We start from the raw sequence: 273,581 nt of genomic DNA on the forward strand, positions 1-273,581 counted from the left end.
TGGAGTGAGGGTGCTGAGGTTTCCTGTGGTTATTCAGCTCCCACAGGGGCTCAGGGTGTCCCTCTGGTCGTTTGTGGTTTTCCTATTTCTCAACTGGATGCTGAAGAAGAGGAAAAGCAACAATTCCTCCTGGCACAGGGGATCCCTGCTAGTGCTGGGGACGGCTGGAGAAGCACAGTGAGGGCAGCAGAGGACAGGACCAAACTGGGACCAGTTGCCTTTAGTCCCTGGTGTCTACAAGCTTTGGGGTATTCCCCTTCCGCAGCTCTCAGTGGGATCCAGCTCCCACCATCCTGCCACCACCTCCCAGCCAGGACCCCAGTGCAATTTCTCTTTTCATTTCCCCTTGCCTTGCTCCACTTTAACTCTGTGAATAAGGTGGTTTGTGAGGAAGACTCTGCCTGTCACTCTAGATGCTATTTCCCCTTCTCTTTGCTTTCTGCTCACTGTCAGTGTTGTCTGATGGCGTGACATGGTGTGATAAAAAAAGGGAGGGATCGCAGAGCACGGCGCTAAATGAAGTTAATTGCATTTGCTCAGGTACAAGATGAATTGTCCAAATAATTTGGCAAACAATCTTTTTGTAGAGGCACAGAACCATTCTCTGAAGCTGAGTTAATAATTCCAGTTGTTAATAATGCATCACAGGCAGCTGATGCTCTTCCCAGTGCCCACAGCCGGGCTTTGCAGATCCCACTTGTTTATCAGCAGGTTGGGAAGGAGAGGGAAGTGTTTTGGAATAACATTTCATGTGATGGCTGGCATTTAAGAATATTATGGCATTGTTTTAAGGCATTCACCACTTTCAAGGCATGTATAAACATGTATAAACGTGTGCTTATTTGTTCACACGTATCACTGGTGTCGCTGTGATCTCCCCAGCCTGTCACAGCCCTTTTTGGAGCATCAGCACACACGGGCAGGCTTTCACATCCAGATTAAATGTGTAACTGTTTGAAAAGCAGTTCCTAAAGAGATACTCAGTATTGAACAAGAAATGAAAGCGATTGGGAAAGCACTTTTACAGATTTCAGAACACTTTAGCAAGTAACAGGCCCTCTTGAGAACAAGCAGGAAATATTCCATAATATTCCTTTAATTCAATTAAGACTTTTTAATATATAATGATGGGAATTTTAGTAGCTCAGACCAGCCAAAGTCAACCTCCCACTCCCTGCCCTGGCCGTGCAGTCCTGCAGAAGCATGCTGTGAAGAGATGATCAGGGCTGATGGAGCTTCAGATGAGCTTCAAAGAGCTTTTCTATTGCTCTGCTCATCATCTCCACAGTTCCAGTTGCTGTGTCAGGCTCATAGCAAGTGCAAAAAGTGGTGTGAGGACACGGAGGAGAGAGGACTGTGTCTGTAATTGCTCGCCTGTGATTACCTCACATCGTGCGCTCCGAGAACTCTTCTTGCCTCTCATTAGCATAGAGAGGGGGAAATATTTAATTGCAACACTGCTCTATGGCACTATCTGCAAGCAAAGCAGATCAAATCTGCCTGCCTCGTGGGGCCAAGGGGTGATCAGCTTCTCCAGGGCGGTGGGGTACAGCTGATGGAGATCAAGAGGCAGAATACAAATTGCACCAGTCTGCAATTACACAAGTGCTGCCTTGAGCAGGCTTTTCTCTTCTTTCCGCTGATCACTTGGTGGTGGCAGAGTCCCACATCCCAGTCAAGATCCCAAAGCATTTTGCAATGTGAGGCTGATTTTCCAAAGCATCCGCTTCAGCTTTCGCGCTCTCTGTCAGCAGGACACAGCTGACAGCGGGGACAGGGAATTGCATTGCAGCGGCTGTTAGAAACCTGGGTTTGAGGTGGGCACACACCGTTGTGCCTTGTCACCATGGCCTGTGTGTGGTCATTGCACGCTGGCATGAAAATGCAATCCTGTGTGAGGCTGTGAGAAGTGAGATTGAAGAATGCACCAAAATACAGTTGTATCTTGCAAGAAAAAGGCTCTGTAACAGTGAAATGCAGCTGGTCACAGACTCTAATTTCAATTAATGTGCATGTGAAAGTGCAGGAATCTGAGCTGCTGCACGCACAGGAACCACAGTGGAGGCAAAAATCCCCCCATGTGAGCTGGTTTCCAGCACAGGAAGAGATGCTAAAGCTGCTCCTTTCACCCATGTGGGAAGCTTTCGGCTGGGCACGGACCATCAGTTGCCCATGTGCACAGGGCACATGTAAGTGTGGCTTCGAGCTGAGCTGGCTCCATGCTGTGGGCAGACATCCTGGTATGAGGGGGCTTCAGAGGGGGCTTTGGTGGCACTTTTCCCCATGATTTGTGCCATAAGTGAGGAGTTGGATTTCAAACCAACGCTCCCTGCTCCTGCCACCCTCTTCCCTGCAGACAGAGGAATTTTCCTACGGCCTGGCCAGATCTGTGCTCATCTGATCAGCGAGGGTAGTAATATTGACACTATTATATCTGGCATATTAGCTTGAACATCTAAATCATCCCACAGCTCCGCAGCCACCTGATCTCCTGCGCTGATTCCCACAGCCTCTGCGCTGCTGCCCTGAAACGCTGCCACCAGCGTTAGACATACCAGCAGCCTTAATTACAGGGTGGCAGCCTGCCAGCACCCAAGAGGCAGAGCTGAGCTGCCTGCGCCACTTGCAAGGGGGGAGTGAAAAACCAACACTGGGAAACAGCAGGACAAGCCCTGCAGTGCTGATGTCAGGGGGGGTCAAGCATCTGCTTTGCCTCAGGTTCATCCCCTGGGAAGAAGCGTTGTGCGGGAGCTTGGCTGGTCCCCAAGCCTGTGCCTGACCCATCTCCCAGGATGCTCACAGGCACCCATCCCAGTGGGGTGCACAGCACTTCAGACTAGATATTAGGAACAATTTCTTCACCAAAAGGGTGCTCAGGCATTGGAACAAGCTGCCAGGGCAGTGGTTGAATCGCCATCCCTGGAAGTGTTCACAAACTGGGTAGATGAGGCCCGTAGTGACACGGTTGAGTGGTGGACTTGGTGGTCCTGGGGAAATGGTTGAACTTGATGATCTTAAAGGTCTTTTCCAACCTAGCTGATTCTGTGATTCTATGGTGTTGAGTCCCATGTCCATCCCAACCCACTGGAGAGGGTGATAGAAAAGCAGCATCCCCCCATTTCTGCTCTGGAGAGTTCTGGGCTTTTCCCCTGTGTTGCTCCATGTGTGACAAGGGGTTGCAGGCAGTGGGCTGTGGCCTTGTACTCCATATGAGCACTGGCAGAGAGCTGAACACACAGACCTGCTTCCCTGCCCAGCTCCCTGCATCAGCCCCAAGGCAGTCTTGCTAATTCCTCACTTTTTGGAGCTTTAAGTTTATTCAATTCTGTGAAAAACCGAGATGAAGCGACATAGTTCCATGGCTATCGGGGATCTAAACATCTCCTCCCCAGAGACCCCAGCAGGAGTGAAGGATGGTGACATCCTGACTTAGCTCCCAGCTCTGCTATGGAGCTGTCATGGCATCTGCTCCTCTGGGCCCTTCCCGAGGCCATGCACCATCTGATAGTGTCAGTGCAATCTTGATGCTGGAGCATCCCTATGGATGAACACTTCCTGCCTCTCCTCGGAGGACAAAAGTGTTTTACATCTGGAACTGAGCTCAAGCAGCTGCTCAAAAGCAGGACAGGGATGAACCAAGGTAAAATCCTTGGGTACCACTTTGAAGCAAACAGATCCCTGTGGCACCTGTGCTTCACAGCTCTAGGCAGATAACAGACAATAGCCTGATTATGGGAATGCATTTAGCATTGTGCACCAAGTTGTGTGAATGCCTGGTTAAAGGATAGCTATTCCAGCCAAAAAAAGATGGCCAGGGAAAAAGAAATCAGCCTTTGGGTTCTGAGTCATTGCTTTGCTTCGCGCTCAGGATTTGGTCCACTGTGTGTCCAGAATAATTATTAAGCAAGTTCTGATGGAAGAATTTTATTTACCCAGCCTCAAAAAGGAAGAAAAGAATCCTTAATAGTTGATTAGATCAAAAAAAAGCATAGTTTATTTTTCAATAAGTGCTTTAGATGTAAGATCAATGGCTTGAGGTTGATTGATAGGAGCTGTTTGCAAAGACCTCAGATCTAATTGTACTCAGGCAATCACACGGATGCTTTCTTTGACTAATACTAGGCACCATCCCTTGTACAGATGGGCGAGGTACCAGAAAAGAGCAATACTTTGCACTGGAGAGTTGCTCAGCAACTGCCCCATATTATTTTTGAGTTGTCCCTGAGTACAGCCGCCTTCTCTTTGATCTTTGCATAATTTTTGTTGCTGCTGCCTCTCAAAAAAGAAAACATTTTAAAGGAATTGCATCTCCATTTGCCACAATCTCTTTTTTTTTCCTCTTTTTCCCAACCTCAAGCACAGCTGGAGCCTGATGACACCAGGGAAAGCAGCTCATTTCTTTCAGAGAGGAGGAAATTAAGGTCCATCTATTCTGCTAGAGCCTTTCACGGGGTGTTGGGGAACCTGGACTCCTACAGGGATTTAGTATCTCTTTCTATACACGGTCCATATATGATATTCAAAGGCACACAGAGCAGCCATACAGCTGGGTTTGGCAGATAAGCTGGTATTAGCACTCCCATTTGGCAGCATTTTATTAAGCAATGGCAATGGGGTGATTTGTCTGGAGAAGAGAGTGCCAGGGCTGGGATTTCTCACCCTGCTGTAATCCCAGAATGAGTTTGGCATGAAGGCATTACTGGGATTTGGAAGGAGCATCGCATCTCGCCAACGAGTTATTACCAGCCCTGCTGATAAATGCCTTTATGAGCTGCTCATCCTGAATCAGTGCTTATTCCATGCTCTGGATGAAACAGACCCCTTGTGGGGCCCAGCAGAAAGGAGCTTCTGGTTGTTGCAGTGTATCTGGTCCTTTTTTCTCTCTCATTTATTTTCTGCCACGCACAAGTGGGTAACAAAAGGTTTGCATTGTGCTTTGGTCTCTCCTGGGTAACACACATAGAAGAAGAGCAACAAGTAAAACACCACGTCCCTGCAATATGGAAAAAAAACCCCAAAAACTAAAAAGAAAAGAAAAAATAGAGAAGAAAATAACCCATAAATTTAGAAATTTGAATCAGGAATATGAGTCAGGAGCATCTTTCCTGAAATCTCTAGACAGCAGCATTGTACAATTACAGGGACCAAAAGGGGGGTGATTGGGCGAGGGTTAGCACAGCCCCTGCTCGAGGAGGACACACACGACTCCTGAGCCAGGCTACAGCCCAGCTGGAGGAGGTCACCAGGGGAAACAACCAATTTCATCACGTCTCTGTGGTCTCACAGTAACCCCATGGGGCACCCAAACAGCCCGCAGAGCCGCAGAGCCATGAGCCGAGGTTCCTTCTTGTGCTCCTTCCCCAGTGCTGGGGAAATGAAAATCCTGGAACTTTTAATGCTAATTAAGAGCCAGGCAGCAGAAGGAAGGAGATTTCTACATCTAGTAAAAATTTCAGCTTGAAAGGTGTAAAAATAGACTTTTCTTGCCTCGGGAATTCTAGCCCTGCCTTGTAACTTGTGGTGCTGCAGATGATTGCATTCATAATTTAAATGTTGGATGGGTATAAAATTACTCGTGTGGGAGTTATTCAATTTCTGGTAAGTACATTTACATTAAATAGCGGCTGCACACACAAAAGAGAGGAAAAAGCCCTTCCACTTCTGCGTGCCTGGAGCGGTGAGAACATGTGCAGCCCCACAAGGCTGCTCTTGTGAGCAGATTGCCTCTTCTTCCTACTGAAAACCTCATAAAGTTCACCGTGGCTGAACGGGCACTTGTGTCTCCTCCCTGACACTTGGCATAGGGCACCCAGTGCTCATCTGAGCACTGCTGGGAATGGCTGTTTGCCTGTTTCCAACCATTACATTTTGTCACCTCAGTGCTTGTGAATCTGGAAAGCCCAAGTTCAGTGTCCCTCTCCTGGAAGTGTGTCTATTCCCCTCTATCTATTCCCAGATAGAGGGTTGAGCTTGCTGGGCATCATCAGTTTGTAATGAATAGATGGGAAGAGGAACAGGCTGGGAAAGCGATCCACCTCGCAGCAGGCCCTGCATGAGTGGAGGGTTTGGACAAGGCAGGTAATGGTTAGTCACAAAGCTCAGCCCAGCCTTTAATGTTGAGGCAGGAGTTGGGGTTCCCTTTAGGTCCATCCTTCCCACTGCCTGAGATCCTCCCAGGTCTCTGCTCTGTGCTTCCAGAGTAGGTGCTCTGTGTTTATAAGCAGCTGAGGGTTGGGGTTGTTCAGCCTGGAGAAGAGAATGCTCCAGGGAGTGTTCGTTCTGGCCTTTCAATACTTTAAGGAGGCTTTATAAGAGAAAGATGGGGACAGACTTTTTTAGTGCCTGTAGCAATAGGACAAGGGGTAATGTTTTCATACTAAAAAAGGGTTGACTCAGACTAGTTATAAGGAAGAAATTGTTTTTACAACAAGGGTGGTGAAACACTGGCACAGGGTGCCCAGGGAGGTGGTAGATAGCCCATCCCTGGCAGTGCTCCAAGCCCCAGGTTGGACACAGGGGCTTGGAGCAACCTGCTCTAGTGGAAGGTGTCCCTGCTTACTGCAGGGGGTTGGAACTAGATGGCTTTTAAAGGTCTCTTCCAACCTAAACCATTCCATGGTTAATTTGAGGAAACTGGAGGCTCATTGGTCATCGTTCCTTCCTCACCCCACTCCTTCCTGCCTCAGTCTTCATTCCCTCTGCCTCCATGCTCTCAGAAAAGGGCTTTTTCTGATCTGTGCAAAGCCACTGCCAAAAATCAAGTGGCTGCATCTGGAAAGCCATTGAGGAAGGATGGTTCAGCTGGACCCAGCTGGAGCTGCACCATCAGCAGACCCCAGCTCTGCATCTGAGGGGCTGCAGCAGCTCCGGCACCTCAGCAGCCTCCAAGAAGTCCCAGCTTTCCCGCACCAGCACGTCAGGGTTACGGGGACACTGGCTTGCCAGACAGCCTGGGGCTTTCAGTGATTGATTTTTTTTGGATGCTGTTTTAATTCAGACAGTGCAGCCTCCTAATGAATCACATCTTGGTCAGTTAGAAGTTTCCTGTGAGTCGTGTCTTCTTGGACATCATTCACAACAGTGTCAATGCCATGCTTGGAGCCAAAATTGAGCTCTGTCAGCCAGGGAGAAATCCTCCCTATGTGAAAAAGAGGAGAGATCACCTGCAAAGTCTACTTGTGAATGACAGGGCTTGAAAAATACAAGTGTGCTTTGCAGCCTGAGCGGCCGAGCACAGGTAAAGCGGCTTCTCCTCCTTCCCTCCCCACCAAGGTTCTCATCCCAGGGATGAGGAATCAGTCAAAATGGGAAGGGAGCCCTGGGCAGGGATGCAGGCAGTTTTCTCACCGCTGGAAACCCTTCGAGGCAGCCAGCTGGCAGGGCTCCTTCCTGCCTGCATGCAGGCCCGGATGGCTGGGAATGCCGGCGTTCGTGCTCGGAGCTTGGGAAGCGTCGGCTCCGCCAACCCGGCCAGGCAGACACCCAGGGCTGAGTTCTCTCTTTCCAAAGCTGTGTTTTCACCCGTGCTGAACACCTACCCTCAGCACAGCACCCTGGGCTGGAGCAGGGTTATGCTCTGGGTTCAGGGCATTGTTTATTTTGTGTGGACATAGGGAAAAGGGAGCATTTTAACCTTCTTTCACCATCAGGGGGAAGGAACTGTTATTTGCCAGCTGCAATTTCAACCAACCTGCCTTCATCATCAGAGACGTCTAATTTGACATTTAGCTTAGTTCAGGTAAAAAACTGTTCTTTGACTGTGCCCAGGCTGAGTCCACCTTAGTTTTCTGTTACCAAATATACACACAGCGATCAAAATGATTCATGGTACTTTAATACACGGAGTAATACAGCTCCTTCCTCCACAACAGGGTTCTTTCTTCACTTCTGATGGCCATTCTTCCACCTAATCACTTGTTTTCTCTCATTTTCTGAAAGAGTTCCCTTGGACAAAAATAATGCTGGACATGTAAGACATCATTGTGAATATCAATGAAGGGGTTTTTCTTTTCCTTCTGCTCCCAGTTCCTCCTCTGGGCTAAAAGTAAATAGAGTCAGCTGTAGCTGACACAGAAGCTGATGAGGGAGGCACATTAGTTTGTCTGCCTGTCGGGGATTGCTTCTATAGCAGGCTTCAGATCCCGAGCCAAACTTCCCAATTCCATCTGGGACAGGATCTGATTTTTTTCTCTTTATTCATGCTCGAATATCCTATCTATTTTATTACTTTTTGTGTGTCTCTGTGCGATTTCATGACAAGACCCTTTTTATACTTGTTTTCAAAACCAATCTGTAAATGAGTATGATTTGTTTGGGGAAAGCTCAGGTGCTAATTGTCAAGCACAGAAGACACATAAAATTAACCTGGATCTTATGTTGATGGATATATGTGAATTTGTAGTTACTAATTAGTTTGTTCTAGTGGTTGCCTAGGGAGCACTGAACAGGACTTTGTTACATTCAGTAGAGGAGACTGTCCCAGCAAGTGATATGTGCATATAAATATTTGCTGGACCGAAGGTGCTAATTTTACAAAGCTGAAGAAAATGACGTGCTGAATTGGTTCGGAACAGGCTGTAGTGTACCAGTAAAAAAAGCTTAAAGTCTGCTCTGCCCACTGGGGTTTGGTTTGGGGGTTTTTTGGTTTGGTTTTGCTGCCAACCACAAGTGGTAGGGTTAAAATCCAGGGATTTTATACCAAATTGCAGGGCTGAACTGACCTGAGCCCATTCCCAGAGTCAGTAGATGCTTCAGCTCGGCGCTGCATCGTGATGAGGTGGTACCCTGGGTGTGAGGGCAGTTGTCCTTGTGCTGGGACCCCTGCCAGCCCTGGTAGCTCTCCTGATGCTGTGGGGCACATGGAAGATATGTCATCAGGAACACTTGGAAAATATCTGTGCATGCCACAGGAAACACTCCTCTGCTGTCCATTATCCATAAAGCTAGCAAAACGGAGAGGGAAGGGGGGAAACACCATACTACTGAATTAATAGTATCTAATTCAATAAATAACTTAATGAAATTAATTTACCCTACATCAGCAATACCCTCATGTTACCTGGGCAATAGAAAACTGACTTTCTGACTTCATGGGGAGCATCCAAAGGAAAATATCCCTTGTATTGTGGGCTGTGGGGAGCATCCCCTCACCCTGCCTCGTGCACCCCATCCCACACCCAGCTGCTTCTGCCTGGTGAGATCCTGGAGACAGAGGTAAGTTACCAAGGAAGCACTCAGGTTAAATTCTACTCACACGTCAATTCTGATCTTGCATCAAGAAGTATAATTAGCTTCTATTGACTTGAATTTCCAGAAAGCAAGCGTACGAGACATCAAATTAACCTTTGATGTAAGTACTGCCATCCAGAGACAGAAATTTGGTCTGAAGAGTACAAGGGTAACTTGCCATGCTGCCTTCCACGTAACTAAACCCAGACATTGTAATTAGTTCTAAAGAAGACGCTCTTGTGGCCAAGTTTGACAAATAAACCTCTATTAGGGTATAAAGCATCATTGATTGTTGGCAGATCAACTGGAGGCGGCGTGATAGTTCATGGGCACTGGGAAAAGAGAGAGTCTTCAGATCTGCTCCTGAAACAGAGGCAGCTGAAGCTCTTGGGTACCCAGCCCTCAGCGTATCCCACTGTGGTGCTTCCCTATATGAGTGTCGGGGGGATTGAAGCCGTGAATCAAAGCTGATCTATCCCCATCTTCCTTGCTATGGAGATGCAAGAAAACCATGGATTTTCATCCCAGGGAGGGTGAGACAGGATATGGAAGTGACCTAGTTTTGCCCTACTATTTTTAGCCCGAGCTCAACCTCCTGCTCATCTCTGCTCAGCTGCAGGAGTGGGATTTTCCAGAAGTCAGATCTGGAATTAGAAGAATTCAGGATTCAGCTGAGGGTAACATCGAGACTTTGTGAGAAAGCATGTTTTATAGGCAGCCCTCTGCTCACTGCGGAAAGCCCCTCGGACGCTCAGCATTTGGCTTTGGGAGCTTTCCCAACTTGACCACGAATATAACTTCATGTTATATTGAAGAGAAGAGGCTCAGACCCTGAGCTGCCCTTGGCTGAATGGGTCCAGCTCCCAGGGAAATTATCACTGAAGCAGAGCATACAGGCTGTTGTGTCTTTTCCTTTCCATGCTGTTACAAAGAACATGCTTATTCAGCCTTTTAACTGACTGGCTATTTCTACTTATTCAGGTTTTGCCATGTTCCTCATTATTTATGGATTCTTTTTTCTCTTGAATTGCTTTTCGTCAAGATTCTGGTTCAAATTCATGTGGTTTCAGCATTACTGTGTTTTTTCACTAAAGCTTTATCAGTCTTAGCAAGGTCTGATTTTTTAATGGCTTTTTTATATTGAAATAATTTATGGAACATTAGTTCTTTCACAATATATTCCCTTTTTTAGTGCCAGCAGCTCAAAATACACAACGGCCTTGAATAGAATTCAGAATGTCTCTCTTTTGAGATGAGACAGGTTATGGGAGGAAATCTTTGTTATTCTGGTTGTGGAAGATTTCATTGAGTCATAGAATCCCAGCCTGGTTTGGGTTGGAAGGGACCTTAAAGCTCATCCAGCTCCAACCCCCTGCCACGGGCAGGGACACCTTCCACTAGAGCAGGTTGCTCCAAGCCCCTGTGTCCAACCTGGCCTTGAACACTGCCAGGGATGGGGCAGCCACAGCTTCTCTGGGCACCCTGTGCCAGCGCCTCAGCAACCTCACAGGGAAGAGCTTCTGCCTCAGAACTCATCTCCATCTCCCCTCTGGCAGGTTAAAGCCATTCCCCTTGTCCTGTCCCTACAGGCCCTTGTCCAAAGCCCCTCTTCAGGTTTCTTATAGGCCCCCTTTAGACATTGGAAGACTGTTATAAGGTCTATTTGGATGTTTCCCATTTTGCAAAGTGGTTCCTGGCTCACTCGTACCGGGATGCAGCCTCCCTTCACTTGGGAAGAGGGAGAGCCTGCCACTGCGAGCTCTTCCCAGCAGAAAGTTTCTCTCTATCTCATGTTTGCACAGCCTCTGGCACGGTGTGACACAGATGTGCCCGCATAATAATCCCAATTAATATTTAACAAGGACGTTGCAGAGAACAGGATGTGAAAAGCACCGTCTCCAGCGTGGTGGTCCAGGCTGGTACCTGCCCTGCGCTGGTTTGCTCTGCCCCAGCAGCCAGTATCAGTTGGTTTGATAACTTGGGGCTTATTTGTCCTAAAATACTTTGGGATTCCTACTCAGCTTTTAATTCACACCCTCCTTAATCCAAGGACAAGCCCCTTACTCCTGTTGGTAAACAGGAGTGGGAGTGTTTCCAAGCACATTTGGCACAGAACTATAAGGATAATCCTGTCTTTGAAGTGCTGTGGAGACAGGGAATGCTGGGAACCCCAGCCTCGTGCTGCAGACAGGCATGGCATCGAGGAGGGACTGAAGCAACACCAAGCAGAAGGTGCTGGAGCACTCACTGTAACAAATGGGTTTGGTTTAGAAGCACCCTGGCAAGGAGCTGTTGTCTGAAAAGAGCTTCCCGTGGCAGACAGAAGCACTTGCCCACACATGTTGGGACTGAAGTGGCTGCCTTTGGCCGGTGGCTCATTTGGAGGAGGAGAGAAGAGGCGTTTGTCTCTGCCCACATACAACTGGTGAAAGACGATCAGCGTTTTTGCTGTAACGTGCCACATTTCCCTGCATTATCTCCAGATCACAGGATCAATGGGGTTCAGTTTTCCATTCTGCCCTTCCTTATTCTGTTGCAATTTGGGGTTGGTAAATCTGCCGCAGTGGCAAGGTTTCCTTGGATCAGTTTTCTAAGTTGTGTTGCTCCACAGGAGAGAAGCATTTGGGTTTATTGCAGGTGGAGCTGATGGTTACACCTCTGCCTAAGACAGTTGCTCAATACTTTCCACTGTAAAGCCCCGTTTTAATTACCTTTAATGTTGCAAAACTCTTGCCAGCAAGGCAAAATTTTCCACGCCAGCTCCTTTAAAAAGTAACTGTTCTATCTCCTCATTGCCAACACTGGAGGGAGAAAACCAGGGAACTAGAGTCTTCTCCCAGCCCAATTTGGGGGTTTTGTGATTTTAGATTGTTAGAGAGTAGCCCCATAATATTTAACAAAGGAAGAAGTTGTCCATTAGCCTCGTTTTTGCTAAGCTTGAGCGCTGAGCTCAAATGCCCATGAAACGCCTGAGAGAAGGGGTTGTGTGGCAGGCTCAGAATGAACACACTAAGACCTGGAAAACCTGCACAAATTCAGTATTCCCTGGTCATCTAATCAGTGGATTTCTCCTTCCTTAATGCTTTTGGAGAACTCTTCCAGAGCAGCTCCTTAGTGATGACAAAGACCTGTTCAGTCAGAGAATACTGTATCTTCATGCTTACTTGCTGTTTGTGGGCCTTCGCTTAAAAGCTGCAGTAGAAATGTTTCTGTGCTTAATGTTGAGCCTGTAACATTGAGCAATCCAGAAGCTGAATCAGGGCTCACTGGAAAAGAAATAATCACTTACCTGGACAAACTGGGAAAAGCTTAAAACCAGATTTGGAATGATACAGATTATCCTCTACTCCCAAAGATTTGTATTCCCTCAAGATGAGTCTAATGACACCTGCCTTGCAGGTGAATCCAGGGGTGAAACGTGGGGATAGCAAGGCTGGATCCAGAGGGACCAACAGGCATCCTCAGAGCCAGCCAGGGGCACAGGGTGCCAGAGAAGCTGTGGCTGCCCCATCCCTGGCAGTGTTCAAGGCCAGGTTGGACACAGGGGCTTGGAGCAACCTGCTCTAGTGGAAGGTGTCCCTGCCCGTGGCAGGGGGTTGGAACTGGATGAGCTTTAAGGTCCCTCCAACCCAAATCATTCTATGATTTGATTCTATGATTCTTAGCTTTCAGGTGTGAAAAGGGAAGAAGGGAGACATTTTAGTGGAAAAAGAGTTTCAATTCTGTGATCATGGAAGAAGTTGGAGTGTCTGTGCTCAGAGATGAGATGGTAAATAAAAAGAGCTGAATGGGTGTTATGGGAGAGAAATGAGTCAAATCGATTTTAAACTCCTGACTCACAGTTTTGATACTTGCATCAACATCTACAAATCCTCTCAGTTGCTCCAGCGTGCCAGTAATTACCGTCAAGGGGATTATTACAAACCTGCCTCCAGTTACCTGTTGTGTACGAGCAAGTGCAAGTTCAGGGTGAGGCAAATCAAGGCACCTGCCAGGTTCTGGCTGGGAACAGCTCCAACCTGTGAGCTGCCAGCCCATGGCTTCGGTGACCATTTGGGTCTTCCAGATGTTCCTTAACCTGCTCAGAGCAGCAGCTGGACATGGAGGATGTCACTGTGGTGAACGAATGGCCTGAAAACCCAACTGTGGCATTGTGTAGCTTATGGGTGACAACTGATATGCCCCTAAGCTGACTAGAATGTTAAAGAAAAACCCACAGAAGTGGTTAAATCCCTACGGGAGCACAGTAAAACACTGCACACACCAGCACGGGCGCTGATTCGGTGGGACACGCCGGGAACACCTCCAAAGGACAGCATTGATTGAAACCAGACGGAACAAACGACAGGTGTCCTTCACACCTCATTAATGAGGACGCTTTGTTCTATCAGGTCGTGGTGAGCCGAGCTCACACGCTGCAGCAGCTGATAGTACAAGCGTCCACAAAGCACAACAGACGATCCGTCTACGGCACAACCGTGTCCGTTTGCGCGGCGGAGGCTGCCCCATAATCTCCGAAGCGCACCCGGTGGAACGGCGGGGCGCCGCGGTGGCCGCAGTTCCCGCCTTCATTTGCATAGACCCGCCCCCTCCTCCACGCCATTGGGCAGCAGTCTCCCCAGCAGTGGTGCGGCCCGGGGCTGTAGGGCTCAGCGCTTCATTAGCATTCTCCCCGCCTCTGGGCAGGTGGACGGGGAAGCTGATTCGTCGCTTTGGCAGCGGCGGGGCGCGGCCGCTCTCTGCGATTGGTGGAGAAGAGCGTCACTCCGCCGCTCCGAAGGCCGCACTTCCGCCTCGGTGTCAGCGGTGCCGGGCGGGGGGGGTGCTGCGGCGGGGCCGTCGCGGGAGCGCGGTGCCAGGTAATGCCGCCGGGTCCTGCCCGCCGGGCTGCTCCCCTCGGGGGGCTCCGCTCCCCGCCGCTGCCGCAGCGCTGCCTCCGCTGAGGGAGGGGCGGCAGCGCCTCCCCCAGCCCCGCCCGGGCCTGGCGCGGCCCAGCCGGGCCGGGGGTCCGCTCGCCAGAGGGCCGAGCGCGGCTCTCCTCAGCGCCGCTCAGTCCGGCCGGGGCGGAGCGGGGCGCCGGCGCTCACCTGGCCGGGGTAACGCGGCTGCCCCAGCGCTGTGCGCCCTTCCCCGGCAGAAGCGGGATCGTTGGCCCGCTCGCTCTCTCCGGGCCGGGTCGTAGGCCCGTGCGGCCGAGTCGGTAGCGCGTTGGATCGAGAGGACGTTCCATTCCGTGCTTCAGCCGCGGCGGGGCCCCGGGCTGGGAGGCAGAACCACTCTCTCAGCCGTGGGGCCGGGCCGGGGAAGCAGCGGGGCTGAAGGACGGTGCTGTGCGGGCTGCAGGTCAGCGGGGCTCTGGCAGCACCAGTGGAGGGGTAGTTCTCATTCCCTGTGTCTGCCTGATAGCTTTTGGAGCTGGGTGGTTTAGCAGAGGAGCCTGCGACACCCAGTTCCCCAGATAAATGCGTTGCGCTCAGCTTCAGCCCATGCAGGAACCTCAAGGGGCCTTTACGGCTACAGCTGGAGCACAGCGAGCAGCCAGGGTTTGTTAGAGTTTGGCTTATTTTTGTCCTTCAGTTACCTACTCAATGTTTCTCTTACAGAGCTCCTGAAAGGGAGACAAGCAAGATGGGAAAAATAGCAGGAAAAAGGCTTTTTTTTTAAATAACATGCCACCAGAACTTCTGCATGGTAACAAAGGTATACGTTATGTTGCCATTTATTTAATTTGGGTATTGATCATGTTTGTGCTATCTGTGTTTGGAGTCAGGGCTGCTTTTGGAGCGGTTTGTTACTCTGCAGCACTTGCAGGGCAGAGTTTAACATGTGGGTTCAAAATCACCTTCTGTTTTTTGTCTGCCGTGGCCTTGTGTTTCCCCTCAGAAGCATCTGCCGGAGCATGTTGCATGCAAGCAGATACTGCTTTCATTTACTGTGGATTTTCTCAATTAAAAGACATAGCCTTCATTTAAGATTTCAAAGAGTAAAAAGGAGACATGGGCCTGCAGTGGAGACGAGCATTACTCATCCCGTCATGTTTCCTTTCTTAAAGCTTATGCATGCAAGAGAAATCTGTTTCATTCCAACTTCACCTTCCAGAGTTCTCTAACTCCAGTTGACATCTGGGGGCAAGCACATATATATCGTCTTAACAAACTTTATACCAGTGTGCTCTGGGACTTGTGAAACCTCAGGGCAAGTTCTGGAAGCAGTGACTTGGGTAACTTCCAAACATGAAGCGCTGCGCCGTGGGATGAAGTAGGAGAACTGGCTAAACTAGCATGGAAGCAAGAAATTCCGAGCAGTGACTTTCCCCTGAGTAACCCTCTGGGTTTTCGGTTACTGTAAACAGAACTTTCCTTAAAATAGTTGTCAGCTCATGCAAATGTTTGCCCACGTGGTAGAAAGTTGAGGGCAATCGAGGGTAAGATCAGGAGTGATTCTTAATGTTGCTTTCCTGAACCAAGAGCACCTTGTAATGAACTTGTCACTTTGGGGAGTGCTCCAAAGGAAGCACTGAGACATCTGCTGTCCAGGAATGAACATCCCATTTTCCTCCATTTAGTCAGCTCTGCTAATGTAATCTTACAACAGAAGACACAGTTTCAAGTTAGAAAATGATGATTAGATGGCAAACTGTGCCTGTGAGTAGCTGAAGACGAGATAGGTTAAAGGCTTCCGTTGATGCAATACTGAAGAGCAGCGTGGTGCAGGTAGCTCTCTGCTTGCTGACACCTGTGCAGATGTTCTTGGTTTGGTAGCTGATCATCAGGGAGGGTGGTTTTCACTGTTGGATGGTTTCTTGAAATCAATTTTAATACTCTTCCTGCTTTCTACAGCGTGTGCTTGCTCGGGGTGAAAGGTTTTATGGTTGAAACTGGTATTTCTTTCAGTCTTTCTTCTTGTGAATTCTGCTGTGTGAACTTCACACATGCTGACCTAGAACAAAAGTGGGGAGCTTAGCTTTCTGTTGGTGCTGGCTGGAACACAAGCCAGCCAGGCTTTTGTGCTTTGATAAGGCTGTATTTTTAAGTCACTGTTTGTAGTGCCAGTCAGGTGATTTAGTGGTGGTGTTTGAAAGCAAGATTCACTTGCAGGTACACTGAATTTTGAAGCAGATAATTCATTAGGTTTGGTATTTGAAGTAACTTGAACAATGCAATGTTACATCATGCTGCTTGGTAACTAGAGCTTCAGCAGAAGCTGGCATTGATTTTGTCACCTGAGTCATGAAGATGTGAGAAATGTCTCTATTTGGCACTAATAGGATGTTTCAGAATGCTCAGAGTTCAGCCTGTTCTCTGTGAAATAACAAAAACATTTGGTAATCTTACATTATTTGGAAGAAATGCACAAAATCAGGTGTGCAGAGAATATGTTAAACATGGAGTGCTCAACATCTGGAATGGTTTTGCAGGGTTTGTGTAAATGACCACAGAAACATCTTCACCTGAGTTGGGAAGGGAGAGCAATGAGCAAGTTGGTCACCGTGTATCTGCCAGATGGGGGACTGTGATGTTTCCTGTTGCAAAAAATATACCTTATGTATTATATGGATTCTGTAGATATAGAGACACTGTAGAACTTGGAATTAAAGAATTATATTATCTCAATCCTTGAATTCTTAACATTTATGATGGAGAAGACTGTAGGGTGATAGAATTACTTACTTTGTATTCTTCAATGCTTGTAACAGCAAGTTGCATGAGAGCAGTGAGCGATTAGAACATGTCACATGAGACATACCATTACTTCCAGTTGTGCTCTTCAACGACTTGTTGATTCACTGCACAAATATAATGTCTTAATTTTCAAGATTGATAAGTTAGAAGAATAGACTGAGCTTACTTAAACTTGGTTTCTTTTCTTTTAAATACAATTGGAAATTCATTTGCTGGTCTAGATGGATCCTTTAGATCATTTCAGTGTATTTAATTATGCACATAATGTAATGAGACAGACTCTTGGTGAGTTACAGCAGCTCTTCCTGCAGGAAACGCAGGAGGCTGGACACTGGTGTCTTCCCGGGGTTGTTTATGAATGTGAAGGGAGCATGCACGAAAAGGTGAATTGTCCCTGCAGCTGCAGAAGTACATCTGGACCTTTTAATCTTATCCCTCTTGGTTTCATAATCCCAAACTTAAACTGTATATTGCTCTGTTGGACATGTAACCTCTGTGGTTGACATGAGACTGAATGGAAACCTTGGTCTGTGGTGTTCCTGTTTGAGTTCAATTCCTTTGCTGTGCTCTTCAGTTTTAGAAGAGATAAGGCTGTGGCTGCTGGGATGCCATGAACCTCTGGGGTGTTACAAAGGCGGCTGCGTGCTTATGATACTTGTCAAGAAACGTGTTTTCATGAATGGATAACTTCATTATATTTTTCCTAGTAGTATTTTTACACTTCTGAGTAATTTTGTTTTAGGGCTCTCAAAAGAATTTGTTACTAGATCGCACTGGGTTTTGATTCTGGTGATAGTTCAAAAGTAATAATGATATGGAGAGTGTTTGAATTCAGAGGTGTCTGTGGTTCTTGTCACTCACTCCAGACCTAACCAGCTCCAGGCACTGAGGTGCAGTCTTGATGTGTCCATGGACTGAGTGGGAATGAGAATCCTTTTAATAACTCTCAGTTATAAAACCTCTGTGTGTTGAGGCTGCAGAGAGGTTGGCTCATTGTCCTGTTTGTAACGGGCCATTAGCAGCATGTTTGTTTGAGGGGATGAAATAAGAACCTTGTCAGAAGAGCAGAACCTCTCCCCGTGCGTGTGTTCTCTCTAGATTTTGCACATCAGTTGTGTTGAACAGTTGTTTAATAGTGAAACAAAAAGCCACCTATCTTTAGAGATGCAAATCACTTTACATGGTCTTATTTTGTCTTAAACACAGTTCTAAGTGCTGTGCAACTGTTTTATTGTCTGAGTCAGTTAATGTAGCCCAGGCAGAAAGCTAGGTGGATTCTTTATTAAAACTGAACTGTATTTAGATATATTTGTCCTCTTTTCAGAAGTCAAAGTTTATATATATGTATATACATATATTTTATCTCATGACAACAGCAAACATAGTAACACTCTTATATTGGAATCCATTGAGTATCAACTAAAAAAAGTAGCTTTAAAGGAAATTCAACCATAGCAGAAACTCCTTCTAAAGCTTTTGAAAACTTGTGGTATCCTCTTAAAACTGTCTAACAAATACTGTGCTAGCTGTGTGCGTGTGCTGCAGAGCTTGAGCGTGTGAGGAATTGTTGGTAGGCAGAGAAATCTGGCTTCTTTTGCCTTAGGGCTTTACACTATGTTAGTCAAGGGTTGCCCTCCTGCTTCTTTGGCAATAGGACTGCTGCCATAATAGTTTAAGGGTCTCCATGAAAATGATTTGTAAGATACCTCGTACAGAGTAAATGTAGAATTACACATGCCTGGAGAGAATGGGGCCGCAGAGACCGAGCTTTAACAGTGCCTCTGAGTAAGAAGATCTATAAACTTAAACCTGTACCCATTTTTACCATTATAAGGGTTTTCTCCACTGATGTTACAAGCTGTAATTTTCTCCAGTGATCCATTTGTAGGGTGGTTACATTATGATAGATTCAAGCGTACTTAATTTCACCTTCAAAGTAAGTTTCGGTTCAAAGAGAAGTGTTCATAAATGATTAATTATACATGTCCTGACACTTGAGTCCGCAGCCACTGTGCTTGGAGTTATTGATTACTTCCCACCATGTCTCTTACAAACGAGATAAAACAAATCCTCGGGAAGCTGCTGAGAAATAACTAGTTTTACAATGCAGTATTGAATTACTGATTTTTGTAACAGCATGGATCGAAATGAGCTGGTTTATCAGTCATGATCAAGCCTCACATTATGCATCATGTGGAGAAGGCATGTAGACCAGAATTGAGTGATCTCTTACAATTGTGGGCAATGAAATTGTTCCCAAGGGAAGGCGACAAAGTCTAAAGAATGCTGTAGCAGATGCTGTCAGGTGGAAAAATGGCTCAAATTAAAATAAACATTCCTAGAATGTTAAAAAAGGAGAACATTTACAGAATTCTGTGGGAATTTCAGTGAAGTGTTTTGCATCAGAAAGTATTAATCTGCTGGAACCAGGTTTCCTTGGTCTCTTTGTTTCGTAGTTTTGATGGAAGTTCTGTGGGCCAGTGTCATTGGCTGTGGAATTTTTGGCTGAAGCAAGACTGCAGTAAGCCATTGGTTCTGTAGGTAACTGAGCACTAAACTAAGAGGGTATTTTCTATCCAGTTTCATCTTTACAGCTTTTATCTTCAATAAATAGTACTTCTGATAGCAGCACTGTAGTTTTGTGCTGGGGGGAATACTTAGTGTGTGGGATAACTATTGTGGTTCTGGTGCAGAAGCACATTCTGTCGCCTGAATTCAGCTGCAAACCAGACTTTGAGCATTTCAGTTGGCTCTAATTCTTGTGAAGCATCACCAAAAATCTGTATTCCTGAGAGAACAGAACAGGATTCTTCCTACCAGAAATCTGTTTGTGCGGAGCTAAGTTCTCAGATGCTCAGTTTGCTGCCACCATTGTTTTAAGTGCTTTAAAAAGAAGTTCAGCAAAATGAGCAGCTTAGGATGCTTTGCTCCTTTGGTTCTGGGGTGGGTTGACCCACAGAGCTCCCCCCCTCTGTGGCATGTGGGAGAGAATCCAAAGGGTAAAAGCAAGGGAATGTAAGGGAAGAGGCAAAGACACTTAAAAGAAGGGAAAGAAGCCAAACAGAATAAGAAAAACAAGAGATGCAAAAGCATTTGTATCTTGGTGGAAGATGCTGTTACTTTCAAATGTTGGAGTAAAAAGCAAATCTAACTTGGTAAATAAAATCCTCTTCTGGATTCTGCCATTTGTGTAGCTGTTCTCTGGCTGAAGAGATTTTAAGTGCATAATAATTACAGCAGGTATCTGAATTGCCAATTAAATTGACTTCTTGGCTAATTTTTATAGATGTTTTAGCTCCACTGTTGTTGGTAACCTAATTTCATGAGTCTGTTAAGATTCATCCTTGCTGAAGCTTTCATTCAGAGATGAAACGCTGCAGTTTGATGCTTTCAAGAGATGTGTATGAAGCAAAAACCACATGAATATTTATCTTCTAGTTCCAAGCTATTTATTTGTATCCCTTGAAGTACTACAGCTATGTTTTACCTCAGCTGGCAACCCAAGAGAAGATGGGCTTGGCTCTTATTCCACCAGTCATGCCGTAGACTGTTGGATTGTTTTATTTTCCTATATTATTTTTGATGTTCATGTGAAGGGTGTGTATATTTGATCTTCTGCTGGCTCTTTTTGAGTCTTTCTCTGGCTTGAAGCTGCATCCTGAACCCAGGCTATCAAGCTAATTAAAATGTTGCTTTTTATTAACTTTTTTTGAGGTGGATTGAACAGGGCATGGAGTGTTTTTTCCTTGTGTGGAGCTAATTTTCAATCCTGTCAATGCTATTTCTATTTTATTTCTTTTTTTCTTGCTTGCAGGTATTCTCCTGTCAAGTGAACAAACTGAATGTGGTTGAAAATCTGCTGTGAAAGTGCACATCCAACAAAACCTTGTTAGGCCTGTGAAAAAGCTGATGAATGTGCTGCTTCATCAGTTCTTTGGTGGCACTGTAATTCCAGTGCATTGACCTTCTAACACCTTTACTGCTCGTGCTGCTGAATGTCTGTGTTTATTTTTATGACTGCTCACTGTTTCTGATCTTGGGTTTACTTAAATTCTCCTTGATCTCATGAGTGTCTGTATAATGGACATGTCCTAGTGGTTTATATATGTCTCCTGGAGCTAGAACATGCTTTCAGAGCAGAAAATCCAGGATTTATAAAGGAGCAGGATGGTGTCAACAAACAGTGGCTTTGCAGAATTGCTGCATGATGTGAAATTTCAACTGCAGGAGGAATAAGACACTGCAGCTATAGTCAGCCAGCCAGGCTTCAAAATGGGGCTTGCTGAACAGCATTCCAGTCAAATGAGCTGCTCCAGCTGTAAATGCTTACCTCTCTATGGAAGCGTTTCTTTGAGGAGCAACTTTTGGTTAACCAGTTGGGTCTTTGGTGAGGATTGACATAGAAGAACAAGTTAGTACGGAGTAACTAGTTATGTTGAATTAACCAAGTCATAGTAATTGCGTGTTTAAACTCTTACAGGTTGTTTTGAACAGGTACTAGTGTTTGGGGTTCGTTAATTGGTGTCTAAGTTCTGAGGATCCAGGGTCTTGGAGACACAGACATAAGCTGTTAATTTTTAATGTTGAAGATTGGGATTGGAGAAAGAGCAAACATGCATGATGATGAATATGAGTGATATATGAGGGATATAAACAGCTACAGGTTGGGCGGAGAAGAGATTCAGAGCAGCCCTGCAGAGAAGGACTTGAGGGTGTTGGTTGATGAGAAGCTGAACATGAGCCGGCTTCAGTGTGCGCTTGAGCCCAGAAACCAACCGTATCCTGGGCTGCATCAAAAGAAGCGTGACCAGCAGGTCACAGGAGGTGATCCTGCCCCTCTGCTCTGCTCTCGTGAGACCCCACTTGCAGCACTGTGTACAGTTCTGGTGTCCTCAACATAAAAAGGACATGGAGCTGTTGGAGCGAGTCCAGAGGAGGCCACGAGGATGATCAGGGGCTGGAGCACCTCCCGTATGGAGCCAGGCTGAGAGAGTTGGGGCTGTTCAGCCTGGAGAAGAGAAGCTTCATGGAGACCTCAGAGCAGCTTCCATATCTGAAGGGGGCCTATAAGGATGCTGGGGAGGAACTCTTCATTAGGGACTGTAGTGGTAGGACAAGGGGTAATGGCTTCAAACTTAAACAGGGGAAGTTTAGATTAGATATAAGGAGGAAGTTCTTTACAGTGAGGGTGGTGAAGCACTGGAATGGGTTGCCCAAGGAAGTTGTGACTGCTCCATCCCTGGCAGTGTTCAAAGCCAGGTTGGACAGAGCCTTGGGCCACATGGTTTAGTGCGAGGTGTCCCTGCCCATGGCAGGGGGGTTGGAACTAGATGATCTTAAGGTCCTTTCCAACCCTAACTATTCTATGATTACTAACCTATAGGTTAGCATAGGGAGTTTCAACTTTTGGTACTTGATAAAGCTGTAAGCAAGTGAAATGATATTATGGACAACCATTCTAGGTCATCTCTGCAGCCTCACCTGGTGGTGAGAGTACAGGTAGATAGAGATGCGCACATGCAGATCACAGAATTCGTTGGTACCTTTTAAAGTGATTTGCAGAGTCTTGCACTTTTGTTGTCCTGGTTTTAAAAATACATTCAGGTGGGTGGAAATGGTTTAAAATAGGTGGAATCTGCAAGATCTGGGACTGATCTTACTGATCCTGGATCTCTGGAAAAGAGTTCTCTGTACCTTCTCCTGCTGGGGACTGTGAGCTTGTACCGGACCCTCCCATCTGGGCAGAGTTAAGCGTTGGAAAGCAAAGCCTGTTGCCAGAAGAGGTGACACATCACCTGGTACCTCTCACTGTTGTGTTCAACACCGTGCTCGACAGAACACTTTGTTTGACATATTCATAACCAGGTGACTGACAGCTACAGTGTGACTTTGTTCTTCCTTTGTCATGGGACCGTGGTGTAGGTGGTAGGAATAGTTACACTCTCTGCATCGAGGCTGTGAAGATCACTGACAGAAGCATGTTATCTCCTGAGGGCGAGCCTCTTGGGATCTGCTTTGGTATGTTTTGTGACCATTGGTGTGCTGTGTGTGTTTAGGCACAGTCCTTTCTGTCTGTGCTGTTTGCGGCAGCTGTACTACTGGAGAGCTGTATGTCAATCTGAGTAATTCCTCCTCTCTGCAGAACCTATTTCAAGGTGTGCTATGGATGCGGTGCAGGTATTTCATTGTGTTCCTGCAGTATTCATTACAGCTGCATGCTTTGTTTTGTCCTTTGCAAAACATCCTCATGTCCTTTGAGAAAAGGACTCTGCATGATCATCAGTCATACAGGAATGTGTGAACCTTGTCTGATAAATTATGGGAATTTAAAGGAGTCTTAATGAGTAACCTGCTTTTTGCTAGTTGTACAGCACCGAGGAGACCTTTTAATAGCAAAAAGTACAAGACAGATTTTGTGCCCATGTCACTAGTAGTTAGTTATATTTCCATCCCTTACCTGTTCGGGTTTTGGAGGTTCTTGTTTGGGACAAACACTGCATTTTTATTGCAGCATTACTATCTGCATTTCTAAATAGTGCTAATGGGAAGCATAACGTCTTGTTTAACCCATTTGTGGATGGTTTTACATCACAAAGGTGCAAAGCTTATTTAAGAGGAACCAAAGTGGTCGGTCCTTTGACTGGAAGATACCAGAAGCTCTTACAAGTTTTTCACTTCACATTCTCTTGCTGGTCTGGTTTTGTATGTTGGAGGCATTGGCATGCAAAAAAGCAAAATAACTAGAAAAACTGGGTTCTGCCCAAATAACTTGTTCAAGGCTCGCTTAAATAAGCTCTGTTCAGCTTTGTTCTTTCCTGTTAATTGCTTTGCCACTCACTTTAAAATGAATTTCCAAGAGTAAAATCATATTGTGAACATTCTGGGCACCCAAATACAGAGAATTTCTAAGGGCAAAATATAAGAGAATACAGCCTGCAGTACAGATTTACCAGCCAATGCTGAAGTTGGACTGTTGTGATGGGTATTAGGTTTATTTGATGTTTTTATCTGTTGTCTTTCAGCTTGAGCTTCAAAACTAGCATCTCTCCTGTAGGGAAATCAAGCTATTACAAAAAGAAACCCAAATGTGGCAGTTAGAATTCATGCACACAAATCCCATAGCAAATCCAATTAGTATATACCAATGCAGAGCCTTCAAATGCAAGGAAATGGATGAGCTTTGTTGCTTATCTTGTAAACCACAAAATCTGGGCTGCTGGTGGTCAGTGGTGCGTTGTCATCATTAAACTATGAATTTCCAGCTCTCTTAAGAGGCCTGTACTTGCAGCTTTTTCCTATTATTTATAAAATGGTTTATATAAAGTCGCCCTTTGCCATCAGTGTGGCAATGCAGCTGATGGCAGCTGGTCCTGAGCTCCTGAAGGTCTGCGTGGCACAGGAGCACTGCACACATCCTTGAAAGGCAATTTTGGTAAGAGCTGTTAACTGCAGGTGCCAGTGTGTAAGTGAATTCTTCTGGGTACATCGTGGACGTGGGGAGGAAATGCAGATTACAAATGCTGAATGTGAAGCAAACAGGATGTTTTTGTCTTCTGGCATTTCAACCTAATTGAAAGTAACTTTTAGCTGTTGCTTTTAGCAAGAGGAAAGGACTTAATCCGTGCTTTTTGGCTCATGAAAGCTAAATGCTGTTATTGTGTGTTCAGCTACATGCAACTTCATGTTAACTTCTGCTAAATAGAAGAACTGAACTTAAGTGATATGAGTGTTAAGTTATTCCTAGTATAACTCTGATGCAAAATACATTGCTTTATCCTTTTGAAGTGCTTCTAGCACCTTAGAACGATTTGTGATTGTTATTTAAAGTGACTTCCATGAATATTTTGTAATTTAGGTAATAGTTACAAAGCTCGTATATAACTTCCAGGGATATGACTGAACTTTCAAATAGCAATGAGCTTAAGTTGTGGTGTGAGGTGCGTATCAGGAGAACACAGTGTAAGTCTGGTGTTAAGTTAACTCAAGTCTTTGGTTCTAGTTGCTCCATTTGTACTTGGTGAGTGTTTTCGTAGGAAAGCTTCACTGCCTTTGTAGTGTGACTGTATTCTGTGTGATGTAGTTCCACTTCACAAGGCCTTTTGTAATGCAGCTATTAGAGTGCAGGAGAGGGGAGCAGAGAAGCTGGTGTTCATCTGTGTGACCTGGTTTACTCCAAGGCTCTTAATTGTAACTGACAGTCTTTTAAATCATACTTCTTATTTCTTAGTGCCTTCTATACAGAACTACAGCATACTGGAGCTGCTGTTACAAAACATGTCTGGAGCTTGCAGGCTGATATGTGAGGTGGCTGTGTTTGGTTAGGGAACCTGAGGACTTGGGCTCTTTGCATTTGAACTGCACCTGAGCAGGGATGAGTTTTGAACTAGCTCCTTTGTTGCAGATACACAGAAGGCTGTTTCACACCAGAATCCCGTTGCATGAGATGTGTGCAGCAATAGGCTAGTTGTGCTGCAAGAGCTTCAATAGAAAGGGAAGAGGCAAGAAAACATGGTGAAAGCGAGGGAATTGTAGCGCTGGTCGTAAGAGGGCTGTGTCTTGGGTAAAATCAAGTTTCCTTCTGGAAATACTGGCTGCTCCTTTGCTAGAGGATGCAATATTTGCAGACAGTTGCAACCATAAGTGGCTTGCATCTTCAAGGATACAGTACCTTGGAGGGTTAAAGAAACCCTCTAATGTAACTTCATTTTTGGCAAACGAGTGGAGTCATTCCAGTGTGGTGATAATTGCTTCTGGGGTCAACAGTTGTCCTGAGATGTTCCTGTTTTCTGTTGCAATAGTTTTATTTGGATTCCCTCTTTCCACCCCTGCTAAAAAGGTTTACATAGTTGCATCCTCAAGGACAGATTTTCTGCAAAGATATGACATATTTGGAGACCTTGGAAGAGAGACTTCCAGAGATATTGCTGGTGGGGCTAGGAAGTTTGGAGTAACTCTAAGACTGACAGCGGCTTTGGTATGAAAAAGCATTTTTCTTACAGAGTCAAGGACTGGCTTCTGCTGGGCAAGATAACACAGGAATAGGTACACTGACTTGTACTTAGAGTACAGATTTGGAATGATGTTATCAGTTCTACTGTTTAGTTCACCCAGAAATCTGAGCTAGCTGCTGCTCTGGAACCAACTGTTGAGAGGATTTCTCCCTTTCACATCTGACTTGTTAATGTTTTGAGCTGTTGCATCCTTGCCTAGAAGAGCGCAGCACTTTGGCAAAAGTAAGTCAGAAACTTGTGGCTGATGAGCAAGAAAGTTGAAGGTTTAAAGGTCTTTGGCTGGAGAACAGCACAGGAAAAAGGAAGGAAACTATCATCCAGCTGAGAGCAATTGCAACAGCGCTGTAGCAACAGTCCAGAGAAGCAGATGCTTGAAGTTTTGTCCTTGTGGAGGTGAGGACTTGTAAATAAGAAATTGCTGAAGCTTATGTGGAAGCTCAGATACTCACTATGATGCAGAGATTGATATAAAATCCTATAGTGGCAAGGAATAGGGAGTGGCAAGGGAGTTCCTACGGGAAAAGTGACAAACTGAAATGCCTGGCCTTGACAGATGTAGGCGAATGCTACATTCATTGACTTAAATGAGTTCCAAAATAGCCTATTTTAGCTTCTCCTGCTGAATGGAGAATTGGAAGGACTGTGTGTGTGTGAGGTATTCAAAAAGCTTTTGTTCTGGGCAGTGAGGTAAAAGGACTTGAAACACAGGAGGAATCGTGCAGTTTGAGGAAGGAATTGGCTTCAAACATGACAAGCTCTTCTGCTATGAGTAGAGTGTGCTTCTGGCTTTGTTTCTCTTAATTGGAATGGAATTGTGCAAGTTATAATTACTCAGGAAAAACTACTGTCACAAAAGCAGTGGGATCTTCAAGGATCATAAAAAATTGAGGCTGACAGATTGAGGTTGTTTGGGAGGAGATACTGATAGCATTGCCATGCTGTCATTTATCATCGTGTACTTGGCTCGTCATTGGTACCTGGTGAACACTTGTAAGAGTGGAAACTAAAGTTCCTCATTATTCTCCTTAGACTAAAATTGGGTGAAGCAAAAATGTTTATGTTACACCATTGCCAACCATCTGGAAAAAGTCTGATTTAGTCTATCCATAAAGCTGGAATGCTTCATCAATCTGTAAGTTATTTGCAGTTTGCTTGGTTTCACTGAGGAAATCTGTTGTTTCTTTACACTCTCCCTCGAAAGAGGAACATCTCCAGTTGTCTCTTAAGTGTTCACAGCAGTAGCTTGACAAAACTTCTCTGATGGTCACTGGATGCTGATTGCGTTATGTACGGTGAGGCCCAATGTTTTTATGCAACAGTGAGATTCTGAGATGTCAGGTTCTCTTCTTTGTTCCCAGCTTTCTTGGTTAAGGATGCAGAAAGGCTCATCCTCTTGCTGAAGAGAAGTTTTGTTCTGCCAGCTGTCTTTTCCTTCCTTCTGCTCCTTCTGGCTGTACTTGCCTGAAATTACCTTGCAGTAAAAAAGATATGTTTTGCAGTAATGTATATGATGTATTCAGAGAGAGAAGTGTGGTGTAATACATCAGCTGTTCATGTGGTAGGTAGTATTTGTCTTCAGAATGACTTTGATAACAAAGAAGGCAGTTTACTTATGAATGCAAAAATCCATCTTTTACCATGGGAAGAAACAGGAAAATTAGTATTTGTCAAGTGTGCGTGTTTGTGCACATAAGAAATGTGGAAGTTGCTAATTCTGCTTTCCTGTCTTGTCAAATAGATCATCTAAAGCAGCTGGGTATTTGCAAAAGAAGACTTGGACAGCACACAGATACTTCATCTCTAAATCAAGTCCAACGATGCATTAGAGGAAGCTGGAGTGGCTGCACAGTGATTTCACACTGAAGGATGAATAGTGAAGAAGAGTTTTATGATGCCGTTACGGGTGAGTGGCAGGCACAGTGCCAGCTACAAACTGCATTGTGTGTGTGGTGAGGAGCTGGTAATATACTGGTAATATACAATCTATTGCTGTTAATAAATAAATATTTAAATCTATTAAAAAAAATTAAATCTATTGCTGTTAATAAATAAATATTGCTGTTAATAAAGCAAACTGCTGCTGGTAGAACTTGTAATGCTATCTTCTGAAAAGAAGAAAGGAAGGATTATAATTCAGGTTCAGACTTGGAAATGAGGCGGGGGGTTTTTATTAAAGCTTAATGCTGGCTATCAATTTATAAGAGTCCTTTAGAGGCCAAGTCTAGCTTTCATTTTCTGTAAAATGCAGGTAATTTAATAGCAGCTTGAGAAGTAATAATTTTAAGACCTTTTGAAAGGTGAAATGTCTTCCTTGGATTATTTTTGTTGTTATTTTATTCATTTCTTTCTTTTAATGGGAAACTTATCCTGAAGAATTGAAGTCAAAAATGTTTTTCTCGTCAGGAAGAAATTACTGTAAAAGTATGCTTTCAAGATAGGGAGCCAAAAGCCTTTGCAATCCACTGCTGTTTCTAGAAAAGCAAACATGAATCACTTCACACTTGAGCAGTGTATCAGATGGAACTTTCTTTGAACTAATAAGGATGAATGGTTATTTATAATGTGGTTCTGATGATGAAATAAAATGCTCAAAGTATTTTAAGAATAAAAAAGAAATCCTGTCAAAGATCTCAAACAAGTTTAAAGTTTTCCACTTAAATGTTTCTTCACAAATCCTGTATCAGAGGTGAAACGGGAAATGCTGGCAGTGGTGAGTATAGACTGCTTAATGTAGAATCACAGGAATGCAAAGAGAATAATGGGAAGCATGAAAGCTGAAGGAATGGAAGTAGCATGGAAGAGACAAGTGGGTAAGGTAGAGTTAGACATGGTCGGTTGGAGATTCATATGATGAGGAGTAAACAGAGGGGGCTGGGTGAAGCAGCGTGACTGACAGTGGGCTGGATAGGACTTGTCACAAGTATGTCACAGAGCAGAGAAGGATGTTTGGATTGCATTCATGCTGGCTAGGAGTGAGGGGGGCTGCTGCTCCTAATCCACCTGTGAAATCAATTTGTTGTACTGTACAAATCTTGAACACAATGGATTGTTCCTGGATGTCTTAATAATGTTTCAGTTGCAAGAGCTCAGGACCACAGCCATAAATGTACTAGATTTTTTTTCCCCACTGAAAAAGGTGAACAGAAACATGCCTCCAAGTATGAAGTCTGTGTGTACAGCTTTGATATTGATGCGTTTCTTTGTCTCTTGCTGCAGAAATACAGAGCACTCGGTGTTTGAATCATCTGCATTTGAACACTCTGGTTTTGTCCTCTTTCCTCTTCTTTTTCCCTTTCCTCAACCCCAGAAGGTTGATTCTCCCTCCAATTGCTCAAGGTGGTAATGACTTCTGAGCTGTTGTGTGTGAGATGTTCTTGTACCTGGCAGTCTTGGCTGGCTCTGCTCAGAAGTGGATATTGTGCATCAGTTCTGTGAGCACTCCTTTGCCCTGTCCTAATCTCATTCTTCCACAGGGAGGAGCGTGATGGCAGGAGAGAAGTTTCTAAGCAAAAGAAGATCTGGTGTCCTTATAGGCTCTCAGCAGAGCCCTCTTCTGAAGGAGGGTGTTTGGTCTGCAGCAGCCACTCCAGGATCTAAATGAGCTTGAACTTTTTTCCTTTATATATGTTGCCTTGGAATATGTCCCACAGGTACCTGGTTTAAGAGGAGTGCTAAGTTTTGGAGTAGTTTGTTTCAGATTCTTTCTCCCTCGGGGCTGGCTTTAAAGACAGGTGCTCAATCTCTTTCTCCAGCTGGATGCTTTAGAAGCTGATGACAGTTTGAAGGATGACTTGCACAAACCCAGTGAAGTCTAGACCTAGTTCTTTGTAGCTGTGTCTTGTTGAAGCCATAGTGATGCTAAGAACAACTGTAAATAGGTCTTTCTGCATTCGTGTTCCTGAAGAGCCGATGCCTGTAGCAACCCTTTGCTCCTGTTAGCACCATGGACTGTGTATCTTTCAGACAGTGCTTTGCTGAACTTTTTAGGTTCTAATGGGACCTCCTTCCTTGAGGAAGCCATAGTTTTTCTGTAGTTAGTAACTGATGGCATCCACTTCTAGAAGATGAATCTATCCTAAGGAGACCCCTGGGTTTTGTTGTGGTGGATTTCATCTCTTTGCCTGGAAGTTTCCTGCTTCTGACGCTGTCCCTGTCACATCCAACAGACATGCTTATGTGGTGGAATTACATGCTGTGTGGCTGGGAATCATCCTCCTGGCACATGGTTTGACCCTGACTGGATGATGACTATACTTCTAATACGGTCCATCCTGCACATTTACATGAGTGGTGAATCAAGTTAGTGACTGGTAAAGAGCTTCCATGGAGAGAAGTTTCTTTGCGTTCAGAGGTTATTAGCATTGCTGATTAATTGGACACTCGACATCCTTACTTCATGAATGAGTACTCCCCTTGGGAATCCCTTGGGAATGTTACCTGTGGCCTCAGTTAATTCTGCCTTTTCTCAAATACAGGAGGTAGTTTTCTCTAAGACTGGATCAGGTGAAGTGCTTGATCCTTTGACGAATTTCAGATTCCTTGAAATTGATGTGAGATGGGGAGCATGTATCTTTGATCACTGCCTCCAGCCTGTGTCACCTTGGGTTCATTAATCTCATCGCAGACCATGTGCCATCAGGTTCTGCTCTGTCAGAAGTGTATCTTTCATTAGTTCTGTCAGATACCTATTTGCCAAACTGCTTTGTGGAGGGATTGCCACAGAACAGGAAAGTGCTTGGCCAGTTACCAGGGTAATTTATTTTGACAAACATGAATAGTTTAGTTTTGCTTTTGGAAACACTGACCTGCAGTTCCATGGAAATCATGTTCTGTGCCACGTTCATCCAGCTTGGTGTACTGGTGAGGATGCTGCCCTTCTGTTCCCTATTGCTTGGCTATTGTTCACTTTAAACTCTTGCTTTCACTTGGGGAGGAGGCAGTGAGGTATCTGCTGCCGGATTTCGCTGTTTTCAGAATGTCTGAATCAAATGGGATCAGTGGATTCTACCATAACCTTCAAGTGTTGTGGCTCTGTGAAAGGCCAGCGTGCCACATCTGTGTGTTGTGAACATGGACTCGTTTGGGAAAGTGGAGGATGGTAATTTCTGGCAAAGAAAAAACTGCCTCTTGCTTCACTGTTTACCTACACTTCAGTGGCTTTATCCCTGCTGCTAATGTCCTTTTTCGGTCTGGAGGTTCTCTGTGCTGTTCTCAGTGCTGGGCTGTTTTGATTCCTGGCTGAGTGACAGAGCTTAATTAGCCTGTAAGGAAGTTGCTGACTGTATGAAAGGGGAGGTCTTGTGTCTCTGTACATGACTCATAGGACCGGGTGCTGCTCATCTCCCTCCTAGGCTGGTGCAGAGCATAGTCTGCGGGAACTTGTTTCACTTGCAAGATGTGGAAGAAGAAGAAGACTAAGAAAACTAGAGTTACTGGCAAGTCACTTTTCTTTAAGCTCTTGAAATAGATTAATGTGGGCACCCAACTTAAGTATTTGACTACGAAAATTTAAGACTTCTTAAAACTAGCCCTTAACATGTAGTTGGGTCTTTTGATTAAGCTAATTTTTGATGTATTATTTCAGTGTGTGGTCCCCTATCCTCCTTTTAAATCCCCATTTTTATCGTCATTCCCAGTGGCTTTTTGCCACTGTCCTGTAAGTAAAACTTAGCTACTCGATTTTGCAAGTTCTAGGCTTTGATGGCATCTGGAGGAAGGTTCTTTTTGTAGCTTAGAAAAGCTACAACAAATCATTTCAGTGAACTATTTTTATTCCGGATCAGTACTTTGTGAAGTACATTCTTTGGATGGTTCTTCACAGAACTATAATACTTAGAACTTCATTGAGAAATAGCTTTGAAAACTTTCTCAATGGGCCTGTAGTAGACAAGCCAGCTGGTACTGAAGGTTGAAAGTGTAGTTGGAAATGTAGTGATTGTCTAGCTGTGTACTCTAGTGATGTTTTTGGTTTGGTTGGTTGGTTGTGGGTTTTGGGGGGTTTTTAAAGTAATGAGGTGGAGGTGCACTCTGATAAAGCAGACTTCGTATTTCTGCTATATCTTAATTTTCTGGAGCAGGGATTTAATTGTTGTTTGTATGCGAGACACGTGTTTGAATTGACATCTATTTACTTACCAGTTGTTGTCCATAAATAATACATATGCCTGAATCTGAATTCCCCATTGTGCTGAATGGGAACAGGGCAAACCAATTCCAAATCAGAGAGAAACAGAAAGACTTGTGTGAATCAAAACCAAATAAGGATCAGTTGCAGTTGAACATTTGATAGGATTAGTGTGGTTTCAGGTACAATGTAATTCCAGTAACATTTTTCGTAACTATTCCCTTATAAACCAGTTGACTGTTCCTGTTAGGAAGCTTTACATTTACATTTAGGTGTGTTTATCTCATTGAAGTGCCCATGAAATGTGATGCTGTTTCTCATGTTGGGTGCACTTATCAGCTCTCTGGGTGAGGGTGATTGTACCATAAAGCTTATCCGGCTTTGCCAACTTCATCAAAGAAACTAGTAACAGCTATTTTGCCCAAGAGTACTTGCCTTTTCCATCTCCTTGTACTGTAACAGGTTCCAAAGAAAGTTAATATGTGGTTAGAAATGCCATTTTAAAATCAGAAATATTTTGTTGTGGGTTGACTGAAGCTAGACTTCAGTTTAATGACCCGAATATATATATATATATGTGTGTGTGTGTGTATCTCTCTCTCTATATATAATGACTCTCATACTTTCCAATTAAGTACTAAGGCTGCTAAGGTGTGGTTATTGCTGTATAATTACATGCTTGTGACATCAAAATGTAGGAGATGGTTTAACACATGACATCACCCATTACAGCTGCTGTTTACCAAATAAGATCATATTGGTGTTACTTCCTTGTGCAGTTTTGAATGTTACTATCATGGTCTTTATCTCTGAATGGAAGGAATACAAAAATGATGTTAGTGTATTCCTTAAAGAATTGTATGCCAGCAGATACACGTTTTCATGTTGCTTTTGGCTCTTAAATCGGAAGCTGGAATCTGAAATAATCTTGAGGTTCTTGATGAAGAATTGGCCCTTGTGGCACTCAGAAAGGGCTTCATGCTCTTTGAATTATTTTCAACAAAGATATTCCTTTATTACATGGGTTGATGAGCAGTGCTTTCCATTGTGATGCTGTGACAGTTGTGAAGGAGGATTGTATTAATGCGTCATTTTAGGGTGCTCTATATTGGTGCTGCAACTGATCCTTATTTGTTGTTAACAAGTGATTCTGCAGTCAGTTTGGTCCAACTAATGCTTATGGCTGCTTGATGACAGAGGCTTGTGTTCTGTAGGTTCACATTGGTTTAACTTTCTTTTATTCTTAAAGCTGTTTAAAGCATGTTGTTACTGGGGTGCTGGCATTTACTTACAATGGTGTTCCAGTAGCTATCTACCTAAGTGGATGGAATTGGGTGATAGGAAGTGGAGCCACCTGCTCTAGGTCATGCTTTGGGTTGCTTGTAGAGCTCAGGGAATGACACCTGGTGTCCACAGGTTCTTGCTGTAACCATTAGGGAAGTGTTATATGGTTTGCACACGTGGATGGCAAAAAGAAGTTACAATCATAGGGTGGTTTGGGCTGGAAGGGACCTGGGATCATCCAGTTCCAACCCCCTGCCACGGGCAGGGACACCTTCCACTAGACTCGGTTGCTCACTAGATATCCTGCATTAAATATCCTACATTTCTTTTGCTCTAGTAGTCTGGATGTTTGCTGCTGTATTTTGAAATTGCTCGTCTCTTTCACTTGCTTCCTGCCCGTTAGCAGTGTAAGCAAGCTAATTTCAATATTTCTAAGTTCTTTGAGGAAAGCTTCATAACTGAACAGAATTATTGTCATCACAGTGCAGCCCTGAAGAAGAGACAATGCAGTTAACCTGATTAGGGCCCTCCGAAGAACTTGTGAGCTTCTAAGTTGGTTTTATATTCAGCAGTGTGAAAAATGAGTTGAGAATGCTTGATTCTAATGTAGTACTTGGCTCTAAATACTCTTTGGACATGAGCTCATTTAATAATGGGTTTTCACACTGATATTCGTTAAAATTAAATAACCTGATATAAGTGTACTTATGCTGTGAAAGTTATAAAATGTGAATGGCACTCTGGGGCGTAATAAGGTTCCTAATGAATGCAGCAGATTTCTTATGGTTTTTATACAGGCTTTGATTCTGACAATTCTTCAGGAGACTTTTCAGAAGCAAATCATAAAGTTGCAGAAATGCTTGATCTAGATCCACACCAAAGCAATAGGACTGGGAAGCATAATGGAGAGACAGAGATCCAAGAAAATGGAATTAAGAGACACAGGTAAACACATGGTACTACATAGTGAATGAGAAGTGGGTATGTGCTGGCTCATTGTCTTTTGGTGCATTACTGTTCTCATTGGAAGAGCTTAATTCTCTGGAACTGAAAAGACATTGCACTTGTCTGCTGCTTAAGTCAACTGTAGGTTAATGCTTTGCTTCCTTCATAAATGACTGGAAATGGCTTGTTGGATAAGGGGCTGATAGTGACAGTTGTTTTCTCTCCTTACAGGACGTCGTTACCTGCCCCAATGTTTTCTAGGAATGATTTTAGCGTGTGGAGCATACTAAAAAAATGCATTGGACTGGTAAGTGAACTTGGCTGAAGCATGCTGAGGTCAGGGCTCCTCACTTCAGCTGCTCAATTTTATTGCTGAAACCTTAAGAAAAATATGTGGTACATTTTGCATTTTGTCCTGTAGGGAACATCATCTTAAACTGCAACTCTGAATTTACTAACTCTGTACCCTTTACTAACGATACTATTTCCTTACCACCTTTAACTGTTGGAGCATGTGGAGTGGTACGTTTGTAATGCTGTCCTGTAAGAACTGGACTAAAGCCATTAAAAATATAGTCCAGTATAGTCCAATGTGGTTTGATGAACACAATGCTCTTTTCTGTCTTTTTTATTCTTTACTTAGCAAAATGTGATTTCAGGGCTTTATTTTGGTGCGGTGGGGACGTTTGGTTTGGTTTGTTGTTTTACTTTTTTCCTCCTGTCCATAATTTAAGCAGTTTGTGCCAAAAAAAAATTGCTTTCATCTGATGAAAGGATAGAAAAGTTTAGGATCTGTTATGGAGCCCACACTAGGCTTTGAGTATTAGTGGGTGTAATGGGGTCACAAGATTTGTTCTTGGACTTTGGGACACAGACTTTTACATTGCTCTGTGTTGTTAAAGGACCCTGATGCTTGCATTGTTATTGATCATCACTGCTGTTTTATTTTAATCCTTTAGGAATTCAGTTACACTACTTCATTCTTATTGGGAATGAAAGGGATGTTCAACACTGAAGGGCCGTGCTGCCATATCTGCTTTTTAGAAGCATTAAGCCTTACGTTTATCTCTAGACTAGGTCTGCCAGTACAATCCTTTGTGAATGGAACAGACAAGTCAGTAGCCCTTTTCGTAGCTTACCTTATGTCATCTAGGAAATACAGCTGTACTGTCAAAATTCCTTTAGTTAGGATGAGTGACCTATCCACTAGAACGCTTTCCTTGGACCAAATCAATTTAAGTCAGTTGAGTGTAATGTTATTATTCTCCTTACTGCCTGTGACACTGTGAGGAAAATGTTGTATGAAGTTCATCTGATGGCATTCTCCTTTCTGCTAAGTTTTAATCACTTCAGTGATTCTTTAGTGGTCAGTCAGGAGTGCACCATTTTAATTAAAGAACAAAATTTGCTCGGATATAGTAAAAGAACCTGGAGAATTGGAAATCTCTGTGTGAGCTTCATGTCTGTCTTGTATCTACATGCAGAATGAGAAACGTTCTGATGCAAATAACAGGTTGCTTAAATAAAGCCACGAAAATTTGTTAGAGCAATTCAAATGCTATTCTTTATGTAACTGTTCCTTTCAAAAAATAATTTGTGGTTCCTGCAGTAAAATAGTTAGATTTTATGCAAATAGGTATGTGAGGGTTTCAAATGAATGCGTGGTACTTAAGTATCAGTAATGAGCTAGTTGGCACATTAGTGCTGCTATCTGTGGAAACTCTAACCTCATCTGTTTTATGTGGACCACACAATAGAAGGTAACACTTTCCTTGAGTTTTCTAGGTTTTCTGGATCCATTTGGCTTATTCTTTCAGACGATAGTGGGGTTCTGCAGCACTTTCAGCCCCTTTCAGCTGTAGTACTTAGAGGCCTACTATAGACTTACCAAATGTCTTTTGAAGAATGCTGTAAATAAATTAACCCACAATTTATTTTCACAATTCTTGTTGTTGTCAGTTGTTAACTTTAGTGTTGTGTCTAAGGAGTTAACTTATCCTTTTGTTACATAGGAGCTGTCTAAAATTACTATGCCCATTGTCTTCAACGAGCCATTGAGTTTCCTTCAACGGATAACAGAATATATGGAACATATATACCTCATAAATAAGGCTTGTAATCATGCAGACCCCCTGGAAAGAATGCAGGTACGTAACAGCTACCACCTTCTGCTTAGTTGAGAGGGTGATTTTTCTCTCCCAGGGTCTTTCAAGACTTTTTCTCACTGAAGTATTTCTTTGGGCTTATCATAACAATGCCCATATTTGTCTTTCTAGACAAGTTTCTTGTTTCATAGTGGCTGTATCAGATACGTGTGACACTTCCACACTTGATGCTGTGCACAAAGTTTGAGCCAGAAGTCTAATGCAGGAGATTGCCTCAACTGATGATGCCCAAGGACCTCAACCCTTTTCAAGACTGTTTTAACTGAGACTTTGGGGTTTTATGTGTTGTGAAGATGAAATCTTGGCTTTAAGTCACCCTAAACGGATTTGTTTAGTAGCTCCATGATTTTTAAGTTACTGAATAAAAAATTGCTGTGACTGAGACAAGTTCTGCCACCCTTTCCTCCAAAACTGGTGGTTGTTGGGAGTAAAATATAGTACCTGGCTGGTCTTACAACAAGGAACCGAATATGGTAAAGCCAGGCCTATATACATTAGATTATACTGGTATTGCTCATAGCTCTGTTTTTACTTAAGTGAAGCTGGAATGTATATCTTGTGCTCTGTGTTTGTGTAGCACATACCCCTGCTTTTCAGCCTGCAGGAGCTTCCAAATGTCTTTTGTATTTGCTGATATGGTTCAAGAAATCTCATCTGTGTCAGAACTAATGCTTGCCTGACACTAGAAGAGCTTTGTTCTCCATGAGCTGAGTGTGCAGGACAGTCAAAACAGGAGAAAAGCAGATTTAAGAGAACAGGCTGTCCTGTTCGAGGTAGTTGGAGAAGCATGGGGCAGAGTGTAACGTGACAAAAGTCAGCAAATAATTCCTTTTGGAAATGAGATTCTTGTTAACTGCTCATGTTTCCCCACTTCCGTATCACTTATCCTGTGGCTTACAAATGTGTTGGCCTGAGGCAATACACAGCATTTTCTTTTTGGAAGAATAATGAAATATTATAATGTGCAACAAATGTATTAAACTTGGAGTTTTAATGTACTGTTCTCATAACAATATGTCCTTAATTTGCTTCTAGGCTGTAGCTGCTTTTGCAGTTTCTGCTGTAGCTTCTCAGTGGGAGAGAACTGGCAAACCATTTAACCCGCTGTTAGGAGAAACCTATGAATTAACCAGGTAATATTTACTTTAAATGAGGAGCTGGGGCTATTTGTGTGTTTGTATCAGACTCTCATGCTGGTTTGGCTGGTTATTCAGTGAAATAAATAAAAATCTACTAAAAGAGATGTCTGAGTATATCTAAAACTCTCTTTCGCCCAGGCTGCCTCAAAATCTTTGAGAAGTTGTTACTTAAGTTGGTAATTTTATTTCTAGGTTTAGGCAAAGTGTTCTTTGAATTATTCAGAGAAAAACTGGTCCTTGTTCTTGCACCAGAGATATTTCCTGACCAGACACTCTTAATTACTTTAAATAGGGTTTGCTGATGATGTCAGATGGATCATGTCAGAGTTACTCTGAAGGGCTTCCAGCTTGCTTAAATGAATGAGTGATGTGTCTGCAGTGGAGAAGAGAATTTCCAGGCAGACCTGCTGCTGCTGCCCAAAATGTTCCAGTATTTTCATGAGTTATTTCAGTGAAACATCTTCAGATGTGTTTGTGGGTAGAAAGTCGTTCAGGTGTTTGAATGTGGGTGGGTTTTGGGTATAAAGAGAAGGTGTTCAGAGTACAGATTCTTTCACTTCATTAATTGTAAATGTGTCATGGGACTAGAAAAGTCTCACCTGCAGCTTAATCTAACAATACAAGTTTTTTAAAGCATTGAGTAACTCTTTTCTCTTGTAACATCAAAAAACCTAGTTACTGTTTAATGCTCTTTTTTTGTTGTTTCTAGGGAAGATTTAGGGTTTAGGTTTATATCAGAACAAGTCAGCCACCACCCACCTATTAGTGCATTTTATTCTGAAGGCCTCAATAAGGATTTCATTTTTCATGGATCAATCTATCCCAAACTAAAATTCTGGGGCAAGAGTATAGAAGCGGAGCCTCGAGGAACAATTACTTTGGAGCTTCTGAAGTGAGTATGAGAAGTAAATACCTTTATGTTGATCTCCTTAACATTAACTTGAATATATTGGCTCTTCATAGGTGGTGATCTAAACACCTCTTGCTCAAGTTAATTTTCACTGCTTAATTTCAGGGCTCTGCTTGTTTTAAGTTATGTCATGCTTGTGTAGCTGGAGCAATGTGACCCAGTTTTTCCATTGTGAAAATTAGCAGTTCTTAACAGTGGAATGCTACTGAAAGGCAGTTCTGTGAAGGCATGTCAAATTTAGAGAGATAAAATTCTATTACTGGGCTATCCAAGCTCATCTCACTTCTAAATATTGTTGTTGGCTTTCATTGTTTGTGTGGAAGAAACTGCATCTTCAGAATAGCTGTTCCATGTGGGAAGGGAGGGTGAGAAACTTGTCAGGATTGCCTTGTCACCTGTTTAACACTTCCCGTGTATGATCACCTTCCCATTAAGATCCAGAATGCCTGTCCAGATTGCTCCCAGGCTTGTCTGTAACTGCAGATGTGTCTTATAAACTACGTGACTTTCTGTAAGTTGGTTTGTGCCCTGGTGGCACAACGACTCTCGACCTTTCCCAAGTAGGACACAGGGATACACAAGGTAATAGTTGCAGAAAAATTGTTCTGCAATTGAACAGTGAAAAGTGCTTTTCTAAAAGCTTTCCCAAAAGGTTGTTTGAAATGTTGTCTGATGAAATTTCTAAGCATTTGGTTTCAATGAGGAATCAACTTGTCTGCCATAACAAGTGTTGACTTTGCCTGTAGTTGCTTTTGAAGGTATAGTTTAATTTTCAAGCCGCTGGCATCTAATCTTCCAAAGCTTATAAAAGTATGAACTGGTCTTGGATATAAATGGTAATGAAAATAGAGGAAATTTCTTCTGAATGAAGAAGGAACTATGAATATTAGCGTATATGTGACAAAAATAAAGTCTGTTGCTTGAGAGAGAAGCCTTTATTAGAAGACTATTAAAAGTCCTATTCAGCCTAATCATATTACAGGGCACAGATTTAAGCTGGAATATAAACCATTAAAGCATTTACTTTAAATAATTGCTTCAAGTTAGCAGCAGAAGTGGAAATCAAATTTTGAGCCTCTCAGCATTGTGATTCATCCCATTCTGTTGGGTTGAGTAGTCCGAGAACTGATCAGGGCTTGTGTGAACAAGTAACCATTTAGGAAGCAAAATTGCAAGTCAGTGTGAAGTACTGCATTTACGTTAACCATGACTGTGTTTGCAAAACATGCATTAGAAAAATACACTTCTCCCTCACTTCTCCAGCACAAATAAGTGTTTCAATTTATCAGCACTGCCCATGAGTGTCTTCTGTTTTGTGTTATGCTGTACAGCTTTGGGTGTCAAGTAGTTCATGAATAAAGATGTGTGCTAAGGCTGGTGGGATGAATTTGGGGGGTTCTGGAATTTTTCCCCCACTTGATGAGTAGCCATTGTCCTAAAGTATGCTTGAAGAAAAGTTGCTGTGGAAAATAGTCAGGCTTCAATGATCTGTTTTTCCTCTGTGCTGGAAAATGTCAGACTGGTTGGAAACATTAAATAGGGGTGTTCTCTCCATACTTATTGGAAGTAGAAGTACAAGGCATTTGTTACAAAGAGGATGCTGCTTGTTTCTGTATCTTTTGTATTAAAATAGAGTTTGCAAGCTTTCCTAAGACGGATTGTTTGCCAGCCAGTTAACTTTAGCATTTCTTTTGCCAGCATGGAGAGATAAGTGAGAATAGATGGCTTTGACTCTGTCAGCTTGTGCTGACTGGAACCCAGTTTAACATTTTGACCACTTTTAGAATAATGTCTTTTAAGGGTTTAGAATCTTTTAAGGGTTTAATTCATCTTCGTGAAGCTTTTCACAAAATACTAAAACCAAAATGAAACTAAGTGGAAAATTCTTCAGTTCTAGGACTTCTCTTTCTTCTCAGTAAATCTTTGGTAAAAGGATGGAATTGAGTAATGAATGGGATTTTCAAATGTCATGTTTATGAAGCTTGAGTATAGTGCTGTTGTGTCCTACTGGTGTGAAACAACTAACCAAACCCCCCCCAAACTTGTGGTGTATTTGTAAGCAGTTTGCTGACTCGTGTCACACTTTTCAGGTTCAAAAGCCCTTTAGCAGTCAGTGTTTGTAAAGTGATTCAAGTGCCTTAGTCTGGCCAGCCCTTGAGGAGTGTCTGCCTTTGTCAGAACTGGTAGTGACTAACCTCTCTGCTGGAAGACTCAACTACTCATGTTCAGTGCTTTTTTATCACAAAAAGGCACTCTCTAGGTAATGATGGAGGTTTACAAGAAAGAGCTTTCGGAGGAAGTTTGCAGTGCTGCAGCAGCAGTTGAAGAGAAGACACTATTAGGAGTTAGTTTTTAAGTCTGGTTCTCCTGCGAGTATTATGTTTTATAACATACAACTTTAAAAGATGAATTATTAAAGCTGTTTATGTTGGGCTGGAATCTGTAATCAAAAGCACAGCAACTTACTATTTCAACTCTGAGAGGGAAGAAAAATAAAGGGATATCACTGTATTAACTTGCACTAAGGTTTAGATACACACATTGTTGGCTCATAAAGAAAAGTCTGTTTCTTTTCTGTTTTGAAGTCAACTGCTGGCTGTTCACAGAAGTGCTAAATATTCTGCCCTGCCATGAACAGAGTTGAGACCAGGTTTACATTCCAACTCAAGCACAAGAAAATGATTTATTTCTGTTTTCTTTGCAGACATAATGAAGCTTACACGTGGACGAATCCAACCTGTTGTGTACATAATGTAATTATTGGTAAACTGTGGTTAGAACAGTATGGAACAGTAGAGATTGTAAATCACAGGTAATGCTAATCATGAAGCTGAGGGTTGGCTTGTAACAGGAGCAACCATGCAATAGTCTCTACAAAGCAGATAGTTCTGCCCCCCACGCTTCTGACATGCAAACTATTCCTTGAGCTGGGCTTAGTATCATAATACTACTAATGAAAAGGCACAAGTCTTGATGGCTTATGGGATGCAAAGATGTACATTTGTCAATTCCCCATTCAAATTCGGCCCTGTGGACAGAGAACAGGAATTAAATTTAAACTCCAGAACCATTAAAAATGGAATAATTGTCAAAGGCTTGCAGTGGACCTCTTGTCATGTTGGTTGTGATTTGGTTTTGAAACTCTCTTTAGTTTTGATAACAGAGGATGTCTTAAAGGAAGGGTACAGCACAGAAAAATGACTGCAGAGTAGGGTAATGTGAACTTAGAGCATGTCAATTGCTCTGCCAACTGCCTCTCTAAGAGCTTTTTACCTTCTATAAATTACCTCCTGTAAGGGTGAGGGAGAGAATTCTGTGAAAACTGTTATTTCTACACATGTTTTTCTGTCAATGAATGGAGCTTTAATCCAGCAGGGCTGCTGTTTTGATACTTCTCATAGAATCAAATCTACAATCCTGTCTCCTCTATTTGCACAAAACCCCCATGATGGTGTCTTTGTGCTTGCCATAGAAACTTGGCCTGATACCTCACTGGGAGAGATTATTTACATATGTGTACATCTCAATGCAAAGAAGATGCTGGAATACAATGCGGGGTTATGTCTGTAAAATGCTCAGAATTTTTGATAAGCTATTTAGAGGTAACTTTTGAATGCATTTCACTGGATTTTCCTGTGTAGGTCATTTGTAAAAGTCATTTCTCATTGCAGTTAGCTGTAAGTAGATATTAATCTGAATTGCAGTGTGCTGATAGCGTGGGTTACGTAGCATACAAGGTGGCATTCTTTTATTCCTAGTACTATAACTACCCCCAGCTAACTGTAGCTACATGATAAAGGCTAAATAAGGTAAAAAAGTGAACTTTCCAATGTGTTTAGGGGCTTGCTTCTGTAAGCATGTACTTATTTCCTCTACAGCACTGGAGATAAATGTGTCCTTAATTTTAAACCATGTGGATTGTTTGGGAAAGAGCTTCACAGAGTAGAGGGACACATTCAGGACAAAAAGTAAGTGATAAAAGCTGTTTGGTTTCTCTATTTCTGAGCACTGAGGCATTTCTTTTGCTGGCATAGTGACCGCAGCTGATGGGACTGCAGAGTTGCTGGCACATGGCAATGCAGATTGTAACCCATCTCTGTTCTCTGTGTCAGTATTGAACCCCTTGATTTTAGGATGATTATTTTAAGCAGTATTAGAGAAAGTCTCCTCACCAGCCTTTGAAAATAAAGGTATGCAGGGAGAATGCAGAGTAGTGAGAACTGATTTCACTGTTGTACAGTCACAATTCCAGTCTTCAGTTTAAAATAATGACAATATGGTTATTAGAAACTTTCAATCAAACCCAAAGCTGTTATTTGACCCTGAGTCTCTGTATTGTAAACTACTGGCTTTATTGCACCCACACTCATTTGACAGTGACAACAACATGTGACTAAGTCATGAGGATGTGTTCTGCACGACTGAATACCAGAAAGACTGGAATAAGCTGAAACCTTTTCTTTGCATTGTCAAGTATCTGGCTTCTAAGATACCTGCAAAGAAAAGTAAAATACAACAAAGTAGGAAGTTGTGTATTGAATATAGATCAGAATCTATGACTTGGCTTAGAAGGCTTTATAAAGAAAGAAAAGCTGAATGTCCTTTGCTTTCTCTGCAGCAGAAAGAAGCTGTGTGTGATCTATGGCAAGTGGACAGAATGCTTGTGGTGCACTGATCCCACTACGTATGAGACTTACAAAAAGAATGAGAAGAGAGGTGGTGAGCAGAAGAAACCGAAGCCGGTAAGGTCCAGGGTTCTTCAGGGAGGAAGGATACTGAAAGAGGAGAAATGAAAGGAAAACATCTTCTGTTCAGAAATGGTTGGGTGGTGGTGAATGGAGGGTTAAAACAGTCTGTCTTTTGGTAGGGGTTGGATGTGGGCACTGCTAGTCCTGTGAGAATACATTGCACTTTGAACTTGTGTAGACTTCTCTGTGAGCTGCTGGTGTTGAAGTGAGCTTATAGGATGGTGTTTGATAGAAGTTTGTCAAAGAGAAGTCATCAATTATCAGCCCCAAGCTGATGTTGTCCAGTCCTTGAATGAGGAAGGTGGCTTTACTGCCAGCTCCAGATGTGACAACGCTAGGATTTAGGCATTAAAAATAATTACAAGTTGAAGTCAGTTATGCTTTTTGGTGATGCAGCCTTTTAGAATGTGTGATGTAGACAGCCAAGACAACAAAGGGGTCTGGAAAGATGCAGGGTTTTTTCATCACATGTAAGCAGTGTCAGGTGAGTTACCACCAAGGCCTCAGTGTTGTCTCGTGCACCAGAAGACTCTTGGATTTCCTGGTATCAACAGGGCCTTGCAGACCCTGGTTGTTCATTGAAAACGATAAGTTAAACAGAATCTCATCACTCTTAATGTTAAGAGGCTCAAATTTGCATTAAAAAGTATTCACATGAGAAGAATCTAGAGGCCTTGGTTTTGGCTCTGGATTCCGTCATGGTACAGGCTTGTATTTTGACTTTTTCTTTTTGCTTTATATAATAAGGTTCTGTTCATCTTACAAAAATCAACTCTTTCTTTACTTCCTTCCTTCCTGTTGAACCTATATTTAGATGGGGAACTCTTTTAACAGTAAAACAGATGTTGACATGGAAAGTAGCCTAAAAGAGTCCTTTTAAATTATGAATACTCAAAACCAAATGATTGAAATTAGTCTTTTAACCATATGGAGCTGTTTTCTAGTGTATAAAACAGGCCCTGTTTAATTTAATAGGGTGTTCTTGAATAAAATAAATGGGTCATGTCAGAGGGGGCAGAAAGAAAGTAGAAAGGGGGTGAGAGTAAGGGGAGGGAGGAAAACTGTAACACTGTCACTCTAGGATATTATTGCCTTAAACTTCCCTTCTGGTTATTGTGGTTTTAAATGGTTTCTCATGGTGAAATCCCCTGAAATTCCACAGTGTAGCTGTGTCCTACCACAGGCAGATTCCCTCAGATCATGAGAGCAGCCTCTTGAAGAACACGGTGTTTGATTTTAGATATGCATTATAGCAGTGCAGCTGGTAACAAAGCAACATTGAAGGAAGGACACTATATTTATAAACTTAAGTACACAGTCTTTGCAGTGAGAAAAATTGCAGTAATAATAGTTATTAGAATCTAGATCATAGGAAATGAGCCTGAAACAAGGGCAGATCTGGGTTTAATCGCACATCCACATCTTTTGCAAATGATGAAGCAATATACAAAAGCAGGTATGTCCTATTTGTCAGTCTTAGGCCATTATGGGAACTAGTTTAAACTGCAGTCTTGTCTTATTTCAACTTGAAGGAGTAATAGTCATATTGGGTGAAATTAAGCTATGGCATGGGACAGATGGGAAGTCAGAGAAAAGGCTTCTGAAAGACATTAGTTTACTATTACTGATTTATGTTTTAAACAGACATTCAAGTTGGTGGGAGACATTTCAGAGATATCAGGAGCAAGACATTACAATAAGAATGAGAGGATCAGTGTACACAGTGAGGAAAAGCAAACGTGAGGGGTGAGGCAGAAGTACAGGAGAGTGTTTAGTATCTCAGATTTGAACAGATTCTTCAACAGTCACTGTAGAGCTCTAGATGAAACTGTCCAATTTCCTTTTGTTCCCCTGCCAAATATTATCTCTGTTCCAGAGTGAAGATGTTATTAAATCTGAAAATGATGAGGCTGATGATATGCCAGAGGTTCAAGACACGGTGCAGTTCATACCAGGCAGTAAATTACTTTGGAGAATAAATTGTAGGCCACCAAACTCCTCACAGGTAACTGCTTCAATCAGTCTGTGCGTCGCTATCGCTAGTGATTTATCCAAGGGAACATGAGAGATGTTGGAGGGAGACCTTGTTGAAGTGTCCGACCTTAGGATGCACATTGACAGGCTCTGGCAGTTCGTGCTACAGGTGAAAAATTACACTACGGCAAGCTCTGTGCTTTGATCCTGTGCTCAAAACATCACTGCTGTGTCAAAGGAGGTAGCAAGAACACATGGTCTGACTGCAGCTGCTTCAGCGTGGGCCTGGTGGCGTGGGTGAACGTGTGAGAGAGCTTGGAGTGGCTAGAATATGGGAACACATTCCCTCTGCTGACCCTGCTGTTAGAAGACAGGATTCCAAAATGCAGTAACTGGGCAGCTGAATATTAACTTCAATAGTTTCAGCAAGAGCTTTTGGTCTTTTAGGTGTGGGTGGTTTTTTGGGTTCAGTTTTTTTGTGTTGGTTTTTTTTTTTTCATAAAAATCATGACGTTACATATCAGGGAGGAAAATCTGTGTTAATCCTCTGAATCAAAGAGTGCTTAAAAAAATGAAAGCTGTGATTTCCATCCCTTCTTTTGCCTTTCCTTGTCCCTCCCCTCCAAACCCAGTTTTGTATGAGCTTGACCTTGCTTTCAGGGCAGGCAGTGCGGGAAGGTTTGACTCAGCAATTTCTCTTGGAAGCTCCATTGTATCTTTTCAGTAGAGGGAACCCAGTGCCACTTCGCCAGAATAACTTGTATTTTATCTTTGATTTGCTTTTAAGATGTATTTTATCTTTGATTTGCTTTTAAGATGTACAATTTCACCAGTTTTGCTGTGAGTCTCAATGAGCTGGAGAAGGGCATGGAAGCAATATTAGCTCCCACTGACTGTCGGCTACGTCCAGATATCAGAAACATGGAAAATGGAAACATGGGTACGTGTTTGCTGGGGGAGATACTTACACGTTAGTATTTTGAGAGGGGATGGCAGAAGGGAGGCTGTTGATACAGGTCTTCAGTTTCTCATTCCCAGAGCAGCCTTAACTCATTTTCACCCTGTGTTAATGAACATACATTTGAACAATGTATGTCTGTTTTCTCCCAGAAAATGTGTCCAAAGTGGATCCCAAGACTGCTGTCCTCTGTTACGGTGTATTTGCATGTTTGCTAGCTTGGGGGGAAACTGGCAGATACGCTCTCTTGCTCTGGAGCTTGTCTGGAAAGACATGTGGTGAACAGACATGCTCTGGTGTTTGTCACCAAAAACACATGGCCAAATAGTGAAAAAGTCACACTCTCTATTATGCCTAATCCAAGTTCTTTCCTGCTGTCTCAGGGCAGTGTTTCTGAGAGATAAACCACCCAAATTTCATTTTTGACACTGTGTTTGTAGTAGCAATTGTTCTGAAATGACAGTCGAAGGGTTTTCTTGCGTGAGATTGTTGTTGTTCAGTGAGATTTTGTAATGCAAATGCTTTTCCTCGTGCTTACATGAACTGTATTTAATTTCTCTGCAGTCTTTTCTGTGTTTTCTGCGTTTCTGTTTCTGTTTTGCAAAGTAACCAATCTTTTCTTGACATGTTAGATGTGGCTAGCAAAGAAAAAGAGAGACTAGAGGAGAAACAGAGAGCTGCTCGCAAGGAGCGTGCGAAAGATGAGGTGGAGTGGCACACACGGTAAGGGGATGGAAGCTGGGCATTTGTTTAATGCTTGGAATGGTTTGGTGTGCTGCTTGAAGGGTGTTTATCCAAGGCAGCGTGTTTGATCTCCTGCGTGGCAGCACTTAATGTCACCTAAAGCAAATTTGCTGGGTCAACAACTAAATAATGTAGCTGGAAGCCAAAATTGCTGGTAATTTCTCCAGGATGAAGGTATCCAATGTTAAATGCTGAAACCTGTCTAATGAAGTACTGTGGTAGTGTTGGGGTTCTTTGGGTTTGTTTTCTACAACCTCCAGATGTCATATTTTTATTAGAATGAATAAAATATGAAGTCTCATCTGTTCTTTAACCAATTCCTGTCCAGCTTTTGGCAGTTGAGTAAGACCTTGTGGCCCTCTGAGGCCTTTTATTTTCACACTTTTATGATTTCTTGCCTTGGATACTTCAGAAATGGCTTTTTTTGTTGCATATTCAAGTGACTTCCCTGTCACAGAATGCATCAGTGATGTGTGGTTTGGATGCTGCTCCTGTTGGTTCCTTTACACAGATGCCAATGCTCTGCAGTCAGGTGCATGCTCATGGCCAGTTCCTTCAGGTGCTTCCTTCAAAGGCAAGAACTTTGGGATGCTCCCATGATTTCCTGAAATTCAGAAGAGACATTCTCTTCCCAAAGCCTGGAGGAGCAGCTACAGCCTAATTCCAGTGAATGCCTTTGAAAACCTCTTCCAGAAAACATAGAATTGTTTTCAGTCAACGTGGCTAAAAAGGGAGCATCTGTTATTGCAAAGTACAGCTCCACAGGCCCAAACTCCTTCCTGTTTGGACAGGATTACAAAAGGATTGTGGAACTGAGTTGGCATTCTTTTAAAGTAAAGATGAATATATCTAATCTAGAGTTATTTTTATTTGGAATGGGGCAGTATGAAAGCCCTTTCATACTCCTCCTTGACTTTATGTTAAAAATAATCATAAAAAGGTGCTTTACAAGGTGGTGATAACTGTGTAGGAGGTTTAATGCCTTATTTTTCATGCTCGGGCTATTTCCTGAGGTATTTCATTTTCTAATAAGAAATAGCAGTGTGTTTTTTCCAATGTTTTATGAAAGAAGCAAAGTTGTTCTTTTTCCCCTCTTAATAACTGCTCACTCTGTTTGCTTTTTTTTCTTTCCTTTTCCTTTCTTTTGTTTTCCAGATGGTTTCATCAAGGCACTAACCCCTACACTGGGACTTCAGATTGGCTGTACTCAGGTGGCTATTTTGATAGGAATTTCTCAGACTGCCCAGACATATACTGAAATCACAGAACCAATTGCTCATCTCATCTGGACATCCAGCTCCTAGATTTCGTTCCAAGCCAGTCACTGGTTTTGTTGATAGCAAAAACCAGCTTTTCTAAGTCAATTTTAACACAAAGTCTATGGGTCAACAATCAAGGATTTAATTAGCACTAATGTTGGATTGCCAAATATTGAAATACTGTTGCATTCTGTCCATAAAGCTGCACCTGAAATCATCATTATTTTCACTAATTTTCAAAGGCACCTTTTGGTTCTTCATTTCCACCCCCTAGTTTCTTTGTCAGGAAGATATGCTGTACCTGGTAGAGCACATAACATCCTTGAGAACTACGTAACTTAAATAAAATAGAGATAATATCCTTGTTACTTAGTACAATAGTGAAGAATCTGAAGGTTTTTGGAACTCGGAGCAGGGATGAAAAGCTAACGTTGTACCAGCAGGATCAAATCTAGCGCTGTGGATGCTCCCCGTGAAGAGATGCATGTGGACTTCTGTACGGTATGTAGCACTACGGGGGGACCAGCTCCTGGCCCCTCAGTATGATTCAATAATGGATTGACTCGGGGAAACAAAACCCAAGCTGAGCTTCCCAACATGTAGTTGTCTATTACAGAGTCTTCACAACTTCGGGACACTGTGAGCATTAAACTGTATACCTGTGATAAACCTACATAAAGCATACGTTAAAGAGAAGGGAAGGGTGCATTAAAAAATGTGCTTTTTCTGAAGTCAAATGCTGTTCTAGAACTACCAGAAGCTTTGGAAGCAATTGCAGGAATGTCGAGGTGGTTACAATGTAAAATATATTGCTTGCTACCACTTGGAGGCTTAAATCTTCTGCACTACCTTTGGCAGCTTTGGCGCTATGTATGCTTCTAGGCTAAACTCTTTGGAAGCACTTTCGGTGTCTATAGCCACACAGGTTCATATTCTGGGGACGTTTTGGTTTGCATGTTTTTCATTATTAGGTCATGTCTGTTTTGTATGTTGTGAAAAAGCAGAAATCAACTTCAAGCTTTGGCAGAGTTCTACCTATTACAAGTTTTCTGTGAGCACGTGATGTCGAAACGTCAGATTTCTTTTGTTCCATGTCAAACCATCAAAGCCATATAACCCTGGAAAGAATTACTGAATTGATGCATTCATTTTGGTTCAAGTGGTACACTTTGGAGGGGTGAGGGGGGAGAGAGGCTGGAAAAAAGAAGTCCAGTAATTAAAACTAATCCTAATGTTGCTGCTTTTTTTATCCAAGTTTTTAATTGAGTAACCAGGTAAAACCAGAGAGTGGCTGCACAGCTCTAAGGTTACAGCAGTTCAGCAATTGCTGGTGTTAAGCACCAGCAGCTGGAGGAGTTCATTTTGTGATTGATGTCCAGGACACACGTGGCTTCATCCAGAGAGGAGACTCTGAAAGTGCTTCTCTCCCAGCTGCAGGATGAAAAAGCAAAAGAGAATTGACTGACTTGTGGAGAGACGTTTTTGTATCCAGTCAGGCATCTAATGGTTAGAGTAACTTTAAATTTGGGGGAAATTTAGGTGTTCATTGGAAAAATGACAGAAGCTGTAGAAATTCAGGGCAGCCTGGAACGTGCTGGTGGCAACGTTGTTCTGTTGCCAGAAATCAGACTTGGTGTGGTTGCAGGTCTCGGGCCTCGCAAGCTCGCCTCGGTGTACGGTGCGCAGTGGGGTGCATCGGTTCCTCGTAAGCACAGAAACACTTGACTCTTACAAAGACATTGCTGAGCCCTGTGGGACAGCACAAAAATACATTTTTATATAAAAAGATGAACTTTAATGACCGTGCCAGGCATGGTGACCCCTTCCCAAACCTGCTGCAAGCAGCGCAGGGAGCCCTTTGTGAGGCGAGGATTGAAAGGATTCCAGTGTAACATCTGATGGGAGGTTAAAGTTTGCCTGAACTTTATGTAGTGTGTTTAATGGTGGAGTAGTGTTTTTAAAACAATGCATAGAAGTAGAAATTGAAGGGAAAAAGAGTAATTGCTAAAGAAATACTCTGTTTATAAGAAGTGTACAGGTTGGCATCCCTCTCGTTACAATTTAAATTCAAAGCCTTGTCATTAGGTGAAAGCATGAAAAACTTGTGTTTAATCCAAACTTCCCTATAGGATCTTCATGGGATTTGAAAAGAAATTGGGAAGATTTCTAAAGTAAGAACACTTCATTCATTGTGTCCTTACCCTCTTCTCCCCTTCCTCTGAGGTTTTTAGTAAAGTTTCAGACGCGTTCAAACCCTTTCTTCTAATTTATTGTTCTTCATTGCCAACACTTCAGATTCTTTCCCCTCCCGGCCACAGGTCTGTGCTTGGCTTCCCCTGGGACTCCTGATGCTCTGAACAAGTTTTCTTTTCGATGCAGATCTCGCCTCAGTAGTTTACGTGTCAAAACATGAATAACTTTGCACCTTTTGAAAGAATGTCACTTTTATAACTTGATTAAACACTGTATATAAGATAACTGTGTTAGATTATGTTGATACAGCTCTGTAGAGAAACCATCTAGAAAGAAATTATAATAAATACTTAACACCCTTTGGGCCTCTAGATGGTGACAGAGAGATTTTTGTGAGACTCGTCCCAGGGCTGATGTCTGGGAGGGCAGGAGGTGACTTTGGGCTTGTTCAGCCCAGTCTGGGGCTGCACTGATGAGACAAAAGTGAGTTCAATGAAATCAGAGCTCTGAACACCCCCTGCCCTGCCATGGAGGCTTCTTCCTGACCACGGGTGGGCTCGGTTCCTGGGCACCCTGCGGTGCGTGGGGTCTGAGGTGGTGTGTGGTGATAGCGATGGTAACCATGGTGGTGGTGAAGGGATGACGAGGGCTGATGGAGTTCAGCTATGCTTCAAGGAGCTGTTCTGTGGCTCTGCTCATCCTCGGTGGTGGCGGTGGCGGGAGGAGAAGTGGCTGCAGGGCCCGTGGAGCAGAGGTTGGTGTTGGCTGGAATGGGTCGCTACAGAATGGAGTGGAACCCCAGGGCTGCTGTGTCGTGTTTGTGTGTGAGGTGACGGCACGGTGGGGACGGGGAGCAGCTATTCACACATCGGGCATTTATGTGATTCTCGGTATCCAGATTGATGAGGACAGAAAGCTGATACCTTGGATTTCCTACACCAACCCGCCCCCATTAGCAGTGGTTACTCCTGCCTAATAATGAAAACCACTTTATCACCCTTCTTTTGCTCAAAACTGTGCTTTTAAAAACCAAAATCAACACTTTTTTCCCCCAAAGACGGGCAGAAAGAGTCTTCCCTGGGGCATGGTGGGGGGGAAGAAGCCCTTTGGCAGGGCCCCGCGGTGTCCCCCGGACCGGAGCCCGGGCTGTGCGGGCCGGGCTGGGTCTGCCAGCGGTGCCCGGCGGGGCGGGGCGGGGCGGGGCGCGGCGCCTCCATCTTCCGCCGCCGCCGTGACACAGCAGGGCGCCTGGTGCCGCCGCCGGCGCCGTGACTGACAGCCGCGCCGGCCAATCGCGTGTGGCCGCGGGGGCGCGCGCGCCGCGCTGCCCCGCCTCCGCCGCGGAGGGGTTCCGGCGCACGGGGCAGGAAGAGCGGGGCGGCGCGGGGCCTGCGGGCGGCGGCGGCAGGTACCGGCGGGGGGCACCGGGCCGGGCGGGCTCCATCGCCGGCTTCATCGCGGCTCCCCCCGGCGCGGCTTCCCGCCCGCCTCGGCGCTCGCCGGGGGTTGGTTGTGCCCGTCGCGGGGAGCGGGGTCTCCGGCCGCGGGGAGGGGGGGCTGTGTGGAGGCGGCGCAGCGGCCTCGGGGCCCGGCTGGAGCTCGGGGGGGAACGGGCGGGCGGGCGGGCGGGCGGGGAGCGCCGGGGCCGGGCTGTGCCGGGCCGGGCTGTGCTGCCACGGCCCCCCCCCCCCCCCCCCCCCCGCGGCCCCGCTCCCGGCTGTGCGAGCGGCTCGGCCGAGCTCCCGGGTGTGAGCGGCCGGTGCCGCGGTGCGCTCCGATGGGCCGGCGCGGCAGGTCCCGAGCGGCGGCCGAGCCCAGCCCAAGTGCAGCGTCATGCGGCCCGAGCGGCGCCTTCACCTGCGGCCCGGCCGAGCCCCCGGGCCGGGCCGGGCGGGGCCGCGCTGGCTCTGGGCAGCCCTCGGTTCTCTGCCGCGGTGCTAAAGCGTGAGCCCGGAGGTTTGCGTTAGAGCAGCGCTGCCGGCAGGTAAAGCCCCCGGTGCCGTGAGCCGAAGGAGGACGCGTCGCGGGGGGGTGTTCGTGACAGGCTCCTCTTCATTGTGGAGCCCTGTGTGGGTTCTGCTTTAGCTCTTCCGGATCTGAAGTTCTGGAGGCCGTGAGACGGATTCCCCATGTGGAGCTCACTCGGTAAAGGTGGAGGTTTGATGCTGAGAAGAGGGATCCGGGGCAGGTTTCTCACCACATCCGCGCTCCCTCTCTTCCCAGGATGTCTTCAGGCGCACTATTTCCAAGCCTGGTGCCAGGCTCCCGCGGCTCCTCGAGCAAATACCTGGTAGAATTCCGGGCAGGGAAGATGTCCCTGAAAGGCAGCACCGTAACCCCAGACAAGAGAAAAGGCCTCGTTTACATCCAGCAAACTGATGATTCCCTCATTCACTTCTGCTGGAAGGACAGGACTTCGGGCAACGTGGAGGATGTGAGTATGGCTGTTTGTGTGTCAGGGCTGTCTTGTTCTTGTTCCACTGCTGAAAGGGCTTCTCTGAGACAAATCAGGACAAGAACACCACCGTGGCCTTACAGACCTGTGCTTCCAAATCCTCTCTACTCTGAGGAGCAAATGGGAGAAGGTTTGGGAAGGAGGGTTGAGGTCTTCGGGAAGCTGGAAGGAATATTCATGTATTTTCTCAAACGTTTGTTCCTGCTGCCCCCTTTTCCAGGATTTGATTATTTTCCCCGACGACTGTGAATTCAAGAGGGTACCTCAGTGCACTACGGGCCGTGTGTATGTATTGAAGTTCAAGGCAGGATCCAAACGACTCTTCTTCTGGATGCAGGTTTGTGGGAAGTCCATAACAAAGGTCTTGGAACAAAACGCTCCCAGTTTGACTCGTACCAAGAGCAACTCTCTTGCAGGAGCCGAAGACGGACAAGGACGAGGAACACTGTCGTAAAGTGAATGAGTATCTCAACAACCCACCAATGCCTGGGGCTTTGGGTGGAAACGCGAGCGGAGGCCACGAGCTGTCTGCATTAGGAGGTACAGTCCATTCTCTGCTCCTTCACATCAGAGGCTTTTATTTTAAATTAGAAGGAGCACTTACAGCTCCTGAGGAAGCAATTCCTGATGCTGTGGAGGGTGAGTTGGGGACAGTGTTAATACCAGCAGAGTAAACATGCTTTTAGCAAAATAAACTGGGCTGTTAAACAGGTTCAGGCTGGAAGTTAAGGCTGCCAGAAGAAATCTCTGTGTTTCCAGTGGATTCTCTGGAGTCTTACCTCTTTATGAAGCCAAGTTGCATTTATCTTTTATGAGCATCATGAATCAGTAAACACTTGAAACTGTTTTTTCCATACAGAATGTGATGCCAATTAATCTCCTGCTGTTTGAGCCGGAGTGCTGTGAAAAAACAAACCAATGTGAATATGTTGTGTTTCAGAATGTTTTTGTTTTTAGGTGAGGGTGGCTTGCAAAGCCTTCTTGGAAACATGAGCCATAACCAGCTCATGCAGCTGATCGGACCAACGGGCTTAGGAGGACTTGGTAAAATGCTTTAATATCTTTATGCCAAAATGGTATTTTCTCCTGCCAGGTTAAATCTTACCTGACACTATTCTCAGGTAGTGCTATTGGTTTGAATAGCGCTTCTTTCCCTGCCTCAGAGATGAGCTGAGGGGCAAAAAATGGTGCAGGAAATGGAGGGTGCCACATTCTACACAGCGCTCATCTTAGGGCTTGATCCGCAAGAACCTCAGTTTTGCTCCTTGCTCCTCTGAATCTTCTGCCTTTTTTTTTCCTCTCCTTTTTTTTCTACCCCTTTTCTTCCTCCTAAATATTCACTGGAGCAGGGACTGGAAACTTGGGATTCGTTCCCCGTGAATGTCCCAGTTACAATTGCTCGTGTTTCCTCTGATCCAGTGAATATTTGTGTGCAAAGCAGAAAGAGTTCATGAGGAATTCTGCACCCTCTGGTGAGAGGAGCAGGGCTCGGGTCAGGGCTTTCTCTCCTGGGTGAATTGCAGCTTTACTTCTGAAGGGGATGAGGTGTGTTGTAGTTCCTGCTGTGTTTTGCTCCTAATGCTACCCGTGCTCCAAGCCCAGCAGGGCACTTTGAGAGGTCAGACCCTCGAGTGGAGGCAGGCAAAGGAACACTTGCAGGTGGCAGTGACTGAGGTTCTGTGCTTAAGCTCCAAAGTCCATTTCTGTGGATCTAGCTCGTGTCTTTTTAGCTTTGGATGCAAATCTCATGTTGGTGGGATGTTCAGATGCAAATCTCACGTTAGTGTTGAAAGATTCTGTTTTTTTAGGATGTGTTTGGAAAAGATCTTCCTTCTTGAAGCTTCACAACTCCTGAGACTCTCTTCCTCCTCTTCTCATCGCTTTCTCTCAGCAGCTCTTCTTTCTTTGCTTTTATATCTAGCTGTAAGACACGAAGCTCACTACTGTAACTCAAAGAAAACCATCTGCTTGCCTCTGCAGACTGTGGTCCTGGTGAATGTGTGGATCTCTTCCCCCAGTAGTGGCCTGTTCTTTTGCATCTGGTTTGCATCTCTCAGGTCTCTGCCTCCGAGAAAGGAGCCGTATGCTTTCCTAGCAAGGGCACACTGAGAGGGCAGCGAGGGGTACAGCCGGGTTAGCTCCCCCTCCTGCTGCTGTGGAGGCTCTGATGAGTGAAGTGGTTGGGAATGGTTCCATAGCAGCAGGTCCTGTGCGAGGGAGGGAGCTGGTGGCCAGTGACCCCGTGGTCTGCAGCTTCAGTTAATCACGTTTGCTATTGGAGCGCTGTTGTTCTGTCCTCTGCTTGCAGGTAGATCCCAAAAGGTGGGTGATGGATGCAGGTGCTGTGCAGGGACCTCAGCTGTGGTACAGGGAACCACTGATGGGAAGCGTGTGGTAAATGGAGCGTTTGGCTGATGTGGCTCAGAGGAATTGTAGGGGACGATCAAGTCACTGACCACCCCAGGGCACTGGAGGCCGGGCCTTTCCCTGCTCTCTTTAGCGGATGTTCTTGATGCCGTGATAAGTCCGTGGTGGTTGGGATGTGTGGATGAAGGAGGCTGATTTCTGGTTTCTTTTGCATATGGCAGTTGGCTGTAAGGCTGAGTGCTGGGTTCCTGCTGTTTCCTGATCACTGCTCTACCAGGAGCACTCTGTCTGTGTGGGGTTGTCCTTACTTTGCTCTGCCTGTGCAGTGTTCTCTGCTGATTCTGCTGCCACATCTCTGTGTTAGGTTTGAAGCTGCAAAACTCTCTGTATGGGGGAGACAGTGGTGGCAACTCTGATCCTCTGCTGAGGGCCTTGGCCTTAAAGGTTAGAGAAAAGTTGGATTTTTGGGAACCAGGAGATGAGGAGAGGGCTGTGTTACAGTGCTCACATCCAGCACAAACTGAAGCGATTTTATCCTTGTGTACATCTAGAAATTGAGTCATTTCTAAAACGTGCAGCTCTCTAAGGCAGTTTTCCAATAGGGACATGAAAACAGGAGCTGTGAATGTACAGAACGGGGTGGGGGGGTTGGTCTGGGGTCTTTCACCCCCTCCTCCTCTGTTTTAGCAAATAAAACCTTTCAGGTACAAGAGTGACCTCTCTAGAGCAGAGAGGTGCAAAGCCCTGAGGAAACACGTTTCTAACCCCCTTCTCCTCTTGTGTTTACGGAAGGTGGGCTGGGCGCGCTGACGGGGCCCGGGCTGGCCAGTCTGCTTGGAAGTGGGGGACCCCCGACCAGCAGCTCATCGTCGAGGTACGGCACCCGTCTGCTCTGGGCTCCTTGGGCTTTTGTAACGTGAATGTGCTGCTTCTGGGGGAGGAATCACAGGCTACTGCATGGGAAACATGGTGGGAATCAGGACCGCTTATTACCTCTCAAACGGGGCAGGAGCCCTTCATACTGTATGGGCTTGAAAAGAAGCTTTTCAGAATACAAGAGGCAAAGGTGTTGTAGGCAAGGAATTAGAATCATAGAATCACAGAATGATTTGGGTTGGAAAGGACCTTAAGATCATCCAGTTCCAACCCCCTGCCGTGGGCAGGGACACTTCACACTAGACCATATCACCCAAGGCTCTGTCCAACCTGGCCTTGAACACTGCCAGGGATGGAGCATTTGCCACTTTGGGCACCCTGTGCCAGCGCCTCAGCACCCTCGCTGTAAAGAACTTCTTCCTTATATCCAACCTAAACTTCCCCTAAGTTTGAACCCATCACCCCTTGTCCTATCACTACAGTCCCTGATGAAGAGCCCCTCTCCAACATCCTGGTAGGCCCCGGTTAATTAATTGATGGTATTAATTGTGTTCCGCAGCTCTCGCAGCCAGTCGGCTGCTGTGACTCCATCTTCCACGACTTCCTCTACACGGGTGACGCCTGCCCCGGCCGTTCCTGCGGCTGCGTCCGTGACCAGCCCGAGCCCGGTGCCGAGTTCGGGTAATGGAACCAGCTCAGCCACCAGCCCAACACAGCCCATTCAATTGAGTGACCTCCAGAACATTTTAGCTACTATGAATGTGCCATCTGGAGCAGGAGGGCAGCAAGGTAACAGTGTTCTGACCAGGCAGCTGTTGGATCCTGGAGCCCTTTGGAGCTGTTTTACTGTCCTATCCTGTTCCAAATTGCTTTGAAAGGTCTATGGTTTTGATTCTTAATTCATTCGAGTGCTGTTTTTGGCTCTTTTAGGAGTCTTATTCTCACTCCAAAACTGACAGAGGGAGAAGGATGCTAAGCATGTCCAGTACTCCTGACTAGATCATTTAGTTTACATGACAAACCCATGGGGGTTTGTGCACAGTCTAACAAACAGCCAACCCTTTCTTTGCTTCCCAGTTGACCTGGCAACTGTTCTGACTCCGGAGATAATGGCTCCCATCCTGGCCAACGCTGAAGTTCAGGAGCGGTTGATGCCTTACCTCCCCTCGGGGGAATCTCTGCCGCAGACTGCGGAAGAGATTCAGAACACCCTGACGTCTCCTCAGTTTCAGCAGGTGGGTGCCTGGCTTCTTGGGAAGTACAGGTCTTCCCTCCTCCCCAGGCCTCTTGCCCTGCCCTGTCTGACACTGCTCACAGTAGGAAGTTGCTCAGTAGATGTGGAAAGGAGGAGGGATGTGGTTTAATGGAGCACTAGTTCTTCCTTCCTGCAGTCACCCAATGGCAGATCAGAATGTGTTTTACTTCTGGAATTGGGCTTTATCTTTTTGTGTTAGAAACACTCTCTGGCAGATGAGAGGAGCAGCAAATTCGTTATTCCCTGTCAGAGTAGCCTGTGTGCAGTCGTCCTCAAAGGTAATTTTAAGTGACTAAAGGGAAGTGATGCTCACATTTACAGCCCTACAGCCCTTGTTCCTCTTGAAACACTAGTACTGAATTCCAGGACAGCCTGCGTGTGATTAAACCTGGTGCATTTCAGGCCAATGGGAACCAGTTACACTGATGGAATGAAATTTGTCAATGTGCAAGATTTCAGTGGCTGAAGATGACTAAACCCAGTCATCTCCTGTGCAGTGAGATTGGGAAAGGAGGGATGTTTTTACTTGCTGATGTGGAGAAATGTGATGCAAACGGGGGCTTTTTGACACTGATGATTCCAACTCACAGGCATTGAGCATGTTCAGTGCTGCCTTGGCTTCAGGACAGCTGGGCCCGCTCATGAGTCAGTTTGGCTTACCTGCAGAGGCGGTAGATGCAGCTAATAAAGGAGGTGAGTATCCTGCTGGGAGCACGAGGAAGTGGTTTGTTGGGGTGGGCTTTTGCACAGCACACAGCCAGGGAATGGGAATGTCAGGGTTGGCTTCTGTGTAACGGGCAGAAGCTGCCTCTGGGCTCTTTGTTCTCTTTGCAATGGAAAGGTTCATAGCTCGGGGCTTCCCCAGCAGACACGGTGTGTGTCAGAGCTGCACTGAGAGGAGTCAGGGTTCTGCAGAGAGCTGTGCTGAGCAGCCTTGGGGTGGTTTTCTTGCTAGAGATGCAAAAACCTCTGGAGGTGTCAGTCACCTTGCCCAGGAATGCTGTTTGGGGGGGAGTTGTTACTGAGTCATGTGGAATAGGTGAACAGTGTTGCCTGTAGGACTGGTGGAAGAGGTGTGTTGGCTTTCCCTAATCAGCTTTTAGCATCCATTCCATTCCTGAAATAATTCTAGTCTTAGGCTGCCTGGGCACAGTAAAATGCATAAAATAATACACTTTATGTCAGAGAGATCCAAATGAATGTTATATATTGAATCAGTGTTAAAGTTAATAGATTCTTACTAAAGCAACCATTTGCTTTCCAAGTAATGCAGCTTAACCTCATGTGGACAATGAACTCCATCTCAGAAAGCACAAAGTTCACTAACAACTGCTGTGTTTAACTTCCAGATGTAGAAGCCTTTGCCAAAGCAATGCAGAACAGTGTCAAGTCAGACCAGAAGGAAGGAGATTCCAAGGACAAGAAAGACGAAGAGGAAGATATGAGTTTAGATTAAGTTATTTGCTCTTCCTTACAGATATTCCTAGATACTTACTTAAGCAACTGCAGTAGGATTACTAACTTCATATTATGCTTATATAAATCTACAAATAAAGGAATTTTCTTTATCTGCCATACTGTTCTTTCTCACTCTGTTTAGCATGCACCCAGAGGCAATACTTGCTCTTTATTTGCAGTAGAGTTACTCACTGTTCAGCTTTGATGCTTTGGACATCGGGATAGACTAATCCTTCTGATTTCTCTGTGATCAAAGGGTTGAGCCCTGTGATTACAGGAATAATGAGCATCTCAAGGACACAGTGCTGACTGCCATCCAGTTTTGATTGTGCCAGGTTGTGAGCTGCAAGGCTGAACACGAGGAGGTTCATCTCCTTTCTGAACATCAGTGCAGCACTACCCCTGCTTAGGAGGGAGCTGTCTGTGGCAAATAATACACTTGTAATGGCCCTATTGTGCCACTTCCTGAGGTGGTGATTATTCCTCTTCCAGTTCTCCATCAGCCTCATACTTGTTCTTCACCAGTAAAGTGAAAGAGAGTAACATAAAACTTTATTCCAAAGTATGTACCAGTGATTTACAAAGACCATCTTTAATACTACAACTTAAAACCAGGTCATAATTACATTTGTTTAAGATGGACATGTTAAAAACCCACTTTACAATATTTACCCCTCATAAAAAAAACCCCCACAATATAACGATATAAGTTACAAGTCCATTTCAGAAGCAAGATGTTGTCCCCAAGTGGCTTAGAGATATATATATACACACACAAATATATATATGATGTGTAAGTGCACGAGTGAACTGCGTGTCTTGGGAGAAAAAGGTCTTTTCAAGTGAAGACTGCACTACACCAGGAGCGAGTGAGGCTGAGCAGGAGAAGGCAGTGCTGGCGGGGGGGTGAGGGCTGAGGGTCCCCCTTGCACCCCACCAGTCTCAGAGGTAACCTCTATTTCTTCCCCTTCAAGCTACGGTTTCTTGCTTCACACAACAGGACTTTAGTCAGTGTATCTACCAGCGCTGAATGCAGCTGCAGTCACAGTGAGTGAGTTTTGAGTCTTTCTGCTTTCCCTCAGCCTATTTTGTTCCTTTTCATTTTCCTTTTGATTCTTATAAATTAACGTGACGAGCGGATGCTAATTCTGTGAGCAGAATTTTGTCCAAGTTCCCCCTCGCAGAGCTCTCTGTAGCTCTGGTGGGTGAACTAAGGCTGCCCTTGGTGTGTGTGGGGGGAGGTTAAATGTGTCCTTGCTTTTAAAAACACAAAAGTGACGGAATTAATCCAGTTTGTCCTAATTGCATTTATTATAAACCAGAAGCTGCCTCCAGCAGAAGACAGTCTGTGACTATTATTAATAGCCTCAAGTGTTCCATGAACTAAATCTATGTGCGTTGTAAGCGTGGGGTGAAGGGAGCAGGATTTAGGACATGGTGCACGGCTGCTGCCTGCCTCAGCCCACGCTCTGTACAGGACAGTGGCTCTTAACACGAGCCATGTGGCAGCACAAGTCCTGCTGCTGATGCTTGACCACTGGGGAAGGACTTAGACCTGTCTCCACACCCCCCCTCCAAGTATTTGGCTGTGTTTATGAAAGATGTCCCCACCATGCCCCCTTCTCCCCACCTTCCTCCCCTGCCCTCCTTCCCCCTTGGATCTGTGGCCCCTCTCTGGTTTTGCCCCCCCGACTTGCGCCTGCAGTCACTGGAGATCAAGTGTTTGACCACGGTTAATGCAATCGAGTAGGTGATGTCTGGGGCCCAGGAGCAGTGCAGCTTTCTGTTGTCAGGCTGTACACGGAGGTGCACTTATTTACTTACAGCACGGGGCAACCCTGAAGGCCAATGGAGCCTCTGACAGTCCCTGTTTGTGGCAGGTTGATGTGCCTCTGGTTAATCACCAGGTTCCTTATGCAGCCCATGTAATGAGGGAGGGGAGGTAACGGTGGTGCTGTGCTGGCCTTGGCTGTATCTGCAGAAGGAAGAAGGGAAAAGCAAGCGTTAATCAGGCTAATTACAGGGCAGAGGATTAAGTACCTCTTAACTGCACCAGGACTAGGATCTCTCTTGGCTCTGGAGTATCTCGTTCTGGAGCGCATCCTTCCCAGCTCACCTGGCAGCCGTCCCATGTGGAAGCTGGCCCGTACGCTGGGTGGAGGAGGCTGGCTGGGTCCCACTGTGGAGTTGCCTTTTGCGTCCACATCGACCTGGATCATGTTTTTCCTTTTGGTAACTACAAAAGAAAACAACAGTCAGTGCTGGTTCCTTACCCAGAGAGCAAATCCACCTCCATCCTTCGGCCCAAAACCCTGTCCTTTGCCCACAACAGCATCATGTCCTGCTCAGGTGAAGAGGGCTGCCCTGTCCCAGTGCGAGAGCACACACTGGGTGTACAGGGATCAGCGCAGACCAGCTCTGGCTGCGGATAGGAAGAGGTCCTGAAGCTGAAAACGCAGCACATGATGGCTCCCATCCAGTGCAGGATCGAGCAAAATGAAGGCTTAAAGCAGAGCTGGGCTGAGATGGGGGCTGTGGCTGTGGCCCACCCCCAGAAAGGGCTTGATGAAAACCTCAGCACTTGCTTAACAGCATTAAAGGCTGAGTTGTGCCTGTACAGGGCTGAATCCTGCAAATCTCCCACCCCAGCCCTGGGCTCTGAGCCCTGTACACACACTCTGTAAGTTAGGCTTTCCCCTTCAGCAGGATGCAACAGATGGAGCTGGTACAGCCAAGAGGATGTGGGACATCCCTGGCCTCACCAGCTGCTCTGTGATTGGGAAACACCCCATCTGTCCTGCCCACCAGCTCTGACAGCACTAACGAGATCAGGGCCTCTCGCTAATTAAAAAATATCTTAATGGCAGCTACAGTCACCCAAATCAAGTGCATTCAGGTGGGAGCTGGGGTTTAAATACCCGAGGAAGGGCCCTGGGCTTCCCCCAGGAGATGGGGTCTGAGCAGCAGGAGTGGAGCAGTGTCCTAGAGCCAAGTGCTGGCTGTCGCCTCACCTGCAATGCTGTGCCACTGCCCGTCGCAGAGCGATGGGCACGTCACTGATGTGGAGAACTCGCCAGCCCCAACGTTTGCTCTCACAGTGACCTGGTGTGTGAGACAAACCCGTTAGAACCAGCGAGCTGGGTGGGATGGGCAGGAGATGGCTGCTGCCTCTGAAAAGCTGTGAGAAACCACCCTCACGTTACCTTTGTCTCCTCCATGTACAGCAGGAGATGGTGCCTTCTCCTTGTGCCGATGTGGAAGATGAGGCCAGAGGCACTGTGGGGACGGACCTCCAGCGTCACCTCCAAGTCCTGCTCGGTCACCACCGCATCAGCTGGAAGAGAAATGCCACTGGTGAGGAGAGGGACAAGGGGCCTCCCATGAGATGTGTCCCCCCCAGTCCCAGGGCTGTGGGAGCCAGCCCAGGCTGCTGCGGGGTACCCAGGACGATGGACCCGCCATCCGCAGCGAAGAAGACCCCGCTCTCCAGCGCGCCCTCGTAGCACGGTGTCACCCCAAAGGTGCGTGAGGGGGGACCCAGGGGCCTCCCATCCAGCTGTAGGTTCCTCAAGCAGCCGTCGAAGCTGGAGACCTGCAGAGAGACCACGGGAGTGAGCACTGAGGGGCCAAAAGCTGGCAGGCACAGGGCAGAGTGCCACAGAACTGTGAATGGGCAGTGACAGGAGAATACTATGAGACTATCAAGCCCTTACCGGTATGTGAGCCTTGGCTTTTCCAGGTGGGATCCCCCCTACATACAAGGGACCCTGGGCCACAAAGAGTCCTGAGGTGGCCATTGCAGCATCCTGGGCTCGCAAGCCATCGATAACCAGCTGGGCTCGGCTCTTGTCTCTGCTGAAGAAGACCTGCAAGGACCAAAGGTCAGTGCCAGGGCTGGGGCTTCCTGTGTTGAGAGGAGCCCCAGGGCAGTGAGACCTCAGCTCGGAGGTTCAGCCAGCCCTGGCTGGGGTTTTACTGTCCCCTTTGCTCCCACGGGAGCACAAGTGTCCCGTGTGCGATTAGGAAGTGATGCCTGCACCAAACTAACCCCCCCAGAGCCCCAACCCGCTGCTCACCGTGTGCCACCGCCGGTCGCGGTACTTGTCTTTGCTGCGGATGCGCAGCCGGTGCCCGCCGATGTCCACCAGGAAGACAAAGCGGCCGTTGAGGACAAAGAGAGACATGAAGGTGCCCCACTTGCCTGCCACGTGGAAGAGCAGCCCGCTGGAGGAGTTCAGCTTCACCTCCAGGGAGAAATGGGACCTGCAGGGACAGGGGAGGTGATGGGAGCACCCTGCTCTCCCACACTGCAAGGGAAACCCGCTCTCCAAGCCATTGTCCCCGGGGCCAAGCACGCGCGTGGTGCCTCACCTCTGCCCGAAGGAGAGCGGGATCCCATCGAACTCCCAGCGACTGCTCGGGGTGTGCCCAAAGCGGAAGGTGCCCCCGGCTGCGCGGGGCTGTGGGTGCAGGCGGCACAGCCCGTACTCATCGTGGCGGCGGTCCTTTGAGGCAGGCTTGCTCAGCACCTACACACAGCACCAGGGAATGGAGTGAGGGGAGCAGCCCTGGCACGGGGCAGAGGTGCTCAACGAGGGGGCAATGGTGGCATCTGAGGAGGGGGAGATGGGGAGCTTCGGCAGCAACTGGTACCTTGGGTTTCCGCCTGTCCTTCTTAGGAGCGACTCTGAACTGCTGCGGCTGCTCGCCCCAGGGGCAGCTCATGGTGACGTTGATGCTCCCCACGTTCTGCTGCAGGTCCACCACCATCTGTGGCTCTGATGTCCTACATGCAGGGAGAAGAGGTCTCTGTCACTGGGCCAGCCGGGAGGTGGGACAGGGCAGAGCCCTGCTCTCTGGATGTGGCACAGAGATACTCACCGCTTGACAAAGACATTCCCGATGCAGCCGGTGAGGTTGCTGAGGGCCCCCGGCTCCGGTGACCCCCCGAGCTGGAGGAGCGGCCGCCTCTCCTGCTGCTGCTGCCGCCGGCCGGGCCCAGAACCTGCCCCAGTGTTCTGCAGCTCATCGTCCACGTACAGCCGGATCCTGCGGGGATGAGCACCGTGAGCTGAGCAGGTCCCCGTGGCCACGGTCACCCCATTCCCCGCGCACCGCCAGGACACGTACCCACGGGCATCGCTGTAGAAGGCCACGTAGTGGGTCCTGTCATCCGCGTAGGCATTTTCAGTGGTGACTTCAGTTTCCAGCAGGTTCAAGGCCAGCTGGCCCCTTTGGAGGGATACCTGGCATGTCCCGTCCTGCAGAAAGCATCACTCCATTGCTGCTCAGCAGCTGAACCCCAAGAGGGGCCCATTTCCCCAGTGCTCTCCAGGCGCTCAGGGCACAGATCTCACTGCGGATCCACCCCCTGACCCCACCAAAATCCCACCTTTCCCAAGGGGGAGCAGCACCATCCCCAGAGCAGGAGGTGATGATTCTACCCCACTGCAGGTGCCCACCTGGGTGGTGTGATGGTAGAGCAGCCCCTCGTGTTGGCTGGTCCGGAAGCTGAAGCCGCTGTAGAAGTCCCGCAGCCCTGGAACGTCTTTCAGGGCCAGGGTCAGGTAGCCATGGCCATGGACACTGACTGAGCGAGCCACCTGTGAGGGACACCATGGACACGAGGTGAGAGCCTGACCTTGGTGTGGTACGGTGCTGGGAGGATGACCGAGGTGCTTAGGTCCTTGGTGGGTCTAGGAGGTGCTATGGCCAACCCTGCAGAGCGCCTCACCATGACCTCTCTGCACTGAGGACCTGGGGGTTTATGCTTGTTTCTATGTGAACGAGGGGAGATCAGACCTGTCTTGTGCTTCCTGTGCTCTCTTTCCCCAGCAGACCCTTTCCCCATCATGCCAACCAGGCCTTGTGCTTACCAGGAGGTCCGAGGTGCACCCATAGCTCACGCCAACAGTGCTCATGCGCTTCAGGTCGACATATTTGCCAAGAGCCTTCAAGCCCTTCATACATCCCCGGATGGGCCCACCCGTGGGGAAGAGTGCTTTCAAGCTGCAGAGAAGCAAAGGAGGACTCAGTGACATCCACCAGCACCTCATCCCTCATCAGAGATGGAGATGTCCCATCCTCGAAAGCTCATGGTGATGGGCAGGAAATCACCCCCCAGAGCTGCAGCAGGGCCCCGACAGCCCTGGCTGTGGCTGAGAAAGTGCTGGGGCCACACGAGGGACATTAGAGGGAAAGCTGTGGACTGTCCCACCCCACTGCAGGCTGGACCCACCTGGGGGGCAGCACATCTGGGGGCACACCACCCAGGTAGTAGGAGACAGCGTTCTCCAGGGAGTTCTCCTGCTCCACCATGAAGATGGTGAGGCGCTCCAGCCGCACCAGGATGCGCTTCTTGTTGTTCATTTTGAGGAGGAAAATCTGGATCTGGAGACAAGAGACAGAAAATGATCTGATGATGATCTGCCAGCCCGAGGCCATTAGGTCCAGTATGAGATGTCTGCTTCATGGCTCTTGTCAAATAACTTCTTGCAGCTCTCCGTCCCCCAAAACCAAGGGTTTGGGTGCCCCCCTTCCCTCTGGCTGAGGAGCCCTCCAAGTGAGCTCCCACTTACCGCTTTGTTTGTGGTGCTGCTGATGGTGAGGGAGGAAGAGTTGCTGCTGGGTTTTGCCATCTCCAGGCCAGAGCTGAAGTCATAGTAAAGCACCAGCTTCCCATCCCGGATGGCCAGACACAGGAACTGACCCTGGGGGAGGCAGGATGGACACTCAGCCCCACGTCCTGCTCATGGCACTGAGCCCAACCTGCCCTATAGCACTGGTGGGAGCAGGTCCCACTGCCAGTGCCTCAACATGTTGCTGTCCCAATTATTGGTGATTTATTTGCAAAGAGCCGCCCTGTGCTGGGGCACAGAGACAGCCCTGCAAGCTGGAAATGCTCCCTGCAGCGCTGCCTGCCCCAGTGAACCCCGGCCCAGCTCAGAGGGCTCTGTGCATGACTGCTCTCCAAGCAGGGAGGAGTCCCTCCAGCACCAGACAAGTGATTGCTGTGAGACCTGGGTCCAGCCCTCTTGTGGCTTATAACAATAGTGCAGAAACACTGCTCAAAGCAGCCCTGCCATCTCCAAATCCCTCTTCTCTCCTGTGTCCTGAACTCGGAATGCCTGCAAATGGGGCTGGGATTGCCCCAGCCCACCGGCTAAAGGCTCCCCAGGGGAGAAGGCACCTGCCTGGTTCTCCAGGAAGAAGAGGATGCCGTTGTAGGAGACCACCCGGATCTCCTGCTCGAAGCGCTTGGTCGTGCCAAACTGGCTCTCAAACTTGATCTCTGCGTAACCAGTGCCATCGAAGTAGGAGCCGTCAGTCAACCAGGGGTCTCCGGTGGACTTGGACCTGAGCCACACAAGAAGAGGCCCAAGGCATCACTCCAAAGCCAACTGCCACGCTCTGATGCAGCTGAGGGTCACGGTAAGTGCCATAGACCAGAGGTGCCTCTGGCCTGGGTGCAGTGCCTTACCTTGCACAGGGCTTCTCAGTGGTGGTATCCAGCTGGTAGGTGTGTTGGAAGTTGTACAGACTCACCACCTCCTCATTCAGGGTGTCCAGCTCCAGGCACCCGCGGTAGTTGGGATAGCGCAAAGTGGGAGGAGGCTGGGAATGAAACCAGAGAGTGAGGGCAAGTTTGGTCTTGGCTCCCCCATGAAATCAAGGGGGTTTTGTCCCCAAGAATCCCCAAAGGTATCACTGATACTCCCTAAAGCCTCCCTCCCTGCTGCCCGTCTCACCGTGAAGCTGGAGGGGTAGCCTCCCACGTAGAAGACCACGTTGTGTGGGTCGAGGTTGAGCAGCCCCTGCTCCCCCTTGGCCACGCTGTCTCCCTTGGTCTCGTGCACCGTCTGCCTCTCCACGATCACTGACATGTGCCCATACTGCAGGATCCTGCAGCAGGGAGGGGTGGTCAAGACATGGGGAGACCCCCAAAGAGGAGCAAACCCTCCCTGAGCCAAGGGCCTCCCCACACAGCTCTACCAAAAAGGAGTCAGCACTCAAGTTGTCAGCACTGCCACAAGGCTGAACGGACCCTCTATGAAGAGCTTCATCTTTCATCTCCTGCAGCCACTCCCAGAACCTCCATGACTTGGTAAGACACCACCTCCCTGCGAGTTCTTCTGAGGTATCTCAGTATTAGTTAGGGATAACTGGATGATTGAATCTACAGCACTTCTGCAAGCCCAGGGCCTGTCTATGCTTGGGCACAGCGCTACCCACGATCCCTGCAGGGGCATTCTCCCACTGAACTTCAAGGGGATGTGTCCCATCAGTCTCCTACCTGTTGATGCTGATGGTGGCAAACTGCTCTCCAATATCCTCATCAACGCTTAGGGAGGCTGGCTCCTCATTGCCCAGTTTGTAGACCCACTGCACTTTATGGTCCTTGAGCACAATGCCCAGGTAGTCTCCAGTGGCCTGAATGCAGGGAGAGACAGGGCCACATGCTGGCATTTGGGACAGGCAGGAGAGCCGAGTGATGCTCTCCCTGATGCTCCCAGTGCTGCGCTGGCCAAACACCCCCATTCACACTGCTCTCCCCATCCACCTCCAGGCAGGCTGAGAGCTCCATCCATTGCCTGTGTTCCCCACAAAGACACTCAGGGAGCAGATGAAGGGTGAGGAGCTGATATCCAGGAGTGATCCCCCACTGATGCCACCACCATGGGCCCCCGCTGCCCTCCTCCTGCCCGCACACCCCGACTCACCTCCCGGCTGCCCAGGTACATGACGAACCGTCCCTCCTCTGTCCCGTCCTGCCGCCGCTGCCGGCTCCTGGGCTCGGGATTTTGGATGTAGAATTTGAGGGACGTATATGCTGCCAAGTCCTGCAGGTTGGTGGGCATCCGGACCTGCACACCTGAGCTGCCATTGAACTTCATGGGGACTTTCACCTGGAAGGAGAAGCACAGCCCCACGGCACTGACACCACTGCTACTGCCTGTCCCATCACTGCCAGCTTTACCCAGTCAAAGCATTTTGTGGAGTCCTTCCATGAGAAAGAGACTCTGCCTGTGGTCTTAGAGCTCCTGTAGCCATCCCTCCCTTTACATACCACCCTCAGGTAAGCCCTCATGCACCCCAAGCCCCCAGCACCTCCCTCCCATGAGCCTACCTTGCTGGCGGCGTTCCTCGCCTGCGTGATGAGCTGCCGGATCCTCACAATGTTCTCTGACACGGTGGCGTTCTTGTTCCTCCTGTTCTCCAGGCTGCTCAGCTTCCCCAGCAGCAGCGGGATGGTGCTTTCCAGGCTGGACACTGGGGTTGGAGAGGAGTTGGGGTTTTTGAAGGTTAGTGAGGAAGGAAGATGTGAAGTTCAGGAGGGTTTGAGACAGGCAAGTCATGGGACAGCTGGGAGCAGAGCCACAGAATGATCCCCTAAATCCAGCAGCCTTGATGGGGGGTTGTGAAAATGCTCACATGCTCTAGTGTGTGCAATCTCCTGCAGTAAAGGTATAGGTGATACAGGCACTGCAGGGAGGGAAACTAAAATGAAGTTCCAGGACTTAAAGCACCCAATATTGGCTGCTGCCTCCCTCTAGGAGCTGCAAAGCACAGCTTCCAAAAGCACAGAGCTCTCTGGGGACATCTGTCCATGCACTGGCTGATGTCAGACTCAGCCCTGGCAGCACAGCGGGCTCGGCACTCACCAGATTTCCTGGCATCCTGGACTGCCTGGTTCACGTCTTCATTTCGAAGGCCTCCATACTGGTCTTTCCACTCATCCAGATTCTTCTTCATGCTGCTCAGGGCATCTTCCACTCTCGCGGCTGTCTCATTGGCCTCGGCAGCTGCTGCTTTGGCATTTTGGATTGCTTCTTTAGTGTCCTCTGAAAACAAAGGAGAAAAACCTCTGGGATGGGCAGGAAGTGGGAGGAAACACCCTCAGGTCACAGCCTGGGCACAAGGAAGGGAGTGAAGAGAACCAGTCTAGCTATGCCAGAACAAACCTTGGTCCTTGCCCAGCATGTCCTGCACAGACTGGAGCTGGCTCAGGAGCTGCTCCTTCTTCCCACGGAGGTCAGCCAGCTTGTCCTTTGCTGTCTGCAGAGCGCCTTTAATAGCTGCAATTAGAAATTCAGATGTTTCGTGTTGGATCTCAGTCCAGCCCGAAGGACATCACACCCTGCAAGGAGCCTCTCTCACCCTCGTTGAGCTTTCTCTGCTCTCTCCTCACAGCCTCCTCCAGGTTGCTGCTGTTCCTCTTCAGCTCATTAGAGATGGCCCCGAGATTTTCTGATATGACATTCTGTAAGACAAACATGTGCTACCTGGGACTCTGAAGAGGAATTCACTGGACACAGAAATGCTCGTTCAGACAACTGCAGGGGAGTGTGCTGCTGAGGCATGATGGGGAGACCCACAACCCCAGAATCCAGTCATGTCAGAGGCTCTACTCCCCAGCACAGGACAAAGTGCTCAAGTGTCAGAGCGAAGAGGCAGCAGAGCCCTATGTGTGGGTGTGAAAAGCTGAAGGACTGTCATGGGAGTTTGGCTTTTGCTCATCTTCATGGGGCTCCCCACAGCACGTACCATCAAGGCCTCACCAGCTGCCTCATCTGCGTCGTGGGCTGCTCGCTCGGCTTTTCTCACAGCCTCAATGATGCTGGCGTAGGCATTGGAGGCATCGATCGCCCGCTGGATAAAGCCATCCTGGTTTGTGCCCTGGATAATGCTGGGATGGAAGATGAAGACATCAAGTCCACAGGGAACACTCACTGGGCTCTTGCCCGTGCCCCTACAGACAAACCCCTTTGGGCTCCTCATCACGTGTGCTCCAGGATAAAGCTTTGGAGACGGCACCCTGCTGTTGCCCTGCCATGGTGTGGGCTGCAGTTTCTCATCCCCAACTCTGGTAGGAGATGACCTGAGACTAGTGAGTGCCAGGAGCAGTGCCTCACCTGGACAGGTTCCTTGCCAGCTCATCCAGGAGCCGGGCATGCTCCTCTGCCTGTTCCACGATGGGGATCTTACTGCTGGCTGGGGAGAACTTCTTGACCCGCTCAGTCAGGGGCAGCTTTGCCCCATCTAGCAAGGCTGCTAGCTTCTCATACTCCTGCAAGGACACACATCACTTCTAAGGGCTGCCACCCCTCGTGCTCTGCCCATGCTGAAGCATCTCTGTCACTCACCTCCTTTGCACTCTCCATCTTCTGTAGGAAGTCAGAGACCTGGGCCAGGGAGTTCTTGGCCATCCTGAGGGTCTCCTGCACCAGTGCATGCTGCTTTTGGAGTTCACGGCTCTTGTGCTAGACACACAGATGCAGGGTTAGGTATCAGCGAGGCTGGGGTAGGTCCCCCCTCACTGCATGGCACAATGGGACCTCCTGCTGAAGGTCTACCTGATTCTCCTCCAGGTTGTTTCGGTTCAGGCTGTTCAAGTCCTCTGTCTGCCTGGTTTTGTTCACAGCCTCGTTGAGGGCATCACGGAGATCCATCAGCTGGGAGCTGTGCTGCGCCAGCCGGTCCCGGATGCTGCTCACCAGGTCCTGGTTGGACTCCCAGCGCGTGTGCAGCTCGTTCTTCACCCGATGCAGCACTGAGGATGGAGGAGATGACAACTGTTGCTAATTCAGCCTCTTGTGTTGAAGGGCTCTTTCTGTACTTGGCTGCTGAAAAGCTCGGTTCTGGTCTCATCTGGCACGTATCAAGGCCAGAAGTGATCATCTTCCCTCCCTCCCTTCAGCTTAGATAGCAAAGGATCTCATCCAAGATTGTCTCCAACCCCCCAGTGCTGCTGAGAGGGATGGGATGGTTCTAAGTGCTGTAATTTTTGGTCATCAAACAGAAATACCCAAATTAGTAAAATCTGCTCTAAAATTTGCCTTGAGGGAAAAGGAACCACAAATGATTCCATTGCAGTGTCACAGGGCACTCTGAAACTACTGTAAAACTTGTTGGGGGTGCCTGTTTATTAACAGCACTCTCCAAACATGACCAAGATGTGCAGGGTCCACAAGGGCTCCAAGCCAGGCTGCCAGGAATGGCTAGGCCCCAGCAGGGTCTGTGCAGCCCTGTCCCGTGCCACTGAGCCAGACTCACACTTCTGGGCCTCCTCGTGCTCGCGCTTCGCCAGCTCTTCCTGGCTGCCCAGGCTCCGCTCCTTCATCTCCCTCAGCATCCTTTCCACCTCAGCCATCTTCTGACGAAACTCCTCGGTGGAGGTGGTGCTGGTGTTTGCTGCCCCAAACCTGGCCATCTGCCGCACCAAGTCTGCAGAGAGATCCAGCTCCCCCGTTAGCACTGACCAACCCGGGTCCTCATAAACCCCCCAAGATCTTTCTTACATCAGCCTCAGCAAACTGCAGCCAGCTTTCATGCAGCACCCAGGCACCTAAACCACTTGAGATCACTCAGAGGTATTGCCCCACGTTTCTCTCTCCTTGGCCACTATCAGCAATGCATGCTGCATCCCAAGCATCATTTTTTGGCTTTACCTCCTCTCCTAGATCCAGTCACTCCCTGTTTTGCTAAACCTCTCGTGAAGCTGTAGTGCAGCTTGACCCAGTTTTATGCATTTTAATAACACTTGTGCAAGTTTAATGTGGTTTTTTCCAAAGACTGTGCTTAGCCAAACAATGGGACTCACAATAAGCCTGCTCAGAATAAAAGCCAGAATTCTGCTGGGATCTTCATTTCATTTGTATTTCCCTTTGTTGTCTCCATGGCTCTTTCTAAGTGATGCAGTACTCGGTGCTGTTTGAAAGCAGGAGCGTGGCATTCCCAGCAGGAAAAAGCCCACAGAGCACAGACCCTTCTTTACCTACCTGCAATGCCCTTCTGAATGCTTTGGATATTTAGCAGGAGCTGCTCCCCCCTCTGGTAAGTCTCTCTTGTGTGCTGGTCAATACGGTTTGCTTCTCTGTGTGTCATTGTCATCTACAACAAAAAACACTGGTTTAGCTGAAGTATGAGATTACATTTTACTTGATTTGTCAGCAGGAAAGACGTTCTAAAAAGACACCAAGACTTGGGAATGTGCAGCTTTTGAGGTCCTTGAACCATTTTTCCTCCAATAGCCTGCCCTTTGCTGCTCACCTACAATGCATTTAGTGATAGTCTTATTTAGCATCTTCAGGGAAGAAGCAATAAATGTAGCTCCAATGCAACAGGCTCTGGATCCTGAAACCACAGAGGACAGCACTGTCCTGCACTCTTAACACAGGGAAAGCCCAAGAGCCTGGAGTCAGGCCCACCTGGGTCCTGACCAGGACACAAGAAGAGATGAAGGGCTGCAGGTTGGCCATCCAGAGCATAGATGTACATATACACAGAGGCAGTTTGGGCAGGGAAATACATCATCAACTAGAGACATTTCCTTCTCCCTTAGATCAGGAGCAGGCAGTTTATAAATAACATCAAACCTAGCACAGTTTGCAAGTTCTCTGAAGACCCAACTGGTCTTTTTTAGACTAAGGATCCTCTAAGGAATGTTACAATAAAAAGGTTTGACTCATTTGCTGACAGGGCTCAAGCTCTCCCTTTAGGATGGACCTCTAGATGTTTATGTTCCTTCCTGATATGCTCCTTCTATAAACTACATTTTACTGGATTTATTTTTACTGGTTAAAGTTGGAGCTGCCTCAAAAGCAAGTAATAAATCAAGAAACAATCAGCAGTGTCACAATATCACAGCCTTCCTAGAGAGTTGTGCAGGTAATCTAGCTTGGGCATCTGAGACCCTGACACCCAAGCCTAGTGCTGGTGGGGCAGGAGATCCATCCTGACTGAATCAGGCTCCTCAGCCTTCAAAACCCTCATTTTAGGTAAAGTGCTCTGGAAACGGAAGATGGGGAAATGTCTTACTTTGTGCTGCAGCGCGTTCAGGTCCTGTGTGAGGTCCACGTTCTCATCCTCCAGCTCATCAGCCCGCTGTCTGACCTTGTTCAGGGCTCTCTGGTACTCATGGAGCTGGTTCTGGAAAACAGAGAGACAAAAATCCGACCAAGAGACCAGGAAACGTGGGCAGAAAGTGATGTTAAACCCTCCACGTACAGCAATGGTCGCCATAGTGCTGTTGAGACCGTGGAGTCGAGCCCAGGCGATGGAGCTGGCGTTGAGGTTGAGCAGCTGGCTGCGAATGGAGGGGAAGGACATCTCGATGCTCTGCAGGTCCTCCAGCAGAAGCAGGACACAGCTATCACACACTGCCAGGGGAACAGAGCCATCAGCACAGGCCCTTTCCTTGGCTTCCCTCCCCTCTTTCCCCAGGACACAGACCTTCACACCTCACGGTGTCCGGGCCGTTTGCCACAGGGATCTCATACTGGTGCATGCAGACGTCGCACTGCTTCCCCGTCAGCCCGTTGGAGCAAGTGCACTCCCCGGTGCGTGGGTCACAGGAGCCTCCTCTGCACTCACACTCTGCCAAGTTTAATAACAGGGAAGTGGCATCACTTTGTGCTGTCACCACCCCAGAGAGAGGGGAAGGAGTGGTTTTATTCCAGCTGTGCAATTGAGTCTCTGCTTATTATCTACATGCCACTGCTGGGGGTTTCCCTAACAACAAGCACGGGACCTCGGGCACCAGTCAGTTGTTTTCCACCTGGAACGACTTGACTTGCCACCAATACCATGTCCCGCTCCTCCCCATGCAGGACCCAACACCCGGGAAGCAGGACTCACTCATGCAGCCGCTCTCGCTGAAGCCCCAGTATCCCGGGGCACACTGGTGGCAGCGGGAGCCGCTGACTCCGGGCAGGCAGCTGCACTGGCCCGTCTGTGCATGGCAGCCACTTCCTACCGCGCCGGCGTCGCAGTCACACCTCCGGCAGCCAGAGCATCCCTCGAAGCCATAGTATCCCTCCTAGGAAAAAGCAGGACAGTGGGTGACCTGTTCAACGTGCCTCCTTCCTCTGGTGGGCTAGGGTGATGTGGGACCCCAGCTTGTCTTCTGGCTTTGGCCATCACAAAACTCATACCAACATGGCAAAGACGTGGAGCTGCAGTAAGAACCCAGACACACCATAGCACTGCCCTGCAAACTTGCCCTGCCCTGCCCACACTGGATGTATACAGGAAAATTGGGTTTATTGCAGTTTCCTAAAGGGTACCACGTTATTGCCCAGGCTGCAGCTGAAGGCTGCCTCCACTGCTTGCTGCCAGACCCTTAACACGTTTTTGTCATGTATAGGCAGATCATGCAAATCCAACTTAGCCCCCTGGCTGCCAGCACTGCTCTGCACACAGGCCTGGAGACATCAAAAGGAGCTGCCCCTTGTCCCTGGTCCAAGGACAGGCACCACCCCAGCATGCAGATGGCCCTTACCTCGCAGCGGTCACAGTGGTGGCCTGTCACTCCAGGCTTGCAGAAGCACTGGCCAGTTTGTGGATGGCACGAATCAGTCCCACAAGGTGAACAGTTGCACTCTGCCAGGGAAAAGCGCACCCAGTTATACACTGCAGAACCTGCTCAGCCACTCGCAAACCTTATTCCTAACAGGGAATCCTGTTTTTCCCTTATCTCTCACAGTCAGAGCAAAGAGCAGAGTTTGCCTCCTCTTGGATTTGCTTTTCCTGACAACTTATTCCCATGACACCTGCCCAAGGCAGACCCCCTTTTGAGTGCTGCAATTTGGCTGCAGAAGGAGATGAGCAGTGCTGGGAGTGGACTGCAAACCCATGCTCCCGATGGTAGCTGCTCAGGGCAAGATTGTTCCAGCCTGGGTGCAGTTTGGCAGCTTGCATTCGGGGGTGGATTAGAGGTTTTGGAGTTGTGATGCTGGAGGGCAGGTTTTGGGAGTTGGTGTTTTAAATTATCAACATCTTTAGAGGATGCCTGCAACGTGTGTAACCAAGAGTGTGACTCACTGGGGCAACGCACAGCATGGCTAAGGAGCAAAACACATTCACAGCCAGTCTGCCCATCCTCCCCCTACTTGCTGCCTGCCCCACTCACGTGTGCAGTTCTTGGCTGACACTGCATCCCCGTAGTAGCCGGGGGCACAGAGCTCGCACCGCGTGCCGGCCGTGTGGTGCATGCACCCAGTGCAGGCACCCGTCAGGGAGTCACAGCTGCTGAACAGCATGTTGGGATCCGTGTTCCCGCTGCAGTCACAGGGCTGGCACGAGCTGCCGATCACCAAGGGATTGCCATAGTATCCTGGGGCACACCTGGAGAAACACAGTGAGTTAAAACAGTCAGGGCATGAGGGGGATCCTCCAGCTTATACCTGCACCATGCTCGAGTTGTACAATTACAACTGTGAGAGCATCCAACAGTTGTAACTGCTGCAACCCTCAGGGATCTCAAAGCACTTTGTGTTTTGCCTCACGATACCACAGAAAGGTGCCTTCATCACAGACTGCAAGTCAAGGCAAAGCACAGATAAGTAATACACCCACAGTAACACGAAGTTTGAGCAGTGGAGATGGCAAAAGGGCATCTGCAGGCTGAAAAGGATTGAAAGAAGCGCTGCCAGAACAAAGCACACTGCAGGCAGAGCCAAGCTTTCCTCTGCAGTCTTTATTAGGACAACTTACAACAACCACCCCATCCCTGCAAGTGTTTCCTCATCCCTGGCAGTGTTCAAGGCCAGGTTGGACAAGGCTTTGAGCAACCTGGTCTAGTGGAAGGTGTCCCTGCCCATGGCAGGGGGTGGGAACTAGAGCAAAGATCCTTTCCAACCCAAACCATTCTATGATTCTATGAACTTCTCTTCTGCCACAGCAGTGGCTGCATGGGACTAGTGTGTTTGAGGCCCAAGAAACACAGATGCCATCCTCCTTACCGCTCACAGTTGGGTCCAGCGTAGCCAGGCTTGCAGAGGCACTGCGTGTTGGAGCCCTTGTGGACACAACCGACAGCAAAACTGAAATGAGAAGAGGTAAACAGGAGTTATCTCTGACACGGTGCCAGGGGAGCTGATCACTTGCTGTGGGCTGCTGGGACCTTGGGTATAAGGGTATGGACACGGTTTGGGGCCATGGACAAGGCTGGCAGTGAGACACCTGCCAGTGCCCTGATGTGGCACATCGTGGTTCCCAGTGGTTAAACAGTGAGGCCACAAGGGCAATCCCATCCAAGGGTGCTTACTTGTTGGAGGCAACTGAAAGAGGGCACGGACATCCAACACACTGCAGAGCTTCTTCAGCAGAGTGGCTGCCCACGTAGCCATCCTTGCATCGCTCACAGTGGTCTCCCTCTGTGTTGTGCTGGCAGTTCTGCAAAGAAAAGGCAGGCTACGGGCTCAGCACCGACAGCAAGAACTGGTGAGTTGTACAAAGAATTCCCCACCAGATATCCGGATGCTTCAGTCCCTCCTCTTTCCCAGAGCTGTCTTGCACTCTAAGCTGACCCTGAGAGGGACCAGCTCTGAAATGGCACAGGCAGCTAACGCTCCAATTCAGGCACAGTCCTGCTCAGTTAGTATGTGAAGAGCTTTTTAACCACATGCTTCAGACCTTATAACTCCAAAATATCATGTTGCTTCACTGTTTACTTACCAGGCATATCCCAGAGCCTGGCAGGCATTGATCTGAGTGGCCATTGCAATGACATGGGATGCATTTTCCCAGAAAGAGCCCCTTGGTGTCCCTGTAGTAACCTGGAGCACATTCCTGAGGAGGGAGAAAAAGACAGAGATCTGAAAACCAGCCCAATACATTCAGGCAAAGCAAAGAAACGAACCATGTTCCCATGACAGAATTCGCACAGGGTTGTACTGATGGAGATTAAAAGCAACAATGAAGACTTTTCAGTGTAGCTCCTTCCTGCTCCTTGTCAACAGGAGATAATCAGCCAGACAGAAGAACCTATTTCAAGGTACTACATGCATGTAATTTTAGTCTGCAGCACCTGAACGATTTCCTCATTGTGCCTCTTCCAAGAGGGCAGATGCAGCTGATGCATCTCTCCCAGCTGCACTGTGTTATGGTGGGAGAGGAGCTGGAGCAGGCTGGTGTGGGGGAGATGTTGTTCCTTTCTCCAGCACAACCTGAGCTGTAAGTGTAACTGAAGCCCTCAGGGGCCAGCTTGGAAGCTGGTACTCTGGCATCACCGCTTTGCACAAACATCCAAACCCCACGGCTGCCACCTGTACCTAACACAAGGGGCGGCTGAGACCCAAAATGTGCCTGTTTGACTCCCCTCTGCCTGGAGCAGCACGTCTGCTTTCACCCTTACCTGGCAGGAGTCCCCCTGGTAGTTAGCTGGGCAAAAGCACAGCTCCACGTTGCTGGCACGGGTGCCCGTGGCTGTATCTGTCGCAATCTCCAGGACCACGCGGCGCAGGGACACGGATGAAGAGAGCTGGGAGAAGAGTGCCCGGATCTGCAGCTGTTCCAGGTTTGCCAGCACCATCATGAGCTCCTCTCGAGACACAGGGTTGTGTGTCTCTGTGTGCCTGAAGTTACCCTAGTGGGAGAAAACCTGATGTTACTGGCAGGAAGCACAGGCACCTCAACATCCAGCCCAGGCTTCACTTTCCTGCTGCTGGGATGTCTCCCCCGGCTCTTCATAGGCAGTTCTGTTGCAATTGGCAGCACCTACAATACTGAGCTCAAAGCAAACTGTCCTTTCTGCCTACAGGCTAGTCTTGTCCTTTCAAGCATCTGAGCACTTGGTACACACTCATGTGTGCAAACTCACCTCCACCAGCTGCAGCCGGCCTTCATATACCTCCCCTGGGGATGGGTAGGTGCCTTCCAGAAACATGATGCTCATCTGATTTCCCTGGGAGGAAAGCAAGGAAGGTGTCAGTCACCACCTCATCCTGCTCATGCACTAGCAGGGGGCACAGGGAATTTCTTGGGCTGCACCTTCAGGATGACATCCGGGCGGGACTCCATGGGGATGAACACGTCCCCCCTCCGCGGGTCGGAGTGCAGCTCATAGCGCAGGTGCCCACCATAGGAGGAAACCTAAGGGAGAGACAAACTGCACGTGTTGCTGCAAGTCCAGGCCACCGAGATGAGTCAGAGCTGCCCATGTTCAACCAGAGCATGAGCAATGCCTGCACACCAGTGGGCATGCTGCTGGTACACATGTGGTGGGGTCAGGGATGTGCATGACTGCTGGTCCAGCTGCCACCGTGCTCTCACCTGGTCCCCAAGGTAGGAGCTGGGTGCAACCCAGTAAAGCTCTTGGTAGGCATCTGGGAGGTTCTTGAGGTCAGCGTGGAGGAGCTGCTCCTGCAGGCTCAGAGTCGTTGGCACTTCCTGGCGGTCGCTGGTCAACAAGAGCCACCCGCTCATGTCGCTGAACTGTGGGGGAAGAGCAACCTCAGACCTTCTAGTGGAGCTACAGAAAGTATCAGGGTGCTGATGCTCCAGAATAGCATGTCCTAGAGCAGCAGAAAGGATGATAATGGGCTCACGACCTCAAATTCATCCTGATGAAGCCACTGGAAAGCTGAGCACCACCCCTGCCTCCCGCCTATGCCATGATTTTCCACCCTGTGAGACCCTAGTGATGAGGAAAAGGGGCTGAAAGTGGGAGGTGGGCACAGGGAGACAAAGATAACCCTTCTCACAGTGTATCTTCCAGAGCGGTAGGATTAATGCAGGACAGAGCCCAGAGGGCTGCAGGGAGCCCCAGCCCCTCTCACCTCAGCTCGGTGCTTCTCAGCACTGCGGCAGCGGTCGGTGGCACCAAAGCAGAAGCACTTGGTGCAGCCCTTGGGGTTGCTGGCATCCAAAGAAAACGTCCCCAGGCGGCACTGGTCACACCTCGGACCCTCCACATTTTCCTGGAAGACAAACAAAGCTCAACAGCGTCAGCAGCTTCTCATGAGGCCTTAGTGGAGCACAGAGGTGGCTGTATGAGTGATCAAAGCACAATGGTGTGATGTTGAAAGAGAATTAAGCAGTCCCTGAACAGGTTTGCTTGCACAGCACCCACCAAGTATTAAATTCACCTGGAGAAAGCATTTGTGAGCCCCACAAAGGGCTGGAGCAGGCAGCTCAGCAGCACTCTGAGTTACTCTGATGTCATGTAGGAGCAGGAGCCAAAAGGGCTAACAGCTTTATGGGCTGACCTAGGGCTGGACCCAGACTGCTCATCTCCCTGGTGACAGCCCAAAGCCTTCACGGCCAGGAAAGATGGGCAGGGGAAGTATTTCAGGGTGCTCTGAACCCACCACCCCATGGGGCATGCTGGCTGCAGCTCAGGAACACAGGCACTCTCCTTCTCCAGCCCCACTCCCTCTTGGCACAGCAGACACCTACAGCCCCCCACATCCACAGCCAGAGCAGGAGAGTCAAACAGAGGGGAAAAGCATCTTGTGAAGGCATGAAAGGACTGACCTTGCAGTGACACTGCCCCGTGACCGGGTCACACACACTCGCCTCGGTGCCAGCCTGGTGGCAGTCACACCGCCGGCAGTTGGGGTAGTGGTAGTAGCCAGTGGCACAGAGGTCGCACTGTCGCCCGATGATATTGGGCTTGCACCTGGATGGGACAAAAAGCCACAGCATTAGAAACCTCTGCCTTGTGCTCTGCATGGGGAACAGCCACAGCTTCTATGGGCAACCTGTGCCAATGCCTTACCACCTTCAGGGCTCCCTCACCTGCACTGCCCGCTGTCCACGTCGCAGCCCGGCTCCGTCAGCTCCTGCACGCCGGGCCGAGAGCAGTTGCAGTCCTCACAGCCAATGAGGGGGTGGCAGCCGAAGGTCTGGGGCTCACAGACAACACACTCTGGCTTCAGGGTGTGCGGAGGGCAGATGCACTGCCCCGTCACCTCATCACAGAGACGTGTCCCGCAGTCACAGGCTGGAAGGGGCAGAAAGGGGCTGTGTTTGAGGGAGCAAGACCCAAAGAGAGCAAGAGGCAATGGATGCAGAGCTCAACTGTTTGCAGGAGTTGGGCTGTTTTCATGTGAGCGGAGCCCAAATCAGCCTCAGCCCTGTAAGGGGCAGAACAGCACGTGCTGGGAAAGCAAACAGGAGATGAGGACGACTCACGCCTGCAGTTGGGGAAGCCCCAGTAGCCGGTGGCGCAGCGGGAGCACTCTCGCCCGATGACATTGGATTTGCAGGGACACTGCCCGCCGAAGGGCTCGCACTGGCTGCCCCGTGCCCCTGCCTCGTGGCACCGGCAGGGCTGGGCCCCGTTGTTGTAGAAGAGGGAGAGTGAGATGGCAGAGTCGCGGCAGAACCTTGATGATGTGCTGGGGCTGCAGGGGAAGGCAGGAGTCATCGGGCTGCACCCCCCAGCCTCCCACCACCCCAAAACCCAGCAGGATCTCCTGCAGCAACAGGTACTGAATTAGTAAGAGGGAGAGCCCCGTGACACTGAGATCCCCAAATACACACAGGTTTGGTCATTAGATAAAGAAAGCCTTAATCAGATCCCTCCGCTGCCACACATGAAGTCAATGGGTTTTTGCTCCCTGAGGAGAGTGCAGACTGTGGACAGCAAGGCAGCCACCTCGAAGCCAAGGGTCTTACTTGATGTAGAAGCTGTTGATGCCACAGCTGCTGATGAAATCATAGGACTTGTCCAAGGGTTCCTCCTGCAGGTACTGAGAGCTGTAGCTGTCCTCAGGGACCACAAGGATATAATCCTGCAAAGCAAGGACAAGCCAGGCTGAGCCACACAGATGCAGTCTGAAAATGAGCTCACTCAAAAGTCCAAATCCACCCTTAACTTCTCATCAGCTCACTGCTTGCTCAGATAGAACATAACAAAGTGCCAAAGTACTGAAAGACCAGGGGTCACCTCTCTATTGGGGTCTGTCCAGCAGGGCCCATCTAACCTAAAGCTCCACGTGAGGAGTGGCCCAAATTCACTGGAGTACAAAAAGGCAGAATAGCCCACAAGGGCAGCACTGGCTCCAGCAGAGGGGCAGGCAGTGACTGTCATTTAAACTTCTAGACACGGAGGCACTCGGGTTCCAATTCCGTCTTTCAGACATTTATCCAAATCCTGGTCAATCCTCGAGCCCTGTTGCCTGAGGATAACAAGGGTTACCTGCTTCTATGATGAGATCTGCCTGGACAACCAATGCTATGCAGGTGTAAAATACTGCTGGGGCAGGAATAAGGCTTATTCTGGATCATCGCAAGCTATGTATGCAAAGCAACAGCTTCAATTTGTGCCTTGTTTTGGTATCAAACCCACACAGTGAAGAGTAACTGTCATACACAGATGCTGTCTCTGTGAATTCTGTCCTCAAGCCTACACCACTGAGGTTGGAGATTGCCTTTCTAGGGTAGTCCAGAACCTGAGTGATGGTGGGAAACATCCCAGTGACAAAAAGCCAAGGACAAACTCCAGTCCTGCTTGAGCCTGGTCCAGCATGCCTTGGGAGCTTCCCAGAGAGAGACTCACCAGCCACAGCTGCTTGCCCTCTGGCACTCGAACAACCACAGTCAGATCATTATCCGTAACATCCAGGATAATCTGGTCCTCAGAAACTACCAGGCTCCGGCACCCGTAGCCATGTGGGCAGAAGTTTGCATTGGTCTGACCTGAAAAGACAACAGATTGGGCCAACGTTTCCCTTGCAGTCCCCATCACACCCTCCCAGTCTGGAAGAGATGAGTTAGTCTCGCTTCATCTTTATCCTCTGCCACGAAAACCTGCCCAGGGCTTCTGCCTACCAGCAGCTTCCCCAGGTCCCTGCTCTTCTCACCTTGCCAGATGCGCCCACCATTGATTAACACTTCCACGGGGAAGGTGGGATGGTTGGGCTGGTAGTAGTGCAGGATGAAGGCATAGCGTCCCAGGGTCTGGATCCGGGTGTTAAACACAACAGCAGCCTGGCCCAAAACCGGAGACCAAAGAGACAAAACCCCACATCAGACACCTGCACTCACAGCCAGGATATGGTTTTATTATTACACAGATTTGTGCTTTTATTGAACAACTGTCAGGCCTTGAGACTTTTGGTGAATCAACCCCCCATGTCTCCACACTCCCCCCTCTAATGGTGCCAACTGAAAAGCTTTTCCTGGGTTGAGAACCCAAACAGGGTTGGGTGGAGCTAAGACAGGAGAATCCATGGGAATTATAGGTTCAGGGACAAGCTTAAAGTCCAGATTAAACTCTGAAAATGCTAACTGCTAAAGCTACACAATAGAGAAGGAAAATCCTCCCTGCCCCAGGGTGTCCACGGTCACAGCACCAGCAAACCAGCCCAACCCACAGCCATGGCACTACCTGCGGTGGCTGCAGGAGGATGAGCTCTGCAGTGGGGTCCACTGCTGTGGGAGGCCGAGGTGCAGGTTCCAACGGGACCCCAGCTGGAGCCACATGAACAGCCTGAGCCAGGGGGACGTCAGGGGCAATGGGCAAAGCCTGACCCCCCTCCAAAACGATCGACTGAGAAAGCTTCAGGAACCTTGAGGGAACACAGGAGCTGCTGCAAAACAAGGAGAAAACAGGATGTAAAGGTCTCTGACAAGGAAAGAGAGAGGCTGAAATGGCTCCAAACTGGGGGAAGTGGGGGAAGCACTTGCTTTTGGAAACAGCCACATTCATGCTACAACCCCGAGGGACCTGAGACTCTTACCTGTTGGGTGAGAACGTGCCATGGACACTGATGCAATGCACCTTCGGCTCAATGAACTCCATGGTGAACTGTTCAGCAGGTATGAGGTACACCTTGTGCTGCCACATGTGAGAGAGATGCCCAGTTACATGACAGTCTCTTGCCACTGGGAGCCTACAGCAGTTTCTGTGCTAACCAGCAATCAGGCTGACCACACTATCATCATTAACTTCCAAACACACCAATGACCACACTCTCCACCTCGGACTGGTCATGACATGGACTAAGATCTAGTATCCAGTCCAAACAGGACTAGAAAACCCTTCTACAGGCTAGGTACCAACTCCTGCCTCTCCTCCTTGCAACCTGCCAACAGAGCTGCCCTTGCAGGGAGCTTACCAGGAAGAAGTCAGCCAAATCCGAGGTGAAGCGAATGGTGGCCTCTGAAGTAAGCTCAAAAGTTGCAATGCGGCTCTGGGAATCCACAGCGATCCCTCGACAAAGGAAACTGTAAGAGAAACGGACTGTGAAGCCAGCCTTGAGCAGGGTCATGACCCATTTCTTGTCTTCCCAGCTCTATGTCCTGAATACAGAGTCCCCGGAAACCTTTTCATGTCTTTTCTGGCAAGTCATAAGACTTAAGTTTCCCATGGACACCCCAGACATTTGTTTTCCATTGCAAAGGTTGCAGTCTGAAGTCAGACAGTTCTACAGCAAGGGACATGGTTTAACCTGCACCAACACCTCCAATAAACCTGCCTGTAGGCCATTCTCTAAACCCAAGCCCCTGCCAATGTACCCCCCCCGTAAATGGAAGCAACAGATTATCTCCTGGCAGAGGCATTAGAAGACTATGTTGGCACAGGTACAGGCTTCCCAGGGATGGCCAGTCACTAGAATGAGTTTGGCCATGCACAACTCGGATGTACAACACTGAGGCATTGCTTTGTTCATGTGATAAAGCAGAAAAAGGTCCTCAACTGGGGAAGAACTTGTCCTTGACGTGCCAGAAGAGAACCAAATCCTTTCTCCATCTCAGAGATGACCATACCTGTAGACACACGGGTAGAAGATGAATGTTCCCTGCTGCATGGCTAAGTGCGGTGAGCTCACAGCAATGCCCACTGTCTGCAAAGCATTGGTGTTGGCATACTCCACCACCAGCACGTATTTCCCAGGCTGAGGAACAGTCAGGGACAGCTGGACTTCCACCTGGAGGACAGAGAGATGACTGAGTGTCTCCTGTCCCACTCCCCACAGTGAATGAGGGCAGGATGCCCGTGCTACAAACCAACCTCCTCTGCAGCTGAGAGGACAATGGGACAACTCTTACCATGTCCTTGCAAGGCCCTTTGAATGCAAGACACTGCTTTGGGGTGCCTTGAACAGGGCGTGGAAGCACACAGCTGCAAAACTGATGGGGCAACAGCAGGGGTTACATGGGTGCAAAGCCCTTCTGGTAACCTGCCTGGGTGTATGTAAAGCACCAGATGGGGGAAGCAGAGGGATATGTGCTGCAGTGCCCATGTGAGGGATGGAACAAGTGCCACTCACGTCACTGCCACTGCACGTGGCCATCCGGGGATGGGAAGGGGTGAGCTGCTCGGTGGGACACAGCCTGGGTAACCGGTTGTCCAGCCTGCACACTGCATCCACCCCGGCCACTGCAGGGAAGCCGTCCACAGCCAGGTACTTATACAGGAGGCAGCTAAAAGAATTGCAAAGTACGGTTGTTAAATTATGATTTTAAAAGCCAAGAGCACCCATGCAGCCAGCAAGATTTGAGAGGTCCTGGGCAGAGCAACCAGATGCACTGAGATGCTCTGATCACTGCCAGGCTCTGCCCATTCAATTGAAACAGTCCAGCAAGACATAACTCATTGTAGCCGTTTTCCAGGACTGGCACTGGGAATCCAGTCTAGCAAAGAAAAGGGCTATGGTCTTACTGGGTGAGCTGGCTCTCCAGCGTCCATGGAAACACACACTACCTGTGCCATGGATGAAGAGACCTATGCGCTGGCTTTCTAGGCCAGTGCAGGTTCAGCAAGCTTTATCAACAACAGCAAAGCGCTCCACTCATCGGTTTTACTGCATCCAGACCCTCACAGAGTGTGGACTGTGTATATTTTGTAACCCCAGGCCAAGAGGAGCTGAGTAAGCCCCACACAGCACAAAGACATGGAGATCCTTACTTCTGAGTGGCTTGTTCAGGGGCTGGCTGGTAGGTACATGGCTCCGTGACCTTCAGCTGCAGTATTGGTGCCTCATAGTATGAGCTAGGTAGCAAAACGAGATAGTCCTAGGAGGAGAGATGGCAGAGTTGGATATGTTCAGGACACTTGACCCCAAGAAGCTGCTGAAGCCCCCTGTGGTGGATGGAGCACAGGGGCTGGTCCTTACCAGCAGCACACCCTCTGCTTCAACAACCAGAGACCAGGTGTTGGGGTTGAGTACGAAGGGCTCCCCAAAGCTGTTCTGGGGGACGGTGACAAAGGCTGGCTCCGTGCTGGGAGCAAAGACAATCTGCTTGGTCTGCTCTGTACCTGGAGCGGGAGGGATGAGAGGCTGTGAAGGAACTGGGATGGAAAACCTGGGGCTGCAAATCGGAGGCTATGCTCAGGGAAGCAGCTCTGCAGTGCACTGGGGAGTCCCGGGCTCCTGCTCTCTCAAGGCTGCTGTAGCAGATGCACCACAATCCCACACTGTCCTGTAACAGAGACATCCACTCTGAATCTGCTCAGAAGCTTAATGGGAGAGAAAAAAAAGAAATCACTGCAATCCTTAATGCTCATCCACAGCTCTCACAGTGTGCTCTGCCTCCCCAGTCTGCAAAGCATGGAGCACTGCATGCCAAGAGTGTTTTGCCAGCTAGAGAAGGAAGGAACTCATCTGTGAAGAATGTATTCTGAGACAGACAAAAAGAATTGCCCAGATATATTCTTCCTTAGGGATATTCTGATCCCAGCTCCACAGGCGAGGTACCTGCCTTCTGGCAAACCCTAAGCTGTGCTCCTGTCTTTCTTGCCAGCCACAGACTCTGCACCCGAGGCTTAGACATTAATTTTAACTGACAGGACAGAAGGGGTTTGAGGGCAGATCCTGCTCCTGTTGAACAGCTCCTTGGCTCAGCTGACACAGCCCCATAACCTCAGAATTCACGAACTTTGGATGCAGTAATGATACAGCACCTAGAAGCAGACTGTCTGCCTGTCTGGCAATCTCAGGAGCATTCTGAAGAGCACGGGTGAGGGATTCACTGAGTACGGCTGCACGGTGAGCAAACGAGATGAAGAAGGAAGTGGGCAATGTGGCACGCTGCCTATCCTGGTGTGGCACATGGACATCAAGGCATAATGCAGAGGGCCAGAAGCTAAAGCAAAGGCTTGTGCTACTGCTGGGATGGGTAACCCCTTCCCACGTGTGCTAGCTCTGCGGCATGCCTGGCATCAGCTGAGTCCGAGCCCGTGCTTTCTCAGACGGGAAGCAGAGGTGAGGATGCAAGGGATGAAGAGGTTTCCCTGAGCAGGCAATGGGGTAGAGATTTCTTGACAAGCTGAAGTCTCACATCCCTTTGAGATGATGCACAGCTCAAACTGAGATGGCTTCTGGAAGTGGGGTGGGAGAAACTGGTCTGCAAATCATATACTTGGAAAAGGTTTCCCTTTTCGCAAGCCACATCTTGCAACTTATCTTCTTTCCAGGCTGCTTGTCCATTATCAAGTGAAGCCCATTCCACTCGGGCAGAAGGTGGCTCAGCATTTCTGGAGCTGATCTGCCCTCCCAGATCCCGGTGCTGGTACATGTCTTGCAGTTTGCCTTTGGCACTACAAAAATCCAGTGTTGCTTCTGAGCAAGGAGGGAAGAACATTATAAGGCAAATGAGCTCTGCTGCTGGATAGGACTGATTAAACACTTCCTGAGCTCATGCTTCTCTTGTCTTTCTGCTGTGTAATATAACTGGCCATAAAAATAATGAGTTCTTTTTCCCCTCAAAAAGAAATAGAAAAATAATATCTCAGCATTTCAAGCCCTGCATATCACATCAAAGGCAAAACACCTTTATGTCAGTTCAAGACAAGAGAAAACTTCACACACTGGTGAGTTAGGCAGCTGGTGTCGACAGCCTTGTGCTGTGCACATATGGTCTGGAGGAAGATCTTCAGAAGGATGATGTGGCTGTAGCATCAGAAGCAGTAAAATCATCAGCCAGCCACCCACTAGGGCACTTGCATGGCCTCAGGTCTGTCCCATGCATTCTTCTCATATCGATTCCCAGAATTTTTGTTATCCATGTCTCTAGGATTCTTCAGCCATCTTTCGGTGCCTCTTCTTCTTCTCCAGCAGCTCATGGCTTGATGAGAAGACACTGCACCAGAGTGCAATGCCTGTACAACACATACGATTCCACACCACTTCCAAACCCCAGACTATGAGTGAAGCCAGCAGCCTGGTTTGGGGGAAGTGCAGGCAAGGGCAGGACTGCCACGTGAGGGCATCTATGAAATGAAACCATGTCCAGCTGACAAAGTTTGGATCCAGTTCCCAGCACTTGGCCCATCCTAGCTTTGTGGAAACTCAGCTCATTTCTGCCTGGGGCACTGGGGTGATCTTGTCCTGTGCTGGGAAGGTTGTATGGAATCATAAGATAGCCTTATCTCACACCAGCCTGGGTGATAACTCCTCAGTGTGCAGCCCCAGGGCTGGGGCCAACTTGCTGCTGCTTTATTAAATAAAGGGGGCTGCAAACTCAAAGCAGCCTTGCAGTTGGAAGGGCAGGACTAATGGGTAAAGCCACATGGAAGTGTCTTCTGGAAAGGATGATGCAGAAGGTTGCCTGGGATGGGGAGGAGGTGGCGATGGTGCAGGGGAGCAGAGCGGTCTGGGATCCTTACCTCTCCTTCGTGGCTGATAAGCTGTAATTTTGCCATACACAGTGGCCCCTCCTGAATTAATATACCTCAGGATGACATGGAACAGATAGAGCTCTGCCTCCTTCACGTCTACAGTGACTCTGATTTTATTCTGCAAAAAGCAAAAAAGCACATGGGGCACATGTCACTGGGGGGCCAGCTCCTGCCTGCGGGAGAGCCTCACCCGCCTGCCTACCTGCCTGCCTGCCTGCCTCTCTTCCCCCTCCCTCACATCCCATGGCACGGCTCTGGCCGGCCACGAGACGGGCACACTTGGGATGGGCACACCTGGGACGGGCAAACCTGGGGGCAGGAGAAGGGGCGGAGGAGCAGTGTCGCAGCAGTGGGATGCTCTGAGTTAGTCTAGAAGTGAAAAATGCACTTACAGTTGCCACAAACATTAAACTTTCCTTCCTCAACGACCGAGACCCTCCCTTCCACACTGGCGGGCCCCCGGCTGACGTAGCGGAAGACGAGGCGGAAGAGGTCGGGGGAGGTCACATTGAGAGTCACCACTACCTTGGGCTGGTGGGAGAGAGAAAGGGGAGAGAAGCAGAGCACACCTTCAATCACCTCCACCGCCCGCAGCTACCAGCGCAAGCGCAGCCGCTCGGCTCACTGCTCCCAAAGCAACATGCCACAGCGCAAGGAGAGGACAAGCACACCGGCCCTGCTGCACCCATGGCACAGGCACCTCGTGATGCTGGCTCTTCTGGGGCCAGCCACCAAGGGAGCAACCTGCCTGTGGGAAGGGGGTGGAAAAGCTCTGACCACATCTGGAAGATGCTGTGGCACGGCAGGGTGCTATCCCAGATCACACCAGAGGGAAGGTGTTTAAGTTCTTGGTGGTGTTATCGGCATGTTGCTCTTGGGCTTAGTGTGCCGTAACCAGCAGGTACCAAGTGCTGAAGTACCGGCCGTTGTGCTGATGGGGCTTTGCCCTGATGCTTAGAGGAGGCTGCAAATTGAGCTGGTTCCTTATCCTTGGGACCTTTCAATGCTAAGGACTAGTGGTGCTAATGGACTGTGTCACTGATGGGTGTACCAGCCCTATGCCTGCCAGGACACTGTTTGGCAAGATCCCAGTTAAGGAGATGCTTAAGTCCAAACTGTTTCAAAGAGATCTAAGCATCTGCTTAAATACCCTCCTGCCTACAAGGCAAAGCTGGGGTCTGCACAGGGAGACTCCTAAGGAGGGCTCTGTGTTCTTCAAACGCATCTTCCCACTGGAGAGCAAACTGGAAGGATCTTGCAGAGAGCAAACCACAGGTGAGACCTGCCAGCAGAAAGCCATGTGCTAGCCCTTCTTATCAAGGCCTATTTCTATCTCAAACCAACACTGGATGCAAAACAAAAACCATGAACTTGAGCATGAGCTCGATCCTTAAGCTGTAAGGCTGTGGTTTTCTCAAGGCAGCCTACAAGGAGTTTGCTCCTTAGCTCCTACCTACAAATTCAACAGGAAATGGCTAATGCATTTGGCCCCTCTGTTATCTTACTTAACCATGAAGAAGTGAAGAGAACTGAAAGTACATGCACCAGAATAAGGAGCATCTTACGTGGGACAAGACTGTCAAAAGAATCACTGCCCTGCACCCCATCCCCAAACACACAGAGGTGACACCTCCACAGGGGCCATGCAGAAGAACCCACCGAGGAGAAAAAAGGGTCAACAGATGAAATAGCTTCACTTTGAGGGCTTAGACAACTCCAGATTAGTGTCAACCACTGTTACAGCTCACAGCAAGAGCAGAGGCAGAATGGTAACAAGAGGTCCAAGCTGAACATGGCAGCTAAGGAGGAACTCATTTATTTTTGGAGAAGGGAGGAAAGGTTTACGCAGACAGCTGCAGGAAAGAGCAGAGTCAGATGAAAGAGCCACAAGGAAACCCAGAGACAGTGTTTATAGACATCCCTGTAAGTAATCACCAAGCTACCACCTTTGTCTAAATGGATTAGGATGTCAGGGGATTCCCAAATTAGGATGTTTCCCCTCATCAGTCTATGTCATCCCCAGCACTACAGGAAATATCTGTGTGAACAGGCTATATATACACTGTACTGTTTATGTTGGCCACCATGTGACTTTGGGGGTCTGAGAAGCACATGGGGTGAAAGACGTGTGCCAAAAGCATGTCAATCCTCCACCGGCCGCATCCCCCCGATGGGGAGCTGGGCTGGGACAGTGACACCAGGCGTACCTGGATGGAGGACATCTGTGCGTATCCTCGCCAGCTGAAGCCCTCAAACTCCAGGGGGTTGTAGCCGAAGCGCACGGCCCGGCCAGTCGGTGTGGTGCCTTCCTCCAGCTCGTACTTCAAGTGGTGAAGGTCAGGGAAATAATGGTCCCGTGCGGGTCTGGGGAAGAGAGGGAGCTCTGTTACCTGCTGAGCTACCTGGAGGGACAGGCAAGGGGACACCTCCGCAGCCGATGTGGCAGCAGCCCATCACGATGAGGTCCCCATCCCTGTGGTGGCAGAGGACATTGTCCCCAGGGGGATGAATGGGAGGCAGAGCACCCCGAGGTGCATCTCTTGCCAGCAGCTTACTGGGTGCAGGTGGGGCCGCGTGTGCTCTGCCGGCAGCGACAGGCTCCGCTCCGCTCCTCGCAGGATGGCCCCAGGGCCCCGCCGACGTCGCAGCGGCAGCCTGTGGGCAGGAAGCGCCTGTTGACATTCCCCACGCACTAACGAGCTCCTGGTCACTAATCAAAGGTGCGCCCGCGGCCGCTGTTTTTATTCCATTGTATCCGTTTTCATATTGGCCCCGGCCCCGCTTGGATCGGCTCCTCTTCCACCTCAGCGCCGAGCTATTTCCAGGCAGCTGAGGGAGGAACGAGGTCTGCAAACCCTCATGGCTTGTTCCCTCTTCCAAGCCCTGCCAAGACCACATGGGCTGGCTGAGAGTGGCCGGATCTCCTGCTTTACTTCTTCCCATGGGCATGATAGAGAGCAGCCAACCCTACATGCCCACCTGCTCCCACCAGGAGGGATGGGAACAGCTGGAAGGACATGGCCAGTGGTTAAAACACACCAGTTTCTAGCACCCAAGGGAAAACCTTTCCACTCCCCAGCCTGATAGACACCTGTGTCCAATGGTGGCAAAAGCATGAACTCAGGTGTCCAACTCCACAGCAAGACCCAGCCCCTGCTCTGGGCCATGGTAAGATCAAAAAGAAGAGGTGGGACATCTCCTGCCCCGTCTCTCCAAGGCCAACAGTCAGTACATGCAGAGATACTTGTGCCAGCGTCAGCTCTTGTGCCCCCCCATTCACCCCACGCATCAGGAAGGGGGCTCACCTTGGCAGCCAAAGTAGTTTGCATTCTCCATGTTGAAGTAGCCGTCTTTGCACATCGAGCAGAACTGGCCACAGATATTTGGCTTGCAGAAACACTGCCCATCACCCTAGGAGAGAAGCAGGCATGGAAGCTCATTCCTTCCCGTCACATCTAAGCTGTTTCTCAGTTATTTGGGTCCTAGCCTGAGACACTGGAGAAGCATTCTGAGTTTCATGCTCTACATGGCTTCCTGTGTGTGGGTGGCCACATAAATCACCCAACAGTGCAGGCAAACAAAAATCCAAGCATCCTGGGCCAGACCCAGAAATATTTAGGTGCCTAATTTATGACAGGTCTTAATCCTATGTTCTCATGCAAGCCCAGACTGTGGTGCAACCTTTGAGAGCTCAGTGTCAGGACAGGCTCCTCCAGCAGCTGCTGGGAGAGACGGAGCTGAAACACTCCCAACACAGCACATGCTCGGAAGCAGAGAGGAGCAAACCCACCTGCTGGCACTCTGCGATCCCACTGATGGTGCCCCTGGTCTCACACTTGCAGCCTGGAGAGAGGGAGGTGAACAAGAAAGCCGTAAGGTTGATCAGCCCCTGAGAAGAAGCCTGATGGAGGACAGTACCCACCACACAGGAGGATACTGGCTGGGTTAAGTGGAGCTGGAAACTGGTCAAGTAGAGGGTTGTGCTGTCAAGAGCTCATGTTTAATTTTGGACAATTACTGTTGAGGACACAAGTACCAAAAATATTGGCCATAGAAAATTAAGTCTGCAGGGAGGGCTGAGAATGGCACAACTCATTGCATGACCCTGTGTTTCATCCCAAACAAAAAGCTCCAGGCTCCAGCCTTTTCCCCACTCCAGGTGGAGGTTACTAAGACCACTCCAGCTTTGACATCACTTCAGGGTGAAGATGAAAGGAAGGACATCCCTTCCATCCAGCAATGATGGTCCCCACTGGCTTGGGTTTGGGTCTTGCACCATTACAACACAAAAGGGACTTTTTGGGGCTGTGCAAATGCCATTTCCTTACTCAGGCAGCCGTAGGGGTTCTCTGGAGTCAGGTTCCAGTATAAGGGCTTGCATCTGTCACAAGCTGGGCCTTCAACGTATGGCCGACACGCACAGGAGCCCTGGGGAAAGGGAGAAAAGAGCAGGTGAGTATTTGCAGCACGGTGCCTGAATGTGGTGTCTGATACTCTGGTGTGGGTAATGGCTGCTTTTACGCTGAGCTTAAGGAAGGACTTGGCCCAAAGTGAGAGTAAGGGGATCACACACAAATGACCTGCAGGGTTTGGTGGGTTCATTCAATACTCACCGGTGCCAGCGAGGGATCTGCAGTCACTAACCCTGCTGGGTTACAGGAGCCCACTGGAAAAGAGAGACACAAGGAGTGATTTATAGAGCTCACACCCTGTCCCTAAAGGGGCTTATTCTTTCCCTTGCAAAACTCTTGAGGGATGATAAGCCCATTTACCAGCACTACATTACTATGCCCTAAACCACTGGAGTCGCACCCCATGAGGGAGTGAGAATGATAGAATCATAGAATCAACTAGGTTGGAAAAGACCTTTAAGATCATCAAGTCCAACCATTTCCCCAGCACTGCCAAGGCCACCACTCAACCATACCACCCAGGGCCTCGTCTACACGGTTTTGAACACTTCCAGGGATGGCGATTCAACCACATCCCTGGCAGCCTGTTCCAATGCCTGACCACTATTTTGGTGAAGAAATTGTTCCTAATATCCAGTCTACACCTCCCCTGGTGCAGCCTGAGGCTGTTACCTTCACAGTGTGGAAATCCATAGGCGCCCGGCAGGCAGCTATCGCAGCGCAGCCCCGCCACCCTGGGCCGGCAGCTGCACTGCCCCGTGTCCTGGTCGCAGGTGCTGTGCAGGGAGCCCTCCCGGGAGCACTGGCAAGCTGCAGGAGAGGGGACAGCAAGTGCTGGAGCAGCAGGGCACAGGGGCTCCTGCATTCAAGGCTTCCCACCAGCAACCTCTTTTGTCTGCCTGACCTTCATCCCCATCGAAGCAGCCAGAAATATGGGTTATAAATAACATGCACACTCATTCATTGCTTTTGGTTGGAAACACCCCATTTTTAAAGAAAAACAAAAGACAATAGAAGCTGCAATGTTTGTCACACCTATTTTTACATACATTTATGTGTATTTCTGGAGGTGGGAAGAAGTTTTGGCTAAGGAAAAGGGGAATGTGTGATTTCATCCCCTAAAGGTCAGCAACCAGTGACACATCAGCCTATTTGCACTCAAACACCCATTTGGCCATCAGGATCTGCCCTGAGGATATTGTATGTGGGCAGCAGACATGGGCAAGGGCAGAGCAATGGCTCTGCTGCTTCCTGCATGACTTGTCTGCTGCAAATGCATGTCGAGATCCTGCTGCCTATCACATGAAAGGTCAGTGAGCTGCCAGGGAGCTGCCTGTGCCCTCCTTGCCCAGCCAGCACTCCTCAAATCCCTGCCAGAGGGGATGGTTTAGGCTGACACCCCCAGACTGGCTAACAGCAAAACACTGTTCATAAAACAACAGATTAAAAATAAATCAGGTTCTCTTTTTTCCCCGCTGTGACTCCTCTACAGGTCTGCCATTTAGACAGTGCTTTATGAGACAAAAAATACCAAACCCAGAAGTGACTACTAACTCCTGTGAGACCACTTCATCTCTGCCGCCAGCCTCTTCAAAGGCATATCGCCGGCATCAGCATTTGTGAGCAGCCCTCTGCCAGCTGGCTGCAGCTCAGGCGTCTACATTTAGTATGGTGCAAGAGGGTGATGATGATGCTCTTTTGTTGCTTCAGGGAAATTGTATCACAGATGATTTTTTAATGAGCGCTAAATTCTTGCCGGGAGACGTATGAGTCCATCTGGCTTCCAGTCGGACTGCCGGCAGGGCGGGAGATGGGGACACTGCTGGGAGGGCTATGCAGAGTGTCTGGGGCCACAGGCACCTGCCACAGGCATTGCTCAGCCCCGGCACTAGCAGCTCTGTGATGCAATGCCCATGGAAGTGGATAGAATCATAGGCTCATGGAATTGTTTAAGTTGGAAAAGACCTTTAAGATCATGAAGTCCAACCATTAACACAGCACTGCCAAGCCCACCACTAAACCATGTCCCTCAGTGCCACATCTACACGTCTTTTAAATATCTCTAGTTATTTTTATATATATATACATAAATATATATACATATAAATACTTCACCACTTCCCCTTATCCAGTGCTTGAGAACCTTTTTGGGGAAGAAAGTCTTCCTAATATCCAATCTAAACCTCCCCAGGAGGCTGCTTATGGAAAGGAAAGCCAGCAGCAGCTATTCCCTTCCCTCTCCCGAGATCTGATGGTGGTTACTCACGTGTGCAGCTGGGGTACCCGTAGAAGCCCAGGGCACACTGGTTGCAGGCATGTCCTGCATAGTTCATGTGGCATCGGCACTGGCCAGCAGGGCTGCAGTTGTTGTCCACTGCACCCCGGGAATCACAGGAGCAAGCTGTAAGAGCAGGAGTTTCAGTAGCCTGATGATTCGAGGCCAACCACTGCTGGTCTGAATCATCATTCAGCCCCACAGGAATCAGCCATTTCCAACAGAACTAAATTAATTCCTTAATCCCCTGGAAAGACAGGCAATATTTTCAACTGGAGTCATGGTCATACCAGGAAAACGCCACTGAGGGTTTTTTACAGCCCATTCAACATTCCTCAACAGTTTAGTAGGTTAATGCTAAGAAGACAAAGAAGGCATAAGCTGAGGCACCAGGTCACAACAGGGTTGTGATGAGGAAGCATGATAAAAACTGCTGTCTTCCAGGCTTGGGCATGATCCATGACCTCCAAAACGAGCCTGCCAAATTCACAGTGCAAACCACCTGGGTTTTGATTTTGAGAAACACCAAAACTTGCAAAAATAGGCATGTTTCTCAGCAAGTGACTGAAGGTTAATGCCCTTACCATAGCAGTGGGGGTAGGAGTGGTACCCAGGGCTGCACTGCTCGCACCGTGGCCCAGCAAACTCGGGTCTGCAGAAGCACTTCCCATCGGAGTCACAGCCTCCTGGCAGCGTCCCAACAGCGCTGCAGCCGCATACTGCAACAGAGAGAAACCATGTGTCTGGTGCTGGAGCATGGGGCAAAGCTCATGGCAATATGGTTTTCTTCCCGAGGTTCCTAGATGGGCACTTAGGTGGTGCTCTAAGCATTCGAACTGTTGGTCCTTGCCCATTGCTGGATCCTCTAAAACACCCACAAAACCACTTTCTAGTCCTTCAGAACCCTGCCAGAAGACTCTGGCTTTGTGCATGCCCACCCAGGCCCACGGCTGACAGGTACTCACGCTGGCACAGAGGGTAGTTGAAGTAGCCAGGAGCACACTGGTTACACAAGTGCCCTTCAAATCCCGTTCGACACAGACACTGCCCTGTCTCGCTGTCGCAGGTGCCATCGTACTGACCAGGGCCAGAGCACTGGCAGGCTGGAAAGCAACAGGGGCACTAATAAATAAGCAGCTTTTCCATCTTTCCCCTTCCTAGGAAAGCCAGAGCGCCTGCTCCTCTGGGGTGGAAATGGTGGCGAAACCACGGGGGACACAGCTGATGGCAAGCGTGCCTGGCCCATAGCTTATATCCATAGGGAATTTCTCAAGAGCCCCCCAGGCTGGGAGGATGCTGGAGGGTCAGGGCTGGATGGAAAATACCAGCAAAAGTCATGGGAATTTGTCACTTGGAAGTGGGGCTGGAGAATTCCTCCACTCCAGGGTGAGTGGAGGACAGGGAGAGGCACACTCCTCCCCAGCAGGGAGAGCGTGGGGCTGCTAACCCCGAGTCACTCACGCTGGCAGCCGGGTCCGTAGTGGCCCGGGGAGCACTGGTCGCAGTGTGCTCCCTGGAAGTTGGGTTTGCACACACACATCCCCACCCGAGGGTCTTTGCGACAGGCGTTGCCTTCGGTCCCACCGGCGTAGCAGTCACAGTCTGGAGTGGGGACACACACAAGAAACACCCCACACCATCAGTCCGTCTCCGCTGCTGGGCAGATGACCCATAAGGAGAGGGCTTCCCTCTTGAGAGGCAACAGCTCAAGCATTTGCCTCTTAATAACCTTCCTACCAGATGCGTTTTAACCAAAGCCTGCTCAGGTGATGAATACAGCAGGCTCGTGGGGTTGTAGGGTGTTGGGAGATCTCAACCACAGAGCTGATTCACTGCAGCATTGCCCAAGAGTTGTGCAGGAATAACCAGAGCCTTCAGCTAACCGGACTGGGGTTTGGGCTTTCTCTCTGGTCACTCCACGCTCAGCTGCACCTGAGATCTTCCCATTGCCAGGGCAAGTGGGTGCTGCAGGCAAGCAGTGCTGAGGCCAGCCCTGCCTTCACTGACAGCAGCAGAGCTGGGAGAGGGAAGGGCAAAAATCATCCAAGAACCAGAGGGAAGGGGAAGTGGGGAAATGAGAAAGGAAGTGAGGCACTGCAGCTCAGGAATGAAAAAACTGTCTGGAAGATAAGAGTTTAAAGTATCAGAGGAAGGAAAAGGTTATCTGGAGCACAGTGTGGAGCATGAGACGGGAGGATTCGGTGGGAAAAGAGACAAAAAAGCTCAAGGGAGATGAATTGAGAGGAGTGAGCACAAGAGAGGAGGGAGGTGGAGGGGAGCAGGGATGAGGGCATGGGTGAGCTTTCAAAACAACAGAGAAAGAGCACAGCAAGCAGCTCTGGGCAGAGGGGCCATCAGCATGGACCCATGACATGGAAAACACAGGGCAAGCATGTGTGGCAGAAGGACAGGTTTGGATGTGGACCCAAGGGCTCAGATTTGGGAGAACTCAGCTCAGGTTCCAGCTCAGCCACAGCCCCTCTGTGATCTTAGGGGGTGTTCCTTTACAGGAAGGCCAGAAGGGACATCCCCATCAGCTGCATCCTCTCTCAAAACCACTCTGTGTCAGGGCTGTCTCTTACAACATATGTGCCCTGTAAGCTGAAGACCTGGTCTTACATTGGATGGTGAGATATAACAGAAATAGTATGGTGATTGAGAAGAAATCAAGGAAAATGGCACTGCTTACTTATTATCTGTCCTGCAGGAAGCACTTGTTCTCCAGTGTCGTTGTGAGTGAAAGCTGGAATGGCTGCACAGAGAAAGAGACATTGCACAGGTCATCACACACACTCAAAGAAATCCTGTCGGGATATCAAGGGGTTGATGGTCCCACAGCTGAACAGGCTGAATGCAGATGGGGAACACGGAACAAAGTGCAGACATCCCACTTAACAAAGATCCATTACAGGCATTCTTAACCTGGGCTCTGGAAAGATGACTTTCACAGAAAGTGAAAGATGAGACTCCAGCCATATGGGAAGCTCCTGTTGACTCCAGAGAGCTGGGTTCAGCCCAGCTCAGCTCTGGTCCAGCTTCCACCCAAGCCAAAGATGGACTTGTCCCCACCTGCAAGTACCTTTCCTGGGACAGGAGTGCCACATGGCATGGGGAAAAGGCACCTGCAGAGCAGCCCCAGCTGGAGCTGTTGGTGCTTCCTGCACCCACTGGGTCACCCCACGTCCCCACAGCCCCCACTTACGGTAGCAGTGGGGGAAGTCGAGGTACCCCTCGGCGCAGGCGTCGCAGTGCTCCCCGGTGTAATTGGGTTTGCAGTAACAGCGGCCGGTGAGGTCCTCACAGGTACCATCGGTGAAGTCAGACTCACAGTTACACCCTGCAGGGAGGGACAAGCCAGCAGCGGTTGTCACTGACTGTGCTCACAGCCATATGAGCACCACAGATGCATCGCTATGATACAGAGCCTCTGGAAGAGACCCCACCATCTGCTGCAAATACTCTCCAAAAATAAAGAGAGATTGGGTCTGGTTTAGAGGAACTGCTGCCACTGTGCTTGTCCCACTGCGAGGTCTCAAGTAAAGCAGCACACCCCGACTGGATTCTCCAGGAGACTCCAAATGCCCAAGAGAGGTGGTGGTGGCAACAGTCACAAGGATGCAGTGCAGAACAGCTGACGTGTCACAGCCCCCAGACTGAGCTGGGCTCCCCAGCAACGATATAACCCACTCCTGCCTAGAAATCCCTGTCTTGGGGCATGGAGAATGACGATCTGTAATTGCCAGCTGAAAGATGACAGAGATGACAGCTAGGACTCGATTTCCCTCTGGGAACAGCAAAGAAGACAACACATTTTTAGCTTGTTCCAGCCTTGGAACATGCCACAACTTCTGATTTCACAGAGGCTGCAGACACACATACCGTCTGCATGCACACATATCTTTCCAAAGGCAATACCAGCTGCAGCAGGAACCACCCACGTGGCCACATCATGGTGCCAGATTCACTATACCAGAAAATCTCTCAGGCCAACACTATAGTCCACCCTCCCCAGCATCACCAAGTCCAGGAGAGCATCTACAACCTGCAGAGGAGGTCACACTCACGATAGCAAATGTATGGAGAGTCAATGGGGTGGTCAGGGGACCGATAGTATCCTGGGATGCACCTCTCGCAGTTAATGCCGGTGGTGTGATGCTGAAAGACAGTGGGTTAGAGGGGCATCAGTTCCTCTACCTGCAGGATTTATGTTCATCTGCCAGATTTACCAACAGCTTCAGGTGTGGCAGCACACAGAAGACCTAAATCTGCTCACAATTCCACATACATCAATTTGAAAACTGCATCCTCCTATAAACACAGTACGAGTCAGGTTCATACTGACCTCGAGCCCATTTCACTTGCTTCAGATGGTAAAATGCCCTGCTCACTTTGTGCAAAGAGGATGGGAGCAATCTGTTTCCTCCCAGCAAGAAAGCACAGCTAGAAGTTTCATACCAGTACATGACTTAACCAGTCACCTTGGGAGCAGAAGAGCCACTTTCCCCACTTCCACTGGGAACTTCAGAGACTGAGGAGACCGGTGTTTTGGTGGTCAGAGACAGATCCAGAGAGCACTGAGCACTGCAAACCAGGCAGGAACTTCCCAATGTGCTCACCACCAACCTGTTCCTCCCAATGTCTGCATTCGGAAAGGTAATGCAGGGGACAGCTAGGAACCCAAGTGCTAGTTTCATTACTGGTGCACACTCATTTAATCTATGTCTAAGACTAAATTTCTAGGAAGAGAACTAACTAAGGTAAGAGGAGGTATTTGAGGAGGTTGGTGGAGCTGCCAGCAACAGCAGAAACAAACACAAAGATCTGCGACAGCCTTTTCCAGGGGAGCTCTTCAGGCCTACCTGACAGTCAATGCAAACACCTCCCCCTTCAAACTTGTCTTCACGACTTTTGCTGGCTTTGTGGCGATCCACCTCTGGGTCATAGTAGCAGTCGTAGGCATGGCCATTGCAATTGCAAGCTGAAAGTACAGACAGACGTTAGCAAAGCCACCAGTCCATGGAGAGCCTTCAGTCACCAGCTGGATCTTGAGATATGAACTCTTTCTTGTGGGTTTGACTTTGGATGGGTTACTTTCAATGAGGAAAGGTGCTTGGGGGGGTTACATGATCACCCAAGCTCCCAGAAGTGTTCCAGTTCAAATCCATGGAAGCAGCAACTCTCTCACAAAGCCCAGTCTGCAAGTGGAAGAATGCAGCAGGCACAAAATCAGAAGTAAAAATTGTACAGGCATGTATAGATGAGAAAGAAATTACCCAACTTTGAGGCCTCGAGTAGTCTGGTTTAGAGGGAAACATTCTTGCCTCTTTTATCCCATCCAGGATAGAGGTGAGCTGTAAAACTCAGCACCCAGTGAGGGTGCTCTTTACAAACCCACAAGATTAAGATCCAACTGTCCTTTGCTGCCCCGAGTTTGTAAGAGACTGTGTGATGTAGCTATGCTCCATGCTCTGCATTCCCAGTGCAGCATAAATTCCACTGTCGGCATTTACCAAAGGTTTCTCAGGACAAATAAAGACATCCTGTGTGTAAACACATCCAAATGTAATTCATCTTGGAGACAGAATTGAGCAATGAGACTTGCCTGCACGAACTCTTGGACACGGGGGAGGAACAGGAACAGAAGCAGAATCAAAGTCCCATTAGACCTAATGGGCCTCCTTCCGTGAGCCTCGACTGAGCACAGTTAACCACTGTGCAAAGTGGTCTCTCTTGCAGTGCCAGTGACCTCCACTTCCCCCAGTGCCCCACACCACAAACCCCACCGCTGCAATGAACGGCTTCTCTGCACTGCACCAAGGGGCTAGTGAAGCACAGGGCAAGCTGTGCCTTGCAAAGCAGCTGGAAAAGGAAGGAAAACCCCACTCCAACTCACGCTGGCACTCGTTCGCGCTGTCGGCAGTGGCAGGCTTCCACGGGAACTGGTTGAAGCCGGGGCAGCAGCGATCGCAGGACCCGCCGCAGGTGTTGTGCTGGCAGTCACACTGCAGCCTGCAAGGGAGAGGAATGAGGTACAGCTGAGCCTGTGGCCATGACAGGGATCAAATGAGGGATGTTTGTTAATCCAAATATTCTAAAAAGAGGCTTCTAAGGCTTTTTTTAACGTTTGAATTGCTGCTTTGTATCTTCTCTGAGCCAAACTTTGCTCCTCCAGCGCCATTCTCTCCCTTCCTTCTCCACCATCACTCTTCTTTTCTTCACATGGAGACAAGGATTAGATTAAAATCAGTGTGCCACTGCCTAGCCAGACAATAAAATGTGAAATGGTTGGAGGTGGCAGCCTGAGCTGAAGCAAATTACTTGAGGGGGAATGGCATGGTGCACAAAGATGTCCCCACCACTGTGCAGGGGCAGTGTGAGAGAAATAAATGATAGCCCAGAGCCAGAGAGGGATGGGGCCACACGGGTCCCATCTGCTCCTCCAGGAATACCTATGCTTGAGAGAGGAAGGCCATGAAACTTGAATGAAGTCCTTGAGCAGCTGCTGGCCCCACGCTCCCTGTACAATGCACCTCCTGCTCTTCCCAGCCGGCACAGGCTGGGCTGTGCTGGGTAAACAGGCAGCTCCGGAGGCACCAGGCAAGAAATCTCAGCAGTGGACTGACGGATCCTGTCCCTGCTCGACCGCAACGGTGATTCATTAACATCAGTGACATCACCTCCAAAACTTCCACTTAAGAGAAGGCGATTCCCATCCAACACAAACGCTTTCTGTTGTATTAGACTTATGGATAATACAGCATGTTCCAGCTTTTATCTGTTATTACTCATTTCCCCTCAGGGCTGGGCTGCCACTCCCATCTCTCCCTCCTCCAATGCTTTTCCATTCAAAAGCTGTGTTTAAAAATAAATGTAATTTCTTAAAACATTAGGAACAAATGGAGCAGTCATTCTGGGTGAGATGCAGGAGGGCAGACATGCTCCACCGAGGCTGCAGGGAGCTGAGTGCTTTCCACCTACATGCATTTGTAAGATGTGGGACCTGCAAGTGTACGTACAGTGAATAGCCAGAGCACGGGAGAAGTGAACTCATTAAAATGAAATATGGGATGATCTGAATTTTGGGACAACACTCAGCATGTTTGCTTCAGCCATATACATATGTGTGGAGAAAGATGGTCACTGAGTCAGGCAATGTATAAACCTGCTGAGCAGTGTTAATCTCCCTGGCTGGAGGACGTGGCTCCAGTCACACACCTTGGCTCTTTAATGTCCAAGATGTTTGAAAGCACTGGTTCAGTTCCCAGAATGCAAAAAGATGGCACTCCATGAGTAAAGACGCACATTTCAGATGGAGAAGGAGCTATTTATTTAGTCTCTGCTGTCCAGAGTTAACAACGACCTCTCGGAGAGCTCATCTATCACAGCAGCTTTACAGCACCTTGTGCCGAGTCTGTGCTGTGAGGGAATTATGCACAAATGTGCATAAGCCACAATATTTACATGTTTCATTGATTGAATATATACAAGGAAGAAGAGGGAGCGGCTGTGTTCACATAGCACATATTTCCTGGTCATCCTGCCATCCAAAATAAAACCACAATCTTCCCACTGGAATTGATGCTCAGTAACAGAGACTAAGAACAGTTTCCAGCGAGCAGCTGAGTCAGACTGAGAGCAGCACACAAGCACTGCATCTGCTTTTGACCAGGACATCTGAGTAGCACAACAAAGAAAAACCAGCCCCTTCCTCTGTCTGCTTCTCACTGCACTGAGAGAAAATCACCTGCAAAAGGGATTCACAGATCTACCAGTACACATGGCGTTTTCCCCTTCCACAATGGGAAAGATTCAGGATTCAGCTGTGGGAAAGTATCCTTGATCTCCTCCTGCAGATCTGCTTCTGACCAGTCAGGCTGCTGTTGTCTTGCTGGTTATCTTCAGCATCAGGCACAGAAGCAGCAGCTGGACTTTCCGGTTGTCTCCTCTCTTGTGGCACCCGTGATGGGGCAGTGAACCCACAGAGAGAGTCGCTCGTATGAGACAGAAGCAGAGCACTTGCAGGGTTCTCCTGTGCTCATCAACAGCAGCCATGTGTTAACACACAGTTCCTGCCTGGGCTCTCCATCTGCAACGTGCCAGGTCCCTGCTGATGCTTGTCTTGCTGCTCATGGGGTTTGCCAGGAGAAAGGTTTATGCCTGTTCCTCTGGTGTTCACCTTTAACCAGGACAATGTCCCTTAATGCAGCCCATTTGATTCTGGGCCCAAGAGAGACAGTTGCAACAAATGCAAAGACCCTTGAGGAGGCTGTACCTGCCCACATACTGAGGCCCTTGCACATATACACGTGTGGACCAGATGTGCTACCAGCTTAATACAGCTGGATGTGCAGGCTCCATAACTTGGCACTTCAGAGAAGGTTTCCAAAGCTGGGTAAACATTATCATTTATGGCCAGGAAGTCAGCTCACGAACATGATCCATCACGTCCTAAAGCCTTTGCCAAGATTTCTAGCTCACCTCACCTCTATCAAAGTGCTCATCCTGCCTTTCTGGGCAACAGGCACAAGAAACACAGGCATGTGCAGAAGAGAGAAGTTAAAATGAGAAGCAGAGACCTCCCAGACAGGCTGAGGCATAACTGGGATTTTTAATAGTGCCAGGCCAACTCACATTCCCTGTCTCCCTCTATTTCCATTTCCTTGCCCTGTTGCTGATGCACATCAGCGTCTGAAGAGGGACATGAGCAGAGGGACACATCACACTCCTGCTCAGATAGATTGCACAGATTTCTCAAGAAATGAAGAAATGTTTCTGACAGCTGGGGCCCATGACAAGCAGGGACAGCGCATCTGAGCCCAAACTGCCTTTGCAATGCCTCTTGCCATGCACTGTTAGGGCAGGTATCACCATGCTGGCTCTGGGCTACCTGAGGGCAGGAGGGGTGGGATGACTGCCCAGCAGTGCCCACTTCAGTGGGAAGGCTGGACACAGCTGCTGCTGGAGCCTTGGAGAATGGCAGCGTTTCACCAATTACTCATTTTCTCAACTGAAAGTATTGTATTTCTGCTGACTTCTCCATGCTCCTGGGCTTGCTAACAGGGTACAGCAATGCCAAGAGAAGTTCTGTTTACCCAGCATCTTTGTCCTGATGTATCCCAAAGGGCTTTACAGATGTTACATACTGACTGTACAAAGCACCCAAGTAGGAAATGTTTTCTCCTCCTGGCAAGCACGATCTGCTCTGGGTGAAATGCAACAGCTGCCTATGAACATGTGCTGCAACATTAGAGCGTGGTTTGTGGCCAAGGGCGAAGATGCCAAATGCATCCCAATGAGAGTGGAGGAGGAGAATTCGGGGAGGCAGAGACAGTTGTCAGCAGAAGTGGCACTGAACAAGGATTCCAAACACATCTCCTTCAATTCTCCCTCCCTTCTTGGAGAGCCCCGAGCCAACAATACACCCAAAATGTTAAAATCACTTAGCACGATGAAGCGCTTTTGCCCTAGTACACAGATGCTGCATCCAGCAGCACCAAAGGCTAAAACAAAACCAAGGAACTGTGCATTCAGATATTTATGAACTTCCCTTTGTCAGAGTTTGGCATACTAAGGCAGGCTTGCTTACCAATACATCTTTGTTTTAGTACTTAGCAGCTTTAACCTTGGCTGGGACTCAGTGGAATTTTATTTTAGAAGATCCAAAAGCTCTACATGATCCTGATGAGAAAGAAATATAAGCTTCCTTCTGAATCTAAGTGTCCAGCTGAATCTATCCATCCCTTTCATAAAGGCAACATTCAGCCTGCAAACAGATGGCTAAGAAGCAAACTTTCATGGTTTGAAGCAGCTCTTTGGCATTTCAAGTTGCCAAGGCGGATGGGAAGAGTCCCATGAGCCAAAAAGTAACTGCTTTGCACGCTCTTGTTCTTTTGCAAAGAGCAGTTGTTCAGCTACGTACATAACCAATTTATGGTTCTTATGAGTAGAAATGGGCACTAGAGTTTCTTGGGAGACCATCTGTTTATGAGAGCACTGCCCCAGTGCCTAAGAAGCCATGTGGGAATCAGGAGACTTCTGAGCAAGTTCAGAAACTGGGCAAGTTCAGAAACCAGCCCTGGGCTTTGACGAGAAAGCTCCATGTTCAACAAGAGTATTGGCTTTGTGCACCCACCCTCCCATTCCAGCACTCTGCTCCCGTGGGGATGGCAAAGCTGTGGGCAGGGAAACCAGACCAGGGAGCTGAACTGGCTGAAAAATAGCCTGTTTAAACAAAACATCTAATTTCTGGTACTTTGGCTGGACCAATTTCTGATTCCCTCTCAGGGCAGAGCTATGAACAACAGTGCTGGCACAACTATAAGCTCAGGCCAGGACACTACTCACACTGGAATCTTTCACTCTTAGCACAATTCCAACACTTTTACACAGAACATTGAAAAATGTACCTGTAAGGGTCATTAGGGTCTTTGGCATCACAGACGTCTGCATGGCCGTGGCAGACACAGCGCCCTCCAATGCTGATATCTTTGATGCTGTAGTAATACTGGAGAGCACAAGGAAAGTTGGCCATTAGTATCTTCATGAATAAACTTCATAACTGCCCTGCTCAGGACTCAGCAGGACTTTATACAGTAAAATTTGTAGGGATACTTCCCTTACAGTGACAAGCTGGACCTTGCAGGCTGCAATATCCACCTACAGTAAGACCCACCACTGCTAACAGAGCCCATTAGCTACAAGTCAGGTCTCCGGACACAGCCAGAAAGCCCCATGTGATACCAGGAGGCATTTCCCACTTTCACATTGTTGGTGTTAAGCACAGCTCTTCCCAAGCTGCCTCCAGCTCCAGCCTCAGCAGCAGTGGCATCGCTGCAGACGTTTGGGGAGCACAAGTACAGAGAGAGAAAGTCCCCATGGGCAGCATCCAGGGCTGTCTTTTCCCCAGAGGTGGCACACACAGCCCTCAAACACTTCCATCTCATTAGCAAGAGGTATCAAGGTCTGCCTTACCCTCCTTGTCACCGTAGGGTCCCTTAAAGCTTTGCCCATGAGGTGCCCGAGCAGAGTGTTGGTCTGCAGGAAGCGCAGTCTGATGTTGGTGGCTTTCGTGAAGTTCCGCAGCAGAGGAGAGTAGGAGAAGTTCATGGCTCCTGGGCGCCCGTTCACCAGCGAGACAACGATCTGTGAATGCAAGGAGAGAAAAAGCCACATTGGATGGGGCCTGGAGCAACCTGGTCTAGTGAAAGGTGTCCCTGCCCGTGGCAGGGGGGGGGAACTAGATGATATTTAAGGTCCTTTTCAACCCAAACCATTCTGTAGTTCTATGAAAACAAATCTGTGCAGTCCTGTGAGACGGAGGAAATTAATCTCTCCCTCAGCCGATCCCAATCTTTTCCTCCCTTCAAGACAACTGAATTGGTTCCCTGCCAGTCTCCTTTGGTTTAACTGAGTAGTTCAAGTGGCATCCAAAAGTCAATTAATAAGAGCACCTCCAGTCACTGAGAAACCCTGGAGACCCCAAGGGATGGAAACATGCAGCTCTCACCTCCCCATTTTCTAAAGGCACAATCCGGGAGTATTCCGTGGTGCAGATGGCGTGGTCATCCTTGGTGATACGATCCACTGTCTGCAGCCCAAACTTCTCAATGCAGTCCCTCTTGGAAGCTGATCATCAACCAGAGATGAGAGCAGTAAGAGAAAAGGAACAATTCAGAGCCCTGTATTGATTTTCCTCACATTGACCAAGAGGACAGAAGAGGGTATGCTCTTTTTAAGGCATTTACTACACAGAGATTGCTTTGTATCATTTAACTGTCATTGCTAACATGCACATACACCACTGAGGGAGGGAGTCACTATGAGAATAAAGAGGCATGGTCAGAAAATGCCCCACATGACCTCACTGCAGCAAATGAGGGAAGTGAGGATGGCCATTGTACCCACTGTGAAAACCTGCAGAGAAAACCTACCCCTGAATGTCGGCATGAAGCTCACAGTTTCACCAGCCTGAGATCTAACCCTGTTCTGAATTTGTTGCCTTGCTGGCACTGGATTTGTTGCACTGCTTGTGCTGAACTGAGGAAGGGCTCTGTGCTGCTGGAGCTCAGCTCCTGATGGAGGAGCTCACACCATCATGCTCACATGGCTCCTTAAGGTCCCAAAGAGTGAGCCAGCACAGAACCACGCAGTGGGAGCAACCACAAGGCACAGCCATCACAGAAATGCCAAAGCCACCCAGAACCACCCCTTGGGGACAGCAGTCGAGGGCTCCTGCCACTAAGTGGCAATGCAAGGCTGGCTAAAGGCAGCCACACTGCTGGCCCTGCAACCTGCTTTGGGAACACTGCATGCCAAGGCTCTCCTTGCAGCTGTAGGAATGTCCTGGCTTCCCTGCACGGCTGCTCCTGTAAGTCCAGCACGCTCTGGCCATCCGTGTGCTGGCAGAGCCAAGCGAACATGCTGGGGCAGTTCAGCCTGTGTTGGATGGTGAGCACCCGGATCTACCCATGCAAAAACCCACACAGTGTCACTCTCAGGGACTGTTCCCCCAGGGAAGAGCCTGGGCCAAAGGCTGCTCCTTCCTAATCCCATTTTACCTGTGCCAGGAGCTCTCAGCAGTGCAATGCTCCCGAGGGAGAAGAAGAAAGAGAAGGCAGCCAACAGAACCTGCTGCTCCTGCCAGCGCTGCTCAGCTCACAGGGAGCTGGTGGGGAAACATCAACCCAATTCATGGGAATAATCCCTCAAATCTGTTGCAATGTGCCTCCAGAAGGCATGCCCATCACTCCATGTGCTGCACTGGCAGGCTAAGCCAGGCAGGAGGAACAGGAAGGGGGAAGCACATTGAGCTGCTGCCTCCCCTGATTTCATCTCTCTCCGTTGCTTCGTCTCCAGCAACGTGGCCTCGCTCCATGAAACACTGTTTTGGCAACAGCAGGAGCTCGGATGCATCCACAGGAAGATGGTGTGGAAACATTTAACATCAGGTCTCTGGCCACCAAGCTTTAGCTTTACCAGATGCTTCTTTAAAGGCAATTTATTCTGAAGCCCCAGGTGAGGAGCCTGTCACCACTGGCTCAAGATGATGGATTTCCATCATTTCATGGCTGGGCATGGAGACAGGATGCTCGGCAAGAGCAGCTACTCAGGAAAACCAAAGAACTCCTCCAGTTACTGTAAATCTACACAACCGTGTGAGCCAGAGACCAGGCTCTTTGAGCTAAACCAGAGCAACCCATCAGCCTTAAACCACAGCAATGCTTTAACAAAACAACAAACTGCAGAAGCCTGCCCTAGGCAGAGGAAAGGACAGAGCCTCACTGTGCTATGGCTGCCTGCCCCTCCGTGGTGGCACTGCCCAGCAAAGTGAGATGAAGTGGGCTCATCCTGCACAACACGATGAGCTGGGGCTCTGTGGGCCTGGATGGGCAGCTGGGACTGGGCATCTATCAAGTCCTGTTCCCATTTGACATGCTATGTGGGGAGCCCTTCATGCAGAAAACCACCACCACCAATGGTGCTCTCCCCAGGGCTCCTGCTTCTCCTCTGGTGGCTGCGGATGGCGTGGAGCTCCCACTGTGAGGCACGGAGGATTTGCATCGCCACGGTCCCTCCAGAGCCCTTCAGCTGCACCAACAGACGCTTTCCATGAGCCATTCCCTGATCCCACAGGGATAAGCCCAAAAGCACTTCAGCAGCCTGGCTGGGGAGCATGGGGCAGCCTGGGGAACCCAACACCCCTGTGATGAGCGGGGCTGAAGGGGCAGCACTGAGCCCATGGGGACGGTGTCACCCAGGGCATGGTCACTGGTGTCTCTGGAGGACACTTCAATTTCTGACAGCTGCTTGTTACTGAACTCACCAGTGTTTTTATTAGACCACCTACAGAACTCCCCAGGCCAAAAATAAACCTCTGCAAAGGACTTCTTGTGCTAGCGAATCTGGCAGGTTTTGGAGCAGCCACCTCTTTATTTCCATGGGAATTTTCCACTGGGCTGGGTCACTGCATGTCACTTCTCAAGGGGGGTGGTAACGGGAACTGGTGCTGCAGGAGGGAAGAGGACTCCAGCCACTGCAGCATGGCCACTGCACGCAGGAACAAGCAAGGGGGGCAAGAGCTCCCTGCTCAGCCCCAAACCATGCAATAACGTGGCTGTAACAGGCCCCAAGATGCTTCAGAGCTGGAAGATAAATTCTCAGAGAAGATAGGAAAAAGCTGAGCAGGCAACCTGACAGCAGCAGTTCCCCACTAGCACACAGCAGAGGGGAGAGGAGCTGCCACGCTAAGGTAAAATATCTGCAGCTCTTCCCTGCACAAGAAAAGGACAGTAAACCTAAAGCACAGGCTGACAGGTAAGCCAGAAATATGAGCCTTTAGGGGTTATAACCCACTGCAAGGCCTCTGAGTGCTCTGAGGTCTGTCCTTGCCAGGTTTTAAGCTCTGGCTGTAGATCTTAACTCACATCTTCTCCCAATCACTGGTGCTGCTTTGGGGAGGAGCCGGTGGTTAACGAGTTCCTCAGCATCTGGCTACCCCTAGACCCTTTGGGAGAAGGGTTTTGTAGAACCAGCTGTTTCTACAAAGGGATCAGGTTTTAATCAGAGAAGTCAAAGGCACAGACTGGATCTCTGCAGCCGCTGTCTCTGATCCCACCTTGCACAGTGGCAGGAGAGCAGTTCCCTGCCCTGTATCCGATCTCCAGTGCTGATAAGCACAAAGGGACTGTTTTCTGCATCCAGACTTTTCTGTTACAGCAGCCACTTGGAAGCTGGTTTGCTTCTGGAGGAGCTGAAATATGCCAGTTTGGATACAGTACAGGACAGACAGAGAGGGGACGGCAAGGAGGAGATGATAAGATGATAACAAATCTCATGTTCCAGACCTACATCAGCAAGGCCCAACTATGGACACTGGTGCCAACTTTGGCATCCACATAGATTTGGGTGAGCACCAACGAGTATCCTTTAAAAAACTCCCAACCCAGCCTCATACTTGCACAAAGAGCTGCCTTCACCGTGGCTCCATGACCTGGCATGAAGCTGCAGCTCCCTTGCAACACTGGCATACTTACAGGCAAAATACTGCCAGGGCTCGTAGGTAAGGCCAAAGTCAGTAGATCTCTCCAACACCCAGAGGTCAGGACGAGGGGAATTGGCAAACTTGATCAGGACATACGCTACGTGGAAGAGCTGGAAGAAAGGAACACAGAGTTAGTTGGCTGCTCAAAGCATTGTGAAAACCAGGGAGAGCTTAGTGGGACCCAAGCTGAATAAATAAGCTGGCACTTTGCAGATGCTGCTGCTCACAAGCAGCCTGCAGAGCAAAATCCTCCGTATCTAAAAGGATCGTGATATGACATGGCTGCTGCAGAGAGCCTGATTAGGGAGCTCAGCTCCCACCAGAATGCAAACAGAACACAGACCTCATGGCTATGGGCTGTACTTGGGAGGCCGGGCTGGGCAACACCTTAGACTTAGCCGTGACCTGAGCAGGCAGCTCTACAATACATAGTACTACAGGTATGAAGCTGTTCTGGAGGACTTGGCTTTTGGGTTGTTCTTGGGGTAACAGGTTCCCGCTGCACCTTGCACACAATGCCACAACATCCTTGGTTTTATTGCGTGTTCTCAAGGCTCTCCATACAGCAGCTCCCCTTCCCCAGGTGCCAGAGGGAGGGGAGAGCAGCGCTTGCTCCAGCACAGCCCCGACACTGGGCTGCTCCCATCTGTCTGGACACTGATGTGTGCACACACACCCCTGCCAAGAATAAAATAAATGTACTCTTTAAAGAGCTAAAATGTCAGTGCTGGAATGAAACAAAAGCCGCAGCAGAATTTCCCTTCCCCGGCTGGCACAGGCTCGCTCCAAGAATCCCCACTCCATCATCCTGTCACAAAGTGATATTTAAAGGCAAATAAAGTTCTGTTATCAGAGAAAATTCCTAACGTCAAAAACAACCCAAAAGGGAGTTTAGTGGTTGAAAAGCAGAGATTTATAGCTCAGGAGTCCCTCCTCATACAAAGCTGGTGCTGTATGAGCATACATCCCCCAAAGACTAACAGGTATCCAGAGGGACACTTCTACACGGGCAGGAAAAGGATGGCTCCCTGCCTGTCTCAGCCCTCCTGCCCTTGCCATGACCAGCTGCAGAGGGGCCAGAACAGCAGCCTGAACCTCAGCTCTGCCCCAGCCACACACAGTGCTGAGGCCTCCAACATAGCCCTGACAACCCAGAGAAGGCTGGTTAAAGGGAAAAAGAGACAAGGAGAGGCATTTAAATCTACCAAGTCATCCATAACACACAAGTCTTGTTATGGTCATTCAGCCGAGGAGGTCTGTGTGGGTATGGAGCAAGAGGACAAGAGCACTTGTCCCTGTGGATCGGCACCAGTTCAGCCTCCTCCTCAGCAGGACATACAGACAAAAACTTCCTCAGGCTCCTGCTGGATGCTGCTCTGGTGCCGCCTCTCCTCCACTTGCCAGGGGTTGCTCTGGTTCCCACCACAGGCTGGCACCTGAACTTACACCTAGGTGTAGGCTAAGGTTGACCTGAGAGAGATGGTTGGGGAGGAGTGAACTCTGCATGATCCTGAAGCACAAGCAGGTCAGAGGCCATTCTCCAGCTGTGGATGGGCAGGAGGATGGGATTTGTCACTACTGTCAGGGTTTGCACTGGCAAGGACTGGTGCCATCCAGAATTAAGATATCGAAGCGGTCAACCAACACGGTTCCCTGCTGTCAAAAGACCTCAGGCAGGCTGAGAAAAAACAGACCTAAATGCTGCCTTCACTCCCCTCTGCAAGCTACATGTTGTCAAGGAATGTGAGACTAACCTTTTTTGGAGGAGCAGCACTTTCTGCCTGTTTACCCTCTCAGCAGAGCTGTTATTTGTTAGTGAAGCCCAAGAGGCTTCAGCTCAAGCAGCTGCTTTCTCTGCAGGACCAGTTCTCACAGCTCAACATCTTCCTCTTGGCATAGAAGCTGGCTGAGTACCAACCAGTGAAGTTACACCTTCCCTCCACTCTAAATCCTCCTCCTGCTTTATTCTACAGGGAATAAATGAATGCTGCTGCTGGAATCTGCCATAGCCTTTAGGTGGACAAAATTCACTGCAGTTCCCATATACCTGCACACATTGTGGTCTCGGGCACTGCGAAAGCCTCTGCTCCGAATGAACAGCAACCACAAACACAACCCTAGAAACGTGAGGCATATCCCTATCTTCTGCACTTATCCTTTTGCAAAACCAGCTACAAGATTATAGTAAATCCCCTGGAGTTTCTGGGGGGGTCCTCACTGTCCAGCTTCGTGCTGGAAATAAGATGTTCCTTATTAAACATCCTCAGGGTCAAACTCCTGATGCTTTTAGCAGCTCTCAGAAATCCCCTGCCTCTGGAGACCAGGGGTTACGATCCAGTTGAACCAGTGCCTGGTGAGAGCCAGTTTTTGCACACTGAGACTTGAAGCAAAACCAATCCTGGGGCTCAGGGCTTCACAAAGTGCAAACAACAGCCAAGAAAAGAACCAGTGCTGCTGGTTGCTGTGTGCACTCCTGGGACAGGGGAGTGCTGGGGTCGGGCATGCACAGGCTCATGACCCGCATGAGCCCTCTCTAGCTGGAAGAAGATGTAGCTGGTTTCAAGACATTTGAAGTCATGGGAGACACGGACACACATTGGGCACTGGGGAGAACTGTGTCCATGCTTGCTGGGAGCTGAAAGGCCAGTCCCAACCCCAGTGGCAGGGTTAAACATCCAAGACCAGGGGAGCATGCCAACTATTTCTCTTTTATTGCTGCTCTTCACAGGAAAGAACAAGAACCTCTGGTTTCTTACTGGGCCAACTACAGTATCTCAGCTGAAGCCCAGTTTGGATATTCCAATCCTGCTCTCAAAGCCAAACATGATTCCTGAGCTCCATACCCAAACCCATCGCTCTGCTGCACACTGTTAGTCTGCTGCAGTTTTATTCCAGTCGTGATTGCAATTTTGGGACACAAAGAAGGCAGCCAACGTGCACACCCACTGCCCTCCATGACCATTCCTACATGGAGCACTGAAAATATCCGGGAGTCTGTGACCGCAGTGAACCCCCATCCTGGAACAGGAGCCGCATCCTGGTATTCAGAGGGATGTGTGTCACAACTGGCCAGTCCCCCCGTGTCGCTCCATCCCACATCCTTATCTCGAGAATATCAGAGCCTGCCGGAAAGCATCAAGGCAGATTGCTGCTTCCAGTGCATGTGCTGGGAAAACTCAGAGAGATACAAAGATGAAGCAGTAAACTCTAAAAATAGAGCTGGCACAAAAGCCAGACTTTTCATTCCATGTTTAGTTCCAGTACAGTTCTGCCCAACTAATATTGCAAGAGAAATAGTCGGGGTTTTTTTCCAAAGCCTTTATTTAGCTCCTATTATCAGTCAGATGAATAAAAACCTCTATGCTCCCAGTCCCTTAGGCAATTTTTTTCCCTTCTCCATGGAGGAAGGAGGTGAAGCACCAGATCTGATGCACACACTTGACTGTAGTCAAGCAGATCCCTTGCTCTCACCCCTCTAAAAGCACACCAGGCACAGCTCAACCTTTGACCATCACCTGGGATTACATGAAATGAGTTTTCAGCCAGGAAATTCTGACGAGTATTTCAATTAGCAACCAACTTGCTCTGAAAATAGTAACATCCCTCCCTCTAGCTGCTGTTGGGGTAGTGGCTTTGGTGTATTTCCTTAGTAACAACCACTTGTGGCTGCCCCAGTGTCTAGAAGGATGGAGCAAGTCCTGGAGCCAGGAGAGGAAGATGGAGATGAGGGCATTTCCTCCATCTCCCACCCACTCCATCCATTTGTGTTTGGTTAGTGGTCAGCCTTATCCAGCACCAAGATCCCATGAAAATACCACACTGAATTACTGCCCTGCGTGAGAGTTCAAAGATTTGAAGAATAAAACCAGGATCTAGAGAGACAAGAGAAACTCAGCTGATTTAGAGCAGCATGTTCTCCATCCATCTATCCACCTGAGTAAGCAGCACATGGTGGCAAACTTGCACATTTCTCTTCTATTCCCTCCCTCAAGACACTGATTTCAGTTTTCCAGCTCTGGCAGGCACACATGGAAAACAGAAGAGCAAAGCTGGACCCAGCCCCATCCTGTGTTTCTTTATGAGGGAGCTTTGGTGAAGTCTCACTGATAGTCCTCTGAGGTGCCACAAAGCCATACAGTAACATTTAATAAGTAAATCTTCACGTTGTTGTAATACTGGCAACTACATGTGGACAAATGGCAATAGAGGCCCTTGTCTGGCCCTCTGTCAAAAAGGTAGAGCAGGCTGTGCTGGCCAGGAGCTATGTGTAGCTCTACTCCTGGCCCCGGAGCACGCAGGAGTAGTTTATACAGTAAACCACTCTCTAGTTTTACATAGGACAGATTTATTACCTTTGGTGTTGACTTATTAAATAGCACCATGTAAAAACAAAGCAGTTCATCTCTTGCTAACCGCTGCTAAATATCCCTGTGGAGCGCGTGTGCGGATAGCGTTACCAGCGCTGCCGTATTCCTGCTTGGGATTTCCTGGAAGGATCGGATGGAGCAGGTGAGCAGGTGCTGCTCAGTGCATGGGCAATAAATCCCACTCTCAGGGGCACTTGAGGCCTCCTGGATACGCACAGCATGGCCAGGAGCAGTGGCCAGCAGCAGTTTGGGGCATACTGCACCCCAGCCTGGGTCACGCACAGCAGCTCCAGCCAGAGAATCATAGAATTACATCTGCAAAGCCTGGTCTGAAGCAGGGAAAGCAGGAAAAACCCAGATGAACCATTTCAAAACTACCGTGTAAACTGGTTTTGGTCTTTTTCTTCATTTTTCCTCAAAGCTTTCAAAAGTGATTGATGCTTTTGCTTCCTCCCAAGCCCATCCATTCCTTGGGCCAACACTGCAGCTACAAGCCCAAACCTGGAAGACGTGGCAGAGGCCAGAGCCTGGATGGGGTTAGTGGTCCACAGCACCAAGGAAAAGCAGTTTCCTGGGAGCACGGGTCACCTCTGCCCAGCAATAGCTGCCCAGCTACCATGGGCACAGCAGCACTCAGCAGGCTTGGAAACACACAGCAGCACCAGCACCACATCTGCTCATCCCAGCAGTGGCAGGAGCTAAAGCGAGTAATGATCAAACCTCCCCATGCACCTTTTCTCTCTGCAAACAAGCACGTGGAAGGTGGGAAAGCCTGGGAAAGCCAGAGAGCTTCTGGCTTGCTTGGAGTTTCTCTGGGTCAGTGATCTGCCCTTTCTGCATCTTTTGCCTGTAATCATTGATTCTCATGGAAGCAATGGATTTACTCATTAACAGTCTGACTGTCCCCCTGCTGTCCTACAGAGCATTTATTTCTTCCCAGCCCATACATCAGAATCCTTTATTAAAATCTCTCACATTTAGCTGCTGGTATGTGCCTACCTTTTCTTTCCAATCACACAAGAACTATTTCAACCTCTCTAGGCAGCAGTAAAAGGTGCTTCCCTCCAAGCACGTCTGGCTTTTTCTTTGTAAGATACTCAACAAACCAACCCAGCACAAAAAAAAGCACGAAAGTCAGTGTTTGAAATACGGGTGTGCACTGAAACATGATTTGCCTGTTTCCCTCCTTTGCTCACAGCAGCTCCTGCCTCATTCTCATACATTTGTGTGTCCAGTCCTCACTCTAAAAATGACATTTTCCCAAATTATTCATGCTGGTTCTGAATAAGAAGGTTCCCCCATACTCATTATCCCAAGATTTAGATAGCCAAGTTTTACAAATAACCATCCATTCCCTTCCACTGTCTGCAGAGTCCATTGCAACTCATCACAGCCATGCTCAGAAGCCCTTCAGGTTCAGAAACACCTCTGAGAGAGAAACCAGAGCTGCAGGTAGGTAGCTCTCACCTTCCTCCGGGACAAGGCAGATGCTGCCCTGAGCCCACTGCTGCTCCCAGAGGTGACAGCATCCCCTGCCTGGTGCAGGACACGCACAGACCCAAGCCCAAGGGGAGAGGACAGAGCTGTTCACACCCCCCTGCAGCGCTGGGGAGGGAGGCAAGCACCAGACCCAGGGCACAGGGAAGGGACTGAGTTTTGCACCAGCCTGTTTGCAAACTCTTCTCTCAAAACTCAAGAGTTCTATTGAGAGAGATCAAGGAAAACCCTCTCTTGGAAACCACAGATGCGGAGCTACCAATCAGCATGAAACCTGCTCAGTGTTGTAACTAACAGCAGCAGCCACCCAACGTCTCATGATGTTATTTTCCACACAGTTGCTGTTCCCTCTCTAAGCAGCTTGGCTTAAGGAACAGCTGACAGAGCGTTTTCCACAAAGGATTTTTCTTTAAACACCACTTCTGAGAAGGATTTGGCTCGTCCAGTTTCACACACAGCACTGCTCTATCTTCACAGCATCCTCCTGTGCGAGTCGTCCCTCCCCAGGCAGCACCATACACGCCTCCTGCCAAAAACAGGCAAACAGATCTGCAGCACTTGGCAAAGCTGAGCAGTGCCATCCCTTGTGGCTCTGTGAGCCTGCACACGGCTGAATAGAAGATTTGGGTAGCCAAGTGTTAGAAATAACCACCAACAGGGCAGCAGCAAAAGCCTGACATGCAGCCCGTTCAGGCAGCTGGCACTAAAGAGAGGGTCATGGTGGAATATGGGCAGGATGCAGGTTTTGGGGAGCATCCTGTTAAATCCATGCCTGCCTGGAGCTGCAAACAGCAAGTGCCACACAGCTACACGTACAGCATTCAGGGGATGCTGATACAGCAACCTGTACAGACCCCCCGGCAAGTGGGGGCCTTCCTGAATGAGCCCTTTCTGTGTTTGCCCAACAGCCACCCAAGGGTCACTTACTGGAGCCAGATGTGCCCATGGTGGGTGTAGGTAACCACAGGCATCCCAGCAGAGCAGAACGCAGTCAGGATAGAAGGGGATGGCTGGAATTCCTCGGGATGAGGCTTCAGTCACTTACAGATAAGGCCTTCGCCCACACCAGGCTCTCACTGTGCATTAGGAGATACCCTGCACTTGGCTGAGATGGCCTTTGCAACTTATTAGGTTGCTGGGAGAAGTGTAAAGTAACCCCTTACAGACAAGACTTAAATATTTGTCTTTTAGAGCAAACTTGAACTAGCACAGCCTCGGGGAAGGGCTTAGTGGACTCTGCTGCCACCACAATGCAAACAGCCTTGGGCACCCCGTAAAGGAGGTGTTCTGGTTTTGGCTGGGATGGAGTTAACTTTCTTCCTAGCAGCTGGCACAGTGCTGTGTTTTGGCTTTAGCCTGCAAGACAAGATCAGCCCAGGAGCAGAGCAAGGCCATAGAACAGAGAGAGGAGTAGATGCCCTCACCACAAGGACCATAACCCTCCCGAGTTGCTTTAATCCTCTTGCAAACACCAGCAGCCCAGCATGGAGGTGGTTGTAAAAGACACCCTGAAAAATTCCTAAAGCTTCAGAGATAAGACATAATAATTATATTCAGGATTTCAGATTCTCAGCCTGTTTAGCTCGAGGTGTCAATTGTCTTTGTCTGTTAAATGCTTCTAGGAAGCTTCTGGGAATGTTTTTTGGGAGTTGGGTTTCCTGGGAAAACATGTGCATCATATTTAGTTCCTGGCGGCATTAGGGGTAGTTCATACCAGGGTCTTCCTCCAGTGAACTATGGTATTGAGAAGCAGAGGAAGGAAAAAAGTGGCTCCAAGAAGGAAAATGGAAAATCAACAGTCTATGGGCTCAAGGAGACACTAATGGGGAGGTACTGATGGCCCCCACTGTGAAATAACATGTGCTTGTGTTGTGCTGACGCGCAGAAGCAAAGAAGCCAAACTACCTTCATGTGCACAGGTGAGCAATGAGCAGATACACCAGCAAGACTTGGTATCATAAAGGAATTTAACTGGAAATCACTCTAATCCAGACAGCTACATAAATCCAGCCACCTACATGATGATGGCTTTGAGAAGGAGAACTCCTGCATTACCCTTGGGACTGATTTTCAAAGGCTGTTGGTCCATTGCCCAAATTCTCCTCACTAACAGCAATTTGTGACTAGTTTTAACAAAATGCAAACTCTGCCAGCAACCCCACAACATGCAGAAAACCATGCTTTTCTGTAAGGAGAAAAATCGGCAAGGTTTTGCTTGCATCCTAAATCGGAAATTGCTATGGAAAAGCACGACTTGAGGGATGTAATTCGACTGCAGTTGTTTGAAACACTAAGCAGCAGCAGTCTCTTCAGGAGCTGCAGTTCACACATAGGCAAGGTATTTTTTTGGTAACTAATGGCAAAGAACTGACTCAAGTTTTTTAATGCCACCTAGATTCAAGAGGCTAATGGGGAAAAAATGATCTCTTTGGAGTGCCCCAGCTTACCAGGGCAAGTTTTAGACAACGAGCACATCTCTGGCCTGGAAGGACATGGCCAGTGCAGGATGAAGGGCTCAGTGCCCCACAGTGAGCTCCTGCAAATAAACCTTCTAAGTCCATTGCACTTGGCTCTATATGGGTCACTCTCCAGTGCTCCTGTTCACATGGACAACCTCCTTCACAAGAGCAGCTCACCCCAACGCTGCCTTTGCTCAGGGAACAATCTTACGCTGATATTTCAAGAACATCAACTGGTTGCTTTGGGAAGGAAGACTCAAACAACAGACAAAACATATGTACAAAGGAGAGGATGGCACGATGCTGCCACATATCCCTGCACGGCTGAAAAAACCAACCAACATGACTTCTTGCTATATATAGGGAAGAAGGTCCAACTGTTGAGAAAAACCTGTCCCTGTTCCCCAGTGACTGAGCATCTCTGCACAGCAAGCAGTAGAGCAGGGCTGCAGGAGAGCCCAGCCCAAGCCCTACCCAATGATGGTTTGATGCCAAATCATCAAAGCAGTCTGTAAGGCCTCCTGGGGCATCCACTCCTGGGTCAGAGAGAACGGATGGGCTTGGAGTCAAGAGCTGTAATACTTCTCCTAGTGACAGCCCTGCCTGGTACCTCCTGTTTATCAACACACAGTCTAACAGGGTAGAAACTATGACCTTGAGCACAAGGGAAAGAAAGAATCTCATTAAAAGACCATGCTCGTCCCTCTCCCAGCCAAGGATAACATCACCATGAGAGGATTTCACCATGAATTTGCCGGAGCTCAGAGCTGCTCCCAATCTTTCCCATTTCCTCCAGTATAATTTAACAGCTCTCGGTTAGTCTGGTTAACTGTTCACCCAGCTGCACACACACCGAGAGGCAGAGAAGAAAATGTCCACAGTAACTGTTTGCTTTCAAAACATACAGAAGGAATCCGTGACTTTGGCAGCAGTCGTGATGAAATCAAGTCATTAGGACATGGCACATTCCAGACCCAGATGTATGGGCACAGCTGGGAAGAAGTGCAAGTCCACGGTTCAACGCAGCAGAGCTCAAAGGCTCTGGTGTCCTTGGGTCCTCCAGGCTCTGCCCATGCACCTCCATGACCTTTCCTGGGATAACAAGAGGCTCTCCTGCACATCTCCTTTGATTCCCAGTCTTGTAAGCCACCACCAGCTGGGGCAGGCACAATACAGCCTGCAAGATGCAAAGTGTTCATGTCCTTATAAATTAAAGCCTCAATGGATTTGTGAGTGGAGCTGCCTGCCCTGAGCCCAAGCTCCCACACAACCAAGTAGGAATTTCAGCATGCCCTAGGCCAAAATTCCTCAACTTCCTCCAAACAAACAGCTCCTCACTAAGAAATCTGGTCTGACCTTTCATACCACTTCAGTTCTTCTGCTCTGCAATTAAGCAGCAGCACAGCACAGCCACCAACTTCTATATGAAAACAGTGTGGATCACTGAAGATCAGCTTGGCAGAGCTGAAGTAAATCAGTGTAGCATTAATAAGGGGCGCCTACGTTGTATTGTTGATGTCTCAGCTCAGCAAACACTGTTTGTGGTTAAATGACACCCCAGTGCCACCTACCTGTGCAGATCCCCTGAGGGTATTTCAAGCCAAGCAAAGAAACCGGCACATTCAGAAAGGAGAGTCTGCCTGGTTCTCAGTTTGGGTCCAAGCTGGGCTGGAAGGTGGACAGCCCAAGGTGTGCCTCAAGCTCCTATGAGATACAATGCTCAGCAATTTCCAAAACCATCCTTCACGAATGGATTTTGGCTTGAAAGTGTCTTAAACCCCCTGGAGCGAGCACGACCCTGCAGCCAGTTCCTGTAGCTCACTGTATCTCCCCATCATCGCTCTGCCTTCAACACCTCCCAAACTCAGGCGGTTAGAGAAAGAAACCTGCAATGCAGACAGGAGACCTCTCTCCCTTGGGTTAACAAATCCCTAATCATATAACACCAAACTCCCAACAAGCTGGGGTGGGAGGGTGGAAAATCAAGACAAAAGGCACAGTGATGAATTTCTCCTCTTTGTCAAAGTGTCAGACATCACAAGATGGATTCGTGGAACAAAAATGCAGGGGAGGAAAAGCTCAGGAGGTTACATGAGAGACCTGTGATTTAGACCAGGTATAAGAGCAAAATCCTTTAAATGGATTAAGATTAGAAAAATAAGAATTCAGTGAAGTAATATACGTGTCGTCCAGCTCTGAACATGAAAACTTGTATCTAACGGATGGTCCCAGTGAAACTAGAAGCTGCTTGAGGTACGTCACAAGCCAAGCTGGCTGTGCAGAGAGAAATAAGCATCCCAAAGGCAAGAAGTTCAGATTTCCTTGAACTTTCCAGCCTGCCAGTTCACCCATGCTCTCTGAAGTGCATTATCTCTACTTGCAGGGTTCACTCCAGCCTTTTGCTGTCATCTTATTTCCAGCCTCTTCCTGCCCCAGCTTCAAAAATGAACATCTAACATCACAGAATAATATGAATGAGCTAAAAAAAAAAGTATATATATACTCACTAGTCCAAACTCTTTGGCAACCTGACTATCCAGCACACTTGCAGAGGCAGGATGGGGTTTTGCATGCAGAGATGAGGAGAAGCAACATTCCCTGGTTGGTGAGGACAGGATAACTACAGAATTCCACCAGCACCTTGAGCTTGGGAAAGCACTGGTCAAACCAGACCGACCTATCTGCAAGCCCATCACTGATCCCAAGCTAGGCAGCACCTACTGGGCTCATGGGAGAAGGAGGAAAAGCAAAGATATCTCAGCCATGTTTGTGCCAGGACTATAAAACATGGTCTACTCTTGGATACGACGGACTAATGAAGCAGCCAATCTCCAGCCCTTTTTGGACAACAACCATGCAGCAGTTGATTCCTGCAGTTGTATCCATGAGAGCGCACTGAAAAGTGTTCCCAAGGAGCTGGAGAACGCAACCTTCTCTCTCTGGGTGAGGAGACCATGTCCCAGAAAAGACCTTTTCTATGGACAACATGCATTCATGACTACTGAGAGAAATCTCCATGCCTGTCAGACCAGCAAAATGGATCGCAGGCAGCCTTCCTCCTTGACAGCACAGCAGGATGCACACATCTGCACACATCTGCCCCACAGCAGCACTCAGGCTCCAACAAGATGTCTCAAAAGGCACCTGAGCTGCCCCGCTCAGCAACGTGCAGGACAACAGCCCCTGCGGCTCTTCTCTGCCAGTTTAAATAAAACCCCAAAACCAGAATGTCCCAGCACTGCCCGCACAGACCAGGGCTCACCGAGCACAGCCAGAGCCCAGCCCGCTGCTATGGGATTGTTGCTCAAGCCTATATCCACCCAGGAAGAGCTGGTTATGACACCAGCGGCTCCGTTCGAGACAGACGTAATCTCCTGAGATAAGGCTTGTCTGTGGTGAAAGGAAATTGGCTGCTTTGTTTCAAACCAGAGCTCCACTGTAAGTACCTTTGTGCATATGCTCGCATCTCCTCCTCTGAGCTGAATAAATCACTGCAGCAGCCCCCGGCCAGCACAGCCCATGGTGCTGAGGTCCTCTTTGAACAGCCCCCCCGGGACAGACTTAATTGAGCCCTTTAGACTCACTTCACATTTCCAAGGGAGGCCACAGTCCCCCAGCACTATTTGCTCATTGCAGGAGCAAACTCGGGAGCTCTATCCATCAAAGCCTGATGCTAATGAAGACCAGTAACCAATTAGCAATGCCCCAACTGCCTCCTCAATGGGTTTTGAGGCCCAGATGTGCTGCAGGGTGTTCACCTACTCTGGCTATGCTGCAAGTCTCTTGCAAAGCAGCTTCGAGGTCATCCAGGCTATTCAAGTTTTGTGCTATTTTTAGGGCTCTGAATTATGCAGGGATATCCGGGAAGACCTCACAGATCTAGTCCAATTCCCACAGAGTTCAAGACCAAATTGCTCACAAACTCATGTTATCCTCAAGGGCTTTTTCTTAATGTTCGGCTTATGCCCTCCTGCTTCTATTGGTATTTTAATTCCTTTTAAAAATTCTTATTAAACATTATTTTAAAGTGAAAAATATGCTGCAGTCTTTGTGGGTGAAACAGATTTTAAAGCGTTCCCACATTGGGAATGAAGGCCTAAGATGTTTGAAAAGTCAGTTCACATCCTGCCTTTCCATCTTAGCTTTGGGCTGTTACCACAGAAAGCAAGGGACAAAAAGAGGATGGAGACATCTTTAAAGGCACATAAGCAGGAAAGAGCAGGATGAGCAATTTAAGAGTCAAGTTGCCAAACTTCAGCAACACAATCACCTAAGATCAGCTGGAATAGGTGCAAGGTGGTGTCCTGCCACCCTCCCATTTGTAGAAGTGCCCTGGCCATGCCGGCCTGGCCAAGCTCACCAGAAGCATGCAGGCCGGAGCACCCTTGCTACGAGCAAAGCAACACTGGCAGGGGAGGGAATACTCCACAAAGCTGGAATTCACCCCTCCTCCTCTTCATCCAAAATAGCCCCATTATCAACTTATCAGGCTCACTCCAGAACTCAACTGTTCCAGGGTCAGGTGAGGAGAAAGGAGTCATAGGCTGGAGATGTGCTGTGAGGGCAGCAGTGTGTTCACTGACAGTGGTAGCACTGGAAGGTTAACACAAAGGGACTGCTAAGGATTCCTGATCGTTTCTGCTTTGTTTTTTGTTTGTTTGGGAGTTTTATTAATGCAAAGCTACCTGAAGGCAGAATCAGACACTTGGTTACTGAATCTGTACCCAGACGAAGTGACTGTGCACAGCCCATGCGTTAAGGCAAGACCACAGCGACTTCCCAGCGTGTTCATCACAGCAGCCAAGACCCACTGCACGCTGCTGTGTGGAAAACAAGTGTTATTCACTCACTTGTCTACAGCATATTATGTTTTGAAATATTTATTGCCATCCCCATTGGAAGAAAGAAACATTTCTCTCTTGGACGTAATGAAAACCACATTTCCAGTACTTCGCAGCTGGAAGCTGGAAAGGTGGCCAAAGCAAATCCCTTTTTTTTTTTGCCTCCTTTAAAGTAAGCATCTGGAAAACTCGTTTGCTGGGGAAGGGGAACCCTCCCAAACTAACCCTGGGGAAAGAGTCAATTAAACTTGGTCACAATTCACAGGCAGGAGCTGATAAGATCGCATCGTGAGTGTGATACCAACATCGTGTTTTCTGTCTGCCCCTGGCAGCTCCACTCCGGTAGGATGAAAAGAGGCTGCTTTTAGTTAATGAAATGCAGCAACTCCCCCAAGGCAGAGGTTTTCGGTATGGTTTCAATCAGCCACTGAAATATCAGGGAATTCTTTAATCTCTACCGCACATCTCTTTGGCTGATACACTCTGGGCGATGCTGACTTGATCCTGCCTCCCTGGGATGGCAAATGAGCTCCCTTCCACTCCCAGCTGCAAGCTGTCCCTGGGACCAGCTCCTCCAGCCTGAATCATGGAATGGTTTGGGTTGGAAAGGACCTTAAGATCATGCAGTTCCAACCCCCTGCCATGCACAGGGATGCCTCACACTAGACCATGTCACTCGAGGCTCTGTCCAACCTGGCTTTGAACGCTGCCAGGGATGGAGCATTTACCACTTCTCTGGGCACCCTTTGCCAGTGCCTCAGCATCCTCATAGTAAAGAACTTCTTCTTTATATCCAACCTGAACTTCCCCTGTTCCAGTTTGAACCCATCACCCCTTGTCCTATCACTACAGTCCCTGATGAAGAGTCCCTCTCCAGCATCCTTGTAGCCCCCTTCAGACACTGGAACCTGCTCCGAGGTCTCCACGCAGCTTCTCTTCTCCAGGCTGAAGAGCCCCAACTTTACAGCATGAACACAGCAGAGGGAGTGACAAGTGGCTCAAATGAGCCCCTGTTCCCTTCCTTCGGCTCCGCAGCACAGCTCCTCTTGCCCTCACACCTCCAGGAAAGCCCTGCTGTCGGATGCACGGATGGCTTTTCCCAGAAGCGTGAGCAGCTGACGAGAACAGAAGTGCTCTGCTTCGGGCAGAGCTTGCCTGGGAAAATGTTTCTCCTCTCAATTTCATGACAGGTTGGAATTCTTTCGGAGGGAGGACTATGTGGGGTTGTTTTTAAGTAACATGCTGTGTTATTGTAACTACTAACAGGAAATTGATGGTTTGCAATGTGGTGGGACAGAAGGCAGTCCCTCTGGGGCAGGCTGCTGACTGTCCCCACCATGGTTGCATCCTGCATGCCAGTGTCACTGCTGGCTGTGTAGCAGAGACTGCCCAAAGCACTGGACACCCCTCGAAGGACCAGCAGCAGATCCAAGGGAAGAGGGAAGGCACAAGCCAGAGTTGAAGCCTTCCCATACACCCAATCCAGCACACTGTCTCCCATAGCTGTGGGGCAACCAAACCTATAGCTTTCCTCTGGGTTTGCTGCATCATGGACACCAAAGGCACTTCCAAAATGGAGTGTGTCACTTCCCCTGCTTAGGGAATGGATAGAGACCCTCCTCCCCTTTTCCCCCCTCTGCCTTAATGGAGCCCTGGCATCTGTGCACCAACCACTGGGAGAAAAGCTGCTTCTGGCTAATGCAAGACATTGAGAATCAGAGTTCGCTCACGCTGTTTTGCAGCATTCACTTATCTATCTCAGCAGGCAGCCGGGCTCTGCCAGAACAAACAGGACATCAAATAAACAACACATTAAGATGAAGCACGCTGCAGACACGTGCGGTCACTCTGGTCTCGAGCCCCAGCAGCTCCCACAACTCAGACATCTGCGGCTGCTTTGCCTTGCTCACCATAGAGCCCTGCTTCTCTGACCTGCACAGGTAACTTCACTGCAGAAAGCAGGTCTTGCTGCTGACAGACAAGCCCAGCTCAAAGGCAACAGCTTCACTTAGCTGAGAATTGATGTTTTCGACACACCTCCCGCTACCCTGGTCGAAAAGGTTTCAGCACACAGAGAGGAGACCAACAGCAAACAACATTACTCCTGTCAGTGTTGTGCTCAGGCAGCATCGAGCGTGCAGCAGCACTAATCCACCTGCTTACATCTCCAACACCGGATTCCTGGCTGGTGAGGCATGGACCCAGGCAGGGACTGGAGGAAGAGGTGCAGCCCAGAGCCCCTCAAGCCCCATGGGGTGTTTCAGGTCACGCTGCTGACCCAGTTCCCAATCCGGGCGGTTGCTATTCCCACTGGCCATGCTGCCGGCACAGCACCTGTCCCCTCTCTCCCTGTCAGCAACCCGACCCATGGCAGCTCCACCACGGACACGCTGACATCCTGTCCTGGCCCCGGGGACACTGAGGCACGCCAGGCAGGGACACTGAACCGCACCGGGTCTCGCTGCTGACGTGAGACGCAGGAGATGGGAGGTGAGGAAAATAAACCCCAGAGCTGTTGCAACACCGGCACCAGACAGGGTCCAGCGTGTGGCAGACATCTCCGGTTTCCTCCTTCCCGGTGGTGTAAGTACATAACATCTAATTGGTCCCACCACTGCAGAAATCCAAGCCCTTATCCTTCCTCCCTGCCCAGAAAACAGCATCACCAGGGTGATTTACTACCCCTCAATGCAAGAAAAAGCACCACAAGTACTAGTTATGGATACGGCATAAGCACGGGATTACAAACTCAGCATGCCCTGAACACCCGGCGCGTGTCCTCGCTGGAGGAGCGTGGGACCACCAGCACCGCAGGCACAGGCAGCTCATCTCCATCGGGCTCCAGGGTTTGCTCTGCTGTTCAGGAGAGCACACAACTCCACACAGGGAGGTGCATGCTACTGATCTGCCTCCATCCATGCTGCTCCTCCGTGGAGCAAGAATTAAGGACATAGGGCTGATGCTTAATTTTGGAAGCAGGAGCATTGTTGCAGCATGTCCTGCTACTACGAGATTAACAAGAAGCTTTTAACAACCTGTTGTGAATATCCCAAAATACCTTTAGAGCAGCCATTTAACTTCTACCCTTTGCTGAAACCTTGCAGTTCTAGAGGCAGGGACATTGCTAGGGCAATTTAGCATTGAATGCAGCACCATGTGTAACAGCGATGTAAACACCATGGACTGTTGGGAAGAAGCAGGATTGCTCAGGAGGACACACGCTAACCTGAGCAGTTTGGCTCACAAGCTGTTAGATAGCTGCACTCTGCAGTCCAAGGGAGGCCACAGCTCCCAAAGGGACCTTTATAAATATTCTCCACGATAAACATTTGTAAATAGTGTCTTTCAACTTGTCCGAGACCAGATTCTTGATCTCCTGTTTTCAAAGAGAGTCGCCACCTTCAAAGGAGGGGAGGCAAAGCCATTCATGCAGGCCGGGTAGCTACAGCACAGTTTGGCACTGGTCTCCCAAGCTGTTGTGGTGGGTGTTTATACTAGATGGGGTGCGTGTGTCTCCCAGGCACAGCCAAAGCCTCCCAGCACCGTTCCCAGGCGCAGGAACATCGCCCCGGCGGCCTCCAGAAATGGGATCTGCCTGTGGAAAGGTGATCTCCTTCATACTCGGCTGCTGAGGGACAGGGGTCACATTCTGCTAAGATCACAGCAAAGCAGACTGGCATCTGCCTCCGAGCCTCACCGTTCATGAAATCAATATACGGGCTGTGGTAGTAATTTCACCTCCTCTGCTCTTTGAAGAGTTCCCTCCCTCCCTCTTCTGCTGGCCATGAAACTAGACCCTGGGTGGTCCCTTCCAAGGCTGTAAATTGGGTTGTTGAAAGCCTTAGCAAAAGAAGGGTCAGATGCCCTACAAACTGAGCAAAACCCATTGTGCTATACAACTCTTTACAATTATTCAATGGATAACCACATCCACGCTGCTGCTTGCACCCCAGCAGCTATCATACCTCATTCAGATGCACCCACATTGCACAGGTTTCCCCCCAAAACAGCATGTGAAGGTGAAACTCTTGGTGCCATGGCCCAGAACTCCAGCTCTGGCTACAGAATGAGGCAAAGATGGTGTGAGTCGTGGAGTTGCTGCCGTTCGCTATAGTTGGTAAATTCCCAAAACAGAAGAGAAACCTGTTAGGAAGCAGAGCTCAGACTCTGAGCTCTCCAACTCAACGGGTCCACGAGCCAGGAAGATGTCCTTGAAGGAGCAGCCAAAAACCCAGTGTCTTCTCTGCAGGTTCAGCTACAAGTAGGCAACAGAATGTACACGCCTACAGACACACACAAGTATGATCCAGAGCCTGGGGGCTACCAGGAGGCGATTGCACGCTGTGAAGTCACTGCTGAACACTTACTATAGGAAAAGGAAAGAAAACCACAGAAGCAGCCGCAATACTTCTCATCAGGAACAGTAATTTCATGAGGACACCAGCCACACTGTCCTTATAGATGATGTTAATGTGGCCAAAAGGTACAGGAGCATGGGGTTCCTCAGCCCCAGCTTGACTGGAGCCACTGAGAGCATGGACAGCAGAGCCCTGTCCCAGCACCAGGCTGCAAAAGTGCATATGCTAACTGGTCCCACACTGAAAGCACTTCCCAGGACCCCAAAGTATCTCTATTCTGATGGTTGGAAAGAAGGACAAGAGGACAGAGAGCAGAAGCAACACCATACAGACACTTGGCAACTTTCAAGCCAGTTTTCAGCCCCTTTCCATGAGCTGACATCCACATGAGAAACTGCAACTTTATGCTGCACAAACACACTACAAATGCTACTAAAAAAGAGAATGATTGCCTTGCAGAAAGCCCAGCTGCCCAGAAACTTGGGAAAACCCATCTGTCCTACAGGTGCTGCCACTGCTCCAAGCCTTACAGCATCACCGCAGGGCAAGCACACATTCACAGCTTGCTCAGCCCCTCCTGCTTCCCTGCTCCCACTGCCCAGCCCTGGGAAAGAACAGAGATAAGGGGAGTGCTACAGAAAACACAAGGGCTTAAGAAAGCTGTGATTTAGTGGAGATAAAAGGTCTGGGTGTGTAAGCACACACCACTGAAAGACCACTGCTCAAAGAAGGAAGGGCATGTGTGATGGCATGTGTCCAGGGTGGGGGCACAGCACAGGTATGTCATTTACTTGGGAGGTTAAAAACAAGTGTTGAAGCAATAGCTGCAGTGTCATTCTCACAGCACCACAGCCTGATGTTCATCCAACACATCTTCCAGGGAGGTGGCTCTCTGCAGATGGCAACCTGCTAGAAATGAAACTGCAACCAGTGGGGCTCTGCAGAGTCCAAACCAGCTCCAGTCTCCTACCCAGCAAACCTGAACCAAGCATTTCAGCTGCCAGCCCTAGGGAGAACATAAGCCAGGCAGGAGCAACACTTCAGTGTAGCCCTTACTCTGAGCACACTATTCCCCAGGCTCCTTAGGACATATTAATTCTTCACACTGTAAAGGGGAAAGCAAACAGCTTAGACATTTTTGTTCCTACATTAGGCTCTCAAGCACATTTGCTGCCTATCTTATCAGCACAGCTTTAGCAGCCCTTCTAAGCTCTTTCAAGACTTTGGCCTTCAGAAACCTGGAGAGGGGGGTGGAAAAACCCACTATTCATACTTACCAAAGCATAGTACATTGTCAAGAGGACATTCCTACCATCCAGAGCAAACAAACGTTCCCAGCTGTACAATATATGAGTTAAATTACAGCAAGAAATATCAATCCAGGTTCATTGTACAAGACAATTTAAGTATTTTTAAGAGTTCCTGGGCCTGAAATGGAGAAGTCAGGCAAAAGAATCCTGGTTTCTGCTGTAGACTGCTTGCAGGATGGTTCTCCATGCACAGCTACATCAGCTAGGAACACAAGCTTGTGGAGATGGGCTCTCCAGAGGGAACTGTACAAATCTGGGACCTGCTCCATGAGCAGCCAGTACTAAAAATAAGAATAATAAAATACTATAAAAGAGCTATAGTAAGATCCTTGTCAGTGCTGACAAAGCCTTGCTGATTTGCAAAGCTTATTCAGGAAGCCCTTGGCTAAATCACGGGCTGAAAAAAGAACACTCGAGTCCCCTTCCATAGGATACAAATAGGATCTTGTGCTTTAGATACTGGATGAGACTTGAAACAGCTCCTGCTCTTTCTGTGGCCAACAGTGAATTAGATGTCTGTGAAGTTCCCAGAGCTTTTGGGGGGAGGCTGGGACATCAATGTAATGATCCCACCACAACACAGCATGCACACAAGTAAATGCCACATAACCTACAGTGACAAACAGAGGTCAAACCTTCTGTCTTGCAGGGCATAGAGGCAGAACATGGTGTTAGAGCACCAGCCTGCTGCACTACCCCCTTCACCGAGGAAGGGCTGTCTCACCCTCGCTATACAGCCCATAACCCCATCACCCCAGAGCCCTGGACATCACTGCTTTGGCCACACCAAGGAGTTAAGACCCAGACAGTGCAATTCACCACTTTCCTTGTCACCATCATTCCATTTGTTACAAAAAGGCCTTCTGCAACCCGGGTGTCACCATGAAGAGCCTCCAGCTACATGTTGAATGGTGCAGGAGTAACCCTCCTATTAACCACACGACTGAATTCTCCTAGAAACCCAGCCCTGTTGCAAGCTCAGCTCTTAATCCACCTAAAAACCCACCAAGATTCATTTTAACCTTGACAAGGCACAACTTGTGTATCTGTGACAATTCCCAAAGAGAGGATTTCAGACCCAGCCTGTCTGCAGCCCACCCAGGTCTTCACTTTCCTTTTGTTTATGGCATAAAAAGCAATAATCATTAAACACAAAATCCCTGTGTCATGCATTTCACTTCCAAAGCTGCAGGAAATCCACTCCGAGCTGCATGCCAGCTTCAGTCTGAGGGTTTCCTTGGGCTGTCCTTTCAGTGACAAGGAGAACAAAGCAACCTTGGCAACTGGCCACGCTAGGAGCAAATATTTCCCCCATTCCCTTGAATGGAGTGGATATCCTGTCACAAACCTGCACACATGGGAAGGGTGAGGAGGGGAGGAAACGGAAGAGGATGAATTAGCTAAAAACTGGCACAAAGTGAGAGGTCTCAGCTTGCCACCAAAGCCACTGAAAGGCTTTTCATTTTGCATGGCCAAATGCCAAAGCTGCCTGACTCACACAAGCCTCAGAGGAGTCCCTCTGGCACCCAAGAGCAGTAGATACCTAAATCCTACCATTGGGTTTGGAAGAGGTTATGGATGCTCCAGCTCTCACACCACATTTCTGTGTGCTTCTCAACCCAGTTCTAGGAGGTGGCAAATGCCACTTCCTTTCTGCTCTCAATTCCTTGTCTTTCTTACCTCTACCTTGTCTATTCCCAGGGCCAAAAGGTGTTGGAAGGTGCCTTTCTGGAGCACCATCAGGCAGCAGCTCCATGTCCCGCACATACAAAGACTTAGTTCCAAGAGGAAGAGAACCTCCCTTGCACCATGTATTAGCTCCCTGCACCAAACCCCACTGTCCCAAGCTTCCAAACATTTCAGCAACACCACTTTTCAGTAATTCTTCTGCCTGGGTCCTGCAAGCCTTGATAACAGCGGGTTTAAAGCCACGGCTGTTAGCACATTTCAACAAAGCCAAACCCGACCCGTGCAAGCAGGTTTATTCATCTAAAAATCTGTGTCACAGCCACGCACTGTGTTAGCATTTATCAGCAGGTTTCCCCACCATGACACTGCCATTCATAGCCGGGTTAGCTGACCCAACAGCAGCACATACCAGGGTCGCAATGGGATTAACATTCCCAATGCCACTGCTAACACCAGCAGAGATCCGCAGCTACAGCGTTTGGGCGGCAGCTCTTGCTGCTGTTCAGGCATAAGGGCTCACAAGAACACAGGGTTTTACTCACAATACCCCAAGAGCCCCCTTGTATTTACAGTCCCATTTACAAAGACTTGAAGCAAACCTACTCCAAGGCAGAAAGCAATGGCTGGTAATGAAAAAACAAAACCCAGCCTGGAGGCCAGCCAAAATCTTCGTGCCCACTAAGTTTCAGTGGATGCAGACTTTGCAAAAGCCTGGAAAAGGATTAAGGAACAGCTTTAGCAAACAGCCAGGACAACAACAGTGAAGTCATGATGAAGCCAATGACAGATTTCTGTTTGCAGTCATGAGCCTGTGTCTACAGTTTGCAACTCAGTGCAAATACCAGAAAGCCATTCTTTTCCCCTTCCCATCAGGGCTTGGCATCATGTGCCTTCAACTGGATCCAAGAGATGCCTACAGCAGCATGCCAACTGTTTCTTGGTCACAGGGCATGCTCCCATCCACAGTGATGGGAACTTGTAGGAACCCATAAATAGAGCTCAGCTGAGTGTGTGTGAGGGGGGTTGCTCTGTATCAAAGCAGGCAAAGAAATGGGAAAGAGCTCCTAAATGCGTGAGGGAAAAACGGTGGCAGCTGTCAGGGTTTGGCTGTTTGCTTGTCACTGCATGGGTTATGCAAACAAGCACTGAAAAGCATCAGGATGCCAATAGGAGATGCAAAACGATTCTCAGGCAGAGCACACCAACAAGGGCAGGGTTATACACACAGGCTTGGCCAGTAGGTCTGCTCCATCAAAGGTGTGGGTTGCAGCACACATAGGTACAGTAAAAGCCATCACGGATATGCCAATCTTGCAGAGTAAAGGCAACTTACTCTAATGGAAGCTGCCTGAACTTCCACACAACAGCGTACACCACACAACACAGACAAACACATCCCTGCACCAGGAGCTCAGCTAATTCAGTCCTGCTGGCAGAGTCACAGCTTCTTGAGGTAGATACGGTTGGGAACAAGAAGCACGATGCTTCCTGCCACATCCAGGAGTCTCACAACTCTCATCAATGCTTTGTTATTCGACAGAGGGAAGGACAAGACAGTCAAACAACCATCCCAACACTGCCCTCCAGGAGCAATGACTGACAAGCCCCAGCAAGTCTTGTGCAGCAGCAATTGCCGGCCCCTGTTACCCTCTCACCCTCTCTGACATCAAGTAGGTGATATCCAGTCCACCTATGGAACACATGGAACCATCTCAGGAGAGGTCTGAGAAGGGAAGTGGATGTTGAGGCCCTGAACTACACCAAGAGCCCCACCTCTGCTCTCTCCATCTCTGGGTGCTGCCTTTCCAAAGCAGCATTGATGGGGCCAGGTTGGGGTGCTTGGAGAAAACCTGCACTTTGCTTCCTGTGCTGCACAAACAGGAGCTGGCACCATCCAGCCACACCTTCCATTAGCACCGAGCTCATGTTAACAAGGGCTATTTTATAGCCATGCTTGGCAAGTCCTTCTATGAAGCATAAAATATCATCATTCCTCCCATCCTCTCTCCTCAGAGACTCTGATCATCAGAGTCTCTGGTGATCAAAGTAGCCCCAAACCACTGCAACAGCCTCACCTTGTGCAGTCACCCAAGTGCAAAGGGCTTGTTCTCCTCCCTGGATGTCCCACTATGAGAAATCCATGCTCCAGTCTCTCCTCTCTAACCATCCCCTCATCATGCCTCCAGAAGCTGAAACTCAGTTACCAGGTCTGTGTGAATAGGCCACATTTCCCCAGTTGGCTATCACTGATCTTCGGTCTGCTCATAAGCCATTTAGAAAGACTCTTCTGTCCCATCACACCAGGCATGTGCCTCATCTTGTGTCTTCCTACTCGTCTTTTTAGTTTCTATCAGACGGGAAGCAATGTACTATTTATTGCACTGCCTGGCATCACACCTAGGAGGGGAGGTCTGGAATTTGAGGAGCACTGAATCCAGCAAACAGGAAACGGCTGAGGATCAAGGCTGGGCACAGCCCGGAGGCCCACATTTATGACTCTAATAAAAGGATAAGGCAGAGATGAAAGCGGGGCTGAGCCAGGCTTGGTAAAGCATCAAAAGAAAGGTGCAGGGGGCTAGAACAGGCTTGAAAGAGCAGAGAAGCTGACTAGGCAGATGTTCAGAAGCGTATTTAAGCATCCTCCCTGCCAGCCCTGTGGATCCGAGCCAGGACATAGTTGTGCCGGAGCTGCGGAGGGCAGGAACGGCTCCTGGAAACCTGCCCCAGGAAGCAGGAAGAGCCCACTTGAGGGGCTCCTCCATGATCAGGACAAGTGTCAAGAACTGAACAGACTGTGCAATGCCACAGGATGAGGGTGACTCCCAGCCCACGCCTGGGTCACACTAAGAGCAGGACTGGCAGCACCTCCAGGCTCATAACTTAAGCAGTGCACACTTGGGTGTGTGTTGAGGGCATGAGCTCACCCCACAGTCATGAGGGGTGCTGGCACTGGCTGGAGGAAGATGATGGACACAAGAGAAGAGCTACACATGGCCAAGAGCTGTCCTGAAGACCTGACTCAAGAAATCATTCTCTTCCACAAACAATTCTGTACTCATTGGGCTGGTGCTGCGCAGGCTCCAGCACATAGGCTGTGCACACAAAGTGATGGACATAGATGCAGTATTCCCATTCTGGAGACAGGACAAGCCGAAGCACAGAAAATGACCCACTTCCTCAGCTGCCACCATGCTCCATGTCGGAGCTGTGCATCCCTCCTGTTCCCCTGGGTTCACTGACCTGCACACAGCGCTCCCTGTAACATCAGCTGGAGTAGGAAAACACAACGCTCTGACCCAGACAGTTGGGGTCTGTTGTAACTTGTCTGGTACAACCACAAACAGGCTGGACAAAGCTGACCCGGGAGCACGCGTATGTGCACACATTCAGGCTCTTGTTTACCAGCCAAGCAGCCCCTTTCCAGGAGAACAGCAAGAAATGGCAAGGTTTGCCTTCCAGCTATTCATTACACACTAAAGCCTCCCATACGCCAGCTTGCAGCTCGCCTGACCTCTCCCCAGCTCCTGCTCTCCCCGAGGCTTTCTCCTAATCTTTGAAGAATCCCAGGAAGCTGAGCAGGAACGGGCAGCCCGGAGGGAAGGGGGAGCTCACCATCAGCCTCCTTGTTTCTCATCAGGCCAACATTAAACATAGGCAACAATAGCTGGGGAGAAACGACAGTGGAAATCTTGCACGCACTTCTTAGAGCAATTATCCTTTCATCAGTCATTACCTGGAGCTGTCTGGGGGAAGGCTGAGGCTTATTTTAATTCCTGAATTCTCCAGAGCTGGCTCACGTCTGGGCAGAGCAAGCACAGCCTCTGGGAAGATTAAGCTGTTGAAGCACAAAGGTCATTTGTACAATGCAAAGGATGGACAGAAACACCCTCCTCAGAGGCCACAAAAGGTGGCACGATGCTGAGCGATGTGCCCAGAGCCTCCTGCTTCCCTGGGAGCCTCCGCTGTGCTCACAGCCTGGCAGACTTGAGCCATGGCAGGTCTTTGGGAAGCAAGTGTTACAAGTGAAACACCATCACTGCAGCCCTGCAAAACTGATTTTAAGCAGTACTGGTTCAGGTCTTCAGTAAACAGAACATGCAATTAAAATTCACGTGTCATCCATGATTTACCTTAAGTGATGTTCCACACATCCCTTACAACAACCAAGAGCAGCAGTTACAAAGCAGAAAGTCTCAGCCTCGGCTGCTCTGGATGCCAGAGAAGTGAACCTGGCATCCAACTTGCTCTGCTCTTGCTGCCAGAGGAGACAGATCCCCATGGATTAACAGCCAGGCACTCCCTTCCCACTCACCTGAGCGGCTCCTGTGCAGCTCTTGGAGCTGGAATCTGGTGGGAGCTGGCAGAAAGCATGGAAGGGTCGAGAAGGGGCAAGCAAAGGTGAAAATCTCCCTTAGCAGCCCAAAAAGTAGAAGGAAAAATCTGCTTTTCTTCAAAGATGCAACTTTGATGGAAACAGAAAAGCCTTCACAAGCTGAGTTATTTCAAACAATAAAGAGGAAAATGCACTGGGAGAGCAGAGATGATCCACAGACCCAGGCTCAGCACCAGCCCCCAGTGCTGTGCACTCTCCCAGTTGCACCTTTCCTGCCTTTCCCACAGAAGCCTTAGAAACATGCACCTCACTTCCACTGGATGGTCACGTTAAAACACAGCAGCACTGGAGAGGCTCCGGAGTCTCCAAGGGGAGCCACTCCAGACAGGGAAACAAGGATCCTGACTGTTACAGATGGACCAATAGAGATCTGGATCTGCTTTTGGAGGGGTTTATGGCAACTGCAGAGGACTCTACACGGGAGACTGAAGGCTCAGCTGGTGGAACCAAAGAGTTCTGCTCAGCCTGCTTAACATGCTTTATTTTTAATGCTGCTTTTGGTGCAAGAGCCAGAGAACAATTTGGAGAAAGAATGTCTTTGTTAGAGATTTTACGCCCCAGCCCTTTACTGAAGGTGCAGAAGCTCACAGCAAATGTCACTGAGCACTCCTACCCCTTTCCCACAGTGGTGCCCCAGCACAGCGAAGACCAAGTAGTCCTTATAGCAAGAGAAATCAAGACAAGTTAAAACTACCTACAAAAAGTCTTAAAACCTTCACTTGTTCCTGCAATGCTCCATGAAAAACACACACCAGGCAGATTAGGCAGCCTGTGGCCCTGGGAGAAATGGGAGCTGTGCATTTCCCAGTGATGTCTGCTTGGCAAAACGACATGGAAGGGCAGAAAGCATGGAAGGGAGGGAAAGGAAGAGACTCATTTCAACTTTCCCCCCCACGTATAGCAAGAACCAACAAGGCTGCCTCAGAGGGAAATGTGGGCAGCACCTACATCACTCAGAGGCAATGAGCTCTCACAGCAGCTGAAACAAAGGGGCAAAAGGAAGAAGGTGAAAGAAGAGGGAAAAGTGTCTAGTTTTCAGCTGAAAATTCTTCTTGGATCCATCGCCCCTATCCCACGCCAAGCGTAGGGAAAGCAACGTCCAGGACAACAGCTCCATTCAAGACCCACCATGAGCTTTCCCTTAGGATTTCATGAGTTTACTCATCAAGAAGGATTTTCCAATCAGTCCAATTCATCTGTGTGCTGAAGGCTTTTGCTGGGGGCAGGAGGGTAAACCTCAGCCCATTGCTTTGCAAGGCTTTCCTTCCCCCCAGCTGCCTTTCAAAGAGGGCTCCTGAAGATCTCCACCAGCAGCTTCCATCACTATTTCAATTACATGGAAACAAATGGGAGGCTTGAAATTGAGGTGAAAGAACATTTCGGAACGCTCTGACACACAAGGTGCTATGCTCTGGTTCAGTGGTGTTTCTTTAGCATTAGACCAGGCAGCTTTTCACCTATAGAACCCAGCCCACATCTACCAAGAATGAGGAGGAATTTGACATTCACAACAAGAAATCAGTTCACACAAAGAGGATTGACTTGTTCATGCAAGTCAGGCATTCAGCCACATTCATAGAACCTGTGTCCCACACATCCAATGGTTGTGCAAAGGCAGTCCCAAGGGGCCACATTTGCAGAGCAAGAAGGAAAGGAAGCAGGTTTATGCCCTGGAAATCCACCTCAGGAAGAACACCCACCTCCTTCTGAAAGACATTTCATACTGAAAGAATAGCAGCCTGTTGGCCAAGGGCTGAAGCATCTAGTGTGTGTATTGTGCTAATGAAGACCTTGACTCTGGAGCCAGAAGAGCCTGGCAAACCTAAGTTAATCAGTTCAACAGAGGCCAGGAAAAGTGCTAACTTTGGCAGATCCCACTGTGATGACCAGAAAACTCAAAAGAGAGCTCTCAAGGCAGCCAGTAAGTTATTGATCTACTCCCTTTCCTAGACACATCTTTCAGTGACTATGAAACACACCTTCAGAATGGCCTCACAGTCCCTTTCCTTTCCTTTCAGCCCTAAAGGGAGCTGCATTTTCAGCAGTAACAGCCTGGAGCTCTCCAAAGGAGGAGGCTTCTCTCCTCAGTGGCAGAGGTGAGTGGATGAAGGTGTTTCTTGCTGGTGTGTAGGGGAGGCTGCGTGCCCTCCGCACAGCACTGACAAGTTAAATACCTTTGGGATGTAAATCAAACCTCCCTGCAAAGCTCCAGCCTGAATTCCTGCTGTTCTCCAGTGTCACAGGGGCCAGCAGGCTCTGGGATGGGGGAGATGGGGGATGCTAGCCAGCCACCTTCACACTGCAGTCATTAACCTCAAGCAAGCACTGGCACGAAGCTCCTGCTCTTGCATGACTGCAAACATTCCTCTCCACAGAGTTTATCATAAAGCACCAACTATCCATAAACATCTCTGGGAAGGGCTGGCCTGGGTTCACCTTCATGCGAGAAGGATGTCAGGCCCTGGCAGGATTCCAGTCATTCATGTTTCCTTAAACCTCCTGATTTTTGTCAGCTCTGACTTAAGTGACCTTCTTGAAGAAGAAAAAAGGAAGAAAAGAATCTTCCATCACAGCCTTTCCTCCCCTCCACCCAGTGGGGCACTTCAGCAGGATCACTGGGGACAATTCCCATGGTGGCAGAGTCATGGTTTCCTCTGCTCCCTGCATTGCCCCTTTGCAGCAGAGGCACTTTCCCACTTCCACCCTCCAAAACCTGAGCTGTGCTTCATCATGGTGCTGTGCTGTTGAATTTGCAGCACATCCATGCAGAGGCCCAGCCACTATCCTAAACACACTAAAGCTTTAAGCACAAGGTCATGAGCAAAAGTTAAATCCATTTAACTTTCCTCCTTGGGGCTGTTTGCCATATCTCTGGTGCTCAGATCCAGGTCTGACATGGGAACCCTCAAGTGACTGTTCCTCCTCTTCCACCTTTTCCTCCCACCAATTCCAGAAAGGAAAACTACTCCTCCCCAAGGAGGCAGGGACACAGCACCAGTGGGAGCAATTCAGACCCAAGTGCTCCAGCAGATTATCAGCCCCAACCTCTTCCCATGCTGTGGTGGGAGCTCGGATCCCTCTTGCTGCTGAAGCTGTTAAGATTAGGCCACTGCTAGCACTGAGATGACATGATGCGAGTGTTTAATACACTCACACCAGCTGGGTGGCCAGCCCAAGCCCTTCTTTAGCTTCTCTGCTGGCTGTGAACATTCCTCCTTCCCTTCCTCCCATAGGATTTTAACATCCCTGTGAGGAGAGCAAGCTCCCAGCCAGCAAAGCAAAGACCAACAGGCTGCTTAATTAAGTGCCACTCTCTCGGTTGCCACAGCCATGCCAAATGCTGGAGAAACCCGATTCCAACTGGTAATGAAGCACTTATGGCTCCAGAGGGACCAAGCCAGCAGGGAAGGAAGGGGCTGACACCATAACCCCCTGTGCCAGCCCCTGCTGTGCCCCCACTGAAGCACCACGCATCAGTTACAGGCACTCATGACCCCCCAGAGGGACAAAAGCTTTCAGTCCCTTCAATTAAACCTGAATTGATCCAAGAGCTCCCTAGAGGGTCATAGAGCAAGGAGAGGCCTTGTTTGCCAGCCAAGAAAAGCCCTGCTCTCAGACAAGCCTTTGAGGGTGTTACCTGCTTCACAGGTATCCAAGGAATGTGCAAAGCCTGGCTGCCAGGTATCCTGGCCTCATCCTGCTCTCACCCTGCAGACCCTGCTGGGTCCCATGAGTTCCTCTTTTCATCTTCCCTCCTTTCCACCAGCCTCAGACCTTCAAAAGGAGGAAATTAGCGATTCTGTAACGTTTCTATTGCCCAGTCTACCAACACAAAGGAGGGAAAAGCAAAGAACTGCCTCTCACCGGGAGCATAAGCAGGTTATTATAGCAATTACATACAAAAAGGGCATGTATAAAGAGGAAGCCACTAAAAATGGGCTGAAGATTCTGCACCAGCCTTGGGTGCAATCCCATCCCAAAGGGTACCCAGAGCAAATACAGAGGCTTGGGAGAGGAGAGAGAAGTTAAACTTACTCCAGCTCGGTTTTAGCAGTGCTGCAGCCCCCCAAATCATTCCAGGCTCTGGCTCCCAGCACCGCAGCTCTGAAGGCTGCAAATCCCCAGGTGAGCCAAATGCAGCAGCTTGCAAGTGCTGTTAGCTCTGGCCTAAAGCCAGAAGTTGCCACAGAGAAGGACAAAGAGGAGAAGCAGCTCTCAAAGGAAGTCGATCATTGAAATTCCCCTTCCAGCAAAGCAGCGAGCGATCAGAGCGCCACATTCCAGGCTGGCCCTTGGTGGGAGGAGGGAGTCCAAGCACACCCCTGCCAGATGGGAATTCTCCAAGAGACACAGCAGATGCCACCTACGCTGGCTAACAGGATCAGCACAGCATATGCACCCTGGGAGGCTTTGCCCACACAGCTATTACGCATGATGTGCCCCAGGCGTGAAGAGATGCTTTGCTGGTGCTGTGTATAGCACAGCTCCAGAGCTAGCACTCATGGGAGGGAGTTATGGAGAGTGTTTGAGAGGCTCCAAGCGAGCGCTGCAGCAGGGCAGGGAGTGGGTCAGAGACAATCCTGAGGACTAAAGTGTGTGTTTGAGGCATCTGACAGAGGGTATCGTCACCAATACGTGCCAGGTATCCACAGCTGTAAATTTGGAGTCACACACCTTACAAACTGCAGAGACAAATGAGCTTTTACTCCACCAGAGAGGGTGAAAAAGCCACTGCAAGGCTTTTTCAAGCCTTTCAAGTTTGCAATCAGTGCAAACTCCCAAACACAGGGGCAGCACACTCAGCCCCCAAAAGGCTGCCTGAGCAATCCCACACCCTATGCAAGAGGTGAGCTGTCTACGGTTGCACAACCACCCTGTCCCACAGATCTTCCAGCCAAGGAGGACCTAAACTTGGCCTTTGGTGCTGCACGGCTGGTTGCAGTGCTTGGGGAAGTGCAGCAGAGGAGGTGAAAGCCCATCCCTACCTGTTCATGAAGGCACTTCAGGAGTTAAGTGCTGAACTGGCACAGACTGCAGAGCAAATCCCCAAGTCCTGAACTGAAAGGGCTAACGGCTGCCAGAGAGGAGGCTGCACAGCACAGAAGGGGTGTCTCACACACCCCCTGCCCTGAATTGAGGGCTGAGGAGTTCCCCCATCCAGCGGCCAGAGCAGTGGCCCCATAGCAGAAAGCAGACCCACAGCCCTTCAGGTCTCTGGCTTCAGCCAGGATGTCTTTGCTGCTGCTTTCCTCTAAGCCCAGAAAAATCAGCGAGAATTAACCCATTTCCAGAGGGATAGCTCTGTGGATGAATAGAGGCAGTGGGGGCTGGCAGCAGTGCTATTACAATGTTAATTCCTTTTGACTTGCCAGCATTAGAGACCAAACATCCATTGTCTTTCTTTGTCTTTTATAGGAAGAGCTTCAGGATGGACTTGCTGTTCGCAAAGAGTTTTAAATGCACCAGTTAAAGTTTTACAGCACAACCTTAAACTCCTCAGGGCTGTGTTTTCCTGTTCTGGGGTGAAGTCTTGCTAACCATGCCCCTTCGGGAGGTAGATACCCTCCTTAGGGGAATGGCACCTGCAAAGGTTTCCATGAGTGACTCAATATTTAGGGAGAGCCTGAATAGTAACAGCAAACAGCACAGACTGCAGTTAACACTACAGACAGACAAAAGGGTTTTCCATCCATATTTTACCCAAACCCTCCTGCCCTGTCACTAAACAAGCAGGTTTTATGTCACCTTCCAGCAAGGACCCCTGAAGGATTTCAGAAGCAGAGGGGCAGGTCCTTGCTGGCCTGGTCTACAGCATAACCAAGAAGGACTTGGCTTACCTGTCCGAGGTCCAACGTGACATTGACCTGGTTGAACTCCAGCCCCCGGGAGAGAGGGGGGCTCTGCCACCAGCGCTCTGTGCCATCGATGGCATTCGTGATGGGGTGGGCCTTGTTGCTGTTTGCAGAGGAGCAGATGTCGCAGTACTGGCCCTGTTGGAAAGAACAAAACCAACGTTTAGCTGTAGCCAGGAAAACGTGGCACAACGCAGACGGGCATCACAGCATGTCCAAGCACACAGGGCATAAGCCTGCTAATGCAAATCAATAGATAAACTTTCTGTTTGCACCAACTTCGAGCACAGAAAGAGGAACAAGAAAAAACTCAAACACCCCACAGCCACCACCCAGTGTAGAACTTGGGCTGCTCTAAGGAGCATCCCTTCTGTATTTCAGATACGCACTCAGCGTTGGCAAAGGGACTGTCACAAAGAACTGGTTGCCAGAGGCAGAAGAGTATGGAGAGGAAGAAGCCCCATCACAATGGAGAGCAGTGGCTGCAGCTCTATCTCCTCCACCGAGACTGCCGCTCACACCCCTGCTGACACCCAGAGATCCTGACCCAGCCCATTCAGCCATTCCTATGGACCCAGACTGGCAGCTCTTCTGCCCAACTCCCTGCAATCTGTTTCTTGTCAACCTATTCATTTCATGAGTACATCCTTTCAGCTACGTTTTCGAGCTTAATAGTCTAGGAGCCAAGTTCCTTTTGCTGGGGATGCTGCAGTGCCAGGCCAGAAAGGGACAGCCCCTGCTGCCAGCTGGCCAATCACTTTCCTGCCTTGTTTTTTGTGGTGCTGGCTTGCCAGCTCCATGGACACACTTCCAGAGTAAACAACTCTTCAATTTTACCTCCTGAGCAGGATCAGACAAAGATCCAAGCTGTTAGGGGCAATTCTTTCTTTCCCATTTAATGCAAAAATGGATCCGACCCACTCTTAAGGAAACCTGCAGACAGCCCTGAAAACGGGCAAGTTGTTTGTTTTGTGGAGCCACTGTTCTGTCACTTGAACTGCTGCTACAAACAGCCTAGAAGGGAAAAATCTTACAGGCAATTTTCCCTTAAAGGCACAGTTAGGCAGGCAAGCTATCCTGGCCTGTCCCAGCTGCAGTCAGCTTTAGTAGTATACCAAGTACACGATCTCAAGACAGGCTTACTGCATCTGCATCCCTACAAGGGCTGAATCACTGCAGAGCGTGTGATTTTCCAGATGCCCCAAACTCTGGAGGAATCCCAGCGCAAAGGAAACAGAGATTTCACAGCATTCTTCCCCACAGACATATGCTGTGTTATTTGCAGGCAATTGTGCAACATAAATTGTCCTCAACAAGAACACCATTTAATTAACAGCTCTAGAGATATGAAATAGCAGACGGGCAAGCACAAGGCCAAAGGAAGGGGCAGCTGAAGCCACGCAGGTAACCCTGACACCCGTGCAAGGAGCTCCTGCTGCACAGAGAGGTGACAAGGCTCGTTTGAACATGCACTGAGTGAGGAGGGAGAGCAGACCAGATAAAACTGACCCAACTCTTCAGCTCAAGCCTTTAACGGGAACCGGTGCAACAGGTTGTGTGGAAATTGCTGCTGCACAACACTGAGGTGGGGGGAGATGTGACTGAGGTTACAAAATGGGGATAAATAACATAAGAACCCCAGTGCTTTCATACTTTACATTCTTGCCACAGATGTGAAAGCCATTTTGAACCCAAAGTTCGCACTGATAGGAGCCAGTTGGTTCAAGTTGAGTAAGAGGGGACTAAAAAATAGGATCAGCTGCTCCCCATTTGTAATGCTGCCATTCCCCCTCCCCAGTGCACCATGAGCTGCTACTGGGCTGGTAGCACATCCACAGCTGAATTAAGTTTGCTATTAAAAGTGCCATTAGCCCCTCCGCTGCTCCATCTGCTCATTAGTTGTTTCATTAGAGCCAGACCTACACCTGATGAGAATCATTTCCAGCTGTTTGTATTATGGAGCAACTCAGGCTCTGGCACAGCACATCAGGTCTCTACAGGGAAGGGATAAGTTCTGACATCAGCAGAGGATTTTAATTAAACAGCAGTTGAGAGCTGCAGGCTTAGCAGGGACAGCAGGTTGCCAGAGCTGGGGAGGCGTGGACATCACTAAAACACACCAAAGAAAGAACTTCAGCAGTGCAAGAAGCTGCAAGGCAGCTTAGAGAGCATAAAACTGCCACTATCGGAGCTAACTGCAAAGGGGAGAGAGATAAGGAGGGGGTTTGAATGGAGCACAGCTTCCAGAGTCCTGATCCTGTTCCCGCTCAAGTCACTGGGAACTTTGAAGTTTCCCCTGAGCATAAAGACCAGCCTGGCACCCTGCTGGCACCGCTTCCCTCGGGGAAAGCAGATGGCTTTGTCCCAGTTTATCTGGCCCTGCCATGACCCAACCTCAGCTCTCCTCACCTCATTTATTGGAAAACCACAGGGAGCGTGGGGCAGGCCGGGCTGCTGGGATGAGGTAAGGAAGGCAGGAAATGGGGTATTTCAGGCACAGAAAGTGCGTGCTTGTAATTGGGGCTGTCCTCACAGGTCAAGTAACTGCTCACACAGAGTTAGGCATCTGCTGACTCTCCAGGTATTTCTTCTGCAGGCAATAGCAACTAAAAACTATGTCGTTTTCAGCTGTTGTTAAACCACTGAACTCCAGTGGTATCGTATATGTGAACACAGAAGAGACATTTACAGAGAGGTGCAGCACCAACTGACACCCAAAGCACAGATTGCCTGGGCTGAGCCAGCATCCACCATCATGCAGCACCATGCACAGCACAGGATGAAGAAGCAACAGGCCAGATGGTCACTGCCTATTGCAGGGTATCAACAGAGAATGCCATTTAATCCAGAGACATTCAGGTTCAGATCCCATCTGTGCCCAACACCACAAAGGGCAAGAGGACAAGACCCCCACTTAGCACCAACACCACGCAGGCAAGCGCAGCAATTCCACATGCATCCAAGTGCTCTGCACCAGCAGGGCTTAGGTGAACACAGGTTTCAGATGAAGGCAGAAGCAGCACTGATCTGAAAGCAGTGAGGTTTGCTGCATGGTTTTCAATTCCAAGGTCTATAATTGCTTCAATTAATGCCAGTATCTTGCCTTATTGTTATACTATTAATCTGACTTAACCGTCCACAGCCCTGCCTCACCAAGAGCAGTGAACAATCCCTGCCAGCTCCTGCAGGAACAGCCCCCAGGCAGCAGGGTGGGATGGGGAACATGAGCTATGCCTCTGCAGAGCTGGCTCTGTCTGGGAAGACAAATAGCTACAAGCATCTTCACTAAAGCTTGCTCAGATAAATAAACTATAATCTCTCTTTTGCCTCATCTTTCGAGACATTACCATGAAGGCAGGATTGTCCGTGGGACAAGGGAAGCAAACCTGCGTGGCGAGTCCCTTTCAGCACACCTCAGCATCGCTGCACATCACATCCTTGCAGGCTGAAAAGCCCCCCACAGTTAGGAACAGTGTTTTCTGCCAAAGAGCCCTGAATAAAGCAAAGAGGACTCCTTGAAAAGATTTACAGCCTTCCCACAAGCTGTGCCAGGAACACTGCAAGTGTCCTTAGGGCAGCATTATTTCAGGAAGCTCAATGATTATCGACATTTTAAGACTATCACAGTTTGAAGTCAGTGAACTCCCTTCCCTGAAAGACTTCTACAGTGTCAAACGAAAACAAGCAGAAAACAGCGAACTGACTGAACTCATTGACTAGATGATTGTATTCATGTTTACGCTGGGTCGTAGGTCAAGCAAACGTCCCTTCACCGCCACAGCACATGGAAATCTCCTGGAGGGTGCCAAGAGGCATTCTCCCAGAATTCCTGACCAACCTTCCCTTTACACCACAGCTGCACCAGGCAAAGCAGGTGAATGGAGAAGGGAAGGGACACGCAGGCAGCGAGGACGTGCATGTGGAGTTCATTATTGTTGTTTCAGGCTGCTCAAATTGAACACTTCCCTCCCACCTCCCGCATTGCTTTAGTCACCGGGTGGTGCCGAAACCCCCTAAAGGGAATGAATTGGGAACTCTGACCCCTCCTGTTTCCTCCCCTCCCGTTTAGGTGCTGCCTGTGGTCATGGAAAGAAGCCACCACAAAAGGGTTTTTCTAAAGCTTTCAGACTGCCTGAAGACCACTGGCCTGGGAAGTGGTGCTCAGATCAAAGCGACCCTGCGCCAGAGCTGCAGAGGGGGTGCGAGGGGGGCACTGCAGAAATCCAGGGCTGAGGAGCCCGGTTTGGCAGCAGGGGGAATCCAGGGGGATGTGCACACCCTATGGAGCCAGGAAAGGGCTGCACTTAAGGATGAGTTACAACTGCCCCGAAGCTGGTGCAGACTAAAGGGTTTGTTTTAGTCACCAGCATCCTTAGTGGCATGCTAAGCTGGCAGTGTGGCCAGAGCACAGCTGGACAGATGTGGAGGGATAAATGCACAGCCACATTTACCAGCTTTTCTGTGCAGTCTTATCCTCCCAGTTTTGCTTGGCAGATCATTCACATCTATTTGCAAATGCACATAGCAGCAGTTCTTCACCTTTCCTGACTACCTTTGCCTTGCTGCAGGCACAATTACTACATCGAGGTTCCTGTAAGCCTCCTGCTACTGGTACTTAAAGCAAAGCTTCTTGAAGCCACATTAGACTGCAGCAAAGTGAAACAGATCACTTTAAATGGTGGCAAAACTCAGAGGAGGATTATGTCAGCTTTCTGCCACCCAGCAGCATCTTCAACAACTTCTATTGCACACGGAGCAAAATTCCATGACATAACCACACAATAACCAGAAAATTCCTGGTACAGCACTAACTTGGGAGAATGTGGCCAGAATGAGAAAAATGCTTCAGAGATGATGTTGTAACAAAGCCACCCCTACACAAAAGGCTAAGAAAGGCTCGATCTGAGAAACCAAGTTTTCCCTCACTCTTCTTTACTGTTACATACAACACTGACAGCCCTCCTGCTCCACTGCAACAGATGAACAGGCACCACCAACCTCATGAATCACAAGCAGAAAGCTCTAGCAAGCAGCAGCTCCAGAGGAGGCTTGGGCTGCCCTGGGTCTGGAGTTCCTGCAACTAAAACTAGTGGTTTACAAGCCCGTTTACAACTGCTCTTTCTTCTTTTCGAGAGAGCCATAGCTGTTAAAGTGCACGGCAGTTTTTACCATCTGCATTCCTGGCTGCACGCTCCCTTTGGGCCACTTAAAATGGGATCCCTGAGATAAGCGACCTGACATTCGCTTGTAAAATTCACCCTCTTCACTTTCTCCTCTGCTCATCCAAACGCCCCTTCAAACACACAGGGAATGGCAGAGCCAAGACCCGTAAAGGTAAAAATTATCACGTTTATCATAACGATTCCCTGACTGGCAGAAGAATTTCAGAGATGGTTTGCCCAGGATTTTGTGAACATACGGAACCGATAACTTTAAGAGGGGAACTCAGCAAGCCGCGTTTCACTTGCAACTTCTGGCGAGGCCGGGAGAGGAAGAGCACGTGTATCTGCCCCATCTCCCGGGGGGCTCCGGAGAAGCTCCGGTGCACAGGCCCGAGCAAGGGAGGATGCCCCCAGGACCAGCCCTGCCTGCCCCGTCTCAGAGCACCCACCACAGACCCCTCCGCGCAAGGTCCGGCTGCGGCAGCCGGGTGAGCGCGGATGCGTGAGTAAACGCCAGCGGGGACCGTGGGGCCCCGCTCCTTGCACCAGCTTCTGCTCTCCCCAGTCCCAGCGAGGCCGAGCTCTGCCTCTTCCCGCACCGATGGCTGAAAAACAGGGGTGGGAAAAGGGAGCGATAGCAGGGGGAGCACAAAGAGGTGCTCCGACCCCCCTGCACCCCCCCGGCCGGGAGGCGGCTGTGCCAGCCCAGCGACGCTCCGCAGGCTGCGTGTCCGTGTTCCCCCCCCGCGCCGGCCGTACCTGGATGGTCTGGTTGGGGTCCCCCCCCGCCACCGGCCCCCCGACCAGCTTGCAGTAAAGATCCTCCACGGCGCGGCGGCTGCCGGCGCCCGTCGCCTCCTCGCCGCAGGTGGCGGTGGCGGAGATGCGGGTGCCCTCGGCCAGGTTGAAGTAGGGCGGGTGGAGGCTGTGCCCGTTCACATCGCTGGGAAAGGAGGCGGGCGGCCGGGCGGCGGCGGCGGCGGCCAGCGCCAGCAACAGCCCCAACCCCAGCCGCGCACCGCCCCGCTCCGCCGCTCTCGCCATCTTCACCACGGCTGCCCCGGCGCGGGCAGCGGCACCGGCCTCCCCGTCCCGCCGCCTCGGCACTGCGCTCCGCGCCGCCGCGGCCGCGCTACTTCAGCTTCCGCGGCGGGGAGGGGCCGCCCGCAGCCCCACCGCCCCGCAGCTCTTAACCCATTCGCTCAGCGGCGGGGCCCTCCGCAACGCACACCCCCCTCCCCGCGCAGGGAACCCACCTTCCCATGGGCAGCAGAGGCCAAACGGGGTGAAGGGATCCCCCCTCCCAGGGCAAAGGGGGGATAGGATCCCCCGGGAAACAATGTGCCCATTGTATCTGCGGGCTGCGCTGCCTCGGCCGGCTCGCTCCATAAATGGAGTTAAACTCTATTAATGGAGTTAAACTCCATTAACCGGTAGATCGGTTTATCTCCGGGAAAAACTCCATTACTAATTAACAAACCCAACCTTCTCCCCATCCCTCTGCTGCCCATGGACCACCCCTCTGTGGTGAGATGTGCAGGGGCACACGTTTCTATATGCTGCTGGGGGGAAGATGCTTTACAGCTAAGAAACTGAACATACTACAAACAGTTATATACAACAGTACATAAATTAACTGAGCAAAACACTCCTTTGATTTTTCTAGCACAGGCAGACTATTTCAAATCCAAGAATTGAATGATACACACAAAATGTTGTGCCTGAACTGACCAATACTGTTTCTTTAAAGGAAGAAGCTACAGAGCAGACCAACAGAGAAAAGGTCTGGGCTCCATACAGTGGCATTGCTATGGTAATTGGACCATACAGGAAGCAAAGCAAGCTCTTAAGCATGTCCAGGTCTCCACAGGCTGCTGCTGGGCATTTGCTCGTTTCATCACATCATTCTCTTTGTTTCTCTTTTGGGGACAGCGAGCCCGAACCAGCCCTCTTGGGAAAGTCACTGCCTTAAATACGAAAAGCTCTTTAGAAAAAAAGCATAATGATGTGTGTAGTTAAATACAAAGCTTCATGGGCGTGATCCTGGCAGGCCTTGCAGTAACACTTATTTCAGCACTGCCAAGGGTATTTGGAAGATCCCTTTTACTGTATCTAAAGCACTGTGCGTGGCCTAACATATAGCGATATAGTGGAAGGTTACCGTATGGTAGAGTGGAGCCTGGGTCAGCCGGACACTCGCAGCCCTCGGCCATGTGCTGCTTGGGAAAGCTGGTCAGTCCCAACACGAGGAGGTGAAGGATGCACACACCAACACGGACCAGGGAGCATCCAGTGCAGCCAGTTCCCTCCTGGCACTGTGCAGTGGGAGATCCCATCAGCATGACATCAGGCCTGGCGAAGGCAGGAGTGGTGAGAGGTACCTGGTTCCACATGGCCGGGAAGCACTGAAGCACAGCCGCCAAGCCCATTCACTTAGAAACACTTCCTAAAGGGCTTTCAGGCAGCTTTTAACTCCTTCCTGCCTGTCTGCCTCTTTCTGCTGCTTTCCCCCCTTAACGCAGGATCTTCTCGCTCAGCAGATGAATGTATCCTTCAAAAGAGAACCTTTTAAACCAAACTCCTATAAAGAGAACAGGCATCTTTGCCCTTTAAACTGCTTGAAAACGGGTAGCTGGCTCTGGGGAAAGTGGAAGAGCCACCGTTGAAAATACTTGTGCTCTGGAGTAATCGTTAACTAACATGTTTATGTATGGGAGACCAATACTCCACAGGACAGGAGTTAAAACTGCCTGCAACTTTCTCAAATGCTATATTTAATGAGCTACTTACACTTGTGAATATGTACAAACAAGGAAGGCAGGGCAAAGATGATGAAAATAACCTTCTCCCACCCCTACAAGAGTGTTACAAGGCAAAACCCTTGGGTCAGTCTAATATTCCTCTAGCGTTAATGTTGTGGCATATAATTAGTCACCCTCCAAAATGTAATTAAGGCAAGTGGACTCACACTCAACACATGGGGTTTGTGGTACAGGCTCGGGAAAAAGTGTCGTTTTTGCAGCCTCTGGTAAAGAAAAGCTACTTTGCAAAGATGGAAGGCTGGAAATATCTTTAGGTGACTTATACAGAAGGAATCTGAAGTTTTCCAAGCAGCAATGAAATTGGCTTCAAGACAGAATGTTCTAATGAGTTGGTTGGGGTGTTTTTTCAGCAGAGTTGATAACATAGCTAACCATACCATCTAGAGGCTCACAGCTTGAACGCCTTCCTGATGCCATCTCTGTTCAGCCACCCCTAGGGAAAGAAGACATTTGCTAATCTGGGCCGGACACAAGTCCCATCTGAGGGTCACCAGCGGCAAACATGGCAGGTGAAAACCCCTGTGGGGTGGCAAGGAATGCTCTGCTCCCCCAGAGATGTGCCCTGACCTAAAGCAGCTAGAACTTAGCTGGAATACTGAAGCCTTTCTTCCATTTAAGAAGTTTTTCTAAGCATTAACTTCTGGATATTTACCATTCATGTTATCATCTGCTCTGATCCCTCTGAATTTTACTAGTTTCTCGAGCCTAGCAATGGTGCTTGGCTCAGCTTCACTGTGTGGTCACTGTGACACACTCTCAAATATGAGATGTTGAAGCAGAAGAGGCTTTTCCATTCAAAACCAACCCACACCAGTGAATGCTGAAATGAACGGCCTGTAGCAATCCTGTTCCAGTTTTCCCTGCCCCTACATGTAGCAACATGACTTCAGCCATGCTGCTATCCATCTGCAACTGTTAAAGGCATCTGAGTTCTACCCATGTTTTTACTTTTGCCTCCCTAAAAACTGCAGGACCAGGAGGAGCTTTCCAGAAACTGCCTTCACAAGCTCTTCCTTTGAGCTAGGTCTAGAATGACAGCAGGGTTTGGGGAGGGTTTGGGGATTTGGGGGGACAGCAGGGACAGGAAAAGCTTAAAAGAGCTCCGAGAACAAATTCAATGTTTGGGCTCCCAACAGCTTACCTCGATGAGGGAACGCAGTTCCTAAATCTGAACAAAGATTCAGCACGTTACAACCAAGAGTTTCCCAATCTCCACAGACCCTTTTAACCTACCACACAAGTGCAGGGAAGTGTCCCACAGACAGAATCAAGGCCTGTTGAGTAATTCCATGGCAATGCAGACACATTTTGCTTGCTGGGTATATATTCTCTGGTTTTATATTGTCTGTTACATGGAGAAATGAAAGAAGCACTCCTCACCCCGGGAAATCCAACATCCAGTCAATGGAAAAAGAACCCCAGTATTCCCAAGCAAGGTACCACCACAGCCAGAGCCGTCAGCAAAAGCAGAGCTTGAGCCAGGAGAAATAAGTGAGCATATGGTTCTTGTACCTTGTATGGGGTCAGGAACCTGTTATTTTATGGAAGATTTAATTACTTTTCTACTACCCTGCTGCATGAGGAAGGAACAAACGTGTTTCCTGAGCTTTGCTCTCTGCTGATCTAAGAACATTACACCAAGCTCACCATTTTCATAAGCTTGTTGTGTCTTGACGTATTTGTGCCAAGAACAGCTACTAGAAGCTAAGAACTAGTTCCACGTGAGCTGGAACTGAACCAACGCAAGCCAGAAGAGCAATCAATATCCTTCAAGCACATCTCCAGCTTTATACAAGCTTCACGGGCTGTACCTGAGAAGACTGTGAAACAAAATTAAGGTTTCAAGTGAGGCTTCACTGAGTTTGCTGAGTTGACAGAGGCACGGAAAGGGCTTCCCCTCCTGTTCACACACAGACAGTTCTGCAAACAGCCCACAAGCAGAGACCCAAAGTACATTTCCCCTGTTTGTTCTTCAAACTGACAGCTCAATTCCAGCTTTTTAAACCCTTCTGCATAGGGGGAGGTAGGGCCCAGCTTGAATCTACAGTGGGAAATGACTGAAGAGTTTTGTTGAAGGCATGAGGAATTTGACCAGGATCTGCCTCACTTTCTCCGAGTGGTTCTTACGAATGCAGAAAGCTAAAGGCCAAAGGGGATGCTCGAACGCATCACACTACCTCATCCACTGTCTGCTACAGGCCATAAACTTCCACCCCACAGTGTTGTATCCAGCACAGCTCTGCTTTTGTGAAAATATTCCTGATGCTGGTTTTGCAACGTTAACAGAAATAGTTAAACCTGGACAACCCAGACCAGACTGATAAGGTGATGCAACAGGAAGCAACTCTAGGAAAGAGCATCCTTTATATCTTTTCAGAATTGAATTACATTATGCGCAAGTGCAAACCCCTAAATCTGACAAGTGCCAAATGAGCATTGCCAGGAGCTGAATTAGGACACATCTGGAATTAATGGCTATTCCTCCTCCCCTCTGGTAAATTAACATGTCTTATCTTTGTTTCCTTTATAGTGTTTCTCCTTCAACGTTGAATTCAAATGTGAAAAGGCTGTTTTGATACCCAGCTGGTCCATTTGCCATGCCTGACCAGCACCGTTTAGTTCTTACCAAAAGGCAGCACGCATCTGTGTTTTGTCTGCTGTGGCCGTTCTCACAGAGACATCAAGAAGTTTCATAACGTAGCAGGACATGTTACTCTACACCAGAGAATTCAATTCACTTTAAGGTCAGCCTGTACCTTTCCTGAATCAAAGGGTTCCAAAACCCTCCCAAAGCCAGAACAGGTGTTTCATTCATACTGTCTGTCTACCTGGCAAGGACCCAAATACTTTCTTTTAAAGCCTAAACTCCGTATTCTTCTGGGGCACACTGAAAACATACATATGTGCTGTCTCCTTTGCATTCTTCAGGCTTAGTCATCATGAGCTATGTGTTTTTCTTTGCACAAATCAAACAGGAACACAGCTGCTTTTATGTTAGTAACTAAATCACGCTTTAACTTTATGCCACGCAGCTCTGCCCTCAGCCAGAAGGGCCCTGCAGATTGAGCTGACATGTCAACAGAGATCAGTTCACCCACCGGAAAAGGGCAGCTACTTCTCAGGTGAGACGTGGTGGCTGCTCAGCACTGCAGGAGGATGAAGACTCTGGTGTCAAGTTGAAGCCACAGAGGAAGCAGGGGGATGAGTGAACGTGCTCGGGATGAAAACCTGTGCAATGATGGGAGTTAATGCACCCGCTCAAGGGTGAAAGTGCAGTGGGAGCAAGCTAGAGACACACAGAAAGAACATTCCAACCCAAACCATTCTGTGGTTCTAGGAAATAGACACGTTTCTTTGAAGGAGGGGAAGGAATGATTCCCATCAATAAGGATTGCTTGGTTTAAATCACCCACTGTGTTTCCATTCAAGAGGTGTGTTTTCTTCTTGCCATTCTTAAGAGCTGGTGCTAAAGTCACAAATCACTCTGGAAACAGAAGGTCCAGGAGAACGTTAGTAGCTGGCATGGCAAAAGGAAGAAGCAGCTGCTTCTCATGCAGATTGGGAAGGCCAGGCACCAGCTGAGCACTGCACAGTTTGCCTCTGCCTGCCGCTGTGACTGTGTTTGCATTAACTGCACATCTGGAAAGCCAGAACGCCAAAGACTTGCTTAGAGTGGGAAACGCTGTGATTTCATTAGTGCCACTAAACCCTCACAAAACAGAGCTTGTGGAGCTCGTGTGCTGTGATGGGTAGGGGACATAGCTGTTTGCGGGGGGGACAGTGCTCAGCCAGGCACCTGCCCCCAGGCAAGCACAGAGCTCCCATGAGGAAAACAACTTCTACCTTCAAACTGGCCCTTTGTGAGGAACTTTGGTCACTCATGCTTAGGGACATTAAGGTCAGATTTCTCCTTTCCTATAATCAGATTAATCTGAATCTATTCTTCTGGTTTTGCATGGAAAATCCTCCTACTTATAATCTTGGCTTAACTGGAGTCATGAGATGGTGGGGCATGCGCTCGGATACCCAGTAGGAATGGAAATGGTTCCTGTTAGGCTGATTACACTGTCATATCATACAGACCCACTTTCCCCAGGACTGATGAGACACAAATCATGCCTTAAAGCTCTTCCACTATCAATTTCTAGTACATGGACTTCATGGAGAGACTATCTTCTCTGCCATACAGGATAGCAGCATTGGCATATTCCTATTAAGTCCTGTTTCTTAATGAGAAATAATACAGAGTTAATGAAAAGTGTAGTTAGGAACAAGCAGCAGACCCCGACAACAGCACAAATGGCAAACTGGCCCCGGAGGAAGGATCATCTCAACAAATACCCCACACCAGCAGATGTCCTTTGGTTTTCACCTGTGTTTTGCCAGCTGAAGGGCATGCCCAGTCCAACGCAGTGGCTGTGGCTCCCCAAAGGAACCAGCAGTGATTCTCGTGTCAGTCACAGGTCACACAGAGGAAGATGCACAGATCCAGCAACCCAGCAAGTTGAACTTAGCAGAACAAATATTTAAATCTAGAATTTCCCTGGTAATAATAATCTGCAGTTTAATTGGTATTTAAAAATGCATAAAGGGAATGAACCAGCAGAGACACATTTGGCTGGAATGTGCTCCAGTTTTTATTGCTCCTCAGAAGCTTTTCTACTTGTGCACACGTTTTTTGTGATGAAATGAGAACTGGGTCTTGCAAAGAATGGCAGCTGGGAAAGAGGCTGGAAAGTCTGGAAAAAAACAATGTTAGAAATGAAGGGTTTCCTCTCTTTCAAATGCACTTTTTGAACGTGGGAAATAACCTCATTCCCCATGGCCAGGAGGTTGAAGCATTATACCAAGCAGTGCTGGTATAATGAGTACACGGGGCCTCTGCTAGAAGTTTCTGCCACACAGGCAGGTTGTGCTGGGGTCACCAAGCAGCCATAGGGCTTCAAAAGGGAAGCAAAGACCAGGCATCCACCACCCTTTACGTGTGTTACTTGTCAGAGTTATAGGCTAAGACCATTCCTGGAACCTTCTGTGTAGCTGTCAAGGCAAAAACCAGTCTCAATGCAAAGGTTTTGTGTTTTCCTCTCACTTCAGACAGGGCAAGGGCAACAAAAGGTGAGGAAGAGGATAACTCTTCTGGGATAACAAAGATCCATGTGGACAAACAGAAGGAGCTGGTATCTTAGGTGTGCTCCATCAACATTAAACCTCTCGTGTTTGCATTATTTGGTTTAAGCACATTAGAAGACATAAATGTGGTATCACTAATTCTGCCCAATAGTCCCCATCCTTTACCAGGGCAGAAGCTGCAATGCAAAGAAAAGAAGGCAAGAGACATTTGTGTGCAATGCCTTGGCCCCACACTGGGGAAGGTCAAACAGCCTCTGTGTGCTGTGTCCCCACATGCTGGCGCTGGGGACCTGGTTCCAGCAAGCACACTGATGGCAGCCACAGCACTTTGGGGTGAAAAGCCCGCTGTGTCAGGGCACCAGCTTGTACTGGGACAGGCTGTGCTGCAGCCACTGGCCCAGCATTGCTTGCAGGTGTCTTGGCATCATCTCAACACGGATGTGTTCATATCTGTATTTTCCACTTATTTCTGAGCTAGAAATAGATTTGTTACTACCCAAAACTTCCCCACTTGGCACAAGGCAGTGCTGGATGACAGAGTTTAGCTCCAGCCGCACATTGTGGGCTCTGCCAGTGGCAAGTGCTTTTTTTTTCTCTGGGATACACTCAATCCAAGCACAATATTGACAATAAACTCTTCTTTTGGAGATTCCCACTCCTAATTCGTGGGACTTGCATTGTAATGAAATATTAGCAAGAGTTGCCTTGGTAACTGCCCAGATGAAGCCCTCTTATATTCACTGAAGTTCTCCCAGCGTGACTAATGCCTCCTGGGCTGTAGTTCCACCACTCTGAACGTCCTGAATGCATGACCAAGTCAGCAGAGCAAACACACTCAAGCCCCATTTGTACAGTTATGGCTTAATCTGATTATTTTGGAGCTTGACCGAGCGCAAGAGAAATTTGTGGTGCTTCCCTCCGCAGTCATTAGCTCCTCACTTTCATCTTGCCCCTCTCACGAATTCAAGCTAGGGTTTCCCGTTCTGCATCTCCTAAGGCAGCAAAGCCCAGCAGCCCGACAGCTGAGTGCAAATTGCACTCATCTGGTAAAATGCATTTGGTAACGTTTTCTTTATCCCATTAACCTTATCAGTGAGCGTAACGCATGGGGAATGTGAAGGGCCTTCACGCCATGCAAAGCACTTGCAACCCCTCTGCCCCAAAATCCAGAGCATGATTTTCAGGAACTTAAAGCCATTGGTGTGAGAGAAACCCAGCAGAACCGTGGGACACAGGGAAAGGCACTGACAGAGGTCCTCACTGACCTGAATGAGCCTTCCCTCCTCACACCTCCCTCCCCACAAGCTCTCTGGCATTGCACTCACATCGTTCCCCTTCTGCTGGTTGGAATCTGAAGTGCTCAGGTACGTGCCCTTGGCCATGTACAGCTCCAGGCTTGCACAGAAGAGAGATTTTCTTCTACTTGAGGGCCTGCAAAGCAAGCCCTGGGCTGCAGTCCTGCTGTTCGCAGGGAGGCTGGCACCATCCCACCCCAGGCCTGTGACAGCAGTGGAAACTGAAGTGGTTCCTTTGTAAGCTGCAGCTGACGGCAGCAGAGTATTATCATTACTCCAAACTTGGGCTGGCTCCTGGTGCTGGCTCCCTGCATCCCAGCTGTCCACCCAATCCTTACTTTTGCTTCTGCAAAGCTCCTTTCACTGCCAGAACTGAGGATTTATAGGTCCCAGAGAGAACGACTTAGTGCCCTGATCCTCCCTACTTCTCACTCTCGCTCTGATTTCTACGAGTAGGATTCATTTCCCTGAGTGGGATCAGGGGCAGAACGCCTGCAGGAGAGGGAGACTTGGAAGAATGAGAGTTCTCAGCTATTTAAACCTTGGAAATGCACAAAATCATTTCTTTTGATAAGATAATCACAACATTCAGACCCCCTCTGTTTCTGTCTAGCACATCAAGCTCCCAAGACTCCTGCTTAGACGTGAGAGGTGGCAACTGCAGTGTCAGAGACAGAGAAGGTTGGGGTGACAATGTGCTCTGTGATGTTTTCTCTTCTCTTACATGAGGGGGGATGCTAGTAGCTGTCCAAGCTTTTGAGCTGAAAGACTGAGCACAGCTCAATGAGCACTGTGTAGCTCCTCCAAGGTAACTACTGAGCTACATCTTACTGCAGCTACAAGATCACTTGGTTCTCCATGCTTGCGCGTGGGCTTTCACCTCCGATGAGACGTGAGCCATATCTCTGCAGGGATTAGCCTCAGCCAGTTAAGCCCTTGCTTTCCTGTGAAAGCAAAAGGTGGCAGAAGTTTTGGATCTCTTTCCTACAGCTCAAGGTACACAACGGGGGGCTGCTGAAGTCTGCAGATGTGATTCCTGCAGATGTACCTGGCTTAGCTCTGGAAAAATCAGCACCAGAACTACTGCAGGGCAGAGCTCCTTTCAGGCTGGTAAAACCTGGGGCAACTGTGGTGCAATGGGGTACTGGAACCTCCTGGTGCCTGCCCTGGACTCTGATCAGTGCAGCCTGTTCCTGAGAAAAGGCTTCTCTAACAAGAGAAAAACACAGCAGCACGATCTCGCCTGGCACTAGGGGCTCGCTTTGGGTTTGTGCTGCACTAAGTCGCTTACAAACCTGCTTTTAAGAGTCAGTTTATAGGGAATACAGAACATTGCCCACTGTTAGGCCATTCCCCAGCACCAGCTGTGTTACCCTCTAACTGCACAGTCTGGGGGCACTGTGGTAATGGGGCTGTTTATGCCTTTCATTACTGTTTGTCCCTTGCATGCAGCACAAGTGAGTTTTCACACCTGTGTCCCCATAGATAAGCATTAGCCATGGTTTGGGCTCCATATCAGGAAAAGACTTTACATATTTCCATTGTCACAGCCATTAATCTGAAATCTAAATTACTTCCTATTTGGGAAAGCATCTGAGTTTTTTCCATGTGGATTATTCCTGCAGTAGCTTAATAGGAACAGATAGATATTTTGCACTTAAAAATAATTTCCCCAAATAGGAAAATAGCTGCTTTCTCCAAAATAGAAGAGCTGTGAGCCTGTTTCCAACATCACACAGGAAGAAGCCAAGAACCCAGGCTATTGCTGAGGCTCAAATCCCTTCTCTACTAGTTTCCTGCATGACCTCACACACATCACTTAACTTGCTCTTTGCCCCTCTTCATCCACTAAAGATGAAAAGTAGCAGCAGTCCTGGGGTATGATGAGAATAAAAGCTGGGAGATCCTCAGCCATCAAGTGCAGGCTCATCTTTAAGTCTGCAAAAAGTGGATTTAACAGCTAAGCCCTGCTTGGTTTTGTAGGTTAGATAAATCACAGTGACAACCCCACACAGTTTGCACAGCCTCTCCGCTTCACCTTGCAAGAGATTAAACAGCAAGCACAAAACCTGATGGGTTTGTCAGGCTTGACACAATTCAGAAACACAACAGTCTCTAAACTCAGCTCCAGGGCTGGTGAATGGCAAAGCCATCACCAGCTCTCACACACGGGCAGCTCGAGAGGTCCTCCAAGGCTCCGAGCTCAGAGGGATGCGGCAGGATGCTACAGCAGCCTCTCTGCAGGCTGCCCTGCTAAGCTGGAGCATTGCAGCTCATCCCAGGATGAGCTGGGGTGCAGAATGGCTGCAAGGTCAGAAACCCTTGTTTATACACATTAGGAAGCACTTTGGGACTCGTCAGTGCAAAATCTCAAGTGTGGTTTTGCAGCCATAACACTTCAACTAAGGTAACTGGAAACAGAACAGAGCACTGCTGGGTTTGTTCTTGGGGTACTGGTTTTCAGCACGAGATGTGCAATAACCTCCAATTTCCTCAGCACTCTGAGGAAGGTTTGTACTGTGCATAACCTCTGTACAGTCATCCGGGGAAGCAAAGAAACCTCCTTAAGCTCACACTGGCTGCTTTGCTGGGGCAGATCCTGCTACTGCTTCAAATACTTTGCATTAATATCGAGGGAAGTATTTTAAATCGAGAAAAAAGAAACCTCAGAACCACAGCTGGGCTATTTGGGGGAGGTTTCTCCTCAGTTTTCAAAGATCCCTGAAAAAACTGGCAAGGAAACCAGGAACTATTTTACTTTCTTTAGGAAGAGTAAAGGGAAAAAGGTACTTTGTGGATTAGGAGATTAAAATGACAAATACACTGCCTGGTAATTTTATAGCAATTAAAGTCATTCACTTGATTGTGTGCTGCCATTTCAGCTGCTTTGGGCTTTTAGAATGTTATTTAAAGGAGCCACATTATTAAAGAGCTTCAGATGTGGGCTTACTGCTGAAAGGTATCCACTCTGGATTGATCCACAGCTCTGAACTTTTAAGGGCTCCCAAGATGAAAGCCATTTGGAAACTCCTTATGTGATTTATACATACAGTGCCTGACATCCTCATCTTCATGCTGAGGGATTTATTCCTTCCCTAATGAGGTGAAGGTCAGGCATGCCACGCTCGCTGGAAATGGAGAGGGTACGGGCGTGTGCCTGTTGGCATTCCTGCCTTCAGCCCTGCACTTCAAGCATGAGGTATGGATAAAGGAATTTAATTAGTTCTTGCCTGCGTCTATTAAACCGCTCTGGAGGGAGGGATGCAGAGACAGTGCAATAAAGAGGGTGTGTGATTTGCATGCTAATAAAGGCACATACACGTTCTCTGGACAAGCCTTGACTTGATACCAAGATTAGAACTCGCACTAAACCCAACTTTGTTCCAAAGTGAGCCTGCCACACGCAGCAGCGTGGGTTCCACGGGGTTTACAGTTAATTACAAGCTATTCTGTGTTTGCTGTTTCATGTCTCTCTGGCGTTCCCTGGCCCGCAGCTCACTGAGAAAGCAGATTAAATGCTTTGGGGTGTTTATCAAACCATTATTATTACAGGCACTCGCTGGCTTTGGGAGAGGAAGCGTCAGGTTCTCTTTTGCTGTTTGTTGATCATGTTTAGGGTTAAAGAGAATGGAGGAGACCTGCTGCCCACACAGGAGGGACCGAGGCTGTGGTTTGACAGCATGTTGTCTTTGGCAGCAGTGTCGGTGTAATCTGTTTCTGTCCTTCTTCCCCTTCTGGTTGTGCCAACAGAATCATTTGTGGAATCAGGCTGTGAAGCAGAATAGGGAACTGACCCGGCTCTAAAAAGGGGTGAAAACAATATTTTTGCAGTTTATTTTTCTTAAGCTATCTTAAGCCATTTAAGGAACAGCCCTCCCTGTGAGACTGCACAAGTCAGACAGTGGGAAGCACAACTCTTTCTGTACGAGGCTGTTAACACAGGTAAGCACTACGAGTTGTTGAAATCCAGCTCTTGCTGATTTAAGGCAGCAATTCCTAATATTAAGAGCAATGATGTATAGCAAAGTGGAGTGTCACTAGGCCAGAACTGAAAGTGATCCATCCATTTGCAGGAGAGGAAGACAGGTCAATGCACTTCTTTTGGCAGAGTTTTTAGTTCTTAGAGCGTGCATAAGCTGTGCTGTTTCAGCTATCCTTACAGATCCTGTCAGGGCAAAATCCCAGATGTTTAGATGAAGGAGTCTCCAACCAAATGCAGGTTTGCAATAGGGATAGCAGAGTTAGTCAGGAAAGAGAAATCAGCTGCAGCAATCAGCAGCAAAAGAGAAAAACCCCAAAATATGTGAAGTGCTTATCTGGATACTGGATTGAGTCCTTGATTTTCATGGATTTCCTACCTGGGCTTGGAGGAATTGCTTGCCTGCACCCTGGTTTCCCAGCTGTAAGACAGGTACAATAGCATTGTAGACACAGCAGATGAGATGCTAGGCACTGAAGTAAACCACTCTCCTTAGGATAACTCACACAACAGCACATGGCATCAGCAGAGGGCAGGGAGCTTGTACCCACTGCAGGGACAATGGGATCACCTGAATGGAGTTTTGAAGCACAGCCATGTTCTCAGGGAGAGATCTGGGTGGTCTCTGATGCAGCTTGACTGGTAATTTGCAATAAAACACCATCTTGGCAACATACCACAAACACCTTCCTACTAAATGAAAGCCCAACTTTGTCCCTGGAGCGTACTGTTCAACCTGACACAGCTGCTCTGAACAGCATCCAAAGGCCCTGCAGAGGGTGGGAGGTACATGGGAAAACCCTGCACAAGTGTAGGTGAAACAACCTCCTCATTTCCCCCAAATCCCTCAGCCCACAGCCCAGGCATGGCTTCTGCATTGGTAGTTTAACCCCACCGCAACTGCTCGATGGGTTTGTTCCCAGCACATCTTCCCTGCCCCACTGAACCGCCTGCACCAGCTGGACTTGGGACCTTCACCCCCCCTCCCCATCCCATCCCAAAGGATGGGAACATGCCTCTTGTTGGACTGCATCCAGAGCCTCCCCACAGCAGAGCTTGGTGAGCTGCTGCTGGCGGCTCGCCCAGGACCCCCGTGGAGCTCAGTGCTTTACACCCGGGGAACAGGACGCAGGAGCCAGGCAGAGGTTCAGCTCTTCTGCTTTACCATTAGCATCGATCATGAACCTCCTCCAACCTGCCACGAACCTCCAAATAGACTCTTACAGATGGATCTCAAGACCAACAATATCCTAACTCACAGGTGTGGGTAAAGACTAATATGAATGCATTTCAGAGAATGGTTTGGGTTGGAAGGGACCTTAATTTCCCTCTCCTCCAAAGGACATTACTATCACCAGTTAGCAGAAACTCAGTCCAAATACTGCACATCCCCCATAGGTGCAATGGGTTGGACTTTTCAGAACCTGGTTCCCAACTATTAAATTTTTGGGAAGATCCATCTTCACACTCTTTTCAGAGTATTCCACAAGATACTAAAGGCCCAAGTTGGGGGCTTTCTGAGAGATGTGGTTTGCAATCTAAATTTGAACACTGTAAAATGGTTACATTAAGGTAAACCATGAAGTCCTGAAAAGCAGACACACTACACCAGGCACTCAAGAGCAAAGCTGTGTTCAGAAGTGCTGCCCTGCACGCAGAAGGTATGAAGTACACTGAAATGTATTGACTGACAGAGAGTTGCTGTTCTGCCATATAACAACGATGCTTCACAGTCAGAGCTCCTTTCCTGAGCACACCCCAGCACCATCCGAGCCAGCAGTAAATCCCCAAACTCTTTGACAAGTACATACATCCTGTTCTCCCGCTTTACAAGTGCAGAACTTCAGGCAAACAACGCTCATGTCATTTACACAAGGTCACAGTGAATCCATGCCAGAGTTCTTCAAAAACAGTTGAAAATCCTCCACGAGCATCTCTGCTGTCTCCAGACAGCAAGTTTGAAAGGAGATGAGCTGGGGAATAGCAAAAGCTCCAGCACAGAAAAGGAATCCCTGCAGAATTCGTGAGGAATGCAGAGAAACCTCACAACTCTTCCCAATATTTCTTCTACTCTCTTGGTGCTTACTAATCTTTATGGAGTTTACATTCCATCTATCATTTTTATAACCAGAGATCAGAAAGAGATTACGAGTGGGGGCTGCAAGCTGTTCACACAGGGACCGTGTTTATCTAAGCAAAGAGAGCAGCTCTCCTACTTTAACCATTTATATGTTGACAGGAACCTTGCCATGTGGGCCATGTTCTAAGCTAATCTGCTGCCCTACCCCAGTAATTTAAGTGGTGCCATTTAGAGGTGGAAGCATCTCTCAATACACAGCAGTCACAGATAGCAAGCACACCCCTCATGCAGATTGTCATTTTTACACCCAGTTTACATCCAGCTTGTTTTGAAGTTAGCATTAATAGTGACATCCCCTTCTCCCACACTGCTGGGGTGTGCTGGGAGCTGGAAGTGCTCTGAGATGGAGCACTGTGACCTGAGGACCTCGAGCAAGAATGATTTAGAGAAGTCACAGCGCAGCTCTAAATTCATACTAAAGGTCAAACCATCCCCTGGGGGCTCGCTGGGGCCAAAGCTCAGCTACAAGAACTGGGCTGCCCAAGCTGCCCAGCAAGGAGCTGAAGTGCAGCCCACGCTGTTGGATTTAGTGTGACTCAATCAGCAGTTCCCACTCCCTTGGATGACAAGGTTGGGTATTTAAGATGTGGCTGCCACCTCTGAACGGTAACAACCAACCATGTTTGAAAAGGTTCCTTTGATCCTCAGCAAACGTTACAGCCCTGATATCAGAAATACTGTAGCTTTTGTTCTGAAGCAATAAGTGTACCGCTTCCCTTCGAGCCAGAAGCTTAAAAGAAAATAATTAAAAGGGAAAAAAAGGAGCAAGACCTTAAAAAAAGCCAAAAATATCTCTATAAATATGCAGTGGCAAAGAAATGGAATGGATTCCTTGATGCACAGCAGCATCTGAAATATCAGGAAGAACAGCGTCTGCTCTAATCTAGGAACTTATATGTTATTAATCTAGAAACTTCTATGTTGTTATATATATATAAGGAACTTGCATGTTTTTACATATAAGAACGAAGCAAGTGATGAAGGGAAGGGAAAGGGACCTCAGGAGACTTTTTGGAGCAGGAAGGCGTTCCAGGTTACAGCAAAAAGGGAGAGTCCGGAGAGATTTAATGCTTGTAAGGTCATAGAGCAGACTTTCTGGGGAGTGGATTCTCCCCTAGTATTTGCTTGCAGAGTACCCCAACACCTTTGAAGTACTCTGTAAATTACACAATAACCAAGAAGAGTGGGACTTACTGGCGTGACAGGCCTTTACCCTGGTTTAAGGACCACTCCTTCTATGCAGATACTCACATGTTACTTCAAATAAAGCTGCATCCACTCATTTTTCCTACCAGGTGTGTTTTTCATCTCCTGCTCACCTATTGTCTCTGCTGGCACATTGCAGCTCCTATCCTCAGCAAGCACAAAGCCTGGGCAGCTCCAATGGGCTGGGTAGAAGCAGTCCTGCTGGGGAATGGGCACAGGATTCTTCCTTTGTGCTTTGCTGTGAGAAGAGCCACGCAGGCTGAGCTGCTGTAACATCTGGAAAGTAGCACTAGAAAGAAGATGTGAACATGCATGCCCACGTCTTTAGCTGATGGGGTGAGAAAGAGTTACTTCAAAACAAAACCTGACAGCCCCAACCTTTACACAACAGCTTGCACTAAATTGGGTCTGGAGGTGCTCTGCACTCCAGAAAGGTGACCAGCAATCTTCTGCAGCAGCTCTTAACCACCCTCAGCATGAGCAAATGCAGTACTAAGCATCCATCCCTCCCCAAAAAATGAGTTTTTGGGTTTGGGTTGAGTTCATGCTGAGATCCTGGGGCAGAGATGGGCTGTGCTGCTGCTCCCTGGAGTGGGAAGTGCCCCTTCGGCTACAACACACCCTGCAATAGCAGGGCTGAGGCTTTCCAGGGCACTCCCCACCCGCTCCCACCCCTGCAGGCATGAGCACCCACTGAAACCCACAGCCCCTCCCCACAGCCCCCACAGCCCATTGTTGCCTTTGCAGTCAAAAGCAAGCCTTGGGGACAACCGCAGGCAGCTCGGGGAGGCAAAGGTTACAGGTGTGCCCCACGCTCCCTCCTGGCTGAACCAACGGCAGCAGAATGATCTCCAGGCCCCGGGGTGACAGCGTGATGAATGACATGCCACATCAAGGCTGGCAGCTTCTTTGCCTGGGAGGAGCTGGGAGGTTCATGAGCATTTTTCTCCTCTGAAGTCATCCCCCTGCCTGACTGCCATTCCTAGCCCCTGGAGCTCGTTTTTTTTCCTAATGAACTGGTTTAAAGGTAAAAGGCACCAGAAGATCCCCTCCTTGAGATGAAGAGTCAGCACTCCAGGGATCTCCATGCTTTGTGGTTTTCCCAGTCATCTCCTGGCACGACAAGGTGGATGTGCCAAAGGCAACAACTGCCACTGGGGACCTGGCACCACCTTCTTACCGCTTTTGCAGCTGGAGAAATAGGAAGGATGCTCATCCCACAGGTCACTCCTGGTTCTTCAGTGTGCTGTAGTTAGTGGGTATCTGCTTTGTCTTCTTCTCAGCTTGGACACTGGCTCTTTTAGCTCTGAAAAGAAGCCTCAGGAGCTGTTCTGGAGGCTGGTGACTACTCTTCAGTTCCAGAACCAGTGGGAGCAGAAACCACCAAAGCACAAGCCACTAACTCCAGTCATTCTCTTACTTCAGGCAGAGCAGAGAGATGCTGCTTGATTAAAGTACAGTCCCTTTCTGCTGTGGACAGAGGTGCTCTAATGTCAGCAGGAGACTCCTCCACCACATCAGCAGCTCTATCAGTGCCAGACCCTGTTCTGGGTGCAGTGCAGTGCCACCACAAGTACCGCACATGCGGCCTCACAGTTCCTCACCTCAGCTCCCCTGCTCCATAGAAAATATGCAGAAAAAGCAGAGTCCATGTAGAAAAATAGATTTGTTTGTTTGTTTTTAAACTCAAGATGTAGAATAAGTGAGACTGCAGAATCCTTTTTATTAAAGGAAAGTAGACAAGGCAAGAAACACCAAGAAGGAGCCTAGACACCTGAAGCTACAGGCATCACTCAGGCAGCTCTATCACAGCATGGACACCAAACGGATGGGAAAGCACAGCCTGCAGCTCCTGCCACATCCAGGAAGGGCCAAGGCCCATCCCCCTGTGTTTTGGCAGTTTCAAGTGACATATCCCACCATGGCTCATAAATCTCAGCTAAGCAGGGCACTTCCTTAGGCCCCCATATCTTTGTTTAATCACTTTCTCTAGACCATGCTGACCTTCCACATCTCACATGCAACAGCTCAGCAGTTCCAGCAAGTGACAGGAATGAATGTGCCGGCCTCATATACCACCCCCACAGCTTGGGCTGCTGCTTCCTTTGCTCACACACCAGGACAGGCATCTGCAACCACCCTGTGAGCTTCAGTAGAGCTGTTTCACAGCAGTGCCCACACCAGGAGCTGGCCTGGACAAAGGTTTACTGTTAAAGACGTCCGCTTGTGCGGTTTAACATGCACCATCTACCCTGCTGACAAAGATTACATGAGTCATCCTGTTCAGCTGGCCGAGCTCAGCCTCGTGGGGATCTTTGACTGTAGCTCAAACTACTTAAATCTGTTCTACATTAGCCTCCTGTCAGCCCAAATGGCTTAATTCAAAACGTACGGTGGAGTGGAACCGCACCTTTCAAAGCAGACTGGATAAACCCCAAAGGTGCTGGAAACCTCCATGTGGGACAAATGGCTTCTGCTGAAAGCCCCCTGAATACGTAAGCCAAGCAGGCTGCTCCTCTGAGATCATGTCTCTCTCTGATACAGATCCATGGGAAAAAGTTGGTATTAGTACAAGACACAGTAGCAAAGAGTTTAAATTGTCCATGTCTGGGGACTGCTCTTTGAGTGTTCAGTGAATGTCTACTATTAAAATCCTTGTGCTGTAAATAGGCCAAAATCAACTATAACTTTAGCCTGTGACTCAAGCAGCATGTAAAAAAATGTTTTAAAACAAACCAAAAGATGCTTCACTTTCATTTCTGAGTTACAAAGAGCTGAGTTGGGATTGGGGGGGACATATGGACACACTAATTCACCTACAGAAATAATGAGTGGGCTTTTTTTCACAGAGTTTTAAACATGTTGGCCACAGAACTCCGGAGAACACAATGTCCCAGACATCCTGGTATTTTCCTTCACTGGAAGATGGGATATTTGCATGGGATAATAGGTTAATCTCTAAGAGTGACACTGCCTGGCTGGCAGTGAAGGTGAGGATGAGGGGCTAAGAGCTGTTGGGATGGCTTTCGTTAGGATCACCACAGTAAGATCCAGACATGAAGGTGTTCCCAGGAAACCAGATGCTAAATGCAGCTATCAGCAAACAAAGGAGGACTCTTTACATGTGAAACTCACCATGTGTGTAAATGGACATGCAGATATTCACAAACAGGAGAAAGAATATATGAAATACACCATCCTAATGACACATTTAGAAAGCATCTAGTACAGACCTCACACTTACCCCGGCCCCACTGGCTACCCCAACCCACGCTGAATACTTGCACCGACAGAAACCCATTAAAAGTGATGCCCTGTGTGTTAATGAACACCTCACTAGGACATGGTGAGCTCCTTCCACATCTGAGCTGCAAATCTTCCAAATCTGAGCTGCAAAGGTCTCAGATTTGAGCAACAGGCTGCAGAGGCAGTTGTACCACGTTTGCCTGCACACTTGCTCCTCCCCTTAGCAGATGTGCTTGGAAAGGGCTGTCTGTGGACAGCAATCTCAGCTAAGACACAGCCACACCAGGGAGAAGTGGAGAAGCTTTTGGGCTCCACTATTTCTGAATGGTGTCCCCTAGCCCAGTTCCTGAAGTTGGCATGAATTCCTCTCCATTCAGTTCAAAGGCATCACACTTGTCTGAGCATGAGTCAACCTTTCAGAACACTTGGGGGAAAATCCCCACCACAGATGGTACAAAAGGGATGTTCTCACTTGCCTCCACAGCACACACTGCAGCAAACCCACAGAAACACATGAAGAGGGTGAAGTCAGTGCACACAGGCAGCCACTGTCTGTCATCAGCGGAGCAAATGGCCCCTACAATTAAGAGCACAGGCTCTGTCTGGTTTTGGCATCATTTATTTCTAGTGGCTGCTGCCATATAATATACAGATGCTGTAGGTGAAATTGAACCCCGTACACCACCACAATATATCATTTTTATCCCAATATCAGAAATGAAAGGTATGCCTGTGCTGGATTGCAACAATGTAAGTGTTGTTCCTGTCAATCTTCAAAGCATTTGCAGTCAGATTGAGCTGCCCAAACCACTCTGTTTCAAAAATTATGAGTAATAAAAATAGTGTTAGATGATGAGCAGAGGAGAAGGTGATGCTGAAATGAATCAGCGTGTAAAGTCTTGAGGACTGAACTGGATCTCCTCATCCTGCAAGAAGCTGATCCTTCTATTTTGGTGTTTTGATAGAGATATATTTTGATAGAGAATCATAGAATGGTTTGGGTTGGAAAGGACCTTAAGATCACCTAGTTCCAACCCCCTGCCATGCGCAGGGACACCTCACACTAGACCAAGGCTCTGTCCAACCTGGCTTCGAACACTGCCAGGGATGGAGCATTTGCCACTTCTTTGGGCAACCTCTGCCAATGCCTCACCACCCTCAGAGTAAAGAACTTCTTCCTTATATCCAACCTGAACTTCCCCTGTTTAAGTTTAAACCCATTACTTTGTCCTATTGCTACAGTCCCTGATGAAGGGTCCTAGATGTAGTCTGAGTTCATGAGAACAAAGGCAAGTGGAAACAGTAGGAAGAAAGTGGTGTCTGAGCAAGTCTCTGTGTACACAGTGGAAGCACTGGGGTGGAGGTAGGAGAACTGTTCCCTGGGAGGCTTCCCTGGTGGGTGACATGCACAGCTTCTCCTTCATGATGGTTCTAGCTGAACAGCTATTGACTTTTCCTTCCCTCCCCATTGCACGGCTGGGCCTGGGGGATGCGAGCAGCAGAGAGCACACTGTGTTCACAGCACACCCATCCCCACACACCCTTTTTCCATGTGGGAAGCGTGAGGGAGGCCAAACAAAGAGATTTTTCAGATTTCATGTGTTGTAAGTAGCACAGCTCCAAACAGGATCAAACCAGGACCCAGCCTCTCTCTCCACTTACAAACCACTGCTGCAGAGGCACTGCCTGTGCCAGTACAGTTGCACATCCTTTATCTTTGCAAACAGTGTCCTCAGCTCCCCATTCAGCCTCTTACATCTAACACAGGATTTAGTTAATCATACACAGCAAGAACACAGCCCTCTTTGTCAGAGCCCTGCAAGGGTAAAAGACTATTCAAGCAATGGGTGGGCATCACTTGATATTATGACACCAACGAGGGTCAAACACTCCTTGTTTCCCTTCCATTAGTCACAGTGAGCCTGTGTAACAGGGGAAAACCTGCATCTACTCATCTGCAGGCAGTGAGCAGGGCAGTGCCCACAGAGGGTTTAATGGTGCCAGGGATGTCACTCCCAGCACATTTGCCTTGGAAGGTACCTTAATGCATATTTCACCAGTGCTATGAGACTGGCTGTCCCTGAAGCTGGTGCTTTGGGTGTACTCTGTATGTGACTGTGCCCAGCAGTGTCCCTCCTGCATGGAGGACATCGAGCAATTTGGGTTCCTACCACAAGCCATCATGCAAACTGCAGTGTTATTTCATTCCTTGCCTTCCCACTGTATACACACACAACCTCCCTGCTTTTGGGATGGGGCTTGAATGCTTCACTAACATAAACCGGGGTTTGATGTAAATGCCACCAACTACATCATGACACCTCATCTCCTTAGCTCAGTGTCTGCTTGAAAACTTAATGGATTTGGTCTGCTGGAGTGGCAGCAACTCAAGAGCAGTTTCTACGAGTGTCTCTGTTGGGACTGAACCTCAAAACAGCCAAAACGGCTCCACAGATGTACCTCATGCCCACTTGTGTCCAACCACAAAGCTTATGGGGAAAGATCAAGTCATCATTGCCTGAAATAAGCCCAAAGTGGACACGGTGACCCAAAAGTTGTATTCCCTATACTCCCATAATGGTGTTTTCAAAATTAGGAATGAATTTATGTGCTCTTGAGCTGGTAAATGGCCATAGGCTGCCCTATGTGGACCAACATATGTCATCCCAGGACCTACAACAGCTGGAAGAAATGTGCGTGGGCAGAATTCCTGAGCCCACAACTGGCCTCAAAAATCAGATAATACCCTGGGAAAACACAGGGATGACCCCTGGGAGAAGCAATCCTGTATCACAAACAGCTTTATGAGAACAACTCTAAAGCTGTCTCCACTGTACGTAATGCCAGTAGTTGCTGTAACTGTAGTAAATGCCCAGTTGGTTAAGACCAAGCCAAGGATCAAACTCACTGCCCAGATCTGAGCAATTAAAACAAAGTATATTCTACCAGCCAACTGTTCAATTCTCAAGGGCATCGAGCACAGTGTGCAACTAGTAGTAAAGCTTTAGCTTCCCAGAACAAGCTATTCTCCCTGCTCCATTTATTAGAAGGAATCAGGGTACATAACAGGCTGTGAGTGTGGTTCATTCCCATCGGTACCACCCATACTTTGGGCTGTGATGGAAATGCCACCGGTCTGGTACATGCTCTTTGGTAGGATCCCAAGGGAAAAAGTGGACTTTAAAGAATTGGGCAAGATTCCCATTATGGAGAGAATTCCCTTGGTAGGTTTGTACTACCCTGTTCCCATAGCTGGCTTTATGTCATCTCTGTGACCCCCCTGCTCCGCAGAGGAGAGGTTTTGGTGGTCTGGAAGAGGGCAGTGTCTGGAGGATCTCACCCTCCTCAGCACTGGAAGCTCTCCAGGGAGATAATGCTGTCACTGAGCGATGAGCCCACCAGCACTGCTGACACAGCATTTCTTTTCAAATGTAAACAGCTGTTCCTGGGCCAAGCAAGCATTTCACACAGCCCAGCCCAACCGTTCAAGAAACCCTCCTCTCCCTGAGTCTTGTGTAAGAATGTCAATTTAATTTCCATGAAGTTAATGAAATCTGGGGGGGTTTCATCTGCCTTTTGGTTTCTGGACCATCTTTGGGGCGTACTTTGAGTTTTGCCCTACAGGCTTCAGGAGTAGAAGTGCAGGTTTTTAAAAATGCAAGCAGAAAAGGAAGCTGGAAGTAAACCATCTGATATGGCAAGACATGATAAAATCACAGGAGCTGGCAGAGCTGGCAGGCTGCCCTCTCCTCCTCCATCCGTGGCCTGTGCTCCTTTGTGAATTGCCCTTTGTTTGCTACAGATTCACTCTAGCAGTTTCTCACACCAGAAATTAAGCTCTATTTTATCCAAACCTGGCCCAGAGGCCCTTTGGCTCTTAGCCAGAACATACATAGCATTTCTTTTTATTTGCTCTTCCTTTCTCAGTCTCTCTCCCTTCAGGATCCTGTTATTATTATTAAAGCAAATAAAAAAATCCTGGATTTTCCTGATTAAAGTGCTTACTTTCATGCTGCTACATTTGATTTGTACTGCCTTTGGGGTCATAAGGAAGTACAAATTATTTTGGATTTAAAGGGAGCTGGGAGAAAGCTGAGGAGAAGCAGCGATATTATCAAGCATTCCTTTGGTACTGACACACAGGCACTGATATGAGCCTGGTGATGATGCAGGACTGGGGAGGGAAATGGAATTTGGATAAAATGAGCTGGTCTGTGATGTGCCTGCAATGGGCTGAGGGAACACACTGTTATCAGCAGGGCCATGCCAAAGGACGTGCTGCGTGTGGTGGGACATGGGGCCCTGTCACAGCTGCTGCTGGGCTGGACACAGGCAGGATTCCTGGGAACAGGCATCTGAGGTAGGGTGTATCCCAATCCAGTGACTCTGCCAGGGCTGTTTCCTGAGCCCACCACAACACGCACTGCCATTTCCCTTGGTGCCAGAGCTTTAAAGTTACAGGGAAAATCGCCCCCAACAAGCTGCTCCCAGCACAAGCCTTGCATTGAAGGGAGACAGATGCCTGACACCAGGAACACTCACACCAGACCATGCCTCTGCCAGATGTAGCTGTCAGCATCTGGCACACACATGCAGCCAGACTGCCAGACTTCTTGTCCTACCTAGACATGTCCATGGTGCAAGCTGCATCCCACAGGGCTGCTCCTCTCCTGCTGCAGGATGTTGGTTTCTTGGCTTTGTCCCAGCAATCCTCTGGGCTGCTGCTGCACATCACCCCAGGGGCAGGCACAGAGTCCTTTGCTCTTTTGCTGCTGCCCTGAAAGTTAAGAAAACATCAGGTGAGGAATCTCTAATGATTCCTCACCTTCTAAGTGAAGACTGTGCCCTGTAAGCTGGGCATAAATGTAAGTGGCTTCACAGTGGGTTGGAAATCTGCATCTGAGTGCAAATGAATTCTGCCCCTCTTCCAAGTGTGGAGGTCTGAGATCAAAGACCTTTCTGGTGCACAGCTCTCAGATGTTGCTCCTTTCCTAATTCCCAGGGTTTGAGGAACATGGTGCCAGTGGAGTCATGAGCACCGCAGAAGTCACTTACTGTCCGCTGCACACTCACCCCGTGCAAGCATCTGTGCTCCTCAGGGATGCCAGCACCTTGCTCTGCCTCTGGCCTGTTCTGGCTCTGGTTGCTCTCAGAGACCCCAAGACTTAGGGTAAAATCTTGGAGGGGAGAGAATGACCAGAGTCAAATGGGAAATATTAGAGGATTGTAGGACAAGAAAGGTTTACTTGAAGACTTACAGATCTTCCTTCCCATCCTTCTCTTATCTCTTCAGTTCCTTCTTCATATCTAGTTACCATTTCCACCTGCAAGTTCTCTTTCCTGATCCTAGAGATCTGACTGTGTGCAGGCTGCTTCCAACAGATAACTAGCTCCTACCTAACCCTATCCTAACCCATTTCCTTCCTTCACTCCTGCCTGTGGGATGAGACCTTGTGCAATTGTCTAGTTGCTCCCCTTAAGGCTGGCTGATAAGACCTGGCCCCTGTAAACATTTGCTGAAAAGCATGATAAAAATAGCTACATCTGCAAAGAGCTCAAGCAGAAGAGAGAACGGTATCTTCATCCAAATCTGGAGTCAGTTGTCTTTTTAAATCAATTTAAACTGAAATAAGATCCATTCCTCCCTTGTTCCCTCTCCAAAAATCAGCTGTAATCACAGAGCACTCAGGCTCACAAAGGCTGGAGACCAGAATGTGCTCCTGCCCTCGAGTACTGGGCAAATTATCACAGGAGATTATGCTCGAGGAGGGTGCTCATGTGATTAGGATTTAACAGTCAATTAAATAACAGCAACGTTCCTAACAAAGAACCTGGGATTAAGGAAGGACTCCAAAATGACTCCTTTTCCTTCCTGACTCTTATGCCAACCTTGGGAATCTCCCTTTTATTACCCCAGATGTTCAATTAAAAGCAACCAGAACAATTGCTTCTGAAATTTCACTATGATGGGAAGCAGAGGGTCAGGTCTGCCCTCGAGGCCATGAGGAAAGACATAGGAAGCTCTCCCCTGTCTTGGACTTTATCAAGGGGATTCCAGCCATGTGTTTAGTGCAAGTGATTATGCTGTTGCTGCTCAGGTCATTTCAAAGGAGCAGACAGGGAAGTACTACTTCTTTTCAAGATTAACCACTACCAGACCATGCAGATGAATGCAGTGCTGCTGGTTGGAAAGCACAAATTCAGCTATGACTGCCCATGTGTTTGCAAGGAATACATGGCAGCACTGTGCTTGCACAGGGATCTGAATTATCTGGGTCCACATAGGGTACAAATACACAAAATCTCTTCCAGCAGCAGCTTCTTTTTCTAGATCTCAGTGTGGCTTTCCTGGAAATCTCTCCCAAGCCATGACCACTGAGCATCTCTTGTCAGCTGCTTGCTCACTCCTCCTGCCTGAACGAGTCCTGCTTTTATCCTGCTTTATCCCTCCTCACAAGCAGCACAGGCCAGGCATGGGGAATCAGCAGACCTACTCCAGATGCTCAGCACATCTCCTGTTCTGGTGGCATCAGCTCCAGTTTCACAGCTTCCCTGCTCTTTACCTAACTACCGACCCACTCTGTCTCTCTTCACATCCCGCCTCTTGTTTTCCATTATGCTCCATTTGCTTTTCCTTCTTGGCCACGAGAGAGGGTTGCATCCAGCTGTAAAACATCCCATGCACCTCGAGCAATGCATTTCAAAACAGTGCAGGAAGAAACACATGTCACCATCTCTTCCATATGGTGTGACACTGCATTAGGATGGTTTTTAAAGCAGCATCATAGGCTCAGCCTTTAGGTGAGCAGCTTGTGTCAGGACAGGAAGAAGAGCTCAATGACAAACCTGATTTCACCTTTCACTGAACACAAAACATTTCCATCTGCTGCTTTCTTTCAATGACTTAATGGTAAAAAAAAAAATGATTAGAAAGATGATTGTCACCATTTCCTCGTTTTATCAATTTCTTCCCCTAAATGCTGCTCCCCAGAGCTGTTCTTTGGGAATACCACTCTGCACTGTACCAGAGCTGTTACAGCACTGTGTCTCAGCTCCTATTCTACTTGGAATCATAGAATCATAGAACAGTTGGAGTTGGAAAGGACCTTAAGATCATCTAGTTCCAACCCCCTGCCATGGGCAGGGACACCTTGCACTAAGCCAAGACTCCATCCAACCTGGCCTTGAACACTGCCAGGATGGAGCATTCACAACTTCCTTGGGCAACCCATTTCAGGGCCTCACCACCCTCACAGTAAAGAACTGCTTCCTACCACTTAGGCACAAAGAGCCTGTTTAGGAGTTATCTGGATGTATAGAAGGACACAGCTTTTGTGACCCAAGTTTCTCACCACAGAAGTCAGGGAGATGATATTACACACCTCTGAAGATAGCCAAGATGTTGAACATTCTCATACGGTAGAAGAGACACTGCAGCCTGCCACAGAGGTGTCATGCATTTGCTTGATGGACACCACGTCCCACAGGTTCATACATCCCTCTCTGCTGTGTGGGGCGAGTCCAGAGTCTTGTTCTCTAGGTTCACCCAAAATACCAGAGTTATTCCCAGCATCCTGTTCTGGACAATTCATCCCAGCAGTGTATGATGTGGTGTTTTCCTTAAAGAGTATTTTGTGAGGTCACTTCAGCATCTAGTCTTTGTTCTGCAGGACTTTGTTCTGCATCATTCTTCAACAGCAAATCCATAGTTTTCCATCCCAAATCTGTGGGTTATTTTTGCAAACAGTAAATGTAAGTTTTCTCCCAAAAATCTGCCTCGTTTTTATTAAGCCATAGAACCTCAAAACAAATCCTTGAAGCAAAACCAGAGTTAAGCTACATAGATTACCATGGTGTGGTCTTGTGTCCTTCTCCTCAAGTAATCTTCACCTGTAACTGCAGTGATGACACCAAAAGGGTGACAGTGGCGCAGCGAATGTGAATCTATCCCTGTGTTCATGCTTCAGGAAGCATGAGGTGTCTAATTGCAAGTCCCAGGAGAGACACTGGCCCTGCGTCTTAACGAAGACTTTGTGTGTTCCAACAGACATGTTGGGTTAGAAAACCAGATCCCAGAGTCAACATTTAAACAACCTCCATACTTCTGGCATGTCATTATTGCCAATATATGTTGTTTTACTCAGTAGTGAGTTTTCCAGCCACCTGAGTAACAGCCAAACAGTAATTTGGGGCTGTTTATGGGAACAGTAACATGTTCTGCTCCTTCTCCCTAAGGCCACACAGACACAACTAGCACCCCCCCAAAGATTTTCCAGGAAGTAGTTACTTTTGGGAACAGAAAGGCAGAATGGAAGTCATTGATCAGAACATGCAGCTGTAGATCCCTTGAGGCAACACACAATGCAGAATGGGATGCTGCCTGACACGCTGTTTAAACTGGGTGGATTTATGAGCTTCTCTGATAACAACTGTTATCTGGAGCAGGAATCAGTTCCGCCTCCTTTTGCTGGAATTTCTCTTGGTTTGTTCTGTTCCCTGCTCTGAGCACTTCTGGAGAGTGTTTGGCGTAGCTTGGTCTTTTGCAGAGTCATGAAGATGGGAATCTAAGTCTAATGGTATCCCGTGAATTTGCATTAAAGGCTCCATAGACCTCAGACATCCAAGGAGTCTTTAGGCTGAGCTAGAGCAGTAGGAGCAAACATGACAGCTACGACTGTGTGCCCTGGATCCTACAGCGGTGGATCCTGCAATGATCAGTCCTTGTGCATCTTGTGGCTCCTGGGCCCCAGCTACTGATACAAGAAATGGGTGACTGAAAACAGGCTCCCCATGAGCATGGCTTTTTGCATTTTAGAGTCTCCAAATAGCAGATGCACTATCTCAAGCTGCAAAGCATTGTAAATCAGTCACTCTTTCCAGCAATCAGCCGTGATAGGACTCTCCCTCTCATTACTCAGTCTCTAAAGGAAGAAAACCCCCTCAAAGAGTCCTACCCCTATAAATGTCACTGGATTCAGAAAGAGAAAAAAAGGTATCTGTATTATTTTTTTGATGGTGTAAAATTTCCCTGTTGAATAGAAGATAAAACCAGAGGTTAAAATAGTAAAATAGGACACCTTACTCTGGCTTGGCTCAACTGAGTTTCCTCCAGACTTTCTTTAAAGTATATATTCTTCGTATAAGAGTAATTCAAAGATCTGTGCCACATCATACTGCATTTTCTGAGCGCTTCCCAAATCCATTCAAAGCTTTCTACTTTTTCCATCACATTCATTCTAGAGATGGGTAAATTCTAGTATGGGATGTAGCAGTCAACAGGTCTTCCTGAAAAGAAACATTGCTGTCAGAAGATGAATCTAGCCTGGTCCCAGTGCTCTAGTTTTGCTGCCTGCCTGTGAAGCACGCTCCATGGGAAGCACACCAGGAACAGCTCTCTGCTCAGCAAAACCAAACAGCACCTTTTCCTTATCTTTTTAAAAGGCATTGAAATCAATGGGGGTTGAGTAACAGAACAGACATGAGCCACAAGATACCCGATGAAGTGACACAGGTTGAGATTTTTACATAACCACATGGAAAGCTGTTACACATGTATGTGTATGAGGCTTTCCTGAATATTTAAAGTGTTCAGGTAATTACGACTTGTGCCAAACGCGGTCACACTTGTATCACACAGCAAGAAGGTGACTACTGAGACACCAATTCCCTCTGTAATCAAAAGACCCAAAGCTCAGCACCATTATCTTCTGCAGGAGGATGCAAGCTCTCCAAAGGCTGTGTCAAGATGCGTTGGGTTTCCAGAAATAAGAGTTCTGTGCTACAATGATCAAGCTCCCTCTCAGGTAATATATTTGCAGACTGAAAGCTGCTTCCTTAATGTGCCTTTTGTAGTTCATGTTTTAATCAGCACCATCTGGGATTAGCTTCCTTTTATTTACTTGGTTTTGCGTACAGGCAGTCTTAGATCCTCAGATACTGGTCAGCCTGCCTGGAAACTCTTCCAAGCTTGAGGTTACCAGCTAATGTACTGAACTCTGGGATGATGGTTCCAGGCACTTGAGAGCAGACATAAGACAGCAGCAGAAGCGACCCATCAGCAGGCTCTGATCTTCCCTGCAGAGCTCACTTCTTAAGGGCGTTATTTCCTCAGCGCAGCTGGCTTGTGGGCTGTACAGCCACAGATCCACTCGTGTGCTTGGCTGAGCAACCCAGCACACATGACCCCATTTTCCCAGGAATGCAGAGGGAGTTTGCTGCGAGCATGGCTCCATTGGCCAGAACTGAAATCAGGCGTGTAAATCCCTTTCTTTTAGCCTCAAACTAGTCAAAGGGAGAATTAAATCCCCAGCCCTTGTAGAGGGAAGAACTGAATGAACCAGGGACGAGCTGCAAGTAATGATCTCTGCCACCTCCCCAGTGCACTACCCAATTTATTTTGAAGTGCTATTTTTATTCAGCCTCAGACATTTGGAACACTTTGCCTAGAGCAGGAACTATCACATTTCCCAGCTCAGTGAGCAACCTATATAGAGTTGTGCTAAATGCTTTATGGAAACGCTGCTTTGTGAGATAAACCAGGCAATATCTTAGTGTTTTTGCTCAACATTACTTACCTGACAGGCACTGCAATTCATGGGAGTGGCTGAAACAGCCTGAGAAACTTCACATCAGAACGCCAGTGCATTGCCTTGTGGTATGCATTGATAGATGGATCAAGGTGCTCCTTGGGAATCTGTTGCTGTAGGAGAGCAGTGAAAAGATTATTGCATTTAGAGCCAGACAAGCAACAATTTAATTTTGATGTCGGTGGTGTGTCCTAGTGCACAGCTTGCAATCGGCTCATCAAAACAAGTGTGACATTTACTTCTATCCCTGCAATAATCCACAATCCATACCCAGCAAGCCTGGCATCCTGCCCAAGGATCATTCTGCCTCCTCTCAGGAGGACATCTGCCACAGGTAAACAGCTAACACACGACGTGCATTTAATCCTGGTGCTGTCAGAGCTGACAGATGGCCACGCCTCACTTTCAGAGCACTGTTGTTTTCCCAGGTGTGAAATATGGATAAATACACATATGTCACCATAAAGCTGCTGCAGATCTGCTGCAGGAGAAGCACAATGCAAAAACAAGGCATTGCTGAAGCCCATCACCAGTTGTACCATAGAACCAAACTGATTTGTGTTGGAAGGGACATTAAAGCTCATCCAGTTCCAACCCCCTGCCACGGGCAGGGACACCTTCCACTAGAGCAGGTTGCTCCAAGCCCCTGTGTCCAACCTGGCCTCGAACACTGCCAGGGATGGGGCAGCCCCAGCTTCTCTGGGCACCATGTGCCAGCACCTCAGCACCCTCACAGGGAAGAGCTTCTACCTCAGAGCTCATCTCAATCTCCCCTCTGGCAGGTTAAAGCCATTCCCCTTGTCCTGTCCCTACAGGCCCTTGTCCAAAGCCCCTCTCCAGGTTTCCTGTAGCCCCTTTAGGCACTGGAGCTGCTCTAAGGTCTCCCCGGAGCCTTCTCATCTCCAGGCTGAACAACCCCAGCTCTATTAGCACCAAAGGTTTTAATTTTACCCACCTTTTGCTCAGGAGGAGAGCTGTGCCGGGCACGGGCGCCTCTGAGGGGAGGCGCGGGGCTGCCTCACACTGGACACAGCCGGTTCCGGCCGGCGCCAGCCACCACACCACAGCCACGGCCCTGGCCGAGCCCCTCCGCGATGGTGGGACACGGCTGGGAAATGGCTGCAGGAATGGGAAACATAGGTCATGTAAAGAAAGTAGCTGTGAGAGACAGCCCTGGGAGAGGATGGGTTGCTCCAGGGGTCACCCTAAGGTTGAGCCTCCAAACAGGGGGTGGTGAAGGTTTCCCACCATACAACTCTGGTTTAATAAGCAATACATTAATTTTCCCAGTTTTTTCCTCTTCACCTACAAGATTTTCCATCTTATTTTCTGCCCTAACCGTAATATGTTAACAAAATCATCACATTTACCTTATTATTGCTCCTAATTCTTAAAACTTCAGTACCTGCCATTCCTATTGAGGAAGGAACTACTTAATGGAGAACCTCTGTCTGATATTAAACAATGGGGTATTTCCCAGCAGGAAAAAATGCCTAATTAGTTTTCTGTGGTTTCTTTCCATGGCTGATTAGTCCAATGTACATATGGGGAAGCTGCTTCCCCTGGGATGCCTCAATGCAAACGGTCAATGAATTAACTAAAATCAAAACCTCCCTTGAGCTGTTCAAAGGAATATTTGCAGCAGAGGGGTTTTTATCTCTGTGTATCACCAAGAGTGAACAAAACAGGAGATGGGAATAGGCAGATCTCCTGAACATCCCACTGGAAAACAAAACCGCTGCCAAACCTAGTGTAAGAGCTTAGCTCAGTCCTCTAGGTAGGCTGTCAGCAGCCTCCAGCATCACTGCATGCCTTAGGAAAATTCATTATATTCCTGGCAAGCTCTCCCAGCTTCCTTTCTGTAGGGAGCACTGGAGAGCCAGCCTCTGCTCCATACACTCCTTGGGAGCTTGAGCCAGGAAGCAGAGAGCTGCAGTAATGGATGCACATGAAGGCAGAAGATGCTCTTGGCTTTTTCATTCCTATTCTAAGGCACAGCGCTCCTTTCTGCCACGCACACAAGTGGTGCCAGGGAAGCACGTTGCCTGCTTGCCTTCCCCCAGCCTTGGCAGTGTTGTGCCTTGCTTGGCACCTTGCAAGCAGGGGTGATGTTATCAAAGCTGCTAATTCTGTGCCCCCAGCAACAGGAGATGCAGTGGCAACCCAATCCTGGACCTCTGATCACAACACACTTAAAGCTGAGATTGACTAAAGCAGCTCTTCAGCACTGTGTAGTTCATGAAAAGAATGTCAAGGCTTAAAGGAAAAGTCAGTATTATGAGACACCCACAAGCTCCCACCAGAAAAGCAGGTGTTTCAAGGAGCATATAGGCTGTTGTCTGAGCAGCAAGATTTTGGCCAAAGACAGTTAAAATAGCCCCGGTTAAATCAGATGTCTTTAGGATGCCACTGCCAAGTCCTCGTAAGTAACAGAAAAGAATCTCACGACTTGGTGCAATGTAACCATGTAAGGGCAACTCTGTCCATCTTGTACAGTACAAGTACAGTTCATTCCCTTTCATGGCTCTGCAAGGTCTGAACTATTCCTGTCCCAGGAAAACAAAGAGCATTTTACATCACAATACTAGAAAATGCAACTCAAAATGGATTTTTAAAGGGACACGTGTGCTCCCTTGCTAGGATTCTACAGGAGTTTTTAGACCTCATGTGCCCTGCAGTCTGGCTGGTGAAGACAGTGTGAACTTCAGGAAGCCTTCAGCACAGCGCTAATCCTTTTCCAGATGAACTAGGGTTTAGGATACGGCACTGTAAGATTTCATAAGCTTATTTTGACAAGAAATTAATCAAAAAGTAATTAATTTCAAATTTTGAAAAGTCTGAAAAACAAAAGGCAACAATCGGTACTACAAAACAAAGTTTTAAATTACAACTTAAACACTTAATCAATAGAGCAGTGTAAATTATAGTATAGCTGTGTGCTAATGGAGTTTAATGGCTTAAGAAGACATCTGAGAGACCTCAAGTTCATCTTGAACTTTTAAGCTGTCAGTTCATTTTGCCTTATGGAGGAATTCCACTGAAATCCACATGGATGAACAGAGTCCCAGGGGATTAGAAGCAAGTCAACAATATTTAAACTCTTCAGTAAATAGGCATTTATCACCAGTAAACAGTTACTGGGTTTATTTAAAGTTCTACCCTAACGCCAAGGCAGAAGTAGCTAATTTAAGATATGCCAGAAAGAAACATGAAGTCCAATTAAAACTTATCTCCTTTTACTGTGCACAAAGTAATGAGGATTGAACATAAGCCAAGCTGAAATCTCTCCAGTTTGGAGACAGTATTTGTCTTTCCAGAGTGTGTTTTCAGAGATTTATCTGCTGGAAAAATGAATTATTTCCAGGAGAATCACAACTAACAGTCCCGTCTCCCCTCCCTTTTTTTTAATGCATCTTTCATGGTTGACTTATGTGTCAGAAGAAAATAGCTCAAAAATAAAGTGGGTTTTTTTTTTCTGCTTGTGCTATTTAAAAGGTAACTCTCTCACATGATTTCTGTATTACTAAATTCAAAATTAATTCAACTTTATGTCTTTCTTTAGTCTTTTTAGCTGAGTTCCTTCTCACTTGGAACATCCAGGAGTTTATCTACTAGAAGTTCTATCAGCTTGGAGGAGGATGAGTAAATTCAAGCCTTATCAGTGGGAAGACAGCCTGTGCAATCAAAGATTTATAGTTTATAGCTATGATAAAAAGGGCTAACAGCTTGCTGATTTCAGTCTTCTCTGCTGAAATTGCTCCTGAAACAAAGCTTTAGTTTTGTAATTTATATCTATACAGTGGCTTACACCTGAAATCCTAATTTATGATTTGGAAAAAAACCTCCCTAATTTTCAAATTAGAAACCCACACCACAGAGCAATTACACATTTGCTATGCTTAGATTCAACAGATAGCCACGGAGTCAAAGAAATATCCTGACATGTCTAAGAAGGAAAAACACAGATAAGGGGAAAGATACTACACGTGGGTAGTTGAGCCCACCCTCCTCAGTTTTGAGGCGATAGCATCCCTGCTCCAGGCTCTCCTGAGAGAAGTCTGAGGCTGGTTTCCCACACCCACAGTAACTTGCAAACAAGTCAGAAACAAGCCACATGGTAACCAGCTCTACACAGACACAGCTTACAGCATAAACAGGAAAGCATCACCAGAACACTTGCTATCACTTGAGAAAACTTTGAGAGAGGGCCGATGAGAGATTGAAGTGACTGCAAACACTGTCCTGGAGATGATCACACAGGAGCAAACACAGTATCATCTGGATATAACCTCTCAGTAATTCCTGAGAACTGAGGAATTCAGAACATACAATCTGAAGGACAGCCTGTGTGTAGTTGTAGGTATCATGAACTAGGTAAAACGTGGCTAACAATAGAAATGATCAATACCAGGGATATCACACTAGTATATTTTAAAACTACTAAAACGTTTTAATTAAGTGATAAAGCACCAGCTGAGAAATAAACCCAATGTGTGCTAACAAAATCCAGCAACACAAAGGCAGCATCTGGAAGAAGGGATATCGCCTTTTCTTGGACACCAGGCTTTTGAGTCCTTGTCGAATTAGAGCCACACCATACTTCTAAGTCCCTGTGGAACTACAGCCTCAGTAACTCTGAAATCTCTTTTCCCAATAGAGGTGCCAATGATTTTAACTAGACATTTTAAGACACAAAAGTATTAAGTGTCTGCTCTGGACATCCTTCCCTCTCTCAGTGCCAGCAGTTATTTCTAGCTTAGCACTTACTGCAATTCTTTCTCTATTTCTGCACAGTACAGGAAAGAAGACTGTGGAGAGCTTTTGCAATTTAATACAGTACTTAATGCTGCTAAGACATAACAAGGTCAGAACTCTGCTGGAAGCACCCACTAGAATGAGGTGGGACCCCAAGAGTTCACCAGTACAGCTCTAGCACCTTGAGCACACCACTTCCCAAATGCAATCCAGCCCAATGTGAAGAGCTGATCAAAGACAAAAACCAAAAAGTCCATGAAACAATACTATTTCTGGCATTCTGGCACAGAAAGCGGGAGGAAGCTCAGAGCTGCCAGGATACGGTGCTGCAAGGTCAGGGTGACTGTAGATCTTTTAAACGCTTCAGTTTGACAGCCCATTTCTGACCTCAGCCCTGCAGATAACCAACCTTACTTCCAAGATATTGGGTGTATCCAAAGTTAATGCCTGCTGATAACTCAGCAAAGTGTGTGGTTTGAGTATCAGCATAGTCTGAGCCAATATGTACTTTCCTTTCACAGTAACTACAGCAGCTTTCCATTACTAGAAAACCAACCAGTTCAAATCAAAACTGAACACCAGAAGTACCACAGGTAAAACCCTGAAGCAACTTTCAAACCACATGATAAAAACCTCTGTGTGTGAGCTGAAAATCGCAGTGATGGAAATCACCCAAAGCGAACTGATAAGTAAGAGAGACAATGTCAAGATGTAGTATCAAACCACTTGCCTCCTCTCTTGGTTCTGCTAGCAAGATAGCCAAAACCCCAACCAACTCCATCCACATTGGCACACAGTCACAGTCTATGTAGCCATTAAAGGGCTTATTAAGTAATTTATTAAAACATTGCCAAATATTCTATTTATTTCTCCTGAAATTATTTCCTTCCTTTCCAACATCAAGGTCTTTTATGAGTAAAAAGGTAAAACTTGAAGCCTTTCTTGCATGGCGACCAATCTGCCAGCATGCCAAGTATTTCTGGTAAGAGTTTTCCATGAATTCCAGTTTTACTAATTTGCTTAAAGAATGTGTCAATGGCAGAATAAGTATTGTGAGCCTTTATCAGCAGAAAACCTACTAAACTTTGATACCACAACCAAAAGAATCCCTTTGGGTCTTCCAGTGAAAAAGCAGCAAGCTGAATTAGATAGATAGCTAAAAACTTACTAAATCTGGAAAAGAAAGATGATAGTAAAGCAAAGAGTGAAGTGGAAATTCTTCACTTTCAACTCTGGCGCTGCTTTACAAGCTGATTTGTTTTAAGAATTCATAATCAGAATCTGTATATCTTTTGACGACACAGATTCCTAAGTCTTTTAAGACTAACTATAATAAATCCACTGATGTTTATGACTTGAACAAAAAACACAGCACGATATAGGTCTGAAGTGTTTATTTTACATCAGATGTTCCATACCAGAGTTTCCTCAGTCAGAAGTTCCTAGAAGAAAATGAAACAAACATTGTTACAAGCTAGTTTGTTCCAACAGCTCAGGTAAATATTTTTTCCCAACTGTGTAATCATCCTATAACTACAGTGTATACATTTTCCTCTTAAAAGCTGGATTTGGGTATGGAAATCACCTCTTCAAGAGTCAGAGAAGATAAACATACATACTTGGAAACAATTCCGTCATTTTTTGCCAGACGCAGGATGGAATCATCTGATTCACCCTTTAAAAAAACAAAGTGAGATGACTCTGAAGTGACCAAATAATTGCCAATACACATTAAAAAGAGAGGCAGCTGCAGCCTTTAATGCTGGTAGTGAACTGCACAACGCCTTCCCCACATCACTACATTTTATATGCACAGATAAGCATTTTCAAAACAAGCCGTTAAATTCTTTGACATCCTTTAGGATAAGAAATAGTTTTAACTTGATAAAATATACACTTGCATTAGTGAGATATATTTCAGGGTAAGTAGACTTCTGATGAACTCCACGAAGCTTCACATCATGTTTAATAAATTTAAGTCATGGTAGTATCTCTAATAATTCTAAACAACAGATAAAAGCCAAATATTAGTAACTTGGTACATTAAAAGGAAAAAAAAAAAAGTTTCTTGCATCCTTCAGTGATTTATAAAATCTAAACATATATAATTCTACAAACTGAAGGATTAAGAAATAACCAGAAGAAACTGATTCCTGCAAGTGAATTTGTTCATGTCTTCACTGTCTTCATTACCCCACAAAAGCTCGCTCTCTGGAATGAGCTGAAGGCACGTTGTGTTTTCAGGGCCAAATCTAAATCTAAACAATTCCTAATCAATATAAAAGGAAGCACAAGCATTTTGGAGTCAGGGAAGCACTCACCATTCGACGAATTGGTCCACAGATGGCATATGTTTTGAACTGGCCGTTTACTCTGCCCGTTACCTTGTCAACCTGGAATTACAAGCAAGTTACTCCATATAGATTCTTACACTGTAAATATGTTTCTGTAAGCTACAAAACAATAAGGCAAATCCTGAAGTTTGAAAGACACCTATAGAGTATCTTCTCCCAGTGAATTGATAGTTAATTACATAGTGCAGCTATAAAATGGACCACACACCATAACAAGAACACAATACAAAATGGAATTGAAAGAAGAAAATACTTGAGTTCTGAGAAAACTGAACAGTGTCAAGTTCCCTTGTGGGTTTTACTGCCTTTGCTATTCTTTCATGTTTCTTTTAATTAAGGTCAGTATTATAGAAAATTGCAGTGAAGAGGGAAGGGGACAGTTTTGTTACACAGGTAGAAAAGCGTCCAAGTTCTCCGAGACACAAATTGTCTCATTTCCTGCAGTTGTTGAAAAACAGCAAGAAAAGACTAAACAACATAATTTGTGAAATTAAACAGTGCAGTGCACCCTGTCATACCGTGTGGGTTTGTTTCTGAGTTCTGCTAATTAGCAGATCCTTTGAAAACAAGAAGTAAGGATCACTGAAGGAATGAAACACGGTGAAACAGAAAAGTATTTACAGGAACTCAGAAGCAGAGCCTTTTAAAAAATGATTTCTTTAGTCAGACAAGTAATACAAGAGACTCAGTTGTTTAAAAATATGGGAATACAGTCTTGTGGTCTCTCATTCAAGAAGAAATAAATTAAGCTATAGGGCTCACAAGGAGCTACAGGAACATTGTGTCCACAGAATTCCTGCAAGGTGAGTACCAATAAATAAATAGGAAAAACAAAGCATGCTAAAAGGAGTTTAACTGGAGCCCTCGTGCATTAACTGGGATCCTGCAGGAGTCAAGATCTACTGTGGATTTCTCAGCATATATGTTAAGCTTGGAGGCCTTTGCAATAATGCTACCTTGATTAAATTAAGCTTAAGACAGGAACAAGTTCCTTATGTTACAGAAAGAAAACTAAATGTACAATATCAGGTCAACACAAATAACCAGCGTGTCTCAGGGAAAATTCTAAGCACCAATACCCCAAGCACCAAGTTATAGCGAAATGATAATGCTGCACACAAACTCACTGGCCATCTATCAGGAGCAGCAGTAACAAGCATTAAAAGAAATGATTCAAGCAAAACACAGAAGTTCTGCTCTGGAAACTGTATCTTAGAGTTTGGACAAGCTAGAAAAAGCACACAGAAGATCAACAGGAATAAAAAAGTTAACAGGCTGTCCTTGTGCACCCTGAAGAACAGTACTGTCTTACAGTCAGGCAAAGGTAGAAGGTGTAAGAATCCCCCTGAGCAAGCATTTCTTCTCCTTTCCTTCAGGGCAAGGAATTCCCTAACTTTTTTAGAACACTACATTTTTAATACTAAATCCATAACACTAAATATCTAGAGTTAGGAAGTTGTATTTAGTCAAACAGTTAAGCCCTGGAACAGGCTGTACAGAGCTTTACAAAATGTCCTCTAATGAATATTTTCCAGTAGGCTGAAAAATAACCAGGGGTGACACAGTAATACACCCATGTGTGTGTAAGCCCTCAAATTCTATACTTACATGGTCTCTAGTGAATTATCTGGAGACACATCACAAGCTGTTATACATCTTAACTTCTATCCAAAGTTTAAAGGTGTACCTCTCACATAAGACTTACCTCAGAAATATTTATCTGAATAGAAGCATGATCCTTAGCGCCGATTATTCGGTTGCTAGCAGAGCTAAGGAATAAACCAACAAATGCATTTAAACAAAAGGAAATGGGCAGTAACAATGAAAGAAACCCACTATTAAAGCCAAATCTACATGCAAATTAAAGCTTCACAAGAAGTTTAGACAATGAAGCTTAAGCTTTCAGTGCTCAGAAAATTAAAATGCACTTTAAAGTACATTTAAAGGAGAATTTCACCTGGTAGGCTCATGCTAAATTGCAAATTAGGCCTTCACTTTGGTTTCTATATGCCCAATTCACCCCTATAGCGGACATACATCAACACAGGCCTTCAAATCACCCAGAATGTCGAGTTTTTCTTTTCTGAAGTACACGAACTACACAATGAAGGTAACTGATGAGAAGGCAGTTTCTGTGCTTTCTTCATGGAGAGCCACTACAGCTGTCAAAGGGCACTCAGGCTGCAAACCCCCAGAAATCACAGGCTGTAAAAAGCATTTAACTTAAACATTATAAAATGAACCAAAATGGTTTATGTTTTAGCTTTCTGTTGTTGTTACTGTTTAACACACATGTAGAAAGTTTCCCACTGCCCACCTACCATAACCTCAAAATTGTACTTTGGGCATGCTATCAAGGCAACAAGTGCTCACTGTGCTTGTAGCTACAAACCTGCGTATTTCCTCCTGCAATGAGCCATACAAGAGCTGTATGCTGCTGTACATACTGCCGCTGTAAAGCTGGCAGTTACAAACAGAAGATTCATAGTAATCACTTTATATTTAGTCTTTGCTTCGTATATTTTACTCAAAGCATTTTAAAATACAGAAACAGACAGAAAACATATATATATATATATATATTTGTTTCAGAGATATTCGCTGCTACGAAGCCTCTGCTTTTGCACAGACTGTATCGGCCCCTGTGCCGGATCTCGCCAAGAGCCCATCTCCTCGGGCACACCCCGCGCTGAAGGGAACCGCTCACCACTTCCGAGGGACGTAGAGGTCCACAAACTCGCCGGCGTCGTTCTGCATGTCGCTGGGGTCGCGGCGGCGGCGGCACAGGCACCAAGCGGTAACACCTACGAGGAGCAAGGCCCGGTTAGCGAACCGCGCTACCCCTGATCCCTACAGCGGGCTCCACCGCGGCCTCGCAGCAGCGCGGGCGCCCCGCGCCGCCTCCAGCCCCCAGGAGCCCCGGCCCGGCCGCTGCCCGCGGAGAGGCGCCGCCATCGCGCTCCTACCTCGCGTGTGCCGCGGCGGAAAGGGAAGGAGGGCGGGCGGCGGAAGGGGAAATAGCCCAGGAGGGAGCGGGGCCCTTCCGGCGCGGTGGCATGGCGTCAACGGGAGGGAGGGGCGCTGTTCAATGGCCGTTGAACGGCCGTGGTGGGGCAGCGCCCGCTGAGGTGGCCATGGAAGATCCGCAGCGCTACCGCCGCTCGGCCTTTGAGGGGAGCCGGGCGCGGGTGTCATCCCCGAGGGGTTGCGTCCTTCCCCGCACCCCCACACCGAGGGCCGCCATTCCTCATGGCGCCGAGATGCTGAGGGGAACCGACCGCCTCTCAGCGCTGGAGCCAACCCACCCCCCGGGCAGCGAAAGGCCCTTTGAAATGAGTTACAAAACCCGTAACAAAACAGTGTTTATTTCACAGCATCTTAATGTCACAAAAAATAATGGAACAGGCTACAACTCAGGCTTTTAAATAATGGAGTAAGACAAAACCATAACATTATCACATAAAAAAATGTACAGCCTCTTATCAAGAGAGTTCACGCTGAGCCAAGCCAGCAGCATCGTTACACGCTCTACAGCACAAGACCCCCCTTCCTCGGTGTAAACCAGCGCTTCCCTTCACAGCAAGAGGAGCTGGGCTGTGAAAATGCCAAGCCGGCAAATCCATGGGTGATTTTGGGTCCCGCTTTCAGTTTATTAATGGATAAACGTAATAATAGTCCTTTGCCACATGGTGGCAGCTTTTAGGTGAAAAGTATTCCCACACAGGATTGCAAACTACGCTCTAGGAACAAAAACCAACACATAGATACACACACGCATTACCGTATCTGTGCAGACGGGCTGGTGCTGCACAGATACCCCAAGAGGTACCGATGTATCAGCTGCAGACTATACATCTCTGGACGGCATCGTCCCCAAACCATGCTCTACCACAGACACCAGTGCAGTGTTTGCTTCACTGTGGAGTTTTTGGCCTCTGCTCCAGCTTCTGAGCTCACCAACACCCCATGTGCCCAAGCCAACGTCTCGAGTAACCTTTAGACAACATGAACTGTTCTGTAACTTAATGCTCCTTAACCTCATTTGTTCTGCTGAAAGAGAAAACAAAAGCTTGCCGGGTTATGACGTGAAACTGTAGGTTCTGCGAGTGTCACTGCAACTAGACAAACTTCCACCAAATAGAGTGGGTGGCGAACCAAAGTGCATTGTTTTCCTTATGTGGTGAGAAAGGAAAGTTAATTTTGTTACAGAAAACTCTTTATACGCTAAAGTTCCCAAAGAAAGACATTTTCTGATTTCATTTATACCAAAGTGGTTTGCTAGTTCTGGAGACACTGTGCCAGAAGTTTTTATGCTCAGTTCTACCTCTGTCCCCTCCCCTAATGACTTTAGGGAGTGGTGGGCCACTTTGTTGCCTTCACTGCTTGCTAATTTGAAGGCTAATTATATACTAGATGTTTAGTACGTCACTACTTCTTGCATGCAAGGACAGTTATATTCAGTAGAAAGTTTAACTAGTAGGCAAGTTTTTAAACCTTTTGGAAGATAACTGGCAAGCTTATTGTCTAACTTAGTCACCATCTCACTTACAGAGGCTGGAAAGTCCTTCTGTGTTAGAAGTCACAAGCATTTTAAATTGTGCACAATAACTTGAAGCTACATACAGCTGAACACAGTTACAAAAGATTTGATAGTCACTATATATGAAAAATACATTTTGAGCCCTTCTTAAAGAGGAAGGGGCTCCAGTAAAGTTTGATGCAATTCTAATGAAGCCAAATTAGCTTCAGACAAAACACAGCTGAAGAGCAAAGGTTCAGCTTTGGTTTTGGCTACAACCAACATTTAATACAAGGAACAGGAATTTACATTACTGTACATATTAGATAGCAAGTCCCTTTCCTCCATACAAGGTCTAGTATTTCAATTAGGAGTCCAACTTAAATTACACGTTTCTCAGATGTAATAGCCAAGCATCAGTTTTGTTCCTTGCAAACGGCCGCTGTTATTTGTATAATGATATTGCTTTAGAAAATAAACCCAAGAGCCAGTATCACAGAGTGTTCCAAATAACAATCAAGAGTTCATTCCCAACCTGGACATTTAAAATAAATGAAGGAATAGCCAATGGTCAGAGAAGTTATTTAACCTCTGAGTAAGCGTTAGAGCGCTGCTGGGCTGTTCAGATGTGCAACAAATGCCAGTTTTATGAGGACCATCACAGTGATGATGCTGGAAGAACGGAGTAAAAAGGTAGCATTTAAATATTGAGCATTCTTTGTTTCATTGGCTTCGTTTGGCAGCAGTAGCTCTACTGACTCATTTGTTCAGAACACGTAAGACCATATATAGCACAGTCATACTAAAAAGGTGCTTATTTCGGACCATGGAACACTGAAACAAAAACTGTAAATGATACATTTGACAGCAAAACTGCTCTTAGTCAAGCACCCATCTTCCACTAAAGGGTGAATTCGGATGGCAATGGCTTTGCTGCAGCAACCTTGTTCAACACGTGGTACTTCATGAGAGATTTTCAATCTTTCCTTTTTAAATAAAATGTATATTCTTAAGGTATTAATAGTCAACTAAATTGGAACAAAGTAATTTCAGTCTTACTACTATAGATCTGTAGTATAGTAGAGAACAGATGCCCTGTGTATCATTAGTGCAGATATACTGGAATTGTTTTCCTTCTATGCAAGGCCAATGCAGGTAAAGAATAAATGGCTATACAGATTCAGGATTCCCCACTAAATAAAATAACTAACTTAAAAAGCACTGGTACCAGACCAGCCGGTTTTAGGCACATCTTTAAAAAAATAAAGTATGCATTTCATTAATGTAAAAATGCAAGAAGATTCTTAGAAACATCTGAACTTTATGGTGCACTGGAATGGAAGTGATGCTTCCTTTAGTTTCAAGGAATATAATAAAGGCTTTAAAAAACCAAAAAGAAACAATACCATAGTATTCTTCGTAGGGAAGAACAGTTTTAGTAAAACCAAAAAAGATAAATAAGGAATAATAAGCAGCCATGACAGCTGACTGGTGAATATCTGTGCTTTAAATGTCCAAAAGAAAATAAAAGTTCATTAACTCTTCTCGTACCATCCTCCAGACTTGCCATATGTGGCCACAATGCACACCTCAGCAGTTCAGTGACACACTGCGGGCTCCAAAACTGGCTGTAGCCAGGGCAGGATGCACACAGGGCTGTGGAAAGGCTGGTGGCAACTTCACCAGCAGTGTTCAGTGATGCCATCCCCAGCGCCACTGGCTGTCAGCTGAACGTAGCTTTGGTTAAGACTGTTGTGTGAGCCGTCTGTAATGAGGTAAAACTTGGTTTTCAGGAAGATAGAGAGCCAGTTCCAAAGCTACGAGGACGGTGAATTCAAAAGCAATGAGATCTCTTCTGTTGAATCTGAATCTCTCTTCTAGTTTCTGTGACAGTAATAAAAAAGGAGGGGGAGAAATAATCAGTTAATCCACAAGACACCAATGTACTGTTTGATTATCAACACAAAACAGGAGCCAGCGATGCCTGGCCTGAGCTGTACCTACAGAACTAAGAAGTGTTGCCAGGGATCAGACAAGTAAACCAGCTTATCAGCTCAGCTGTGACACCCACACGACAGTCACTTATGTTTGCCTGAGTAAGTGCAAAAATAACCTCACTGTAGGATCAGCAGGACATTAGACTGCACCAGTCAGGTAGTTTTAATGAATCATAGAAATTAATCAAAGAAGAGTCCTAATGAGACATAAAACTGACTGAAAGAGCTGGTCTTAAATTAAATGCAAGCATGCACTGCTGGAAATCTTGGCTTTAACCTTTGTCTTGTTCTATGAACTAGAGAGAAGGTTTTGACAACACCTGAAGCAAGTCTCAAAGTACTTACATCTATAAGGTGTTTAACTTCGTGTTTCCTGAGATCACTGCTGATCTTGGCTGCAAGCAGAACGCAAGCACCAGCACACAGTTTGCGGTTCTGTTTGTTGAGTTTGCCTTGGAGGACGAGCTTCTCAAAGTAAACATAAGCCATGGAGACAGTAACTGGCTCCAGATTGCACTCTTCACTCAGGTTCCGCATCTCTCTCTTTAAACTGGGAATAGGAAAAGAGACACCCTCTCAAACATGACAGCTTTTATGAAATGCTTTAGAAACACTGCAGCTTGGGAACACAGAAGAGCACATGGGCAAGTCTCCTATTTGGAAAACCATGATGAGTATAATCTTAGACTGGAGACGTCCAGCTGGCAGCAAGCTGGAGCTGATGCCCAAACATTTAACACAGCTGACTGTGGAAGAACAGTTCCTCATATGCTCATAAACACTGGGGGCTTAGCTGCCTCACTGACACACAGGCTATTGCTGCATGATTCCCTCCGGGCTCCCAAACTGGTTTGTGATTCATATCGTAGGCCTGAACAACCCTGACTTACCGAATACCACATCAAAGTCATGCAGATCACAGCAGTTCCTGCAGAGACCCCTCTACTACACACATTATGAAGAACCAGGTCAGAGGGGGAAGGCAGGCTGGTTTACACACTTCCCACAACAGCTAGCCCTGTGCTTCAGCATTAAGGCAGACTTCTCAGTAGATGCTATCTCTCCTGGCTGCCATTCATGCTACTCCTTCAAGAAGATCTCTGTGCAGACACACTACTCAGCTACAAAGAGGAGTAGCAGGACACCGGCAGAACACAAACTCTGCCTGAGCAAGCCTTCCACTTGGAGCAGGGTTACACATAGCCCTGGTGATTCAGCAGCTGTGTTTAAGCTGGCTATTTCAGAGGCCCTGGCTGCATTAACTGATGGGTAATACCAGCAAGATTACAGCTCTCTGAAGGCGCAACAGTGCATCTCACTGATGAGTGGCCAGATACATTTACTGGAAGATGAGGAATTGAGTGCCATAGGTCTGCCTTCATAAAATGCTTTTCTTTACCGACTCCCCAAACCTAACACTCTTCATCCTAAAATCTTGTTAGAGTCCATCATCAGTAAGCCGGTAATTGAAAGGTGAAAATAGCTGGAGGGTCCAGAAAGACAATCCAGTTAGAGTGGGGCTGCACTGTAGCCACACAATCAGGTTACAAGGATTTGTTTCGAGGCTAACGCTTCACTCTTAATTGCCAATTAGTGTTGTTACACCACAGTTCGTGAAATAAAACCCTTTTAGGTGGAACTATGAAAACCAACTGTTACCCTTTCACAGCATCCTTAACATTCCTGTACAGAGCTGTCATCCTACAGTCAGCTCAACTATCAACAAGAGATTAGTGTTTAATCATATATACTATTAATAGATCTAGTATTTGCTCCATCCGAGTGGAAGATAAAAGCAGCTTTGTGCAGCGTAGATTATGTTCTCATTATTCAGCGCTCATTTCTTACCTCCTAATTTTGCTCAGTGTCAGCTTGATATGAGGAAACTTCTCTCTAAAGGTTTCATTCATATCCTTTTTAAGGTCCGAGGGTTTCACATATTCTATGACTGTAGTCTGAAACACACGAGGCAAAATTTACCATTTCTCTTGTGAACAGTAGTGACCTCCAAACAAGTCTTCCAAAGATGCTAATGCAAAGGCAAGCCTCAGTTTTGTTATTCCCAGTTTAACATCTCTGTAATGCTGAATCTCAACTACAAAGTCTTACAAGAAACTAGTAAGCAAATGGTTACAAGAAGCAAATAATACCATGGAGATACATGTCAGGTTGGTCCTCAACAAGCTGAGTGTATAAACCCAAATATTTGTATTTTTCCTAATCAATTCTCAAAAAGCCACAACTTTTTCTTCCTAGAGGAAGTTCTCTTCCTCAAGGAAGATCCTTATAGGAGGATCTTCCAGGCAATCACTCCTCTGTTCAGGTATGCCAGTCACTCACCATGTAAGAGGCAAAGATGAGAACACGTTTATGTTTTCCACAGGGCCATTGAGGATCATCCAGAATATTTGGATCATACTCTGCGGCTTCTCCAGCTTCACTTCCTGAGGGAATGAGGAAAGAACGTTGGGTCAAAAGACACAGAGCTTCAATTTCCCTCTTTCCTCTTTAAAAAAGTTTTCAAACAGCAAACATGAAGAGTGTTGGCAGATCCCACAGCACTCTGCACGTCTGCATTTCGTAAATGCACCAGTCAGGTATGAGAATGATTAAAACCCACACAAGCTCTTTCTCCTGCATGTGCCTGATGCACCATTTTAGACTTAGTGGAAACTAAGCTTGCCATCCACAAACATGCACAGAAAACAACTGCTCAAGACTGAACTCCTGTGCCTATACGCTGATCTAACAGACAGCAGAGTTGTCAGGTTTGCTTCTTTACACAAGAGAAAGGATTCTTGCCACAAACTCTTTGGCTTACGCATTGCTGCTGTGCTAGAAGGCAAGGAGGACCACCTGTACACCAGATGTTTCTTGTTGAGTAATGTATAACTTCACACTTCCAAGGAAAAGCTTCGTGCTCCTTGAAGTGCATAAACAGAACTTGGCCAGATATATGGAGGATGTAAGGAACGTGTGCAAGTCTCAGTCTTAAGGCTCGTCATTTACACGTCGCTAACAAGCCTTCTTTACTAGGCTGTGCTAAACCAGTCTCCATCCAGCACCAGCACATCCTTCCTAATAATGCACTTTATTCCTTGCAATTGTTTCAGACAAATACATTCCTTTTCAGCTTTTCTGCTGTGTGCAGAGTGATGGCAAAGCTGGTGGCTGGTTCTTACCAAGGTCTGTTCCTGCTGGTATTGGTTTTGCTGTCACAGGTTTGTATCTTGATCCAGGAAGACTCCGGGAAGCACCAGCTCGACACGAGGGAACAGCACCGTGGCTGTCGGCTTTGCGAACAACAAGGGCATTGGTCGGATACAGGAATTTTGCATAGGACACAACCTTAAAGAAGAAAAACTTGTAGTAGTTAGAGGGGAAAATTTACTGAAAAGCTTATTTCCAGAGATCTAGGATTTACAAACTCCTGGGAACTCCGAGTTGGAATTTCATAGAATAGAGAATTTGGGGATTAGGATAGATTCTACTAGAATATAGAATTTGGGAGTGGAGACCTTGAAATTGTGGGACTGGAAAAAAAAGGAAAAGTTGGATTGAGGAATGACTTGCTTCCACACTCAGTATGGAAGCGTTGTAGGAGATGTGCTGGGGTAGCAAAGAAAAGGGGAGAATCAGATCAGTACAATTCTGGCGGTATATAAACTAAAGGGGTATAAACTTTGCCCATATTTCTATCAAAACATCACTCATGTTGCCTGAGATACCAGAGTCCAACCAATTCTCCAGAAGCAGAGGCAAGAGTGATCACAGGCTTCAACAGCCTCTTCAGAAGCAGCATTTTCATTGAAGCCAAGTATTTCAAACTAAGGATTTAAGCAAACTTCTGCTCTGAAAAGTCACAGCTCTCACTGTAGGGATGGCACAGATTAAGTGATTTGCCCCAGCATGAAATGACGCCGGGGTGAGAGCAGCCAGCTCACCCATCTGCTGTGCCCTGCTCTGCTCTGGTCAGTGGTTTGGTCACTGGCATTACAAACGAAGAGTCAAGAGAACAAGAACATATTTCCTTACCTTGCCATCAGCACCCAGCTCGACTCCTTCCAGTCCAAGCACCATCTCCGTGGAGACTGAAACTCCCCCAGAAGGATGTCGCTGCTTCTGTCCTTCCATTCTTAGATCACTAAATGCAGACAAGAACGTGTGCCATTACAACAAGCACAAGCCCTGGGAAATGTCAGATCTGTTCACTACCTACAGCCAAATCCAACACTCAGTTCTCCTATGTGAGAACAGGGCAATCCCTCAATCCCACCACCTCCGAAAACACATTCATTTTTCATGACTCTCTTCAAAACATGAAGATGTTCATTAACCAAAAAAACAAATTTCATCTCATTTTAACTCAAATCATACCAATATACCTATCAAAAGTAAACTTTTCCCCCCAATATTATATTTTTGCGTAAGATCATGCCATTCCCACAGACTAACGCTTGCTTAACAGCAAACATGATTTATATTCCTAGTTTTCCAGCTTCCAGAAAGGCAATTTTCCAACCACAATGCACACAAGGTCAAATTAAGAATGAAGCAGAACTCTGCTTCAGCAATAGCAGCATGCAGCTTTGTCACCTATATTCCAATGCCAAAAAGCAGCTTTCAGTTGAAAAACTGCATTGCCAGCTTACAAGCAGAAAGACACAGTGCTCAGAACTGCTCTAAACCAGCTGCAGTGACCTCCCTGCTTTTTTATTAAGTGAGAAAGTATTTTCCCATCAACTATTTTTGTGGCAAGTGCATTTGCATACAATGCAATTCCCACCACTAAACATCCGTTTCCTTCGTCCATAAGTTATGGACAGGACAGGAGTGACAATACAATTGTTTTGCCAGAAGTGGATTCGAATAAAATTAGTATTTTCTATGGTCTATTTGTGGATCACAGACCTTCACAGACTCAACTCAGACTGCACAAGGGACTGAGCAAGGTTGCAGGGAAGTCCAGTTAGCAGCTTTGGTTTCTCATAAGTGATCATATTGACAGTTCTATGTAGTACAAACACCAAAAGCAGTTTCAGTCTAAACTGTTTCTGGTTTTCTTAGATTGCAAATAGTGACATTCATGGCTTAGAGCTGAAAAACAGCAGAGCATCTCAAACTTACTTAGATGTAACTCCACTATAAAACCATGGAAGGTTCCAGTAAAGGCAGCAGCATCCTTCCCTAATGCTTCATATGCTTTTTAGCTGACACTGTTGTTTGCTGCACTAAAGACAGTTGATTTCTGACTCTTTTAGGACTACAGCAACAAATCACATCATCTACTCAAAGTGGCTTTCAGGGATTTCACAGGACTGGAGTGCTTTAAATCGTGAATAAACACCTGAAGAGAAGTCTACCTTTCCCACTATTTTCCTCTTGGAGTCTGAATGAACACTTTTAACACTGTGGCAATGTCTGATTTTACTGCTCTGATAGCAAGCTTTTGTCCTTATACATAAATGGTAAGTTAAATAAGTTCACCTCCTTCAAAACAGAAGCCTTACACCAGCCATACTCATCTAAAAAGACCTTTTGCAAGCCACAGACCAGCCATTTCACACAGCAGTTAAACACAACTCACCTGATCCGTAAACTCTCCCCGTAAGGTAGGATAGAAAAAGCCACACACAGTGTTCGTTTAGCACAGATCAACACTATCCTGTCAGCAGATGGGAAAAAATAATCAGGATATGAATTAAGATTCAGAAAAAGCAGCTTTTTATGGAACATGACCAGAAGACTCTTATATCACTGCAAGTCACAGACACTGGTGTGGATTTGATGTGTTCAGAAAGCAGCACAAGAGCAGAGGTTTCATTCTGACCACGTAAGCGCTTAGAGCCAAGCTCTGTATCAAAACCCAGCATTCAGTAACTGCCATCACCTTGGGAGCTCCTCACAGGAGATCCTGGTCTTTAAATATACATCTATATTTATGAATTTTTACATAAGCCTTATGAAAAGATGTAGATAATATTGTACATTTAGATGAAGCCTCACACCTCTATTAATAAATATGAATGCAGCCTCCCCTTTCTCTTCTGCTCAGCAACTGAGCCAAGAATTTGGCTAAACCAAGCCATTCTCCTTGAATCCTCCTTAGCATTAACCTCTTTGTGTGCTACAGATAAGGAAGGTGTTAGAAGAGAATGACTGAACCTCCTCAAAGTAGGATGGCAGAACCATTAGAATATTGCTGCAAACGTAGCAGGTATGAGCACCTACTGCCTTTGACAGAAGTATAAAACTAACAAGGACGTCACCTTATTCCCGCTGATATTAAATGGCTAATTACATGGAACTAGAGTCTACTGAGCACATCCTATTTTACCCAAGTAGAGGAGGCACCTTGAGCTCCAGAAGTTACCTGCTGTTCTTGGTGTCATACTGCCTCATGTTCTTGATGAAGTGCATCTTCTTCAAACTTTTGTGTCTTGGAGACCCAGATATATGCTTGTTCCTGCAGTTATAAACGACAGAACAAAGAAAAACCCAAGAGCTTGGTCAGTGCTCTGACAAAGAAGTCATGCCGGTTGTATGATCAGATGGCAGCACGTGCATGCAGGACCTCAGATATTGGCGTGGAAGAGGGTGGAGGGAGGAGAGGACTGCATGCAACGAGTTGAGATTAATGCTGCTTTTGAAACAAGTACCTTCGTACACTGGCATATTCCACTATGTCTTCTAAAAAGTCTAGAGAGCAGCGCTGGGAGATAAAACGCCTTCTGTAAAATGTACAACACCACGAAGAGTGAACAGTATTAGTTCATGGCCTCGGAGTTTATGAACTGCAACAGATCTATGAGCTCTTAGGACACATGGCAGGTTCTTTGGGTTCTTTTTGTGTTGTTGGAAGAGTGCTTAACTAAGAGTTTGAAGTTCCTAAAAAGGCCAAGAACTTGTCTCCCCCTCTGGGACTCTGGAAATACATATTTATACCAACTTCATTATCAAGAGCACTACCTTCAACACATAACACCACCTACCTAGAAATTAAACACCTAAAAAGCTTCCAAATCCTCATTTAAAAATCTTACAAGAAATATCACAAAAAGCTCCTCCCCATCAAGGCAAGGGAATAAGTCATCTTATGTCAATCTATAGGCAGATGCAGGTATATCTGTATGATGACTGAATCTGTGTGTACTCTGTTCAGAGCACACCTATCTCCAGCTGCAGGAGTCAGCAGACAGAGTCTATGGCTGAAGCTCAATAAAACTGACAGATCTCTCCAGAAGACAATAGAGAGGGTTATTAGAGGAAGCAAAGAGTATTCAGTACTCATCTGAAATCCCAGAATGGAAGACACAAGGAGAATAATAGTAGGAATCATGTGAGTTAGTTTGACAGTAATAAGATATTACAGTTAAGCAAAAAAAATAGACTTTGCCAAGGTAAGATACATGACTATTGTCAAAGTCATTCTTTGGTGGGAGAGATTTACAAATGAATTGTGAAACTACAACTGCAATTTCCAGAGGAACAATGCACTCACATTCATCTACCACCAGCAAAACACTGACACTACAGCTATCAGATTCCATATTTTCTGCTTTTGTTTAAGCATATTGTGCTACAGCTTTAGCACAAGCCACATGCATTCAAGTCTAAGGTTTTCCTCCAAAGCAACATAACAACTTATGGACAATACTGCCATGGAAATCAATTCAGAAGCAGCATATAAGACAAAAATTGTATGAATCTGGCTTGACAAGACCTACTTTTGGGAAAAAAATCCAACTCCAAGCTGTATTAGAGCTCTGGCACCACCCAGACAGACCAAAGCCAGGCTCTCAGGCTTGGAAGTTAGCATCCAGCACCAAAGCAAAAGCATGGCACCTTGGGTGGGAGCAAAGAGCAGCCAGGAGAGAGGTCAAGAAAAATGAGGCTTATGAATTGTTAACAGCTATGGAAGGGTTTTTACACAGCAAAGCCATTTGTAGCTTCAGCTGATTCAAGTTAAAGATCAAAAAAACCTACTTGGGATTAAGTCTGGTCTTGAAGCCCAGCACTTCATTTTGAAACAGCCGGACAATGTGCTATTCCCAGTGACTCTGCCTTTCCTTCTCTCCAGCCTGAGCTGGGTAAGAAACCAAAACACGCTGGTTTGTTGCTACAGAAGAGATACACCAGAGTTCTGGACATGAACAAAATCCATCTGCTTTTTCTTGAGCATGGTGTCCAGAAATCCAGCACTTCAGAAAAGATGGTGTTGTGGTGTTCTTCCTTCTACATTGACATAAATATTACTTAAAACTGCTGGTCTGCAGGCAAGCCTCTGCAATCTCTGAAGTTATTCCTGTGGTTGTGCATACCAGTGATTATTTAGATGTTTTGCAAAGCAACACTTTAATCTGAGTATTCCTGAAACCAAGTTAGTCCCTCATTCCTCACTGCAAGTTCCCGAGAAAGAATTCACCCTTTTCTCTGTATTCTCAAGTATATGAAGAGAATGAACACCAATCTAATGAACATTTTTCTTCTTCCCAAAGTCTGCTTATAGCGTCTCCTTATTAAAATCTAAGTAGTGCCCTTTCTCTGTGAATTTGTAATAACTTAAACTCCCATGTATAACCTTTATTTTTATCCCCAGAAGGAAACTGTTACCAGATTCTCAGCAGTGCTGTTCAGGTATTCTTAAAAGAAAAAAAAGACCACAACTCAAACAGGTTGGAACTAAATGATCTTTAAAGTCCCTTCCAACCTAAACCATTCTGTGATTCTATGGTTCTATGAAAAACTAGTGTCCCTTTCTGTGAACACAGGAGAGGTAAATCCTCCCACAGGACTGCCACATTCAGCATTGCTATAGACTGCCTCCTACATATCCACAGCTATTCAGGTCCTGCTGAAGAACATTCCTGGCACAGCTTCAGTGCCCTTCACCAGCACTTCAGCTTTAAAATTATTACTATTTTTTGCTTTTCAATGAGAATTGCACAGGAACATTTAATGCTTTCACATACACATGGGTCTCCAGTTCTCCAGTCTACTTTGGCACCTGATCTGCAATAAAAACACCCTTCATGCAACATGGAGGCCAATGTCAAGCCTCTTGGCAGGAATGCAGCTGGTAACATCCAGAGCCTTCCTCCTCCCCTGGATGCAGACAGAAAGACGCCATGTGTGGTGCGCAAAGGGAACACACAGCTAATGCCAATGACAATAGGCACTGGTACAAAACAACATGTAGTTCTGTAAAAGGATCCTGCTGTGAGTGGACGGATTGAGAGTGCCATGGCCAGACCCTCACTAGTAACTCCACAGTGTCATAGAATCACAGCATAGTTTGGGTTGGAAGGGACCTTAAAGCTCATCCACTTCCAACCCCCTGCCACGGGCAGGGACACCTTCCACTAGAGCAGGTTGCTCCAAGCCCCTGTGTCCAACCTGGCCTTGAATTGTGCCACCACAGTATCTCCATGGTAGAGATCCATCCAGAGCATTACACCTTCCAAACACCACCTCGTTTTCTCATTAACAGAGACAGAAGTGACAAACACCTGAACCTGCTGCTTCAAGAGCTGATCTGGACATAAAACCCTGCTGCAGTGAAGGGAGGATCCTACCCCTCCACTCAAAACCACAATGACTCATCCCCACTCTGCCAACAGGAAACTTCAGTTTTAGCTACGCTTGTAAATATCGTCAGTCCTCGAGCGAAGCTGTCACCGTGGAGGAATCCCAGATGAGCAAGACACTCACCCTCACATCTTAAAACAGGGTGCACGTAAAGAGGTCTCATTAATCCAAAGAGTACCCGAAACAGTTTCTATGCTCAAGCCAATGTTTTACAGCAACGCAGCACCACTGTGGTCAAAGAGACTTGCTGGATTCCTCAGTGCCACTGATGTACAGTACTGCTTTATTAAACAGTGCAGTACTTGGAGGGTGCTGCAGAATTTAACACTTTTTGAGCAGTCTGCACTTATTTTATATATATATACATGCGCATATATATATATATTTGCTTTTTAGTTTGAGTGCTCTTCTCATGCAGCCAATCCACGCTTCAACAACAGGCTGCACAAGATTGTTTCAGTGGCTGCTAGCTTTGATGAGAAAACCATCGAGTCACATATGCTGTGCTAAGCAGCTTCACCTAGGATAACACTTCTTGCTTTTGGCCTGATCCACTGGAATTCAAAGGATTTTAAGTAGTTTACACAGAATGGTTGTTGCCAAATGCAACTAAATACTAAAACTGAACAGTAATGTCTGTATGTGCACTGCAAGCTACCTTATGCACACCTTTACTGACATGCTACCTGATAATTAGAAATCAAAGTATCTGATATGTTTGAGTTCTGTGGAGCAGGCTGTAATTTCAGCAGTATCCTAAAGAGCTTCCTATTTGAAGCCTGAACCTGAAAATAGCCTGTTGGAAGTACCAGCTATTTCCTTGACAAGCTACTGAGGGTTTGCTTGTTTGTACATCCATAGACAGGAGGTCACTTTTGGGTGCTTCCTCCCCACTATTTCAGGAGCCAGTACAGCAGGAACCTCCCAGAACTTTAATATTAAACCCAGCAACTGTGTTTACACAGCCAGCACCTCCGAGGAGACCCACCAAGAGAGAAAACACACACAGCCCATGCTCCAAGATAAGGGGCTATCGAGCAGAGGAATTCTGGATTACGCCTTGGCTTCTTATCTCCATGTGCACACACGGACAGACACACAACCCAACACCCTGCCAAATCCCTGATGAGCTAAATATGCACTTAAAAAAAAGCCCACAAAAAAAATCTTGTGTTCAGATAAAAACCCAACAAATTAACTCCAAGATGCATACTCCCACCCTGGGAAGCAGCAGCCAGCCCTTATGTTTATCCTTTCTGATGGATTTCCCACTGAGGAAACTCAGCTTCTGGGCACTTCCAGCTTTGGTGGTGTCCTCTCCTGGTCCTGCCAGAGTCCCACTGAGCACTGGCAGAGAAACTCACTGCAGAGGGCAAACAACGACAGACAAGCAGCATGCAGGATCCCCAGTCCTGAGGTTGACCGAGCTCTTTAGTGTTGCCAGCAAAGAGGACACAGCTAGGAGCAATCTATGTATAGCACTGGTAATCCCTCTATGTTCCGTCTTAGGAGTTGAAAAGAAAAAGCTGGTTAAGTCACAGCTCCAGGTTAAAAAACAGTGACCTTGCCAATGACCCACCAGGAGTATTTTCCCCCTTCCCACCCATGGGCTGAGCACCTGCAGACACCCAAGAGGACATGGGTAGTTTCAGGATGTTGCTGTAGTTGGAAGTGTCCCAGTTGAAGGTTCTTTAGCAGATACTACAGTTGAATGCAAAAGAGACACCAACCCTGTACTATCAGACAGCTTCAGGTACCTGCAGGTCTCTTCCATGCCTGTTCCTGGGCCACCATGTCCTCTAAAGGGATAGTGGGGCAGCCCTTTGGGCACTCCCAACCCTGCGCAGCACTCCCAGGCTTGGAAACAAAAAACCCTCATGAATCTCATTTTAACCCCTAATATTGGCCCTTACGGTGGCTAAAGATCTTCCTTACTGCATGCTGCTGCCATTTGGCCATTTTGAAGCTTCTCTGTTTTGCCCTCCTGGTTCCAGCACTTCTGCCATGGTTGGTTTCGCTCCTTCCTGAAGGGTTAAATCAGAAGCTTCTAGAATCATACTGGGATTCTCCTCCCATCCCAGTGAGCCCCCAGCTCTCCAACAGATAGGTTTGTACTCGGCCAACCACACAGCCAGAGTTCAATGGGCATTTAGCTATTCCCACCAACACAGCACCTTGAGTGCATCTTCTGCCATGACTTCCTATCCTCAATCACTTCCAGGACTGCCAAGCCCTGCAATATGAACATTCTAAAGACAGTAACATGACTTGAGACCTGCTCCAGCCAAAGGGACCTGCAGGGTGGGTTGGTTTCGGATGGAGTCGCATCCATCACCCTTCTGCTGTGGGAAGGATGCTACGCTGCATGCATCCACACTGCATGCACCCATGCAGACACACACCCTCAGGCACCAGGCTAAAATTAGCAGCAAGGCTCATATCTCTGTTCCTCTTTAGCCATTCGTGCTGCTGACAGATGGGGGAATGGGGGAGGTCAAGGATTTTTAATTAGCGTGTAAAATCAGGGGCTAATAGAATTTGGTTTCCTATTTCCCACTTGAGTTTTATTTTAATACGGATGTCCCTTTGTAAGGTCCTTTACAGGCCTCAGTATAATCACAGCTGTCACGGGACTGAGTTATTAATATAACAAGGGCAAAAAACATGTATTGGTTTTTGGAAGCGTTAGCTTAGTAACGACTGTCAAAGGTAATTTGCACAAGGAATCCAGCTCCCAAATCCTGTTTACAATAGGAAGACATTACCTGTCACATTTGTTTTGCCAAGACATTACTTTAAAGATTAAGCTGTATCGTTTTCCTTCCTTACAGGTGAGCCAAAAGCCAAATACGAACCGTGCTTTGCTTTGATGAGCTAGAATACTACCATCAAGGGATTAAGAAAACCAGTTCCAGCTTTTAAGCTTACTTTTTCACAACTGCCATTACTTATGCAGCCCAGGAGGCATTTGCTGTTCTCAGGCTTGTACCTCAGAGCATATGAGTGTGAGCATCCCTGCTCTAGCAGTGCCCCATGCCTTACCGCCCTCACTGCTTACAGTAATGAGTTTCTTGCTCTAAAGCAGATTGAGTACAGCTCACCAGCAGCAACAAGTTCTCAGTAATTAAAGCCAAAAGCAGTCAGAGACCACATTTATTCTGAATCACCAAACCCACATACTCTGTGAAATAAATTACTTTAACAATGAGTCTACATCATGAAGTGCCCAGCACTGAGCAAGCCATTTTCATGGCTAGATGGTTTCAAGCTCTGATGTTCAATGAGAGGCAGAGAAGACACCCTGCATAACCCATAGTATGCACACAGCTAAGTGCTCCTTCTTTACAAAGCCAGCTACTCGCTGCTTTATGGCACCACAAACATGCTGTTTGGATCACAGGTCACAGTCCCAGGAGCTCATCCTGACATTTGTTTAAGTATCTGACTGCCAGAGAATAAATACAAGTCTCACAGCAGGGCTCGTTTAACTTATTCGTTCGCTAATCTTCACTTTAAAGAGTAAACCCAGATGAGCCACATGAGCATGGAAAGCGCTTTTATGCTTCAGAGCAGGGTCCTCTGCGAGACCTCACGATGAAAGGAGAGGCCCAATTCCTTCACCTTTGTGTTCTTATTCAAGGTTTGTTTGCAAACCTGAAGGCGCACCGGGAGCTTTCCAACTGGTCCCAAGCAGCCAGGAGAAGATCCTGCACTCCTCAGGCACCAGTAAAGCCGCGTGCAAGGAGAAGAGTGTGTCATGCAGCCTACGGGACAGGCAAGGAGGAGCACACATGAAGCATAATCTGAATAAAGGTGGAGGCAGCGTAAGTGGGAAGCTCACTAAAGCCTGGAGATGTTTAAATACTAACGAGGAAAGAAATTAGATACTGTTCACAGCAGCTGCTGTGATTCACAACCACACATGATTAAGACCTAATGCCACGAGGAAACGAGCTTTGTATTCATTGCATTTCATAAATCACATTGTTTTGGTGCTCAGAGTGTTTAGACAATCCAAGGATAAAATAATGCCTTCCAGTAAGTATTATGAAAGCCATCTGTTGCAACAGAACCTCCAAACCAGATGTAAGTTTTCCTCTGCCCAGAGCCCACATCTAAAGCCCACTCCTAAAATCTGTGCTGCTTCTCACAAAGCAAACCACATGTGCTGGCCAGGACACATCCAGTACTCCTCTCAATCTCGAGGTGTTTCTAGCTCACCAGGCTGGTCCCCTCCGTGCTTTGTGCTCTGTTCACCAAGTACTGAACTGCTGACCAAACCAGGCAAGTGAAATGCAGAGTGTCCCCTTGATAACACTGTGGGCATTATGCTAGAAATACTCATGCAGTTCTCTGAGAGATGATGCTGTCACTTCATCATGTGCCTTGTTAAAACAAAAGCTTTCAGCACAATAAACCCAAGTAAAAAAAAAAATAGAAGAAAAATTAAAAGCTTTTTAAGAGGAAGACTACGATTCAGAACAGACTGGAGGAAACCCAGTCGAAGTTTAGAGAGGTCTCCCAGTGCTTTTAGGGGCACCTGGTTCTTCCCACCCCAACATTGGTCCCTCCAACCCACCATCAAGAGGTTGTAGCCTCACCAGGGCAAAATTTTGTGCTTAAATTGCAGCAACCACAGCAGAGCAAATGCAAATCTGCCCATGATGCCAAGCAGCAGCTTTGACCAGCAGCAGCTCAGCCTGTGCTGTGGCTGGCTAGCAAATGAAATGGGCACCCAGCTCCATGTGCAGGGTATGCTGAGGTTGGGTACCACCACCCAGAGCAAGAGGAGCATCCCCTGGGGAAGGTCCTGCACAGGGTAGGGGTGTTCCAAATGCCCAGGGATCACAGCCTCAGGCAGTGGCCAACGGAACTGGATGAGCTTTAAGGTCCCTTCCAACCCAAACCATTCTATGAATGTCTTGTGAATCCAAGAGCCACCTCGTGAATCACTTGACTTCCTGCACTTAAAGGTTCTTCATTTAACAGCTTTTTCAGAGAATGAGCTATAACAACTTACAGTAAGTTATACACACAACAGCTATAAACTAAAGGTTAGGTGTTTAAAGCTCTGCACTTGAAGAGCCAGCATGACAGAGTGGCTTTAGGTGAGCACCCTCCATCTGCAGTCACCTGCTTTATCAACAATACCTCGTGCTCATTAGAGAATCCAAGTTTCATTATGCTCATGTACACGTCAAGTTGTGCATTTTTAAACTCAAACTGCAGAGCTGGAAGACTTTGGAACAATCTTCAAAAGAAGGCTCAAAAAAGCATCTTCAAGCTCGCTCAGCCTGACAGGCTCACAGCTTTAACTGGTTGATAGGAGGAATACAGGACAGCTGGAGTTAAGGCTTCAAGATTTAATAGAACTAAAACATACATAGTGTAGGAAATTAGAAATTGAGACTTTTGTGAGAATCACTTCCTCTCTCTCCACTTTCTCCCTCTCTCTTCTAAACCAAACACTCCATACCCAAACCCAGAACAGAAAAGCTCATCTGTAGCTCAGAAGTACTCTTTAAAATAGAAAGCAAAGACCTTTCCCCCCCAGCTCATAGTAAATTGCCAAAACCTGAGAACTACTGTTAGTAACTCTTCTGAACTGGTACAGTCACAGTGCTGCGAGCACACCATAGGCCCAGTGAAGAAGCTTCACCCACAGCTCTCTGGTCAGTTGGCAAAGCGGATGCAAGTCTGGGCAACCCACATCCCTGCAACTATCATGAAGGACTCTGGGGCTAAGCAAAGTCATGGTAAAGAGCATCGACAACCTAAACCCCTCCCTTCTCACTGGCACCACAGCGCTCAGTATACAGCTGCTGCTCAACATGAGCTCCGAGTGCTCAGCCCAAGGAGGCACGTGTTCACCAGCCGAGATCAGGGGGAGGAAGGCAAGGAGGAGAGCAGAGATAACTGTACTAGACTGTGAATCAAAGAAGTGATGTTTTAAGCGAGTACACCGAGATCCTGCAGACTTCAGTCAAGAGTTACATTGGAAAATAACAGTCCAATAAAGCTTGTGTTACTTGTCCTAACTCGGAAGAAGCTTGTAAAGTAAATCTTACAAGTAGAACATTAGGAAACAGCCACAAATGCTGTGCTGCTACATAAGGTTTGGGCAGTGCATTCAAGTTCACAGCCAAGGAGCACCGAGATAAGGAAGCTCCAGTCATAACACTCCTACAGGCCCCACCAATTCCTCCCCTTTTTACATTTAATTTGGCAGCATCTTCCCTCTCAGCTGATGGCTCATTGCCTTGAAGCAAGGCAACATTATCCCAAACACCCTTATTGCAGGGGAACCATGAGCTGGCAGCAAGGGAAAGGTGCAAACAGCACTTCCAAAGCATCCCCTTTGCCACAGCATCCCAAACCCCACTGCCAGGGCTCCTGCAAAATCACTTTGAAAAGCTGCAGAATCCATCCTCAGGTAAAATCAGCTGCAAGTAGAGTTAATTCTGTACAGACAACTTCTGCCTGGAGATCCAAGTTACTTCAAAAGCCTCTGGACTCTTTTAAATGAAGAAGTCAAACTACCTTGGTGTTAAGTCTGGGATTGTGTGACCCAGAGCCATTTGCAGAGACGCACAGGATACAAGGACATGGATTTTCTGATCTCCAAGTTCCCTGCTAGGCACACAACTTACTTCTGAGTAATATACCTGGCTGAGAATGTCAGATAATAAGTACTACAGGCAGCTCTTAATTATAAACATTTAACATTAGACACATGCAATTCACCTGGAGTTGCAAATAAGAGAGAAAGCCACAGCCTTATAATTTCAGCTGACTTTATATAAAGGTCATGTTTAGGATATGTTCATTTTCAGCCCCAAGCAGCACACCCCAGTCTGCTGTTCACCTCTGAAAGGTCAGAGCTTGCCAGCCCTAACAGATCTTGCTGCTTCCTGAGAGCACCGTGTGTGCTCAGGTTATTCCAAATAAGGCTTGAAACTAAAACTCAGACTTTTAAACATTTATTTCCTCCTTCTCAACAAAGTCTGTTTATTAACAGAGGGGCTTATTTTTTAAATATTTATGTTTCTTGAAGTGGAACCAGCAGCTAAACTGACAGTAGCACAAAACAACACATTGACCATCATAAGCATAAAAGCCTGACCAAGCATTTCTGCTGTTTCACTCAAGGAACTAATTCAATCACACCTATGTCAGCAATCCAGCACCCAATTAACACTCAAAAGCAGAGCTGGTCCAAAGCATTTCTGTTACCAACTCCTGTTTAAACTCCCACCCTTAAAATGACCTAAATTAGCTCACTCATTTCTGATTTATCAGCAATCCTGAGCATTCCCATCAGCTCCCTGACCTTGACGCATCAGTTGCAAATAGTTTAGTCTCTGTATTTATTCTTAAGCCCAGCAAAATGCAGTGAATATATTGCAAACCCAGCTGCTTTACATTATGCTATACTGTAACCTCAGCAGCACACAACAAGCATTGACATCAGGGCTGTGGTTCCCATTCCTCACGCTTTCATAACCTGGCTATTTTCTGGGCCCTCCGTTATCTGTGTTTCCACAGAAAGCTCAGACCCAGCTGCAGAAATTCATTAAAGATCTGTGAATGCGGATTTGTTCGCTGTTTGCTGCCTCCCTCCACTGCTCCTTGGGAGGCTTGTTCTGTGAAAGAACAAAAGAACAGAGCAAGATGGAAAAGGAGAAGGGAGGAGGGATGGCGAGCAGATTAAGCAGGCTGGTATAACAGTGTTGTAATTTAAGATCCTGTAAACAGAAGATTCCCCAGGAAAACAAAAGTGGAAGGTTCAAGTCATTAAGTTGATAATGCTCAGACAGCAGCACAATGAAACCAAGCATCCGGGTGGCACAGTGCCTCCAAGGGAGCGTGCACCGCTGAAGTTTACATCCTCAAGGACCTGACAGCTACTGAGCAACTCAGAGAAACTCCACGTTCCATCAGCTGAAATGGTCACTTATTCCTTGGGCCATACTTTTTAGAAGGAAGGGCCTGTAGGGACAGAACAAGGGGAAATGGCTTCAACCTGCTAGAGGGGAGATTGAGATGAGCTCTTAGGCAGAAGTTGTTCCCTGTGAGGGTGCTGAGGCGCTGGCACAGGGTGCCCAGAGAAGCTGTGGCTGCCCCATCCCTGGCAGTGTTCAAGGCCAGGTTGGACACAGGGGCTTGGAGCAACCTGCTCTAGTGGAAGGTGTCCCTGCCCGTGGCAGGGGTTGGAACTGGCTGAGCTTTAAGGTCCCTTCAACCCAAACCAGTCTGGGATTCTGTGATACTGCAGATCCTGCCTGTTACTCATAAATCACCACAACTCTAGGAAGGTGCCATCACAACCTGTCCCCAAGTCAAACAAGGTCAAGTTTTGTAATAAAGCTCTGCACAATGAAACTGCCAGTTTTAGATAAAATGATCCCCATGGATTGGGGCAAGCCGCAGCATGATGTGATCCCCAGGCACTGGTCATTGAAAATGCATAGAAGGAGTCTGGAGACCCTTCAGCCCATGCTCTTGGTGTGGTTAAGGGAGGTTCCATCGAGGGCAACTCAAAGCAGCTTTGGCAGTGACTAAAAAAGGACTCCAAGGAGAGCAGCTGCCTTAAGTGGGCACCAAAGATTAGATGTCCAGAGTCACAGCGCAGATTCCGCCTCCCCCTTCGCTCCGCTGAATTCATATGCCAGTGTATTTGCATGATGCACACAATTAACCTATCCAGAGTAGCAACACCAGGAAAACACCACCCAGATTCTCAAGCCCCAGGAAAAGGAAGCCCATTTTGTGATTGTTTGCCGATTCCTGAGTCATATTTTGCAAACACACAAGGGGAAGCAGCATAACCACCACTGTCCTGCAGGATGGTCAGTCCCCAAATCACTGTGTGTTTGCATTAAGAGATGCCACTGTCCCGTGGGGATGAAGGGATGTTCTGTCAGAGCAAACCATGGAACCATCCAGCAACAAAATAAATGGCTATTGCAGAGGGATGGTCCATCTTACCCACTCCTGCACCCAGCGTGACATGTTGGGAGGAGATATGTATTACAGAGGGATGGTCCATCTTACCCACTCCTGCACCCAGCGTGACATGTTGGGAGGAGATATGTATTACAGAGGGATGGTCCATCTTACCCACTCCTGCACCCAGCGTGACACGTTGGGAGGAGATATGTTGGGTCCAACACATCCCCACAAGCAGCATAAAACCATCCTCTTGTCCAGAGACGTATTACCATGTAAAGATGTGGATCTTCTGAAACCTGAGAGTTTCAGCAATGTTCTCACTCACTCTTTTTTACAAGTCCAAAAAAATAGATGAACTCTTACTCCAAATCACCCTTGAAAGTAGTACACAAGATGATTAATGCAATACAATACACCCTTTCAGTCACCTCTCCCAAGCTGAAAAATCACGGTCTGTTTTGTCACTACTCAGACAGAAGCCTTTTCATTCCCTCAATTACCTCCTTGTGCTTCTCTCTACCTTTTATTTCTGACTTATCGTTCTTCTGAGGCAGGTTGATTAGAACTACTATAGTGGAACACAACATCTAAAATCGGATGCCAAGGGAAGAGGCAGGAAGGACATCACATGAGAAGATCCCAGGAATATTTTCTTACTATCCTATCGACTTGGCATGGGAAGGGAAAGGACTGAATCGCTTACATGAACTCCATCAGTCCAGAACTCAGCATGCACAGGCACACCGAGAGTCACACCCGCAGAGGCAACTGTGCTTGTAAAGCTCTTGATGTAAAACTTGCCCTCAAGAGCTTTAACTACAGTAATAGAGCAATGAAATGAAATCACGTAGCACGGAGTGCACTGGCTTTTGTGGAGCGCTGGGAAGGAGCTGTGCCACAGCAACACCCTCGCTTCGGGCTTTCCTGCTCAACAAGCGGTACCCAACCGCTTGTACTTGGTACCCATAGTGCAATCTATGCGTACCAAGCATTCATCTAGCAGCCCCAGCCCCAGTTTCTCCATGAAGTAAACAAAGAAAGGTCTCTTCCATTACAAGAAGAAAAGCAATGGGTGGTAAATGACAGTTCAAGAAGGTAAAAAAACCCCAGGAGGGACAACAAGCAAAAGGACCTCCACACTGTACTGACAAACAGCTACTTCTCTTTAAGTTCACTTTAAGCTCCTAGTAGTTTCCTGGGGATCCAGGACACTCCAGAGATGTACACTGAAAGGGAACACCCACCAACTGCATTAGCAAAGCTCCTCAGGTTTAAAGCACAGATATCTCTGTTTCAGCTCGCTAACAAAGCTTTGAAGCCGCACTAAAGACTACGGAGACTTAAAGCCTTTGATACGGCTTTGGCTATCTGCAGGCTCAGAGGGCCAGCTCGCTTTACAAAGCTATTTATGCAAGGAACAGCCTGAAAAGAGTTCCTTCAGAGCTCAAATCCCCAGGATCTGAGCAAGAGCCCGCCTTCCAGCCGACTGGAAAACCAACACTCTCAGGCTAATAGGAGTCCCTTGGAAATGCACCGGTAATCCTGCACTAAAGGCCAGAACATCCTCCCCCGAGGCTGACTCAAAGTTCCCTGCGCCCGAGCATTTATTAATACACAGAGTTACTGCATAGAGGAGCAGCGGAGATGAGGACATCAGCAGCGTACACCCGGAGAAGAGTCCTACCTAGCAATAACTCCGTCGGCTTCATCTGGAAGCAGAAAGATGCAGAACCAAAGCGAGGGACAAGCAGGAGGCAGCGCTCGAGATACCGCAGGGCTGCAGCCAGAGACTCAGCGAGCGACTCCACAACCCACCCCCCCTCGCAGCCAGCCCCGAGGCCGCTCACCCCCGGTACGGGGCAGGTGCCCCCCGGCGACAGCGGGGCCGGCGCCGCCTCCCAGGGCCGCCCGTTTCCCATGCTCCGCTCCTCACCCCCCGGAGCCGCCGGCCGAGGGCCCTGGGAAACTCCAGCTCTTCCCAGCGCCCCGGGAAGGGGGGGGGGGTCCCGCCGCTTCCCACGCCCCGCGGGGTCAGTGCGGCCGTTCCGGGGAAGGGAGGGGTGTTTGCTGCGGGCTGGCCCGGCGTGCCCCGGTCCCTCACTCACCTCTGTCGCTGCGCCTCCAACGCGAAGCCACCGCCCGCCGCGCTCTGCGTAGGGCTCAGCAGCCCCGTTGTGCCCGGCTTAGCGGCCGCCAGCATCCCCGGCGGGGCGGGCGGCACCGGCGGACACAGCGGGCCGCCCAGCAGCAGCTGCGGCAGGAAGATGCCCCCGCGGGAGGGGTCCGCCTCTCCTTTGGCTCCAGCGGCGGCGATGAGCGGGGGGACGCCGGGCAGCAGCAGAGCGGGCGGCGGCGGGCAGGGGGGCGGCGGGGACTGCAGGCGCGGGGGGGCTCCGGCCGGTTCCGCTGTCGCCGCCACCGCCTCCTCCCCTTCGCCCGAGCCGGCGGGCGGCGGCTGCTGCTCGGTGGGCGGGCAGGGCGGACGGCCGTCCAGGGAGATGTTGTTGAGGAAGAAGAGCGCGGCCTGGCGCCGGCGGGAGTCGCCCCGCGGCCGCGGCTGTTGGCGGGGCGGGCGGGCGGGCGCGGAGCCGCACGCCGCGGCGGAGGCCATCCTCCGAATGAGCCGCGGCCGCCGGGCGGGGCGCCTGCCGGCGCAGCGCGGCCGCCAGCTCGCACGCTCATTGGCTGCGGCGCGACCGAATGTAAATGAAACCGGCAGCGGCTCCGAGCTCATTGGCTCCGCGGTTCATCACGGATAGCTCCGCCCCTCCCCTCACCGGCCGGTAGGGCTCGACCGGGTCCTAGCGCCGGGGCGCAACGGCTACGGCGGCCCCAGGCAGCTCGGTGGTGCCCCCGCCGGGCGGGCAGGGGCTGTCCCGGGGAACGCCGTGGCTGCGGCCCCGAACACCGCCTCCCCGGGCCTGCCCCCGGGGCTGCCAGGCAGGGATCGCCTTCTTCCCTCGGGTGCTCCCCCACCACAGCCACAAGCCCACTGTACCCGCTCACAGCCACCCACCGTGTCCCCACGCAACCACCCACCGTGTCCCTTTGGATGACTTATTTAAAGCTTCTACTCCCCCCCCATTCCTTCGCTAAACCCCCAGTGACTCTGGTTCCCAAGGTCTCCTGGCCTTCCCGCAGGCAGGGAGGATGCATCTGCTAAACCCATCAGCAGCCGGCTGTTCACATCAGACCTATAAAAAGATCAGCCTGGGATCCAGCTCTCCAGCTTGCAGGGCTGGGGTAAACCCCAACCCACCATCTCTGAGGGTGTGGATCCCTATGCACAGTCCTGAGACTCACCAGCAGCCCCGAAATCCATGCAGAGAATGAATCCCAACGCCTCTGAAGCAAAGCGGAGGCAGCGCTGGTCACGGGACGTATATGGGCAAAGCAGACCCGGATCTGGGAGAACATAAACTTAGTATTTATCTCCACAGAGTGACATCAAGGCATTTCTGCACAGCATGCTGCTTCCCGGACTGCTGTGTTTATACTGCACAAACAAACATACCCCCGAGGCACTTGACCCCATGTCTGCCACATCCCAGGATGATGCTCTGACTGCTTGCCAAGTAGGGAAGCTCTGCCCTTCCCACTATCCTCGGGGACCTTGATGTGCGCTGACACTGTCCATGCCACTGGGCCTGGCAGAGGGGCTGTGGGAGCTTTGCTGCGCGCTGTGAGCAGCAAGGTTGGGTGCTGGTGGCCTCTCTTCCTCCCACACCAAATGGTCCTTGCAGACCCCTGTGCTTCCCACCTCACATGCTCCAAAGCAGCTTGTGCTCCCAAGCAGGACTTTGCCCATAGACATGGACATATCAGACCGAATTTGCCATTATCAGGGCACTACGAGATGTATGATTAAGCAGCTATTCATGTATCTGCAACATCAGGCCCTTAGAAGGGTAAATGTTTTTGCCAAATACATTTAAAGAAGCTACATGACAACTCTTAATATTGCTTGTGGTTTACACCAGCAATCAAACTGATGTCTGATGATACTGCCTGAAATATGGGTGCTGAATAAAAGATAGATTTTGAAGCTGTCCTATAAAACACCTACAGGTTCTATGTCTTATCATATGGCTGTTTCATAAGATCCTTTTTTGTATACTGCTGTAAGTGGGGCATCAACACTTGTCTTATAGCAGTAGAAGTAAATAATAATAATAATATGATTAGGATAGGAAACATAAGGCAAAGTTTTCTTCTAGGCTTTCATTAAAAAGTCTACATTGAAATAGAAACTCTACCCTTAAAACCCCAAGAGCATCTCCAGAATCATACACTCTTCAATATAGGTTGCATTTGGAGCCTAAATTATTTGGCAGCATCATCTCATATCACAGCCATGGAAAAAATAATTTGGGATAAAAAGGAATTAAAATCCTTCCCGCTGGCAAGCTCATCAACTAAGCCAGGGGGTAAATGGGCATGGAACCCTAGCTGGGCTTGCTGCAAACAGCTCTCTAGAACCCAAGATTGGCTTTTAGAAGAGAAATAGGGTGTTTTTTCCAATCTTTCCTTGTAGAAACAGCTGTAGGATGTCATCGTCCCACTGAGTCAGCGCAGGATGGAGCAGGAAGGAGCCAGCCTCCATAGCTTAGTGGGTTGTGAACTTCCAAGCTGAATTTAGCGCGTCGAATGTTGCTGCTGTTAATGCTGGGGAGCTTTCATCTGCGTCTGACAAGCCAACTAGCTCACAGTGTGTGAGTTCCGTGGGCATGTTGCTGTGTTGCAGGGAATCTGCTGCTAAAACAGATGGGTGGCAGAGCAGCATCGTTTCCACAATTGGCAGAGAGTGGGTACAACCCTGAGCAACTTCTCTCCCTGATTCCTGCAATGAGGGAATCCCCACGACAGGGAGATGGAGGGAACTCGAGCTCCGTTTCAGCTGGAGATGCTCCTAATGCATGCCCAGGGATGCTGTTTTGGAGGAAGGATGGACACATCACAGTGCTGCTGCATGGCACCTGAAGTACGCTCCAGTCTTAACCACTGCAAAGCACCAGGACAAACTGGAAGACAGGTAGCTTTGCATTTACAACATCGTTATTGCTCAAATGTAAGGGCTTTACTCTGAATCTCCAATACTCAACTCATGCTTGTTTTGCTTCTGGAGCTCCTACTCTGCCTTAAAGGAAGCTCTGAGCTGTGTGGGTACAGTCTGAGCAGTCACAGGTTGCTGGAATAAGGAGCTGGTGTGGAACAGGCCAAGCTGGCAAGTCCGTCTTTCTAATACTATATGGGCAGCAGAGTCACCAAAGTCACCAGATTTCTCTGCATGCAAGAACTGCAGGATTTAGTCTAAGCATCTGATATGAAACAGCATTTTAAAGTACATATGTGGGTTGGGTGTTAGATTTTTTTTGAAACCGTGGCCCAAAATCAAGCAAAAATAAGCAGGTCATAAATATATTTAGGCTGGGAACCAGAAGAACAGCCTTCCAGTTGGAGGAACTGCTAGGATTAAGATAAGGCTCCAGAAATTTCTGAGCACATTTTTTCCAGCCTAAGTAGGGTGTAGATGGGGATCCCAGAGGCCTAATGGGACCAGGGTGGAAGCCTAGGAAGATCATGGAATCCCAGCCTGGTTTGGGTTGAAAGGGACCTTAAAGCTCATCCAATTCCAACCCCTGCCACGGGCAGGGACACCTTCCACTAGAGCAGGTTGCTCCAAGCCCCTGTGTCCAACCTGGCCTTGAACACTGCCAGGGATGGGGCAGCCACAGCTTCTCTGGGCATCCTCACAGGGAACAACTTCTGCCTCAGAGCTCATCTCCATCTCCCCTCTAGCAGGTTAAAGCCATTCCCCCTTGCTGTGTCCCAGACCCCCTCTCGGAGGGACCCTTTAGGAATTGGAAGCTGTTCTAAGGTCTCCCTGAGCCTACAGTAATTCCTACAGTAAATTTTGCTCAAATAAAGGAGCAAAGGAGCTCCCCAGATCTCTCCCTTCCAGAAACAACCACTGAGTGCTGGGATTGCTAAACCTATCCAGGACTTCACAGCCTCTTTTCAAAAGTGCAAAGGATCACCCTTGTGCTCTGTTCTGAACCCCCGAGCTGTCCCTGTCCCCTTTTCCACACATGCAGGGTGCATCTGACCTTGGGAAAGACCTACACAAAATGCCCAGCTTAAACCCCTAAAACAGGACTTAAGCAAGACTTCAGTAATGCCTGGAATGAGTTTTCCTGTGGCGAACTGGGGAGTGAAGCTGTGTTTCCAAAGCCAGCACTATAAATGGGCATTACTTACTGATCAGATCTCAGCTAAAAGCATTTCGCTGCAGAGAAGGTGGTGCTCAGCCTCATGAAAGGAGCATGAATGAAGTCACCTTCAAAACATCTATTGCCATGGAGGCAATACCACCACAGAAGTTTGTAAGGGGGAAGAGATTGATGTGCATTACTCTATTTTGGGTGCTTTTGGTTCTTGCATTGCAGCCAGCTGCCTCCCCAGCACACTTCCCTTTTGCTCTGAGCTCACTGGACTTCCTACTTCCCTGCACAGCACCGCGTTACGCACACACACAACAGAGGAACCTTTGTGTGGTGGCAATTTGTTTTTTTCCAAGAGGGAGGTTTATATTCACTGCTGGACTTGCACAAACTTATTGCTTATGAAATGTTACAAATCAGGTCTAGAGAGTAGCTGAAAACGCCAGTTTGCTGCTGAGTTTGGTGGGAGGCTGATGCACGAGGAGGACCAGGGGGTCTGCTGAGAGCAGCAATCTCGGCTGTGAGAATGATTCAGCATGTAGATGCTTAAGGATCAGGAAGTAAGAGTTGTGATGGTTTGTTACAGGAATTGTTTTGCATGACGGGCAATGAGGGAACCAATCGTTGCTGTTTTGGATGGGCTGAAATGCTTACACCCTTGCTCTTTCTGATCTGCAACTTCCAGCCCAGCCCCTGACCTGAGCTGTGCTCTGAACCCGTTCCTCTGGGAATCTGGTTCACCAGCCCAGATGTCCCACCTGCATCACGTCACTGGTGACATCAGAGCTGTAATTTGTCAGAACAACACTGTCAGAACCTCCCAGAGGGACTGACCTGCTCATGGGACAGCTTCTCTTCTGCTTTACTGCTCTGTGGGTCACAACCCATGCACCATAAGGGTAATTTCAGCGGAGATCTTCGTGTAAAACGTCCTTCTTGTGCTCAGCAGAAATGTGGCAACAGAAAGGGTTTGACTCTGCAGAAAGCACAGATTGCTGGAGCTGGTCACAGATGTCCCAAACTGCAGTGATGTTGTGAAAAGGCTGTGTGCTCCCAGGGAAGGCAGGATCAGCCCGTTGGAATGAGTGTTCCTGCAAACACCTTCCCGCCAGCAGAACCAACCTCCATACGGAACACCTCTGTGAAGCTCCAGGCTTCCTTGCTGGTCTCCAATTCCTTCCTTACAGCAGAATAGTTCAAGTCTGAGGCTGCCCTGCATATCACCCCATCAATACATGCATCTATCTGTCAAGAACGACTTCAACAAAAGACTGACAGGCATAATTATGAGAATTAATGACCTTCAGCAGTTATCCATGTTTCTGCAGCGTGGTGGTAGGGGAACAGCAAGGCAGGGGCTGGTAGGAGCAGAGTTTCCAGGATGGATCATGTACGGCGTATGTATTTTGTTACCCTTCAGCAAGGAGCGCTTTGCTCAGAGCTGACAGAACTATTGTTTTGTTTTCATAGTCAGAGGATTGCCCTAACTATGAAATATGTGTCCCTGCCAGCCCTCAAACACACCCTGCACGGAGATACGGGACATCAGCTGAAATCCCTGCTGGGAAAAGGCAAGAAGCAACATAAAAGAACATAAAAGTCTAATAAATGAAGGTGGATTCTGTGGTGGTCTTGTGCAATGAGAGGGGAAAAAATCGCTGAGGAAAGAAAAAGAAATTCAGGAGTTCATTTTTTTTGGCAGGACTTGTGCACATTTTGCTTATCAAGGGATAGTCATAGAGAGGGGATGATTTTATAGTCACATTAAAGTTCCCTCCCTCCTCCAGTTCTCCCTATGCCAGGCTGCCTCCCTGCAGCCTGAGGGGCCTCTTTGTATGGGATTACATTTCAGCTTCTTTTTCTATTTCTGTTTTTCCTGGATGGATTATTTTTAACAGACAGATTTACCCAGTTCACCGCGTGTGGTCAGTGCTGCTCTGGGTACTGCTGCCCCCTGCAAGTCAGCCCAAGCAAGGGACAGACACAGTGCTGGCTGCCCAGGAGGGGAAAGCATCAGTTGTGGCTCTGATCCACCTTCCATGGCCGTGATCTGATCAACACTAAGCTGGGATAAAGCAGCCCTGCACCCCCCTGTGCCAGCTTCTGTGTCCTCATCGCAGCAGTGAGATGCAGAATGAGGTGGAGGTTACCTGGGCTGAGCTGGTCCCCAGGAGAAGGAGCTGTGTAGGCTGGGGTCTGCCCATGGTGGTTGTGCCCCCAGTTCCTTCCTGCCCTGCCTGGAGCCTGTAGACATGGGGCATCACCAGTGCAGCTGGTGCTGAGGATGGAGGTGCTGCTTTCTCCATTAAACCAGTCACCACTTCATAACCTGGATGTCTCGAGCATTCTTGAGCACAGGCCTCCAGGGCATCAACTCCCAGATGATGCATTGCCAGGAGGTAATTTAGGAGCTGGGACTTTGCTCCTGGCGCAAAGCATGACTAAAGAGCTGAGCCCAGAGGAGGTTCTCCGGCCAAGCACAGCCTCTATTGCATGGGTTTTCAGGAGGAAGCAGTTGTGAGATACAAATCCCTTCTACAACTCCAACCTGTCACCCCTTGCTCTGTTTTTCAGGGTCTGGCCCAGTGTCAAGCAGAAGCTGCTGAGAGATGGGATTAAATCTGAGAGGAGAAACCCATCAGCCAGGGACAGGATCTTTGGCAAAGGGATCCACCTGGGGCATAGTGAAGGTAGAAGTGTGTTTCCCCACATGCTCTGCACAAGATCTACACCTTGTCCTGCCGCAGGGCTCTGCAGGGGTTATTTGGAGGCTGTGCTTCCACAGCCATCCGGCTGCTATGAAGATACTCCGTGGCTTCCAATGAGCTCTGCAAAACTGCGGAGATGGGAGGAAGACAAGAGCTGCCTAAGTAATTTTTCAGCTTTTCCCACTAGGAAGTGGGAAAAATACTGTTTAAGAACAGTTTATCCACGTGAAAACCAGCTCCCCGCAATGCTGCCAAGGTCAATGTGAGCTGCTGGGCTGGTGCTCTGCTGTGAGCCACAGCTGGATCCCACACACGTCCTTTTTCCTGGCATGCAGGAGACCCTGGAGAGATGGAGCACAACAGCCCTCTCTTCCCATGCTCTTATCCCTGCCCTCTCCAAGGATAAGTCCCACTGCCCACCCATGTGCTTGCTCCTCACTTAAAGGAAACCACGGGCTTTCTCCAGGTCAAACAAGATCCACACATGTATGAAACCTGGGTAGGGATTTAATCAATGCAGGTTTGTGCATGGGACCTTGTGGCGTTCACCTTGGTCACCACCCTTTGGCCAGCCACTGGGACATCATACGTGGGGAGTGGGGTCCAGGGGGTCCATTCTCCTTGCATGAAATCCCAGTGAAGAACATGGACCTGACTCAGGGTGGGTGCTGCGAGGAGGGCATCTCTTCCTAGCACCAGCCTGAGGGTCTGCTCCAGTGCAGGGCTGGGGGTCACTGAATGTGCTGCTCCACCGGCAGGGACCCGGCTGCTCCACACATCTCCCGCATGGCTCCTCCTTGCCTGGCTTCTCCTGGGGCACCAAGCGAGGATTCTCAGGGTGTTCTACTCATGAAGGTGTCCTTATGAGTTCCCCACTGCCTGGCCCAGCAGGGCAGGAGGAGTTGCTCTCCCAGCACGGGTGGGATGCTGAGACTCCAAGCCCTCTCCTTTGCTCTGCAGTTTATGTGTCGCCTCTCATCCTGCCCACTGTTAGCTCTCCTTGGAGGTAGCGTTGTGGGAAGCAGAGGAGTTCTCCGGTTCCTTCGTGATCCCTGCTGAGCACTGCTCCACTTTGACTTTCTTTCTTCCTCTCATTGATTTCTTAGCTCCTGTAAAAGCAAGATGACTGCAGGAGTTACCCACAGAGCGATAGATTTACATGTATGAGCACAGCGTGGCCTCATCCCAAAATAGGGGCTGCACAGGAGGAAGCAAAGCTCAGCAAAGGAAAGGTGAAGAGAAACCCCTCTCACATGTGAGATGCCTGGGGGAGGCTGTTGTGAGCCTGGAAGCAGAAAAAAAATGGGAAGCAAAAATAGGCAGAGAACTGACCTGGTGCAGGGGGGTACCTGAGAGGGTACCTGAACCAGCAGGATGCATTTCTTGGATTTCTCCCCTTCCAGCGTGGTACATAGCACACACCACATGCTGGGAGAGGGGTTCTGCCTTTCCATCACCCCATTCCTGCCACAACTGCATCCTGCCCTCACTCAGGACATCCCTGGCCATAGTCCCAGGGATCAGATGGTGCTGTGCTCCCCAGGGCAGCTTCCTCCCCCTTGCTCCGAGTAGCTGGTTTTGTAGAGCAAATCCCTTCTCACCCAGCTGTGGTGATGTTCCTGGAGTGAACAGCACCCCTAAAGGCCGGGCATGGAGCAAGGGGCAGCACTTGCTTGTTAAACAAGCTCCCTTCGTGCTTAAACAACAGTGTTCTCTGCATTTATAACTGGGTCAACACTTCCCTGTCTTTACCCATGGTCCAGAGGGGGTTATAGTGGGGTATTTCTGACAGAGCACTTCTCAAGGCTTGACATTTACATTGTCTTATCCTTGCCCTTATCAGGAGCAGATTTCTGCTTATTCACCTGTAGGAAACACGGGTACAACACATTCCTCTGTTAGCAGGGAAACCTCCATGGCTGCACTGGAAGATCAACAGAGTTGGCAGAAACCTTTCTCTGAATGTCAATATCTCACCCCTGGGAATGTGGCCTTCTGCAGTCACCACCTCCCTGACCGGCTAAGCAAACATGATGGACTTAGCCCTGTTAGCTTAGGTGCTCAGGAGTGCTCTCCTGGCCTCCCTGACCAGGATTCCCTGGCTAACCATTAGCAGGAGCTCCTTTGGCCAAAGCATGGTGTGCCCTTGGCAGAGGAAAACTCTCGTCTCCACTGCAAGGAAGGCAATTGTTGCCCTCAGATGTTCCTCACAGAAGCAGAAGTTGCAGCCCTGAGCTGCTGCCGTAAGGAACTCCTTCTGCCCACCTTTTGTCCAGGGATCATGTCCTCTTTTTCTCTTCTTCTGCAGTGCATAAGCCTTGTCTTTGGTGCAAAAATATTTCCCATCAACCTGGGTTTCTTGTAGGACATCATCTTCATATGGGGCAGCCACCTACATCAACGAGAAGAGCAGTCAGTCTACAAACTACCTTGGCTTTCATAGGGAGCTGGTGGCTTGGCTGCACTGCTGGGGGCCTTTGTGACCATTGCTATGGAGTGGTGACAAATGCTGTTGTTCATAAACCCTCCTGGCTAGCTGGGAAGGGTGGTATCTCTATCCCTCAGCAACAAATTGGGTAACAGTGTGGGAATGGGGCTTGGCACCTTGTGTAGGAAGAGCCATCACCCTCTGGAGTGAGCTCAGGCAGGGACAACCGGTCTTACACCTCTTGGACCCAGCAGCCTAAGCTAATGGCTGAGGAGAGCAAACAAACCTCGCTGTCCGTCGTGTCTGGCTCATCAGATTCCTGCTTCCCAGACTCAGCATCGTTGTCATCTAAGGAAACACAACAGGAAGGGGTTTTTTGGCTGGCAGGAGGCCCCACAAGCTCACGAGCAGATGCAGAGCCACCGACCCATCAAGGCAGAAAACAGATTCAGCAATAAACTGCGTTGCAAAGCAGAAGCACCACAAGCTGCATGGCTTGAAATGAGTATTTGTGGCAGATCCAACAGCGCTCTGCTGGGGAACCAGCTGCCAGTGAAGCTGTATCCGTAGGACTTTGCTATCCTAAGGTAGCAAGCACTGCCCCAAAGTCTGTGGCTATGTGGAGGTTGGGAAGCTGAGGGGTGTTTAAAACCCCAGACTGCACCTTCCCATTGGAGACGTAGGTAGGGTGAAGCGTGTCTTGGTGAAGAGCCCAAAGGGACAATCCGGTGCCAGTCTGTGGCTGCTGGCAGGGATGTGTGTGGAGGAGCAGAGGAAGGAAAGGCACGGGAGCTGCTTCCCTGCTCAGCAGAAGGGTTTTGCCGCAGGCTGCTCAGCCCCAGACACGTACCTGCACGCACCAGGCACGCACCCGACCTCTGCACAGAGCGAAGCCACGCAGGGACCGAGCCTTGCTGCTGGCATCACCCTGCCTGCACCCGCAGCAGTGCACCCGCAGCAGCGCACCCACACTGGCCATGGAGGGCAGGAACGGCTGGGGATGGAGCTGTGCCCCCTTCCAAGGGCATTCCAGGACCTCAATACTTCCTGCTCCTGACACCCATGTCTAGCTGGGGTGGGATTGTTGGTAGAGCATCCTCCCTTGCTGCCCCTGCCCAGGCAGGAGAGCAGACCCTGCTGCTTTCCGGCCTTCCTAGAGCCCTTGAACCCATCCTCTCTTTATCCTTGCGATGGTTAAGGTTCACTAGAAAGTGCAGAAGTATTTGTGTATGGTTTCCTGGGCATTGTGTCAACCTTAAGGTGAGAACTGAAGAAAGCCCTGTATTCCCACACCCAGAATGTAATCAGCTGAAATTCTTCTGCTATGATGCTATCTCCTGAGCATGTAAATCACACAGGACTCCCTGCTCCACTGTTCCCAAACCACCCTGACACGCCCAGACCAACTAATCCAGGCGAGCTCAACTTTCTGGCCAAGCCAGTAAGGCTGGAATGGAGCAGCTCTGGGCAGACGTGCTTCCTGCTCCAATCCCCATGGCTGCAGCCTCCCTCCCACCCACCTGGGCAAACCTGGCACCCACATCCTGCACTGGTCAGGCAGGGAGAAAGCGTGATGTGTCCCCAGACTGAGGGCACTGCTGGTTTTGGGAATGGAAAAGGCTCTTATGGAGGATGGAGCTGGGAAAGGGAGGAGAGCATCCTGCTCTACCTGCTGCAGGTACCAGCATCCCTCGCTCCGTGCTCAACCCTACATCCTGTGCCAGCACAGGGCATGCTTTGGAGCAAGGAGGCACAGACAGGGATGGTTTTTCCATCACTAGTCCTACAAACCTCTCCATTTTCCCCATGTCTGGGGTGATTTCTGAGCTTCTGCTTCCCTGAGAAGGGCGGGTAATGCTGGAGCAGCAATGTTGTCCTGTCACAGCTCACTGTGGACTGAGTTTTGCCAATAGGTCGGTGCTAAACTGATGTCTTTAGCTCCCAGAGAACCCTGTGCCACCCAGCAGCTGAGTGCAGGGTGCTCTGCAGGGTGTGTAGAGGCACCCATGGGAGGCTCCTAGTCCGTGCTGGGCAGACACTTCTCTGGAACAGCCAGGTTATTTTCTCCATATAGATACTGAGCCTGAAATTTGGGCATCCCTAGTGTTGAAAATTGAGCCCTTAAGGATGGAAACGTGAAAGCTGAAGTTCCCCAAAAGAGCCGGGAGCCAGGATCACCAGGGTCCCTGCAAGGGTGTCCCGTGCTGGTCAGCCACTGCTTCGGTCCATGGGAGTTGCAGGTGCGTGCAGAGCCCAGCACAGAGCTCCGGGCTGTGAGATACCATCACCCAAACGCTCTTGCTTTCTCAGATGTCACGTTTGCCTGGGGCTTTTTACCTGCTTCTCCCTTCTGTGTGCTGACATCCAGTCTCACCCTGGTCTCTGGAGGGGCCTCTGGGTCGCTCGGTGTGGAGTTGTTTGTCGGATGTGCCCGTGAGAGTGCGAGCTGTAGGATACAGGGTGCAAATGTTGCCTTTCTCAGTAGGAGGAAAGGGCCATCCCCAGCCCCTGTGTGATGACTGTGACACTGATGGGGACGAACATGGCAGAGGTGTTTCTATGCACTGGTGATGCCCAGCACACCTCCTGCACCAATCTATGGGACGGGGCACAGGCAATGCCTGTCCTCAGACCTGGGTGGAAACCCCACGGGCACTGGAGGGGAGGTGGGAATGGGAGCCGGGTCTGAACGCCTGTGGCTTTGCCATGTGCGAATACATCCCTGTTGGCTTCACACATGCAGCAAAGCCATTCTCCCAAGGGACATTAATGGTCATAACAATGCCAGCACCAGTGCCAGACACCCTGGGGAGGGGAAGGGGCCACTGTTGATGCCAACGTGAGCTGTACTCACCACAGCTGCATCCTCCTCATCCTCATCCTCCTCCTCACCAGCACCAGGCAGTGCCCGGGTGGCACTGGGCCAGCGGTAGGTGGGGAAGCACAAGTCATCCCGCTCTGCCCCATGTCTCTCTTGGGCACCATGGGCTGCCGGCACAGCGGGGCTGTCCCCGGGGCTCCGTGGCTCCCGGCGGTGGTGCCAGCCCCTTCCCCTGTCACGGCCAGAGTCTGACAGATCCAGCGGCGTGTCTGCACCATCGTCCCTTGCTGCCTTCACCTTTCCTCGGCTCTCGGAGCTGTCCTGGCTCAGCCAATGCTCCTTCTCTTCCTTCCCATCTGCAGCATCCTCCAGGAAGGACCTTTCCTCCTTGCATCCTGTTGTGATGCTCGGCCATGGGGAGCGGGGCCGCTCCTCAGCTGGGAGCTTTGTGTCTCCATCTGCCCGCGGGCCTGGCTGGCGCTGCTGCATGAGGAGATGCTGCAGCCGGTCCCTGTGCCTGAGGAGGTGCAGCTTCTCCTCCAGATGCTGGTCTCTCACATACACCATAGTGGCTGGGAGCTTTAGCAAGGCTGCATGGTCTTCCCAGCCATCGCGCGACCGTGTCCTGCCATCAGCATCTTTGGCTCTGAGCAAGTGGCTGGAGAAGCTGCTGCCATCCCGGTCGGCAGAGGCATAGTCACTCGCCAGCCCCAACTGGTGCAGGGAAAGGTGCTTGTGGAGCAGGCAGAGCTGCTCTCTCCGGGCAATCAGTTTGAGGTTTTCATAGGATGGAACAGCCTTGGGGGAGCCTGGTTTAGTTGCTGATAAATAACTACAAGAAGCAGAAAGAAAATAATCACATTAATTAGAGAATTTCCATGCAATTTCCCAGCTCCTGCAGGTGATGTGCATGGTCTCTCCTGCTCTTTCTGTGCCCTGTTGCCTGTTACAGCTGAAGGCATCATGCTTGCCTTTGGATGCTGTGCTGGGGAGGACGGTGCTGGTGGCCACGGGGCTTGGGCAGTTGGCAGCAGGAAGGTATCACCATCCCACCATCCATCAGCCTCCTGCCCCTGGGCCATGGCAGCTCCAGGCAGGGAATTGAGCAAGTGGAGGATGCAGTGACCACTCACGTCAGCACTGCTGTTGAGAAGTCACTTCTCAATCCATCCCTTACAGACAAAAGCATCCTAAGAACCCCCCCACTGGGCTTTCTTCATACATTGGTGGGCCTGAGGACCTCTAGGACAGAGGAACAGCCCACCCTGCTCTAATCCACTCAATGGGAGCTTTTGAAGCCATGCTAAGAAGGTCATTATGGTGCATGAACCTGCCCTGCAAACCCAGTGCCTGCTGTTGCTGCTTCTTCGGCAGCTTCCGTGTGTGCGAGCTTTTCCCAGGAATGCTCAGCAGATCTAATCCCACTCTGGGAAATGCGCTGTCTCCAGGTGAACTCACTGGCTCTGCTCAGCCCTCTGTGCTCCTGAAATCAATGGAGAGGATAAGCCTGGGGAAGTGCTGAGCCCTGAAGAAAAGCCCATTAGAATAGATAAGGAAGGATTGCTGCCTCTGGGAAGGCAAGTCCTCTCCTCCCGGCTGGAAGTGAGGGCACCTGGTTCGCTTTATGGGTCTGTCTGACCAGGCTGGAGTAACTGATCTTGTTGGGCTGGATTCCAGTCATTTTTTGCTGGTGTAAACTGGGAGACCCCCCCTTCCCTAAGGCTGTAGGGTGAGTCTGGAGAAGAAGGTGGGCAGATACAGTGAATGCCGGCCACCTTATCCCAGTCTGCCCAGTGGGACTGCTCCAACAGGCCACGGATCAGGCCCACACCATGACCCACGAGCAGGTAACTCACGCCTCAAGGCCGGGGCTGTGCTCACGCTCCGGAGGGAGAGGAGTCTTCCTGGCCGGTGGGGATACAGCTGCCCTTGAAGGACTTCTTTCCAGGAGGCAGGACCTGGAGCCGGGTCTCACCAGGGCGATGGTTCCATGCAGCTGGTTGGCGATCCTCTGGGATGCCTGTGGCAGAAGGGAGAGAGTCCAGTGAGCTGTTCTGCTGTGCACGTGGCTAAGGGGAGCCCCACTGAGCGCACTGGTGTGACCAAGACAATCAGCTCCTAAGGGCTCGGTTTGATATAGTTCTGGTCAAAAGCTCACCCGTATTTGTATTGGTTTTCCCAGGAAATTTCCCCTCTGCGTTTTCTTTTGGGATCTACAGTACTCTTTATTTTCTGGCTGCACTGATTTGGAGCCCAGGAGGTCTTGTGCTTCCTCTCAAGCCATGATTCAGTGGCTTAATCAAGGTAAGACCCTGCAATTTCCCTGATCCCTAGTTATTCCACTAGGCTTCATTCATGCAAGCTCCTGGCATGCACTGATTTAATGGGTGTATTTCCAGCGATGTACCTGGCTGTGAGGCCAGGACACCATCTTCTCCATCTGCTGTCATGAAAGGCTCAGCACATGTTCTGACTTGACCTTCCCCTGCCCACCTGGAGATGTCACCAACCCTTCCTGCAATCCCTATTAATTATCCTCAGAGCCAGCCTGCAGCCTTACCAAAACCCCTTTTCACCTGCTCTTTTAAGTGTTCTGTGGAGTCCAGGTAAGCAAAGCCTGTGCCAAAACGGAAGCATCTATGTGGGTGTGTATGTGGGCTTGAGTTCCCAGGAATAGGGCTCCAGGTCCTGCAGCCTGATTTCCCAGTGCCCAGTATCACCATATCACTCAGCATCCCTCAGCTGACACATAGTTTGTGTTTTAAAGGCACGGCAGGCTTGCATCAATGCACAAAATGATAACCACTGCATGCCAGACCCTCCGAAAATACCAATATTCATGATGCTGCAGGTGGAGAGACATCTGCGCTGCTCCTGGGCAGGGCTGCTGTGGTGTATTTGTTCTTAGTACCCACAACTCCCACAGTTTACATGTTCTCCAGGCTTCTCCAACACTTGCAATGCTCCAGCTTCTTGCTCACCCGGTTAATGGAGAGCTGACTCTATAACTCAGGATAAGCTACACTGAAATGTGGCCCAGCACACCCTCCCCATATCCTTTGCTTGGAGCTTTCCCCAGCAAGACATGCAGGAGAGGAGCCAGAGCAATGGGCAGAGGACTCAAGGATGCTGGATGTGTTGTTATGGAGGATAAACACAGGAGCAAAGATGTGCACAGTCACAGCAGGGACAGGAGCCTGTGCCAAACACCAAATGCTTTGCTTGTGAGTGGCAACATCTGCAGAGAGGATGTGTTTTTGGTAGGTGCCCTCCTTGGCTCTGGCCACAGCAAACTGCCCAGATGTGGCTGATTGTTTCACCCCCTGTGAGCCTCCTACTCTTTCCCTATCCCAGGCTCTTGATCCAGTTCAGATGACCACAGTGGTGGGATGTAGGCCTGAGGACATCAGGCTACCTCCAACACTCACCACTTCTGCGAGGCTGACCTCTTGGAGGACGGTGCCTGGGGAAGTCCTGCTGCTCGGAGAGCTTCTCTGGCTTCTCTGTCCTGCAGGCTTTTCTGCAAGAAAGACACAACCAACCACAGTGATGGACCCACAGAGCTGCTGCAGGCTGCGCTGCTGCATGCTGGAGCGCCCCGGCTTCCCAATGATGCCGCTGGCTGGTACCAACCATCTCCTGTTGAAGATTTCGAGCCAAAATCTCCATCTGGCTCAAGCCAGCATCTGACTGAATATACCCTCCATTGTGTGAGAGCAAGGGAACAACATGGTCTCTGCATGAAATGGGTGGTGGGTCCGCACCTGCACAGCACTCACCTTGCAGTGAGAGCACCCAAGCGCTCTTACTCTAACACAGAGCAGCGTGTTTCTCCCTTGACATGCACTTTCCTCCCCCAGCAGCCAGTCTGCCCATGGCAATGTCCTGCTGAGCTGCCAACAGCTTGGTCTTTGCTCTCCAGACCCTTTCCCAGAGCAGCTTTGCACCACGGCTCAGTTGCTCTTCCCATCCCCAGGTCCCTTAAGGGTGGCAGGAGCCAGCAGCACTCACCTTCTTCCAATTCGAGGCCTGGAACATCATGTTGGGCTTCTTCTGCTCCCCTGTGAGCTGCTTTCTCGGTGCTGGCATTCCTGCTCACTGGGGACAGCAATGCCAATGGGGAGCTGGGGGTGGAGCTGCTTTCTCTGGAGGTGACCCCGGGGGGCTTTGTCTTGTCCCTGTTGAAAGGAAGACATGAATGAATGAGAAGGGGCAGGAGAAGGAAAGTTTGAGAGCCACTGTACTAGGACCTCTGAGTTATAGAGCCTGATATATAACTATACATATATATATGTATGTGGATATACTGGATCCTCACACTCACCTCCTTCCATTGCAGGTTACTGCTAGCTCAGCTGCAGTCTGGAGCATGGGACAGAGCCAGCATGACAGCTCAAGGTCTGATTTCCCCACTTGGCCGTGGGTAATGTCTCAGGAAGCTGTGACGTTGGGTAAGCCAAAACCCAACTGCGGCTATTGCAAAAGCTCTGTGAGAACCTATACGTCCCTGTCTGGGCTTTCAGCATGGGTTCAGCATGGGAATGTGGTGGCTGTCCCCCTTCACTATATCCGTCTGGTGGGGTTGATGCTCTTATTCCCTACAATAGAGTCACTGAGTCTTGGAGGCTCTTGCTTATGCCATGGACCAGGTCCTGGCTGGATCCTGATGCTGACGCATGGGTGTTTGGCTGGAAATCTTCCCATCCAGCAGCTCAGGGAACAGAGCAGGAATGCTCGATGCTCAGCAAACCCAGCCCAACCTACAGCTCTGAAACTCCTTGGGAACAATTGGTGAGTAAAAGTGAGAATTCCTCTTTAAGTGGATGGTGCTTCTGTTCTCCAAAGAAAACACATTTCTAAACTAATCCCTCAGTGCTAATACCTCTGGACTTTAAACCCTTAAGGAATGAGCTGATTTGTATATACTGGCCAGCCTGGTAGGTTACTTGCTTTTCAGCACAGCGCTCTGCTGGGATATGAACTTGTTGGTACAGATCACTTCTCCCTCTTAACCCCACCTCAGTCTTGCATGTCTCTCTCCTTCCCTCAGACACAACCTGCTTCCTGCAGACCCTCTCTGGGTGCTGCAGGAACAGAGCTGGTGCCATGGGAATGCCATGAAAGCCCAGGCTGAGATCCATGGCCAAGGTGAGCAGCCCAGGGCTTTGCTTCCCATGAGCATTTCCCTGTGGAGGGGTGTCAAATACTCGTTCCCCAAAAACTGAATCCTTGCATGCAGGTGAACAGGGGAGCAAGTAAAGACCAACAAGGACTTAGAGAGCATTATGGGTGTTTCAGTGTTTAACATCTATAGAAATTCATAGGAATTAGATGCTAAAATACCCCTGAGGATGCCACAGTTTGGACGTAGCCCTGCTCAGCTGCGGGGATGTCTCTGTCCTTTCCAACACCCCTCACAATGAATGAAACCCAGGTGAACACTTACGCCAGGCTCCGGAGCCTCTTCAGCTCTTCCTTGAGCGTTTTGTTCTCTTCCCGCAGGCGGTTCGTCTCGTTAGCTGCAGGGACACAAGTTGTGCCTGGATTCAGGCACTGCACGGAGGGAGCTGGTGCTCCTCACAGCTTGCTGGGTGCATGGGGATGAGGAGGAGGAAATGGCACCAGGGTTTGAAGGGCTGCCAGATTTCCTTCCTTCCCTGAAAACACCCCAGGGGCTAAGGGGTAAAAGGGAACATCTTCCCAAGTTGGGTTTGGTCAGGATTAAGGGGCTCATCCAGCTTGGAGGAGAGCATGACACAGATGGATAGTGGCTGTGGGACAGCAGGATGGACGCAGCCAGCACCCTGCTTGTGAGCAGCATGGCTGCCTCCCATGAGTGGGTGCTGCTTTAGGGGACCACTGAGGGCCTCAGGGGGCATCGGGTGAGGGCCAGAAGGAGCTGTGGCACCCAGTAGACGGGTGCTGCAGTGAGGAGGCAGCTCTCAGGCAGGGTAAGCTGCTACCTTGGCTTGCTCTGCTTGAAAACACCACTTGGGGAGCAATGGCATAACAGGGGAGATAATCCAAGGGCTGCAGGCACCTCTGTCCCTCCTGCCTTATCTCCTTTACCCCCACGACCCTCCCTAGGCCAGCCAGATCCCCAGGGAAAAACACACAGAGCCTGAGTGGTGCTGGGAGCTCTGCCAAAGGCTGGGGAGAAGATCCCTCACACTTGATTCCCCTTTACCCACGCTGAGCCACTGCTGTGACTTTCCTGTCTTGACCAGTGTTGCTCCTGCAGTGCCAAATGCATCTTTTACCCAGGCGGGTGACATGGCCTGGCCAGCCTGGGGCTGCTTTTGGTGTGAGCATCTCATCTTCCTGGGGGTGCAGAGGGTTGCAATCCCCCAGCACTGCCACTTCATGTGAGTGGTTACCTCTGCTTGGGGGGGGAACATGGGCTGCATCTGCAATCCTGCTCAGATCTGATTTTTTGGTGCCTCAACACTTCTAGTGGCTCCCTCCCTTGTCCCCATCCTCAAACCCTTCCTGGATGCCCAGTCATCATGAGGGTTTATATGCAAGCATCTGGGAGAGGCATTAATTGAGCAAAACTCAGCCCAAACTGAGCTTATGGCAGGTGGTGGTACATACTGAGGATGAAGATGTGCTGCAGGCTCTGGAAATGGGAGGTCTCGTACTCATTCTGCTTCTTTTTGGCCAGCTCCTGGGTGACCATGCATCTGTCACAGAGACCCGCTCGCAGCCTGGAGGAAAACCCATGGACAGCAGCTTGTTACCACACGGTTCCCATGAGGGAAATAAGCTCCTGCCCTTCCCATGGAGAAGCATGAACGCCCAGCCCAGCACCCAGAATTGGTGTGAGGGGTTATCGTCCATGCAGCCCAGCCCTGGCTTTTCCACCCCGCCAGATCCAGTCCCACCACCATCAGCTTAGGAAAGCTCCTCCCTATGTTCCTGGGCTCCTCCAGCTCTCCCAGCAGCCAAGTATGAGCAAAAAAGAGGTTCAGGTGCTAAATCCTGCTTCTGGAAAGACAGCAAACCCCAAACCCTTCCCTTAGGAGCATGCACTCGCTGCCACTGAACAATACCCTATTGAAAAAGAAATCTTACCTGTTTTCTAACACCTTCACGTTTTCTTTAAGGACCTTCTGTTGTTCCCTTAACTGGTGGTTTTTAGCAAACAATTCTTCAATTCTCTGAGCATCGCTAATTGAAGAAACAGAGCAAAGAAAAGAGGGTTATTGGATTTCTCGCCCAAATCTGTGCCTTTATCCCCCTATCAAAGGGGAAGGATTTCTGCCCTCAGCCCGCCGTGTGGCTCACACCAGGGTGGCTGAACTGCTTTTGCTTCTGTGTCAGGAGGAGAAACAAATGTGTTAGAACCCAGATGCCATCCTGGGACACCCTGGGAGCTTGCTTCATCCCAGTTTATTGCTTCGCAAGAGAGCAAGCACCCACTGGCATGAGCATCTCTTGCCGTTGGGAAGGCAAACTACAGGTGGGCTGCGATTACCCCGAGCTCTGCTTGTGCTGGGGACTTTCATGGTGAAAATCAGCAGAAAGGTTTGGATTTGGCAGAGCCAAAAGGCAAAACCTGCTCTATGGATCAGGCAGCCTCAGAGGAATGCCCGGGAGCTCTGAAAAGGAAGCGGCAGAACCTCCTCTCCACCCCTGTCCCACTGTGGGTAGTGCAGACACAGCATTGCTCACCAGCACTTCTCTGTCATCAGCTCCGTCAGCTTGCTTTGCAGGCCTGGAATAAAGAACAAAGACAGAGACACAGGTATTTATTGCATTCCCCAGCACTCAAGAACAAAATGCAATGTTGGAACATGAGGAGCGTGCCAGCTTTGCAGAATTCACAATTCTCAAACCTTATTTCCGAGAAGGAATAACGCATTGCTTGTGTTAAATCGCATCACAGTTTAACATAGCAGGAAAAGTGGTGCAAAATGGGAGCACATTTTGTATTTCCACCATTTAAAGAGTCTGAATTTCCCTCCCACCCCCAAAAAGTCTGTTTCTGTTTTGTTTCTCCTCATTTCTCGTTACAGCACGCACTTTCCCAGGTGGGCAATACGTTATACCTCTCAGGGCTGCAAAGCATCTTGAAGGATATTTACAGCTGAACAAGCTCATCTTTCGCTGATGGATCTGCAGACGTTACAGCTTGTCAAACCCATTTTATGCAAAGTAGATGTAAACATGTGGTTTAAATTGCTCAACAGTTTCCTCTAACTCTCACATGGCTTGAAATTACACAAGAGAAGAATGAATTCATAAGGCAGAACCCTCCAAAAGCGCTGTTGTTTTGTTCATAATATCGATACTGGGAATTATTCTAATAGGAAAACAATTGGATTTGGCATTTGGTTGCTTAACTTAATGGTTCTTATTTAAATAATGTATGGCGTGAGGAATAATTTATTCCCTAGAGGAATAAACTATCCAAGCTGACTCTAAGGTTTTCTTTAACAGAGCCTCATACTCCTACTGCTTCTGTCTTATAGATTATTGCATTTTCCCCTTTCCCCTTGATCCCTCAGTATTCAAATAGACTCCAATCCACGCCGCTTGGAGAAGATGCCTGGCAGATGTGCATGTCACTTCTGCAAACCTACCAAGTCACCTTTATCATAGGTGGCAGCAGGAGCAGGAAAGGAGCCAAATCCCCTGTGATTAATGTTTTGAGCAAGTGAGATCCCTGAAGGGACTGATCACCTCCGTAGCTTGCTCTCCAAAAGCATTGGGTGCAGGAATGGCCTCTCTCTTCTGCTCCTCCTCATTGTCCAAAAAGTTACTGATTTTCTCAGTAAACACCTCATTGAAGACACCAAGGCGCTATGGAGGGTGCGCTCCTTTGAGGGTCAGGCTGTGACCTTGTGTCCGTACCCATCCATCCATCCATCTATCCAACCATCTGCATGGGTGATGCTTGCTGAGCCCTGATTCCCAAAACTCCCTAATAGACACCTGCTCCTCCTCCCTTCAAGTTATTTGAAACCAACAGATCAAGATGGCATTACAAAGAAATGGACCTTCGCTGTTTTCAGTACGACTTCTCATGTCTCCTTACCTTGGACCTCTTTCTCATGGATTTCCTTAAGCTTATTCAGGAACTCTGCAAAACTCTCCGTGGTCATGTTCAGGGCTGTGCCGTGTGCCGGGCTGCTTCCAGGGAGAGGATGTCCTTTTGTTTCAAATTAGCCAGGTTTCAGCCTAAAAGAGAAAGAAAAAGCCCAAAAAAAGAGAAGTATCTTGTGTTTATAGTGTTCTGGGAAGTCTTAGGAACAGGACAAAGCCCAGATACAAAAAGTGAAATCATTTGCTAAACCACAGACAAAGCAGGAGGCTCATCCGGGGAACACATTTTTGTCCACCCTGCCTCAGCCGTGGGCTGGGGACACAAGTAAAGCAGAGAGTGATGTCCTGGAAAAATGGGAGAACTGAAAGACCAGCTTTTCCAGTCAGGCTTTTCCTCCCTTTTCCCTAAAACCCCTTGCTTTTTCCTTTTTTGGTCGAAAACACCCCCAAACCCAAGGAAAGGTGGAGAGAAACCCACAACGGCCCCAGTTCAGCAAGCTGGGAAAGGTAGGAGGTGAACAAACAGCATGAAAGTGAAGTGGTTGGGTTTTAAGATTTTTGCACTAGTTTTAAGAATTTTTAAGAATTTTTGCCCTGATTTTAAGATTTTTGCCCTAATCTCCTAGATTTTGAAATTACTGACAGGGACGAAAAGCAGAAACTTTGTAGACGAGAAAGCTCATTACATCACTGATGACCTCATTCCTCCCTGGGATGCTGATATTGGGGTAAACTCTTTCCTTTCCATCAGCCAAAACCTCTGGGAGTCTCAGATCCCCCGAAATAGCCATGGGACAAGGTCCCTCCTGGACCACGGTGGCGCTGAGGAGGGGTGTGTGTCCGAGCATCCCTGCAGAGCATCGTGGAGTATCCCCTGGGGTTTAGGCAGGAGCGGGTGCAACCTCCCTGCCTCTCCAAGCACATCAGCAAAGCCTTGCCCAAACCCAAAACCACGCTGGGAGAAGAGGGACTTCCACATGAGGACATTCAGCATTGCTACGTGGGACCTTCTCCCCCAGCAGTCACACTGGGTTACTGAGTCATAGCCCGCAGTCCTGATCCCAGAACACTCAGCCTTCAACCATGCAGAGATGACCAGGAAGAAAACATCCCCTCTGTTGTCTGGAGGTGAAAGGCCAGGCTGGGACCTGGGTTTTACAGCCCCACGGCAGCACGGGGAGGTTTGTGCTGTGCTCCAGCTTGCTCCCAGCCCAGCTCCTTGCCTGTGCCTTTATCTGCATGCAGAGCAGAGGTGTGCCGGTTCACCTGCATATGCAAGATGTGGGCACGCAGCGCTGGAAGAAGAAACTTTCCCCTAAAGCATCTGATTTTCAAACGAAATGAGGCACGCGCCGGCGAGCAGCAGCAGCGAGCTCGGCTTGTGCGCTCCCAGCACGCGGGGATCGGTGCAACACAAACTATTTCCAAGGAATTTTGTTTGCCTTCTGAGCAAATCTGGTACAAAAGGAGCAGAGATCTCACTCTATGGGGAGATGATTAAAAAATAGTCATTGTTCTGACTTCCCTGGGCATAACTCCCCTTCCCCAGTGCTGGGTGACCTCTCACAGCAAGTAAAAGCCACCCGAGGCATGGTGAGGCTTGTTGTGGCTTGTGCAGCTCAGGACCATGAAATGGGATTGGGATGTCTCCTGCTCAGCCCCAAGATCTATAGCAGAGCAGGGGAAGTAATACCCAGCTCTATTCCAAGCAGAAATCCAAAGCCCTGATGTTAATGGAAAGCACTTCCTGAGATCGCTGAATCCTGAGTTCAGCTCTGTCCTGGGCAAAGCACCTCCCCAGGGCTGATGGGAGGTTGTAAGACCCATCACTGCTGTAATGGAGCTGCAACTCCACTGGGAAGGCTTTGAAGTGTTCAGGCATGAATTCCCATTGCATTCCTCAGTGCTGTAAACTGGAAAAGGATTGCAACTGGGAGCAGAGCCAGCGGCAGCCACTTGGGCTCCCTACGATGCTCAGTGGTGCCGGATCAGCCCCTGCCCACCTTGATGCTGCCCTCTCCCCGGTGCTGCTGGCTTGGAGAACTGAACAGCACCCAGGATTCTGGGACAGAGGGCTCTGTCTGGGACATCCTGGGAAGGTGACGTCCAGTCTGGGGTTTGTGCCAGCCCGTGGTTCATGGAGGCAGGGCAGGGCTTGGATGCGGTGGGAGCGGGAGCAGTGTGGGAGCTCAGTGCAGGATCCGGATCCCTGCTGCTGTGACTCAGTGCTGCGGGCAGAGCCTGGCACATCAGGATTTGGGGCTGGGGTGTGGGCAGCAGCTTTGCCTCCTGTGCATGGCTGCGGTGCTGCCAAGGTTGGGGGTCACTCCTGATTTCCTGTTCCTCAGAACCCCCAGGTCAGTGGCATCTGTGACCTGTTGGGGATCTGATCAGAGGAGAAAAGCTTTTGCTGTTTGATGCTTTTTTGAGATGCCAGCATCCATTCCTGCCTGCTGGGACTGCTACCCTGCAGCAAACCTGGTGAGCGCTTTAGGCCTCCAGTCTGTGCACACACATGGTTATGGAGATGTTGCATGAGCATCACTCCCCACGCATCTGTTTCCAGGATTCAGCCTTTAGCTGCACAGAGCAACCCCCCAGACAGCCTGGGCAATCCAAGGGGTTCAGCTTTGCTCCCTTGTCACCCAGTGTGGACTGGCCAAGATGTGAAACCACAGCCCCCCACTCCTCCACCCTGCTTGAGAGGATTTATTGAGGGAGATTTATTGATGAAGACCAGACCACAGAGTCCCTCAGTGTGGAGCTCGCTCCCCGAGACAGGGGTTTCATTTACAGCCCTGAGCCCTTTCCAGAGCTGTCACTGTAATATACACCCTGCAGTGCCAGATGCAGCCCCGCGGTGGGACAGGGTGTATTTCAAAGTGACGGGTGCCCTCTGCAAACAGAGCCGCAGTGTCGGGGACCAAAGGCAAACTCCTCATCCAGCCCCTAGATCTGGTGGGGTTGGCAAGCCCAAACCCCCAGGGCAGCACGGTTGCGGATAGCTGTGGCTTTGCTCACCTGCTCTCAGCATCCCCTGATGCTCAGCTCAGGATGGAACAAGGGATCCAAGTAAGGGTGCAGGTCCCTGGCACGTTGGCTCTCACACACGGGGCTGGGGCAGCCCCTGGCATCGCCTGGGTACCGATGGCATCCCTCCTCAGGGTGGGATGCTCCTGGGTGCAGCTGGGGAAAAGAAAACAGGCAGGGAGGTTATTTTCTAGCCCATGTAAGGGAGATTGGGAAGGGGTGGACTTGGACAGCCAGCTCTGACAGCACAGCTATGCCCCATCCCCTGGTCCCAGAGGATTTCTGGCCTCTCTTTACCCTCCCCAGCGCTGTTGGAGCGAGCCACAGCACATGCCCGCACTCAGCACTGCTTCCTTTCAGAAGAATAAAGCAGCTCATTAACCAAATGAGCTTAACTTGTTAATAGTAAAAAGAAGTTAAAAATGGCAGGACTCTGAAGTTCTCACACCGCCGGATCAGAGAGGCTTTAATGGATTTACAACCAGATATTTCCCCATCAAGCAGAGCTGGAGTTGTTCAGCTTCAGGCTGGATTTATGTAATATACCTTTCACTGGGCGATTGCCAGGCAGGGCTGCTTTGAACAGCCAAAGTTTCTTTTCTTGGCTCCCCTGCGATGTTCCTGCTCTAATTTTAGAATTATAAATTGAATTTATACTCGGAAAAGCTGTCTGATCACTCGTGGAAAATCTGCAGTGCCAGGAGTATTGCACAGGGCAGCATGAAGCTGATCCGCTTTGCTGATGTGCTGTGTGCTTGGCAGATTGGAAAGGGCTTTATTTGTGTGTTGGAGCTTTTTTCCTTGGCTGGGCATTTATTTATTTATATGACTTTCCAAGGCACAGGCTGTGCTAAAATGCAGCCCAGCCCTTGCTCTCCTCTCCACCACACTGGTTTTGTGTGCGGGTGTTGAACAGGGGCTGGCAGGTTGCAAAACTCCCCCCCCCACAACGGGTGAGACAGGAGGAGCAGCTCTGGCTCTTGCCTCGCCAGGGAGAAGGATTTGGTGCCTTCCTCCACCTCGCACAACCCGAAAAGTCTCCCCAAAGCAGGGCAGCTGCTCTGTGCTGCTCTGCCAGCTTAGGGCAGGTTTGCAGTAAGCCCTTGCTGCAGACACCCTGCGCCAGGGTCGCCTCTGCTGGGCTTAGGATGGGGATCCCATCCAACGTCACCATCCTAATGCTTTTGGGCTTTGCTGGTGACCAGTGCTGGTCATAGCCCCCTGAACAAGCCACATGGGACCAGCAGCACCAGGGAGATGCTGTCCCTGCTCACATGTGTGCAGACATGCCCTGTTGCAGGGGAAGGAGAACAAGAGTGAATCCTCCAAGATGAAGCTCCAGCCTCAAGTCCCAACCTGCACACCTATTTACTTCATTCAACCCTATAAAGTCTATGTTGCCATAAATACAGCACAGCCCCAGCTATCACAAAATCAGCCCCTTAATTTCTCTTAATTTCTGCCACCCCAGCCCATTGGAGGCAGCTTCTGCTTCTCTAACCACAACCACAAAGCAATGGGGATTTTCTTCCATTACCATGTTTCTGCTTGAGAGCCCTTAGCTGAGGAGGTGTCCCAATGTCCCCTGGGAACAGGGACATCCCTCCTCCTGCCAGAGAGTCTTTACTGCCCTGGGCTTGCAGGATCACTAAAGAAGTTGGTCCTTTGTAATACCTGAATATTCCCAGGAACTGGACTTTGGCTTTTATACAGTGGGTTGAGCAGTTAAGGGATCTCTTCTTGCACCATCCCCAGCTAGGAGGGAGGCTTTGTCCTGCTCCCAGATCAGGTTTAGCAGAAAATACTTGTCCTGCTCCCTACTCAAGAAGGAATGGCTTTTGGACCCACCGGCCATGCACTGATGCTCCCCAGAGCGCGGTGGGCTTCAGCTGGATCTGTGAGCAGGTCTGTGTGCCTGCATGAGGATTTGGAAGATGATTAAAAGTAGCCACCTATCTGCCTGTGCATCTCGGGGTAACCACAGCTCCTATAAACATCACTTAATTAACACCTCAGAATGCTCTGGGAAGTGGGTAATGAAGCACTATCGCATTTTTCAGGTGTTTTAATTGAGAAGCGGTGAGGCTTGGGGAATAGCTCAAGGCCCCATTGGGAGCGGAGGCACGTGGCTGCTGCCTCCACCCAGCCCAGCCAGCGTGGTCCCACCACCTCCTCTGCCCCCAGAGCCCTCAACTGGGGAGAGCGGGTGGTAAATACCCTGGGAAGCTCTGAGAGACGGAGATATCACCCCACGCTTCCCTTGGGATCCCGTTATGCTGCACATAGAATCACAGAATGGTTTGGGTTGGAAAGGACCTGAAGATCGTCCAGTTGCAACCCCCTACCATGGGCAGGGATGCCTCAAACTACACCATGTTGCCCACGGCTCTGTCCAACCTGGCCTTGAACACTGCCAGGGATGGAGCATTTACCACTTCTTTGGGTTCCAGGGCCTCACCACCCTCACAGTAAAGACCTTCTTCCTTATATCTAACCTGAACTTCCCCTGTCCAAATTTGAACCCCTTCCCCCTTGTCCTATCTACAGACCCTGATGAAGAGTCCCTCTTCAGCATCCTTGTAGACCCCTTCAGATATTGGAAGGCTGCTCTGAGGTCTCCACACAGCTTCTCTTCTCCAGGCTGAACAGCCCCAACTTTTTTATCCTGTCTTCATACATGGTACCTAGAGAGCATCTCAGTCTCGCTGTCTCCCCCTCCATGGCAGAGGACCTCAACAACAGCACGCCTCGGAGCCTATGCTGCTCCCGACAGATGGAGAATCCATCTTTCCTGGTCCTGCACGGACAAGCAGGTCTTGTGTGGGGTAAGTGGCATGAAGATCCATCATAAACATGCTCATATAAACTGATCCCTCTGCTCCTGTGGTGAGGTGTGTGTGGGAGCATTCTGAGTGAAGCTAATGTCCACGCAAATGAAAAGAATAAATCCCTCTCCCCTGGATATGGTGCAGGTGATGAATTCTTTAAACTGAATCAGCTTTTCTCTTCAGCACCATTTTATTAAGGGGCAATGTGCCAGGAAGTCCTGCAAAATCATCCTGAGTGCTTGGGCTCCACTGGTTGAACCAGGTCAGCAGGATGGATGTGGGACAACCTGTAGCGCTTCTCCTCCATGGGAGCTCGCAGGACCTCGGGGTGCTGGATCTGGCCCTATCCCCATGGCCAGGGCAGTGTAAAGCCTCTGGTGGTGTAGGTTCAAAAGCTGAACTGGGTGGCTGGGACCCCCTGCCAGAGGGATGCCCCAATGGGGATGCCCCAGCTTTCAGGGGGCTGCAAGAACACATCAGGCTTTTATCCTCTGATGTAAGGCTGAAGTCTTGGTGGTCAGTAAATATTTCTCTTTTATAACAGCAGGAGCTGCAGGAAAGGCTCCACATACTTCAGATCTGGGGCAACATTGCTTTGTGTTTGCTATTATTGTGCAAAACAAACCCCACCACGCACAGGACATCAGCATGGGCCATGGTCCCCTTGGCCATCAGTGGCTGCAGGCTGCTGGGACCATGGTGGTGCTGGCTTTGGGGTGAGAGGAAGCTGGGGGGCTGTGAGGGACCCTTTCATTCACAGGGATCTGCTCCACATGCTGCCGTGCTTGCTGCTCCAGTCTTGGGCAAGTATTCCTGCTTTGGGTTTCCCCATACATCCCACGTGGCTTTTGAAGGCAGTGATGGAGCACATCTCCAACGCTGTTTCTCTGCTTTCAAGGTTTGTTTTGGGCAATTTGAGCAATGACAGGGTTTTAGGCGTCATGCAGCTGGGGCCTCCACAGGTCAAGCACAAGCAGGGCAGGAGGCGTGGATGCTTTCTCTTCCCAGCTTCCGCATCTGCTCCTGGTAAGGTTTGGGAGCCAGGTTCCCATCACCAAGGTGGTACAAGAATGTACTCATGATGCTGGGCAGCTGGAACAGATGAGCTGTCTCCAAAAGCCCTGGAGAAGCTTTGACAAAAGATGCCAAGGACTAATTCCACCAAATCTCCATCCTTCGGGAATTCCTGCTGCTCATGTTGAAACAGGGGGGAGCTCTCTTACCTCCCACTTCTGGAGAGGGAAAGTGCCCAAAGCCTCTAATTTGGAAGCAAAACTTACCCAGTGTGTCTTTGCCTTCCTCACAGCCGCACATCAGTCCAGCCAGCTGCAGGCACATCTGCCAAGCAGAGCGAGTCCACTCCTGAGCACATCCCCTTACACATCACATACTTGCAGGCTAGCTGGGACATGTGCACCATCTCACCGCTCCCGAGTAGATCCAGGGAAAAGCTCAGCAGGAGATGCCATATTTGGGAAATATCTGCTTCTTCCAGAGGCTTGCACAGGACCACGCTTCCAAACCTCACTGCACAGAACCCTGCTGGCTTCATTCTACATCTCATCCAGACCAAGTGGTGACTTAACCCTCTCCAGAGCAGCTCTGCTCTGCCTGGGCTTCAGCCCTGCTGCAGCATCATGGAGGGGTCTTCTCCTACCAACTCAGCTCCACATTGTGCTGTCCAACAAGTGGGACAGCCACAGTCAGGCATTTTTATGGGATGAGGCATCTCTGCTTGTCCCAAATGCTTGGTGACACATCGGTGTTGGGGACACTTTGCTGCCCAGGATGGATTTTGAATCAATACCATGCATCAGTGTCCCATGTCCTCCACTGAAGCTATGGGAGGATCTGTGGTCACCTCCCCTGCAAATGCTTTCAGGGCATTTCCCATCATACGACTGTCCCAGCAGAGGCAACAAGGAGCAGGCAATGGGGATGGTTCAACCCACAGCAACAAAATCCCTGCTCAGGGAGGCAGTGTGTGTGGACACAGTTCCCCCCTGCAGCAATCCCACCATCACTTCCTTCAACCTGGATTGAAAGTAGGGAAGAGGGATCACAGCTTCCAGTAGCATCACACCTCTGTTGTGTCTGGGAGCCCCAGCAAGCTCCAGCATTGCTGAATATCTGCGCTGCCTGCAGGAGTGCATGCACATGCCCCAGAAGGGCACCAGCAGGATGTCCCATGGGGAATGCAATGGGGACAGAGGGTCTGAAGCAGGGGGGACAGAGGGTCACCTTGCTCAGCTAGCAGGGGTCACTGCAATCCAGCTCCCAGCTGCCACAGAGGGAAAAAGGGAGCAAATTTCTTAGCCCTGCAACAGAGATGTGGTCAACATAACTAACGTTGGGGTGAGCAGTGCTGCCTGCCCGGCACAGGCACTGCTGCCAGCCACTGCGCTCCCACCGTGCATCCCAAAGCATTGACAGACCCGGCCCTGCTCACACCATGGCTCTCACACAGCAGAGATGTTTGCTCAGAGCAAACTTTGATGTTTGCTGCCTCTGGTCCCTGCTCTCTACATGCAAATGCACCCGGACTCCCTGGTACTCACACAACCCCTGACACCCACAAACTGCTCTGACCCTCACGCAGCTGTTGCACTTTGCCCAAGCTAGATCTGGATGCTATTTCTTTGCGTTTCAGATTCAGGTGATATCTCATTACCTTTCATGCTCAAGTGGAAAATGCCAGAGGAAAAGATATTGTTAGAGGAGAGCCCCGAGGTCCCGGCTGGGCAGCGGCTGCACAGCTCAGCTCCTCTCCCATCCAACCCCGCGCACCCATAGCAGCGGAGCTGCCGCTTTGCAACAAGCCGTCGGCTCCCCGACTGCTGAGAAAATCCAGATTTTCTCCTCAAACTCTGAGAGGGGACAGAAAAGCAAGCAAAAAGCCCGTGACACAACAGCCTCATCCCATCAGATGGGAGCTGGACCAGGGTCCGGCTGCCAGCACCAAGTGACAGCTCGCCCCGGCGCGCTGCTGTGTGGATTTTGGACAATTCTCCATGCAAGGCTCCCGCCAGCTCCCTTCCCAGCTCTATAACACTGCCCAGGATTCCAGGGGACAGATAGAAATCAGTGCAGGCACAATACTCACATTGGGGTACTGTCTCTGTGTCTCTCCCTCGACTCCTCTGGCTCAGTTAAGTGGTGATCAAGAGACGGTCATCTGGGACACCGGAGACAGGAGTGAGCAGTGTGGGTGAACTTGCACAGACAATAAGCCGTAATTTCTCTTTGCAGTCTGACTGGCTCTACTGGTTTGCTTTTCTTTGCCCCAGCAGCAGAAAGGAGGCTCAGCTTAGCTAAAGCTGCCCAACAGGTTCTACTATAATACAAAGAAGTGGCAAGACCGGTATGGTGTGAACCCAGATAGAGATTTGATTGTTTTCCCATAATTACAGCTCAACCTGTGCTGTTGGTTGAAGTCAATCACATTAGCAAACAGACCCTTTAAAATAATTCATTCACCATTAAGATGAGAATTTTTTTTGTTTTATATAACTTGGTTCTTTCAGAGAGGAAGAGAAAAATCAAATGTGACAGCAGCAGCATCCTATTAAATCAGAGCAGGACAGCCCAGGGTGCACAACAGCTCAGGAGAGGGGAAGCAACATGACCAAGTTGACACAAATGGCTATTTGCAAGTGCAGGATGAAAGCCCGTGGCCCTGGAATACCTCTTGGGAGCACTTGGCAGAGGCGGGGAATGCTTTGGGGACCAGTGGGAAAAGGCTGAGTGACTTGTGCTGATCCCTGGCTCAGCATGGGATTGCCTCCCAGCTCCAGCTGCTGACACAAGCAGCTTCCACCCGGAACCGTGGGCTGGTGGAGCTGAAGGCAACATGGACACGTCCTGAGCCTTTGAAGTGCAGCTCTTTCAGCATCCCCCAGGAACACGCTGGCACCGATTCCCTTGCCCAGGCTGGGCAGGAACAGCCTTCCCCCGCATGCAGGGGCTGAGAAACCAAGAGATGCATTCACTCACCATCAGCACAGCACAAATAGAAAGCAATAAGTAGTTGTTGCCTACATATGTGAGGCCCAGACAGCACATCCTGCTTGGCCAGGAGCTGCCTGGTGAGCACAGAGCCCTGCTGTGCTGGCACAGCCACCTCTGAGCATGGCTCCGTGCTCGGGAGGGACGCGTCCATGTTGCTTAATAGGACACGTAAGTTGGGAAGGTGGTTTCCATGTGATATTTCCAGGGCCAGCGGATAGGGAGAGCTCCTGTGGAAGGGGATTTGGAGCGACCTTTCTGAGTCCTCCTGTGCTGCACATCCTCAGAGCTCAGTCCCCAACCAACCCAGCTGGTGTAGTCACATCCATCCACCAGCAGCAATATCACCACAGTGATTTACACCCCAAATGCTGAGCTGGCTCCTTAGGAAAGCCCAGCAGAGCTCTGAGCATCCTTGGCAGCTTTTCCCTGCAGCAATCACATCACCCATCTGCAGCAATGCTGCCGAACAATGGCTTTGAGCTTTGTTCCCCACACACGGACAGGTCGGACAGGCAGGGAGCAGCCAAGGCTCCCAGGAATGTGGCTGCACACCCTTGCTATGGAAATGGGTGGCAGGTAAACAAGCAGTGCTCAGTGAGCAGTGGTCCTCGGCAGACCTGTAGGGACTGTTTGGTGGTTGCTCTACATGCATGGAATTCCTGGCTCGTTCCTTTGCAAGAGGGACATAGCACAGGGCTAAGAAGGGGTATTTTCCATCCAAGGCTTCTCATGAGCCACCTGCAGTAGGTAAAGGGAAGCTCTTGGCCTCTTTGTTAATGTTCTCTTTCCTTTTGGGCTTTTAGTTTTACTGAGGATATGGCAATTAGAGATGGATTGCTCGATATGGCCCAGTACCTCAGGCAGACGTTTGTGGTGGTGGAATTAATGGCAACCACATAGAAGAACTTGCTCAGACCAGCCTGGTGATATCATGGGAGTGGCAGTGGGGTAACAGGGAGGTGCAGAGCTTGGGGAGATAACCCACAGCAGCCAGGCCTCCAAGCGGCAGCAGTGGGATGTGTGGCACGACCCATTGGGGTACCACCACCACGCCTGCCTCCAATGACTCAGCAGCTGCTCTATCTGCAGCATCTCCCACAGGGGCTTTGGGAAGGGAAACACTAAAAGGAAAGCTTAATGGTAGTGGCTGCTTGTGGGGAGTCAGGAGACCCAAGGAAGGAGCAGCTGCCTGGAAATGCTGTGCTAGTGCATGAAAAGGCAGAATGGGCATTTCTGGGGAGCAGAAAGTGATGCATATTGAAATAGTCTCTCCCTTGTCTTGCAGGAGACAACATTCTCTACCTTGTCTGCTGGAGATCACACAGACTGCTCACAGGAACCAGGATTATACCAAAGACTGCTCTGCTTCCAGGCTGAAAAGCCAGAAGATCATCCTTTACACCAGTTTCTTTACAACTGGAAACTTAAAATAAAACAAAATAAAATAAAAGCCCTTTTTCTAGAAGAAAAAGAAAAATCTTCTATCAAAGAAACACAAACCCACTAATGCAACCTGGAGATGTTTGATGAAAACTGAGACAGATGTCTTCAAGTGGAAAATCAGCAAGACAGCAAAGTGTCACCGCCTGGGCCCTGCAGCACTGGGGCTGTGATGGGCAGCATGGGAGAAGGGGCCCTGGGATAATTGCATCTGGGGAAAAGCAATTCAGTTCAGAGATGGAGCTGTCAGAGGCTGCTGCCAAAACATATCAGCCTCTGAAGAGGATGATCAGTAGCTGGACTCAGGGCAGAACTGCCCCCCCCCCCATCCCCATAATTGCTATAGACATGTGCTGCTGGAAAAGTGCTGTGAGCTTGTTAGAAAGCTGGAAGAGGGTGTTTGCCAGGGCAGGTGTCCAGAGCAGACCCCAAATCTTGCCCAAAATCAGAGGAGAAGAGTGAGTTAGGCTTTCAAGGAAAGCTGGTCACCAAAAATAACATCTATTATGGATACAGGTTATCTTTTACTCCCCAGCTTTCGATAGAACGGGGAAAAATCCTATTTCATAGAAGAAAGCACAGTATTTGTCCTCACTGAAGGGGATTAAAGAGAGAAAGATCCTTGCCATGGGCTGGGCTGCAGCACCTGAGCAACGAGCAGGGCAGAGATGAGGATCACAAGCAGGTTCATCCAAGAGCCCAGGTCACCAGGCGAGTTCATGGTGACATGGGCAGAGCTGGAGACCAGCAACCTGCAGCATCGCTGGGACAGGGAGGGGCAGCCCCATGCTGGGCTGAAATGGGCTCCAGGGCAATCAATGTGGGTGGAGGCTCCAGGTGAGGGTTGTTAAAGCCCATTAACACCTTTGGGGCCCTGACAAAAGCATCTCTACATCATTAGTAGTCACTTAAAGACACAGGAATCAGGCAAGCAGGGAGCAGAGCCCAATGCCTGCTTTTAGGGTACATCCCTGGTGCCAGCTGCAGCACATCAGTGATGCTGGAGCCAACATCACCTGCAGCAGCCTGGGAGCTGGTGGCCCTGCAGCATGCAGCTCCCTGCCTGTTAATATAGCTCCACAGGGTCCTGTTGCCATTCTGATGAGTGTTTTGAGGCCAAATAAAGTGAAATACAAACCCAGGCTGACACGAGGAGCCAGAAGTGTGTGCCAGCTCCAGGGCAGGAGGAGCAGCAGGAGCACCCACTGTTGTTCTTGGTTGCACTGCCCTGACTGTGCTCCATGGCATGGCCATCCTGCACAAAGCTTTCTTGCCCATCCTTACTTCCCTTTAGATACAAGGCAAGATCACATTTTCTATCCTCCACTTGCCCTGCCAACAAGCTGCCTTTCTGCAAGAAGCCCAGTCCTTGTCCCTATTACAGGCTGGAAATAGGCTGAAATCAGGACCTACCAGTGCAGCTTCAGCCGGGCAGACAGTGCAATTAGGGACCAGACCTCCACATGTCTTTGCTGATCTTAGATTGGAGATCCAGCATAAAAAGTGTCCATGTACAGTGTCCTACCACCTCCTCTGTTTCACTCTTGTTAACCATCATCTCAGTGCAGAAACGTTTTTCCAGGCTTGCGATCCTCCTTGCTGATGCCCGGAGCTCCTTGCAGCAAGAACAAGTAGATGGATCATTTCGGCAGGACGCTGCTCTGCAGAAAACAAAGGCAAAAACATAGAGGGGAGTGAATAAATGCAACCAAGCGGGGTTGCAATGAGAGAATGAAGTTTTCCCAGGTCCCAACCACCCCATCCCTCAGCGGGCAGGCTCCAGGCTACCGCAGCACATATAGCAGGCAGCATCCACCAGAGGCTGCTCGATGGCTTCAGAAACGCCGCCGTTGCCTGCAGCTGCCTGCGCAGGACGCGGCTCCGGGTCTTGCCTGGGGCGGCATCCGTCTGTCCGCGGGCCTGGAGGGGCTCCCGGCTGAACGGACACGCTGGATGCTGGACCCGAGGGATGGACGCATCATCTCCTGGAATACCGGGGCGAGGAGGTTGTTTTTCCTGCCTTGCAATAATGGAAAAGCCCTGTAAAAGTGGGATAAGGAAAGGTCAAGCTAAACCAGTTGTTTATAGCTGGTGTTATAAGCATTTAAACAACACTAAATAACAAAGGTATCCTGCCTTCGTGCACTGTGGATGCACCATTTCACCCCGGATTTGTATGGAGTGGCACTAGGTGACACAGGGTGCAGGTGAGAGGCAGCTGCTTCAACCCCAGAGGACTCCTATAGATCTCAGAAATCTGCTTGAAAAAACTTTGTTTAAAGGCATTACCTACTTTTAATTTCCACTACTAAAAGACATGAAACCAGATCAGCTGGGAGAAGGGCAGCCAGTGCAAGTGTACTGATGGCACAGACAGAGTAAACCCCGTTTTCACATGGTTTTTCCTCCATCTGCCATCTGCTCCTGGAGAGTGTAATTCTCTGAGTCACTTCACTCATTTCAAAGCCAGGAGTTACCTGCTTGCAAGCCTTCCTGTTGTAATAAGTGAATGGAAGCAAAATTACCAAGGCAGAGGATAAACTTTGGAAAACCTCTAAACATTTAGACCCGCAGCAAAGGATATCACTTCCCAGACCTGAGACCTTCACACTGACACAGCAGCGCTGCAGGCAGGGAAAGGCTGTTTCTAGAAAGGATGCTTGATGTAAGGATATCAGTGATTTTGGGACAGGTCTTTACTGAATCAAAGGACCCACCTGCATGAGATGTGGCCATGGAGACTCCAAGTAAATGGTGAGAGCAGGTAAATGTGTGGTGCTTACACAGCCTCACTCTCCAGCAGATCACCCGGCTCTTTGCTCTGAAGTGGGTAAATATCATTATCCCCCTCTGCAGATGCAGAAGTTGCCAGATTGAGAGATCAGAGTGACTTGTTCAGAGTCATGGAGCTCGCACGTGGCCCTGGAAGCTGCAGCTGATGCCTCATGGAAGGTGGCTGTGGTGCTGCAGGGATGTCTCCATCGCACTGGTGCCACTCCAGTGATCCTAGCACTGGCAAACATGCCATGCAAAACCAGCAGCACTGGTCACTCAGAGATCAAGGAACCAGCTGATTTTTACCTTTTCACTTCTCAAAATGACAATATATTTTCCAGAATCATGCAGAAAATGGGGATATCTCCTGCAAACCCCACTCTTTTCCTTCTCTTTTGACCAGCGCTGCCAGCTCCAGCTGTGGACACACGCCGGTGAGATGTGCCTGCATCCCAGACCTCCTCCCACTGGTGCTGCTTTGCCCTTTAGCTGTCATTTTCCTCTCGATTGGAAGGAGAAGCAGATGAGTCCTTCCCACTCTGGCTCAGTTTTCCTTCACCTTCTTGAACCTGCACCATCTGGGTTGCAAACACCTCGAGCATGTGAAGCTTGCCTTCCAAGGTGCAGGAGAGTACAAAGACATCAGCAAACTGGGTGACAGTTGATCTCAATGAAGTGCAAAAGGATGATGGAAATATAGCTGTCCATGTCAGGCTTTGGCACGACTTGTCTGGTCAGGAAACACGTTGTAAGTTTCCATGATCCCACCTCAATTCACGTGTTCCTATTGCTGCTGCTCAGATTTTCCCAATAGCTCAATGTATGAGCATTTTATACCCTAAAATAAACGAGCCTGGCTCTGTGGATGGTGTGGTTTGCAGAGTGCGTGGTGCCTGCTCCATGCTGAGGATGCTGAGGACCAGGTGGGTTGTGAAGCCCACTCTTTCCCAATGAATTAGCCTGTTGAAATGAGCATTTCTTGAACTTTAGGAAAATGCCCCTTTTTTGGCTCATCCATCTTTATGCCACCCCTTGGCTGGCAGTGGCTCAGCCCAGGCTGTATGTTCTGGGAGTCACTTCCCCTCTACCTCTGCCTTTCCCTCTTTCTGCAGTGAGGAGGTTAATGCAATTAGGGCTTTATTAACTATTTCCTCACTAACATGAACCATTTCCTCACAGCCTCTTGGGGATGGGGGATGGCTGGGCATCCTCTTCCAGCCTGGACCAGGATGCTGAGCTTACCCAAAATTCATCTTCTTTCTGTAGGCAAAAGGGAGCCAAGTCCATTTTCAGCTGGTTTCCTTTCGGCTGAACCAGAGAGGACCCCGCTGTCCTCTGACACCTCTTGGCTTTCTTTTAAGCGGTCATGACCCATAGTTTGAGAAACTCTGCACTTAACAGTCCTTTCTATCTCTTACTCCTCCATCTCTGCTCTGTCTCCTGCAATATCCATTTTCTCTGGCCCCTCCCTCCTCCCTGGGCCAAAAAGAAATAAAAAATTAAGTGTGAATTTCAGAGCCAAAAATGCTTTTGGGGTTGGTTTTTTTTTTTTAAGCAGACACTGAGAAGTGAAAGAAAAACCCCTCCCATAAATTATAGTCCCATGAAAACGGCTCCATTTGCACAGAGAGTTTGGCAAATCCCAGAAGATGCAAATGTCAATCGAAGAAATTCTAGCAGTAAATATTCTTCATAACTGCTTCATTAGCAAAGCTTTTCACTGGAAAAGCTCCTGCTCTCGAGAACTGGGCAAGGACGACAGCTCTGTATTTTCTTGGTAGGCTTTAAATGGTTTATCCATAACACACAACTATGTCATTTATCCCTCTGTAATTAATTCATCAATAACGCCTCAGTCTTAAACACAAGAAGACTTGTTTTGAACTTCGTTTCTGGTGCAGATTCTTGGAAAGAAAGATGCTTCATTGCTCTCCTCTTCTCAGTTGTCCTCGATGTTTTATCTCCAGTGGGGCAGCACCTGAATACCCAATATACAAACCCTGAAAGTACCAAGCTGAGTTTTTTTCTCCCTCTGTTTCTATCTCCTCTTCCCCATGATGGGAAACCAGCGGCAAAGTGGTCACACCACAATAAAAAGGCAGGAAGAGATGATTTTCTTGAGTCCAGTTGAAGTGGAAAGAGCGAATGTCAAACCAGCTACGGAGAATCCAATGCCACTAACCCATCACCGGTTTCTTACCAGTCTCCTGTTATCTAATGAGTTTCTTTAGAAAAAACAGAGGAAAATCCTAATTCTTCAGTTTGCAGTGGTGGCTGATCAACTCTTAGGCAGGAAAAAGTAGCTCTCTGCCAAATTAGGCTGCAGAAGCCCTTGGAAAATGTTTCCCATAGCCTCCAAACCCAGCAGGAGAATAAAAGGCCTGAAACGAGCACTGCACTTACACAGACAAATTGCTAAGCTGGTGCTAACAAAGTTCTGGTCTCCTTGTGGGTCCAAAACCTTTGGAAATGCAAGACTTGCCCTAGTGCCCCACTGCTGATGGGCTGTTCCGTGGTGTAACACTTGCAGAGTGGCATTGCGCAATGCCACATCTCCAGCTGTGCTAGCCCGTGATTGATGTATTGATGTCCTTTCCTCCTGAGCACAAATAAAAGGCAACACCATCTGATGTATTTGCAAGAATCTCTGTGAAATTCCCTTCTCCAAGTTCAGAATTTCCTTTGGGGAATGCGGTTTATTTGGACCAACTTCTCCCCTGAACCATGCCAAAGGCTGTGTCCAAATCACGACTTCCCAGCCGTGGTCTTTGTGGGGTCCCTGTGCCCAGCTTGTCCTTGCCTTGGTATGGGAAGATGCTGAGCAAGCATGTTCGGCACATTACAATGTTGGGGGAAAGGCTCCTGCAAACCCTTCCTCTCCCCTACATCTGCCTGCATTGCCTGGAGGGTTCCAAGCACACCCACACCAGCCACACAATGCCAGGTCCCCCCTGGAGCCTGGTCCTTATGCAATATTCCTTTTGGGAAGCATTTTAGCATGTTCCTCTCCGTCACCCTTTAAAAGCAATGCCCGGTCCGTGCTCCTTGCAGAAATGAATGTGCAAATAAAAGCTGAAGGTGGAGGGCTTCACTGCCTGCCTCCACGCCTGGCCTGGCTGCTCCCAGCCCCATGATTTATGCTTTGATTTGCAAATGCCTCTTCCTGCCAGGTGATCACATGGGCCTGCACATTATTTTTGCATTTGCTTTTGCTTTCCTTCACTCCCTGTTCCCCCTTCCTCAAAACGGGTTTCATTTTTGTTGAAGCAATTTATTCCTCTGGTTGCCAAAGTCTTATCAGGTTCGGCATACGTTCAGACAAGTCGTGCCTGGTGATTTTGGAGTGGGGGGTGTATGCCTGAGGGGGAAGAAAATGAATGAAAGCAACTCCAAAAGGGCTGGATTGAGCGTGGCCGGGGTCCAGCGCTGAGATTTCAGCTCCAGGCAAGGGTGGAGGTCAGGAGCGAGACAGCCTGTGAGGAGCTGGGGAGGAGTAGAAAGGGAGCAAAAGGGATGGAGAGAGATATTTACACCCCCTCGAGCTATTTGCAACAGGGCCGCTGCCAATCCGGAGCTGTTGGTATTTAAAATGCCACATCAGTGGCGTCTCTCCTCCCTCGAAGGTATGTTACTGAGCACCCCGCTAAGAAACTCCTTGGAAACTTCAAAGGAAGACAAATCCTCTTGGTTGACGAATTAATTTTCTTCCTTTGCTTGACCCGTCATCCTGTGCTGCCAGCAACGTTCCCATTAGCTTCGGCGGAGTTTGCCAGCATCTGCTGAGGTCCAAGACACACAGAAATCCACTGGAGCCTTTCCATGGATCTCAAGGAGCTTTGGGTCAAGTCTCCTGCCTGCGGAATGAGGCTCGGGGTATGCGCGTTGGCTGCCTGCTCGGAGCCTGCCGGTGAGTGATGAGCTGTTGAACAACGTCTTCATCTCTGGGCAGGGCTGGGAGGAGGGACGGGGATGCTAACAGGAACCAGCCTGGAGTGAAGTCATTTGTTTCACCGTGCCGTTTCCCATCTCCTGAAGGCTCCCAGGGAGGGAAGCACAGCTCGCAGTCTGTGATGTCTACCAAAATCCAGGGCTCTTACTTCATTGTGTTAAAGCATCATAGCCCTGCAAGAGCCGCTCAGTCCTTGAAGATGTTACCCACGTCCAAAGATCAACCTACCACGGCAGACCTCCCACTGCTGCTTTCCTGCAAACACTGTGGTTCTGCTGGGAAAGGGCTGTGGCAAACACCAGGGCAAAGCCGGGCCAAAGAGAGTGGAATATCTCTGAACCGACAGTTTTTGAGAGCTCCTTGCGAGCTAAACATGGGTTTTATCAGTGTATGAGAGCTTGCAAAGATAACACTTCAAAGAAAACACATTCTAAATACACTTTTAAAAGCCTTAAAATGTAATTCCATAAATGTTTGTGTTACTCGGGCAAGAGATAAAGCCAAGTGGTATTACTGAATTGTAGTGGGGCTGAATACCTGCAAACTTCCCTTGTGTCCCTATCAGATGAATGGTTCACTTATTAATCTATATCTGGATACAGAAGAGCCCTTTCCTTTCTCAATAGTCTTTCCCCCCCCCATCTCTGTGCGCTGGCTGCTTTGCTGCTCCAGCAAACATAACAAAGCATCATGCTGACACCTCTGGAAATGTTGAGCCCTGCAAGCATCGACCTATTTTAGGCAGTGGGTCTGCCCACGCTGGCACACATGCAGCCCTCCAACAGTCTGGGCAGGCAGCAGGATTTGGCCATTAGTAGAAGATTTTGTGCCTATTCACCCAATCTGTCCTTGACTTGAAAGCCAACGGTGTCCCAGGCTGCATCAAAAGGAGCATGGCACATGGAGGGAGGGGATTGTCCCCCTTTACTCTGCTGTCATAAGACCCCCTCTTATGCAGTCACGCATCCAGCTCTGCGGGCCCCGATGTAAGAGGGACATGACGAGGGGCTTTTGGCAAGGACATGTAGTGACAAGACAAATGGAACAGGCTTTAAACTGAAACAAGAGAGATTTAGATTAGATATTAGGAAAAAAATCTTCCCTGTGAGGGTGCTGAGGCGCTGGCACAGGGTGCCCAGAGAAGCTGTGGCTGCCCCATCCCTGGCAGTGTTTGAGGCCAGGTCCAACAGGGCTTGGAGCAACCTGCTCTAGTGGAAGGTGTCCCTGCCTGTGGCAGGGGGTTGGAACTGGATGAGCTTTGATGTCCCTTCCAACCCAAACCAGTCTGGGATTCTATGATTCTATGACTTACACTCAGCAGTATTCCTAAAGCTCAGTATGGGAGAATCTGGCCGCAGGTCCCAGCACCCATCACCAGTAAGGGGTGGCACATGTGAGCCAGCAAAGGCACCTGCCTCTGAGGGGCTGCACAGCCTCTGAGGTCTTTTTTCCTATGTGAAGAGTAGAGATGAGGCCAGAAGTTTTCCGGCAGCGCTTGCAGCTCCCAGCCATGGGCAGGTCCCCCTGGCAGCACTAATGGTCCTGGAATGGAAATCGATGGCGGTGCAAAGGCAGTACAAATTGATCCAAACTCTTGTCTGATGGACAAAAAATTCCCAGCATATCGTTCAGTGCACTTAGTCTTAAATAATTAACATTATTATTAAGGTGCTTTTTTCTCTAATCCCCCACATGCACCTTTCTCTGTATTTAACCTGTGCAGACCACTTTTCAATACCTAGCACTCTCTTCCTCCCCAAACAAAACCCTCTGGATGTCTTTGGATGCCAGAAAACAAGAGTTTGAATACCTGGTTTAGATCCAGAAACACTTCCCTCTCTCTAAGCCAAACAAAAGGCAGCTGTAATTCTTTCGTACCGCATAGTGCAGAAAGATGCTTCGAGAAAGGGGGGCAAGGGGTGGTCCAGGGGGTGCTATGTCCTATTGCAGCCACCACTGGCACTCAACAACCCCAGAAAAGACCCCAGGGAACCAGCTTCTGCCCCTATAACCTGCTATAGGGAACCTCTATGATGACAGGGTTTGCAGGGAAGGCGACTCTACCCTGCAGAAAGTGGCTCTGAAAGCCAGGGACGGTGGCTGGAGCCGCCCGCCTGGTGGGTTGGGAGATTGAAATCAGGAGTCAACAAGGATGAAGAATGGCAGAGGCAGAAATCCTGTGTTTTCTCTCAAGGAGATGTTTTCTCTCCTTTATCTAGAGCACAAGCTATCTGGGGTGTGTGTATGTTTAGCTGTCAGTGCCTGGGACACTTAACATATTCCCTTCTGCTCAGCATCCGAGGGCAAACCCAGGAAAGGCAATGGCTGCAGCAGCACCTTCAGCAGCTCAAGAGCTTTAGAGAGCCAGCGTGGTAAGCACACATCCTTCTCCAAAAGTCCCTTTTGAAGCCCAGTTCTGTGCTTTCCCAAGATCTCCTCCGGCTCCTGGTGCTCAGGATGAGTCCCCAGCATGTGGGGCTGACAGAGCAGTGCTCCGGCTTGGTAAACTCAAGTCACTGATGGTAAATAAAGGCTTAATCATTTCAGTAATCTTTCCTAATTACCAAAGAAAAGCAATTACCCTGAGCCCACCCAGAGGCTGTGGTGTCAAACACTTCTCCCTCTGGTGATTGATGCTGGGTCCCCAAAATTCAAACTGATAGGAGCTTGGTAAGTTAATGCTGGTGGGCAGAAGGCACCATGGAGGGTACGTGTCAATCTGGGGCTTTATTTTCAGCCCAGAGCTCTTCAGTCCATGGCTGTGAGCAGTTTCTACCAGGGCAGCACTGATAATTTTTTTGCCTAATGGTGGCATTAAATCATCAAATAGAAAGAATGAAGGTGAGAGCCAGAAGATGTGAAGGGGAGGAATTCAGAGGAGCAGAAAGGACCAGCCATCATCCAGGCAGGGCTGCTGAATTTATGCATGTGTTAATTAACGTTTTGATTCATTAAGCATGGCTTCTTGGAAGGATTCATTGATGAGATTCTGATTTCAGAGCTGGTGCCAAGCAGAAGGAAGTTTCTCCAGGCCCCATCCTGCCCTCATTGTGCTGGTGTAGGATAGAAATGGCTCTTAATCTTCAATGCAAATAAAAAGAGAGTGTGAACAGAGCATGTCTGAAGGGGCGAAGCAGGAGCAGAGGCACTTGCCCTGGCAGCCCATTGACTGGCCACAGCAAATGCACTAATGAGACTCCCTGCCCATGTCGAGTTTTGTGGGGCATTGAAACAGTTAAGAGAGGTTGATGAAATCCAGCACCTGGATCTCCCAGCCTTCATTTATACATAGAAAACACTGTACATCTTCTCCAGGATGGCATTACATAGCGTAAAGAGGTTACTGCTATAGAGATAGGGATGGCCACATTACTCATGTGCAGCCAAGTGCTGAATCATCTGGGTCACCTTATGAGATGTCATCTGTACTTGTCATCTATATTTTACATAAGGAATATTTCCAGGATGTTTTGGAGAGCATTAATATCATTTATATGTATTGCTTCTTTCATCCCTTTGCATAAAAAGCGAGGTGTATTTTTTTTACACTGAATCCAGCCACCCGGGACTTTTATAGCTCAAACATTTCGGATATCTCTAAAATGCAGCTGCAATAGTTTCCTCATGCATCACTGCGCTATTATTTTAAGCTTCAACATCCTGAGACTTCCCAAGCCTCCAAGTGAGCATTGGATGTCCTCTCTCCACGCCTCCTAGAAATTAATAACTACAATTAAGAAGGTGGACCAGCTTCTCCATGGGTGGAATTCAGCCCAGCACCAGTCCAAGCCACCAAGCCTTGCTACTGTACACCAGTAGAAGACCTGGCCCTAAGCTCTAGGCTAGGAAATACTGATCCAAGAATCAGTGACATGAATAATTCCTCTTGAGATGCTTCAATATCTTCTCCTTTAGCTTTTTGAGTAGGAATTACAGAGACTTATAAACACAAAAATAACCTGATTAATTCTACCTGAACACCAAGAAATGAGGAGGTCAAGATCAGAGATTGGTACTTACTGTGTCCAGCCTGTTTTGCCCAGCTTTTTTACTGATACTGCTTTTCCTCCAGGAAAACCCCTGCCAAATTGCTCTGTTGGCAAACTGTACTTTGAAGACATGCATTTGGCCTCATGAGAATGCATCAAAATTTTGATGCTTAGCAGAAAGTAAAAATATTTGCACTCCATTCATTTATGGAGTGCACATAAACTGCTCCCCCCAGGGCACAGCCGTGGAAAAGACTGGAAATAAAAGATAAATTCTAAACAGCAGTAAAATGTTTATCGCTTTAGGGGTTGTGAGTGTTCGGCTTTTATTACTACGAAAATCAATTTACTGAACTGGGGTTTACTGCAAAATCACAGAAGTGAAAACCTGAATTTATCCAGCACCCGCAGCTTTGCTGCTTCTCCCTTCCCATGCCTGGGGAGAGACGTGCCCCATATGGCCCCGATCTCTGCCCCACCATGGCTCCTCTCCTGATGACAGCCAAGCTACCCTCTGTGCAGCCTACATGGGGTCTCTCTTCGAGGGGCTACAAGACAGTTGGAGGCTGACTTTATACAAGGGCATGTAGTAACAGGACAAGTGGGAATGGCTTTAACCTGAAAGAAGGGAGATATAGATTAGCTATTAGGAAGAAATTCTTTACTATGAGGGTGCTGAGGTTGCCCAGAGAAGCTGTGGCTGCCCCATCCCTGGCAGTGTTCAAGGGCAGGTTGGACACAGGGGCTTGGAGCAACCTGCTCTAGTGGAAGGGGATTGGAACTGGCTGAGCTTTAAGGACCCTTCCAACCTGTTCTATGGTTTTATGTGAACAAGAGTCCAACCTGAAAAAACAAACTGAAGAGGAAACGTCCCATTTCCTCCACCAGGATTTTTGGTTGTGTTTATGACCCTGTCACGAGCCGTGGTGTGGGATGGGGATGCAGGATACAGCTGAGAAAAGGGGCTGCTAAAAGCAGCCTGAGTGTGAAAACCCTCATGGGAACTTCATTGTAGTGGAAGTGCATTATTTGCAGGAAAATGCAAATCTGCATTTTCCAAATAACAGCAGGATATTGTGATAGTGATTCCAGTGGTCAAAATAATAACAAAAAAGGAAAAGTAGATGCATAGGATTCACTTCAGTGTGGTTGGGTATCACTCAATGCAACCCAACCCACCAACGAATCCCACATAGCTGCTCCTCTATTTTCATTTCTGGAGTTCTTATAGCTAAAATCAATGCATGTGTTAACAGAGCTAGTAAAAAGCAATGCAATGAGTTTGGCCAAAGAGTTTCAGGCATCTGTCCCTTAACAGTGACTGAGGAGAGACCCATGGCCAGGCTGCTACAATGGTAAAACTTTGTAAATCCCTCACAGTCCACATTCACCCCCCACATTCCCAGTTCTCAGTAAATGCAAATATTTCATATAAAGAGAATTTCATCCCTGCTGATAATTTTTGGAAAAATTGTAGCAGAAAAACCTTTTTTTTTCCCCAAATACAAAAACAAAAAAGGAAAAATATTGGAAGAGGGTGAGGTCAGCTCTACAAATAGTCAAAGCAAACATTTCAGGAGCGATGAGGAGGATGAAAGCTGCCGAACCGAGTGAGTCAGCAAATAGCTGGGGATAACAGAGAATTCCGGGAAGGAGAGGCACAGCTCAGGAGAGTGTGTTTGGGGTGGGAGGGTGAAACTCCTGCCCGATATTAATGGGTTTGGCTCGCTCTCTGTGCTGAAACGTGGTCAGAAAGATATGAAAATAAGGTGTGTGAGAAGGACGGGCTGCAAAGCCTGGTGTGCCAGCCAGGCTGGGTCCCTGCATCCCCTGATAATGGGGTTTGGGGCCACCACTGACCACCCCAGGGTTTACATGGGGAAGGTTCTCCCAGGAAGCTGGTGCACACACACGTTTCCTCTTTCACCCTCTCAAAGAGAGTGAGGTGCCCAAGGTTTAGGGTGTGTGGGGATGTCTGTCCAAGGTGGCCACTCAGCACCCTAAGTGTGGTCCTTGGCTCTGCATTTGGGGTTTTCTTGTATAAATGAGATGCTTCTGGAGTGAGCCTCAACATTTCCTTGCAGAGAGCCAGTGGCGTGTGCCAGAACCACAGACTGATTGTGGGGGGGCTGTGGATAGGGCGACGCAAACAGCCACAGCTCCATGTGCATCATCCATCCCTCCTGGCTGGCCTGGGGGCTGTTGGGCATCCCTGGAATAGCAGCAAGATCCGGGGACCACATGGTCCATCCCCTCCATGGGAGCACACGGGTAGAAGGGAAGGGCGCAGGGCAGGTTTGGACATGCATTGCTGGCACTGATGATGGGCTAATTTTCTTAAGCCCCATTTTACAGTGACACCCCCATCCCATGGCCAACAGCATCCCTCAGCCCCTTAGGGCCACACAGCACAGTTTTTGCTTTGCAGTTTTTAAAGCTTATCACAGCTTGCTTCCATCCTTGCTAAGCCTGGATGGCTGCAAAGAGGATGCTATCCATGGCAGCATGAGCACAACCCACTCCAGATGAGATGGGACTTCTACCCTTTCCCTTCCACCTCAACATCCCTCCAGCAGTCCTCTCCCTAGCTGGATTTTGCAGCTCCTGCACCAAAGCAGCCCCTCAAGCTTTATCTATCCATCTTGCAGAAGATGGAAAGTGCTTTACAATTTTTCCAGAGGTCATCTGATAACCTTGTCAGGCTTAATTGTGCCATAATCAAACCCCTTCCCCCTCCGGCACGGGGCAGGATGAATCAGTCGCGAGCAAACACGGCTGACACCCCACCAACATGAAAGGCATGAGCTCACAAATCATCTATTAAAAATGGGAGCATTGGGGAGCATTCATTTTCATTTCTAGCAGAAAAAAAGGAAAACAAGAGAGTAAGTTTTCTTGGCTTGCAAGGGAGCAGACAAGAGATGGGGGAAGAGGCATTAAACTGCAATGAATCATGGAGGAAGGGCTTTTCTTCAGCTATGTTTCCCCCCTCCTCGACTAATAGCTCTGGATTTTGGTGTCCTCCCCTCTCTGTCCAGCACAGAGCTCTGCCTGTGCTTATCAGGGCAGTTAGCTACCTGTCTTTAATACACCAAGTAGTTACTTGGCACAGAGTTCAGCACAAACCCGCACGGCTGATTCCTAGTTTTGCAAGAAGAGGAGCTGTCGCTGTCACCTCCAACACACCCAATGACAGATCAGTGATGGAAACCTGTAACTACACCCCAACACCCTTTCCTTGGGAATACAGAACCATGTGCCCCAGTGCAGAGGCACAAACCACACATAACACCATCACATATCCATCACCAAGGGGTGATTCCCCCTGGAGATCCACTGCTGGGCAGACACACAGGAGAGGGGGAACTGTGGTGTGGCTCTGAGTATCATTGTGTGGCATTCCAGGGGTTGCATCCTGCTCCAAAGGCTTTGCTGGGATGCTTTCTGTGTGAGCAAGATGAAAAGGACTCAGTTGAAGTCAGTTGTTAGAGCTGTATTGGTCTTGCCAAGGAAAATCCAAAGCCACTTGAATTTTCTTCTGCGCTGGATTTTTTTTCCAGCAAAGCATAGTCTCTTCCACACAAAAACCTGGTGAAATGACACACATGAGCAGGATTTAAGTCATAAAGGTGTTGAGTTTTGCATTCCTAGAATAATCTTTGGTTGGCTTCACAGGGAAGAGAAAAAGCACATGTGAGTATTAACCTGAATGTTCCCCCGCACTCAGGATGTTTTCCCTGGAGAGATTGAGGATCCCTACAGTTAGCATTTGCCTCTACAAATCCAAACCCTTACACTCCTGTGTGACACCTCTCCACCTCTCTGTAAATGGCTGATACAGTCCAAGAGGTGATGCTGATCTCGATTCAACATCATTTGGATGATTCTCCAGGGGATGCTGCTGCAGGTTTCCTGGGCAGGACCTGCAGCTCCAGCACCAGCACTGCTGCTGCAATGGGAAGCACATAGACATGCTCCTTTTGGTGCTGCAGTGCTCAGAGCACATATATTCCAGGTCCTACACAAATAACCCCTTTGCTGGAAGAATGGTTGGTGGAAGAATGGTGACAGCTTTCCTTGCTGCTACCACCACACCAATCCATGGCAGTGGGAGCAATGCCCTGATTTCCAGACTCCTTTGACTATTAACCTGTGTTTATTTATCAGCAAGGATTTAATGGGAAATATCCCTATTAATCCAGCTTTCCAAGCCAACAAAGATTCCAGAATAAATATCCCTATTAATCAACCCTTCAAGCTACTGATATCCAAAAAGAAAACTATAGATGATATGTAGGTTATTTATTTAATAAACTTCCCCAGCATGAACCGAAGCCACCAACCACTCACTGTTTCCTCAAGCCATGATGATAACCTTACCACCACCAATTTTTTCCCTATAGAACTATTGCAGAAGGGCGGTCGGACCAACCTCATTTCCTGAGATCAGGAATGCCCTGCAGGAGCAACTCACATTAAATATGGGAAATGACTGCCACCTCCAGCCCTCTGCCTGCTACTGGAGCCAGCAGCTCCCAGCCCGCCTTGGGTGACTGGGGGAACCTGGAAACTTGTTTTACTGCTTGCTTGTCCCAAAGATATAAACAGTGGGGCTCAGAGAGCAGAAACACAAGATGGCAATTAGCCCAGAGCTATTAGCTGTGCCTGAATATCATATACTCCAAGCTTCCTTGATCCACTGGAATTTATATGACTGTTAATGGGGACTGTAAATTGCTGTCAGTGGGGAGAACTCAATCCATGCTTTTTTGGAGAGGTGGAGGGATGGGGGGAGTGGGCAGGAAGAGGGGAAGTTGCCCCGAGATGGACATGAGGATCTGTACAACAGCTTTAAGGCACTGCTGTCTACTGGCATATAACAGATAATAAAAATATGGTTTAATTTAGAATGTAAGGATATGGTGTCAAAATAAAATGTCTCAAGGACAAGTAGGGAACATAAAAAAGTCATAGCCCATGCCGTGAGCATCAGCTGCACATCATAAAGATACATTAATGGTATATTTCTCTAAAAGAAATTTTCATACTTGGGAGTTTTATGAGAAATAAGAGTTTAAAATATTAAAAATGGAAATTTTATGATGGGGGCAGGGGGGAACGTTCAGATGAAGGTGATGGGAACAGCAAGAGCACAGAAGTAAAGCGCTGGTGCCTTTGGTGGTGCCGGCAGTGACCGAGGGCAGCGACTTTGTTGTGCTGAGCTGGGGTTCCCACCAACCTGGTGTGTCAACCCTTCCCTCTCCCCATTCTGCATCCATGGAAAACAGTGGGATTTTTTATTGAATGGGAACAGAGTCAGGCCCCAGAGGTCAGAGATACAGGCACAAAATAATGTTGTATCGTAAAACAACAGGCAAGCAAAGCTACTTAAACCAGATCATCAATTCTATTGATGATCTTAAAGGTCTTTTCCAACCTAGTTGGTTCTATGATCCACTTGTGTGCCAATGGTCAGCAATAAAATTGATGAAAGAAACAACGCTTTGCTGTCAAATTCAAATTTTAGAGACAAAAGTAATTAATCTGGGTGCCGATCATTCATTTTTCATTCTGGACTTGGAGAAGTGTCCTAGGAAGAGCTTACTGCATCATAGCATCTTCTCAGAACTGATGGTTTAAAGCCACAGAATAAAGACAGACCTCTGTGGCCAGTCTTCCTGGGTTCATCTGGGCTCTGGAATAAGACACCCACGAGTTCATTTTTATCAGGGGAAAATAGCATTTGAGTCCAATGACTAAAATATCCCTTCCTATTGTTCCACTTCTCTGTCAGCCACTGGGAAGAATTACCTGGCATTTCCTTCCTGTCCTGCCATTAAAACTCACAAAAATAGGGAATTTCTAAAATATGATCTCCTGTAAGCAGCCATCAATAGCAAGCAGCTGTTGGCAGTCACTGGTAGGGATGGTACTGGTAGATATTTATCTGCACCTCTTCTCATTCCTTAAAGGAGAAGAGATTTTGGTGCAGAGCAGTGGGGTCCAGAAAGGATGGGCTTTGCTTACAGAGATTGTGTTTGGTATCTCCTGTTTGGAGGATGCTGCTCCCAGCTCCATCTGAACACAAAGGACGATGTACACAGAGTTTGGGTGTGCAGTCAGCTGCCAGCACACCCCCAGTCTGGAAACCACAGCTCTGGAGAAAGGAGAGCTAAAACTTTTCCAAACCTGTTAGAAAGACACCTTTTTCCCAAATATAAAGCCAAATTTGTAGTATCTTGGACACCATAAATATTAACACAGAGTATATTAACGCCCTACATCTGAAATCTCTCTCAGGGCACTCAGTGCCCATAAGCAAAACTTTGTGGCTCACAAGAAGAGATCCCTCCCTCCCTGGATTTAAAGCCTGTGCTCAATCCAGTTGTGCAAAAATTGCCACTGTGAGCACTGCTGTAGTAAAATTACCGGAGGAACATCCTTAAAATGAACCAAAACCCTGTTCTCTTGGTTCCTTGATGCTGCAACAACATACCCAGAGACCATTTTATGCAACTCCAGAAGGCTGAAGGTGGCATCTCTTTGCCCCAAGGTCCATGAAACGTGCCTACCATTGTCAGGCTGCTCAGAGCTTTGTGTGGTCCATTATATTTTATGCCGGTTTCCTAAACATTCACAGTTAAATAAACTATGATAACACTTCATAAACATTTTTCTAACATGCGGAATGTTTGACATGAATTTCAGCTATTTTAAAACTAATAAACAATTGTCAATCGGACGTTGGAGACTAAGCAGAAGCCACAACTGTTCTTATGGAACATCAAAGGCATAATAAATATCTGATTTCTTTTTTCTAAGTGAGGCTTTTGTACTTCTGCATACAAGCCTCTGTCAGAGCATGGAAGGATGAGCGCTGGGGCTGTGCGCTATTGCCTGCCGTGCATTGGGGTTTGAGTGAGGAAGAGGAGGTGTTACACTTCATAGGATCAGATTGCTCTTAAATCTCTTGGTATTTGGGATAAAGAATAATAAAAGCCAAGCAGATGTCAGGCTCCTGCTCTGCCTGCTGCAGCTGTACTTCTTTCTCCCAGGTCAAAGGCACCTTGTGGAGCCGTTTGCAGCATCCCTTGTTCTGCCACCCCTCCAGCATCACTTCTGGTTTGAGCATGTCCCACAGCCCTGCCTGGTCCTCATGCCAGCAAAAAATCAGGCAGCCTGGGGTTGACGAGCTGCCTTTAGGAGATGGGTCACTGGGGAGCCATGCAGTGATTCTGGCCTGACTTACAGGCTAAATGGTGGTGGCCCAAATGTTCAACCTCCTTCCTGCACCAGCTTCCCCACTGCTACATGTCTGCAAGCAGGGAAGGGAACCAAAGGCACCGTAACGGCCACACAACTCCCTTCCCAAAGAACACCTCTGGAGGATTTTTGCGTTGCTGCAGTATCAGAGCACATATGGGGTCCCCCAACATTCGCATCCAGGCAGGGATGGGAGCACACGACCAGGGCCCCACAACCACCCCAAGCACTCACAGCTCCTCCCCAGTGCAGGACCAGCCCTTTGATCATGCCCCACTGGGTGGGAAGAGGAGACAGCTCAGAAAAATATTTGTCAAGAGAAACACAACGTCAGTGGAATATTTTTCTCTGAGGAGTGCCCTGGGTTGGAAAAAAAAAGCTAATTTAGAATAACAGCTCATTTAACAAGAGATAGTCTGTCTCCTTTAATCTATTGTTCGCGACATCCCAACTGGTTAAAGGTTTCCCGGCCCAACAACAAGAGCTTGTGAACTTCAGAGAGGAAACTACCACTGCTTAATATTTATCTCTGGACACATACATCAGGAAGGAGTCACCCACGGGAGCAGAGCTATCAGGCCCGTGTTCATCTCTCGTGTGCCACCAAGGATGTGCAATTCCAGACAAGATGAAAGTTGTTCCCCTGTTTGGGATGATGACGGATGGTGACCAGCGCTGGGGGAGGACTGCTGGGATAATGGTGCTGCTTTATAAAACTACAGAGTTTTGGAACCGAATCTAAGGGAATGTTGTAGAGTTTCAGGGCCAGATGCACTAAAAGCTCCAGGTTTTGTCATGACATAAGACAGAAGCACTGGAGAAGTCCTTTAAAGGACTTATGGGGATTTGGGATGCTCTTGCCAAGCAGCTACAGAGCTGGGACCCCCAGTATTGAGCTGTCCCTGTGCCCTGAGCAGCTCTGCCTCGCTGGAGCCCTTCTGCCCTTACAAACCTTACTACTACTTACTGCCCTTACTGCCTGGTAAGACCCCAGAGGTCCATAAGATGAGAAACCAGGAGGATAAGAAGCAGATGTCCTGCCCTTACCTAGTGCTTTCTGCAAGCTCCCAGGTATGATCCCTGGGAAAACCACAGCAGGTCCCCTGGCTGGATTCTGCTCTGCTCCAACCAGCAAAACCCTCTCTAAATTCACACCTCTACCTGTGCAGATGCCCTGTGTTGCTTCTTGGGCTTTGCTTTAGTCCATTCCATCCTGGGATGTCGCTTCTTGCCAGCACAGCCCTGCCTCTCGCATCCATACTGCTGCTGCTGTGGCACCGGAGCTGCGGGAAGGCTTTTGGCTGCTCTGCTTTCCTGTGCCGGGGCCAGCACCCAGTTTTTCCCACCGGCAGGAAAAGGCTGGTGAGCCCCACTGGAGCCAGTCTGGCTGCTTTCGGCCGAGTTGGGCGCTGGGGCAGATAAGTAAACACTTGCAGCTCTGACATAAATTACTTTAGTCCTTGACAGCAGGACACTGACCAGGGTCGCCTGATAAGGGAGGGAAAGCCTTGCATGTCTCTCAGTCCCACTCAGATATTTCACAATAAATGTCACTGGGAAAGAATAGACACTTCTGTACCCATTAGGCAGCTGCATGTTCCTGTCACCTTGAGAAGAAGGGACGCATTGTCAGAGCTGTCGGAGCAGGCAGGAACCAGCTGTTAATCTGCTCTGACATCCTTTTTCACAGAGCAAGTGTGTACGGGGTGTAGCAAAAAGCCAATGGAAAGGTGATTAAAAATAGGCCCTCAATGAACACCTACAGGTCTGTCACTGCACCACCGACAGGGAGCATCAGCCAGAGGACCAGGATGGAGGCATCACCTCCTCCTGGTTCAGCTCCATCACCCTCTGCAGTCCCCGCCTGCCCATGCCTCAGTTTCCCCTCAGCACGGGTCACATTGCCCAAGGGCAGGAAATCTCTACTTCTGCTCATGGCTGAAGTACATCTTGCTTTGAAAGAACCACGGATCACCCAGATCATCCTTCAGGGCTGAGTGTTTTGGGCTAGGGCTGATTGCTTGAGTCCAAGTAGCATGGTTGGACTCAAGCAATTGATTGAACTGGATGGACCAACAGTGCTTCATCTGGATGGGTTTTGCAGATACCACAGTGATACCCAAGGATGCCACCAGCTCCAGCTGGACACCATGCTCCTTTGTCAGCCATCACCCATGGAAAGTTGCCTGTGCCTTGAGCATTAGTACCCAGCTCCCTCCACCATCCTGGCTAAGGAGCTCCTGCTCCTTATGGACCCTCTTGCATGGCAGCTCTCTTTACAAGGGCTACCCACAGTGATGCAAGTGATGTGGCGCAGAGATGCTGGTAACAGGTATTCAGGGAGTCGAATGTGCTCCAAGGATAGCTATGAACTCAAGCTCCTGGTGCATCCACCTGGGAGAGGACCTGGGCATCACTGTGGCTTTGTTGTAGGCAGGTGAGAGAGCTGGAGCCTGAGCAGGGAGCAGTGTGCCTGCTTTTCCATAGGTGCCCCAGAGAAAGTAGCATGTGAGGCTGAAGTCATATTGCATGCCTAATTTAGACTGGCTTCAAATTATTTCTCAAATGAAAGATCTGTGCCCACCCTCTCTCCTTTTCTTAGTGACATTGTTGACCAATGTACAGATTTCTGTAGTGGAAATGGGTTCGATTTTCATCCCAGTGGGTAAGATCACTGCAGAGCCCTTCCTGGTCTTGCCGCTCATTGCTTACAGTGAGACTTTGCTGGTCCAGCTTTTGCTCTGTGTCAATCACCTGCATGCACTCGCTGCCAGATCCTTCGTCTCTTCTTGAATTCCCATGTCCTGCAGATCTTCAGGGCTTTGCTACATGGTCTTTTAGCTACAGGTCCCTTTTACTACTTCAGATATTAGGAAATCTTGGGCGGAAGACATCTGCTTAGTGTCTAACGCATTTAGAATACTCATTAAAGGGATATTCCCCCTGTTATCTCATGCCTGATCTCTGAGGAGGATGCTGGCCTTGCCAGGGCCCCACTATAGCACAGGCTGTGCCCCCCAACCCCACACACTCCCAGGGACCTGGCCTTGGCTCCTGCCCGGGTAGGACAGGTCTGGCCAACACCATGAGCTGAAAGCTCCCTCACAACCCCATGTTCAATATTTGATTTTGCTCCACTGTTTAGCCTTTTAATGTGGTTCTGCTTATTTTTATAGGTTTCCCAATGTGCCCCCTCCCCACATTGTTTATATTTTTGGAAAGCCTTCTGTTTAGAGCCTGTAATACCCCTGACGTCCTTTAGCTGCAGTGATCTTCCCTTGCCCGCTCCTCTGCTGAGACTTAACTGGGATTTGTTTCAACACTAATCTCTCAAACTGTTTATTAAACCACCGCCTGATTTATCTGCAAAAGATTTTTCTTTAAGTTATAAAATTTCAATCAGAATTCCTTTGGGAATTCCACATTCCCCTCTTATGAGCACTAAATCCTATTTGTTCTCAGTGTGACCCCCCTTTGGCTCATAGCCTGGAGGAGGTAGAGAGTGCAGATGCGCACCTCAAGTGAGAGGCTCTAGTTGCCCCCCTGCCCCACCAACCTCCCACCTTCAGACAAGGAGACTTCTAGACCTGATCTGCTGAAATTATTTCTTTCCTTTTCACCTTCAGACTTAGCCGCTAGCAACGCTTCCGCATTCTCAAGGGTGAGTTTTCCCTGTTGTTTCATCCCCTCGCACCTAGTTCCAAGCCCGTAACATGCTAAATAATTCCTCTTCCACCTTAGTGTTTACATTCTTCAGATACTTTCCGCTGCTTTTCATGTCCCGACTCATTTGGCCCTTTGCTGGGTTATACCCAGCTCCTTTCATCTTTTCCTCATGGAGCAGCCTCCCATCCCCTGCTCCCTCCAGCAGCAGCAGCGCTGGCCAGGCTGCTTTCTTTCCCAAAAAACACTCGTCCACCCATCCCAATCCTTCCAGGATAAGCTTTGGCCAAATTGTGAGCTCGTTCCCTGTGCTTAGATTCCTGTTATCCAGCAGCTTTCCCAGCCAGCTCACTTCTCTTGGTGTAAATCAGGTCCAGGTTGGACCAGGCAGCATTTCTCACTCCACAGAGAATACGATTAAAACCCTGATCTGAAAGGCAGCCCGTGAATGCACATGACAAACCTTCATCTTCCCAGACCCAACTGCTCTACCCTATTTCCCACACCACCACCACAGCTTTTCCTAGTGCCCAGAGCAGCTTTCAGCTAGAGATGAGGACAGAAAATGTTTCACCTATCTGGAAAAAAGTATTTGGTGTTCAGCCCTTCAAACAGCTTTTGGGCTCTATTAGAGGAAGAAAACTCTTTAATGGTCTGTATACCACATAACGTCACATTGGGGTTCAAATCCTTCCAAGGGTTTTACCCTTGATGTCATTTGATGATATATTTACTATAGCAAAGGAGTAGAAAGTCAGTGATTGGAATAATGCAGCTATGCAGAGAACTACAAACCACCTTATTAGTTTAATGCACATCATTTCCCCCAAAACACAGCTCCTGACTAAAGTCAGCCAAACAAAACAGTCCACCTACTTATATGCAGGACACTTCAAAGAGAAAATTAAAAGGAACAAAACCGATATGAGAGGATGAAGAATCCCAGAGGGTCCTTATCAGGATCCCTCTCAGTGGATGTTCCCATGTTTTAATGGAATAAAAAAAACAAGCAACGACAACAAAAAAGACCCGGAGCAGGAGCCTCTGTGGCTGATAGAGGATTTTCCTCTGGCTAGACACAGGGTCTTTAAAAAAGCTGTGGCAGAGTGTGGGATCATTAAACACCTTCAGATTCCTTCCCCGCTGCCAATCACGGCATCAGAAACCGCCCTCTCCATGGCGTCTGCTGATCCCACTTTGAAAACCTCCCCATTTATCACCGCTGGGAGAGATCCTGCTGAGACCGCTGGAGCCTGCTGCTTGTCAACAGGGCACCTTATCTTCTCCAAACATTTACTTAACCCTTTGTCTGGCAGGCCAGGAACAATAGGAGCCCGGCCACGGCCCCGCACCGGGGATCCCAATTCTAGCTCTGCTGGTCCTTGCCTGGCCACTGGCACTGGGCTGAACAAAAAGGAGGATGCTGGAGACCATCATGGTTGCAGCCTCCACCTCCATAGAAAAGGTCACTTGCAACACAGTGGAGCAGAGAATCGTTTTTTAAAGCGTTTTCTACCAGGGACAGATGTACAAGGAGCTTTTTTAACTCTAAGCAGCCAGTGAAATACATCATCAATAATTCATACAGACCCCCAGAATCAGCTTCATCAGCCCAGAGTTGATAAAATTCCACTTGAAGAAGTGACACCACCTGCAGAAGATGTAGCTGTACTGCTGTAAGGAAAACTTAAATTTACTCTATACTCATTGCCATTGTAGGTAGAAGTTTCCAGGTGTGTCCTCATTGAACAACTTATTTCAGAATAACTTTTATTTATGAAAGCTGGCTTTTTAAAGAACTTTCCTATGATGTAGCAAGTGAACCAGAGTCACAGGTTCCCAGTGGAGATGGGTCGGACACTTGCAACAGGGAAATGAGATCTCAGTCCTTGACCTTCAATGCAACAGGAGAGAAACCCATCGACCAGATCCTGGTCCCAGCAGTCTCTGATGTGTACCTGCTCCTGCTGTACAGGAGTTGAAGAGCAGTGATGAGGTACCTGCTGCCAGGAAGGATGCCCATGGGGCCACAGCTGAGAAATTTTGGCATGAAGAACCTCAAGGCTACACATCCTCACTACATAACAAGCCTTTAGCAACCCTGCAGCAGCTGGTGGCAGGTACAGAGGCACTGGCTTAACAACACAGAAGGATAAACACCCATAAAGAACCAGAGGACACAGGGATGAGCTCAGTTCTCCCAGTTGTGAACACCCTGACTGGCTCAGCAGCTGCACTGAGGACAGTAACAAATGGCTGTGTATTTGAAACCGAGTTTTAGGTCTTTGTATTGCTGTTGTAATGCTTTGTGCTGTTATCTGTGACAAGAGCCGGGAGTTCACATCTTTATCTAGGAATAAAGACTCACAGATCACGGCAGCGTTTGATGGTATGACAGCCTTGGGAAATCTGGGATATAGTTAGCAACAAACAGCCCTTCCCGCACGGCGGTGGTGGCAGACTGATGCTCCTTTCTTAATCCCAGTCCAGTTTACCAGCTTTTCTGAAGTGTTTTAATTAACCGTCCTTCATGTACTTGCTTAGCAGAGCTGGGAACGAGGTTGATATATGCTGATGTGCTTCCTAGTACTCCAGCAAGTAATGACATCCAGGCAGTCTCCCTGAGCCATTTGGAGGGGATATTTTGCTAAAGACCTGTGACCAAGAGCTAGTGTTTCTTCATTGCCTCTCTATTTCCACTCCGATATGCTTGTTCTGCAATTTTGGACAAGGAACACACAAGCTTTCTACTGGTAAAACAGAGACAAGATTTCCTTGTCTTATGTCATGGTCTTTAAAGGATGTGATAGGGAGAGAAGCATATAGAAGTAGGTAAAAAAAGTGGTGTTATATTTGAAGTGACATGTGAGAAACAAGCACACGTTTATTCATTTGCTAAAAACCCCACAAACAAGCAAGCAAACAAACAAAAAACCACAGAAATTCAGCATGTAAGAGGCTCACATAACTTTGGACCTAGAAGGGGCTTTTGATAGCAAAGGAAAGCAGACTTTGGCTGTAGCTTGTACAACATTAATCATAAGAAGAGCTATAGGAATGTGACATATATTTAGCCAACATGCCTTGAACTATAGAGGACACTGCTGTATAACTCATGGATCCCATTTCCTTATGCTTTTGTTGAGAAAGGCTCCCTGAAATTGCCAGACATCTGATGTGTTCCGCTGCGAGTGAAGATAGTCCTTCTGGCACGGAGCACGCAACCTTTTGTTTGCATGGAGCGTTGCTGGACTGACTGCTGAAGTGGCTGTCACACTGCAATGGTGTGCTCTCCCCAAGCGGAGTGACATTCCCGTACCCTTGGCAGCAGAAGTCATGTTTCTGCTGTGGTGGAAGCATTCAGAGGAAAGCCCCGCGTGCTTTGGCAACGCCAGCTGGGTACCTGGCAAGGATCACTCAACACCGCCTGCCCTCGCTCCATCCTACAGTGCCTCCACTATGATAATGAGAGCTTGCAAGCTCCTAATCCCAACAAGGAAACCTAGAATTTCATCAATCTTAAGGGAAGAGAAAGACATCACTTTCAGATGGATGAGTTACAGTATCTCCTATCTAATTTAGGACAGAAGGGATACACCACAGTTCTAGCTCACCAACACAAGCATAACCATGATGCACAAGTTTCACGAGGATCGGGGGGGGATTAGGCACACTGAAGGCAGCAGAGCTGCCATTATACATTGAGTTATCACACAGTGGTCACATTAGTGCAAGTAAGAACTTAAAAGCAGCAGTTAAAAATGTTTTTCTCCACCCCACCAGCAATGGGCAGACATTCAGCATTGGCATTGGGCTGACAGCACACCCAGGCCATTGCTGCTGTTCAGGTGATATCACCTACTGTTAGGTGATAGGATTCAGCCACACTCCTGAGCTCTAAGTAATAGTGTCAAAGATAAGGAAACTCCTTTGGGATGGTCAGAAGCACTCACGGGATTCTTGGAGCATGCATGTCAAAGCTGCAGGTCAAGCTCTCCCTCCTTTCCTTGGAACTGGCTGTGCAGGAGCAGCAACCTGCCTGCAGAGACACCGAAACATCACTGATTATGCCATAGCTGACAGCTATAGCATGAGGTGTCTCCACAGGTGAACTTTGGCTCCTTTAGGGGGAATATTCTTTAGGAAGAGAGGACTAGTCTGAAAATGCCTCCTTCATCTGAGGCACTGAACAGAAAAAGTTGGGTCTTTTCCCCCCAAACTGAGTGATTTTTGTTTAATTTAACAGAGAAGGATGACTACCAGGAGGAAAAAGCCATAGTATTGCTTTGTTCTGCAGCTTGCATAAGTTAAATTTCACCTTCAGGTTTTCATTTCAGAACAGACATGTCTGCACCCAGTCCACCAAGACAAGACTGTGTTTTGAATCACCCTCTTCTAGACCCGTTACCCCAGCTTTGCCCAGAGCAGTAAGTTACTCTGGCGGTAGCAACGTTGGGTAATAAGCTGGCTGCTTTGTAAGGATCACAAGGCTAACTGCAACTCACTGGGTCTGAGACCTGAAAGGGGTTGGAGAAGGGTCATTAAGCCCACGAAACATCAGATGAGACACTATGGGACTTTGCCAAACAGTAATTAACTGGCTATTACAGATCAGAAGACCAGATGCAGTAGGTTACTACCCACAACTGCTGGCTTCCTCACTATTTGCTACCTTGTCACTAACGTGGCTGTGAGAGGAGAACCAATGGGAGCCCTGTTATTATGTTTACCCACCAAAAACCCCACACATTATGAACTTAATTTGGTGGAAGACAGTTACAAAGCAACAGGAAACAACATGAGATGCACCCAGGACTGTCATCAGGAGTCTTGGGAAGGGTTAGAACAGAAATAATATCTTTAAAATGCTCATCTGTTGTCACAGCAAAGCTGGGGTTTAGCTAATAAAGCAGCCAGGATTACCCCAGTAATCTCATATACAGATAAGTAGCCACAGGTGAAGCTGAATAGGTGAACTTCCCTGGACCATATCTTGCCAAACTTGAACACAGAAACCCTATAGATGGCATATCCTCCTCAGTAGTCTGGGAACAGGAACAGAGGGGTCTCAGACCCAAGCTCTACAAGCGAAGGGAGATTTCAAGCTTCTTCACTAATGAATGAAACACTTCTGGCAGAACCCAAAGTTATTTTGGACCCTCGAGTCCCATCCCTAAGACAATACATAACTTAACACAGATAGTATCTGCAGAGGCCCCAGCCAGGAGCAGGTCTGCGGCTCTCACTGTCCTTGCTCAGACTTTGAACCTCATCTGCTGCACACCAGGAGAGCAGCAAGTACTCACATGGGAGTAAATGCTGCATCATCAAAGATTGCTGCTTACCTGAGCCCAGCCAGTGCCTTCACCTTCCTTCTCCACCTGCACTCAAGCACCTAAATAACCTCCCTTGTATGTCCTCCTGGGGGACATCCTGCTCAGTCTTAAAGAAATACTATCCAGATCCAGCCCATCCTCGTTGAAACAGGCTGTGACAGAAGGAAATGATTGCAAAGGAAAGCTCTGGGGAGTGGCTGGTGGATCTGCTGCAGCCAGGGGTGGACATGGGTAATGCTCACCTCTCATTTGGGCCACACAGCACTCATGGAGCACCCTCTACTCCACATATGGAATTGCAGAATGAGTATTCTATGCGTGATTAGCCATCTTTCATTCATTGTCACTTCTATGAAGTGGCTCCAATCTGCAGAAAATTAGCTGGAAAAGTAGGAACTTTTTACACCCTTATTCCTTAATACAAAAATATTTCAAGTTCCTACGCTTTCATTGATTTAACATTCCTTTAGATACCCTTCTCAGCTTGTTCTTCTACCTGTCATGGTCTTCTTTTAGGCATCATTTTGTTATCTATTATTTTAATCCCAAAATGGTGAGGGAATGCTACATGGAAACAAAGAAAAAAAAAAAAATAGTGGGAAATAGGCCCAGCAAATGGAGTTAAGGAGAGATAGGAAGGAGCCAGGGTCTGTCAGCTCCCCGGGGCCCTGCAGGGTGCCTGCAAATGACAAACAGCATTTCCCGAGTATCAGACGAGGCCAAACACGTTTCTTGATAAACTAATTAAGTAAATGTGTTGAAACAATGTGAGTGTGACTGGGTGCTGGCTCCTCTGCCCCCGCTGCCTGGGGCTGCTCCCAGGGTAGGAGGTAGCCCTGAGGCTGCTGACGAGGGTACAGTGGGGGTAAAGCATTCTTCCAGGGAGATGGCACCAAAAAATGGGCAATGTGGGAATGGGTATGACCAGGGTACCAGCAGGGCATCTGCAGCATTTGCTTGAAGGAAGCTCGGTGGGTGTCCATCTCTGGGGCCATTGTCCTGCTGTGTGGAATGAGTGTACCTTTATGGGACTTGCCTGGTAGAAAGTGTGGATGCTGACATGGGCTGTGGCACATCACAGTCCCCATTAGCTGGGGTAGCCCATGGGAGCAGCGGTGTGCTGGAGGCTCAGCTCCAGGGCAGTGTTCCCAACCCATGAGAGACATAGAATCCCAGACTGGTTTGGGTTGGAAGGGACCTTAAAGCTCATCCAGTTCCAACCCCCTGCCACGGGCAGGGACACCTTCCACTAGAGCAGGTTGCTCCAAGCCCCTGTGTCCAACCTGGCCTTGAACACTGCCAGGGATGGGGCAGCCACAGCTTCTCTGGGCACCCTGTGCCAGCGCCTCAGCACCCTCACAGGGAAGAACTGCCTAAGATCTAATCTAAATCAACCCTCTGTCAGTTTAAAGCCATTACCATTTGTTTTGTCACTGCATGTTCCTGTAAAAAGCCCCTCTGCAAGTTTCTTGTCAGCCCGTTTAGATACTAGAAGCTGCTCTAAGGTCTCCCTGGAGCCTTCTCTTTTCCAGGCTGAACAATCCCAGCTCTCTCACGACATACTGAGGGTGAGACTGGCAGGTGAATAAGGTCTGCCAGCCTGGACCAGCTGAGCATTGGCACTGAGAGTCCTGAGGGACGTGTTGCAGGGACCTTTGGGTGACAGCTCTGGGTAAAACAAGCTGCATGTATTTTTCAGTTGTAACACTGGTGCTGCTGGAGTTGCTAATGAGATGAAGAGGAGAATGCTGGTTGTACCCTGGAGAGGAAAGAAGCCCAGTGCATCCATCACCTGCCCTCTCAGGTGAGCTGGGAGGCAGCCGGAGCTCATTCCTGTGTCCTGGTGGATGAGCCACCCACCAGTATGTTTTCATCTAGTCTTCTGTGTCCATCAGTTCCATGCCTGCAGCCTTCCTCCTCAGCTCGCATATCTGCTCTGGACCCTGACCACTGGTACCTTTAAAACTCCTGTTTATTTTCCACTCAAGAAGCACGCCTGACTTCAGCACGGTGTCCCCAGCATGTCCTGCATTTTGGGATCCCTATTTCTGGGATCCTTATTTTTTCCTGCAGCCAAAAATAGGGATCAGAGTCTCAGGAGAGCAGTGTCAGGGCTGAGGACACAGTGCCTGCGGTCTGACCGGGCTGGGGACTCCCTTCCTCCATCAACTCGGGGCCAGACCACCGGCAGCAGCAAAAAGAAATACTCCCATCCCACATGCTTGCTCTCAGGATGAAAGATTACATCCTATCCTTCCTTCTCCTCCCTCTCGGTCCTCCACTGCCTTCCAAATACTATGTCGGGCCGCGTGTATCCTGAGCAGCGTTCGCTCAGACATGACAACCTGGACTTGACCCCTGAGGTTCTGGCTCCACTGAGTCTTCCTGGTGGTTTTGGGCAGCAGGAACCTCTGTCAGTGCTGGTGATGGATGGGTTCAGTGGGAGAGAGGCCTACAGACAAAAAGTCTTGTCAACACAGCGACAGGCAAAAATAAAATAGACCCTGAGCAGCAGCTCGCTGCAAGCAGATCTCATAGTTCACTGCTGCTAAGAGCTGCTTGGTTGCCACCATCCTTTCTGCAGCCCATGCTGTAGATGGAGAGCTTTTTCTCTTGCCCTGGTGTATGCTGGCTTTCAGGACTTCCTGCTCTTCAGCTTAACCACCAACAGCTGAAACAAAGCGAATGATAGAATCATTGAATCACAGAATGGTTTGAGTTGGAAGGGTCTTTAAAGATCACTTATTTCCCACTAGCAATAGCCTGGATTGGGGTGATGGTTCGCAGTGCGCTGGTAAGAGGCATCCTGGAGACTGGTCTTGAATACATCAGCCTCTTGACTCCTCTGCAGTGTCAGTGCAGCTAGAAGAGGAAATGAGGGCAGAGGAGAAAGGATCTGACCTTGTGTTTCTGCCTCTTTTTCCAGATTAAGCCATTTCCTTATAAGAGACACACACCCTGCAGTCCAAATATTAGCTGAGTTTCCATTTTGGGCAATACCATCATCAGCGAACTCAATTCTAGCATGTGTTTGTACCCAACTCTCCATTTCATGACATTTTAACATTGAAACTCTTCAGTTGTTAAGACTAGTGTTTCATTTCTGTACCAGCTACTAAGAAGGAGAAAAATGACCGCTATAGCTGAACCCAGGATACCAGTGCAGAAGGTGAGATCATCCAAAGCACCATGACCTGTGAGCACCGGATTGGGAAACATCAAATGAGAGGGACAAGTCACAGCAACCCTTTGCTGCTGCCCTGGCTGCAAGTGCCAGGACATGAGCAGAGCATTGCTGCTTCCGGAGACAGCTGATTTTATGTCCTTATTCCACCACCAAAGCAGCAACAGGAGCCACATTGTGCAAACCATTTCCTTCAGCCAGGAGGCTGAAGACTAATCCTTTGGGAATAGTGACTTTGACCAAGAAATAGGGGTTGCTGTCGGGCAACGACTGTATGTGCTCCAAACCCTTGCCCTTATTGCCTGTGCCCCTTATTCACCTGGTGCTTTATGATAGGTTATGCTAACATCCATGAAATTTAATTTCCGGTTATTAACCCACAGAAAGGTATTGCTGTTTTCAGAGGAATTACATTGCTTCCAGTTAGTGTTGCCCTTTGGTTTATGGTATGTTGTTTTTCTTGAAAACCTTTGAACCAGGTTGTACACCAGCTGAAGGGCATTCTGGGGCTCTTAACAAAGATTAACTCTTTTTAGGCAAATACATGTCCTGATTAATTTACAAGGATTACGCTATTGCAAAGGAAAGGGATCTCAGGAAATGTTAGATGTCTCTTTGCTTTCCCTTCAATATTCCCCATATATATTTTTATGCTTTCCTGTTCCTGGGGTCCCATTTTCCAGCCTTGCTAAAGGAGATGTCCTTCTTTCTATTGCCACAGCAGGTCAGACAGTAAGTAAGTAAATTGATAAAGAGTTGCCTTCAGAAGCTGGACATTTAGCAACTGCCTTTCTGCTAGAGAAAAGCTCTGGGGCTTTGTTCAATCCCCTTGTAAAACCTGCATGGAGAAGAGGAATCTTGTGACACCAAGAGAAAGAAAATGGGGTTATTGCCAACTTAGGAACAGTGATATACAAATCTATTTAATACCTTGCTGAGTTTTGACCCTCACTGCCCATCTTTCCCTATGCTACCATGAAATTTTATGGCTGCAAGTCAGCTTTAGTCTTTCTTCTTGTTGGGTATCATTCACCCACACCCTTACCTTCAGACTGCCAACGTATCATACAAATATAAAAGCAAAAGTGTCTTTGATATATGTGTTTTCACTCTGACTGGCTTTCAACTTCTTTTTATTAGAACATTACACTTCTATCACGCTACCAAGGGCTGTAGTCTCCCATGTTCATTTATTTTGTCCTTTCATTGGACCTACCTTAGTCCAAATATTTAAGACCAAGGGAAAAAAAGGAAAATTTAATTTAGAAAATGTAGCTTGTATTCCTGACTTTCAGCCAAACACTTCTCCAGGCTTCTTGCAGCTCCCACAGGAGAAATGTGATTTGCAATGTGGGTACTTGTGCTGTACCTCTGCAAGGCAAAGTGATGGTGATTTGTCCAAGGATGACAATTCAAAATACATAATTTTTCCTTTAATAAAGCTGTTTGCATGAGCAACACCTGAATTTTATATTTCTTTTATTTAAATATATGGCACACAGCCTGTGCTGTTGTTTCACATTCAATAACAGAGTGTAGC

General features: G+C 48.4%; 6 protein-coding genes across 10 annotated transcripts; 2 read left to right on the top strand and 4 right to left on the bottom strand.

Annotated features, from left to right (window-relative positions):
* Nucleotides 1–13,994: 13,994 nt before the first annotated feature.
* On the top strand, nt 13,995–50,735 carry OSBPL2 (oxysterol binding protein like 2). Of its 4 annotated transcripts, none has more exons than XM_030502694.1 (15): nt 13,995–14,087; nt 14,832–14,928; nt 27,660–27,824; nt 34,127–34,274; nt 34,506–34,581; nt 36,287–36,421; nt 37,475–37,572; nt 38,288–38,470; nt 41,193–41,300; nt 42,367–42,456; nt 43,107–43,230; nt 45,113–45,241; nt 46,027–46,150; nt 46,801–46,891; nt 48,068–50,735. In XM_030502694.1, exons 3-15 carry the CDS (start codon nt 27,788–27,790, stop codon nt 48,168–48,170), a joined length of 1,446 nt encoding a protein of 481 aa, XP_030358554.1. In that variant the 5' UTR covers nt 13,995–14,087; nt 14,832–14,928; nt 27,660–27,787; the 3' UTR covers nt 48,171–50,735. The 4 variants fall into 4 exon arrangements, with proteins under 4 accessions (XP_030358554.1, XP_030358556.1, XP_030358555.1 ...); XM_030502695.1 differs by lacking the exon at nt 13,995–14,087 and adding an exon at nt 14,247–14,571; XM_030502696.1 differs by lacking the exon at nt 14,832–14,928 and having other exon boundaries at nt 13,996–14,087.
* A 939-nt stretch (nt 50,736–51,674) lies between these two features.
* Nucleotides 51,675–58,892, top strand: ADRM1 (adhesion regulating molecule 1). 2 transcript variants are annotated; one of them, XM_030502698.1, is made up of 10 exons: nt 51,675–51,772; nt 52,588–52,798; nt 53,040–53,156; nt 53,236–53,359; nt 53,777–53,863; nt 55,979–56,060; nt 56,622–56,851; nt 57,140–57,297; nt 57,908–58,010; nt 58,667–58,892. In XM_030502698.1, the coding sequence occupies exons 2-10, from the start codon at nt 52,589–52,591 to the stop codon at nt 58,771–58,773; spliced, it is 1,218 nt and encodes a 405-aa protein (XP_030358558.1). In that variant the 5' UTR covers nt 51,675–51,772; nt 52,588; the 3' UTR covers nt 58,774–58,892. The 2 variants fall into 2 exon arrangements, with proteins under 2 accessions (XP_030358558.1, XP_030358559.1); XM_030502699.1 differs by lacking the exon at nt 53,777–53,863 and having other exon boundaries at nt 51,722–51,772.
* Nucleotides 58,893–59,305: 413 nt separating this feature from the next.
* On the bottom strand, nt 59,306–145,825 carry LAMA5 (laminin subunit alpha 5). The gene is made up of 80 exons (XM_030502679.1): nt 145,541–145,825; nt 139,605–139,757; nt 108,846–108,963; nt 105,320–105,438; nt 104,785–104,955; nt 104,220–104,317; nt 99,707–99,822; nt 98,673–98,791; nt 97,878–97,968; nt 97,016–97,150; nt 96,503–96,565; nt 95,275–95,415; nt 94,779–94,916; nt 94,398–94,532; nt 93,805–93,939; nt 92,211–92,348; nt 91,740–91,792; nt 91,455–91,554; nt 90,917–90,969; nt 90,432–90,537; nt 89,682–89,781; nt 89,334–89,490; nt 87,519–87,657; nt 84,623–84,765; nt 84,415–84,521; nt 83,777–83,930; nt 83,274–83,434; nt 82,622–82,730; nt 82,244–82,341; nt 81,892–82,093; nt 81,365–81,491; nt 81,061–81,200; nt 80,178–80,293; nt 79,692–79,903; nt 79,296–79,500; nt 79,032–79,176; nt 78,335–78,475; nt 77,829–77,990; nt 77,547–77,648; nt 77,377–77,460; nt 76,912–77,142; nt 76,233–76,346; nt 75,823–75,950; nt 75,518–75,598; nt 74,686–74,900; nt 74,056–74,156; nt 73,413–73,593; nt 73,008–73,151; nt 72,783–72,934; nt 72,594–72,704; nt 71,555–71,666; nt 70,830–71,000; nt 70,130–70,326; nt 69,920–70,036; nt 69,689–69,843; nt 69,321–69,462; nt 68,934–69,036; nt 68,738–68,851; nt 68,438–68,617; nt 67,903–68,045; nt 67,496–67,681; nt 67,069–67,205; nt 66,524–66,677; nt 66,256–66,389; nt 65,969–66,131; nt 65,354–65,485; nt 65,014–65,165; nt 64,652–64,784; nt 64,238–64,378; nt 63,906–64,036; nt 63,657–63,824; nt 63,429–63,561; nt 63,147–63,304; nt 62,852–63,038; nt 62,489–62,641; nt 62,217–62,367; nt 61,979–62,109; nt 61,787–61,877; nt 60,892–61,011; nt 59,306–60,750 (listed from the first exon to the last, which is right to left on the bottom strand). The coding sequence occupies exons 1-80, from the start codon at nt 145,823–145,825 to the stop codon at nt 60,596–60,598; spliced, it is 11,073 nt and encodes a 3,690-aa protein (XP_030358539.1). The 3' UTR covers nt 59,306–60,595.
* Nucleotides 145,826–181,319: 35,494 nt separating this feature from the next.
* RPS21 (ribosomal protein S21) lies at nt 181,320–185,459 on the bottom strand. The gene is made up of 6 exons (XM_030502704.2): nt 185,261–185,459; nt 185,002–185,098; nt 184,000–184,063; nt 182,262–182,333; nt 181,560–181,615; nt 181,320–181,382 (listed from the first exon to the last, which is right to left on the bottom strand). The coding sequence occupies exons 2-6, from the start codon at nt 185,049–185,051 to the stop codon at nt 181,373–181,375; spliced, it is 252 nt and encodes an 83-aa protein (XP_030358564.1). The 5' UTR covers nt 185,052–185,098; nt 185,261–185,459; the 3' UTR covers nt 181,320–181,372.
* Nucleotides 185,460–187,074: 1,615 nt separating this feature from the next.
* Nucleotides 187,075–210,032, bottom strand: CABLES2 (Cdk5 and Abl enzyme substrate 2). Its single transcript, XM_030502693.1, is given in 10 exon segments — nt 187,075–188,697; nt 189,156–189,360; nt 190,659–190,765; nt 191,151–191,254; nt 191,993–192,158; nt 192,846–192,954; nt 194,398–194,475; nt 195,184–195,276; nt 209,456–209,985; nt 209,988–210,032. Coding segments are annotated over 10 exon segments (1,578 nt in total). The 3' UTR covers nt 187,075–188,556.
* Nucleotides 210,033–216,771: 6,739 nt separating this feature from the next.
* RBBP8NL (RBBP8 N-terminal like) lies at nt 216,772–230,635 on the bottom strand. Its single transcript, XM_030502687.1, has 13 exons — nt 230,569–230,635; nt 229,203–229,245; nt 228,603–228,698; nt 228,123–228,235; nt 226,975–227,047; nt 225,540–225,706; nt 224,957–225,048; nt 223,385–223,548; nt 221,562–222,360; nt 221,045–221,153; nt 218,994–219,055; nt 218,545–218,671; nt 216,772–217,388 (listed from the first exon to the last, which is right to left on the bottom strand). Exons 1-13 carry the CDS (start codon nt 230,633–230,635, stop codon nt 217,270–217,272), a joined length of 2,031 nt encoding a protein of 676 aa, XP_030358547.1. The 3' UTR covers nt 216,772–217,269.
* Between the last annotated feature and the right edge of the window lie 42,946 nt (nt 230,636–273,581).

This window comes from Strigops habroptila, chromosome 13 (assembly GCF_004027225.2).
Source record: "Strigops habroptila isolate Jane chromosome 13, bStrHab1.2.pri, whole genome shotgun sequence".
Lineage (NCBI taxonomy): Eukaryota > Metazoa > Chordata > Aves > Psittaciformes > Psittacidae > Strigops > Strigops habroptila.

Excerpts from the sequence above, each read along its gene's own strand:
- OSBPL2 (XM_030502694.1), top strand. The coding sequence starts at position 27,788 with ATGAATAGTGAAGAAGAGTTTTATGATGCCGTTACGG. Across the intron at positions 34,275-34,505 it reads AATGGAATTAAGAGACACAG|GACGTCGTTACCTGCCCCAA; the intron begins GTAAACACATGG and ends CTCTCCTTACAG. Across the intron at positions 34,582-36,286 it reads TAAAAAAATGCATTGGACTG|GAGCTGTCTAAAATTACTAT; the intron begins GTAAGTGAACTT and ends TTTGTTACATAG.
- ADRM1 (XM_030502698.1), top strand. The coding sequence starts at position 52,589 with ATGTCTTCAGGCGCACTATTTCCAAGCCTGGTGCCAGGCTCCCGCGGC. Across the intron at positions 53,864-55,978 it reads AACGGGCTTAGGAGGACTTG|GTGGGCTGGGCGCGCTGACG; the intron begins GTAAAATGCTTT and ends TGTTTACGGAAG. Across the intron at positions 58,011-58,666 it reads AGATGCAGCTAATAAAGGAG|ATGTAGAAGCCTTTGCCAAA; the intron begins GTGAGTATCCTG and ends TTTAACTTCCAG.
- LAMA5 (XM_030502679.1), bottom strand. The coding sequence starts at position 145,825 with ATGGCGAGAGCGGCGGAGCGGGGCGGTGCGCGGCTGGGGTTGGGGCTG. Across the intron at positions 71,667-72,593 it reads TGAACGCGCTGCAGCACAAA|ATGACAATGACACACAGAGA; the intron begins GTAAGACATTTC and ends TTTTTGTTGTAG. Across the intron at positions 61,878-61,978 it reads TGTACATGGAGGAGACAAAG|GTCACTGTGAGAGCAAACGT; the intron begins GTAACGTGAGGG and ends CTCACACACCAG.
- RPS21 (XM_030502704.2), bottom strand. The coding sequence starts at position 185,051 with ATGCAGAACGACGCCGGCGAGTTTGTGGACCTCTACGTCCCTCGGAAG. Across the intron at positions 182,334-183,999 it reads TTCAGATAAATATTTCTGAG|GTTGACAAGGTAACGGGCAG; the intron begins GTAAGTCTTATG and ends TTGTAATTCCAG. Across the intron at positions 181,616-182,261 it reads GTGGACCAATTCGTCGAATG|GGTGAATCAGATGATTCCAT; the intron begins GTGAGTGCTTCC and ends GTTTTTTTAAAG.
- RBBP8NL (XM_030502687.1), bottom strand. The coding sequence starts at position 230,635 with ATGACCACGGAGAGTTTTGCAGAGTTCCTGAATAAGCTTAAGGAAATC. Across the intron at positions 229,246-230,568 it reads CCATGAGAAAGAGGTCCAAG|GCCTGCAAAGCAAGCTGACG; the intron begins GTAAGGAGACAT and ends TCTTTATTCCAG. Across the intron at positions 217,389-218,544 it reads ACATGATCCCTGGACAAAAG|GAGCTAAGAAATCAATGAGA; the intron begins GTGGGCAGAAGG and ends TTGCTTTTACAG.